The sequence below is a fragment of the Tinamus guttatus genome, unplaced genomic scaffold, assembly GCF_059628265.1.
Source record: "Tinamus guttatus ecotype Peru unplaced genomic scaffold, ASM5962826v1 Tinamus_guttatus_pri_ptg000223l, whole genome shotgun sequence".
Taxonomy (NCBI): Eukaryota; Metazoa; Chordata; class Aves; order Tinamiformes; family Tinamidae; genus Tinamus; species Tinamus guttatus.
This window is the reverse complement of record NW_028288757.1, coordinates 1,743,391-2,001,842: the sequence shown is the minus strand read 5'-3', so window position 1 is coordinate 2,001,842 and position 258,452 is coordinate 1,743,391. Positions and strand designations below refer to the sequence as shown.

Genomic DNA, 258,452 nt, shown 5'->3' with positions numbered 1-258,452 from the left:
GATAATATACTGTAGATGTTCCCCACCTCCCCAGCTGTAATGAACTTGGGCGTTATCTGTTGTAGTTATTTAGTATGGTCCCTGTTAACAGGAGAAACAGGGTGAAAAACTGAATCCAGAAGCAAGCAAAACTTGAAGGAATTAAATAGATAGAGGGGATGGAGACAGGTCCATGCTTTATCTTGATAACGTGATTTCTGACGAAAACCAAAGGCTTCTTGGTTTATTCTGGTTGATGCTTTTGGCAAGTTCTTCAGTGCTTTGCCAGACCCTTAAGGAAACTTTCCCTGGAGGGAGACTTTCCATCCGTGCCTTACAACCTGGGGTCCTGTGCAGGTTCGATGTGTCAAGTCGCACGTTCTTTCCCCTAATATGATGATATGTGGAAAATGCAGTGAAGTGGCAAAGTGGGGCTTCCCTGGCTTTTGAGAGGGTATTTTATCTGCATGGAATTGCTGTGGTTCTTTAAAACCGAGCTTGTAAAAATCATTTGCATGTGAAAAAGCTGCACCTTCCTGCTGACTTTAGCATATTCTTCCCTCCCATGTATGTACACACACACACACACGTGTGCTCAAACCAGAAGTTGTTTGGTAGGTCCTCAGTCAAAATGCAAGTGCTAAATCTGGATGGCTTGGAAAGACAGAGTGTTATCAGACTGCATTAGAAGGTAGCATCTCATCTAAAGAGTCAATTATTTTGTATCCTCAGTTTTTTTACATTCCTCTGTGTATGTCTGCATGCACACATGATAGAGATGAGAGGGGCAGGTGACTTTATTTTTGTTTGTTTTTAAAGCCCAGAACTCCCCCAGAACAGACTAAGGAGCAGGAACCTGACTGCAAAACCAGTAACACAATACTTTTGCAGTCTAAATTACTTGGAAGCAATTTCTTTTTTGTGTGTGTTTCTGGAGTTAATGATGTTTCTTGATGTTGCCAACTAGAAGGTACTGCTCGAAATAAAGCGAATTTTCTGCAACCTTGATTTTTTTTCTCCATTCTTTTTTGTTCCTGAGCATCTTCATAAGATGAACAACATCTGAAATGAGAAGGTTAATTGTCCCTGGTTTAGGTGCTTCAGGGATTCAGTCATGCCAGTCCTAGAGAACCCTGGACCGCTGTTGATGACTTGCAGGAGGTCTTTCAGTTAGGTGAGAGGGCAGGAGTTGTCCTGTCATTCTTCCTCAATTTGTGCATTTTGATTTTAGAGGAGATTATTTGTCTTTTGAGGGTTTTATTGTATGGGCTCCCATCACTGTTCCCACAATGTTAATTAAAAGCCTTATATTTTCTTTTGTTTCATTCTTGGATGGATTTCATGCTCTTTTGCTGTGCTAGAGCAGAAGCAGTAGTACAGAGTTGTAGATTAATCTGTAAAACTTGATTCAGTTACAAACACACACTCCCTAGGTATATAATAGAATGTAGGCATTATATGAACTGCTTTTATATTTGAAATTTCCAAACCTGGGTAAGGTTTTGAGGCAAAAGAAATTAATGTTAGGAGCAATCCCCTTAATTAACAATACAGTCAGCAAATTGCTCCTTTCCTTCTTCTAACCATGTATTTAAATGTGTTTTAAGTGAATGGAGTTGATTTTTGTTGTAAAAAAGACTTGGAGGTATGAGGACTTCAGGTTGTGCTCTTGCTTTGCCTAGATTTCCTGTTCTGTTGCATGACACAACTCCTGTTGTGCTGTTCATATGTAGCACTTTTCAAGTAGGTCTATTAAATTGTGCAATGCATTTTTTTTATATATATTTACAACCAAAACAATAAAGGTTATTTTTTTGAAGAACCTGGCTGTTATGTCTTTATTTTCAAACTGAAGCTTGGCTTGAAATTGGGGAAATGGTGAGTAGAGCTCTTCCAAGTTCACCGCCAGGACCAGCACCTCCAATCCCTTGTGCAGCTCTGGAAGGTCACAGCAATGCTTGAGCTTCTTGTGTGTAGCTTTCCCTTGAGCCTGATGGAATTCTGTGTTAGCCAGTGAGCCGCTTCAATCTATTAAAAAAAAAAAACACAAAAAACACACAAAAAAGATTCACTTTTTCCTTTAATGGCTGAATAAGTTGTTCTGAGGTTGACAGCTTGTTGGCATATTGCATTTCCTTGTGTCTAGTGGAAGCCGTCTTGGGTGGCTAAGGCTCTGGTTAGTGTGAAAGGTACTAAATGAGTGAAGTGAGATTTCTGCTTTAAAATCATCAGTCGAGAGTTGATGCTGATTAATCTCACCCTTGCAAGTAGTGGCTTTGACCTAATATAGCTTAGGAGAATTTCTCATGAGTCAGTCTGTGGTTCTAGGAGAAGGTAGAGCATTTTTTCTACTTTATTGGCGCTCTTTTTTAATTTTTAACTTGATCACACAAAGCATCTGGTAGGAGAAGTTGGTGAGTGTTACCTAAACAGCTATAAAGCGACCCTTTAGCCTGACATCACTCTCAGCAAAACATAAAAAGTCTGTGTTACTGTAGCGATACTATCAGATCTCGCTGGGAGGAAGCTGTGGCTGGAGAGCACTGTTGCTTTACAACTGATTTTTGTCGTGATTTCAGCAGGGCTGGCATGACTGTAGCTGATGTGCTAAAGAGTAAGCTAAATGGTTTATTCCTGGGGCTGGTTCTGCTGATCCTTGAGCAATGCAATAGTGCACCTATGTTTGCTCTTTGCAAATTACTCCCTGTGGGCACAGCAATGGGCCAGTAGTCCAGGTTTCTCTTTATAAAATGGACTGACATCCCATATGTTTTTTTCAAAAGTATGTTGTAACCCAGCTCTGGCCGAGGTTGCCTTCTCCGAGCACTAGCTGAATCTGTTGCAAAAGGAACAGCAAACATTGTTCACCAGCTTTTTTGTTGTTGTTTTCCTTCTCACCTGTATTGACTTTCAAGAGCTCTTAGAGCTGCTGTCATCAAAGAGGACCTTCCCTGCTGAGTGTGCTCATCGGAGGAGGTGTGCGGATGGTGAGTACTTGGATGACAGGGAAGTTCACAGTTTCACGGTATTAGAGGGCCCTGTTATCACCCAGAGAGATGTTTAACATGTTCCTCTCTCGGAACAAGGCGCGTGTACCACAAGCCCAGGCCTGAGCATTGCAAAATGGAAACAAACCCACAAAAGGTTAGGCCCCGTCATCTCCCTTCACTACTGCCTTCCCTTTTGATGCCCTTTTGATGCCCTGTTCATCCATGACTACCCCATCCAACTGCTCATTCCTGCTCCTTGTCCTGGAAGGCATTGAAGCCAATGGCTTCATATTCACTCAGGATAAATGGGGAACTCCTTCTCAAGAAAACTTCATGTATGACCGAGTCATCATCACAGCAGAGACGTGGCGTGGGGCAAACCTGTGGCTTCCCAAAGCTGAGGAGGATTTGGGGCCTGAGTTTCCCAGGAAAGGTACAGATTTGCAGTTCTCACACTGAATCGCAGCAGTTTTAACCTTCAAAGAGTGACTTGGGTGAGCCTGGCTCTCTTCAGATGTTCATGTCATCCTTGGAGCCTCCCTGGGCTTCAGCTGCTGAGCTCTCTGCCACAAGCCTGGATTCGGAGGTCCTCTGAACCTCTGGAGAAGAAAACTGCAGACACATCTCTGCAACACAGCAAGTCTTGGCTCTCAAGCGTTCTCTTTCCTGTTTACAGCAAGCCCAGTAAGCTGATATGTGACCCTAACCTATTTTATTTCCCTCCCTTAAGCAGTCTGACTTTCTCAGAAGAAGCAGGAAGAGCTCTTCAAAAAAGGAGCCTTTCTGCCTGGCCAGGGTTGGCAGGGAGCTGACAGCACCAGGATAGACAGACCACAGGACAGTAAGTGAACAGCAGCCACATGTATAGGCTGCCTACAGGACCCAAATAAACTGTGTCTAAGTGTTTGCCATAGGAGCCTTAAGAAATTAGCCAAATGCAGACTTCAGAAATGCTTTGGAGATAAAATTTTCTCACATAGTATATCGTGCTCTCTGCAATCACTGTTTCAGAGGGGCTGTCTTACCTCTGTTGCACCTACATCCTCATCCTGGATCCTGCTAGTGCTGATCGTCCCTTCCTGACCTCAGCCTTAGACAACTGATGTTTGGATACCACCTGGTAAAATTATTAAATGCAGGAAAGTGGCGTAATCTGTGAGGGTGCCCCATCTGCCAGGGCATTTATGCTGCTTGCACTTAGACCTTCAGGACTGGTAGATGGCTTTCTGATTAGGAAGAGATCATGGGCAAAACCCTCCCAGAAAGCCACCTTTGAACTCCACTCACCTTGCCTGCACGAAAATCACTCAGATTATATATATATATATATATATATATAAAATCTCAGATTATGTATTGTATTATATATATAATCTTCATTCTGGAACTGAGATTAATGTTTAGTATGACTTGGAATTTGCACAGTAACTTAAACTAGAAACATTATTTATTATTATTTACTCTATTATTCAAATAAAGGAAAAATAAGGATGTGAAAAGTGCTTTTACTCCTAGAGCAAAGCATATTTGAGTGTCTGTGTCAAGTTACGAGCTCTAGGAGCATTAAAGGACTCATTTTGGGTCCAGTGCTTGTGCCTGAGTGAAACACAGGAAAGAGAGTCCAGCAATATTTATTTCATGTCATTTTAATTTAATTTCGGTTTTTATCCAAAGATACAGTGACAGAAAATAGAGTCAAAACGTTCATTTACTAAATAGGAAATACACCATTCATCCTTCTTATATAAAAAATATAAAAGTTAAAACTCTGAATAAATATATGTAAATTATATAGGTATTTAAATAGATTTATAAATTCATAAATACAAAGTAGACTTGCTAGCAAAAAGAGAAGTACAAAACCTGTCTACTGACAGCCAATTTTTCTTTTGAAAAATGACTACAAGATAAAAATATAAATAAGGTTTAAAATGCTGGAATCATAATTTCCTCTTTGCTTATTTATATCATGACTATTTACTTAAATCAGCCTGACTTACATTAGTTCATCCTTTTTGTACCCTGTTGCAAATAAGAATATAAATAGTTTATAATAAATATAATCAATAACTTAAGACATTCATGTTTTAAATATTAAATTAAACTAAATCATATAGCTAGGATATATAGAATAATAAGTACATTGTCAACATTGCTCCTTGCTTCAAAGTGATCACATAAATACTAGTAGGTCACATTTAGCCAACGCTATGGTATCTCAAAGTTACTTTTCATCCTGACATACTACTTTGAGAGTAGAGTTTTGCTGTGTTTTGCATAAATTGCTCATATTTGTGCAGAAGCCACCAGATGGAGATCTTCTTGTCTCCTGTTGTCATCCTGCTGATCTCACGGACGTCCACCTGGGGAAGGTCCTTGCTCTGGCAGGTGTAGATGTGGGTCCCCTCGTTCAGAGTCACCTCCAGCTGGTTCAGGGTGGCGTTCACGGCCTCAGTGATGCTGTGGCCGCAGATCTCCTCCACGTCGTTTCTCAGGCCTTTCAAAGCATTAGAGAAAACGTGGAGGGCGCAGCAGCTGGATTCGAAGGCCGGGCAGTTGGGTATCACCTGGACCATTTCTCTGGCTTTGGTGTTTGCCATTAGCCAACTCCTGGTTTGGTCTGTCAAAGAGCTGCACGTGGTCTGCAGGGAGTGAGAGGAGAGAATCTCTGTTAATCTTTTTTGATTTGCATCTTTCTTGCTGGTCTCTCCTAGGACACACACTGGGAAAGCACACACTCACCATTTTTCAAGTTTTGTGTGCGTTCTTTTCTCATTGTTGCATACTGAAATTAACACTTAGGCTCCTTTTATTGAGCAGTTATCACACACTATCTGTAGCTTTGATAGTTCAGCACTTTCTGGGTTCAGAGCCTATTTGGCAGCACTTTCAGCTCTACTAAGATTTTTTTTCTTTCTTTTTCTTTTTGCTATATGGGTAAAATTTACTCATGGAAGAGGTTTGCTTTGGCCCGAAGCTATTTTTGACAATCTCAACAGAAATGTTTTTAATTTCAAGAATGAATTCAGGGTAAATCTATTACACTGATGTTTTAGCAATGTGTTCTTAAAGAATTGAGATTAGCCTGAAGTTCAGCGTGTGCCCTTGGCAGAAGAAAGGAAAAGAAAGGCCCAGTTCAGTTCTGTTTTTTAAAAGAAGCATATTTTCACATATGGATGAAGATGGCTAAATGAAGGGCGGAAAACATAGACTTATGAAGAGTTTGGTACCAAATTTTGTACAGATTTTCGCTATGATGAATACCTGCCAGCCCTTCACATACAACCTGGGACAGCTGGACTGCCAGGTAGAGCATCCTCCCAGCTCATCTGAGTGTGAGCCCTCCCAAAGGACTGAGCAAAGTTTCCTGCAGAATTTCTTCTGACTACCCTAGTGCTGAATCAAACCCAAAAGAAGGCAACTGTCCCTGTTTTTCCAAGGATTTGGCTGACTTCATCCAAAAAGCTGCCTGCTTCAAGCCTGCCACAATACAAGAGGGTGAACTTTTATATTCTAACCCAAGTATTTCTTTTCCAATGGACCAGTATATTATGTCAATGCATTGAATTTCTCCCCAGCCATGGGCACAACAGATACAACATGGTACACTTACAAAGGCTTTAAACAAGGCCGATGCCTGCATTTCCAGCACCGATGCCAAGATCTTTATACTGGTGGTAAAATGCTTCTGCCCTGTAGTAGTTTTGCCTGCTGTAGTGACAGTCGGGGCCAAAGAGACCAAGGGAACCAGTGAACAGATGAGGACGACTGTAAACCCATTGATTCCTGCAATGAAATGAAAGAAGGAAAAAAAATGAATACAATTAATACAGTTAATAATCAAGGCTCTACATCAATTCTCAGAACGTCCTGGATTTTGCTATGTACTGAATGCCCAAGCGTTGCAGAGGGAGGAAGAAGCGTGGAGCAAGGCATACCCACCCGTGTGGAGCTTCATGGCGGGGAGCAGCGGAGGTGCCACGAGCTCGCTGGGGCTCAGGCTGCTGGAGCGCTGGGGATGCCGAGGGCCGGGCCGTATTTAACTACGGAGGAGGCCTGCGTCAGTGACTCCCCCATGGTTTTTTCTTTCCTTTTTTTTTCTCTTTTGGGCAGATGATACTTTGGGTTTTTTTTTTCTTTTTGGAAGATTACATCAGAATTTCAAGTGCGTATGCGCTGATTGTGATCTAGAATATGGTTTCAAACTTACAGAGGTGCTGTCCCGTTATCGCTTTGGTTAGGGGTTCGGGACCCTTGGCTTCGCCGTCCCATCCGCGTCGTTGGGATATCCAAAGTGGAGCTCTTGGAGCGCGGGCTCTGTCTTTGACAACCTGCTGGGGCCCCAGCAGCAAGCACAGAGCTGGAGCACCAAGCCAGCAACCTGCTCCTGCAGGGCTTGCCGGGCTGCCAACGGCAGGGAAAAGGCAGCACGTGGTTCATATGGAAGGTCAACATATGCATTAATTCCCTGGATCTCTATTAAACCTTGGTTCTCCATGCAACCCTTTTGCATAACACAGTGGAGAGCACCCAGCTCTCAGCACCCATCGCTGCCACCTTCCCTTGTAACTGGGATGAAGCTGTCGTCTTCAGCAGTGACTAGATGCTGAGTATTCTCATATGCAGCAAAGTAGGGTGAAAAATCAGTCCTAGGACCTGTGGGCAAGAAGCTGAGATCAGCAGAGGACCTGCAGAACTACCAGAGTGTTGTGACAAAAACGAAAAGAAGCCCCCATGAATGCTCCTTTGTGAAAGTATTAAGCGATAGGCGCTTAGGGGTCCTTCCTTGCTCTGAGATAGGAGAAGAACCTGAAAGGCCGTGATAGAGCCAAGGTGTGCAAAGTTACCAAAAAACTGCAGGAACAATATTTTGGTGTCAAAATACTCAGTTCTTTCTATTTCCCATGCATGTTGGAAAAAAAAAAAAAAAAAGACAGAAACTAAGAGGCTCGGTGTGTGCAGAGTGTCTGGGACGAGTCACAGCTGGCCCTGGGCAGCCCCAGGCAGCCCCTCCACAGAGGCTGCCCATGGGGTTCTCTCACCTTCTCCAGGACGGAGCTGGTCTCTAAGGTTTGATATAGGACGACGCTTCCCCCATACCACGTTGCACTCTCATCCCCTCATCCGATAACTCCACGGCTTTGGGAGGAGGTTGAATTCCTTCTTGCACAGCCCATTGAATCACAGAATCATTACAGTTGGAAAAGACCTTCAAGATCCTGGAGTCCCTCTGTAAAACCTTCACCCCCCTGCCTGCTAAACCGTGTCCCTAAGTGTCCTTAAGTGTCTCATCTACACATTTCTTGAACAGCGCCAGGGATGGTGACTCCACCACTTCCCTGGACAGCCTGTTCCAAGGCTTCAGCGCAGGAATTTTTCCTAATATCTAACCTGAATGTCCCCTGGCGCAGGTTGAGGCTGTTTCAGTAGTTATTTTGGAGAAGAGATCAACCCCCATCTTAGTCATGAAATAATTCAAAGGAAGAGAATGAATTATCTTAACCTAAGATACGAAGCAACAGCTCTGTAGTCTAATGGAGAGAAACAAGAAAACAAAAGCACTGTTCTGGCAAAGGCTTTTTATATTATTATTATTTTGGGCTAAAAGGGGGAGAGAGGTGCTCCTTTGTGCATCGCCCTTAAGGAAAATCCCCACAGTGCAAGCAAGGGATATTGCAAAGGGAAAAGGTGCGTGAGCTGGAGCATCATGAGCTATTCCCATCCAGCTCTTCCTGCAGCCACGGAGGACAGCTCGAGGAATCGTGGATGGGTTTTCCTCCCCGTGTGGGGAATATCCAGTGCAGGGAATATCCATTAGCTCCTTTTTCCAAAGGGCAGCAGCTTCCCCGCCGCAGCCTCCTGCGCGTGAGCTCTGCACATCCTTTCTTGCCGCTGCGATAAGCGGCTGAGCTGATAAGGCAGCCGATGGCATCCGTCCTGCGAGTGGAAGTTCAGCCCTCCAGCACGTAACCGCCGGCTGCCGCTGCGCTCCGGGCAGCCGGTGCCCGCGGTGGAATTTGTCACTCTTGCCTCAACATCCCTTGCTGGAAAAAGCAACTAAGCCTCAGAGCCTGGAGACCTGCAGGTGACCGAGGCAGAACCAGGGTCCTGCAGTGTTTTTCCAGGTGTAAGGGAAGGGACTTTTCGCTATGAAGTCCCTTTTCCGATGGTGCGATGTGGCCGTGGCGGTTCCTGCGCCTGCGGGAACCCTGCTGTTTTTATAACTAACGGCAAAAGAGAGACCTGTTTCCTGCCTCGAATCCGTGTGCTTCTCGGCACGCCGATATCCCACATCCCGATGCCGTGCGCGGGTGCTCGGTCGGCACCCTGTAGGCGTCACACGAGCTGGCGGGACGGGGTCAGTGCCACGTGTCCCCGCAAGAGCCGCCACTGGCATTCGCATCCCGCCATCTCCTAGCGACGGCGACGCGAGTAATCCAGCCGGAGAATCCCTGCGGGGCCGGATGGCGGGGCCGGGCGGACGCAGCGTCTCGGCCGCCTTTCAGGAGCACCTGCGGCTCCTGGGGCTGCACGAGTTCCCCTGCGCCGCGCCGGGCTGCGGGACGGCTCGTCCCGGCGCGCGGCAGGATCCCGGCCGCCCGCAGGAGCAGCTCCGCAGCGGAGCGTGGCGCGCGGAGCAGGAGGAGAGCCGGGAGGAGCGCGCGGAGTTGCTGCGCGGGCGGCGCTCGCCCTGGGCGCTGCCGCCGGGCTGCAGCGCCGAGGACCAGCGGCTGCGGCTGCTGGCCGTGCGGGCGCCCCGGCTGGCGCGCGGCCGCTCCGTCTTCCTCTTCTTCCACACCCTGCGCCTCGTGGACCAGGGGGTGAGCGCGCCGGCCGCCCGCATTGTCGCCATCGCCCCGCGGCGGCGGGTGGCGGACGGAGCCGCCTCTTTGCAGGTGGCCGAGGTGGACGAGGGCCTGCTGCGCTTCGAGCACCTGGAGGAGCTGGTGCTCAGCGCCAACCGCATCGGCGCCGTCGCCTCCGCCAACCTGCCCCGCACGCTGACGGTGAGGCGGGACGGCGGCGGGGGGCTGCGGCGCCGAGCGGGCCGCGCGGCAACGGGCGCCCGTGGGCTGCAGGTGCTGGAGCTGTGCGGCAACGCCGTGGGCGACCTGCGGGGCCTGTGCGCGCGGCCGCCCCCGCGCCTGCAGCACCTGGGGCTGGGCCACAACCGCCTGCGCGGAGCCGCGCACGGCGCCTTCCTCACCGAGCAGTTCTGGTAACCGCCCCGGGACGGCCGGGATGCTCGGGGCGCTCCGGGCTACCTGTGTTAAGGGACTGTAGCCCTTGGGCATGAGCGCGGCTCCGTTCCAGCCCCATGGGCACCGTGTGGTCTTTGCTGCCTCCCCTCGCTCCTGCCATTGGGTGTCCCTGGCATTTGGGTGTCCCCATCCATGCAACAGCACAGGGAGATACCCCCGCATGGACCCACCACTGCCATCTCCCCAAATCCCTTCCTGGGAAAGGACCCACTGAAGGGTGCAGTGGGTGGCTAAGGATGCTGGAGCTGTGGGGCAAGGAGCCATGGGGTGGGCAGCACGGGGACTTGTGGTGTCTTTTCTCATCTAGAGGCACCGATGTCCCCAGCCTGCCCTGACTGCTGCTCTTCTCCTCCAGGCCGAACCTCGTTTCCCTTGACCTGAGCTTCAATGGCCTCACGGACCTGCCGGGGCTGCTGTCGCGGCTGGGCAGCCTGCGGAAGCTGCGCGTGCTGGTGCTGCAGGGCAACCCGCTGGCGCTGCTGCCCGCCTACCGCGGCTTCGTGGTGGACAGCCTGCCCGCGCTCTGCGTGCTGGACGACGTGCGCATCGGGCCCGACGAGAAGCACCAGTGCCACGGGCTGGCGGCGCAGCCCGGTGAGCCGGGGCCGCTGCAGACGGCCAGGGAGCAGGGGGGTGGTGGCCACCGAGCTGAACCCGCCGGGATTGCTCTGGATCCAGGGTCGGCTTCTGCCTTGACTTTTCCCAAACACATCCCTCCCCACATCGGCACAGAGATCTGCAGCCCCAGGGATGGGCAGGGAGGCAGGTATCTGTGCTCCTCCAGCACCCGGCTTGGCCATTGTCACCTAAAAACCTCCCTTTTCACCCTGAATTGTGCATCAGGAGGAGGGTTTTCTCCATAGCCGTTTTCCCTCCTGGGGTGGCTATCGGAGGACAGTCCCCGTAGGGCGGGCAGGACGTGGTGGCACCTCGGGCTCGGAGCACGTCCCTGCCAGCGCCCGGGGCCGCTTGCGCGGCGGGTGAGTGACCCCGTGCGGCCGTGACCTGCCACAGCCCCGGGGACACGGGTGGCCGTGGGTGACGCGGCTCCCGCCTCGCAGAGCTGCTGCCGCTGGCAGCCCGCGTGGCTGTGAGTGTCGGGGCGCTGTGCGGGCTGCCCGAGCCCCGCGGCCCCGAGCCCGGCGCCGACTTCCCCGTCGTCACCTGCAGCTACTACGTGACCTACGAGTTTGCGGCCGGCGAGGCCAGCGAGGACGCGGGCGGCCCCCAGGTTTGCGCTTAGCATCGCTGCTGCGGACGAGGAGACGTGGCCCCCGGGGCCCTGCAAACCAGCGCCGCTGCCGGGGCTCCCTGTCTGCTCCAGGCGACTGCAAGTCCTCAGCATCCCGCAGCAGCCATGCAGGATCCCAACAGCAGGAATGCCGAGGAAAACTGGGAGCCTGCCGCTGGAGAGGAGCCAGAGCCACGTGCTAGTAAGGGGGAATTGGGAACGAGTCTGCTATTCTGGTGGCCGGGGTGGCTTTACGGCTCCTCTGGGATGCACCGGCATCGGCACATCCCTCCGTGCAGCGGAGGTGTTCGCCACCCCCGGGAAGCCCTGGGCAGACCCCATGGACTGCGGCTACGAGCGGGAGCACACGGCCACGGACCTGGAGGGGCTGAAGGCCTTCCTGGAGGCCGGGACCATCCTCTCCGTGGTGGAGGAGAAGGTGGGCGCAGGCCAAGGGGCTGGTGGCACCGCAGACCCGGGGGAAGCAGCCACCTGGGCCAGGTTCCCGCATCCCCCTGTCCCTGTGTCCCCATGTCCCTGCATCCCCATGTTCCCATGTCCCCGCGCCAGCAGCGCCCTGTGCCTCTCCTGCAGGTGCTCTCTTGGCCTCTCACTGCGGATGCGGATGAAGCCGCCGCTCAGAAGGGGAAGGCAGGGCGAGGGCTGCAGCGCGGCACCACGGTAGGACGCAGGCGGGACACGTGTTCACGCACTGCCCCAGCTGCCCAAACTGCGGCTGGGGATGAGGGCTCCGGGCTGGGAATCTCCCATCCATAACGCTCTGCCTTGTCCCCACTTGGTGCTCCAGGAAGGATCCAGGAAGAAGAAGAAGGAAAAACCCTGTGAGCTCCGCAGCGACCCTCCCATTCACAGGACCCTGGGCACCGGGAGGGTGAGCCTGGAAGCCCTGCTGGCCACCGAGGCCCTGGTGGCAACTGTGTGTGACCTCGGGATCCCGGCCACCGAGGAGCCGCCGCGGCCACCGAGCCCGGAGGAGAAGGTACCGAGCGGAGAGAGGCAGGTCTGCCAGGGCCGGGGACTCTCCTGCTTCTCCTCTTCCTCCTCCTCCTCCTCCTCCTCCTCTTCCTCCTCTTCCTCCTCCTCCTCTTCCTTCTCCTTCTTCTCTTTCACCTTCTTTCACCTTCTCCTCCTTCTCCTCTCTTCCCTCTGCTGTGCTCCCTTTCCTGGATGTCCCCTAAATGCTGCTGACAGACCCCAGACAGCGACCACTGTAATCACAGGCCTCACTTTTGCCCCTGGCCAATTAAATCCCAAACTAACAGTGGAAACGTCTCTCCACAGGACAGGAAAAAAGACAAGGACAGGAGCAAAAAGCTGAAAGAAGGGCGAGAAAATGAGGCCAGCCAGACCATCTTGTCCACCAAAGGTGACCAAAGGCCGGGGGTGGCTGGGCAGAGCGAGCTGGGGGCCACGGGGAGGCTGCGGGTCCCTGGGTGACCCCACAAGGTGCTCGTGAGGGCAGCGTGATCCAGGATCCCAGCCTGCGTCCGTGAGCACTTTGCAGAGGGCGTCACCGCTCCTTGCAGGGTGCAGGTGGGATGCAGAGATGTCCCCAGGGTCCCCGGCGGGTGCCGCAGCCTCCCTGCACACAGCAGAGACCCCCCCCCAGCCTCGTGCCGGTTGTTTTTCCAGCGGGTAGTTTTTTGTTTTGGCTGCAAAAACAGCCGTGCCAGCACATCGGAGAGGGAAGGGCAAGCCCAGGAGGAAGCTGTGGAGGGAAGAGGCTGCGCGGCCACCAAGCGTCCTCGCATTAACCCTGTGCGCGCTCCCCGCAAGGCGCTCGTGCGGTGAGCGCGCCGTCCGCACGGAGGTGCTGGAAAAGCCGCGCGGCAGCCGGGGCTCGGCGGGATCAGCTGCATTTAGCTGCTGCCCTCCCCTCTGCAGAGGAGGGGAAAGCACCGAGGGGGATTAGGCAGAAACTCGTGCTTCATTTGGCATCACGCTGCCCCGCTTTGCACTTCGCAAGGGGAAGGTCCCAGCTGCTGCCAGCAGCCCTTTTATATCCCCTCATCTGCAAAAACCCACAAATAATGAGGCCTTTTGGGGCAATTGGGATTCAGGGAAACCCTACGGCTCCAAAAGGAGCAGCGGCCTCGTCCGGAGCTCACACTCTGCCCGGGCATTGGGGGTTGTCATAGGAAGTGCGCCCATGTCAGTCCCACACTTGATTTTCCAGGTTGCTCCCAACGATTTATTTCTGCGTCTTGCTGCTTCTGCTAGAAATACCGGGGAAACTGCACAACAAAGAGAATGCAAAATTGCACCGAGTTTGGTTTCCTGATTAAGACACTTGTGGGGTTTCTTACCCAATGTCACGCTACAACAGATTTTCCCTCAGGACCTGGCACTCGGTGCTAACCTGGTGGGCTCGTCCCTGCTGCCCAGGGCTGGCTTTAAGGTGATTTATTCTGCAAGCACTGCGACCTATCTACTTCCTTCTGCAGGAAAAGGGAAACCCAAAGAGGTTTCAGAGCCGGAGGAGAGCCAGGGGGAGCTGCCGGTGCCGCTGACCGTCCACTTCCAGATGCAGCTGCTGCGCTGGCCCGCGGTGGCCGGAGCCCAGCAGCCGGCGAGCGCGGGGAAGGTTCATTAGTGCGGGTGTAACGAGCCGTGGAAGATCGTGGAATAAACCCCACGGGACGCGGTGGCTGCCGGCTCAGCACGTGCACAGCCGCAGGCTGGACCCCGACGCCGGGAGACGACCCAAGGGCCCGGGGCAGTCACGGAGCTGCTGCCGTGGGAGGGCAGGCTGGGGTTGCAGGGCCCCACGCGCAGGGTGCCACGCTCGAGTGCGGTGCCCACTGCATCTGGGCCTGCGTGCGGGGGGCAGGGAACGCGGGGCACTGCGTGGGGGTCGGTGCACGGTGCGCAGGGCGCAGTGCAGCGCGCAGGGCGCGGGGCTCGGTGCGCAGCAGGCGCGCAGGTTGCGGGGCTCGGCGCGCACCGCCCGCCGGGGGCTGCGCACGGGCGGTCCCGGGGCGGTGCCGGGGCGGTCCCGGGGCGGTGCCGGTGCCGGTCCCGGCGCGCGCTCGGGCGGCGGCGGCTCCCGGTAGGTGCCGGCGGCGGCTCCGCTCCCCGGGGCCGGGGGGAGGCAGCGGCGGCGGCCCCGGGGCGCTTCTCTCTTCCCCTTCCCTTTCCCTTCCCCGCGGGGCTGCGGCCGGGCAGGGAGTTAACGCGTCCCTCGTGTTTCCTCCACGGCGCAGGGCCCGGATTCCACCCCCGGGCCGCGATGTCTCGGCGGGCGCTGGCGCTCTCCGCGCTCTCGGCCGCGCTCCTGGCCTGCTTCTTCTTCGCGAGGCAAGGCGTGAACGTGGCCGGAGGTCAGGCAGCGGCCGCAGCGAAGCCCAAGCCCCAGTCCCCGGCTCCGGGGCGCCTCGAGCCCCGCAGGTGTTTGCCGAACCTGACGCTCGCCAACTCCTCTCTCGCCCTCCCAGAGCTCCACCGCCTCTTCCTAACGTACCGGCACTGCCGCGTCTTCCCCACGCTGCTGAAGCCCTCCAGGTGCGGCCAGGAGACCTTCCTCTTGCTGGCAATTAAGTCGTCCCCCATCAACATAGACCGGCGGGTGGCCATCAGGAACACCTGGGGGAAGGAGGTCTCCATCGGCAGCAAGCGCGTGCGGCTCGTGTTCCTGCTGGGGCGCTCGGAGGCCAGGGTGCGGGCGCACCCCCTGCACCGGCTGCTGGCTTACGAGAGCCAGGAGTTCGACGACATCGTGCAGTGGGACTTCATGGACAACTTCTTCAACCTGACCCTCAAGGAGCTGCACTTCCTGCGCTGGTTCGCCGAGGACTGCCTGCACGCCCGCTTCGTGCTCAAGGGCGACGACGACGTCTTCGTCAACACCTACAACATCGTGGAGTTCCTCCGGGAGCTGGACCCGGCGCAGGACCTCTTTGTCGGCGACGTGATCGCCAAGGCCCGGCCCATCAGAAACACCAGGGTCAAATACTTTATTCCGGAGTCCATGTACCAAGGCCCCTACTACCCTCTCTATGCTGGTGGGGGCGGCTACGTGATGTCTAGAGAGACCGTGCGCCGCCTCCGGAGCACGGCAGAGGACACGGAGCTCTTCCCAATCGACGACGTCTTTGTGGGAATGTGCCTGGCAAAGATGGCAGTGACCCCGAAGAACCACGCTGGCTTTAAGACTTTTGGGATCCAGCGACCTTTCAATCCTTTTGATCCGTGCCTGTACAAAGAACTGATGATCGTGCACAGGCTGAGCCCCATGGAGATGTGGATCATGTGGACGCTGGTCAAGGATGAGAGCATCAGATGTGCGGTCTCGGCGCTGAGCCCCTAGAGAAGGGGTTGGAAGCGAGCGCCGGGGAGCGCAGACGGTGACCGGTACCGGGTACTTAAACTAGAAATCCCGCTCTGGTAGAAACGTGCCCGCTACTGACAGACTGTGTGAGCCCTAGGGTTTGGGCTTGCAATAAGCCCTTTTCTAGCGGGTTACCGAAGTGGGTGCGTTCTCACGGGGAGGGCACGGGACGGCACCGGTACTTGCAGATGCGGTCGGGCACGGCACCGGGAGCGCTGTGACGGCTGGAGCCGTCGGCACTGCCGGGTCACGGGTGACGGGGGCAGGTGCTGCCACCAAGGGAGGCCCTGCCCGGCTCCTGGAGGAATGGGGCTAATGCCTGACGGCCCCGAAATTCCCTCTAACCTTTTGAAGTCAAGGCAGGAGCAGGGGAAAGAGCAGAGCCTGCTGCGGGGTCTGCTGCAGTGCGGTCCCACTGTCCTGGGCTAGAAACCCTGCAGGTCCTGGGGGCAGCAGGAGACAGGGAATGGCGTGGAGGAAAATGTCACTGGAATTTAGTGCCTTACCACAGAAATCCAAGGGCTTGGGTTCCAGCATGAGCCCTTTGGATTTTACAGATGTTTATTACATGTGTACTTGCACTGGAAACTTCTGCACAAACACACTTTCGGGTTGGGTTTGAGGGCAGAAGTATGTTGAATACTCACAGTGTTCATTACAGTCGTGGTGGCTGCAGCTTTCTGTGTTGCGTGGGCGACGTTGGGGGGATGTTTCTATCTCTTGGTTACATTGGGTTTAAATAAAACACAATTTTGGAAGTGTTTGCACGGGAGTATTCTTGTTCCTCTGAAAGCTCAGAGTCCTCAAGAGCAGAGAAACTAAAATCGGGTCCTGGGTGTCTGCAAGGATTTCTTGATGTTACTGAGAATATGGTTATGTGGGAACGGAAACTTGGTGCTGCTTCTGCTGTGGGTCGCAGCCTCCTCTGCCCCCATCCAGGCAGGATGTGCTAATACAGAAGCAGCAGTGAGGCTGGCTGGAGGGCTGTAAATCTGGTTGAAAGTGAAGGCAAGGCTGGCGCCTGCTTTTGTGAAGCTTCTCAGCGTCAGAGGCTCCTGGCACTAGCTCAGAAGTGCTGCGTGTGAGCAGGAAACTGTCATAAAATTGGGGCTTAGAGAAAGGGTCTGATTGCAGAACTCAAAGCCGGTTTCTGTTGGGCTGCAGTCTTTGCTGTCTCTTGCACTGCTTGTCCCATGTTCACTGCCCATCAGATGTGAGCTGGAGCTTCCGGATACGTCCCAGATGTGTGCCCAGGAATGCTTATTTGCACTTAAGGAGTGGAGATACAGGCTTTTTTTAAACCAGAGGTTTGACAAGTTGAACAGTGGTGCAACTACACTTGTGGCTTTGGCTTTGTAAGGTACTGGGTGTTGTCCTAATTTGGCCCTGCTGCATGACACACGATTTTGTGGTTGGAGCTGCAACCCTCATGAGCTGTTTGTGCCAGATGTGAGTAGGTGTTTGTCTGAAAGGAACAAGATTGCCCTTCCAAGGGTGAGCCTCTGCGTGCCCATCTGCAGTGTGGTCTTGGTGCAAGCTGCTCCTCGCTGATTATCGCTGCAGTCTAACGACAATTAGCGTAGGAATTAGCTGTCTCTGGGAAATTGTCCGTGTCATTTCAAATGTATTCACTGTTGGATTTGTAAGCCAGGCATGATGTCAGGCAGCAAAACCTGGTGACTTCTCTTCTCTGGGCTCTGCTGCCTGTTCGAGAGCAGAGCCTGGACAGAGCAGGTCTGGGGCCATGTGAGCTGCCATGGTAGCATTTTTCTGTTCCACTAGATGTTTCCAAATGCAAACTCAGTAATGTGAAGTAGAGGGTGATGATACTCGTGGCCGTTCTGGGCTTAGGTGCATTGGCTAATCACTGACGAGCAACTCACTTTGTGATGAAGGTGAGGGGCTCTTTCGCTTCTTCATTTTGCAGGCGAGATGGAGTCGTCCATGCTCCTTCCTCCCTTTTCGACCTGAACTGACTCATTTTCCTCTCACATCTGCAGGTCAGTTCTGTGTGGCCACAGCCTGCATCCTAGGTAGTAAGAGAAGGGCAGACAGTGCAATAGTGGGGAAAGGAGGGGCGGCTCTGGAGGGGCCTGGACTCCTTCCCAAAGCCCCTCAATGCCCGTCTGTCTGGAGCAGCACTGCGGTGGTGTCGACAGACCGGGCGCCGTGTGTGAGCACAGCTGGGCGAGGGGCTCGGCCCGGGTTCCTACACTGGAAACACGCGGGAGCAGATGAGGCCAGAGGCTGCACCCGGCTCTGAGCGGGAGCCTTCCCAGCGCTCCGGCCCCAGGGCAGGTTTGGGGCCCCCTGACTCCGCTGTATTCCTCTGTGCTGCCATTCCAGGCTCTGCCATCCTCGTGGAATACAGAAGCATCCAGTGAGGAGCAGAAGAAAGAGAAGTTTGTTCTTTTTTACTTAAGCAGGATAGACACAAACTTCACAAAATATCTATTTTTAACCTGTAAGTGTTCAATGCTGTAGAGCTGGGCCTGCATTAGTTCAAAAGGCAGGCAAAATGAGGTAAGGATAGAAAGGTTCATATTACAGCTGAAAAAAAAAATCCTAGTTTAGCACAAATCACAGTCTAGTAACAGTAACCCCAACAGATGTAATGCATCACAATGTTAATTTGCCTTGAAAAATAATGTTTAAACGCCTCCTACAAAAACTGATGAAGTTCTAATGGATGCCCTTCTACAAAACAATCTCAGTTTACATTGTCTATACAATTAATATTGCAAATCTCACATTAAGTTGTCAAAATAGAAAATGAAAATAGTGAAACACAGTTGTGGTTTTGAAGCCTGCAGTGAAATATCTGGCTTACAAAAAGAGAGAATTAAGTTTATTTTCTTGAAACTTGAACTGGAAAGAATTCAAATGTGTAAAACTCAGTTTTGCTTATGCTTTGCTTATAAGTCTGCGGCTGTAACTACTTTGTTTGCAGCCACAGTATCTTTAAAACCAAATCTCCTTTCCTTCCTGGGGAAGGCAGCTATATTAGAAGCATGACTTTTGTGTGAAGGAGGTTACTATATTAAACTGCAAAACCTCAATAAAAAGAGCTCGGGTAAATCCACAGAATGTTTTCACATCTACAGCAAATGTTTCCTCTGCAATTGAGTGTAATTAGATGAAGCCTCATTACACACTTTTTTAAGAATACAAATAGAAAACAGCACTTAATCTCCCATCCAGATGGGCACACTCATAATGACATACATTTGCACAGTTTACTCAAGGTATCTACTAACAGACATAATTTTCTTCACAAATTAAAAATGAACTTTTAAATACATGTCTTTGGCTGATATCTCATTAGTCTCCCTGTTAGAGAGTTCTCACAACCATATCAAACCATTTGTAGGATCCTCCCAGCAGAGAGACAGTTATTAACATGCTATCCTAGATAGCCATTTTCACATTTGCATAGTTAAGCACTTAACTGAATTAACTAGAAACATGATAGGTTACAAACAAGAATGGGGCCTTTCAGATATTGGAATTGACTCAATTTGTAAAGCAAGCCTGTTTGGGAAAACAAAAATGGGATCACAGGCTTCTTTCAACACGTTCCCCACTATCCAACATTGAAGTTTGGGACCATTCAGTTACTCTGAGGTGACCCGCAAGTTCTTCTCAATCTTCTCGAAGATAAGGGTCATCTCCTGCTTCTGTGCTTCCTAAAATGCCCTGTGGCAATGACGATTCATCTCCTTGAGCTTTTATGAGCTCTTCTGTTTGAGCTTCAGCTAACTTGGTCTCTGCTTTCCGGGAGAGCTGCCGCACATCTTGCACCTGTGATTTCACGAGCTGGATGTGGCTGCGGGCGGTCACTGAGGCTTGATCTGCACCTGAAAAGCAGATATTTAAACACCTTGGGTTAGAGGAGCACTCAGCAAACCTTCAGTCAAGAAAGCCATTGTCCATAATTAGCACTCACTATGCTCAGTGTTTCAGTAACTCTGGGGCTATCCGAATGCTAAATGTGTTTGCTGTTCATTTACCTTATACAACAATCTGTCTACTTGGAGATATTTTTGCCCCCTAAAATTCTCGCCAAAGTGGGTTTCAGCCAGTGCTGGATCAGAATAATCAGCAGGCACTAGTGGGTTTGAGAGCTAAATCCAGCCCAACCACCGTATCGTATCCGCATTCTGTCCTTGACCTGGCCTGGGCTGGAACCTCCCAACAGCAGGAATGTCTCTGGCATTGCTGAACTTGAAACCTTTGTCCTCCTGTACTCCTGCAGACTATCTTTTTCAGCAGTTCCTCAGGAAGCCACACTTGCAGTTCCACTGCCCCTGTGTGTCCGTCTGCTTCCTCCCTTTTTCCTCTCCCTGCTATGATAACTTTGCTATTTGCCACGAGTCAGATCATAACTCGGTCACAGTTATCAGTTTTGTGAAAGGTTGTGTAGGGGATGAAAGACTCAGACTAGTATTTCCCAGAAAGGCAAATCTTCTTACTTCTAAATAAGACAGAATCCAGCTGGTGAGACCTGCTGGACCCAGGCACTGTAGTTCCATTCCCAGAACTGAGACTGAACAGTGCATTTCAAATTGTCTAATTGTCAATCGTGCCTCGGCATAGGTAGTCTTAATCAGAACAGCATTTGCAGTTCCAGGTCCATCTCACACTAGACCTGACCACAGGTAGGACACAAGATCCTGGCCCTTCTGAAAACCAGGCGCTCGTTCTGTACTGGCAGGTTAACTGGGCTTAAATGCTGGTGAAAGACCTTGTCATGATTTTTGCTTGTGACTAAGTGATTCACATTAGTGCTTCTAACTGTGCCTTACCTGTTTGATAGGCAGCTTCTGCTGCCATCTCCGAAAGCCGTAACGCAGTCATCCAGCTGGATTCCAGCCTTAGATATTCTTGCTGTTTTGCCGTCACCTGTGAGTAAAAATAAAGTATTGTTTAACTTGATATAGCAGTATCTAAATGTTCTTCTAGACAACACCTTTGTGGGAAGGTAAGCAAATGATAAAAGAGATTTCTGAGTAAACCAGGCAAATTGAGGATGGGAGGGACGTGAATCTTTACCTCAACTCTGGCTCCTATTATCACCTGCCAGACTGCATCCACCTCATCCGAATTCATCTTCCCAAGAAGATTTGCATATTGCTTATAGAGAGACACCAGCGTATAAACTGCCTGCAAAGAATTAATGTGACACAATTATACACCATTCTATAAATCATTGGTGTTTCAGTATCTATAAATCACTGGTGTTTCAGTATTACTCAGGGTTAACGAGGCATAGAACATAAGAACCAACCCACCTCTTATTTGCACTGAGTAACAAGATCTCTAAACGGTTCTCAAAATTATTAGGGAATAATTAATTGTTAGAGAAAAATTATTGGGAATACACCTAGGGGTGATGCATCCCGGTTACTCAGTATGTGGAGATCCGACAACTGCTCTGGGTTTCTTTAGCACCAGTTCTGAGATACACATCTTCCAGGATGAAGTTCAAACTCAAAGCAACAGTCTAACAAGTTTAAAAATAACTTTTGTATTTGATACAGTAGAAGAATGGTAAGCCCTACCCCACTGTTGCCTAGGGACAACAAACCTCCAATCCTTACTGCCTCTGTTACTACAATTCATAAAAGTGCACTTTAATTATGATATAATGGGGGTAAATACTGCATTATAATTCAGTATTTTCAGTATTAACTTGCTGGCAGAATGTGTAATCTCTCAGCTTACCTTTGTATACTCTGTCAAAGCTTCAATCAGGGCATATGTTGTTTGAGAGAGGAGAGTAGAGGTACTATCAGTTACTAGGGAAACTGCCCTCTTAATCAAGGCATCATTACTGAGAGAAATTGAGTTCTGCTTCTGAAAGACAATAAATTTGCATGGTCTTTACACTCTGGTTTTCCATATACATGTTACTTGTACATCAGTAACAAGAGGAAAAAGCAAGATTGTTAGTTATAAAGCTGGATAACCCAATGATGAATAGAGTTAGGAAACAGGAAAAAATCTTCCCTTTCTCTGAAAGCAAATGCTTTTTTTTTTTTTTTGAAGGATGTTATTGAAGGTGGGCATTAACCTTCTCATTTTTCTTCCTGAACAGCTATGTGGTCAAACATCTGTATTCCTAAGAAATAATACAATCGTGCCCTATGCAGGCTGCATAGCCTTGCAAAATCCTGCACAAGTGGTTTTGAATTTTGGACTGTTTCTAAGGAGCAGGGGCAGGTCCCCCCTCGCACGTTACCTCTATGACGGGGACTGCGCACAAGGAAACTCCCAGCCCCACTCCCACGAGCTGCTGCCATCGTCCGCTCAAGCCCGAGAGGCAGCGTCTGCTACTGCTATTCAGCACGGGGAAACTGTGTCTGGAAAGGCAAGAAAAAGTCAAAACGTAACCAGCGTGTGGTGGAAAACGGGTACTGAAGAGAAACAGAGCACCCAGAGGCTGTCCTGGTCTCTACCAGGTTTCCGTAACGCAGCTGCATTACAGTGACTGAGTGGGTTTGTTTTGAAACCTGTTACAATGCCTAAATATAACTGCAAGGAAAAACAAACAAGCACAATAACTTGTACACAAGCAATCCTCTGAAAGGAGGGCTATCCTGATTTGTCTGGCACCAACATATTCTCAATATTCGTTGCCTTGAAAAGCTAGGTAAAAATGCCATGCTTAGAAATGATACATGCGAGTAATCACTTAAGTGGTAGCTGTCGGTGACACTTCGGGCCTTCTGTGTTCAGTGAGTTTTATTTATATCCAGGGTTGCGCAAGCGCCTGCGGGCTCAGGGACTGTCCCAAGCGGAAAACCAGCATCCAGCGCTGGTCATACTCCGGCTGCGGGCTGGTATTTTTACCAAAACGAGCTGCTTTCCCTTCTTTCGCGCTGCGCGCGTTGCTGCGGCGGCGCGGGGGCGGGTGCCGCGGCTCCCTGCGAGCAAACGGAGCGGGGCCGCCGCGCGCGGCCCCCGGGCAAGGCGCAGCGCGCGCGGCCGGCGGCGCCCGCGGGATCGCGGCCGGCCGGGGCGCCCGGCGGTACCTGAGGAGGGAGCAGCAGCCGCGCAGCCAGCGCCCGCCCGCCGCCATCTTGCCCCTTGCCGCGGCGCGCCGGAAGTGACGGCATCCCGCCGGGGGGTGGGGCGTGTCGCCGCCTTGGCGCATGCGCGTGGGGCGGGCGGGAAGCGGCCGTTGAGGTAACGGCCGTTGAGGTAACGGCGGCTGCGCTAACGGCGGCTGTGGGCAGCGCGGCGAGAAGAGGAAAAGCGCCTTTTCCTTCCCTTCTCCTGCCCCCCAGTACCAGACATCGTGTAAGGGTTGGCCAGGTTTCCCCCGCAGTGTCCCTGCTATTCTGGTAACCACACTGTTTGACGGTGCCAGGCCCAAGAAAGCAACAGAAGTGCCTGTTATGAGCTCTCAGTTCAGAACCTTGCTCTTTGTGCTACGGTTTGAGCCACTTCCTTCTGGGTAGCCCTACTTATAGGCACCTGACTGAGCAGCCAGGGTTGCAGGGAGCAGCCTGGTGCCATTGACCAAGACATCTGTGAAGTGGAGCTCACAGTGATGCACTTGGTACCCTCCCTCTGGCTTACTTCATCCTTATTTTTTAAGGGTATAGGATACTCCTTTGGTTTAGTCTAGTTCCTTATTCGCAATAATCTGTTGCTTTTCCAGCTAGGATTTCATGTATGGTTTCACAGCAAAGGCCCTGATGGTGTCCAGATCAATTAAGTCTATTCTGTACCTGTATACTAGTAATTCCTACCTGTTCTCAGACACATCTAACTCATCTTAGTTTTAGCAGGACAATGCTATATCTTGGTCTCATCTTTCAGCTAGGTCCATGTTTTAAGCATTCTTTTGAAAGCATTGCATGCCCAAGGGAGACAGAAATAGGCTAATAGATAATGCATTGGAAATGCATAAGACATTTACCCCTCCCCGTGAAAGTGTATCTCATGAAGCTATAGGGACATTGTGCTGATTTGAAAAGCCTATTTCTGGAACAAATAAATACTTCTTTTTTTTTTTTAAGGCAAAAGTAAAGTCTCTATGTCTGCCTTCATTCACACCCTTAATGAACAAGAGTTAGGCAAGGCAGGACTTGTTTGCTTGAGATGTTGGTCATGCTCAAATAGTCACATCCCTCCCATTCTTTCCCTGTGCTTGCCAGGCTGCTGTTCTCTGGGGACATCTATGTAGGGGGTGAGATTCCCTGGATGAAACTGGGAAGCTTTTAAATTTCCCAGAGAACAGGGGCAAATGTCAAGGAAACAGGAAAAAGAAAAGAATCTGCTAGAGTCACGGAGATTGGTAAGGTACATGCATATAGATACATATATTTTAAGCTTTCTTCTGTTTTACATAAGAAAATAAGATTGTCATTAGGCAGTAATAAAAGAAAATGCTTGCGGAGTTGGTGCAGGAGAAAGGGACTGCCGCTCTGTGCGCTGAGCAGACGCCCAGGGCAAGCTGCACACTGGGGTCTCTTCCATCTGGGCCAGTCTGTGGTTGCAGGGGTGGAAAAGGAGCTGTCATTTAAGCACCAAGAAGTAAGTCGTCCAGCCAGCGAGCAGCAGCGCCCCGACCAGCACGGTGTAGCTGAACAGCACGAAGGCCAGGAGCTCCTTCAGCACCTTGAGGAAGTGGATGGCAAAGGAGTCGGGCATGGTTGATGCGGCACCGCGAGGCAGGCGGGTGTCTGGGGCTGCTGGCGCCCTGGTCCCCCCTTGTCTGCAAGAGAGAAAAGCCAAGGGGGCAGGATGAGTCTTTCTGAGCAGGAGACTGCAGAACTATGGGTCTGAATGTCCTGTACGAAGCGGCTGTTTTCAGGAGGGCTAATGGTCACCCTGCTTTCTGAGAGGCTTTTTAGTGACCAGAGCTTAAACACCAGGTTGGTCTGTGCTTGTTCCCAGCGCTCTCCAAGGTTACCAGGCTGTGCAGTGGTCAGGATCCAATCAGTCTCTAAGTCAGGACTGGAACTAAGCAAATTAAAATATAGACACACATGCAGTGGACGCCGATGTGTAGGTAAGGAGCAGTGGCTCCGAGTCCAGCTGCTTTATGGCATCTTTTCCGCTGTGTTGGTTGCTGCGCATCCAGAAAGCTGCACATCTAGTGCATTTGCTGATGGTACATTACCAGCAGCGTGTGCTGATCAAAGTGGTCAATGCCTCCAAGGAAGCCACCATTAATATTTAATGATATAATAGCATCTAATGGAGATACTGGCACAAACAGCCTTTTGTTTAAGACTGAAGAAAAATGGAATTTAAATACAAATTTGCACAGCCAAAGGTTTCTAACTTGCATTAAAAATAACCTTTCAATGGAGGACAAAAGGTAAGATATTTTAAAATTCCTTTCTATTTGTATTTTAAAGTCATACTTATGCATCACTGTGAAAGTTGCTCATTAGTTTAATGCAAAATCTGAACACTTTCAAAAGTTGCTGGCTTTTTGGACTTAAAGCTGTGAAAACACGGCTAAAAAAAATATTCTGCTTCACCAATTTGCATGTTATTTTTAATTCTGATCAGAAATATGCCTGCACTTTTGGTCAAGCACATAAAGGGATTTTAAACCAGATTTAGGATAACGAATTTTTTTTTTCTCGTTGAAACAGTCTAAAACCACTTGATAAGTAATCTGAGTTCACATTCTACCAGTTTGTGTATTTTTAAAGAGCTGTTATCATAAAGATTTCACCTTTTGATTAAAAATAATTTGGTCTTTTAAAATAGTTCCAGTCGTTTCCCCAAAGCTCAAGCACATGTATATGTTATAGAAGCTCTTGCGCTTTAAAAACAGCTGTAGCTTCCCGGTTGTTCAGAGTAGCAAAGTTTTCTATTTCTACTCTACTTATTTTATCGTTACCTAAAGATATTGACAAAGAAATAAACTGCTTACCGAGGTAGATGATGGAATCTACTTGGTAGATGGAATCTAGCTGGTTTTGTTCTGCATCTGTTCCTTGAATTTCTGTCTTCTAAAAGGATTCTGCTGTTGTTTGATCGCCCTCTGATCTGCTAATCCGGGAACCAGGAGCAATGAGGTTGTATTTAGAGCCCACACGAGGACTAATGCACTAGGTGTGGTCAGGACCGATTATGATATGACATAGCGCCCTTGCTCTCTGTGCAGCACAGCCGTATGGAGTGCTCTGAAGACTCCCCTTCCCCAGAGCCCTTGTGTCAATAGTATTTTGTGATTTGAAGCATTATGGCTTTCCTCCTGGTATCACATCAAAACCGCATTTATTTAAATGTCTTTATTTTGCTCGAACAAAGCTTTTTGTCATCTTTCTTACGCCTTTCTTTTTTCCTACAGCACAGTTAACTGAGAGCTTAGCATATTCCTCCATTCTCCGAGAAATGGTGCTTCCATGGGCCGCTTGAGGAGGAGGAGGATGCTTCCCTGCAGCCGGGGCTCTCCCAAGATCAGCAGCAGGTTAGTTACAGGCTGCAACTACGTGGATTTAGTCAGGACCTGTTACCAGAGGAGCGTGAGTACTGGGATAGCTTCCTAGCACATGCTCACCAGCTCCCTGCACATTTTTGCCATTGCCCACCCAAAAACTAATCTCTGCCTTTTTAGAGAGAGCAAAAGACGCAGCTCCTTTGCAGCAAGAACCTGGGAGCAGGGGAGACAAGGCACCTGTTTATTTTTAGCAAACTGCTTTCTGGCAGTGTTATATGAAAAGTGAAAGTGTTTTGAGGTGGAGGTCGATTAGGGTTTTTTTTTTTTCTTTTTTTTTTCTTGTAAACCAGACAAACGGGGACAGCCAAGAGAGACAAGACTGTATGTACTGCAAATCAAATCTCTTACCTACAAAGATAATATGATCTGGAAAATGGCCCCTTAATTTAATTACACTCTCTTGTTATCAAATTATTACCCGCATGGTCAGCAAGGCCTTAGACAGAAACAGAGCATAATCAAGCTGCTCAGGAAGCCTGTTAAGTAGTAATTGCTCCCTCAGAGAATCAATCAACATCAGGATGGCCTTTATTTTATTGTTTTTGTTGTGTGGTTCCAGGAAGAGGCTTTGTCTAGTTTGTTTATCTGTAGGACGCTTGACTGCTTGTGGTGCAGGCTACTGTCTATGCAAAAACAGCACAGCAATTGCTGGGAAACTAAAGTTTACCAAGACCTCATGCTAAACTATTCTCACAACAAGTTTAGACCTTAGTATTACTAACACATTTGCTGGGCCAAGGGAAAATTTAGGCAAGCTCTTGAACTGATTTCTTTGTTTCTTTTATTCATCTGCATTGTAGTTTTTATACATCATAAGTTTGGATCACCAAGTAGCCTGATCAGGGCTATTTTTTTCCTTCTGATTAGTTTAATTTCCAAGGTTCCAAAAAAAAGAAAAAAAATCTGGAAATTATGGTAGTACTAAGACCCTCAAGGCTAAACTGAGGTCATTTTATGTAATAATGGACTGAAAGAACTGAATACCCTTTTTTTTTTCTTTGCACATATCAGCTAATTTTTGATCCAAAGCTACTTCAGCTATCGCTTCAACTACTGTTAACTTTCATGCTTTCGCAGTGGGACTGTATGAATAAAGCTTAGCAGGGCAAGCCACACTGGCTTCTTGAATAATTTGTATGGTTTGCTTGTCAAAGTTGCAGTATGTTAATTTAAATTCAGGTTAAGCTAACTGAAAAAAAAAATGACATAATGGCTTGTTATTTTTAAGAGAAGCCTGCAAGCTTGCCTGCTTGCCATCCTCAAATGATTAAAAATATGTTTTGATATTTTTAAACAGTCAAGAAACCCTGTAAAGATTTTTTTCAGTATTTTTTTCAGTATAGTACATTAAATGGCAGAACAGACTGTAATTAATATTGTGTTCCATATATGTGGATCTAGGGGGAGGGGGAAGAAGAGATAAAGATGTTTTAAAAATGATCACATAAGTTTTTGTTTTCTTACAATAAGCAAACTGGAGTTAGACAAAGGGTTTCTCAGAAAGGACAGATCCAGCAGAACTCAATTCCCTCCCCCCCTTTTTTAAAGGGCCAAATCCCACAGTTACAAATAACTTGGAAAACAAATACTTGACAAATAACTTTGAAAAAATCATGGACATATGCATTATGCAAAGCAACTAATAGCACAGATGTGTGCAAAGACAATGTTTTAATGTGATTTGTTTGTTTTTTTAATTTCAACTATTTATAAATGAAAGGGCAGGTGAAGCAGAGTCGCCAGTGGTTGTTTTGAAGTAAGTAAAGGTTGCTTTGAAGTAAGTACAGGACAGAGCAAAGGGTCTGAAGCTGGGCAGGGGCTCTGCCAGGGGTCAACAGCTCAGGCTTATGCAGCAGTCCCTGGTTTTGTGCACCCTGTTTCCAGCATTTAGCAAGGCTGAGTCTTCTGCAGCTAGAAACTGCCTCGTTCTCGCTGGCTTAACACCAAGGGCCTGGCCACCATGCCCATGGAAAATTCCAGTTTATAATTTTGGGCTCTGGAACTGCTTATTAAAAAAAAAAGATGAAAAAATAAAAAAGGAAAAGAAAAGTGCCTTTTAAGCCTGGTGCTTCTGATGCTTTGCTGTTCAATGAGCTTGCTGGTTTTGGCCTGACTCCCACCAGGGGAAGGCCCATGTGACTAACCAGGCTGTCAGCACACTGATGTAATTCACAGTCTGGAGTTGCTTTCTGGAGTCATGTGGCTGTACCAAGGGCACTGGAGAAACAGGCCACTTCTTCAACAGGCAGTTGAAGTAAGCAGCCAGTAAAAGGCTCCAAGATTTCCCTTGTTGTTCAAGTTGGTTTTATTTGCAGCTAGTGCAGTTGCCCTGCATGGGGACAGTTCAAGCAGATGCTGCACAGGATAGAGGAAACTTCTTACCAAATAGTGTGCAGGACAGTGGATTTCATTGTGCCCTGGGGGCAACTAACCATAACACAGAGCTTGTTAGAGCTGCCGTGCGGGCCAAGCAAGGAACAGTTCTCCAGGTGCCAAACAACCACTGAGTTTCTCAAGGGGAACTGAGGCCATGCAGCAGGAACAGAAAGGTAGGGAACCTCCTAGAAGTGGCTCCGAAAAGGAGCCTGTCAGCTCACCCTTTCTGTTTCACTTTCAAGCTATACATAATGAAATTGTAAATTAAGTTTCATGTAACTTTTTTTTTGGTGCTCAGAGTGTATCTGAACCTAAGCAGTAAAAATGTTACGGCTTCCCTTTTCAGCAGCTGTTTTTTTCATTGCACAATCTGTTGCCAAAATCTTGAGCTGCTGTGGCCTGGCCCCTTTGGCTGGCTCCTCACATGAACATGCTGGAGCTTGGAGAAGCAGAAGTTTGGCTTTCATAAGCAAGATGAGAGCAGAAGTGTGTCCCTGTCCCCTCTTCCACCCACCAGTGTGCAGAACCCTGCGGGGGTAAGTGCTGACAGCAGAGTCTTCATCTAGGGCCTTTCCACCCTTCAACCAGCTAAAGCAGCAACTTCAGTTTCTCCATTTGTGGTAATATAAAGTCATTCTTTTCAGTCTGCAATCACAGATTGTCATCCAAAAGGCTACTCCCCTGAACCTGCCAAGCTGCAGAAATAGCAGTCACTACCAACATAATAATGGTGCGAATATTGGCAGTGCTAGGGAAAAAAAAAAAGAAAATAAGTTCTGGTGTTAAATTTTCTTTAAAGTGATGTGCTGAGGTTGGAGGAAAGAAAGCTCCTTCTGCCGTATCTTTGTTCTTTGCCATTTTTATCACTAATTGCGAGTCATGTGCGTTGCTACAAGCTCTCAATAAAAGTCTAAGTCATAAAAAGAACATCACAGAAATTACTGGCTCAGGTAACACACATACAGTAGCAGGAATAAACCCAGAACAAAGAGTGCTTATAGATCTGAACACAGTACAGTAGTTCTGCACAGAGCCTAAGCATGGCCTGGAAAGGAAACCATTGCGGCTACCAGTAAATACAGAATGTGGAGGGAGCCCAGAGAAAAGGAAATCAGCCCATTTTAGGGGGCTCCTGGTGACAGCCTTTCAAAGCACAGCTGCGTACGGATCTGCCAGCAGCAGATCTCAGTGCACTGCCAGAATTAGCAGATGGCAGAGACTAGAAATATTGGTATGCAATCAGGAGCAGAAGACATCCTGCCTCCTGAGCTTAGGAAGGCAACAAAAAAAAGTAATCACATTACCAGATTTAAACTAGCCTGAAAGGAAGAAAAAAAAATGCAAACTGTCAAATGGAGGGAACAGGCCCCCTCCCCTAGCACTTGGTTGCTTATTCAGACCACAGGCAGTTATGTCTCTTTCTCCTAATGTTTATTATTTCATTGAAAGTGCATTTCAGCATTGCTCATCTGTAAGGAAGGTCCACACAGAGCAAGAACACCAAAGTGCAGAGAGGAATGTGGGGAACTGCATCACGACCTGGTCTCGGGGGAGCCTCTTCCTTCTCTCATGCATAGGCAGCCACGCCAGAAGACCAGAGACCCGCACGCCTGTATCACACAACCTCTCAGTGTTGGTCTCTTGCCACAGGCCCTAGAAAGGAGCAGGCTCCAGTTTTTCCATGAGGGATTTGATCCAGCTTGTTCCATTGATCAGTTTTGTGGTGGCAATGACATATTCTGTGCCTCCGTCTTCCATTTGAGAGAGAAATCTCAGTGCTGCTATCTCTGCGTAGGTCACGCCTCCCAGGAAGAACACCAGAGTGACTCGGTTCTCACCATGCTGACCTGCGTATCCAAAGAGATTTACAAGCTTTTAGTTTTACATCAACATTTCATATCCTTTGCCTGTCAAGTCAAACTCAAAAATGTCCCAAAATACAGAGAGCAGCTGAAGGAGATGAGAAGCCTGCTGAGCAGAGCACCAGCCTCGGGCCCAGATGCCAGGCTGTATCCCCAGCTCAGTAGTTTCCTTCCAGCGTGTGCACCTGTTAGGTTAGTAATTATTTTAGTGCTCTCAAGAGAAGTTAAACTTACCTATGAATCTGTATTATAGATGCATTTTAAATACATGCAGTGCTGTTCATCAGTAAGGCTAAGTCACTGGCAGTTTTAAGTCAGACAGCTATCTGTCAAGAACAGGCTAGGCAGATCTAATATAGTGGTGCGACAAGCAGATGAGGTAGATACCCAGGCTTACTCACCCCTGGTGCCTTTTTTGCTCCATCCCAGCTGAAAAGAGATTTATGTCTCTCGTAAACAACAAAACTTACGCTTTTTCTGAAGGCCGGTAGGCAACTGCTGCCTCTCCTCGAAATGGGGACCTGGCAGCATCTTTAGAACCTCTTCTATGCTCCGCCAACCTGGGCGAGCCAGGAGCTGTGCCAGGCGCACGCTCAGCGGCGCGTAGCCGCTGTACACGTAGGAGATATCGTTGGGATTCTGTGAGACACAAAATGCAAGAAGCAGGTGAGTGCTACTTCATGCAGGAAAGCAAAATCAAACACAAGTACAGCAGTTTTCCTGCTGCACCTAATCCCTTCTTGTTAGGTGTGGTGTTCACTGCATAAACTGACTGGGAGCTCAAATGTACTTTTACCTGTTCATTAACATCATCCATCCATAAGCGCAGGGTTTTCCTGATGGTCGGGTAGTTATTCCTGCCACTTGTCTGTGATTTCAAGAGTCCAGCCTTTTCCAAGTTGTTTAAGGTCAATATATGCTCATAGCCATAAGTCTGCAACATGAAAGATTTGCATTTAATACTATGTCCAGTTATTCAACAACAAACATTACACTGTGTTGTACAAAACTCTACCCCCCCCCCACCACAGTACAAAGAAGCAAAATTCAGTAACACTTAAAAACACTTTCACGCACTATGCCAAGACAGCAAACAAAAATGTAACTTTCAGATAAAAAGGTAAACTGAAAAGTTATAGTCCAACCTGGAGAATCTCTTTTTTATAGTGGTCCAGAACCTTTTGCTTCAGACCACTGTTACATACGGATTGCAAGCAAACAAGACGCAGGATTTTAATTAAGGGATGTTTTTGAGCAATGCAGTCTTCAATATAATTGTTAACCTATGGGAAAAAAATATATAAGCTGTTAGGCAACACTTTGTTAAAGCTCCTAGCAGACCTGGAAAGAAAGATCTACTTAGTTTTATTATGAAAAAAAGAAGAAGAAGAGAAAAAAAAAAACCTGCATGAAAGGACATGCAACTGCTCTCCAGACAGCTTAACAGCACCTTTTAAATGGTGACATAGCAGTGGCTCCACCTAGTACCTTTCTGAGGTCTACTGGTTCCCCAATCAATCACTTCAAGAACGGTCTTGAACTTTTCAGTGTGCCCTCACAGCATGGACGAGATCAGACTAGGAGCCTCCCCTTCCCATAAAAAAAACTTTTTTGAAAAAAGCAAGAATCACGAGATGTCAATACGTACTTACCTTGTCTGTGTCTATTCCAGACATGAACTCTTGTTCCACTGTTAAATTATCAAAGAAATCTTCCGATGCTTACGGGAAAAGAATGCAAATCAATACATTAGCAACTGACAGCTTACGGTCTGCACTTAACATTCTCAAATGTTAACAAATGAGACTTTGGAAAGGTGAATGTCACTGATCAAGCAGCCTTGCCTCTAGATACACTCACACTCTTCAGTGGATACTCACTGGTGATGTCCTTGATGAGTTCTGCAATGGAGGTGTGGTTGGCCAGAGAGCTCCTTGCTGCCTGCATGTGGGGCAGCTGCGAGACAAACTGCTTAATCTCTCCAACGGTTTTAGCGTGGTGCCTTTCCTAAAAAAAATCCATCACTAGATTAGCTCCTGTTCAGTATATTTAGCCACACACCAGCTAGATCATTTCACCATACAAAGGTTCTTAACTCACTGCTTAAACTACAGAAAGGCAAAATATGTGAATAGCAGGATATAATACTGAATTTCTGCAACAGCAAATACTGTTAGAGATGTTTGACCTTTCAGACAAAATAATGTAAGTGTTCATTAAAACACTTTAAAACACTATAACTGCACTTTGAACATTAGAGGAGCTAGCACAGAGTACAACAGCAGAGAGGATCTTAGTATTGTTTCTTCCATTATGCCAGAGTTGCCAAACACTTTTCTCCACCTTTATCTGACCTCATCTGTCACTACCTGTTCCTCAGTTTCCCAACCAGCAAAACTCTACCTTTTTCATGCAAAGATGAATTTCTTTGCTACCTGCCAATAAATTGGAGCTTTACAAAAATGCAATGAGAAAAGAGGCACATTTTCCTTCAAAGTAGTATTCGAAGTGGCTGCAGAATAGCAGGGTTTGCATCTCACAAGAGGAGCCCGCTGTTCACTGCACGTGGCTGTAACACTGTCCCAGGTTTTGAGCAAGTGCCTGATGAAGCACAGTGCAGCCTTCAGCTGTCAGAGCAGTCCCGGGGTCTCTGTTTCACTTGGGCTACTTGGCTCTTGCTCCAACTTGGAATAAAAATAACAATTTGACTTATGTGTGAAAGACTGAAATGGGCAAGTGCAGGCAGAAGAGTGATAATAATGATGCCTGCAATTTAAGAAGTCCTCTGCTATCAAAATGCTGCTGTTTCATTATCACCTATTACCTCTGACAATTTCTTAAATTTCTTTCCTTAACAACCAGTATGAATAATCCATCTGTAAAGCACTCAATGCTAATATAGCAATAATGCATATCTGCTAGGGGATAAACCTACGCACACACCACTTAAGGGACCACTACCTCATCTTAAATGTGGCAGAAATGAAGGTGCAAAGAAAAAAAAATCAACCAATACAAGTTGTTTTGAGAATCACCACGTACTCTGAAACCACTGATGTGTCATCTCTGTCTCTTCATGAAGTATCAATATGATATTTCCAAACAACCCCACAAACGCACCCCACAGCATTCCCCAGTGTGTCTAGGGTAACATTACTGCATCTGTTTAGAGGACAAGTCTCCTCCAGGACAGTTGGGTCTTTCACATCCCCAGTATTTCTCATGCCAGCCAAAGTATGAGCATGCATTCTGGAGCTTAATTTCTTAAAGCTTTTTCTCTCCACCCTCAGGGAATACAGAGGGACAAACAACAAGTTAGTTTATAGGTAACAACAGCAATAAAGAGAAATGGATCAGTATGCTAAAATTAACTCTTGGCCTCTTGCAGAAGTAAACAGCATCTAACTATTCTGCAGACCAAAGAAGGCAATTCCCATTTAGGGAACTGTGTGCTCACACAGCAGAAATGTGGTTCAGGCTAAAAACCCCAGAACAGAGGGCTGGGGAGAGCAGGGGAGCTGCATTACATTTTGTAAGAGATCTGACCAGCACCTACTCGGAACAGCTGAAATGGAGCTGACATCACTCCAGGACAGGGGAACAGACAAGAGAGACTTCTGAGGACTGTGTCTGTTTTCTCTGGCTGGGGGATTATTCCATGGCAGCAGCTCGAGCTGCCGACTGCAGCCCCACTGAACACAAACCGTGTCTGCACCCGGTGGCAGGATGCCCGAGGGATGCACGGTCAGACACGGGGCTCACCTCAAAGGCTGCTGAGATGATCTTGGCCTTCTTGCTCAGCACCGACCCCACGGCATTGAAGTTCTTGTCGCGGATTTCTGCATACAGCTCTTCAGCAGAATTCAGCTGTAGCTTCTTGGGTTCTGTGGGCAGATCTTTGCCACCCTCACCCTGTTTCTTCGGGGCAAACTTCTCAGGAGGGAGTTTCACATAAGCTATCACATGCAGAGATATAACTTGTGTAAGAACTGGAATTTCACTGTGAGAAGTTAAGAAAAGCAGAGTAGGAAACTTGTCCCCTGATCCAGAGACAGTTCTGAGCAGCCAAGCCAACATAAATGCCCTAATAACAATAACAACTTTGTGTGTGGGAATGAAGGACAGTCTGCTGCATTCCCACAGGAACCCACAGCCTCCGACACACCCGTACCAGGATCAGGTACACAAGCACTGGAATCCAAGCACTCATCATCCTGCTTCCAAAGAGGCAGCCTTCCATCAGTCATCAGTTGCAGCAGGGGGAATGAAAAGCCACCCATGCCCCTTTGGAGCTCTACCCTGAACAGCGCTTCACAAACTCCTTCCCTCAGTGTGGCACAACATGAACAATTCTGACTACGGGGTGAAGACATCCAGTAAAATTTCTACTCCCACACTATGTTCTGTGTCACCACGTCTGCACCCAGCTGACATCCAAAACAGTCAGTCAGGGACATGCCCTCAACTCCTCTTCCTTAGCAAAACCAGGAGCACAGCTCATCGTGACAGGCTCTAGCTTGGCATTGTGAAATCCCACTACTAATTTCAAGTGCGCTTCATCGAGGGGAGGAAGAAATGAGCCGGTCCCAGCACACGGGAGACGTCTCCCCTTGGGCCCGCAGGACTCACTGTTCTGAATTCCGTAGATTTCATCAATCAGCCCTTCGTACGTCAGCTGCGTGGCTAACGGCGTCAGCAGGTCGACATTACGGTCCAGCAACAAGAGGGTGTCGAAGACGGGAAATACCGAGTTCTGGCTTCCGGGGAACTCGCGCTTCATCCTGATCATCATATTAGCCACGTGCTGAAAATAAACCACATTGGTCTGGTGAGGCCAGGCACTACAAGCCAGTACTCCTGCAGGAATGGGGATGTGGTGCTGTGTAAAGGAAGCAAAGGGCAAGAGGTACAAAGTGACTGTCAGGTGGGGAGCAGGACAGGCAGACACAAGCCAAGGCCTCCTCTGCTAGCCCAGCACGACAGCAACAACTGTGGCCAAGGCACTGCGTTCCTCACAAGCCACTCGCGGCAGTTAAACTGCAGGTTCATCAGAGAAGAGAAAAGAGGACGAGTGATTTATACAGAGAAATGAAAAAGATAAGGCACGAGCAGCAGGTTGCACATCTTAGTCTTTCTGATGCCAACAGAGCGACTGTGAAGCGCCACAGAAACAGAAGTTGCTGAAAGCAACTAGGAGAAAAATTTATGCAAAGAGACAAATCTGCCTGACAGCAACATTTATGGAACAGCAAAGACTGTTTAAGGCAGAGACGGCAAAGACCTGCTGGACGTGATTCTGAAATCCCAGTAGGACAAGAAGGGTCACACATTTGATTCAAACACCAGTCAGATGTCAGTGAAGGGCACATTTCCCATGGCACTTCCGAAGAACTAGATCAAGCAGCAGCGTTTGCCTTACCCGGGCACACTCCCCCTTCCCAAAGATCTGAGGGATGGTTCCATAGAGAGCCTGCAGTGTCATCAGCCCCTTCGCCGCATGGTACAGACTTGTCTGGTCACTCTCCAGGTAACATTCCTAAACAATGACAGGGATTCCCAATGGAATCGGTCTGACAGAGATGCCTTCACAGCCAAACGCAGACCATGGTAACACATCAGAAGAGTCATAAGCTAGGAAAAAAAACAAACAAACTATGGCCCCTGGTAAATATGGACCTTAACGGTAGGGACTGTTAGCGAATTAACCATTTAATCAAACTATTGCAACACTCTGTGCCCACACACACTGCTCCCAGCTTGATGGAGGGCAGCAATGAGTGCAGAGAGACCCTCTAATTCAGTAGTGTGACAGCATGGCACCTCATGACAGTGACTGGCCACAGCAACAAGCCACGACACCTCCTCATGACTTGACTCAGTGAGCTTGAGCCGGCCACAGAAAGTCTCTCAGATATTTCTGTCCCCAAGTGACACGTCCTGAGGAGACAGGGTCCACCCCTGGGCTGGGACAGTTGTTAATTCTCAGCACAACTTGGCACAAAACGCTAATCACAGCACACGACGACTCTGCAACGCGCTGAGCGAAGCAACACCAGCCCGTTGCAACAAATATTTTAAGTATTAATGTTCAGTTTGTGAAAATAACACCAAAATTTATAGCTAAGGCACAGCTTGCTGAAAGCTTCTTCCCTCAGTGTTTACTCAGGAAATGAGCTAAGTTCTGACTCGCGCAGGATCAAACCGCACGTCCGCAAGGCCCTTCACTGCCGCGTGAATAACCGAAAAACCCGCGGGGGAGCAGCGGGCGGGCGCAGAGCGTCTGTCCCTGCAGCCGCGAGGAGCCCTTACCTTGAAGGCGCTCTCGGCCTCCATGGAGAGCAGGTCCCCATCGAAGGGGATGAGGTCGAGGCTGTACTGCTCGCGGTGGATGAAGGAGCCCAGCACGCCCTGCTCCTTCAGCCACTGCTCGCAGAGCAGGCTGCGCCGCGGCACGAACAGGATGTGGAAATCCCTCTGCGGAGCGCGGCCGCGGTCCTCCCTGCAAGGGCACGGCCGTGGGGACGCCACGGGCGGCACCGAGCGGCCCCGGGACGCGGGGACGCGGCTCCCTGCCCCGGTGGGGCGGCCCCACGCGCGCCCCGGTACCTCAGCACGTTGTCCGTGATGATGTCCATGAGCTCCAGCTTGGGCCGCACGAAGAAGATGATGTTCTTGACGTCGGCCTGGGGCAGGCGGCCCGGCTTGAGCGTGAACATCTTCTCCACCTCATGCTCCTAGGGCAAGGCCGGGCCGCGCGTCAGCGCCGCGGCCGCCCCGGCGCCGTCCCGGAGCGGCGCCGCGCGCGCCCCGCTCACCTTGAGCAGCGAGTACTGCGCGATGAGGCCGAAGGGGCCGGTCAGCGACTCGTCCCACACGATGGCCTGCGGGCGGCAGCGCGCGGTGAGGCCGCGCGGCGGGGCGCGGCGGGGCCCCCCGGCCGCGGCCGCCGCTCACCTTGGAGCCCGCGCACTTGTCGAGGAACTCGCGCAGCTCGCGGCGCCCGGCCTCGCGCAGCGCCGTCAGGTTCACGCGCCCCGAGCTCAGGTGCGCGGCCATGGCCGCCCCGCCGCGCCGCCCGCCGCGCGCGCCGCCCCGCAGCGCCCCCGCGCGGCCCGGAGGCCCCGCCGCGCCCCGCGCAGACACCGGCCACAACGTGCGCGTTTTTTTTCCAAAATATAATTTTAATAGAGACCCGTCTGTACACGCGCACGCGCCGCGGAACGGGGGCGGCGCCGGGACGCGCAGGCCAGGGGGCAGTGAGCAAGGGGGAAGGATGAAGCATTTCCCAAACACTTCCAGTGTCAAAAGGAGGCAAAAAAAACAAAAAAAAAGGCATAAAAATCTACATGTACAAATGCAGCCTTAATGGTTTAGTGCAAATATGAAAATTAACAGCATAACTCTTAAGGTATTTAAATAAGCTTTAACATAACTGCACTCTTCTCCTATACATGTTTTCCCATCAATAGATGCAAGGGGAGGGGGTCACATCGTGTTAGAGATTGTACAAACCCAGCAGCTGGGAGAAAACAGCATAAAATCATTTGTTAAATCAGTTTTTATATTTCACTTAAGTTTAATAAGGGGGAATAAGGTACTTATTAGTGGAAGAGCAAAATATTTATCGATTTATTGATTCTGGAGTCAATAGGTGAGGAGAACGGGAGCGAGAGGGGTCAAGAAACGCTGCCCCCGTTCGCGACCTCGGCCCCCACGAAGGCTGGTGGCACCAACGAGCCGGCGAGCGCGCACAAAGAGTTCGTTCTCCGCGAGCCGCATCAGAAGGTCTCGTCGTCGTTGCAGTTGGTCGTCCAGTGGCCGAAGACCTCGCAGATGTCGCAGTAGGGGCGCTCCTCCTTCCTGCTGCCGTGGTGGACGGAGTGGGGAGGCTCGTCGGACACCTGCGCCTGCGTGGGACAGTCCTCGGTGTCGTGCAGGTCGAAGCAGTCGCAGATATCGCAGAACAGACGAGGCTTCCTCTTGGACTGGCTTTCCTCCTCGCTGCAGGGGCAGGAGCAGCACAGTCAGGCAGGACACTTCTCGAGAAGGGAGAAAGACCCCACGCCCCCTCCTCACATAATGATTGAAAGCAAGAAAACACCACGGGGTCAACACCACCCCCAAGAAACTGCAAACTGGCTTCTGAAAAATCTTGTGACACCTCCTGCAGTACCTCAGATTCCTCTATGCTGTAGCATTGAGTGAACAAATTGGCTCATTTTGGGTAAATATATCCACAACTATAAACATTATTAAAACCAAAAGTAAACAGGTAAGAGTGTTTTTTATAGAGGAGATCTAAAGTTAAAACAGTTCAACTCGGCTTGTTGAGTTGTTTTCCACTGAGCTGGATCCCCAGCAGCAGCAATGTGCAGCTATCAGCACATTAAGAGCAAAGCCCCTTCTATCAGATCTGGAAAGGGACAACCGAGAGCCAACACGAGCAAACGGCAGCGTCCGCACAGAACCACGGGGGTCTCCTCAGCACCAGGTTCCCAGCAGTAACAGACTGATACCTGTCATAATTGATGAGCTCCTCCTCATTGCCATTGAGGGCTGCTTCACACATAGTTTGCACCTTCAGCTTCAGCTCTTCGTTCTTCCTTTGCAGATCTACTATCACGGAATTGAGGAAGTCAATCTAGGATACCCAAGAACAGGGACAGTCAGCAGGTTTCGGGCTGCACTTCCAGAGAAAAGCAGCAAAGACACGTCCATCCCTACAGGAATTCTGACCCCAGGTCAGTGTCTTAAAGAGGATGGGGGGAGACGGAGAGAATGGGGGCCAGGGGCAGTGAAAAGTTTCCCAGAGAACCTTTGAGACCCTCCATACAATTTCTGTATGACCATTTCCACCCAATGGCCAACATGCCTGACAGGCGCCTGTGGGGCTGCATCCACCACCAATAGATTAATTTGTTTTTATTATTATTATTTTAAAAATATATGTTGCGTTATATATAGGAGCAGGCTGCAAAATCCAGAGCAGCCTCTGAGTTCTTGTGAACCTGCAGTCCTGGTGGCTCCACCAGGGTGACACGGGTCACCTGGAGGGGCAGGGGACACTGCAGCACCCACATTCTCTCCAAACGGGTCTCCCAAAGCAGGTCGGAGCCAGAGAGCAGCGGGGCAGCCCGGCACGAGCATTGCACAAGTGGGCCCAAGGCTGAGAGCGGCCGGGGAACGCACGGGCAAACAGCGAAAATTAAAATAAAAGAAGCCGAGAAGCAGAACAAACCATGTGCTGATGGGAAGAAAGCGTTGGCAGCAGCGGATGAACGCGAGGGATGCAGGGAGGAGGGGGAAATAAAAAGGGAAGAAAACAAACAGGTGGTTAGTCTGTTACTGCTGCTTCTGATCTCTGTGCAGACCATGTCCCTCGGAAGGACGTTTCCCTCCACGTAACTGACATCAATGATCCAACAAGAGCTTCTACAGTAACATAACCCTGTCCCCCAGGCACGTGTCGCCCCAGCCAGCCCGTTGCTCAGCAGCACTCCATGTTCTTCAGATATTCATACTCTTTCTTAAACGTTTCTCCTAAATATATTTACACCCCGCGGAGCCTCCGCAAGGGACGAACCTGCCCGAAGGGGCTGGGCGGCCAACGCGGCTCTATCGGCTTCCGCGCCCCCAGGGCTCGGCTCGTTCTCCAGCACCGCTCATCACCTCATCCTTAATGTTTCCTGACATCAATATTTCCCCTCAGAAGGGGAAAGAAAACCACCCCGTTATAATTCTGATTTATAAAATTTGATAGGAATAGATTTATTTAAAAAAAAAAAAAACAGTATTTCCCTCTGCTTGCTAAAGACACTTGCTGTTTTAATGGCTGATATTTCAGACCAAATACCTGACTCTCCTTTGCACTTTCATCTTGAAGTAGATTAGTGGCAGTGTCACCTAAAAAAAAAAAAAAAAAAAAAAGGGAATAAAAGATACAAATAGTCAGCAACTAGCCTGAATTCTGAAGCTTACAATGCCTTAGAAATAGTGTGACCTATTTGGGATTTTTTTTTGACCACTGCATTACAGAAGCTTATTCAATACTGCACATTATTTATTTAAAAACATAAATATATGTATTTCTGTACTTCACAGATCTGCAAGGAAACTCTCCTTTATGTCGCAAAGGTGAGACCGTAGAGGTCCAGAACTCACATGCAGGGAAGGGAAGCTCAGCGCAAGGAAGGAGTCAGTGCCTAAAGCGCTGGATTCCCAGTCCTGTGGTGAGTTGGGGATTTTGTTGCGGTGCCTGCGAGTTGCTTTGCTGCTATGAGAGCAAACAAAATTGGTCTGAGGAAGCCTCTTAAAGTCTCCACCAGGGAAGGGAATACATTTTGGATGGGTTTATGGATGTTTCGTTTCAGTTCAAACTGCCCCTGCCAATGGGTTAAATGAGGTGAACTGGGAACGTCTGTAGCTTTTATGTTCTACAGTTACTCTGATTCCCTTCATTCAAATCTCGCATGGGATCCACAGTGGGAAAGCTGCATTTACCAGGGAGCTGCCTTAGTTACGCTTCCATTTAACCACTTGGGTAACAGCCAACACCAAAGGTGTGGAAATACCCCAGGAGATGAGGGCCGAAAGCCCAGAGGGGCGCAGGGCGCTCGCTCACCTGCGGAGCTCGTTACACTTAAAGGCTGTTTCTTGTTTTCCTTGAGTTTTTGCTCCAGGTTCTTCACCTTTTCCTCAAGCTTCAACTTATCAGACTCCAGTGACTTCACTACTGACTGCAAGGTTTTTGCAGAAGCATTTTCTCCACGGAGCACTGTGATCTGCAAGAATTATTTGTGAATATTTAGGCTTGTCCAGAGCGAAGTCAAAACCCCAGGGGAACATTCTTAGTAGTAAAGGCCAAAAAGTCACCCTAAACCTGAACTAGACCCAGGTGTCTTTAGATTTATCTTAAAGGTTTAACTATACTCAAATAAAAGAAAGGATTAACCAGCTCTTCAGTAGGACTTGCACCAAGCCAGATGCTTACATCCCTTTTTTAACCCCAAATTAAAAAGCATTTTGCTATTCAAAGCATTGACTTCTGAAAATACCATGAAAAGCTACTGAGATGCAACTTCTCTTTACAAAGGAAGAAAAAAGAAACAAAATCTAAGCCAACCCTGTGTACAGACTTAAAATAGCAGCTTCAGGTGCCAAGTTCAGAATCATCCTAAAACTACAGGCTTCCAAAGGCAAAACATCCAGCAGCCCTAGCACTGCATTTTCCAATCTCTACCTCATTTCTGAGTTTTTCCAGCTCTTCATCCTTCTGTGTGATCAAGGCACTAGTAACACTGATGGATTTTTGTAAAGATGCTCTCTCTTCACCGATTTCTTTTTGTAATGTCGATTCTCTAAAAGAAAATCAAATACAATCAGAAGTCATGTAAAGAAAGGTTTGCTGCTGTTGCCTAAAGAAGTTTAATTCTAAATTTCAGATATTAAACTACTGTAAAAAGTGGTTCTTAAAATCAAAATTAAATTCTGTACATGACTAGGATTTATATATATAAACATTTCATGTTTTACAACTGTGGAAACAAAGCAAAAAGTTTACCTATGTAGACATGCCAGAATCTGCATATCATCGTATCCATTTGAATTTAAGCAAACAAGTTAATAGACTGGGGAGATATAGGATAAACAAACATTTCTCACAGAATGTTCCACAAAACCTAACTTCAGAGTTTTGTTACTTCTTGAAAATTATTAACAAGCAACAAAACACACATGCAAAGCTCATCGTACAAGTTGTCATGCAAAGCATTGATGATGCTGGAAATATCAGCTGGTCCTCACTAATTTCAATAGCATCGTGACTGCTGGAGATGCCACTTTGAGAACTTCTGGGCCTTCAACAAGCTACTGTTTCAGCAAAAAACTATTTGGAATTTGTTCTACTTCAAAAAAGAAGGCAGCTTTGAAAATAAACCCTCCAATCACACACGAGCTCTCCCTGGCACAACCAATTTTGTCCGTTTTCCCAGCTTTTCCAGGCGATCCCGCAGGAGCCCTGGGTTCTGCCTGGAGCTGGAATGCGGGTGTCCCTGCAGCGCCGGGGAGGTTTGGGCGCTGCCCCCGCGGCTCCGCGGGCACCGGACCCTGCGCCGGGAAGTTGGGATGGGGACGGGGCCGCTCCAGCCGCCCGGACGCCACCCGGCTACGGCCTCCTCACACTGGTGCCAGACTCGTCCCTCTGGGTCGCGAGGGACACGCGTGTCCCCTGACACCAGGGCCATTGCTGCACAAGTTCCTGGCAAGCTGGAAGGTTTTTGCATCTTGAATTCTTGCTATTTTTGTGTGTTTTTTTTTTTCCTCCATTTCTTACTACTGCAAATTCTGCTTACTCATCTAGAGAGTAGCCAATCTTCTGAAAACGAAGCCTGTCCTCTATAGGGTTTCATGCATCCCAGCTCAGAAGGGCAGGTCGCTGCCCCAGCGCTGGCTGCTCTTCCTTCCTTCTAGTTCTGAGGGGGCTGCTGGTGAACAGGACAAAATACGAAGCGGCCGGTACGGCAGAGCGGAACGGCACAGGGATCTCATCCAAGCTGCCAAATGAAACTCCAACCACCCAGGAGCGTTTGAGAGATTGAGAACACGTCGCTGCGCGGGAGCGCACAGCGGGTCGGGGAGAGCTGAGGCCCAAATTGAGAAGTTTTCCTAACATGAGTTAGTGAGAGCCACGATACCCAGCCCATGAAACACAACCACCTCAGCGCCGAGAGAGCCAACAATGAGAGCACAGGGAACGTAATTCTTTCATTGTTAAAGTTGTACTCAGGAATGGAAGCAGCAAGTGGAGAATCTGGGGTTTAGAAACGCCGGTGCGGCCGCCACACAGGAATGCAAAGGTTGGTTTTGCTTTCAGTGTGTTTTTACAATGAGAGAATTAATATAAACAGAAACACAACAAACTGCGGACTGCATGATCTTGCCTTCCAATACGAGCTTACACTCCTGTTAACAAAAAGGGCAGCAACGTTTAGTCAACCTCCTCATCATTCCTCGCCAGCCGCGATTCAGCAGTGCTAGAGCACGAGGGCAGCCTCCGTTCTCGCCACGCTGCAGCCCGACCCACACGTGTTTTCAACGCGTGGCTAAAGGGGGCAAGAGGAAAGCGAGCGCGGGGCAGAGCCGCAGCTCCCAACAGGGACACGGGAGCGCTCGTCCCGCCGCCGCTCTCGAGCCGCCCGGGTTCCTCTCTGCTTTCCGCAGCTCTGGAGGGGCCCCAGGGCCTGGGCTCCTGCTCGGGAGGTTGTTAGTGATTTCTCCACCTCCTGGTCACTTCGTCATCATAGAGATCAAGCCCAGGCACGGGTTTTTCTGCACATAAAGGGTCAGTTTGCCATTTACTGGCTTCGGCAAAAAGGAGGCGCAATCTGTGTGTGAACCACGTCTAGGTGGTTCAGAAGGGCCAAACAGCTTGAGCACGTACACATATACATTGACAAACGCTCTAGGAGTCTAGAATACGGTAACACGAGGAGAGAGAAACAAGAAAGAGGAGAGAAGGCGAGAGGTGAGGGGGAAGGTGCCTGTTTTGCAGCATTCCCTCTCTCCTACAGGGCATTCCTATAGGAACAAGGCTCCAATCCCGGCATTTCGGAGCTGCACATGGAGCAGGTCTGCGGCAGGAGCCCCCAGCTGATGGGAGCCTCGAGCGGTGCCTGCCCAAAGGCAAGTACCCAAAGAGCATTAACTTGCAAGAGAAAAATCCCAGGGAAAACAATTGTGCTATCAAGAGGAAGAAAAGAAAATTGGAAACGTGAACTTAACCTTTCCCCCGCCAATTCATGCCTAAAACACGTGCCCATCTGAAGGAATTACAAACAAAAAACAAGACCCCCACACTATTTTATCATTTCACATTCAATTTCAAAATTCTGCTTTCATGAGGAGGTTAAATAGCATTTTGAAAAGTGCACGTAAGTCATGGAAAAGAGTTATCGTTTTTAACCCTTTAAAAAATTACCCAGATTCTTCCCTTACCACAAAAATAAGAAATTCTAAGAATGAAGCAAATACCTTAACGTGTTACTGGGCAAGCTTTAAAAATGCAAGATAACAAGAACCACATGTTAGAAACGTGGAAGAGAAATGCAAAATACCGCAAGGAAGAACTAAATTTGCACCAAGGGGCTTTCTTGTCTTTTAAAAAAATATAGATTATATTTTTTTGTATATATATATATAATATATACCACTGAATATTTTACAAAACAAAAGCAAGACACCGAGGGACAAAGGCAGCCAAAATATGTACAACAACTTTACTTAAAGAAAAAAAAATTATTTATTGTAACGTGGATAGACTTTCTTGAGTCTTACCATTAAAGACACACAGATATAGCAAAGGAAGCAAGGGCAGGAAAGGGAAGAGAGAGGAATGAAATGAGTATCGATAAGTAGCGCAAGCTCAAAGACAGTAAGACAGTTAGCAACCCACAATGAAACTCATGAGCTGAAGTAACACAGAATCCCCTTAGATTCATATATATTAAACACTCATCATGCCTAGCTGGACTATTTCTTAGAGAAAGTCTGCAAAAATAAAAGAGGACAATTTTTGTGGTGGACGGAAATGGGAGAACTGCTGCTCGAGATCTGACCTAATCAAAAATGAGATGTTTATTGTCTTGAAAATCTGAGATACTGAAAGAAGGGAGGCACAACTCATCCTCAGCCTCTGGGGGAGCCTGGAACACACTTTATTTATTCAGTTAGCTCTTTATTCAGTGAAACCTTTTCCTTAGCAGCAATGTCACACATAACATGCATATTTTGACACCTGGTGGTCTGTGCCAGTGAAGCCCATGTTCCTGCTGCTTCTTTTGCCCTCTCTATTGGAGTTTATCCAACACTGTTGGGAAATTCGTTGCCAACCAGCATGAGCAAATGGGGGCATCTCAGTGTAACTGCTTGCATATGAGCAAAGGCCTCACAGCCCAGAAAGGGCACGAAGATTTACTTTAAAACACAGTTATCTGGGTTTGTTTCGGGCAGCTCACACAGGGTAAAGACATACACAGAATTAACAAGTAGGTATGTTCAGCGCAGAGAGGAAAAATCCAGCCCAGGAGAATGCAAACCAGAGCCACAGACCTTGCTTTTTATAGCTTACTGCAGGGCTTGAATTTAAAATATATAGCAGGAAATACAACTGCTAGCAGCTAATGAGGCAGTCCTGAGGCCCCATGCCCTCCATCCTTTCCTTATGGCAAAGGTACCTGCCGGGAGTTATGCTACTTAAAATAACATGTTTAAAAATATTCTAAATGGCTGAGAGAGTTAAATAATGGCTATAAACAGCTGCAAAGCTGTCAGCAGCACTAACATCAACCTCCTGTTCCCTCTCTTCCTCCATTTCAGCTATTCTGGAGATAATCCTTGGTGTAAACTTAATTTCTGTGCATGCCAAAAGGTCTGTGATAATTAACATGATCTTAAGACTTTACATCTATTTTCTTTACCTTTTCTTAAAAAAGAAAAATGACACAACTACCTTGCAGCTAAACTGAGTGATCCTGTTCAAAAGGTTGGTTTAAATTAGACTGTCAATGATTTTGCCTCTACTTATGACAACTGATTCTGTTCTCTGAGGAAGCTTCAGCTTTTGTAATATCCCATATGCACAGTGGCCTTCAAAGTGTCATATTTGGTAATGTGACCCATCTCCAAATATCAAATTATTAGGGAATAAGGTACTGAATAGCTAAGGATGTGCAAGGTGCCATTCACTGATGTTCTCTGCCCTATCGTTACTGATACAGGAAGTTATAAACAGGGATCGGTTTATTTGTTTCTTTTATAAAAGAAACTTGGCCTCATGGAGTGCTGCATCTTTGTCTTAATAATCTATATGAATTCTTTCACTTTTTAAGTGTTTAGCCAATTAGCTTTCCCTACATACAGCAGAAGACAGCACATTTTCTAATTGGGACCATTTCTTAACTGTGGAGTTTACAAAGGGATGCCCCAGTCACCCAGGACAAATCTCCTGGTATTTGAAAACAGTGCTGAATGAACTACAATAACTACTGCTACATGAATATCTCAAAACTATAGAAACAATCGATTCGAAGCTGAATAACTCCTGGTGGGGTAGCAGAGAATTTCCTTCCTTTTTTAATAACAAGCCTAAAAACTTCCATTATCCTGCGAGCACTTGGCTGGGGAGGGTCTGCACGTTTCCCTCACGGATGGGCAATGCAACGTTCCAGAGCAGACCAAAACCAGCCACGAGGGTGGTCACTGAAAATGAACTAGCATAACGCAAGGAATGCACAACTAAATAAGAGGAAAGGGTAAACACTACTTCTTACTCTGTTCTTATATTAATATAGATACATTTTCATCTCACTTTTAAAGCAAGTGTAAGGAATACCATCTATAAGTCAATCTGGGCAACAACCTCAAGACTTTCAAATACAAAAGAACTGCTTTTTTTTAGTACTATTTTCATATTATGTTTTCTCATGTTTTCTGTAGGAGTGTGTAGTTCAAGGTACATCAGAAGAACTTACCTCTTTTTCATCTCTAATAACTGGTTATTGAGTACTGATCTTTCCTCTTCCAGCTAAAACACAAATATGAAAGAGAGCATAGTGTGAATACATTAAGAATTGTTTTCTAGGTTTAACATATCATAGCAGCATTATCAAAAAACAAACTTGGAAGATGTTATGGAGCCTAAAATTTTTCTGCCGATTTTCTCCTGAAAGAACACGAGCACAAATTGTTCATCGACCAGGAATACTGGCTAGTAAAACCTGCAACTGAAAATACTGTTTCAAACCTGTATGCCCTGAGAGAAAGAAAATAAAAAGCATGGGAAAGCGAGAAATGTTCGTTTGCAAATCCCAACACGTCCTGTTTTATCTTGATGCACACGAGGCAGCGATGTGCACATCCACCATGCAGCCACCTCTGAGAGCTGTCACTTGACTGTCCCCTCTCCTCCCCCAGGCTCATATTCTAGTCTCTTGCGCATCACTATTTTCCAAGGATTTTTTCCCCTTGGACTAATTCTCCTCTATCAGCACTTGCATTTCGCTGTGGCCACGCAGTGCATCTCTATCCTGGCACTTGCAAGCCACAGCCCACAAAACAAACTGCTTCATTTCACCCCAAGACAGCTGAAATTCCTGCCGTTCGCGCTCCCCATCGCCGCTGTGGTTGGAAAACCCTCTCCCGGCCACTCTTCCCGCTTGGCTCCCCAGGGGCCATGGCCACCCTGCTCCAAGATGTCCTTTCCCCAGCACAAACCCCTTCTCTTTCCCGTCAGCCTCTTTCAGGAAAACGCTGCAAGCAGAGAAACCGCTGCTTCAACATCTGTAGAATGCTCCAAGATGGGGCTCGTTAGCCTTGTGTTTCATCCCTGCGAGCCTCCTGGCTGGCTGGGATGAGCCAGCCAAGCAATTTTGGTCAAGCTAGGAGTGGATTTAAGAAAGAAAAGGGGAACAAGACCTTAAGGGAGTTGTGCAGCTTCCAAACCACGGTGGCAGCTGTGTGTGGTCATGGCTCAAGCCTGGAGCAGGCGCAGGAGAGGCTCCCCCATCTCATCCGTGTGTCTCCACCAACCTGCTCGCTCTTTTCTATAGTTTTTCCATAAAATTTAAAGATCGGGGCAGGTCTGGGACTCCCCCAAATATTGCAACAGATAGTTTGAAGCCAGAAGAGTTCCCCAAGCTGAGTATCTATCTGACTGGAAGCCTAACTAATTACAAACAGCTAATTATTTTAAAATCAATATGGATTAAACCCTCCTCAGCATCTTTACTACAAGACACTTTAACCTTTAGATGTCAGGATAAATCATTCATGAAACAGGATTCATTAATTTGGCAAAGTGTGTCACATGCAGCCACAGCTTCACTAACCCAATTGACTAACACACTTGCTAGCATTTATACAGTTACCATAGCAACTGCTCAAAATACTTAAAACATATGTCGTTACCTTCCTGACTGCATTTCGACGGGCACACGCACCCGGAACGCACACGGACCGGAATATTGCTGCGTCCTTGCGCCTTCTTCCCTGCTGCCCACTTTTTCCAATATCCGCTGCATGAAATGCAGCTCTGCTCCAAGTTAAACTTCCTCACAGTTCGGGTGGGCGCTTGAGCTCTAAAGCCGCATGGAGCGATTCCTCATGGCAACATTTTTCCTGGACATTTCACCCTGGACAGCCCGAGCGGCGGGATCCAGGCGCACACAGGAATTCGGTGCCCGAACGCGGCAGAGGAGCCGGTGACGCTCTATGAGCCCACGATGGGGTCAAAGCCGAAACCCTCCCGGCAAGCGATCCCTCCTCTGATCCCGTTTGCATCAGGGGAACCTGGCAGACCAAGGGCAGAACAACTGGACTTTAAGCTTGGCTTGGCTAAGAGCTAAAGGGGGGTGTAAAGAGCGCTGCTCCTCAGGGTGACGGCAGCTTTCTGTCCGACTGAGAAGGGGGTTAATTAATGTCTTTCGTGCTCCACTTGAGGCAGGGGATGCTGCTCACGGGAGCATCTGCTTCCAGTCCCCAGCAGCCAGGGAATACGGGACAGTCCGGAGCAGATCCGGAGCACATCCCACCCCTGAGAGCTGAACAACCCTGACCCGAGGAGAGCTCACTGCTTACACAACCCCTGCGGACTTTTATATAACCCCATTTTGCCTTCGTGCCTTTTGCCACGACCAAATTCCTTGGAGTACTAGAGGCCTCTCCTCAGTCTTTCTAAAGGCTGTGCTGTTTCTTAAAATGTAACAGTCAGTATTCCCACGTTTGCAAGATTTAGACTTCGTCACATAAAAGGATTAAAATGCAACAGAAATGGCTAACCAGGGCAATCAGACCATTACTCCAAGCTCCAGATTTTGGAGCCTGCTACTCGAAAAGGCAACGGCATCAGCAGACTGAGACTAACTGACCATTCCTTGTGCTTCATGGATTAGAGGACTCCATCCCAGGAAGAGGAGAGGATCCCTCCTGATCCACAGCGAGGCTGCACAGTCCCCAAGGCTGAAGTGACATTGCCAGCCCATGCCTGGTGCTCCGACTGCCACCTCGGGCTCCTAAACAGAGAGGTTGGCCTGAGGTTGCCGATTCCTTCTCAGGCTACAACCTCTTCTCAATATGACACGTTACCCTCAAAGATTCTGAAATAATTTAAGAAAATATGTGGGAGAGGGGAGCAGAGCTCCCACTAGCTGTTTGGGATGAGAGTGTTCTCTGAGCGCATCGCTACTCAGCGCCGCGTGAGTCAGGGGCTGAGCCCACACGTCTGGGACTCTCGTTAATCATCTCCGAAGGCTCCTCAGCATCATGAAGCTCATGCATTGCTCCTGTCAGCAGCCAAAAGGATTTAGAAACAGGGCTGAATCCGTAGTTACCCATCCTCTATATTTCAAAATGGGTGTGTTGAGGAAAAGTCAGCCCCTGGGCTCTAAAACATCAAGCTCTGTGATACAACAAAATATCATCTTTTGGCAAGTACCAGCCAAGCAACATTACAAGCTGCACACCTGTAAATGCATAATTCGAGATTCCAATAACATGCAAATGAAGTGAAAAAATAATGAAATGAGAATATTTCCTCACTGTAAAATCTAAGGGAAAAAAAAAAAATCTAATATCAAGTCCAGTCCTCTGGTACTCACCACTGTTGCAGCCACTTGTTCACGTAAATGAACAGAAAGAAGTTTGAGCCAGCATGCATGTGCACTGCACTTCTTACAGAGAGAGCCCGAGTAGTTTTAAATAGGGGTCTGAAAGACACCCTAAATGCTCTTTTTTTTAGGGAGGAACAGGGGGTAGGAATAAGGACAGTTAAACATCTAGCTTCCCTTAGAACAGGATAGATCAAGATTGCCATAGCTGTGTAATAAAATTACTCCTGACAGAAATAGCAAGTGTCTTTTAACACATTTGGTTAAAGCACATTTAATTTATGTTTCCTTCCAAGCCTCGTAAGTATCCTTCATGGGTTATATAACCTTCTGCTAGCCTGCAGCTCTAACCTCCCAAGGCAGGTGGTTTCCCAATTTATTTTCCAACACTCTCTCAGCACAACTCGCCTCTAAATCACAAGCACACGGCGCAACGTCACCCAGACATCGGCGGGAACAGGTCGGCCACCCGCTCCCCGCCAGCCGGGCTGCCACCACCTCTAGCCACAGATGAGGACGCGCTCCAGCCACTCTACCTTCTGGTGACTGCTGACTTCGTCCCTGCTCCTGCCCAGCTCCTCGGCAAGTTTCACGTTCTCCTCTTGCAGAGCCGCGAGCTGCTGGGACGCGTGAGCTGCTGCCAGCTTGAGCGCGTCGCTGCGAGGACAGAGAGTGCATGGTTACCATAGGAACGAGGGAGGCAGGGGAAAACTGTGGGAGAGAATCGGCTTCACGGCTTGGAAAAATACATGGAGGTCACGTGTCGATGGGGATCCATGATCCCGGCGCCTCGGCTGCCCTGGGAGGCTTCCCGGAGCGCAGGGGATGCTCCGAGAACCACAGCGGGAGCTCGGCTGCATGTTCTGCACCTTGCTGAGCAGCAGCAGCGGGATTAGAAATGCACTTACACCTGGAAATGCACAGCTTGAGAAGCCTCTCGGCGAGCTCAGGAGCCCAGCCTTGCTCATAAATGAACATATCCGAGCTTTGCCCCGGCCTGCTCGAACGGGAAAATTGTTTAAGAAGAATTTGTGACCCCTTTTGTGTAAACATTCCTGAGGAGCATCACGTCCGGCACCCAAACACACAAGAATGGGCAAGATTAGATGGTTTCTGTTTTGCCCTGTGTAATCTATTCTCATTTTAACAGATATTAAACCAAAAATGCAGACAAAACAAAGACGGAAAAATAATGATCGTTTCACTAGCCTATATGGCTACCAAGAAGTTTGGTTTCCTTAAAGGACGCTTAATTTCAATGCATTTTGGAAAACAAAAGTTTTTCATGCTTGTGGCACAAATCAGAGGCAAGTTCCTGAAAGATATGTTCAAATGTTATTAAAAAAAGCCACGCTGCTTTATAAAGCAATGATTTTTATGACTGTCTTGTTTTCATAAAAGGAAACTGCACTCCTATGTGCCAATATTACAGACAGTTAAAGCATGACTGGAATATTAAAAATACTTTTATGACCTCGAAGACAGAAGAATCCATAAAGCATTAACTTCCTCAGCACTTCCAAAAATAAAAATCAATCATCTGGCACAGTAAGCAAATGGAAGCCTAATGGACTTCCAGTCTTTTGAATATAATACAGCTAACCCACATTTTCCAGCCACTCCCTCAATCTCTGAGCTCTAGCTAAATCAATCTATTAGTTTTCAGCTTCTACCTTGAAAAAATTCCAATGGAGTTTTTAATTTCAGATTAATAAGGCCCAGTTTGATGAGATTAAGCAGGCAGTCACACATCACTGAATACTGAAATAAATTATCTCGGTATGATTCTACTTGCTGATGCAGGAATATATCTATTTTTAACCGCAATTGTATCCTGAATTGAAGTACTTACTGGTTTTCTTCTTTTGGCTTTTAGCATTACAGTAAAGATTTAGGGAATTATAAATAAATATATATATACACACATAAAAAGAAATCAAAACACACACATAATGCTGTGGTCAATTTGCATGAAACACTCCTCTGGCATTTTTTAGTACCAAAGAATTTTAAGTCGATGGCTGAGTGAGGATTTGAGGGTCTGCAAAGCCAAACGAACAGGCAGCTCCCAGCTCGTGCCACTGTCTAGGCCTGGTTTTGCACCAGGACCTTGGTGAGCTCTTCTCGAAAGGGGTCTCACTGCCCAAATTCCTGCTGATCAAAAACTGCCTGTTATCAACCTAATTCCTTGGTTATAAAAAATAGGCAACGCAGACTAATTACGACAATAAAGATCAATTAGGAGGGAACTAGACAAGCTGCCACACATCCCCAATGCCTCATAGCACCGATGACCAACACCGCAGGCAGCAGCCGTCTATGACTAAGATTTGCCTTCAGCCAAAACGAATAAATAACTAAATCACAGATTAATTAAGATCGTGAGAAAATCTTTCAGTGCTGCAGGTTTACATAGAAGTAGCCTCTATAAATAATTCCTGCTTGACAAATTACAGACTAATATATTTTGTCTTGCCATGAAACCAGAGGCTGCTAGCACCCCAGCATCAGAACAAAGAAATTGTGGAAATTGTTATTTCGCTTGGCATTTCCGACAAGCATTGGGGCAGGTAGTGATTGCTCGGGGAATTAAAAGCCGTTGTTTGTAAAGAAGGTTTCTCCCTATACAGACATTCAGCTTTCTTTAAAAGCAAGCAGAAAAACCTGTCAGTTATACAGAAATTCAGCATTAATTATGCATTTTCCTCTCCTTTGTGGCCTGTCTTCATACTAGATGGTGGTAAAAACTATCAACAAAATCGCTTATAGAAGTAGAAGAAAACATGTGTGTGTATGTGTATAAATAAATAATAATAATAATATAGCCAAAGTTCCTCTTAGTTTCTAGTACAAATTCCAGATTCCAGCTGTTGCTTCCATTAGTCATCAAATCCTTTTCAGAGTTCAATGGGAGCAGAGACCTGTTATTCCATGTGTTACATCTCAAAGCTACTGCTGCAGGGTATAAGCAGGCTGGATTTTTATTCATGGTGATACAACAAAAGCTTTGATACAAAGAGATTCTACAGGGGAACTATTAATTCCCATTAGATGCTTTGCATTTATTTTTTGTATACAGTGTGACATACTACTAGCTTGTAATATATGAGGTACTTTCTCCAATGAAGGAAGTTATCTAAGATTTATTTTTATCACATTGTACCACTGAGTAAGGATGTGCTCATGGACAGTTATGACTACGAAAGAGTCAACATACAATAACTTGTTATTCTGTGGTAGTGCAAATCTCAATTTCATACTGCCTCAGTTAAGAGCTCATTACTTATTTAAAGGATAAAATGCATAAAACTATTGCAATAAGGGGACTTGGCAATAGCAAGAACATCAACAATGAAAAACAAAAGTTAAATTTAAAAAAAATCCTTATTTCAGAGCAGCTAACTCCCAGGTTAGCAGTAAAGCTGTAATATAAACACAAATCTAGGATTTTAATCAGGCCATGAAATTCAACTACTGCTCGTACCTTGAAAACTTAACGTTTCATTTCCTGGGAGAAAAGTTCTACATGAATACTGCCCAAAATACCCAAAACAACTGCAAATCCACACTGCAGAACAGCCGGTCTCACACCTTTTCTTAGCAGTTTTCTAATTACAGACTCCTTTTCAACATCACAAAATGAGTTATGGTCATATGATGAAATATGGTCAGCTAACACTTGCAGAATATATTTTAGATTGTAAAATACCTCTAAACATCTATTAAAATGAAAACACATTTGAAAAAGGACATATGGCTTTGAGATGGACACAGCTTTAGTGATACACAATTAACTACAGTACCAGTGTCAGGTACCAGGTAGAAGACATATGCACAGCATGGCAGTTGGAATAAACTGGATAAAGCAATAGATGGAAAATAAAAGTAGAACCATATTTTATATAAAGAAAACCACTTAACACTTCAATGCAATTGCAAATTAAATCCAAACAGGAATCCTTTATAACAAAGGTTTTAAAATAATCTGGTGCCCTCAGGTGGCAGAACTATATATTCCCAGCAAACAATAAATTATTGCAAACAAGGATCACTAACGGGAACCTTGAGCAATTAAGGAGCCATGTTCTGATTTCAGATATTATGTATGTCAAACTGGTATTTAATTTTGATCTAATACTTGTTTATAAGGATACTGCAGATGTACTGAAAAACCTATTTTAAAAAATGAAAGGTAAAGGTAACTATAAGAAAAGAGTTTAACAGGTTAAATATTGAAATACTTACAATTCTTTTCTAAATTCTTCCATTTTCTTGCTCTCTAGATTTAGAAGCTCTTTTGATTTATTAAGTTCCTCTTCATTTTTCAAGTTGTTTTGTTTAAGCATGTCCAACTTAAAGAGGGAAGAAAAGAACTTATTACAGTAATGAAAATGTATAGTTCTCAGGTGTAGCACTTGGAAAAGGTATTTAGAAAATGGAGGCCTGAGTTGAACTTTTTCATCTTTACCACTTAATGTAAGTGCCTAATAACATAATCATCATAATGAAACAGTCAAAAGTTACAAGAGAAAACAATGAGCCTTTCTGCTTTAAAGTCCAGCAGAATGAAGAATTAAAAGTCCATTTAAGACCCACCTACAGTAATTTGATGTATAGATACTGAAATGCTAGGTAAGCAGAGCAACTCCATTTTGAATACTACGCATTGCAATGCTTTTCTTTTCTTAAGAATAATTTAACACTTCTTGCTAAGAGCAGAGATCAGCTATTCCCCCATTTTTATTCTTCTAAGGTAACCGATAAAAAACCTCTGCTTCACTATACCTTAGCTTCTGAGAAGCAGCGGCTGAATGTTGCACTTACAACAGGAAAATTCATTCCTTGGCGAAATCTTGTTGCAAATTTTCTATCTACTGCGTTTGCATCTAACATGTAAATACCGTGAGCTTGTAAATCTCATTTGTTCACATTCAGTGACATGTTATCTTACATAACAGATTATCTCCAGCTACTCCCATTTACAGAATATAAAAAAAAAAACACCCAGAAAGTGAAATGCTACTATTAATAACGTCATCACTTTTAATTCTCAAGCCATCAGCTCTGCTTGGAAATCACTAGTGTTCCAGCACAAGCTGTGGCATTTATTTCAGGCCAGCTGTTCACTGCCCATTGCTACAGGGACTGCAGAAGATTAAAGAGCCATCAAAAAGAGGCCACAGAGCGCTTAGGGTCTGCAGAAGAGCAAACTGAATGTTATACCACAAAACTTGGGGCCAAAGAGTACAAAAGGGACCAGTGAGGACATCCTGTCCTCCCAAACCCAAAAGTATCACAAAGCAAGGGAGGGGATGGATGGAAGAACGTCCCCAAGGCAGATCCATCCCTAGAGGAATTGCTGTATTTGTTGGATTGTAAGATTCTTTGGGACAATCATGCCCATGTAGACACTTGGGCAGCACTCAGCTCAGAGTCTCTTACCTTGTTAGAGCACACTTCTCATGTTCTGATTTTCAGGAGAAAAAATAAGTTTCAAAGGAAAAATGAGAACAGCACAGTGTGTGTCAAGGTTATGGTGTAAGCAGCAAGCTGCCCATCATAGGCTAGAATTGCAGCAGCAACTGTTGAGAAGCAGGGATATTTTCAGAGCTCTGCAGCACTTTTTATTGGAGTGCAAGTGGCACCATATCCTTGTGCATGTAAGACACACAGAAATCACATATTACCTGACAAATTGTCAGGCCCTTAGCTATTTCTGTGCATAATCCCCACTCCTTATCTTCCCAATCTGCCAAAAATTATTTAAACTAATGAGCTGTTACAGTGCTATGTCTTGCTGTGTACCATAAGAACTCTGCATTGTTTCACACCAGAAAATAACCAAAGGCTATTGCACAAATTTCACATAAAGATCACAGTTGCTTACAAGGTAGATAAAACTTATCATATAAAAGCATTTAAATATGATTACTTCGTTCTGCAGTTTCTCATTAGTTTGTCTAGAGTTCTCCAAAGAGGCCAAAGTTTCAATCTTTTCCTTGTGAAGGGCATCCTTCTCTTTGGTCACCTGCTCCACAATCTGAAAAGCATCTTCTGCCATTTTAGCAGCCTAAATATAAGGGAAAAAACAAGTATTACCAGTAGGTCCCTCAAAAGCAAAAGACAAACCAGAATACTTTATGCAGAACTCCATTGTTTCCCATTTGTTTTCCATTTAAAAAAAAGAACTTCTTTTCATTTATGGAATTGTGAATACTTGTATTCTGAAGCTGCATAAAGTATAAAAAAAAATGGACATAAGGTCTAATTCCATGCAAAAATTCAGTCGTAATCTCATGCTTGTGTCACCATTGTGAAAACCCGCATTTTAGTTCCCCAATTTCTAGCTATAACCACTGTGATTACTCTTAGATTTCCAATAGTAGTAGTTCAACAGATATTCACTTCCAACATACTGCTCTGTATTTTCAGAAAATATGGAATTACAGAAAGCTGTAAAAAGTTATTTGAAAGTAAATTTAAGGAGGCGGTAAAGTCAAATATCACATTATTGCAGTGCTGCTCATTTCAATTTATCTTCATGAAACAAAACATTTTCAGTATATGAAAATATTTAGGTAGGCTTAATTCATTTCTATAGACTATCTATAAAATTCAATTTATAATGTAAGCAATTTCATGAGTTTCAAACGACACAAACTGAAATTCAAAATATTATTTCAGAATTTGTTGGCAGTGAATACAAAACTCTTCTGTGAATAAAAAGAACCCCAGATATACCATAGTCTTTAACAGCCTGAAAGTCTCATAAGCTTAAGTGATTCCCTTGCAACATTCTATGCAATTGCACTTACAGGAGCAATACATCATTTCATATTTTTTGAGTGGCTCAAATTTAACTCAAATTTATAGTAATCATTCTTCCAATTTAACTTCAAATTGCACAAAGAACTAATGTAAAACCATAACTATTCCTATACTAGCTATTAAGCTGCAAAGTACTTCAACAGAAGCTGCTGCTCAGCTTCTCCTACGAGATCAGAGAATTTCCTTTTATTCACAGCTTACTTTGTTTTCTTGCAACATTCAGCGACAACATTGTCTCATATATTTAGATATGATTTTTAAAAAATTGTAGCTCTTAAAGATTCTTTCAGATTCTGTTTCAATTTGAAATAAACAGGATAACATATTGAGTTGGAAGATAATTCCAGCCTGTTTCCCTGAGATGACGTGCTGATTGTGCAATGGAGAGCAGATAGGAAACCATGGAGTTAGTGCTCAGTGTTAGTATAACCATACTTGGTTGTTTAACAACATGTTTCAATACCTCAGATTTTTGCGTTACAGTTTGGGCCTGAAGAGTCTCAATTTCTTTTAGTTTCAAAGCCATATTATTCATCTCCTCCAGCAGTGTCTGATTTTTGTCCTGGGAGACCAGTAATTTGCTGGAAATGTCACTATTAGTTTGCGCTAAAATTGCTATTTCCTCGTGCAATTTATAATAATCCTCGGAGAATTTCTCCTTCTCTTTTAGTATTTCTTCCTTAATGATGACCAGAGACTTCTGTTCAGCAAGCAGACTCTCATTTTCCTGGAGCAACTTTATCCTCTCCTTCTCCGTTACCTCATGGCTGACTCGAAGCTCCTCTAGGATCCTGGAGACAGAGCTGTGCAAGTCCTGGAGCTCTGCTTTTGATTTAGACAAACACGCAAAGTCAGTCTTCAGCTGTTCAATATTGGAAGCAAGTTGCTTCGTCTCTGCATTGAGAATTTCCTTTTCTTTAATTATCTCTCCCAGTTTAGATTCAGATTTTTCTTTCTCCTGAGCTAAAAGTTCTTTCTCAGTCAGCAATTCTTTATTTTTCTCTCTCAGCTCTTCTATTTTCTTCTCTAAAAAGCTGATGTTACTATGAAGTTCCATACGTTCCAAAGAAAAGGATTCCTTGTCCAACTTTCTAGCTTCCTTCTCTATGACTAGGTTTTCTTTCATAATGTCAACTTCCCCACTTAATTTCTGACATTTATCTTGCAGTTCAGCCCTCTCCCTAGTCAGCATTTCCCTATCAGAGGAACAGGTCTTGAACGACGATGACAGGACCTGCTTAGCATGAGATATGGCAGACAGTTCATTTTCGAGGGACATTTTGGCATCCTGAGCCTCTTTCAGGAGGTCAGAAAGGTCACATTTACAGGTTATTAGCTCTTGATTTTCTAGAGTCTTCTTTTCCAGTTCTTCCTTGAGGGCTTCAATGGACTCTTGCAGTGTGGTATTCTCTTGGACCAGAACTCTCCTGGCCGAGACATCCAGCTCATGCTTCCTCTTCATATCAGAGATTGCATTTGCAGAAGACTCACATTCATCAAGAAGCATCGAGTACTTGCTCTCCAATTCACTCTTTTCTTGAAGAAGAGCTTCGTTCTGTTTCTCAAACTGCAATGACTTACAAAAAACAGATTCCTTTTCTACGCTCAGTTCATTGAGTTTCTCAGTAAGGACTCTCTCAGCAAGTGCAGCCTCTGCAGTGGCCTCACCAAGTTTTTCAGTAATTGCCTTATTTTCATTTAAAAGTTCTTCCCTTTCAGCCAAAAGCCTTCGTTCGGAGGAAGAAAGCGCCTCCTTTTCTTGAAGTAACTGAATACGTTCAGAGTCAGATATCTCCCTTGAGGCCTTAATTTCCTCAAGAAGCTGAGAGAGGCTATCCAGGGAAGTCTTCAGCTCCACATTGTCTTTTAGTAGCTTTTTAAGTTCTTTATGCTCTGCCTCTAGTTCTGTTTGCAGCTCTTCTGTTCTCACATTTAAAGCCTGGTTTTCACTGGCACCAGTGGCTAAGCTCACCTGCAGCTCTTCTATGCTTTTAAGGAGCTCTTCCTTCTCGGAACGCAGACTCTGGCTTGTTTGCAGCACTTGGTCCATTTCATTTTTTAAGGCTGTATGTGCACTTTCCAGATCCAAACACTTGCCTAGGGCTGAATCTCTCTCTGCAGTCAGAGCTGACACTTCTTGCAGCAGCTCTCTCTGATCTCTGGCAAGGTCCTCATAAGAGCTTTTCAGCTTCTGAATGACACCATCTTTGTCTTTAACAATTGCATCATTCTCTGCTAAAAGTTTCTTCTGATAATCCTCCAGTTCTCTCTGTTCCCTGATGTGCTTCTGACACGCCATATCCACTGCATCTTTGCTGGCCTGAAGTTCTTTCAACTGTTGGAGCAAGGCTGACTCCGCAGACCGGAGAACATCATTTTCTCGAGTTATCTTCACAAGACATTTCTGTGCTGCCTCTATCTCAGAGAGCAATTTGTTTTTCTCAGAAACTAGTGCCATCTTTTCTGTGCTATTCTGCTGGCTTCTAGCATCAGCTTCTTCCTTTTCCTTTAGGATTTTTTTATTTTCCAAATTAAGTTCTTCATTTACTGTCCAAAGCTTTTCTTGGTCTTGTTGCAAAAACATAATCTTGGATTCCAGCTCTAGAAGTTTTGTTACCAATGAACCTTTTTCTAATTTTAAAGTATTCCTTTCCTGTGCCAGAGTGTCTCTTTCTGATACCAAACCCCTCATGTTGTCTGACATTAGTTCAATCTCTTTTCTGGCTGATGCTAACACAGCAGTTAAGGACTAAAGAAAAAGTTGGGGAGAAGGGAAAACAAAAATGAAGTCAAGCAGGCAAATGAGAAATGTAGATTATGGGCAAATAGAGCTACTAAAAGCTTTCTTTTTTTAAAAAAAAAAAAAAAGAAAAAAAAAAGAAAAAAAAAGTGTATATGCTGACACACAGTTCCTGGGCAATCTGACTTAATGATTGTCACCAATGATATTTCATTTCAAAATGCCATTCAACTGCAAGAAAACTTTCCAAAAATTTAAATGAAAAGAGATCACTCTTGAATGCGCCTCCATACAAGACACTTCAGCTGGTTTATAAAACTGCTACCAATACCTCAAAGTTACTCAGAAAGAAGAGCCACAATTCAATCTGTGTGAATTATAAAGCAGGGAGTTAATAACATACTGACTGCCAATTCTCAGTCACTTTAACTAATTCTCCTCAAGATTCTGTCAAAGACACATTGCTGTAAAATATTCAATTCAAAAGGCTGCATCAGGAATGCATTTAAAATTAATGTGTGTGTCAATTTATACACTAATGCTTTTGCTAAAGCATAAAAAATATAGCAAATAATGAGGGATGAAAGCAAGCCTTGATGTTCAAAGAAATGGAAGAAAAACATGACAAATATTGAAGCTACATACAAAATAGTTGCAAATAACATGGGATCACACGACAGAGGAAAATTTTAGGTGTGTAACACTTCTAAATGAAAATTTCATACCACATTTTATTTATAATTAATGTATTTAAACACCAACAATGAAATATAGCTCCAAATGATTGTGTTGAATCCAATATCTACGAACATAAAGTGTTAACTTCAAAGAACTGTATCTCAGAGATGTTTTAATGCAACATGGAGAAGACCGCGTTAATCTTCAACCACTGTTGATGTTCTCTGGAAAAGTTCACAAAATAAAAACTGCAAAAAACTTAAAACGAAAGAATGAAACCAGACAAAAAGGAGTGACTCATTGAAACAGAAAGAATTAAACTTGAAATTATTTGCAGAGTAACAAAGTATACATACTTTGGCCAGTTCTGCTTGTTTCTTCAGCTCCACAGCCTGTGTTTCCAAGTCGTTATTTTTCTTTTGTGCAATCTTCAGCGTCTCCTCTGCATCCAGCAAGTTTTGCTCAAGTCCCTTGATATCTGCCTGGTGTTTAGTGATCATCTCAGAAGTTTCTTTTTCGTACTTGGCCTCAAGATCCTTATACTGATTTTGGCTAGTCTCTATTTGCTTTTTCTGACACAACATAAAACAATTAGAATATAATTAGAGATGTATCATTACAGTATTCTTCACTTAGCTATTTTGGAGTTCTTCTTACCAAGTCTATTAGTTGATCCTGCATTTTCTTCACTTCTGCTTGATGAATCTTGAGAGTTTCTTGCTGACTCTGCTCAGCTCTCTGTGTTGTCTGCTCCACATTTTCCTGAAGCTCAACAGCCTTTTCATTTGCTTTTGTAAGCTCAAGTTGTATTTGTTCCAACTGTCTAAAAAGACCAAGAAATAACATTACTTTTTGCCGATAGCATGACAAATGCAGATGAAAGACACTTTAAAATTATGCTGAAGTTCTATAATCTGTCAAAACATTAAAAGAGAGGTTTAATTATTTAGCATAAAGAGAATGTTCTGCTAAATTAAATACATACAAATGAGACAAAGCGTTCGCAGAGCAGCACTGCTGCCACAGTTACTTTGTCTCCACAGTTCAGGGTTTTGTAAAGCTAAAAAACAGCTTTTTTACAGATTGCTTTTATTTGAAACAAAACACATTCTCCTTACAAGTCAAGAAAGAGAACCATGACTTTTCCATATCAGAATTAAACAAGCTGATCGGGTAATCAAGTAATTAGTAAGCATAATCAAGAAACAGTCCAGATTATTAAAATTTTCAATTACTCTAGACAGTAAAAAGCATGTGTTCCATAAATTTTAGAATTCTAAAAATAAGTCTCTCCAAATCATTTTGAGGAGGCTATTTTGATTATTTTGATAGAAGTTCATTGTCATAACAATGTGACACTCAGGAACATCTTGTTCAGCTATTTACAAAAGGATAAAATGAGAAGAGCGGAGTATAAGAGTACAGAATTGTGAAAGTAAGGAGTGAAGGAGGAGTGAAAGTGTTCTAACAGTGGTGAAATACCTTTCTTTTAAGCGCAGCTCATCATTCATTTTTGTAAGCTGGGCAGAGCTGTCTCCTGAAGACTTCATGATCTCTGCAATATCATTTTCAAGTTTGACTTTAGCTTCAGTCAGTTGTTGCTCTCTTTCTTCTCTCTCCTTCAATTTCTTCTCCAAAACTGAGGAAGTCAAAGGTTAGTAGTATAGTAAATTTAAGAGAAATAGCATGCACAAAATAGCTAGATGACTGCAAAGGATTATAAAGAGCATAATCTTGATGCTAAAAGTCTTGCAAATTCAATCTCTAAAATTAAAAATCACAATCAGTTTTGGACTTGGCATTGTGAGCTGTAGGATACGTGAAGAACTCTTAGGACACACCAGAAAAGCAACTGGTCAAGACTTCTTTCTTTCAGAAATTATTCAATAAGCTTTAGGTTGTAGGCCATAAAAAGCTGACACATGTTGAGAAGTTGACAACCAAACAAGTTTAGAATCTTTTTGATGTCCTTCAAAATAAATCTCAATTTATGTACAACACTGCTGTGAATTAAACCATCTTAAAAACTTGCAATACTTCAGTTCCAAGCCTTCCTCTAGCACTGGGCCATTATCACAACATGATTTTGTTGCTATGTGAAAGCAATAATTCAGCCAGTATGTTCATTAAGATACTTTCTGCCTAGAAAGGAGGATTTTTTTGGAAGTAAAATGTATGTATTTGTGAAAGCGTTAAGAACTCCAACATGGTGAGCTGAGTAGAAGGCCACATAAAAGCACAAAGCTGATGCATATTTCAAAACATTCCATTTTATTACTTCCTTACCTGTCATACTAGACCTCAGCTGTTCCAGTTCTGAAGACATGAGTGCAAACTGCTCTTCTTTTTGGCTTAGTTTTTTTATTGTTTCTAAGGAAGCAAAATTTTGAAGATGAAGTTAGTAATCAGAGTCAAACTACTCCTTGCCAAGGCATATTACTCTCAAAAAGAGGCTGCAGATAATCCTCTTCCTAGTTGCTGAAAAAATACTGAAGTTTTGCCATGTGTAAATCTAAAAGCACACAAAAAAACTTTTGCAGTATTTATTTTCTGTACTTTTTTAGTTCTTTCTTTACTTTAGCAAGAGACATACCTTGCATAGTTTTTTGAACATTTTCTGCTTCATCAGCTGCATTTGTAAACTTGTCCTTCTGAAAACAGATAAAAACCTAAGGTAAGGTTTGGCAGTGACAGCCGGTATAACTGTACCACTCCATTTGCATTAAGTGCTTTTCATGCACAAAATAGATCTATCTTCACTCCTAACAGAAAAGATTTCAAGGTCTTGAATTACAGTTTAGCACAGATATATTCGGCAACATATAGCAAACATTTTTTTTCCCCCTGTCTGGATTGAAAGCAAGTCTCTGAACTTTCATTTGGAACAGGGTTTCAGGGCCTCTCAATTTAAGAAGCTATCCACACTGTTCCAAGGCAGTCGTGGGCATCTGCAGCCCTGTGATCAATCTCATACCAGTATTTTCCAGCCTTACCAGCAGGAAGAGGTGGTGCTAGACTGTAAAGAAAAGGTGGGATACTGAAGATGATAAGTAAGACTCATCAATCAACTTCAAACAGTTACTATGGCTGTGGAAAATATTAGGACATGAACATTAAAACTTAAGTAGTAACACTTTGTTTCTAACTCTGGTGTAATTTCACAGGAGAATCGTATCCAACTGCAATTGCAAACAACTAAATTTGCAAAAAGAGAAACATCAAACCCCATTTGCAACTCATGCCTAATGCAAGCCTTAATTCATATAACAGATCCTAAAGGTCTCCACAGGTTCCTTTACAAGTGGACTAATTTTATGCTGCATGCTGCTCTTGATCTGGCTTAATGTTTTATTTGATATCTGTAACAGCCGAGTCCTGTTTGGGCAAAACATCTGATAACCAAGGTAACTGTAACACTATTCTCATTCTGAAACTGGATCCTACTAGTAATGAGACCTTCCATTTCCTTCTTGAATCAAAGAAGTGTGTTAGGAAGAGCCTAACGGAATGGTGAATGTGTGACTGGTCTTCAGATTTCTATTATACTCTTACCATGAAAAGCAAAATCCAAAAGATAAAGTCAAAATTTTTAAGTATTACTCACCAAAATGTGAAGCTCTTTTTCCAAAGAATCCTTAACTTGATTTACTGCACTCAAGTTTTTCTCAAGGTCTAGAAGTTTTTGATCTTTGCCCTGCAGTTCTTTGGCCAGATTACTAGCCTAACAAAGATGATTAAATGGAGTAAAATAAAATTACAAACATGAATGGAAAAATGGGGAAATCAAAAGTTGAATCTGAAGGAAATAACTACAATGTTAAAACTACAGTAAGATGGAAAAAAAAAAAACAACAAAAACTGACAGAAAAAAACATGATGGGTTAATTGAAAGATGTTGATCTCCATTGATGGCTACATCACAGCATTTCTTCTGGAATATGTTTGAAATAATAGGTAAAATTTAGAGAATTTTATTTAATGGCAGATATTTTGAAGTATTTCCAAGTGTAATTATGATATTAGTTGGTTAATATTATAGGTACTTTAATGTTCTGATTTTTTTGTTTTTAAACTGATACATTTAGCATTTACGCATCAACTGGCTACATATATACATGTTATTTTTCTGCATCACCCACAGGTGGTGCAGAAACTCATCATGAATTCTAAAAACTGGGCCAGAGGTCCATGAAAATCTAGTACTTTGGCACCATCTGCGAACAGTTTAGGAAAGCTACTTCCAATTACCTTCTCAATGCTTCTAGCTGCTCATGACCTGTCATGAACAAAGGTTGGGTGCAGGGAAAAAATGAAATCTTAGCACTTTTATTCCTAGCTGCAGTGATAGAATAACATTTTTTCCTCCCCAGTACACCAACAAATGAACGTTCATAACGCACAGCTTTTCGCACATAATCTTGCATCAAAAAAGTGCAGAAACTTTCTTTTTTTGGGTGCCAAGTGGTCTGGACCGAGGACTGTGCAAGAACAATAGCTGCTTAGAGCTACTGACCCACTTAGCACTTTCTCTAAACCTTCTCAGATGGTAATAAGATACACATTTAAAAATGCATTTGTCCTCTGTGATGAGTTGGCTATAGCAGGTTAAAACAGCACAAATGTAAAAATAAAATAAAATAAAATAAAACTAAAAGATGGATGTTGATACAAACCTTGCTACTTCCATCAACCTTTTCAGTCTCTAAATCCTGTATTTGTTTCTCAGCTGCCTCAAGCTGCTTGCTAAGTTTCTGGATTTCCAATTTACCTTCAGAATTGGCTTTTTCAAGTGCAGCAAGGTCCAAAAGCTTTTCTTCAGCAGCTTTGATCTGTGGTGTAAGACTATCAATAACCTTGGTTTGTTCATTGCACTTGGCTTGCAGTACCTCTAGCTCCTTTACCTTTATTTCAGCTTCCTGTAATTTGTTTAAAGTGTCTTCCATTTCTACTAGATGTTGATCTTCCACACTTTCCAGTTTGGTCTTCAAGTTTTCCAGGCTTTGCTCTTTCTCCTCTGTCACTGCCAATAGCTTTGCTTTCAATGCTTCAATCTCTTTTAGGTAATGAGATTTTTCATTTTCCTGCTTCAGCTTCAAACTGGACATTTCATTTTCATAGTCTAATTTATTTTTCTCAATTTGAGTCTTTAACTCTGCAAATTCTGCTGTCTGAGCTCCTACACCTTTGCTGAAAGAAACTTTTAGTTCTTCCATTGCTTGTTGATGGGAGGCAATTGCAGACTCCAGCTTTGATTTCCACAGTTCTATTACATCTGAGTTTTCCTTGTTGGCATGATCAAGCTTGATTTTCAAGGACTCGTTTTCTTTTGCCATTCTCTCATTTGAAGCTGAAAGTGATTTGATCTCCTTCTGTAGAGCTTCTTCACTCATTCCAAACTTCTCTTTCATGGAATTCATCTCATTCTGATGCTCCTTACTAATTTCTGCCATTTTTTCTTGCAGAGAACTTATTTCTTGTAGCAATGAAAGAGAAGTGTCCACATCATCAATGGGTTTACTAGACTCTAATCTCCCTCGAAGCTCAGCTACTTCCTTCACGCGCAATGCTAGATCTCTTTCTAGTTCCATGATGCGAGATTTTTCTGATACTGTGGCCACCTATGGTTAACAGTATTTTGAGGAAAAAAAGGAAAAATTACAATACATATATTTAACATATGAAGACACTAAGAGCTCAATCAAAAGAGATCACCAGTTATTGCAAACAAACCTCATTAATGTATTCTTATCAATATTCTAGAATATAATATCTTTGAGTTTTAATGTCAACTCTTTATTGCTACGGAAATACTAAAGAAACCTTAAATAAAAGCAAATACTGTCTTTACTTAGAAGGAAGTGAAACAAGACCAACTTGTTTCATTTATTTGTAAAGTGTTGCTTAAAAAGGTAAGAGTATATACAAACAGAATATCTTTGTATTATATACAAATTACATTTTAAAATTACATATATTAAAGATGGAATTTAAAATACTTTTCTAAAGTTATTTAGAAATAATGAGTTGTTAAGCGAAAGCTTGCACTCATGTACACTGTGAGCATTTAACAAGTCTTTTCAGAAGCATTTTAATGCAGACTAAAAAAAGAGAAAGGAGAACTGAGGTTTGTATTTGTTGCAATAGTTGCTTCCAAATTCATCTAATCCTAGCTATGAGACTGCCTGAGAAAATACAAGCATATTTTTAGCATACAAATTCTATGAAAGTCATTCTGTATCTACTCCATTGTTATCTCTGAAAAAGAAAACAATAGTATGCCAAAAGCACACTAAGCAACCACAACTGTGGCTGTTTCAGCCTCCTGATTTTATCAGCACCCTAAAAAAAGATATTACTTACCTGCAATTGCTCTTCAAAATGTATTTCCTATAGAGCACTTACTTGGTTTGACAATATGCATCCCTACCCAACCCTCAAAAACTGTTTGCATGTTTGTGTGAACATGCAAGTTTTTTCAAGATGCCATCAGCTGTATACACTACGATACATATTCAAAGTTTTTTTCTGACCTAGACAAAAGAGCCAACATTCTTCAGCTCCCTAATTAAGTGGCTAGAATAAACAAGGAAACTTCACAAGTGTTATCTAGAGTGAGCAGTGGATAATTTCATTGCCTTTATGCAATGACTAAAAGAAGCAACATTTTGTACAAATAAGTAAGTAACGATATTGAATATGACACTATTGACTGTATAGCTACAAAGCATTAGCTGACTCTGCCACAACAGAAGAGAGGTAAGTGTAGAGAACTAACCCTCTCTCAAGGGGTGTTTGCTTTGGAAAAAAAGGAAAATGGTAAAACGTTTCATAAAAAAACATTGCTGATGCAGAAGCAGAGAATTGCAGCATTTCTTTCAGCCGAATCCTGTGCTTTAGAAGTCTGAAGAAGTTACAACGACTTCTTACTTTGGAAAAAAAGTATTAACTTTTCTTCTAAAATGAAGATACAATGCAGAAATCAGAAAAAGCACCTTGCAATGCAAAGAAGTTGTTAATTTCAGAAAACAGCACAAAAAAATTCATGCCTTCACATATCGAGTGATCTTAATAGATTTATATTATAAAATGTACCACACAGAAATGAGTGGCTTATTTCTCCTGCATTGCTTCATGTTGAGAGGCTGCCTGATTCCTTGTCCCTGGAAGCGGATGTGCAGGTTTTCAGTAAACATCCTGACACCCAAGCCTGAAGGCTGCAGCCTTGGTTATCTATTACATTATTGGGTGCTTCCTGTCTATGAGTTTCACAGAGCAAGAACAGGGCATCTTGAAGTAATACGGACGTGTGTTTACACGTAAAGAATATAGGACAAAGGACACTGAAATAACGGCCTTCCATTAGCTATGACCTAAATTCCCTTTACATAACCAGACCTGACTGAAGCTATCAGTTTCTGGTACAATATAAATTATCTTGATAATTATGGGGGCTATTTGATCCTCTTGAGATGTCCGGTAATACCAAGAAAATAGTACATTCAATATATAACGTTATTAGCAAACTCTTCCTAAAGGTGAAAATTTCTTCCTAGAGCTACAAGTCCCTTCCTCCCATCTTCCCTTTAAGGATGCTAAATAGTTTGGCTGGATGTCAGCAGTGTGACCCACATTTGTCTCTAATTTGCTTATGCAGAATCAAGGTCTCTTACTTGCACAACGAAACAATCATCCTCTTCTCCCCAAATCAGAGATTCCCTACAAGCATTAGGATTCCCAATAAATAAGCCCCCAGCTGTGGGACTGTGAGCACAGGAAATTTCCTTACTACATGATACAAGTATTTCAATATTGAAACTCAAATGCAACAGAGATGTTAAAAGAAAGCATCTTTTAGCATTCTTTTACCATTTTGCTTCATCACCTTCAATACATAGGACAAGCATTTGTCCTTTTTTTGTCTAGTTCCATACAGCTAAGGAAGTCCTGCAGTGTTTGGATTTTATGGGCAACAGCAAGGACCTGTCTAAAGTGTCTAATAAGTGACCTCAAGCCAAAATTAACTCACTAGTGAGTTCTTTCAAGAGAAAGATAACTGATGTTACATCAGCTAGTCAGCTGGAAAGCCACTGGAAATCATGGTTCAGCAAAGCAATACAGTCATTTCTTAAAGTTTCAGAAATCAAATACAGCCCAGAAATACTGAATTTGTGCAAACACAAAGATATATCTGCATAAAGATGTGAATCTTTCTTCTTTGCTGGACTTTGTTACTTCTAAAAATTAATCATTAATTAATCGTTCTTTACATCACAGTTCCATTTGCTGCTTTTCACGTGCATTCAAGTGTTATTTTTGCAACTTGAAATCATCTTACCTGAAGTCTTCTGAAGAAATACGTACACATACACAAACACACACACGCATTCTACCAAAGCTCAAAGTTAATGCTAGTTTTAGATGTGTTCCAGCTACACTGATAGCGTGCACTGATCACTGCAGAAGCAAGGAGCTCTTTTGGCATGTTTTATACCCAGCAGACAGTGTCATCAAAAATCCTCCAAAACACAAATGAGTCTTGTTATTTAAATAGTGAAAACCATTACCCTAGTGTCTTCTAACTCCCTCTGGAGTTTGTCAGCTTTGGTCTTTTCAAAGAGCAGGCTCTGTTCAAGCTCCTTAATGCGGGCATGCTCCAGTTTGGTCTGCGTCTGTTAGTAAAAAGGGAAAGGAAGAGAACACAACGGTGCCACCATCACATGCCAGCACAAGAGGAGGTAGCCACATGCAGGCCGTGCTGCCAGAATCTTCTACCGATGATGAGCAGAGAGGATGCAGTGGATAAAATGAACAGGGAAATGCTATGGATGGATGAGAAAGATGGACTGAAAGTGTAAATTGACTGACATGGAAAAAAAAAAACAAAACCCACAAACAAGAAGAAATATGGACAAAAAAAAGTTTCATGCAGCCGAGTAGAAGTTATTTATCAGTACATGAAGTTTTCAGCACAAATTAGAAAAGTTATGGAAAAAATATATACATCTGTTCTAACAGGATGATTCGTCCCTTTTCTTGTCATTTCACTAATGTTTTTTCCTCTATATAATGGGCCTATATTTTTAAGGATTTAATTACGAACTAGGGATGAAAGTTTACCACTGAAGCTCATGTGATGACTTATAACCATTCTTTTACAGTAGCAGCTGTATCTCAAGTCTCAGCCATAAAAATCCTTTTGGTCACATCCTGGGAACATGAAGGTTCATTTTTCACTGGGACATGAACTTTTTCAATAGAAATAAAGGACCTGGCTGCCTGTAACTGCAGAACCCTCCTAGCTGTTCCCCTCTTGCTCCAGAATGAAAGCAAGAAAGAAGTGAAATTCTCCAAAAGTAGGAAAACAAGTGAATCAGTTTGGTTGCTCTATAATTACCAGAGTCTAATCACACTGAACGAAGCGTAGAAGTAAAAAAAGAAATTTAAGATCTTCATAATTCTCAGAGGCCTTGTTTTCCTAAGGAGAAGTAGGAAGCCCGCAAAACTAAGCAAGCAGGTGCTTTCTATCTTTTGCTTTAAAAGATGGGTAGAATTTTTAGCAAGAACACGGAGTATCAGTAAGCTCGATACCCAGGATCCCAGGGGCCTGCAAGGCAGCTTGGAGGGTGAAAGATGCAGGGAAAGTCTAGTAGTTAGTCCAGATCTGACTTAGCACCTCTGAGGCTGCGGGGTGGTGAGAGAGAGAGAAAAAAAGAAAAAAAAATGCAAGAAAAGAAGAGAAAGAGAAAAAAGGACTATACAATACAAGAACTAGGTGTCACACATTTCTGAAATGGAAAGATCTGAATATTGCACCAATCTGAACTGATAGGTCAATGTAATTTGAAAGTAATCATCCAAATTGAAAGGATTATAGAAGTCTACTGTTGTTTCACAGTAGGTTTTCCAGAAAGGCCAGCTTTTCAGTGCTTATCCACATCAAGAGTAAGAGATCTCCAGAAAGACAATGACGTTCTGGCTGGTTAGGCCAAAATGCATTTCTTAGCCCAAGAAGTTGCATGCATCTCTTGATAAAGCTCCTCAAAGTTCAGTTGCAGCAATTACTTTACCACAAAACAGAGTAAAATGTTAGGAAACCTCAGAACCCCAAGAGCTGTTCTTCATGAGAGTCCATCAACCGAAACAAGCCACCCACTAAACACTAGACAGAAAGAATCCAAAGAGATGGGAGATGCACAGATGCTACCAAAGCCCCAGAGCTACCAAGGCCACAGGCTGGCAGGACACTGCTGCTTCTCTGGGCTTTGCAATAGGACAGTGTGAAGTCCCTGCATTAGTGTCATATAAAGAGCAACGAGCTGACTACGACTGCCTCCGAACCAGCCACTGCAGGGGAGAGATCACCCAGTCTCTGCAGCGCGAGATGGGGATGAGGCTCCTGCTTCGCTCAAGCCTGGTTTTCTCCAAGAACAGAATTCCATTCCAACGGCATGAAAGTTTTTGTTCCCAAAAGAATGCAGACATCTGGTGCTGTTGCAGAGTTGTAGGTAGGTGTGTTTTGATTTTAACATCTCTTGCTGAAAACAGTTGAGTGTTTTCACTGTACAGCTATTAGATCTAAAATACAAAATTCCATAATCATTCCAATTTGCTCCGTGGAGCGATTCAGTTTTTGGAATCCATGGCAGATGTGTTTCTCTATCAGTGAAAGATCTTCAGAGTACATTTGCAGGGGACAGGAAAACTAAACTTGGAATATTGCATTTTACCTCAAGCAGCCTTTAACAACTGAAATACCCCAAGAGAAATATAATTTTAAATAGTGGTTGTTTAAAAGAAAAGTGGGTATAACTCAGTCCCATCGCTTGCACTGGTTAGTTATTTCTGATCCACAAAAAAAAATCTTAAGTCTCAGAAACATTTTAAGATTATTTAAAATCTTAAAATAAAATGATGCCTTCCTCACTGCATTTTCTTAAAACAACATAACCCAAATCTGACACCCAAAGAATTCTCCTCATATCACTTTGCAAAATATGCTGCCTTAAGATTTTCTACACTACATAAACAATAAAACACTATTCATTATTAATTTTGCAGACATTCCTTTAATACTACAAAATTCAGAAATACCAGCACTGATTGCTGATGTTTTTAAATTCCATTTCCTATGCATTGCAAATAAAAACAAATTATATCAAAATGGAAATAGAAGCTAAAATAAAAACTCCACAGGTGAAGATCTTTGCTGGCTACTCTTTTCACCATTTAGGAGATGGGGGAATTACCCTTTATAAAAGTCTGATTTCCAGAGGACAGGCTCCTATTGCCACACAGTAAATTCACTGCAAAATTTTGAATCACTCGATCTTCTTTCCTAATCATCTAGAGCAATGTCTAAAGGATAAGCTCCTCTTAGAGAAAACCCAGAGCACAATAAATCAGTGATTGAAGGGCAAGATAAAAAGAGGAAGAGAATTTGATTGTAAACTTCAACAGAAAAACAACAGAGAAGCAAGATCCCTTTTCCAAAACATCACAGTTAGACGAAGAGTGACAGGGAAATGGGACAAGCCTTAGGCTGGCTTGAACCCTGAAGGATTCCACTCAATCCCAGCATCAAAGATCAATTATCGACCATTTTCAGCATTTGTGTATTCTAGCTGCTCTTTCACTTCAAAAAGAATGTACAGTTACGTTCTCCATCTATAGGTCAAGCTGTGAAATTGTGCTGAAGCCATAAATGCTGATAATCAGTTCTAGGTAGGGGCAAGAAGACCTTCAAGTCCCTTCATGCTGAGATAATAACAGTTTTGAAACTAAGTGATCACCCACTTCTCTCCTTTAGAGAGTGAAGATGTCCATTTACGGGAAAATTAGAATAGGAAAATCAGGAGCAGAGATAGGATTAAACAAGGAGTGCACAAAACAAGAAAGGAAGGGCACATGCAGATTTACTTCTAACACACCGTGAGCCTGATTTGGAAGAATAGAGGAGACCCAGATCGCTGAAGTAGCTTCGCAAAAGGAACACCTAAGAATGCACAGCAGGAAACCAGTTTTAGTCTTGAGAACTTCCTATCTTGGCTGGGGATGCAGCAGAGGAGGCAGCATGGGATAAATTTTCCTGAATCCAATCAAAAAGAGAGGGCTTTTGAATTCCATTATTGCTAATTATGGAAGAGACAGGGCTGTTTTAATTTCTTTTAAAGCAATTTCTATCAACCAGTAACATATGTTTTTCCTACATAATTCAGGGAGAAGCTACATATTTAGTAAAAAACAAGATAGTTTGGCCCACTAACTCTTAAGACTTAAAAAACAAACAAACAAACAAAAAAAAACACTCCACTTGGCATTTCATGGGAAAAAAATAAAGCGGGGGGAGATGCTGGAAATATTCCAGATTTACTTATTTATTTTTTAAACTCAAGAAAAACTAATCATCTAACTACAAATTGCATCTATTGAACAGCAATGGGAGCTCATAGGAAAGCACACAGGATTTTGTGAAGAAAGCAAACAAAATCCTGCATTTAAATGGAAGATTTTTAAGATGGTCATTTTCTACAAGTTCCTATGCTCTTCAATTAGTTGCAAAGTTTTTGACACTAAAGAATTCTTATGATGACATATTTGCCCTCTCTCCAGTTAATGGGGATTACAATGTTTAGTCATTACACACATTCTTTTTGATAAATGTTGTAATTGCTCTGAAAGCAACATGCACACAGATACTAGAGTCAATGTTTCAATAACAGATTATGCAGTTAGTGAATAAGTATAAGCATTTTCTGTACACAATCTGTTAACATGGGATGTCTCTGCACATTGAAGTGCCCTCTTACATTTTCTGGATCTTCCGAAATCTGCCTCTTTCGCTATCAGTAAAATTAAAAACAAAAATAAAAATATTTCACCTGCAAACTTAGCACTATCATTCCAACACAAGCAATAGGACATATATCATTATATTGAATTCAGTTTAAAATTTAAGTTATGCAGCTAGACAAACCACAAGCTTTATATGGTTTGCCATGACTATCAACTGATTTAACAAAAAATAAAAAACTAAAACTTGCATGGACTAAACAATAGAAGGAGCATTCTATGAAGAGTCTAGATAGGTAATTTTAAATGAATGGAAGACTAAAATAAAAGAAATGTTATATGAAATGAATCATTTCCATCAAGCTAGCACTTTCAATCATTAAGGTTTCACCAGGTCACAAGTCAGTTAAATTTGTACTCTTGATGCTGTGCAATCAGCTAGTATTTTTCAGATTAAACAAGAACAGAGCAAAACAACTAAAATGTATCTTGCTTTTTAGCTTTAAAATTGGTATGAAAACTGGCAGTGTTCAAACAGTCAAGAGAAATTCTTCATTAAATATATTCTCCAATCTTGGTAATAGCATATTGCATTTATGTCCCACATTATAGCTAGACAAACAGTAGAAAGATTAAAATAAATTGCACAGAGTAATTGCTGTTTAGATTTGGTGTAAAATTCAACTTATGACAAAACACTTTGTTAATGAGTTTTCCCTAAGAAAACCGGGATTATTCAAAAAGACTAATCCAAGATAAATAGGACTAGTGTTTCATACTCATTACAAAGAAACTAATATTAATTGTCAGTCTTTTATCTTCAAAATCTTTTTGATTATTTCTAGGCAATTTCAGAAACATTAGTAAGATATAACACAAATTAACATAAAATAGGACAAAATAAACTTTTACTGTGATTATGCTAAACAACCACAGCCATTCCACAGCAGAACCCTTGCTAAAGGGCTTAACTGAATTAAGGGTGCAATCCTGGTCAATGTTCCAAGGACTGCAGAACTGGGAATTGCCTTCATGTGCTTTGCATACTCCTGAACCACTATTGCACCTATTAATCATTCCTGTTGCATCTATTAATCATTCCCACACTCTTTCTACCAGAGAAGAGTGCAGCTGATCTAAACTGTTTGCATTTCAATGTCCTATTAAATGTGCTGTGCTGTTTACCAAGCTGGAAATTTTTACCTCTAGATCTCCTTTGGTAATGGATTCTTCTTCCACACGGAACTGAAGGTCTTCAACTTTCCTGTAGGCACAATTTAATTAAAATTTAGACAACTTTGAAAGCAAATGCTTTTAAACTCACTTTTTGATAGAAATTAGAACTATAGTCACATCAGTCTGATTATATCACCAAACTATTAAAAGCATTAGGAAAGGAGAAATCTCTCTCACAAGGTAAGCCTTTAACCCACTAAGACAGACACTGGTCTTCCTGCAGCTCTGTAAAGAACGCATTTTGTTGCTTTTTCTGATGAGCTAAAAAGAAAATCTTAAATTATCGTAATTTCTCTCCTTCCTTCAACATTTTGTGTCTATTCACAAGCAGTGATCTAAATGAACAGCTTGATCTAATATTGGGTGTATTCTAGTTAAGAAACAAAGGAAACAAATCAAAATAAACAAACAAACTAAAAGCCTTTTATGCAACACACATACATCGTGTATTGCCTCTTCAGGCGTTTTAGGATGACCACCTAGAAGTGAGAAGCCAGTAACTGACTTAAAATAACTGTTTTTTCCTTCCCTCCTCTGACTCTGGTGTGCCCCAGTGCGGAGGTTAGAGCCAGATGTTCTCCTTTTCTCTTTGTTCCTCTCAGCACAGCGAGATGTGGCAAAGGAGAGGACCGGCTGCCCTCTTTCCTTTGAGTTACGCACGCTGCTCGTGTCTGCAATTGGGCTGACAGAAGGAGAAATGACTGCTACAAGCTTACTGCATCAAAGGGAATTCCAAGTGATGGATGTCGAAAAGATAAAGGAGAATAAGAACTTGAATTTGTCACGTCTTAGTACTGAAGGAGGGCCTCGCCCCTATGCTTTGAGAAACAGAGGTTTAAAGATTATTTGACTTCCAAGTCACTGCTGAGACTGTACTGAGTGCTTATGACAGAACTTTCAAAATAAAGAATCCTAGAGTGGTTAGGAGGAAGGAGAAACGCTACACTGCTGAAGCCACGGAATATTTCTCTAGCTGCAAAATGTCACTTGGGCTAATGGCAGCAGGCACACGCAGGGACACGGTGATGCTGCCTAGCAACATGCTGAAGGTGAGCTCAAGGCCACCGAGGACTGCAGCAAAGCAGACCCCCACTGACCTGGCAATCAGTGACAACATGTCCACGGCCAGGCAAACGGAGCTGCTGCCTTTTTTTTTTTTTTTTTTCCTCTTTATTTTTAAGCACTCTATTGCTTTGTAGGATATATACAACCAATTCTAGATCTGCCATGTACTGTTTTACAAATTCAGTTAGAGTGGGTCCTCTAAAATAGGGGTGTACAAATTATAAAGTCCACCATTGCGTCAGATTATTTCCTTGCCTGTGCATATCCATCTGTTAATCTCAGTTCCTTTCCTCAAATGGTTAAGAATGGCAATTAGAAAAGGCATTAAAGGATTTGATGGTTCTTTTCTGTAAGAGACAGACCCTCCCTAGAAGCATGCAGCTGATAGGAATTTAGGCCTTAGATCTCTCATGAATAATTTATTGCTATTTCAGCACTCCTAGAAAATTGAACTATCAAATCTTTCACTTTGAAGTGGAAAATGTGTGTTTCAAGGACTTCAAGGACAATTTATCAACTTGATATGAGTAGAAATAAAACCCTTGGCAACAGAGGGCAACACTAAAAGGAATGCATTACATAAAATAAGGCTATAAGCAATAGTTTATAATAACAAAAATGATAGTTACAGTCTCCACCTGGATTGTTTCTTGAGCAGTCTAAAAGGGGACATTCAATCACAAAAAAATCTAAAAATATTAATTTCCTCACAGCATAGCTTTCACTGTCTGTATTATACCAGCTGTAATGCTACAGCTGTAATAAATAATTTCTCTCTTAGTATTATTTTAAAGTAACCGTAACACAGTTTTGCAGACCGAATGCCCACATCTACATTATTTGAAATGTGTTTCATATTTGAAAGTCACTTTAATAAAAACTTTTTCTTAACAGAAAGCACAAATGAAGCCATTTTGGGGTCACCTTTTCTCTTCCTCAAGCTGATTGAGAAGCTCCACTTTCTCCCTATCAGCAGCCTCCACCATAGCTCGTAGCTGGTCCATTTTGGCTTCCATCTCCAGTACATGCTAATAGGCAGCAACAAGAATAAAATATAGTAGGTAAATGGGGCAATCCATAAGTTTAACTCAAGTTATATAGCTCAAGTTATATCTAAGTAATTGTGATTTGGTAAAGAGATAGCTCCATGGCAAGAATATGACCACGTTTCGATCCACGCACACTAGTAGATAGCCATCACGTGCTGAGATGCAGGCAAGTTCAACCAGAGCAGGGTGAAACAGATTTACTATTCTTATAAAAGCGAAGCCTCCTCAAGGAATAGCTGCTCATAGTTACGTTTTAGAATGCCATTTCTTACTTCTCGAGCTCTTCAATAAGGCAACGCAGTTTGGGGAATTAAGTCCATTGCTTTATATCTTCTATTTCAAGAACAGCAACAGTGCTCTTACCCGATCATGTCCATCTCGAACAAGTGCTAATTCCTGCTCTATTTCTCCTACGTGACTGGTTGCTTTAGCAACTTCTGCCCTCTCCAAGTCCCTTTCTGCCAGGAGCTGTTCAATGTGCTGCTGCTTCTCCTTCAATGCCTCCTGCAGGGCTGTAGTACCAGAAATCTTTCTTGCATACCGGGAAGATGTTTCTGTCAACTTTAGAAAGTAAATATGTTAAAAATTGCTCCATATAAGCTGAAAATCAGGGACACCTCCAGATTCCACAAACACTGGGTTAGTAAAGCAAATGCTTTCTGTAACCTACTGTACCTTCCCTGTTACATTTTTAACAAAAATACCTAAATTACGTGATTTTCTAGGCATTAATAATGGACATACCTGAACAGTAAGACTGTTTTGTGGTAATCAGCAGGTGGTAGGTAGGAGACAGAAGTGTTCAAGTGAAAACAAAAGTCAGGCCTCAGCTCAAGGTGAGTGCTGTAGACTCGCACAAAGGCTACCTTGTTAGGTTTATAAGCACCTCTTTGTGCAAAATATGACGGCATCCTCACAGCAAATTAAAAAACACTCTCCCTCTGCTTAGCAAGTCCTAATCTTAGGTCACCAGTAATAGTGTAACATTCCCAAATGCCTTGGGAAAGCTTTTGGAAGTCCAACTGGCATTTTGTGCATCTAATCTATTTGGGATCAAGAGGTGCTTACCTTGCCTTAAAAAGCCAGCCTTACAGCTAATACAATCCTAAAACATTCTGAACTAGTACAGCTGTTATCTGATTAAAACATGTAATATTCAGAGCTAGATTAATTCTGGAAAAAGCTTTCTGGAGAATTAATTTAACAGTATAGATATAAATGAATGAATCTAGAGAATTATAGCTAAAATGAACCTTTAGGTTTTTCTTGACCTTGCATGATCTCTGCTGCACTGCATGGAACCAATATTTACAATTTGTCAACTCACAGCCTTAAATTGCAAGCCTGTAATCCATTGGAAATACTCTATCAAGTTATTCAAAAGATTTGAGACAGAATAAGTTCATCTTCTTATAAAAGGATGCCTTTGCTAATATTTAGACTAGCAGTTTCTTATCTTCTCAGTTTCTGGAAAATGTGCCATTCCAGAACATATGAAAAGCTTTACCCCAAGCACAACTTTTTCTTTTTAACAAGTTAGCTCCTCTAATCCAGCCTGAATTTATTTCTTACTTCAAAAGAAGTGCAAAGTAAATGAGAACAATAAAAATCTTCCATGTTAAAATTTGATTTCAGGAAATCCTATTTCTTCACTGGGTCAACTTTTGAAGAAAGTGTCAAAATTATTCTCCCAGTCCTTTTATTTGAATAGAAGCCAACATTCCTTGCTGCCTAAAAAGAGAGTTTGCAGGAAGCTGAAATTTTAATTCCACAACTAATAGATTATAGAAGATTACATTTTACAAAATATCCCAGCACCCTGGGGCACAACATAAAGGCAAAATAAGCAAATATATTGCAGGCATTTACAAGGTAAAATGTGCTGTCTTATTGCTGAGAGTATCTGAGCATTCAAATGCTTCACTGGGTGCCTGCCAGCCCTGAGCACGCTGCTGCAGGCAGGTACTCCCTGACCCGGGGTAGCACTAAAACACTGCACCAATTTCAGACTAGGGGGCACTGTGCAGCCAGCAGTGCAATTTCCAGAAGAGATTAAGTAATAAAGTCTCTTCTTTTATGCCAAATAAAGATCCCATATGCTTGCTGCAATAGGGTATTAACCCTGTTTTCCTGACCAACTCTTGACCTTTGCTCACTTGTAATCTGCTTCTGTTTGGGAAGGCTGCAGCCATCACTGCTCAGCCCTGCACCTGCTGGGCAGGGGAGCAGGTTGCTGGCTGCCAGTTTCAGACCCGTGGGAGCTAAAGTCATCTCTGTCCTACTATATGCATTCATGTACTCTGGATTCAAAAGAGAAAAAAAAAAAAAAAAAGTGTCGTGTGAATAGACAATTATTTCTATACATTTAAGTGCCATGAAAGAGGTTTTTTTGTTGTTTTTTGTTGTTGTTTTTTTTCAATTTGGCTTTCCCAGAAGACTTCCCTTTCACTGCATGTGACCCAAGACTAGGACATCTGCGTAGCAGAGTAACTTCAAACGGATCTGGAGTAAGTGTATTAGGCAGAATTAGTACAATAATTAGCACTGTATTTTGCAACACGTAGCCTTTATGAATTCAAGGGATTAAAATCAAACCTAAAGGAAAAGAAAGGGGCTTCTTGTCAGCAAAGACTTCAGAATTGCTACTTCTATATTTCTCAGCTAATTCATGTCTTCAGTGATAAGAGAAAGGCTTTTATGTTTTAGACAATTTGAAACTTCTTGCTCAATAAAATTCAGGTTTTGGTCTCTAGAAGTTTTTATGGATATCAATTCCTCAAACACAAATGCCATAATATAGAGACAGTGCTAGGGAGAGAGAGAGGAGACAGAAAAAAAAAAAAAAAAAAGGCAACAACCACCCCCAACAATGTAGATCCTGATCAGAAATCACAGAATGGTTGACACTGGAAGGGACCTCTAGAGATCATCTAGTCCAACTCGCCCCTCACTAACACCTTTTCAGTCTGTTGGCATCACAAGCCCCTTTCTTATTGCAATAACTCAAGTTAGTCTGAATTAACTGCAATTAACTGTAAGCTTAAATATTCAAGTATTGAGCTACATTTCAGGGCTAGCTAAGATTTCCTTCCTTTATGCATGCTTTGAGTGTGGGGGAAAAAAGCACAATTAGACATAGATCGTACCCAAGATCAGTTCTGTTCTCCATTTACGGAGGTAAACCGCAGGCAAATACCATGTGGATTCCTGCTTAGGTGTGGAAAGCATGCAATAGAAAAAGAAGCTTACTAGTCCTGTACGGCTTGGCTTGCTGCTTACTGAAGATGCCACAGAACTGAGGGAGCTCAGGGAAGAGGCGCTTGGGCTACGCTTCAGCGCCGAGGGAGTTGGAATCACTTTTCGCACGGTTGTCTTGGCTTTAGCTGGCGTGGTGGAAGGGAATCCGATCTTCGTCACTTTGTGGACTGGAGCAAACAAACCGTATTTTGGCTGACACTGAAAATACCTTTAAAAAAGACACACATATGAGCACTATATTAACTTTTGTCTTCTCAGACACATGATCTCACAAAACTTCATGAAGAATTCTAGATCAGCAGTCTAAAAGTATTAAAGGACAAAGTAACAGCTGGCGACAACATAATCTATATCAGGCCTAGCAATTTTTTCAAATAATAATAAATGAGTGGAAAGGGGTGTGCTAGGCTTTATTTAGGCAGTTGGTTAACAGTCTAACTACTATTTTTGATCTAAAAACTTTCACCATTAACAAAAAAGTCTAAAATCCTTAGGGTAGTTGTTAATTCAATGATTTCCAACCTTGTTCCAGCAACTGCTCCATCATTCTTTCCCAGAGGTTCATCCAGCTCTACTCCACACCACTCTCCTTTAGCAAAGTCGGTTTCTCCCAGGAAACGAACAACTCCAGCTTTTGTTCCACCGACCTACAGCAACACAACACAACAGTTCTTACTACCTTTCCAAATTAATGCAAAACCAAGTTCAAAAGGTATTCAGGTTAAACATAATCACAAAGCACAATAATGACAATTGCTTTTTATTTCAAGTTGCATATTCTGCTACCTCTAAATCTTGTTGTAACACCTGGAATAGATTTTCACAACAGAATTCTTTACAGGACCACTCTACACTTTTCTAGCACTTAGTTCTCTCTTTACTTCTCTTTGATTTGGCATTCAGGAGAAGTTTGCCAGGACTGGAGGCCACGATTCTCTTAGAAAACATTACCTTATAGAGCTGTAAGATTAAAAATATGTTTACCAAGACTCAGCATAAACAATGTACCAAATGCAAAAGATTTGAGTTATAGGTGCAGATGATTTCTATCGCATTTTTCTAAGAACTGCTTATCCTAATTTTATAAGAAAAAGTAAAATAAATGGAAGAGGGAAAAAAAAAAAAGTCTTCCATGTTTTCACTAAAGGATAATTCAGGTAAACCACACAATCTCTCTCTCTTGCATTTGAAAGAATTGGTATCAAGTATAAGGCATTGCATCTACATCTTTGCAAAGTGCTAACACATGTCTGAATTTTCAGGTAGAAAATTAAATTCTTGATCTTTTCTTCACACTTCTTGCACTCCTAAATGCAAGGTTACAAATGATTTCTTTTCAAACTTATTAAATTTTTTACAGCCATTATCATCACATTCTTCTTGCTTGTAATTTCTGCAATGATAGCTCTTCATACCTGCCAGGGGAGAAAGGAATTAAATTAAATGAAAAAGCAAAAGGTGTTCAGTGTGACTGACAGATGCCAAGAGAGGCCCCAAGCCAGAACTGGGAGATTCTTGCAGGGCAGGATGACAACATGTCCCATTTGTGAGAAAATCTGCTCAGCCTGCACCTAGCACTAAGAAATTCTCATACAGCAAATTTTAACCAAAATCATCTCTTCAAGAGGTTATCTGGGTTCACCATGGACATTTGGGTTTTGTGACTTTTTAACTTGTACTTTATAACACAATATAGCATACATTATGCAATGAGGAATGTATTTTGTAACCTTGACAGTGAGCTTAGATGCAACCTGCTAACAGAAAAACCTTTTAGGTACTTCAAAGTATATTAGGAATTTATTCAACTCTTCAATGTCAGACATTCTATTTTGCGGGGAAACTTCCTAGGACAACTAGAGAACAACAAGCTTCTTGCACTGTAAATTAAGCTGCGTGCTTACAGCACTCTGCATAAGCCAAAATAAGGCATTTGAGAAGTGTTCACACCGAGATCAGCAGTGAGGAGTGCAGGAAGGGAGCACATTATCCTGCCTGAAAGCACCGACACTGTGCGGAGCCGCTGCCACACTGCATTTGTGCTCTAGCTTCCGGTCAGCTCCTCTGCAGAGCCGACAGCTCTGCTGGCAATTCAACTGACGAGAAAAATCCCAACCTACAGCCTTAAAACCTGAGGAAAACAGAAGAAAAATTAACCCTTTTTGTATTACTCCAAAGAGGACAGCCAATAGAGACACTTTCATCTGAGTTAAAAAGGCAGTCTGCTTTCCTCCCTCATTAAAGGCAGCTTTCAAACTATTTTTAATCTACAGACCACCTTTACATCTTGCTTTAGGAGGTTCTCAATTATTATTCTTCATGGAATAAAAACAAACAAAGTTTATTATCAGTTATCATGATCCAGCTTAAAATAGGAGCTGGCAGCATGTTTGGTATTTAATGTTCTTGGCAGAGAACAGGAACTTCCCCTTTCTTAAAAAAAATAAACAAGAGCACTGTCTTGAGGAAAAGAGATTTAAAAAAAAAGGATAAAAAAGAAAAAGAAACTCAACAAAGTTGCATCAAATACTTTGGTATAGGAGTGAGGAGGGGAAATACAACATCATTTGTGAACAGTGTTTCCTGGGAACATCTATCCCTGAAGCCCCTGTTGGTCTCCCTGATACGTATCCTACTTCTCCTAGATGATAAGCATTAAGTATAAAGATCAAAACAAAATCCAACAGAACAGTATGAAAGAAAAATGCATACACGTGTATCTCTATGGATATATATGGACTGGTATGTATGTGTATACTAGGTGTTCCAAATTGTTTTTAACCAATTTCTAGGTTAGTTGCTCTTCCTCTGCTCCATTCCCTCACCTTCATATTTTTTTAATAAACATGCAAAACATTTTTATGTGAAAAGAAAGACTGGTTCATTCCATATCCAACCATTTTCCTATTGAATTTTGTGCTGCTGTCTGCCCAAATAAACAGTTAAAAAGCAAAGGAGCCTGTAGAGAACCCACTAGAGCAGCCAGGCAGGAAAGCAAAAACAACTGTGTCCTAAGGAGCATCCCCTGGAAGCCGAGGGGCAGCGGGGCCCTTCCGCAGAGGGTTCCTTGGTCCCGGGACTCCACTGCTCAGCTAAGCCAAGGAGCTTTGTCAGCAGGGCTGCAGGGCTTGGGTTTTTGCTGTTAAATAAGGCAAGCAAGATAAATCTAGCTAGTGTCGGTGAAGAAAGGTCAAGTGGATGTGAAGAATCCGAGAGACAGGAAAACCTGTTGCAAGCTATTTCCTCCAACTTGAACTGTAAACAAGCCAGGACTGTTGGAGCGCTGCTTAGCCTGGGGTGCAGAACACGCATTTCTTTTTGTTTCATACCTCAGCCCTGCTTTCCACATGGAGGTAAAAGAGTGCGTGGCATTTATTCCAAAGAAACCACACTGAAATGACTACCGAGGAGGCACAACCTGGGAGAAAAGCTTTGGCAGCGGCCGGCCCACGTTGGACCCGCGACAGCGATTGCAGCGGATCCGCACGGGACGGCAGCCCGAGGCCTGGCGGGAGCGAGCGAATACAGGAATTCGTACCGGGAACATATGGATCCGCGCAACATGAGATCCCCAGGAGAAACAGCAATGTGACTAGTCTTGTCACCATGGCACCGGGCTTATTTTAAAACAAGATGCAATAAAGAATGCCAAAGAAGTTTTTTTTTTTTTCCAAGCCTATCAAGATTCTCTGAAGAGCCATTTATTGATTTTCTGCCTTGAGCAAACACCAAAAGATGTATCCTTACTAAAAACAGGAATTTGGATACACTGTGACAGTAAAGTGCTGCTAACATGGATGCAGCTATATGCAATTTTTGCTCAGTTTTAAGCAAAAAAAAAAAAAGAATCTTCTAAATCTCTCAAGTTGGAAGCTATTGAAAGCTTCTGGTCATTCAGAGGTCTGCCTAAAAGGTCTCTCTTTCTCCAGTGGCAAATAAGTGCTCAGCCCAAAACAAAACACCTGCTCTGGAAGCCCTTAAGAGAATAAACATCACTTATTCCCTTGACAGAAGAAACTGAGGAGCTACCGGACAATACAGTATGATAAGGGCTTATCTATGCGTAAAAGTTGTTTTACATGCAGGTTTACACGGAGTGCTCTAAAGGAAAAAAGATTAAGTAGTGATTAAATCAACATAAAATTTTATATATTTATACGGGAAAAAAAAAGTGTATTTACATGAACTGAGTAACAGAAGCTGCTGCGGAACGAGAGAAAAACAGTAAAAAACATACATAACTAGTTGTATTTGCCTCCAGACCTACTTCCTAGTAAGGAATGAAAGAATAATAAAAAAAAAAAAAACTCTGTTCAGTTTTTAAAAGCTACATGGGAAAAATTGGGCAGCATTACCATGAAGGCAGTTTTCCATGACCTTCATCCATGCTAAGACAGGTTGCTAAATAATAGAGCATAGAAACGAAATGCCAAATCTTTTTTTAGGCAGTTATCAGACAAAATATTCAAGCTGAACAATATAAAACAATAATATGCCAGAGTATCTAAGTTAGGCTACTAGGCTGTGTGAGGTGTGGAAATTTGGAATTTGGCAGGTGTTATGTTGAATCACATGGGGAAAAGTGATTAAATTCCACTTATTAAATTCTAACTAAGCTTACCAGAAACCACTGCAATGTAAAATAAAGTAACACAACAGGTTTGCAAACCCGAAAGAATGACACACTTCAAACACTTCCCAATGAAAGCACAGCGGCATGAGTAAGCCAAGCTGCATGAGAACCTCTGGAGAGCTGCATTTCCAAAGAGAAGCAGAAGGAAACAAAAACAAAAGAAAACAGAAAGCGTAATCCAGAAAAGGAGATGGTCTATAAAAATCAGACTGCTGTTTAAGCAGTGTTCTTCAGAAAATACACCTCTCTGAAAAATCCACTGTCTGAAACTCGGCAGGAAAACAGCATCACTTACTCAACTCAGGTGGCACAAAGACCACTTGCCCTGGTGAAGAGCAGAGTTAAAAGTGAAGGAAAATTGCTCTGTTTTCTCCCTTGCCTGATCACTGTAATTGCTGGTGCACTCTGAGAAGCATCACTTGGATGTTTCTATGCTTGTGGCACAGACTGGGAATCGCCAGAACCGCTCAATATGGTACCCAGAAAATGCAGCTCCTGGAGTGTGGGGGAAAAACACAGACAAAAACACTTTGACAATAACTAATCTACTAATCAGAATCTTCTTCCTCTTGTTTTCCAATATTTAGATAAGCCATTGTCAGTTGGTTTAAAAAACAAACAAACAAAAAGCTGGATTTAGTTGATTCTCTCTCACTGATTGGAGGCTAGAAGGCACCACCAGCTCTGGGTCTCCTGTATTTCACAGGACATTACAAGTCACCCAGCGCTCCCTCTATTAAACCCAGTAACTGCACTAAGCTCAGCTGGCTCTGTGCTTTTAGATCAGAGCTGGTATCCATCAGAAAGTGTGCTTCCATTGGCACCTTGTTTTCATAGTTAATCATCCCATTGTTACAAACATTTAAATTTCAAAAAAAAACAAATTTGACCTTGGCTTCCAGACTCTAATTATGCTTTTATTTAGAAGATTACAGAGCTCTTTAGCAACTGGTATTTAGTGCGTAGGAAAGTATGTACACGCTCTAAGCAAGTCACCTTCATAAATGAAGCAGACTGACTCCAAGTGTTTCACTGCAAGATATTCTCCTCAGCTTGAGTCATTTTGAAGTTGTGCTCTCGGTTTTCTTCAGTGTTTCCAACATGCTTTTCAAAAAACCTAAGATAATAACTATATGCATTATTCATGTACTGACCAAAAAGGCGGCACACACCAAGGTAAGAAGAACTCCCTCTTCTCCGCAATTCCTGTTTAGGGACACACGTCACTGGTCTTTTTGCCACAGTAGCAAACTATGAACCAGTAGCTTTGACTCACAGTTCTTCAGACATTACTCTCTCCAGAAAACTGCTATCCACTTTATAAGCCTATGAGTAAGAGCATAAATTGCATGACAAACTCCGCAACCGAATTCCACCAAACATTCTGGTTCAAACAGCTTGGCCTACCGGGAACGAAGGAGAGGTTCTCACAGGCTGCCCTTCACCTACAGTTATTCACCATTCTCACCATCCAGAGACTATTAGAAATAACTTCTACTGCCAGAGCATTGATCAGAGTGCTGAATTATATATATATATGTGCGTATATATATAAATGCATCTTCTGATTATTAAATTAATAGCTTCAAGGAAGGAAGTAAAATTTAAGAACCACCTGCTTCAATAAAACTATCATATTTCACTTTGACAGCATCTGCTTCCCCATCAATTTTTGCCTTTTTCTGCTTGACATTGGACAAGCAAGATTCTGCTTTTCCACATCATCCCATTTTCTTTTAGGAATAGCTGCAGAACATTAGCACTCTAGTCATGCCTTATCTACTAAATTTAAAACCTGTTTCTAACTTAGATTTTTCGAAGCAGCAGCTTTGTGAATAGCTGGAATGATGACGCTGGTTTTCCTTTGGAACTGGATATCGCAGTTGAGTGACTTTGCTGTTTAAAAATGCAACAGTGTCCACAGCTGTTTCCACTTTGGAGAGCGGTATTTAGACAAGATCTCGATCACATGGATTCCCTGCTGTGCAGAAGGCTGCAGAGTCGCATTGCTCCCTTCCCAAACAGGTGGTATAGAGTCTCTGCCTTCTACAGGGCTACCTGTTTTCATGACACTTTTAAAAACCTATCTTTAAAGCACTACTACTCTGTTAAAATCAGCAGGCTAAGTTCAACAAGCAAGAAAGATCATGTGGAATAGGAGACTGAGAGGTACAATGTTATTAAGTCAATTTTGTATTCCCATAAGAGGCCAAATTCATAATTGAAAATAGCGTGATTGAGGTTTCTCCACATGTGAAATAAAATGGAAATAATTCAAACATCAAAAATGTAAGACCCTCGATTTATTTGTCACAAAGGAAACAACATGAAGAACTAATAGTGACCCCACACTACAAAAGCCACACATGAATTTGCTAGCACTAAAACACAAAGGTGAAGACTAAAATAAGTAAATAAGTTATTCTTTTGTCTGTCCTGTGTCAAAGCGAGCAAGTACAGCATGTTCCTGGACTTCATGTCCCTCAGGAAGGCAGGCAATCCATGCACACACATTTCAAACATGCAGGGACAAACTATTAACAAGGGGTAGGAAAAATAAAATTGTGTGAGCACTAATAGTTGAAGTTAAACAAGGAGCTGCCAAGACGAAATGACTCGCATTAAGACATAACCAACAGCTTTCTGTGATAAGATAAATTTAGCATCTTATCGATCTCTAAACAAATAAGTGAAGAAAATTTGTCCCGAAAAAATATTTAATACTAAAAGAGTTGCAGCTTGCACAACTAAAATCACCAAGCTCAACAAATTACAAAGTGTTCAGATGCTCTCTCCAGTGTCCTTCAGCTATATTTTTAATATGTATTTCACATGCTGTGGCAACCACTTCACCAGCTAATTTGCATCATACTCTACAATATCTAATTGCCTAAATATACATACCTAAATGCAAGAATCACTTCTATCCTTGGGCTAACATGACAGAACCATCAAAATACCTTACAGCAGCTTAAGGATGAGGCAGAAGTGTGACTGAGCAGTTAAGCCCTGTGATACATTTGCAATGACAGCAAAGGAGGCTCAGGAGGGGCAGCCTGAGCACAGCACACAAGAACCACAGGTACTCGACTTCCACACCTGTCCTCCTTTTCCATTCCTCATATGCATTGTGGGAAGATGTATTTTTTAGAAAATGCACCCTAAGATACATCCTATTTGAAATGTTATAGAAGCAAAAAGCAATGAAAGTTAAAATTAAATTAAATTAAAAATGCCATATTGAAAATGCAGGATACCTCTCTTTATACGTGTATTTTTTCCCTTGCTGCTGTTCAGAGTCCTGGAATTTAATCACTTCATAGCCTTACGTCATGTTCACTTGAAGATAAGTTACATGGGTGGAAACAAATCTGACAATAATCTCCTATCAGTCTCTGCCAATTACAGCACTAAAGAACCTAGCAAGAAACTCACTTGCAAGAAAGAACTCAGTGTGAGCAGTATAAAACAGACACAGGGAGAGGAAACTGAATACCTAGAGAACAACTCTGTAGAAAGGCCACATCAGCAGATGCCTGTAAATCTAGTTTGCTGTTTTTTGCGAACATATGGATGGAAGGCCAAGTTACAGCTTTACAGCTCAGCTCCAGCAGATTTGGCAGACCACGATGAAGCTGTAACTGGTTAAAAGAACGAAAGCACTTTAATCCCTTGAGAAGGTTAAGGCCCCTTAGGTTGATAAGATTTTTTTTTTTTTTTTTAATATAACATCTGGTCCTTCCAGGAAGGAGCCTAAGATACTCAAGACAGCTTCAATGCTTGGCAAGTGCAATGTTTGTCACTTAGAGCAGGTTTTGCTCTGTTATTTCAACATGATAACCTAATGATAACAACAAAACAAAAGAAAACAAAAGAAGCCAATGCTTTGTATTGGGCTCTGGAGAAATGAGTGGTTGCAATGCCAGGGCACACAATTTCTCTGGCTGCAACTCAAGCAAACAGGAAATAAGAACCGGTTTGACCTGAAAGAAGTTTTTTTCTTAGTTTAGGTTTCAGCCAGAGCAGTTCTTCCCCGGTCTGTTTTACCGCGTGGCCACAGCAACTTCCACTGGCACATGGAGGTAGAAGAGGGAAGAAGAGAGGATGCAATCAATATTCATAAATATTCTTGCACTGGCTTTAAAAAAGTCAGCAAAATGCAGTCTTATTTTCAATCAGCAAGTCAGCTATGGGTCTGTTAAAGACCTCGCAGCCTTTATCATTAACTCAGTAAAAGAAGGGAAGGAGGCACGTGGGAAGGAAGTGTCTAGCTCCCCGTCAGCATTTCCCACTTCACAACAATCCCCAAATATGAGACCAGGCTGCCCAGGGTTAATGTTCTCTCTCTCTGCATATACTAAATCACATCCAGATTCTGTAAGATACTTCAGATGTTAAAAATGGAACTCATGATTAAGTCAGAGCTATGTGAACTACTCTTTGCATTAATCACTTTTTCCTTTGCTTTGGCTATTTTTTTAGTAGAAACTGCATATCAGTGCAACAAGTATAAAAAGATAACTAATGAATTACATAACAAATACTACTGTTTTAAAATATGTAACTTATCTTCCTCTCATTTTCAATAGCCACATATTAGCATGAAGTTTCACCAAATACTCGTTACTGAAAATTACTACTCACTTTCAAATCAAGAAGGCAGTTCAGTACAGGATTGTTGAATTTAGCTTAAACAAGCCAACATCTAAGGATGTCTCCTTTCTTATCAGAGATTTCTCAGGCAGCACAGGGCTTGCCTGTGCTTTAACTTAATTGTCTTTGAGGAAGAATAAACTGCAGAAATCTAGGGGACCTCTCCTCCTGCCCCGGACCATCCATTTTGTAGCACAATAAATCAGGTTGTGTATTTATACTTCATTTTTAGTTTGATTTGCTATTTGCTAACTCAAGGAAGAGAAGTTCTACAAAAAGAGGGCTGCTTGAATTTCTCTATCACTGCTCTATCTCCCTTCCTGAAACCAGTGTCTGCAAAGAGCTGTATTCCTACAGCTTACATCTCAATTTAATGACTCAGAATCTCTTCGCTTCAAGTAAATACATGAAAGAAGTTTAGCCAATTACTGCAGCAAAACTATGGCAAATACTTTTCTTCAAACATCCATGGCAATACAACTCTGCACACACATCCTGTCTCCCCTTTTTGTTATTAAAGAACATTTATAGGCAGGGTCTCTTGGAAAAAAACAGTTTTATGCCCATTCGCATAAAACCTATATTCCAATGCAAAGCTTTGCCTCTTTTGCATTTTTCATCTTTTTATTGAATTGCTCACCATGACCTTAAGGCCTTAAGGACTATAAGGCCCTCTATGCAGCTTGCGTTGCAAGAGTGTGTACGTGACAACCTCCCAGTTCTACTGGGCTCATTTCTCTCACCAGCACTGCAACTGAACAAGGCTCTGAAACAGTTCACACGTCATCACTATTTTTCTGAATGGTACCTAGAGTAAATCAGAAAGTGGTATTTATACTGGAAACTTCTTTTGTTACTATGTATATGCATTTTTTCAAACACAAAGCAGTTTCCCGGTACAAGATTTGGGCAATACCACACACAAACCCATGCTGTGTTAGGTAACTCTGAGTGCATAATAGACTTGCAAAACAATAGAGATCAAAATAATAAGGAAACGAGCTGAAGATGTTTTCCTATCCATATGGAACAATGCAGACAAGGCACTATGCGGATGATTGCAGCAATCACCTCTCCAAGAGCTCTTTAAACACACAGCCTTTAATCAAATTACCTCATGCCAACACCACTGGCTATAAGCACTTCGCACAGTGACAGACTGCGGAAGCAAGCGTGAAGAGTTCACAGTTCCTTAGAAGGGGAATTAATAACAGGACGCAGGACCTTTCATATAGAGGAACTGTAGTCTAGGTGATGGGAAATGCTAAATCTGTCAAGTCTGAAATGAACTGAACCCACCACTTCAGGTTCAATACACTTTTGTCAAGTTTACATCTAGCGCAGGAATGAGATGAGATGTGAGCTGCCAGCTGTGCTTCTCTAGCATTTCAACACTTGTCAAGGTGGCTTCTTGTTTCTCAATAGCCCAGATTTGTAAAGAGGTGGGGAGAAGAAGCGTAGGAGCCTGTTTTCCCCCTTTTTTAACGAAGATACCACCCTAAAACCATTTCCAAGATGCAGTGCTGAGCAGTTTTCTTCTCAAATAGCTCCAATCACCTTCAGTATGGTATTGCTATTACCAAGAACAGTATTTAGGCGCTAGTGGTTTGCAATGACATGGTTAGACTGGAGACATTTCAGGGCTAGGATGCTACACCCTCACTTGGAGGTGAAATCCTGGGCTGAGCTGAGAAGTACAAAGTCTATCCAGCCTCTCATGCTCTTGTGTAACACACTGCTGAAAAGTTATTGCTGTCTATGTAAGTAGAAAACAAATGACATCCCAAGGAGCGCTCCAGATGCATACACTGATGGAGACTGAAAGGCCAAGGCAGCTACAGTAAATGACAGGCGTTTTTTTCATAACAACTGGTGCTAGCTGCAGGCTCTGCGAACAGTGACAGGTCAATTCTACACTCCATCGTGCTGGAAATGAATTCAATGAAGGAAAGAAATAATAGATTTATTCAGTCCAGTTCACCAGCATTTGCACTAAGCAGGAGATTTAAAAATATCTAAATTTGAATTATGATGGGAGAGGAGATCTGCTGGGCACAGTTTGAAATCTACTGGAAAAAATATAGTAAGGGAACCATTTTTCCTAATGCCAGATCTACTGAAAAACAAGAAGGGTTAAAAACAGCAGACAAGAATCCTGACCAGTCAAGTTCTATATTTCTGTGCATACAGTTGCTTACACTAGCATATGAATTACATCACTGCATTACTGAATGGGGAGAGAGATTGTATCAAAATTACACCAAAACAATTCTTCAGATTAATTATGACACATACAAGCCTAAAAATCTATTAAAGTGATTATAGATCGGGGGTGTGTATACATATATATATATATATATATACACACACACACGCACACAAACACACACATATTTTTTTAAGACTACAACTTAAATGATGCATCTCCAGCTTTCTAGTGCCTCTTCTAGCAAAGGATGGTTGGTTGAGCAAAGCTTCGCACTTGTTCCTAGTGGACATATGTCAAACGAGTTATCAAAAAACAACCCAGGCTCTATTATAGTGGTCTAGAAAGCAGAGCAACACACACACACAGAAAAAGTTTAAACTACCAGAATTTCCTTTTAACAGGAGTGAAAGTGATCCATCAACAGAAGCATTTGTGGTTTTGAATTTATGAAGGGCAGCCAAGTAACATGGCACATCACCAACAGAACACGTAATTCTTGGGTATCACTGGCATTATGAGACTACTTCTGTTGCTGCCTGTCACTGCTCAGGGGAACCATCAATTACACAATGTTAGCTTGAGAAAGATTTTTTTGCCTGAACAGCTCAGCTTCTCCTTAGCATGACCACAGGTATTACAGTTATGAAAAAATAAGCTACAAATATGTTATTACCACATAAAGGGTTTTATTAAACACTGGCAGGTAGGGTAGAATAAAAACTACTGAAATGGCCATTTTATCTTGGTACTGCAAAGATCTCCCTATAGTACGCAAAGCTGCATGTAAAGAGCTTGTCCACATCAGAGAGTTAATGAAAATTCAAGCAAAAAAAGCACACTATATGAACCAGGGTAGCTGAAACGAATTCCAGAGTACTAGTGAAAATTACAAATCATCAACCAAAAGGCAGAAACAGAAGCTGCAGGGAAATCTTACCAGAACACGATCTCCAATTTTAAGCTCCCTTTCTCCTTTCTTCACAGATCCTGCTTCAGAAAGATTTGATATAGATTCACTTGCAGTTTTTGAGAGATTGCTAATATGGGAAGGAGTCGAGTGCTCCTTAGCAGCAAGTGGTGAAGTTTTGTGTGGAATTCCTGAAGGGGGAAGCGCGGCAGCAGATGAAGACACCACACTAGCAGCTGAGGTGGAAGTTGGGGACGTAGCTCTAGAAGCATGAGCTGCCTGGGTACCATTAGCTTCATCCTCCGTCAACACTTTTCTAGTCAACTTCGATGGCCTTGTAAATATTCCCCTCAAGGGTTCACACTGGAAATACCGAACTCCAGCCACAGAGCCATCGTTCTTCCCAATTGGTTCATCTAGGACAATCCCTGCCCACTGTCCTGGAGCAAACTGAGTTTCACCAAGAAACTGAATAAAGCCAGGTTTATTTCCATTGACCCAAACACGCTCCCCAACTCTGAAATCATCCACAAACTCTTCATGTGCGTCTGCAGCGGTGGCACTTGAGGTCTTTTCACTGGAAGCTGCTTTTTCAGCAGGAGCTAAAATCAAGCACAATGAGAAAGTAACAGTTATCAAATATATTAGTATTCTATCAGGCTTCATTCATCTGTTCCAATTTAATAAGCAATCAGAAAAGCATGATTTTGAAAAGAAAGAATACAATCCCAGGTTTTCTCACCTATGAAAATACTGTAATCTCTGAAATACATAACTCAAAATCTAAAGAGATCTTGAATGCATTTAACTTAATCTTTATAATATTTTAATCAAAATCAAGATGCCAAGCCTCAAAAACTAAGCAATTATCTTTGAAGAAAATTTTACGATCACGATAAAGAGAACTGCTTGCTACAGATGAGTGAAAAAACAGAATTCTGAAACAGGCTAAGGATTTTTGTTAGGTCAGAAATGAGCAAAAATTATTTAGTAAAAATAGCATATAATCATAGCTGTCAAGCTACTTTTTGTTAGAAGACAAGACTAATAAGTAAAAGATATTTATGTATTCATTACCAGCTGCAACAGATACAGGTGCTTTCAGTAATGTACTCCCAGGCTTGGTGATCTTTGAAGGAGCCTTTAGTCCACTTGGCTTTAACATACTCATCTTGCTGCAATGTTAATCTTCTTCACCTGTAGTAACTATCTTTTTCCTAACATGGATACAGTATGTTCTTCTCTGTTTTCCACTTCTGGTTTAAACCTGCATATAAAAATATTGAAAAAAAATACATATATGTATCAGTATTTTAACTCCTACAGAATAAAGGAGTTACTACATGGTAGCCTCTGTATGAAAACACACAATAAAAGATGCTTTATAAGAACAACTAGAAACATTTCCCTAGACAGTGTTTGAACCTTTCATTTCTTGAAAGGCATTTCCTATTATAAGACACAAAGTCTGAGCTTAAAACATCAAAATAATTCACTTCACTGGCTGCTGATGTGCTCGTCTTGAGCTTTAAACTAAAAGGCTATTTTAGGAAAGAAAAACAAAGCCCTTAACAGCATTACTAACATTACACAGAGATATAATCGCTCTGTGCACCCTACCGTTTTAAGTCACATTTTTCAAGTGTTGCAACATACCAGCAAAAATAACTTGAAACTAGAGAACTAACTACAAGAGAAGCCAACAGAACTGGGAATTTCAGGATAAAAGGAAAGAGATTCTTTAAAAAGTTATTGCAACTGAAAAAGTGAGACTGGTCAACAGAGCTCGATGTTTACAAATAGAAAGTAAATATCTACCTCAGCTCTACTGGAATCGCACACTGAGATCACAAGATCCGTCAGCTCACAGTCCCCAGCACAGTGCCCCAGCACAACCCGCTGCTGCGAGGAGGAGGAGGAGGAGGAGGAGGGACTCTTCCCAATGTTGCTAGGATAAAGCACTGCTCGGATTTGGAAGGCAGCTATAAGCTTTTCAGGGAAGCACGCCGTGAGGTTTTGCCACAGAAGGCATCTTCTTTCCAATTACAAAAGCTTTTTAATTTATATCGTGAATTCAGAGCCAAGCTGTAAGTTGACTGTTGCCCCCCTGCCTTAAAAGCAGAAACTGCTCTTTATGAACATAGCTTAGATATTTACTAAGCTAAATATATATAATTTTATATATGCATTTAAAATCCACCTCATACCTAAACAAAACAAAGGAGATGTAGCCATGGGGCAATGCCAGGCTGTTTGCTCGGGTCAGCACAGGTCTCGGCGCTGCTCTTTACCGCGCACCAGGTGCCCCGTGAACTTAAAGGCCACAGAAACACTGGGAAAGCAGAGATTGCTCCCTGCAGTAGTGAGGACTGACGTCTTTTACCTGTGTTTTTTACCCACCAGTTTAAATTTTGCCTCGCACGTATTAACAGCTAGCACGTTAGCCCTAAAAATCAATTCACTGTGGGGGAAAAAGAAATTGCCAGTCAAGCAGCTCTGTGATCCTGTATGCAAGGTGAAACATTCTTCTGCTATTTCAGGATTGGCTGTGCCAAATTTAAGTCATTTTTCTAATTAGCCTGCAATAAATTTATACTTTAAAGAGTGTTAATTGCCACCTCAGCTGCGTGGTATTTGTCTACAATTTAAGTTATGCTGCGTGAGAACTCTGAGGTAGCATCATGCAGACTGCTGAACATCTCTTGTTCCAGCACTGCCAGTGTTCACCCACCCATCTGCAGTCAGGACTAGTAGAGAGAAAAATTTCTCTGTTTCTCTGTTCTTTCTGTAATTTCTGCACCAATTTACTAAATTTAAAACAGGAGTGCTCACACAAGCAGCAAAGCAGAGAGTGAGACCCCTAAAATCAAAGCACAAGGCTGTTTCTTCCCAACCCACCAAGTGCATGGAAGGAGCAAAGAAATGTCATTGAGATAAAGGAAAGCAAAGCCCTGCACTTATCAAAAACAAATTAGGTAATTTTCATTTTTCAAAGAAAGATCATAAAAGAAGTGTCATCCTTATGTGGCTCTTACACCAAATCAAGAAGAATGCTAAATAAATTTTGTTATGCATCATTACAATTGGCAATTACCCAATGTATACCTAGGACAGAGGAGCACTTTACATTACTCTTAACCAGTAAGCTATTCACCTACAGGCTTATAATGCAGCTGATCATCACTTACTTCAGTAACCCATTTCAGCCAGCGCTGAAGAGTGCACCACCACAACACTTCCTTTCAAATTAGTCTCATGTTACACAGGGAGAAACCCTAATTAATGTTGATTCTATTAGTTAAAGCACGGTTCACTTCAGAATTATCATATTAAATGAGCATTATCCAGAGTAAGAGACAGCTCAGTACTCATAACGTGCATTCACGCTACGAGGAAAGATCTCATGTCGCCATTTGTCTTTTATTTTGCCTTTGAAAAACACTTTTTGCTGTTTTTTGTGTGTTTTTTAAAGCTAACAGACATTAAGAGGACTCCGTTAAGAAAAGCAACACAAGCACTAAAGTTCCAGCAGGAGCAGGGGTGCAAGGAAGGGTTAGAGGAGGGCACACGGCTGCAGAGGGCTGCACACACCTAAAACAGCCCCTGAGATCTGGCACTTCTTCCTTTTTTTCTCTCCTCCCCATTGCATGATGGTGCCAGATGATCGCAACTGGTTGCAATTCCAAGACATGATAAGGAAGAATTTGATACAAACACATCAATGCAAGAATTATCAGAGTTCTTTTTAGGTCACAGACTTCTGTCAGTGGCAAACAGGAACTACCTCTTTTGGACCAAAGGGAAGACCCAAGTTCCCCTCTAAAAGAACTGCTTCCTAAAACCAGAAGGCAATAGCCAGGGAACCGGCTATTCGTGTGCTGTTTGGAGTGAAAATAATAATAATAATAATAATACAGGAATATAGGACAGGCGGGCACAAATATATGATAAAATATAAATCTTGTGTACCCACCCACCTGCATGTTGCTTTTGTTGCTTTTTGTTGCTAGTTTCAAACGATTCTTGAATACCGTTTCACAAGCTGTGGCCAACAGAAAGCCAGAACATTCTGATACAGCATTTCTTGGCATGAGGCACCCATTCATATTTTAATCCTGCTCTCCACAGTCATGGGTTATGTATCTGCTGTGTCATTTGCTTTTTTGAATATACAAGCCTTCAGCTAGGCCAAAAGAAACACAATCTCTTGTGCCCTGGTTTCAGGGTTGCTGAAATTGTAGCTTAATGCAAGAAACGGCTAAAATCCAGGCAATTTACTGCCAGACGAGAATATATATGTGAAGAAAAAAACAAAGCGTATTTTAGTGAGTACATCACAGGAACTGCTAGCCTGGAATGTAAACAGATGCATTGATTTGTGGCCGAGCTGCCTAATAGTCTAAGAAAATATCTACACCGCGGTGCAGGCAAGTCCTGCTCTTACCACCACATCAGGGCACGCTATTTACCAACAGCCAAAGAGCAATTCCTATAATAAAAAGGGTCTGTCCACTGCTGTTCCTTTCAGGATAGTATTTCTGGCTCCCAAAAACCTAAATGAACAATCAAATAAATAAAATAATAACAATAATAATAAAAGGTTGAAGTCTTAGGTCACTCCTGGAAGACACATGTGGTCATGACAAAAAGAACAGTACCAGTAGCTGCCTAATTCAGGCCGACACGCGAGGAGCATGTTGCCAGCGTCTCTCCTTCCTCAGGACAGGTAGTGCCAATAGTAAAGCAAAATGCTTCCTCTGATAAAGCATTTGAAACTATGACTTGACAATTTAAGGCAGAAACATTTGCTAACATTACACCTCGCAGCTACCCCCGAACAGACGCGGCGTTTCCATGGAGAAAAGCGAGTTGTCTGTAAATCCGGCGTGGAAACAAAGAGGACATTCTAGAATAGAGCGGCATAATATTTGAATCGACTCAAAAACAGACAGCGTTACGGAGCCTTCTGCGTGCCCACACACACAAACTCACCCGGGCAGCGGCCTCGAGACCAGAACGCTCCTCTCATGTGGTTTTTTTTTCTGTATGAAGTGAAATGATTAATTTAGGAACAGTCAGCCACAACTGGCCATGCACAAGTTCTTCAAAAATTTCAAATTGAGAAGATTACTATTAAATTAACAGTAAACACCAATAAAGACTGAATATTACTGGAAAATCCCTTTCAGGGCCAACGTGTCTCTAAATTTAAAAAGGAGACAGCTTTGACTTGTTAATTCTGCTAAATATACTCATGTTTTGCAAAATAAACCTTAAGACTAAAACATACTAAATATTCACCAATTTTTGTGTAGAATAAATCATTTTGCTAGGCAAAGCAAGTCTCCTAAGAACTCCCAGAGATCTGTTACCAGAGAAGATCAAGTTTAACCCCTGTGACAGTCGAGCTGTGGGTATCTAATAAATAAATTTATAAGAAATAAAAAATAAATTCTGGCTAACTTAAAGATACAAAACCAAAAGGTTTTAATATGTCAGGAAGTGTACCCATTAGCAGGACACACTTATTTTGACGGTATCATTAGACTGATGAAGGTAACTTAAGGCAAAGTGTGGCTGATAAATTACTCAAACTGTATCACATCTATATGACCACCAGCGGAGATCTGACAAATCTTTGAATTCCGTTATAGAGGGCAGAAATCTAGACAAAAGTCTGAAGCAACTGTTACGTTCAGTGAAACAAAGAGCTCCAAGAACACTCAAACCAGCCATGAGACTGTAATGTGAACACTTAGTGTTGTCCTCACTCCAGTCTCTGTTGGGCAGCCGGCGAGTGGTTCACCCCGCAGACTGCCCCATGAACAGCCCTGGTTTCTGTGCGTCTGCAAAGGATGAACCTCTGTTTCTTTAAACACTCAGAAGACGACTCCTATCTTATTACATGCTTAGAGGTATCGGGCAGGAACAAATCTTACTTGGGAAGCAATCCAAAAGTCCCACAGCTCTGACCTCATTAACAACATTAATCTAGAACTCAACCAGTAGTTTTATAGAGCTGTTTCTTAACCGAGTAAATGCCATATTTCTAGGTTGCAGAGATGACTCTAAGTTTTCTCTTCAGCATGATTTCACAGACCTGTAACATATTAAAGACCAAAGGCTTTTACCTTATTTTCCAATCTCAAGGCTTTTATGATACCCAAGCCGCTCCATTTCTCCTTTCATTTTGAACCTGTGGTTAATTTAAATTAGATTACATAAAAGGTAAGAGGTTCCTAAGAGAATTACATTCTTACAAGGTCTCCAAAAGAAACCAGCAGGTATCTTATCAAGAGGTATGGCATACTTGCGTTCAAATACTCTCAAGTTTCTCCCAGTGACTTCAGATCGGACCAACTTGTTTTTAAAGCTAAATGGAAAAGCCAAAATGTTGCCACCAGTACACTTAGCAGCACAAGATTATCTGTATACATGAAGATGATATACAATTTGAATATAGTACAGTTAGAAAGGCAAGAAACATGAGACAGCTTTGGAAAATTGGATGTTTTAAGTAACATTGCTAAATGGCTAAGTAAGAGACATGGCTGTGTCTCTACTGTAGGGAAGGATCTTCACTACAAACTGAATAGACTGGATTCTGCCTGCACATCCTTGGGAAGGAAAGGGAAAAGCAGGACAAATTCCTATGGCTGAGAAACTACTATAAGCAAGATGATGATTCACACGAGAAACAGTAAAAGGCTCAGGACCTTATACTATCAGTCAGATATTACTGTGATGCTGGGGGAAAGACATTTCATTAACGCTTCTGTTCTATTTACGGATTTTAATTCTGTACCAAGGACATTTTAAGTCACCCCACCTTATCACTCTGTAACCTACTGTGCTCATTCAGCTTCTTAAATGGCTTGAGATCCTCAGTAAAGAAACATATACCACTGAAAAGTAAAAACTTAGATTACTGAATACGAGGCAGGGATAAGAAGACTCAATGTCTCTAACAGTTTAAAGGTATTTCAGAGTAGTAATAGTATGAGTAATTCTTTATAAATTTATGTAGATAAGCCTAAACATAGCCTGTTCAATTTTCAAAATGATTCCCACCTTTAATTAACAAAAAAAGAGCAAATAACTCTAAAAAGAGGCAGAAAACATGACACAAACTCTTAACACTTCACATTGCCAGCGTGCACATGCAAAATAAAAACGTCACTGCTACAGTCTATTAAAAGACTAGAAAGCACATGATCCTCCTAAACACACATCATTCTCTACAGAATGAGTCAAGGGCTGAGAAGCAGACAAAGTTTTAAACTGAGAAAGTAAATTATCACCTGTTCTGGTAAGCCCATTATCAATACTTATTTTTCCTTCCTTTTTTTTTTTTTTTTTTTTTCCCCAAGGAGCTTCCTAACTGGGTTTTCAACGGCCCTCCATTTCAATAACCAAAAGAGTATTTTATTTGGCAAGCAGCACTGGCTTCTCCTGGTGATAATGCACTTCAACCCTCATAGTAAGCACATTCAGTTCACGACCACAATTACGATTTGGGAATGTAGAGGATAAGCTAAATTATTTGAAATTTAAAGTTTAAGTTTGAGAGGGAAAACATCACCTCCTGTCATCCTCAAAACCAAGTACATCTAAACAAGGATATAAAGATATAATTATATCAATTAGTAGCTAAAGTATTTGAAGCAAAGATGCCACTTTATTTTACAGAAAGAATTTGATTTTGATAGACTAGAAAACAGTTATTATTTCACACTTTTCAGGTTAAACTAAGTCATCAATTCCTTCATTTTTTTTTTAGCTCTCAATGTTTTTACCCCTTTAAATAGTTCCATGACTGCTGCAGGGCTGGCATATAACAAAATAAAAGTGGAAATACAAAGCTTAGCTAAGTATTGCTTTGATTCAGGGGATCCTGCTGTCAAGGATAGAGTCGGAGTGACAGAGATAGATAAGTTAACTCTGCTGCTGAGTTTCTCTCATTCTCCTGCAATTTCTCATCAAAATAAGCTAAATATAGAGACAGTAAGAATAAAAACATTAAGAAACTGCACAGCTTTTAATAGTCTTTCTCTTTAGAAAGGTAGTGTGGAGACATGTTTCAGATTAAAGGAGTGGATGGTACCATTCACTCCAAGATCTCACGTCTGAGCTTGTTCAGAAGAGTTGACCAGGACCTCCAGGTGGAAAATCATTAAGACAGGGGGTAAGATGGAAACTAGTGCATTCTGTCCACAGAATACACCTAAATCCTCTCCATTTCACTCCAGGGACTGGATTTGTGGGTATTTTAAGGGTAAAATATGCCTTGCTCTAGGTCATGAGAGAGCAGCATCACTTTACAGAAGCGCCTCTATAAGACAGACACCTGGACAAGCACAGACAGAGGAGGGAACACTTGAAATCAGAGGGAGGAACCAAGCTGCCGACACAGCTGGCTTCAATTCTGCTGGTCAAGAACAACAAAACGGTTACTCCAGTAGAAATTGGCACCCACTTCAGGGCAGCTGAGATTACAGTTCATGTGGTATATAACTGCCTTTCATCAAATAACAAAACACCATCCAACTAGAGCATTTCTAAACATGCCGGTCCCATAAGGATTCCAGTGCGTTACTCTTCTATACATGCCAGAGCCAGCAGTCCCCAGGGAATGCCAAAGACTTAAACAAGAGCTGTATTCATTCATAGCCATCATGTTCAAATATTAGAAAACTTGCATTTAACAGAGAGAGTTAGCATTTGACCCAAATGTTTTGGAGAGGAAAAAGAACCGTAGTTTTGAAAAACCATATTGGTAAGACAGATTGCTCTATTTCTTTTGACTGAAGATATATTCTGAAGTATTCTCTATCACTCCCCAATAGAATCTTTAACATGGCTCCAAAGATAAATGGAGAGACACTAAAGAAATTAGCCAATAATTTATAAATTTTATAAATTTATAAATAATTTTTTTATAAATAATTTATAAATTATTGGATTGGAGTAATTTACAAATTATTAGAGTAAATAAAGGCTGTCCTGCATATACACATTCATATAGAGAGTCACATTAATCAGCATATATGGACACTGTTCCATATAACAGTATATTCACATGAGGAAAGAGGGGGTTTATTTCCTATGATACACCTGAGTGATGGTAATACAAGACAGCTGTACCCCCACACAGCCCGGCACACTTGAAAGTTGAACTAAGGAAAGTACTTCCATGATCTAAGAATCCTAAAATAACATAATCTTAAATCAAGAGCTAATTATCTTCTGCGAATTTCCAGTTGTACTGTTTTCAGCATGCCACAACCAGCTCTGCTGGCAACTGAACAGTTACACATTCCTTAGACCTGTTGTTAAGGCAAAAGATATACGTAACTTTTTCTCCACTATATTAAATTTGCTATCTTGTTACAGGCAACAGCAGGTACACACAGATACGCACTTAAGAAACATCGTTCCCTGGCAGTGCTATTTTCAGAATTGCATGTATACTTCTGCTCTTAAAATAACATTCTTAGCAAAGCAGCAGGCATAATAGCACTTCCTTTTTTGTAGCTCTTTTTTCTTCCTCCATGCTAATAGAGACATCACGTGTTTTTTAATCTTTCCGCTCGAAGATCTCAGAGCGGCTCATGAACTTTCACAAATCCTCAGGAGGTTCAGCCTCCATTCTACAAACTGGGCAAGTAGAGGAGAAAAAAAAAAATCTTAAAACCCTCTTTTATCTCTCAAGTCATATTTTTAGTCAGCCACATACACAGTCACAGTCTACATTTTTCCTCCATGTTGTGTCTTGAAGTAGATTTATTTTTGGGGGTGGTTTTCTATGCATTTGTTTTGTTTTACAACACATGCACGAAGGTGCTACACTGACAGGGAAAACATAACTCCTGATTTTAATGCAGCAGGAGCCATATTAATGGGATGGCAACCAAAACAATTACCTAGAGCCCTATGACAGCTGAGGCATGAAAAAGAGAGCACTAAATCGCCCTAGGTAGCGGCACGAGTGATACAGAGGGAAGCAGGAGGGGCCTGCAGCATTGGAGCCTTTGTGGGGAGAGCCCAAAGCACCAGCTCTGAGCATGGCAGAGCTGCCCTGCGCGACGACGCGGTACGTGGGCATCTTGGCTGCAGGTTTCTAGGAACAATTCCTTCCAGAAACGAAGAAAAAAAAAAAAAAAAAAGGTAAACTATAAGCCAATTCATTAATCAGGAAAAATGACAGCACGTAGTAAATAAGTGTGGGATGCTGAAAACTGTAAGGCAGCACGAGCATGATACATTGGGACCCACGCCCGCAGAGCCATCTACTCAAGTCACAAATAACTATGCAGAGCTCTGCACCTTCCTAGAGGGAAAGGTAACGTCCATATGGATAAGGACATATCCAAACCACCGAGGCCCCATTTGCCCCTCACGAGCCACGAGGATTCACGTGGCAGAGAGACGTGGCTCCGGGCAAACCCTGTCCCTGTCCGTCCCGCTTTGGCAGCGCCTGCACACCAGTTGATCCCGATTTGCACCCTGATGCCGCCGGCGCGGCCGGACCTTGGCCCCGGTGACAGCAAAGGCAGCACAGGAGAGAGGAGCGCGGCGAGGCCGAGCGTGGCCGGCGGACCAGCCAAACCGGCTGCTGTCACCTGGGCGGCAGCGGAGCGCGGGCACGTGCGAGGTGACACTCGCCGCCTCCCCGGGGCGATGAGGACGGACAGGATGCCTGGTCCGGCTGTCCGGGATGCGGGACCTTCGCCAACTCGCAGGGTCCCTCGGAGACCCCCATACCCAGCACCGGGTCCCTCAGGGCCCAGCACTGGGTCCATCATGGCAGCAGCAGAGCGTCCTTCAACACCCCTCCCAACCAGCACAGGGCCCCCCAAACCCTCCCCAGCACAGGGTCCCTCCGCACCTGCCGCCCCGCACACACGGGGCCCCCCGGCTCCCCCTCAAACCGAGCTCTTCCCGCCACGCCGAGCCCTCGGCTCCTTCCCACAGCCCTCCTCCCCCGCCGGCGCCTCACCGGCGGCCACCCCGCGCCGAGCGGCCCACGCCGCCTCCCCGGTGGCCGCGGGCCCCAGCGGCGGCGCAACGCGGCCGCCCGGCCCGACCCGGCTCGATCCGGCCCGTCCCGGCGGCACCAGCCGCGCGGAGGCGGCTCCCCGCTCCCCTCACGCGCCGCGCGGGCCGCAGCGGCCGCCTCACCGTTGCCGCCGCCGTGGGCGCCGCCGCCAGCACCGCGCCGGGCGCAGCTCCTGCCGCCGCCGCCGCCTCCTCCCGCCCCTCTGCAGCGGCGCCTCCCCGGCTCGCAGGGGGCGGGCTGGGCACGCAACGTCTGCGCCGGCCGGGCCCGCGGCGCCGCGAGGCGGGGACTGCAGCAGCGCCGGCCGCGCCGCTGCCCGCCCGCCTTTGTTCGCCCGCGGGCGGCGGAGCGGCCGCAGATCCGGCGGTTTGGGCGGAAAAAGCCCCTCGCTCGAAACCTTCCTCGCCCTTTTTGGGTTTTTTTTTTTCCACCGCTTCCCGGGCGGGGTCACCGCCCGCCGGCGCCGCCGCAGCCCCTCGCAGGGGATAGGAGAGCGGCTGGGGAGTGCGAAGCGCCTTTGGGGAAGCTTCTCGTGTCAGGTTTTCTGCATTTTCCTTTTGTCTCTGTGCCCACCCCTGTGTCTTCCCTTTCTCTAAACTACGGAATCGTTCAGTTTTCATTCAGCTCGTCAAGGAACACGCGGGGGTGCGTCCCCTTTCCAAGTTTGAACAGCCATGGCACCTGCTCCAGCGCCATCAACAGTTTGGGATCAGCCTTCATGGCTGCACAGACCTCCACTTCACTCCTATCCCTTAAAAATACCCAAGAGACGCAGCCAGGGGTGGCCTGAACCTCCACATTAATCACAAATGCAGCCTCGTACAGCCTTTGGTTCATGCATGATGCTCTTTAAACAAAAGAGTGATGAGAAAGCGGTTCCATTGCTAGAAAGCAAGTGGAATTTGCGTTCCCTGTTGGCGCCGTCCTTTGGCAGTCACCCAGCATGTTTAATAAGCACAAAGTGGTGTGATGCAGTCCCCCAAAAAGGCTTCAAACAGATCAGCATTTAGCAATGCTCGTTAGCATTTCACTTCCTAAGTGTTACACAGAAGCTCTTCCTGTGACAATTAGCTGTTAACTGAAACAGATTCTCAAATCCCTGCACAGGCACCATTCTGCCTCCCTGCAAAATTTGGTAAGTTCTGCTGGGTAAAAGCCCTGGGATTTAAACATTAGATTGCATTTGAAAGTAAGAGCAGGACCTGCAAGCGAGGGCTTTAGACAAGAACATGACCCTGCAACCCCTACCTATGCAAACTAGCTTAAACAGAAACATTTTTAATCAGAGTAGAGACTCAGGCTCTAGCTTTATAAAACACCTACATAAATAGCCGTTGGCTTGTGAGCTAGACTGCTCACATCTGCTTTACACAATCATTATTAAAAAGGTGCTAATGCTATAAATCATAGTGCTAAAAAGGACTAAATATGACTGGAAGAACAGCATATCTAATTCCAGTTTTGGTGCCTCTCTTTTCTGAGCTGCATGAGCAATTAATGTGTTTAGACCTTTTTGTGACTATGAGAACAAGCACTGCGGATGCTCTAGGGAAAGGTAGTTGACAGCTACTGGCATGCCAGTGATAAGTACAAGGACTACTTCAGATCAAAGAGAAATTCTTCTCTGCAATAATACAGGAACATTACTTGAATTTGCTTCTGCCCTTTGTCATCTTTGTGAAGTGTCTAAAAGTATTAAAGCCTTCAGAATGGCTAAAATTTTATTCTATAAGAACTGCATTTACGGATGTCCTGACTTTCCTGCGATTCATTTTTATATTCAAAGGGCTGTATGCATGCAAGGACAAAAATCTAGAGCACATGTGCATGTGTATGTATTTAATATATATATTTTTATATATTTTCCATGTGAATGCACTCTTGAATATGTACTTATTGTAACCCATATAATGAATTGATGGTCACACATGCTTCTGAAAAAAAAGCAACTGTCTTTTTAGCAAGGAAGTATTGCTTCACAAATTCTGGTACAGAACATGTGTGCTATTATTTCCTGTAGTAATTTGAGTCGTCACAAAAACACAATAGCATTTCTCCCCCCTTTAACCTAATTGGTGTGTCTTGTTCATATGTTCATATATTTACAGCTATATTCATAGCAAGGGGATTTAGTCTCTTGAAGTCTCATACTTACCTTAGTATTTTTTGTTTTAAATTCATGACCAAAACTGACAGCTCAAGACTGATAGGTTACACTAGATGGAAAACAGTCCTTTTTAGTGTTAAGTACTATGTACCCAACTTAGTAATGCCTCCATTCTTTCTAGTATTTCAACTGCCATATTTCACCTATTGTCTTCAAGGAGAGAATAGCAAGAAAGCCACTTTTCATAGCTAAGTAGCTTGAAGGACTACTATTTTTTTTTTGCACTTACTGCTTTCCTTCACTAGATCAGCAGTCACAGAAAAGCCCTTCACAGCTCTTTTGCTGGAGTGCTACATAAATCAAATTTTCATGCAGTTATGTATTACTTGTTCTACCTATCAGGGATGAAACCAGTGAAAGGAACAGATTCAGAGAATCCCTTTGGCATGCTTGATTAAACAAGGTACTTAGTTTAAAAACCGTAATCTTCACTTTGACTGTTTTATGCTAAACATAACTGATAAACTGTGTTCTATTAAGAATCTATCCTACTGTGCAAGTAAAAGGATAAACATTCCACTACCTACATAAAATGCAACAAAAGCTGAATTGTCTCATCTACGGAGCATTTTTTTCTTTCAAAAGAAAGGAAAAAATTAGTTAGTCATTGAATGACAGTCAAATATCAATTGCAGAATAAAATCTTACATCAAACCTCTGTTGCATGTAGTTAAGGTTTAGGACATGTCCAATAGTTAGCTTTACATTAATTACCATCTTATGAAATCCACCGTGTTTGTAAGCTTCTCCAAGGACCAAGAGACTAATCCTTGCTCTGAGTCATTCCCCCCATTCCCCAATACACCAGCAGGACTATCAGCTCTACCTTGTATTCTCAACAGTATCAACATCAATTTTCAATGGCATTTACTTACCACAATTTTACTGTCTCTGTTACAAAATGAAGGTACTAGGGAGTTCCATGGCAAGCACCAATGCATTTGAAGTCCTTTCACTATATTTTTAGCTTGTTCCTCTTTTCTTCAGCTAAATGCTTATCCTACATGACACAGTTTGCAGTAAAATTAATTCTTAGCGTTTACCATGTCTTTCAGATTTCTTCTAGAATCTCAGCTATTGTTCTTTTCTATCATTGTGAATTAGGTTAGAGAGAGCTACCAAACTGATGCCCTATTTTTTTCAGGGATTATTTTTAGTAGAAGTATGTAAGCATTTTTAAATAGCTTTGATTTTGCTGTTCTAAATATTGCAAATGAATGCCAGTATTATATTAGCAGAAATCTGTGAGAAAATCTGAATGATGCCTGCTCACACTATACCCACCTCATTACAAATTTTATTACTCACCGTAACGAGCTCTAATCTAGGCTATTATGCCACACCCATCACCATGAGAATGCAAGTTAAAGTATCAGAAGCACTTTGGTATTCGTGTTTTCTCAGATATTGCAGTTTCAATATATAATAATGACTAGTCGCACTTGAAAGATTCAAGAAATTGAAGAATTGTACAAACATCCTAAGAGAAGTAGGAAATGAAAATATTCTGCTCCCAGCTATGTTTTGCACAGGGGAAGAAATTTTTAGGCTAATACAGGAAAAGTTTTTGTTTTGACATATGGTTTATACGGATCAGTAGAAAAAGAGTTTGGATTTTATCAGCAGAGAAGCCCTTTAGATTGATGGAATACAAAGAAACAAAACAAAAAATGCAAAGTTGCTCTCTGTGTGATACAGATGCTTCATACTCTAACTTGTGACAGGATGGAAGGATATTCTCCAAACCCCTCACTCAGATGGCCCAAACAGGCCTAACATCCCATGCTTTTCCCAAAGTAGCTTCGTGCTTAGGTCTTTTCTTAGTCCTCTTATAGCGGTCTAATTAAGTGCTCGCTTTCGCCTATCCATAACCAACTAGTTATACAAACTTTGACTATATAGGGACTTATACTTTTTTATTATATTGATCTAATTCGAAAATAATGAGTACTAGTATCAAATTACATCCCCAAAATACTTGCAAGTGAGACAGCCACCATCTGCTAACCATGTAGCAGTTTTGCAAAAAAAGGAGAGAAAAAAAGCAATATAAAAATAATTCTGAGCACACAGACAACTCATTATTTACAAAAGCATAAATTCCTTCAATACATTGTAAAACGAGACTGTTAAACCAAACTATCCAAATTGTGTGAGTTTTGAGGGTGTTATGCAGGTATGACAGTATGGGCTGCAGGTAACCAATTGCACCAAATTACAGATGGAGAACAAAAACATTTCTTAGTTGAACTGGTCAAAAATTCCAATGAATTTAAGAGCCATTCACTTAAACACTCTTCTGTCCCCTCCCTGAACCCCAACATAACATTTGCTTCTGACACCAGTACTTTTTTTCCCGCAAAAAATGAAAAAAATCCACATCTAGAGTATTTTGTGGGCAACAGAGTGTCTAGAGCAATGCTGCTGAACTTGAAATAAAAAGCTTTATAAAATCAACAAAGCATATTCAAAATAGAATTTAGCATTAGATTAAAACCTGGGTTGCCGAAATAGCTTCGCTTTATTCCAATACCTTTAAAACAAATCTTGGAAGGAATAAATTGATAGCTGTGTTAGCATCGAGTCTGAGAACTTGTAGAGAGTTGGAAGATTCATCTGTTCTATCAGCTAAGTGGAAGTAATTTGTTATGAATTTCTTGGGAACATACAGAGCAATGTATAGTGCTAGAGGGTACTAGGCACATATAAAAACAGTCCTCATCTTGGGATGTAAACAAAGCCTAAGCATGTAAGTAGGCCTGTAATTTTTAGTCCATATGTACTACTAAAGAAGTGGCATGTCATAAGAGTTATAAAAAAGATCTTGGGTGTGGAGAAAGAACTTCATGTTTAAAACATGATCAGCTCAACACACCCAAAAGGTGTGTACACTTTAAATTGTTACTTTGTGTCTTGCCTCACATTATCATCCACGTGAATGAGGCAGCAAATAGCAAATAATGGGTTACGTAAACTGTAATTAGAACTTTTAACTTCTTGAGGGGAAGAAGCATGGAGAAAGCCTAAGATCTTTATGTGCTTCCCAACGGAGTTCTCTTCTTATCATGTGGGTAGAAAACTGGAAGCTACTTGCTATTAAATAAAGCCCCTAAATTTATCCTAAAAAGGAGGAAGTAAAAGAGGTGTTTGTTTTAGCACCTAAGACGAACACTGTATCCTGATCACTACTGTGGAACCAGATTAACTGAAGTGGTAAATAATGCAAAAAAAATGTTTTTTAAAAAGCAGTTCGTATATAAAAGAATCATTTTGGTCCTTCCCAAAAAGTTTAGAACAACTATAAATGCTTTAACTACTAAAAAAAAAACCCCAAACCTTAAGTGTTCAAAGCAAAATATACCAATGTCACAGATTATGAAGGAAATAGCTAAAGTGCCTACAAAGTTGAGGTTTCTAAGTTCAGTCTCTTATTATCTCTTGTTACCAAAACTATCCTTGAACATCCCCCTCACAAATATTTTCTTAGATACCTGACAGTGCTTCACTGCACATCTCACTTGTCTAGAAACACTTTTTTCCTGCCTTTACAGAGGACAAACGGCTCCAATGTAGTGCCTCCAATAAATAGTATTAAGGCAATCTAGTACTCCCTCTGCTGGCAATGCACATAATGTACACTCATTCCACAAGGGGGTCCTTCAGGGAAAGAATTAAGAGAACAAAAAGTTAAAACAATTAGCAGAATTTTGACAATTTCAAGTTTGTTCTTTGAGAAAATGGCATTCTTCAGTTCATGAAAACTGAAAGATACAGCAGCTTTCTATTTAAGTAGCTAAAATAATTTTAATAACTTTTTGATTATAAAAACTTAAACTGCAAGTTTCAACCTTTTCTAAAATATTAAACTCTGCTCATTCTCATTTTAATCAGTTATTTTTTCTAGTATCTTCAGCAGCTATTTTCCAAAAATCAACATTTTGTTAGTTTAGGACTCCAATAAAAAAAAAAAAACTTCTTATAAAACCTTATTTATTAAACCTCTGTACACAAAAATGAACAGGTATGTACAGCAAGTTTACATGAGGGAGGATGTTACAAAAGATATAGTGGTACTGAAAACTGACATCCATAAATAATTTATAAAAATATTTGAAACGGTGAAGATAATGCTGGTAGTCCCTGATTACTTCCATCCAATTGCCAGGATTTAGATGGGGGAAATCTTTATGTTTACCCTTTTAAAAAACCATTCTGAATATATTAAACTTACCTACAGGATAATTAGCAAAACGTATAAAGTATAGGTTATTGTACAAAGAACAGATTAAAAAAAAAAAACAGCAATTCACCTGAAACTCAAGGACAATATAAAGTAATGAACACCAAATCACAACTTCAAGTTTTGTGTACTGGCAAGTAAATTGTTCTTAATAAATCAATAGTCCTGTTATTTCTTAGTGGAAGGATATGGAAAATTCCTGTATATTTAATGGCAGCGTTGGTCCTGATCAACATGGAAGTCCTGCAATGACTGCAGATCCAAGGAAGACCAGGGGCACAGCTGTATTCTTCCAGAGTTTCTCCTTGCCATAAAAGGATGAAGATTATCTAAAACTCTGTAAAATTGGAAGAGGAGAGAGAAGGGCACAGAGACTTGGACATAACAGAAGAAAGGAAGATCAGTTAAGATTAGGGCTTTTTCTTTTGCTGGTTTCTAGGGGAATTTTTTAAAACACTTCGTATGCGAAGATAAACACCTGTTGATTCTGCCATATTTTCAAATTCAAATGGTGTTATTCCTGCAGCAAACTTGCTCATGTCAGGAATGGAACTGGAGTTTTTAGCAGATGATTCAGTGCTTGTGACCACTTGATTAACACCTGTACTTCCTCCACTGCTAACCTCAACTTTGGGAGCAGGGGTGATGTCATCCAGCATGCTTTTGGAATCTGCATTATCAGGATTCTCCTCTAAAATAAGTGAACTATCCCCTGGATTAGGACTAGTTTTAGAATGTTCATTTTCTGGTACCTGTGAACTAATGTCAGAAAACTCAGTTTCTACTGTAACCACCTTGTCAGATGATCTTACTTCTGCAACAAGTTCTACTTCATTCCTGGATGGTGATGATGTAACAGAGTTTCCAGTTAAAGGTGTATCAACAGGAATATCGGAGTCACTGTTTGTGCTTTCTGCCTGCTCTAGCGCTGCCCAAATTAATCGCTGCTGTTCCTCCAGCTCTTCTAAAGTCAGAGTATCCTCGTCCATGGTTGAGTCCACTATTTTTGGCTGAGAAGTAACACTGGAAGGAGTCAGTGGTGGAGTACTCTTAGGAAGAGGAGGAGGGGTGGGGGTCAGAGGCTGAGGTCGTGTAGAGTGTGGTGGAGTAAGTGGAGGTGTCCCTCGTGGTAAAGGAGGAGGAGCTGAACTCGCTGGAGGTCCAGGTGGCAACGGAGGCTGGAACTGAAAACTGTTACGGGTTTGAGACCTTTGTGACACTTCCAAATCTAGAAAAGATGAAAAGGCATGTATTACAATCTGAAATCCGTGCAGGGCAAGATTAAGAGTACCAATGTTACGATCACTAGGAGATTTTTCTCAGTCTTGGTATTTAACTGATATAGAGCAAGCCTTTTGAAGGTTTTAACATCTGCTGAAACTATTTTAGGATTTCGATGATGATGATCACTCAAAAAAACAAAAACAAAACATCTTGAACATATCTAACATACTCCTTCCACACAAAAAGAGGCAGACTAACTATACCAGGGTCTAGGTCCATGTTAGCTGCTGGTAGCTCTGAACTGTCTTCTTTTGGTCGCTTTGAAGGATGTGAGCTTGATTGTGTTGCAGCCCTTTTATTGCTTGACTTTGTACTTGGCTGAAATTACCCCAAAAGACAAAAGAAATTAGGATTTAATCATACAGGTAACATTTTCTACTACAGAAATATCTTTAAAGCATTTTCAGAATTGAGCAATCACTTGGTGACCCCGTTTGTAAACACTGAGAGATTCAATGCAACTGCATAGAACTGCAATTTTGTTTAAATAGCAAAGAAACAGATTCTCTGCATGCCTAACACAGGATTAAGATCGAGTTTCCACCTGGACACCTAGATCTTGTGAGACCAACACAAGTATTGCAGATTCCTTCACAGCAGGCTTCGAATTTGTCATTTAATTCCCTGCAGCTCTCCACCATAACACTGAATATAGAACATACATCCTGCATTCTTAATTAGAAATATTTAACAAAACTAGGCTAGAGTCACAGTAGAGAAGACCTGGGAATACTAGAGGACTCGGTAACCACATGTTTACTCAAGTCAGTATAAGATTACTGTTAATCACGCCTATGGCAAATAATCTTTTAATTTATTATGGAAGTCTAGAACTTTGCAGACTGCTTTTAGTCAGCAAAAGTTGAAAGCTCTCTATATTTACAACTATTGAGAAAATATTGCATAATCATGATTTGCAATGATGGAATTTCTTCTGAACATTAAATTTCTTGTTAGGAGATAGGCCACTTCGCTAGTTAACTAGAATACAAAACCACTATCATGTTAAGGGAATTTACTATAAAACTAGTGAAAGCATCAGTTTTACAGTGTCCACGATAAAGTCTACTCCCTTGCACAAAAATTAAGATAAAAACAAGAGTTCATCACTGTCAATACTAACTAAAAGACTTCCTTAGACAACTTTTGTGTGTGTATGTGTGTGCAAATAGTATTGAGACATATTCACCGCATGAAAATTTGAAAGGTAGTTTGCAAAAACATCCTTCTGTTGAGATGGCTGCATGGGTATGGAACCAAATATCTGCCATTCCTAGAGAGTGTACAAAAAAGAGAGAGAGAAAAAAGGCTAATGTTGCATATGTGTGGCTAAAAAAATGACATAAAGAGAACATAAAACATAAGAGAAACACTAAAAGATAACAAGCCAAAATAGATCACAGTTCTTATTGAAAGTTTCATTTCATGGGAGTAAACAGATCTTAAATATGAACTTTTGGCAAACCAAAGTGCTCCATTTCAACACACAAACAAAAATAACTGATGCAATGCATCACAACTGGCTAACAGTAACAAAAATAGTCATTTTTAAACAATGCCACAGTAACCCTTTTGTAGCTACTGGTCTTCAACACTTGTAAAACAAATACAGACCTCCCTCTGAAATAAACTTCAGAGAAGAAGTCATACTTTGAACAATATCTTTTTTTTTTTTTTAGTGAAAACTGTGACAAGGCTCTAAGAATAGAACTTAAGTCTTAAAAAAAAAAATCACATTTGTAGGCCATTAGTCTCCATTAGCCTTTTTGCCATTGGCAAATGGAAAGATGCAAAAAAACCCATACAAGTTATTATTAAATGCACAGGTATTATCAATGAAGAAGTTTGTTACTAGCAGTATGTTACACTTCTCTTGAATGTAAAGTTTGGCAGCAAAGGTCATAAAAGACTCCTTATCTGAAGAAAAAAGTCAGTCACAGAATGCAATACTATACTTGGCTATTACTCTGGACACTGTTTGGAAAACAGAGGATGGTCACTTACATCTGGGATCCCACTTGGAGTGGACATATTAAACCCTGGATAGTTTATCAACTTAGAGACATCGTAAGTGACACGTTTGGGTTGATGGGATCCTTCATCTTCTGTTTCACCGTCATCTATAACAAAATATAATTATTACACATGCTAATTAAGGACGCTACTGTTAAAATCCACAGCTTTAACAAAAACCATTCCACAGCGAATTAGGTTTCAAGAAATATGCTCACTGCTGTTCACGTTGCCTAGTTTGATCTTGGCATCTTATTATACAGGAATAATTACTGAGCTTTAGAAACTTTATGGTTTCTTTCATGAACCAAAATGAAAAAAGCTGTAAACTCGTTATAAAAAGGAATATTAGGAAATTTGTCAGGAGATTATTTGAAAGTCTTACAGTTCCACCCAGAAGAACTCCATGTTCTGTTATCACTTGTTGATAAAAGAACAAAAGCATATGGACAAAGTCTCTTCAACCCTGAAAATCTGTATTATAGGAGATGTTTTTGTCACAGAATGGATAGATAAAAGAGAGTATTTTTATGCGACTGTAGACAAAAATAAAAGATATAAAACATTCTCTGTCTTCTGTGAATACGGAAGTGTACAAATTGGGTGTGTTACTGTCTTCTAAACGGAATGCAATGAAGTAAAGAGCCAGCACAGTGAGAGCTGCATTTCACTGAACAATTCTTACCTCTTCCATCATAAAGTGCAAGACCTGAGTGCTCCATTTCAGCCTCTTTGAGCCAACCTGGAGGATAACCTAGCTGACGCATGCGATATATAAATGGAGGAAGACTCTTATCTGTGACACCAAGTGCATCCTGAAGCTCTCCACTACGTTAAGAAAACAGAAAACAACAAGCACTCCAATAAGTCCATAACTGAATTTCAGAGGAAGGAAGCTATGAATATTTTGTTGAATTTTAAACTACCAAGTAAAAATAGTTTTAGAAGCTCAACAGAAGACTTTGGCCATTAGAAACTTTATCCTGTCAATCACAAAAATAACTAAAGTCAGAAAAAGAACTTATATTAAAGAAAGCTTTTAACACTTCAGCATACCCAACAAGCACAATAATTTTAAAACGCTTAAATATCTTAAATTTATTGATGATTTGTTTAGACTGCCACAACTATATGATGATTTAAAATATATAATTTGAACACAAACCAAGAGTGAAAGACTCAAAAACTAAAATTTTTAGAATTCTGCACTCATCTTTAATTAGCAAAAGCCTGAAATATTTATAATTCTCCCTGGGAAAAAGAGTTGCAGCAGCAACAAGCATAAAATCCACCTCTCTACAACGGTAGAAACTTTCATGGGAAGAGAGTGGACCATTAAGTTAGGATGAGAGTTTAGGTTTGAAAAATATCTGAGGAATTTATTAAACCGAAACTTTCTTCAGCAAACAAATTTGCACATAATATACCCATAGTGAGGATTAGCAGATTGACTTGTAGAACTCTGTAAAGCAAAATTTGACATTCCAAAGGTAGAAAAGTTTTTCCAGAAAAACAGTGCATAGTTAACAGAAAGAATAAGAGATACCTAATTACTCCTGGTTTAAATTTTCCAAATCTCTCTTCTACTTCTTCTGCATGATAACGCTGCTGATAATTCTGGTTGCTTGCTTCGCCACAGGCTTCCAAATACTCCTTTCTCTTCTCACTTATGCGAGCAGCATTTCGTGGCTGAAAGATAATGCAGTTGGAAAGCTTAAATTCAGGCAACTTACAACTTATGCAAGCCTTCACCCAACACAAATATGGAATCCTTTACCCCAGGCTTCTTCAATCTTTTAATCACACATCTTATAATTACAGTTATAGTGAAAGTTAAACAGAAATTTAAAAAAGGGAAAAAAAAAGAAAAAAAAAGCATTTGCATTTGAACTAGCAGACCTCTAAAACAGGAAGAAAGATTGTTCAAACTGAAAAATGTTCCTACATAAGCAAAGGGTATATTCAAATCACTATGCTATGAAACTTATTTACATGCTGATTTAGTATGTTAATGAATACAAGTTTTATGGAGAAACATAACTTAATCAACAGACACTAATAACTATTATTCTAATAACTATTATTATCACTAGTATATGGTGACCACTGCATCTTATTGTTATTTATTTAGCGTTGCAGTTGCACTGAAACATTTTTGGAGAGGAGCAGTCTTTTGAATTCTGATGTAGAGTTTACCTTTGGACAGTCTTTCATTTGATGCTCTTCAGAACCACAATTAAAACAATGAGGTTTTGGCCTGTTTAAGAAACACCCAAGAAATTATTAAGTTTGAAAATCAGTTTGCAGTGTCATATGCAATTACTTGGATTTTTAGTCTTAAAACTTCAAAAGAAACTATGTTGAACATTGCTTGCTGATTTCACATGCTGTTTCCTGCTTTTCCACAATTAACTATTTAATATAAATCTTGAAAAAGGAATAGGAAAATTTTATTTCTTGCTCTTAAGTACGACAGCAGAATGTGGAAAAGAAAATGTCCACAGACCTGTAAAAAATAAAAGCATGTATGACTGCATGTGGAGAGGAAGAAAAGAAAGAAGAATATTATAATTATAGAGGTAAAGCAGTACTTCCAGACAGAAATGGAGTTTTTATAGCCTGTAGAGTAGAAGTTATTCCTTTAAGAGAAGGAATAACAACAGTTACAGAATAATTCAGGTTAGATCTCAAGATGTCTCTAATCCAACCTCCTAATCAAAGCAGGGTCAGCTATGAAAGCAGATTAGGCTGCTCAGGGCTTTATCCAGTTGGGCCATAAAAATGTCTAAGGACAGAGACTGCAAAAGCTCTTTGAGCAGCTTGATCCTACACTTGGATTGTCCTACTGGTGAAAAAGCCACCACTGATGTGGTGTAAAACTGTAAGAAGGGAAGTTCCACAACTCCTCAATTACTGAAGGGTGTAATTGATATAAGAAATTATATCAAATAATGGGGCAGAGTATTCACTGAAGGATTTCTGCTTTTGATTATACATATAAAAAAATCCTTACAGAAAAAAGCAAATAAAATCTGTATCATAAAGTTTACACTATGTAGGTAGGAAAGAGATGTTAAACAATACTTTTAACTCCAGAGTACGGATTAAAAAAAAAAAAAAACTTTCATCTTAGTACATCTTTAACGCGGTAATATCTCTCTCAAGCGTGTATCATCAGAGGTTTGATTGTTTTCACAAAACTTAGAATTAGTTACCAAGAGAAACAAATAGGAGAGTATGAATTTTAAGATTCACATCCACAGACTGAAGAAATTACAGGTATTGTGAAACTGCACATCAAGTTACTCTAACTACAAAAGGAATTGCAGTTGGCTTTGAGTTTAATTTTCCTTGTAAATGGATGCCATGGTAATAAGCATGTTTGACACAGGTAGAAATCCCACTCTTGCAAAATTTTACAAAAAAAAATTCTTGAAGTATTTTATTACTATTTTATTAACATGTTAAACCTGATTTTACTTCAAAGTGTAGTAATTTCTATCAAAACAGACACTCAACTCAACATGACTCTGAATTTCCCAGTAAAGGTTTGTGTCGTCTTCCACTGCATCTGAAATCAATGACTTCTGGTGCTATGAAGACAACACAAGCTATTACTGGGAAATTCTATTAACTTTATTTTTCCTCTCATAAAAGACATAAACCTAAGTCCAAATTTGTCTTAAGAGTCTAGAAAATAGGTCAGACAGTTGTTCTACAAAACACAAAGAATGCCAGTGCATGGATGACAAACCAATCATTAAAAAGACACACAACAGAAGACCAGAGCATAAACAAATTCAGAAATGGCTAGTTTGAGGCCCTTTCTAGAGAAATGTAAGGGATCATAAAAATCTGTAGTTCAGCACTGGTTTAGGTAATCTGAACTCATTTCTCAAGTATATTCAAGGGTTTAGTATACTAGGGAATAATCACAGTGTACATCTGAACTTTTCGGCTTTATATTCAAGAAAAATACAAACCTTTTTGGTTTTACTTGTATTTCTTGTCCATCTAGGGAGAGAATCTGGCTGAAAACTTGCTGGTATCTTTAGATTTCAATAAGGAACTGCTATCGGATCAAGCAAAATTTCAATCTCATTTAAAATATCAATAAAAACTAGTAGTGCTTAGAACATTGACTCTACTATGTTACAGATGAGTCCTCAGTATAAAGTCTATATTTGAGAAGTACAATCCACTATAAACTCTTTGCTAAGATAGGTTTGTGTAGTTGCCTTCTACCCCATTTCTATCCAATAACCAGTTTTGTTCCTTCTTTCCACTTGCCACATTTATAGTTGTGATACATTTCCTATCAATCTTATGAATGTTACAAATCTCAAAATTTAGTAATATTTTCTGGCAGAATTTTTACAATATAATTCAATTCTCGAAGGAGATAAGTCTAGGGCATAACATGTTTCTTGTTTTTGCTTTTTAACTATACTTTGTCCATTGTTCTTCCCGCTCAGCTAGGAAACTACAAAAGACAGGAGGGTCCCAAGTGAACCCTCACAGAAAAGGCTCAGAGGCTCAGCAAAGTTCAAAAGCAGTGTCCAGAACCTAACCATTGATTTTCAAAAGAAAAGCATTTGTCATACACTGGTCAAACTGACGCCATGAGTGCAGTCCTTCAACCACGGTCCCTGAGTCACTAATTAATTCATTATTAAAAGCTATTCTATGCTCAATGTTCCCTAACGAAAGGTGCAATAAGGACATCTGAAAAATAATTATAGCGCTAACATGATAGATCTGAAAGTTTATCCATGCCAAAAGGTTCCCCCACCCTTATGGCATCTAATTCCTTGATATTTAAGTTAGAGTACAAATACCATTTATTTACTAAATGCATTAAAACAGACCTCTTTTGGAATGTAAAATTATGGTACAGTGCATGCACAGACAAAGGCAGGCACAATAAAACCCAGGTTAGCCATAGATTGAGACCTCCCTCAGATACAAATCATTTTTAACTCTAGGGACTAACCTCTACTGCTAGTTAGTGAAGAACTGAAATGTGTTATTGTTTATTCTCCTGATTCTTTCTGAGGAAGAAATAATGTTGGAAAATTTGGGATATAAGATTACTTGAGAAAACTGCGCAATTTCCTTTCCTTAAAAAACAAACAAACAAAAATTCATCCAACACTTCCCTCACTCCTACCTCCCACCTCTCAAACACCAGCTTTAAGAAACAGCAAAGAACCAACTTGGTAAATTAAGAAAATGTAAATTAAGAACACTCCACAATTAAGTTTTGTTAAGAGATTTTCCCCTTGGCTCCCACATTTGGCTTAATCACCTCAGAGCGTATTTCAGTTTACCAAGCCAATTTCTTCTCTTAAGCATCAGATTTTATAAAGGCAAATCTGGAATGAGCTGTTACTAAAAATCACAGACTGACCTAAATAGTTCCAAAATTCAAAAGATCAATTTACAGGGATGCAATATTTATCCTTCCCAAGCACAACAGTCTTCTAAAAATCAGTGAGCCAGTAATAAAAGTGTCATATTAATTATTCCTTATCTTTTAAAATCTACAATATCTGTTATGTTTGAGATAAAAATATAAGTTTATTGAATAGAATCTGAATTCAACCCTACCCACTAGCAATCTCTGGAGTCAATAGAAAGAAAAAAGAACTTGTTTTAGCAAACAGGATACTTAGGTATTTCCCATCCTTCTGTCAGTTGTGGATTTTCATTTAATATAGGCTGTCCCAGTTTATCAAGACAAAAATTGGTAAAATACAGAACACTTCCTACAACCTGTAGAAAAAAAGTCAGAAAATTGTCAGAAAATTGTCAGTATTTAAGTCAGATTATCTGGTAATATTTTTAGAAATTTACGATGTTTGATACATTTCCAGATTTTTTCATCCAGTCTACAAGAATTTTCAAATGATATAGTCCATTTCTATGCAAATTAGTATTCCTCTAATGATGTAGCCAACACATACTGAACTGAATTGTTACTGCATTGGTAAATTAAATTTAATAATGAGATCTCACTTTAATAGCACTCTATATTGACTAAATAGAACAGAGAGTTAGACCTACCATTGAAGAATATATGGTTAAAACTTACACTGAAGGCTTCCTTCATTTTTTTAACAGAATTTGAGCTTGCTGCTTTAAAATCCTCTTCCAAAATTACACTGGAGGGCTGGCATGAAAAGCAAAAATTCAAATAATTAAAGAAAACGACTATAAGAAGGAAAGTCCCACAACTCCTAAATTACTGAAGGGCGTTAAGAGTCACGGAATATGTTGTATGGCTTCTGCTTTTCCATAACCAAACATACACTAGCTTTAGCCGAGTTCATTTAGTTTGCTTTTACACACAATTCAATAGGAACAATTTTAAAGAAGCATTTATAAGGGCAGAAAGGATGTCTTAATTATCCTTGTCCTTCTCTACTTTTGAAAGAAATAATTTTACAACCTTTTTTTGATAGAGTTAGATAATTTGCAAATAAGTTGGAAGACAGCTACTTAGCATTGTTAGTATTCCAGTATCCACACCACAAAGTAGCAATACAACTTCAGCTTTAAAGTACCTGTGGCTTAAGATTGAAGTGGCTTTTTTCTGGCACAGATCTCTGCTGCTCTTCATATTTCTGAACTAAATTAAAAACAAAATCTTCAATTTCTTGATGATATTGCCTGTAATAGAGTGAAGAAATATACAGCAATTAAGAAATCTACACAACTTGAGCGAAATTTTTTTCATTATCTTGAACTTAGTGTTCTGATCTACGAATATTTCAGCTGAAAGCTGACTGTTAGAAAAAAAAGGAGTGCTGGGACAGATGGGGAGGCTTAAAAATGTTAGCACTGAGAAATCTTCCTGCTACTTCTACCTCTTGGAATTTTACAGTATTTCACAACTTTTGGTCCCAACAGTCCATTCATGGCAATGAAGAACTGTGAGAATGAATTTACGTGTTCTTAAAAGAAATACACACACAAAACCGAATTTGAACTAATGATGAACTCATACTGTAGGCAGTTTAATTAGCCTAAGTACATTTGAGGAAAAATGGATTACAGAAATGGAGTCGAAGATGCTAGATTTTGCTGAATTAAATACACACAATTAAAGTTTAACAAGTTTGTGATACTAAATACTGCACATGTACTTCAAATAAATCCTAACATATCCAAACAACCAGTGACAAAAATCAGTCTGACTTCTTGTCAGGATTGCTTTTGCTTGGCAAGATAAAGTACTTACTTTGAAATGACATTGTTCATAAATAAAATCTGCAGCAGAGGCCCATCATATTTAGAGCTGTCCACTGAAATTCCACTAGAAAAACAGAGATGCAGACAACAGTTACCATATTAGCTTCACTGTAAATCGTCCCTATCAATTTTGTCCCAACCAAGCAGCTCTGTTCCAGGGAGCACAAACAGGAAAATTTGACCAATGCAAGTTCTGTAAAGTTTTTCTCTTTAGGGGAAGCAGCACAGACACAAACCTTTCTACATGGGGATACTGCAAAAGACAGTGAGCTCAGGTTACTATTATCTCTTTTCCAGAGAAGTTCTATTTTAAGTATACATAAATCAGACAAAATTCTTTTAATCCAGCACTAACATACCTAGGACGAGTGAGAATATTCAGCTTCCTTTTAAGTTCTTGATGTTAAGTTCTTGTTAAGGAACATAGCTTTCTTCAGAATGTGCACATTTACACCTCTCAGTTTCACAGTTAACACGCACACACAAAAAGCACGCTTAACAAGAATTCCACAGAACAGCATAGAAAGTCTTCAGGCTTTTCAATTCCACTGCATGAAGAAATGCTCAGAAACACTTCTTTGATGAAGAAATGCAATAAAAAGCAAATATAAGAAAATAGCAAAAAAAAAAAAAAAAAAAAAGACCAGCCCTGATACACTATGGCTGAATCTCAGGACTAATAATATTTTACATTTTAAATACTTATCACAAAGGAGGCAAGAAACCAGACAGCTATCACTGTGCATTTATACAACTATTTAGCCCAACCTTCGAGAACCCAACGATCCCTTTGCCAACAGAGGAAAAATCCAACACTAGCAAAACTTCAGGAGAAAAACTTCCTCCTAAGCGACGGAAACAGAAGCTTCCCGCAGGCCTCCCTCCGCCGAGCCCGGCTATCAGCAAGGCCCTTCGCAGGGCCCTGTCCCCGCAGCCTCGCCGGGAGGAGCCGCAGCCCCTCGGGGCACAGGACCCCGGTGAGCAGCGGCCCCGGTTACCCCGGAAGGGAACCGGCGGCCGCGGCGCCCCCGCCCCGCGGTTCCCTCCCTGCAGGCCCCATCGCTCCCGTCAGGATATTCTCCGCGCGGAGCCGCCGCACCGTCTCTTCACAGTCCCGCAGCCGCTCGCGCAGCTCCGCCAGCGCGCCCTCGGCTCCCTCCTCTTCCTCCTCGTCGAAGCGGATGTGTGAGGGCGGCGGCGCATCCTCGTCCTCGAGCTGCTCGAAGAGCTCGCGGTCGCCGAAGTCCACCTCAGCCGCCATCTTGAGCAGCGGCAGGAAGGGCGTGGCTGCGCGGGGAGGAGGTGCCGCCGCGGGGGCAAAGGGAGCCGCCGCGCGGCCTTGGGGGACCACAACTCCCAGCAAGCACCGGGCCCCCCCGCCGCCACCGCGGGCTGCACGGGGCGCGTTGCACCCTGGGAGATGTAGTCTTATTCCCTCCGCAATAGCGGGCGCGCACTGCACGCCGGGAGCGGCAGTACGCGGGAACAACCTGCCCCAAAATGGGGGGAGAGCGAGTTGCTCAAGGTCCCTCTTCCTTCCCCAAACACGACCATCACGGCACGGGTCACGTAAGACACGAGGGAACACACACACGAAGAGAACACGAGTCTAGGAACAGCACAGTAAAAACAAGCCTGAGTTACAGCTAGAGGACAAATATTAAGTGTGATCAAACTTTATCTTTAGATTTATGCATATATACACATGGCCTCAAAGACAGGTTTTTGTACTTACATATTTCTTATGCTTTAAAGAAAAAAAGAAAAAGCTTTGAAGAAAAGACGTTAAAAAAAGTCTCCTTGTGAAACTCAAATAGAGCTAAACAATTAGCTCAAACTGCATTAAATGAGAAAATAACTGCATACAGCCAATATATTTTTGGACCAAAAATTGGATGAAAATATAAACTAAGCACATTTTAGAACCTTCTCATTAAGATTTTCATTAAGCACAGTGCACATCAAACTTGAACAGACTACAGTCCAATACCTTTTCCCTCTTTAGTAAAACATTACTGAGAAAGGTGAGGTATGACAAAAAAGGAAGGGTGTGCTAGTCTCAAATAAAAATAAAATAATAAAAAAACAAGTATTTATCATCTTCACTTATGGACCATACCTCCAATCTCCCTATTTTTAAAAGATTATTTCAAAAGAGGCAAATCAAATGCTCCATTTTGACATGTCATAATTTGTTCTCTGGCATCAGATAACAAATTTTGGAGTTTGGCCCAAAAGACAACTTAACATAAGACCTTAGAGAAAAAAAGTCTTTATTATTAACCAGGTTTTTGCACTGGATTATGTGCCTATTGGCCCAGACTGCTAAATAACATCTACACAATGTTTCTTTCATGTTTCAAGAATTGAAAATAACTGTACAAGGTTAAAGTACAAAAGTACACAAGACAGTGGACACGAAATATCCATGTATGAGTTTATCCCATCTGCTGCTTGGTTTGAAAAGTAGAACTTTAAACTAAAAAATACTGTCCTTCTATAGTTCTGTCAAGTTTAATGGAAGTGGGTATAACCTGATTACAACACTAACACCAGTATCACTGATCTGATATTTACAAAAAAAATTGTATTTTTCAATAAATTAAAGTCAATGCAACACCCATGCAAGCTAGAATGCTAGCTTTTTGGTGAACAAGGACCCAACATTTGAACAAGAATCTTCCATAGTCCCAAACTTTAAAAATCACTTTTTCCTCTCAGACTGTATCCATTCCTCGCATTGAAGATGTAAAGCCCAATCCCATTCCTCTTTGTGTATGAGTCTGTGATCTGGCCATTTCATACTGTGCATCTAGATTTCTGAAAACTTCTTCCTGCTGTTTCAGAGTTTTGTAACTCTCTTCGTCGACTGAACTACAGCCAGCTTCATCCTCGCTCTAGAAAACAGAAAGAAGAAAATAATAATTATTTCTGTAGGGAGAGACCTTTTCATATATCATAGACATTTTGAACTCTTAAAAACAATTATGCTTTGCTGTTTTCAAAGGCTGATGGGATTTCAAAGTCTCTGGCCTGATTGCTGTAGCATTCTAATCTGGTTTCTTATCACAGTTAAGAAATATTCAGAGCTTCATTGAGTCCTGTTCTCCAATTCATTCAAATAAATGTCTCCCAATTAAGTAACTATAGAGTTACTAAGCCTGACCTTTTATCACATTACAATGCTTAAATGAGTAAAAGCTACCACTAGTGCTGTTACAGATTGCAACAGATACACACGCTAGCCAAGAAGACCATGAAATACCACAATTTAAGCTGACAAGCAGCATTCAGTTCAAGTTTGTTTCAACTTAGCTTTTCGTGTTTTTCCCTTTTCCCTTTCCTTTTTCCCTAACAAACCTGCCCTGCAATTCTTAATAAACCTGATTACATATTCAGATTTTTTTTTTTTTTTACCTTAATGCCCATCAATTTTCTGAATTTGACATTTTGGTCCTTGTTTCCAAAATTTAGTTTTTCCCATATTTCTGCAGACTGTGATTTATCCTGCAAGAATTAAGAAAAACATATCAACTTTTTATGTAAGTGACCACTAAAAATCACAACATAATTGCAAGTAAATAGAGCCATATTGAAAATGAACCCATTGTGCAATTCTAGCAGAGTAAGAAGGATCCCATAAAGAAGTGTCCAGGTCACGCCTGACATTTCTTCATGGTGAAATGCTGTGGCCCTCTCTGTGTAAGCCTTGTCTGAAGGAAATGCAATTCCCATAAAGTTTACAAAATTTGGCAGAATGCATAAAGTGAATACTGGTTTTCTCCTATTATTACAGTAGAGAATGATACATACATCAGGAGGAACAGATTAGACAGGTTTATTCCCTCCTCCCACCAGTGCCACATGAATTTTTTTCTTTTCTAAGTCTGTGAAGTCTGCAAGTTTTTATGTAATTATCACACTATAATTAACACTTCAGTATTAACATACAGCATTGACACACAAATAAGTAGTATAAACTTTCCTATTGTTTGTGTCACAAAAAAAAATCCCTTGTTCAATGTCTGGTCATCTTAGTCCTTTCATCCTGAAAGTTTTATCTTGGATTTCCACTAATATGAAAACTTAGTACCAAATAGCAAACTAATTTAGTTGGAAAAACTTAAACTTTTTTAATGTAACATCTTTCTTAAACTCTTGAAACATGTTTAGAGATCATAGTATTACCCCTTCTTTTTTGCCTTGCCAAAGCATCTTCCGCTTTTTTTCTTGTTCAGCAAACTTCATCGGATTCACTGCTGCTGGGTTGTAATAACTAGGCACAGCTATTCCAGTCTCTGCTAGTGCTTTTGCTTGTAGTGCTGCCATTTGAGCTGCCATTGCTATTTGAGGAGTTACTTGTGTTCCCGATGCCAGAAGAGCAGCAACATTAATAACAGAGCCTCCCGTGGCTGCAGCCGCTGAATAGCAATGCGAGATCACACAATAATTTCAGACAAAAAACACACACATGAGAAAGCCAACCAAACCACACCCACTTTCTTCCATTAGAAGTAAATTGCAACATACAAGAAATGCCCAAGCACAATTAAATATTTCACTCTTCTGAATACTCCTGAACTTGTACCCATGTTCAAATTCTTGCTTAATAATGCATCACCAGATCATTTACCAGTCTAACATGCATCAGGTTTGTTATTAAGTCATCAGTACTGGCAAGAAATAAATCCTATTCTTATACATGGACCAAGTTGCCACTTTCTTTTTGCAACTGTTTACTACATGAGTTGGACAGGACTGAAACACTTAAGAGCATAAGCCTACATGGTATTTCATCCATACTATTCTTTAGGAATTTGTAAAATACACATGGGCTACCTGCAGCCATTTCCTGTTGTTTCTGTTTTTCAACCATTTCTTTCTCTCTCTGTTCTTGCAATTTCTTTGCTCTTTCCAATCTAGAAACAAATGTGAAAGAATAATTAAATATGCAAATACATTAAGAACAGATTATGTTATACCATATTAAGAATCGTTATTTCTGACCTTCTGGCTAATGCTTCCTGTGCATCCATAGCTGTATTTCGTCCCCGAAAAGGTGGCGGACTCGGGCTCCGGCTATGACTTCTGCTGAACCTTCGGGGTTTTTCTATTCTCTTCTTTCTTTCTCTGAAATCAAATTTAAGACAGTTGGTAAAATAATACACTACATATAATAAACATTTCATAAGCTCTGGAAAATTACAAAATTAATTGAGAGCTCTCGAGAGAGCTCTCAAGAACAGCTTTTGCATACTGAGGGTACTGGAACACCCTGGAACTGGAACTATCAGTTGCCCTCACATTGTAATAGGACAGAGCTAGAATTTAAGATTCCCAGCTGCAAAAAGGAACAAAATGTGTAATTTTAAGTGCTGCTTTATCCTATTATCTAGTGTTTGGAACACTTTCTGTTCTAGCGGGTAGACTGACCACTAGTAGCCCAAACAGATCTGTTCAAGAGACCTTTCTTTAAATTTTGATGAGAGGAAAAAACAACAACAAAAAAATCACTGCATAACTTTCAGCAAGTCAATTGCAAGTAAACTGTAAGACACATCAAGTCACAATACTATACCACTAATAAAAAATGTAAGATGAACAATGGTTCTGCAGGTATTTTCTACTTAAAACATTTTTATGAACCATTTAAGATAACTAGAAAACAAAGGGGACCGGACTGATGTTTTACTAGAAGATGACGAGATACAAACGTAACCACTGAGCGTAGCATATCTGCTTTCTTATGTTTCAAAGACACCTTCATTTTTGCTGTGCTGACTACTGTAGCTTGGCCTTGTCTTTGATGCTTTACTGCACTGGTAAACATCAAGGAAGTAAGAACCTGAGCTTTTGCATTTGCGCAATTCAATTTGAAACAAGCAGATGGTGTCATGTTTTCCACCTAGTATATAATCAGAGCAATGCAACAGAACTGTAAGCCTTCCACACATGAACATGCAGAACAGCAAGGCTGTGTGCTTGGAAGGACAGATTACTCAAAGACACACGAGTCTGAGACTATGCAAAGACCCATCAACAGAAGTTCAGGCCATAACTTTACTGTAGCACAGCAGATACTACATTTCATGAATGAGGGAATTCATTTCATGGCTGGCTTCCAATAGATTAAGTTCGACACCACGCTCATCTGGCTTGTGAAGAGTTTTTCCTTGAGCTTTACCCTTTAATTCTGTTTTCAAAGGCTTCAAATGAGAACAGAATGTGGAGAAGGGTTCTAGCTATTTATTTTCCCCTCCCTAAAATCTCTAAGGCAGAAACAGTAAAGAAATGGATTCGCGCAGCATAGCCATTATGAGGTAATGAGGCACTGTTCCATTTAAAGAAATTCCTAAGCTATGAATATACCTTACTTTTTCTTCCCATATTCACTGTTCTGCTTCAGGTAGTTTGACTTCCACTGCAGAGGCCAATATTCATTTCAGGAGGTGGAGTTTTTAATGGAGTCATTCAACAAAAAAAGGTGTTCAAACATTAATGTAAATAATGTAAATGTAATAATAAATGATTTGGGTTTATCACCTTACATATTGTGCCAAAAGGTGCTTAAATACCTTCAACTGCTTGTAGTGTGTATATACTGACTGAAGACTCAGCTTTACTCACCCCAGCTGAAAGTTTGGTAGAAAGTGCATGCCAATATAAAATACGACACAGACCATGTAATTCAAAATGCTCTTCAGAAAGGTAAGTCTTCTTAAAGTTTCACAAGTGATGTTGTAGCATCACACCAGTGTGCAAGATTCTTAAGTCTCCAACAGTTCACTGTAATGTTGAGTAGTCAGTACCAACTTCTATACTATTGAAATATGCAATTTAAAGTACTCTAGTGAAAATATTCATAAAGTTAACTGGAATACTGGCAACATTATCTTGGGAGTTCTTGAAGGTCATCAATTTACACCCAAAATTCTACTTCAGAGAAGCAGGAGGGGAAAAAAACAAAAACCAATCATAGTAATTAAGTCTTATTTCAACTTATTCATTCAGAAAATCCTACAAGGGCATTAAAAATACAAAGGTGATATAAATTGGCTCAGATTTTTACTCCGAAATACTGAATGATTCACTAGCTAGAAAACATTGCCTCCTAAACTCTAAGGAAAGCCTTAACTCTCTAGCACATTCCAGCTGAGGCACAAATCCCAACTAAATCAAAAAGACCTAGACCTGATAGTGGTCTAAAAGTTTTTTAATCTGTGCTTCCATTGGTTTATTTTGAAGAAGGAACGAGAGTGGCCCTGGGAAAGCAAGGGGAGAGTGGTACAGAGGATGAACAACATGAATACTCTCTTTCTGGACTTGACTGGAGAGCTGATAATCACTAGCACAGAACAGTACACTAGGGCCAAAAGCAGCCCGGATGACTCAAAAAACCCACCTTAGCACTATACTAACTACACTAGATCCCAGCTAAAATGAACAGATCTTTAAATAAAGTTAATGGAGCTTATCAAAATTAACACGGAGCAGAATCCCTGACAGTGTTTCCACTGTGTTTCCATTTTATGATTTTATATATATGTGGAAAGTAATAATATTTTTAAAGTAGCACTCTGCTGATCATTACTACACTGTAGTACAAAACACACAAAATAATTTGCTGTTATCTTATTATTCACTTTTTCCTACTTATTATTCTCCAAGCCAGTAAATTAAGTTGTGACTTAAGAAATGAAGAAGTTCAACTATGGTAACCACACTAACCAAAATACTAAGTTACATACTTTATAGTATCTGAGGAAGACTAAAATAGTGATTTTAGACAGTAACCATAAAATTAAGTCTACAGTTAGGCATTTCTAACTGGTAATATGGCTTCACACTCTGATAAGCTGAGAACCTGAGACACTTAAACCATCTGGGACAAATGTTTCCACAGTAAGTGCATGCACAAATACCTTGTGTTTAGCTCACTATTCATAGTGAATGCAGTTGAAAGGATAAGGAGAAACAGTTGCAGTATTTTTCCAGAGTAAAACAGTTTTTAACTGGCCAAACCCAGCATTCTTTTACACAACAGAATCCACAGACCATTCAATCAAATAACAACACAAAGTACATGGAAGTTAACACTTACCTGCTTCTGCTCCTAGTCCTGCTTCTACTTCTACTTCTATGTCTGTGTCTAGATCTTGATCTAGAACGAGATCTTATGCGGCGCTTTCTCTCTCTGCTGCGGGATCGGGATTTTTTCCTATCACGACTTCTACTACGATGACGTCTGAAACACACATCCCAAATTCTTACATATATTCTCAATTTTAAGTTTGGCTTCTACTTAGGGATCAGACACAGGCTTGTCAATACAGGACAAAATACACCAAGAAAAGTGAAGGGAGCAGCAAACTATATGCAGAAGACTTTATGCCTGGAATGGTTCAAGTTACAAGACGAGGAGATTAAATGGGAAAGGAAGCAAACATAACCACCAAAACCAGAAGAGTGATGTATTTAGAGCTTAGATACAAAGCCACACTCATCAGTATAGGTATTTTCATTTGTTCATGGAAGTGTATACCTCAGCACAAATGTGTGTTTAAACTAATTAAATACAGAAATCTTAAATTCAATGTAACTCTAGCCCTCCCCAGGATATCCCAATATCTTTGAAGAGGTAAGAGAAGTTGGGAAGCAATGCCCAGATGTCAGCTGAAGAACTGCATGTAGTCCCTCACAAAATCACTAAGGTTGGAAAGGACCTCTAGAGATCATCTAGTCCAACCCCCCTGCACACTCAGGGTCACCTGGAGCACATGGCACAGGACTGCATGCAAGCAGGTTTTGAACATCTCCAGAGAAGGAGATTCCACAACCTCTCTTGGCAACCTGTTTTAGCACTAAGCTATGTGACTGATTCTCCTAAATGCTTATCATATCATTAGCCCGTTCCTTGACATTACATTTACTATTGGCCCTTCACCTATGGGCTGAAAGGTTCCACTAGCAACAACCTATATACCCCAAATAATACTTCTACATGGCATTGTCTTTATCTAAAGTCTTCATGGAGGATGCAAAAAGCAATGACACTACACCTTCTTTCCTGTCACTGACAACAGGTAACATTCCACATGCACCCTGTATATGACCTACAAACCTGGAAAACATTAGGCAGAAGACACACATAACGCCCTGGAGATACTTTACTTGCCATCATCTCCTCTCCCACCATCTCTAAGTCCCTAAAAAACCCAAACATGCACCCATACACAGCGCACAGTAACAATGTATTCAAAATCAGAACATACAACATTATTTAACTCCAAAGCACTAATTTATGCTATGAATGTAATTCAAATGTATTTCAGAATTCTACACAGATTCTGAAGACTTTTATGAATGTATTTTAAGGAAACAAAAAAGTCATGTGAAACAGCTTACCTTTCACGAGATCTGGATCTTGAATGACTCCGCCCTCTTGATGATTTTCTTTCTTTGCGTTTGTGTCTATCCTCACCATTTTCAGATGAATTTAGGCTCTCTCTTCCTCTGTCAGAAGAATGTTCTTTGTCATTGTGGTCTTCAGATTTGTGCTTCTTGGAGGACTTCTCTTTGGATTCATGTCTTCTTGCCTGTTTTAAGAAGAAGTTGGTTCTTTCAGGAAAATAGTGCAACAAAGAGAGTTAGTATGGGTATCAGAAGATAAAAAATGATAAGTTGTGATGCAACATTAGTAACCTTAGGAGTGTGACTCAATCATGAATGATGGCTATTTTACCTAATGCCACCATCTACACAATGTTGCAAATACAAACTATCATCCCCTCCCTTCCCCTCCTCCCCACTGTTCTACATTGCCCATCTAGGTATCTTTACAGTGTTTCCATAGGAGAGTTCACAGCATTTTAACAACTGTCATTCTCAGATACCTGCTTTATTCTAAACAAATGGTGTGTTCCTATCTTTAAGGATTTGAGAATATATGAATATGCATATATATTCATACCCACATTTGCAGTTTATATTTATCTACAGCCTACCATACAGAAATAATTATTAGAATACATACAGCTGTAGACACACTATCCTGCTTTTGAAATTATTCTTCTACACATTAGATACTTCAAATTTATCTTTACATAACTCAATCCAGCAGTAACTTCCAACAGTTTTTAAAATGCAAAGCAGTAAGAAGTTACATGGCTGACATCACATTTCTAGTACTTAAAACTAACATGCCTCACTGAGACCTCCCATAGTAGTTTTAATTTAAAGATATGCTGCTACACCATACTGCAATTTCTTCCTGCAGTGCCTCTTAAAAAAAAAAAAAAAAGAAAAAAAAAAGATTCCTTTTTATAGCTGCAATGCCAAAAACACTAGCAAGGTCAGGCCTGATTTTTGCCAGTGTTTTCCTTGGAGACTAAGTCATGACATCAGCACCTTTTCTTAACACATCCAGTTTATTTTGAAACCTTTCTAGCATAAGAAGCATAGCCCACTTACACAGGCTTATATTCAATAGCGTTTTGTTTCAAATTGCAATTTAATTGTCATATTTATCTTAGATAAGAATTCAATGCTTCAGAGCTTTCTCTCTAAACCTGCTCTTCGTTAAATACTTACAAATCCTCCCATAACCATAACGCTCACTCAAAAGAAAAAAGTCTGGAAAAGATACAGTAACTAGCTCACACCACCCACTTATTCAAGCTTTTCCAACTGCTTGTTAATATAGTTCAGATTCTAAATATTATTTTTCATGTATACGTATCTGATGTAGGTTAGGATTTCTGTCGCACTCCACAGGATTTTAATTCTTTGAACAACTTAAACTATATAGTTGTGTTTTCATGCAAAATATTACTTCTACAAAAAAAAATCAGATTTGTATGATGAAAATAGTTTCTGATGTACATATTAAAAAAGTTTTGATATGCAGAATTTATTCTATCAGCAAAGAGCTTGATCTCACAAGTGAACAGAAAGTAAATCTACTGTGGGACATTATGATTTGTTCACATAGTGAAACTTACAAAGTTTTAAATATGTTGGGTAAGATTAAATTAGATCTCTAACAACACTGTAAAACACTGGACACAATTTTAAATGAGAAACATCTTTTCTGAACATTAAAACATTCTTTTTTAAAATCAGGCTTCCAGGCACACACTTAGTAATAAAACACCATTATATCCCATAACGGATTTAAGATACTTTTAAGGGAAATGAGTTTGAATGACTAATAGTTACCTTATCATGAAGTAGGCTTATAATTTTGCTATCTGAGTCTGCAGCGTCTTCAGTTCAGTCTCTTCGCGCATTAGCACGCTGAGTATGATTTATTATAGAAATGTTATCATGTGATCTAAACAATATATTCAATTTCACAAAAACTCTCCTAGATTATTTTTTTCCTTTTTTTTTTTTCTTTCTTCCTTTTTTAAACAGAGCTTCCATTGGAATGGGAGAAGGAGTAGTTCCTGACCCGTGCTAAAGTTAAAAGCCCCTCCTCTGACACAGTCTGCTATTGCCCCATATGGCTTAAGCTTCCTTTCTGACCACTTTCGATGCTCCTGGCTTGCTTGGTTTCATCTCTTCTCTGGTGGTTAAGCCAGTTATTTCCAACGTATTATTGATGCTGTCTCTTCTCACTGCCTGAGCTTGAGACAGCCCTCTGAAATTTTTGTTGTCACTGTCATACTTCCAGTTGACCCTTGTTGAAATTGTTTGTCAAGCTGTAACAGCCTTTACAATTGAAGGATGCAATAAACAGAGCTTAGTCAGGTGGGGAATTATTTTTAACAATTATACTTGAGTAGATGGGTATGTATCACTGAAAGTCCTGAACACTGGACAGGTATAAAGCCACACAAGGCCTAAGACTAATGGAAGCTCTGTGAAACAGTCATCAAGAACACCACTTTATTTCTCCATATGAATTCTTTCATTTGGCTGCTTCCACAAAAAAAAATAAATTAATTAAAAAAAGTTACTAGTTTCTGAATGCATTTTCTATAAAGCTATTACCTTGTCAACATGATGGCTGCAATCATGCTTCACTATGAAAGGATCTCCATATCCATTTTAAGCTTAAAATTTTCAATTTTTTTGTACTTACCATAAGGTCATTTATATAGGTTTACACATATGTGCATTACTACAAGATACTTTTAAAGATGTATTGTACAATTACCTAAACACTACAAAGTATTAATTACCTCTTTGCTTCTGCTCCGGCTTCTGTGTTTTCTTCCTTCATTATCTGAAGGAAAATAGGAGGGGAAAAAAAAAAAAAAAAAAAAGACAATTGTTGTTATTTACCTAGTTAAAGGGTTGGTTAATTATAAACTTTCTTCTTTCTTTTAGTTGTTTCATCCCCAAACTATGAAAAATCATGTGTCTAATCATATCTAACTAAAATGAAGACAAACTTACAGTATCTTTTCTCCCCCTTCCCTCTGCAACTATTTTTGTCTCCTCACTATATGCTCTCAACATTGATCCTTTCCCTTAGCACTTCAGTCATTAAGACTGAAGATAGTTTCAATACATTGGATTTGAGATGAAAAACTGAAACTAGTAGTTTCATTTTTTCAAAATCTTTCAAATCATTGCAGCTTAATCTGCATTTTGTCCTCAAATAGCTTTTAAAATATTTCAGTTCCACAAGCACGCATGACTCAGTAACACCAGAATATGATACTGTATACTTCCAAACACTTGCAGTTTCATCCCAGCCGTATCTTTCCTGAGAAAACGAAATTTCATCTCCATAACAACTGCTTTGTCAGGATACCTACTAAATACCCAGAAGAATAACATCCTGCCTTTAAGTCTTCATTACTCCTATTAGCACAAACTCCTATTACCCACAAGACTTACATAAACATGCAATTAAAGTGACTTTGGTTTGATAAGGACCATACCTGACTTTCGTCTTCTTTCCCGTGACCGTGAACGTGATCTTGAATAATGATGTTTTGATGTTCTAGGAGAATTAGATGCATCTGACTGTTCCTTTTTCTTCTCCCTTTCTGGAGAGGACTTTTCTGGGGCCACCCCATCTCGTTCTGTGTCACTACCCTGAATATAAAGACAGAATATTTAAGTAACAAAACTAAAAACTTCGGACCAAAGTTAAGTCTTGTTGATTTATAACTGTACTGTTACAAAAGAAGCATCTCCCACTACCAGTAACCACTGAAAAATTGCAATAATTTTTGAAAGTTTACTCAAAACAAACAAACAAACAATTACTTTCTGTCAAGAAGGTATCATCTCACTGTTACTTAGGCACCAGCTTGATAAACTCAGTGAACTACGTAACCGCACACAGGTTCTAGGACACCAATGCACAATTAGCATTTTACTTTTCGGCTACGTTACATTATAATTGACGTTTTTTCCCCCTGCCACAAGCTTTGGGAAATCTCTGTGAGGCTAAACTTTACAGAAACTTTGATTCAGTGTTCTCTAAATGGTGCTGTTTATAGATCAATTACCTTTAAACATTTATGCCACTAAGATTACGTAAGTACTATGCTGCCTCAACAGGTTGAAGCCACCTTACAAGTCAGGACATTACTGAGGCACAGCACAGAACTCTCACAACCTTCTGAGGTACAGTGTGGGTACTATGAAGAAACATTATAATATGGTATACCTCGTTTCATTTCAAGAATAATATGTTCATGGTATTTTAAAACAATTAAATTTTGGAAAATGCAAAACAGCTATTCTATGTAAAATGGCAAAAAAAAAAATCCTTACACAACAAAATCTCCGCAAAAAGCACGATGTTCCCTCCATCCCTTCCAACGCCAAAGCCAAAAAATTATCTTTAGTGTGTAGCAGTCAAGATTGTTGACCGTGCTAAAATTTTGGAGAAGTAAATGCTTACAATGGGCATGCCGTTCAATGAAGGAACAGAATGAAAAGAGCATAAGGAAATCCTTTTCAAATGATGAGAACACGCTCATTAGTGCCTTCCCAGACTCATTGACCTCTGGTGTTTGCATCATGCAAGTGGCAGGCACAATCACACCTTCCGAGCATGATGTGGCTGCACAAGGTTTCACCACAGACAGTTTGGCTGAGACAATGCTACTGAATCAAAATATCAGAAAAACATATAGGTTACACTCCTCAGCTGAGTTCAGAGATGTATTTTTACTTGTAACCTAAGCAAGAAATGTGACAACCAGTCAGATGGTGATTTAAAGGCATTATTTTGAAATTTAAACACTTTTTTTTTGTTAAACCACAACAAATGCTATAAACACATTAGCTTTCTTGATCATCATGGTTAAAAATACTGTATTAATAATAATACTGTATTAATTCTAGCTTTCTTCATGAAACACTACAGCTAAATCTTAAAACTTATTAAAACATTACAAGCTTATATATAATTAACATTATATATACATATATACAAAAAAAAACCCCAAAAACTTATATTCCAGCTACTAATTTTTAGTCTATTCAAGTCTTCATTAACTTGCATGAACACAAAAATACATCCACCAATTAATCTCTACAAATGAGATACAAAATAAGGTACCCCATTACCACAATATAACAGTACTTATTTCAAAACACACCATTATCTGGGAGGCAGGGGGGAAACACTGAGAAACTGCATCTGTGGCAGACCTTTCAATACAGTCTCAGTTACACTATTTTAATACTCCACCCACTCCTCTGAAAACTCTTAGAACATTAGATAAGGAAATGGGAATGTCCCTCCTATTTGTGACCTTAGCCATCACAGTCCTTGGCATTCCACATCCATCACACTGGTCATTCTAGTTAAAAGTTTGTTAAGACTTTGTTAAAAGTCTTCTCCCTGTTCTATCCAGTCATTCCCCTTTTTCACAAGTCAACTAAGGAAACTTTCAAAGTAACGTTGAGATTTATACAGATCATTTTGAAGTTTTATAAGGATAAGAAAAACATCAGCCTGCAGTCCAGGTTAACTTTTGTTTGTTTTCTTAAATGTTGTATCTAGCAGAAATTAAGCCCATTGACACATTTTTCAAAGCTACAAGGCTCTTTTTTATATACATTACTACTCTTTAATTACCACGGACACTGTGCCTTACAATAATTTCTCAACCTTATAAAAACAGACAGTCAGAAAACACTGATTGACTTCAATAAGACTATTCTCAGCTAATAAAGCACATGTGGATTTGTCACAGGATCAGGATTTCACTGAATCCCCACCTGCTATTTAGAAGGAATCTCAAAGATAGGGCCAATAACCGACAGGCAAAACTACAAGTAAATTCTTCAGTTATTCTTATCGGCATTTTTCATCTTACTCTTAACAGGTTAAATTACAAAAGACCAAAAAAAACACCTTTTTTTTTTTTTTTTTTTGGAAAAGATAAGTTTTTCCAGACATACATGGTCCTCTTGTTCTGTAGTAACTGGTCAAATTTTCAAGAAAAGTTAAATATCAAAACATCAGAAAATACTTAAGAGCAACTCTGATTAGTTTTAGCACTTTTGATCTAAACCAGGACCTTTCTGCACTCTCAAGTGAATAAAATTAGTTTTGAAAAACTTAAAAGACACTGTGTTTACACAACTCTTCTTGTCTCTTTCTCAATTATGGGGGAAATATATCCATAAATTACCAGACCACTGAAGGGAATAAAGGAACAATCTTATGTCACACAAAAACCCAAAGAATGATGTCAGTGTTCTTGTTCTTTGCTTTTTCGTAGACCCCAAGCAAAGACACGGTGGTGTAACTACAGCAAAGATGTTTCCCATCATTGTTAACCATAGACCCAGAGACGAATAAAGCAATCTAAACTCAGTGCAGGGAGATGCTGTAAATAACTAACTAATCCGTAGCCAAGTTCAGAGAAGAAACAGTAAGAAGAGGAACTCTGTGCAAACGGGAACTGAACAGGACTCAACTACCAGAGTGATGCTCCCTTTTCTCCCCTCCCAGAGAGTTTGAGCTCCACAGCCCTCCTGACAAACGTTGCTCCTCCTCCTCCCACTGCTCTTTTCCTAGGGCAGGAAACAGCAGCGCCCGGTCCACAGGGTCCCCCCCTTGCTTCTGTTCAAGCCCACAGAAACAACACAGAAAGTTCTGGAAAGAGGGAAAGCGCAAGGGAAGGAGAGGTGGCCACCCCCACCCCGAGGCCCATCATGGCGCCGACAGGGGAAGGAGCGGCGGGCGCCATTTTGTCTCTCCGCGCACACCGCTTCCCGAGCCAGCCCTCCCCACCTCCCTCGCTCTTCCCCTCCCCGCTACCGCCGCGGCCCCGTTTCCACCCCGCTGAGCCGGGACGCCACTCACCGCCATGGCCGGGCGCTCGGGAGGCCGCTCCGCTCACCGGCTGCTCGCAGGGACCCAACCTCCCACAACGGCAGCGGCCGCGGCGCTCGCGAGGCGACAAGACGAGCCCCGCCCGCCCCCTCCCGCGCAGTGCCCGGATGCAGCGGAGGGAAGGGAGGCAGCGAGCGGGACGTGCCGCGGTGCCCTCTGGGAGGGGAGAAGGCGGTGTCCTAGCAACGTGGGGGGGAGGGAAAAAGACTTCGCTTCAGGAGGAAGTTTGCCCTGCGTTGCGGCCGGTAGCGATAGCGAACCGTTCCCGCCAATTTTAAAGACTGAAGAGGCGCGGGGGCCCGGGTGGCTTCTCGGGCCCTTTATACAAAGTCTCTCTCTCTCTTTTTTTTTTTTTTTTTTTTTCTTTTTCTTTCTTTTAAGGAAGTAAACTATTTTCCTGTCGGTTTTTTGTAGGTAAACATGTGGAACGATATCGAGCTGCTTGCGAACGATGACACAGGGAGCGAGAGGCTGTGCGTAGCGTTAGGGCAGGAGTGCGGAACTGCGCTGTACCAAGTGGATACACTAGTCCAAATAACGTCTTCTGAGAAGGTAGATGCCATCAGGGTTGCGTTTTCCTCTCTCTCGATAATTATCAAAACTTGGCTGTTGTGTTCTGCAGCGCTATTGCAATTACAGCTATATTTACAGCTAGAATAACCTTTTTCTTAGGTCTCAGTGAATCCGCAGCTGTATGCGTGCAGCTCCAGGGATGGCAGCATTATTGTTGTTGACAGATCAGTGGTACTTCTTGACAGTACCAGCCAGTCTCTTCAGATGCACATTCAATTTGGTAAGATCATCACTTTGCAATTCAGCTAAAAGCCAAAACTGGCTTTTAAATATGTGTATAGAAAATACTAAAAATACTTTGCATGATTGTTTACCCTGTAGAAAGAAGCATTATAACATGTGCCTAAATGATAAAATGGTATTGCTGGTTCTGTGTGTTATGAAGAGTATTTCTATACAATAAATTATTCTCTGAAATGAGAGCATGCCTTTTCTAGCAGTTTGATTTATAAAAGTAAATATTTTTGAAAGAAAAAAAAATCTGTGATGTTGTCCACTCCTGTGTTTTAGATATGAATGCCTTTTAATAACAAAATCTTAATATTTGATATTTTGTTATGGAACTTTTCAGATACTAATGTGGATGTGGTTGGTATGTGTCAGGAAAAACAGTTTCTTGTGGTTGGTGAGAGAAGTGGCAATCTCCATCTTATTCACATACCGTCAAAACAAACCTTGCTAACTAAGGTACGGAACTTTATCTATCTTTACTTTCCTGAAAACCTTCATTTTCAGAATTTCTACTTTTTTCCTCCAGATATATTAAAAAAAAATCCTGAGTTGGAACATATTTCTAGTTTAAATAATCATACAGATAAATGAGGTATTTTTCTTCCCCTAAATAACAAACAAGTGCAATATATCCATAAATGGTGTATAAACAAGAACCATTTCATTGAGAACATGAAGAGTGAAGCCTCAGAACTACCCATCTACCCAGTTCTTTACACAAGAAAAACATAGAGTTTAACTGATGTTCAGTATTTCAAATAAAATTTTGTTTTTGTCCAAACACATGTAGAATAATAGTCTATGTTGATTTTGTTTTAGATTTTAGTTGAAAAATCTTCAAGTGAAAAAACTTATTTAAATCTCATTATTGAAAAAGATAATGCAGTTGCAGGTAAGTTTTAAATACTTTGTCTTTATCTCAGTTCTTGTGTCTTTCTTTTTTTTAATATTTTGTTTGTTTGTTTTTAGGTGTCTATCATATGTTCATTCTCACAAGCAATGGATTCTTTTGTATTATGTGCCTCCCACTTGCTAAAATACAGGAAGGTAGGATGATCTCCAAAGTTTTTAGAATTTTCATATGAACTGTATTTAGCTGTATTTAAGAAGCTTTTCTATGCTTCTTTCTAGTGAGGTCAAGAGCCTTGTCCTAAAATATTTAGTGTGATCTTGGTTTGTTTCAAAGTAAACTGAAATAGAACTAGTTATATAGTAAAATTGGTTTTGGATTCTTCCAAAAACTGCTTTAGCTAGGGTTCTTGTGAGTCGTTGTTTTAGAGAGGGTACTGAGTAGTATGGAAGCAGAATTTAAGTCATAATGTAATACTGTACTGAAGAATAATAAGACTATTTTTAATGTTGTGTAAGCTGTAGTTATTAGTTATTTTTCTGTCGCTTCACATTGTGATAATAGAAACAGACCTTATCAATGATATGGGCAAACGTGTTTTGCTGTGTTTGATGCTAACCTGAATAATCAGGTTAGCATCGAATATCTTAAATTAAGTTAGTCCTGTATATTTTTAACACTGTTATGTATATATATTTTTTAACATAGCAATTGACAATCTGGATATGATTACAGCAAAGAAGGTAAGAAATACCTGTTCTCTAGCATATGGGTTAATGCGTAGTGCTTGTAACATAAATATGAAACTCACAGGTCTAAGTTACTTATTGATTTATTATAACAACTAGTAATTGTGTGTTTTATTTTTTCCTTACCTTGGAGAAGTAAGCAGTTAAGTTCAAAGATTTATCCACTGATATATAAATAACTTTCAATTTATCTTTGTTTTCTTTCCTTCCCTTTCCTCTCCTGCAAGTTACAAGGACAGATAAAAACAGCTTTCATTTCCACGGAAGAGTATCACAGCCTTGGCTGTCAGAATTTTGTGATAAGTAACTCAATGGACAACATCCATCTGATAATAGGGGTAAATAGATAAAAATATTTATAATGATTTTTCTGTGCTAAATGATGTCATTTATTTGATCTGCAACATTTATCTCCTTAACTGTTTGAAAAAGAAAACATTCTGTTTCATGAGCTAAAACTTTTCATTTATCAGTTCCTTCATTACAGATTTTTAAGCTTTAAGTTGTTCTGTATGGCTATGTTTTTTCCTCTGAGGAAACAATTGCCATTTCAGACCTGGCACTGTTATGATGAATAGGAAAAAAAAAAAAAGATTTTTTTCTTAATAAATGCTTAGACCTTAATAAATCACTGCGGTACCTAGATTTGACAGACTAATGCATAGTCTAGTCCTTGGGCTTACAGAGACCAAGCCAAAGTTGGCAAAAGTCTTCCTATCAAGTTCCTATTCAATAAAGTCTGTGTTGCTGATGGTAATAATAGATGTGGTAAAGGTCATTCTTGATATGGGAAAGGAGAAAAGCTAACTTTTAAATACATTTTTTCTAACTTATCAACTTTCATGGGGAAGAGAGAGTTTGGTTAGTCTTGCAACTTTACAAATGTTTTAATAAATTAAAATTAAAGAACCAAATCTGTCAATTACTACATTTAATGTAAAACCCCATTTCACTTTATTAATAGGGTAAAGGTGATTATGTGCTCTCCAAATGGGAGATAGACAGTACCAATAATCTAACATCTGTTCAAAGTTTTGCTGATTCAAGTCTGATCGAAGGTAAAAAAAAATTTCTTCATAGACAAATGTAGAATTCATATTTAGTTACATAAAGTAATATATTTTCAATTACCTTTTTAATAAGTACAAAGAAAAAGCTTTATGTTGTAAAAATACAATCAAGGTGTATGCTTCAAAATTCTCGAGTGTATGTAAATTCTACTTTTGTTGAGGCTAAAATTCTAATGGCAAATCATAGATCTGTAAAGTTAAACTTTTTTTTCCAATGATTGATTGTGTATTGTAAAAAAATTGTGCTTTAAATGTATTTTTAAGAAAAATATTAAATTTACATAAATATGGCTGTTATTTTTAGGTGCAGTGAAACTTCAAGTTCTTGACAATCTGCTGCTTGTTTTAGATACAGAGGTAAATGTAACAGTTTAGAACAATTATTTTAAAATTGTATCTCTAAATATGTATTTCCATAAAATAATGATACTTGTCTTCAGATAATACAGTATTAATCTATGGAATATGTTAACATTCTGCTCACAAAAAATACAACAAATATAATCCATGAAAAAAATATGAGAGCATATCTTAATATTTGTATGTTTTAATCTAGAATATTTTGACCATGTGGGATGTCTATACACTTACTTTAATTTGGGATTGGCCTTCAGTGCATGTTGAAGAATATCTTCTAACTACAGATTCCGATTCTTCTTCAGTCACACAGTAAGTGTTAAAGCATGAATTCTGAAAAGTTGTCTATCATTACAGGAAATGTCCAGCAGTCACTTGACCTTTTTCTATTGTAAAGGATTTTTAGAAAAAATAATTTCTAGTTAGTTCAGATAAGTCAGGCTTAAACATGAAGAGGTATAAGAACTGAACTGCATGGTAGGAAAGATCCCTTCTGCACCTCCATGTGTGTTGCTGAGATTTTTCTAGGCAGTAGGCCAAAATACTGGACTGTAGCTCAAGTATTCTTGGGTTTGCTTTGTGGACAAAAATCCTTGTTGTTTTCCTCAGAGATTCTTTTTCTTGGTTTGCCTGTTGCTGCTAAGAAAGTTTGAACTGAATCTATACTATTTTGGAAATCCTTCTCTGGAGTATGGTGTGTAATATTGTTTACTGGCCTGTTATAAAAAAATGTTATATCTTTAGAATAGATAAATCTAGAACAGATCTTCATTATACAGATGGAGAGAAGTTACACTCACGTCCTTAAAGAAGGTTTTATTTGTTAAGAAGTTAATAAAAAGCAAGACTTATGCTTTCCATTGCTCTTGCAATTGGGGGGGAAAAAAAACAGATGTTACAAAAGCTTTAAAAGGTCAGAAATTAAATGTCCTCTATATGCTAAAAGGTTTTAGGTCCTTCATAAGATTCTAAAATATACTAGTTTCTATGGAAAACTAAGTTTTATAAAACTCAGAAACCAGAATAGTTTTAACAGTAGATTGATACAAGATTTTGCTCTTTGTTCTGTAGGCAAGGGCTTGCCAGTGTTAAACTGATAATTCTGACAGTACCCGATAATAAACAGGTACAACCTCCTTATTTGTTTTCTCTTCCTCAATCACTATGCGATTACTAATAAAAAACAATAGAAGATGACTAAATATTTGGAGCATGCAGAACTTACAGGAGCTCAAGGTCAAAACTGAGACTTGCCATCTAGGTAATTTAGTATACTGAAAAAGGGGTCACTACTATGTCTTGTAAGACTAGAGGGCAAGCAGTTCTGCTGTTTGATTATTTTTAATGATAGTTTAATAGTAGTCAAATAGGAGGCAGCAGAATTTGCTGTTGTCTCATATAACTTAACAGGTTTCTTTAGAGCACTCTTTGCTGTATTCAGCATTTACCTGTGTGTGCAACTAGTAGCATTAACTGAGAGAGAGTGCCACAGGGAACATGGTACAATATTTTAAATTGAGCAGGTCTAATCTCACATGACAGTATCTGATACTGCATTATATATGTGCAATATATATATATATATATATATATATATATAAGTAAAGACTTCCATCTAGTTCTATAATAACCCAGAAATGATTTGCAAATATGACTGACACACTTTTTTCTGACTTTTATATTTGTGTCCTCATTCTTTCCTCTTTTTTGTTTCATTGTTTTTTTTTTTTTTTCCAGATGAAAAGTCTAATGGTTTTTGCACTGCCTACTATGCAACTGTTGTATTCTTTGGAAGTATCTATTGTTTCTTCACTTGTTCAAAGTGGAATCAGTACAGTATGTTCAATTTTTCTTTCTTTAAAGAAATATAATTATCTGAATAGATATAATTATTAAAGAGGGTACTGTGTTATTCTTACACAGAAGGAAAATGTGCTAAAAATTGTGCAGGAACTGTATGTAAAAGGATTAAATGATGTCCCAAAGGAAAAGACACAAATATAGCAAGCTGAACAAGTTGTTTCTGAGCCCAGATCTATTAGTTTAATGTTTAATTCTGGTGTTAATTCTACTTGCTGCTTTATAGCTAAAAGCTATATGAAGTTTAAAACTTTCTTACTATAAAAAATGGTCTGGGTTTATTTAAGATTTATTTAAATTTTAGATGAAAGAACTAACAATGGCTCGTTAAAATCGTTAAGATGAGCGTACCAGAGTTTGGATCTGCTGTGCACCAAAATGGGAAACAGATGAAAATAGCTGACAGGAAAGATTATATATGCAGCTACACTATGGAGAAAATCATGACTTATATTATCTATTTCTCTTTGGTCTGACACATGCTGTGGTATTTCTCACTTTGACAATATTCCATTTGTGGAATGCTGCAAAGACGTCAAATTCTAAAAGACGTGAAGATGGATATAGTGTGGCCTGGTAGTTATTCAGAGGGAAAAAAATGAAGAAGATTCACTTGCTTTGGAGAGCAAATTGGTAGCAGTTACACTTAGATAGTAGAATGGTTTCCGTGCATAGATGAAAAGTCCAGTTAAGGCCATCAGAAATTTTGAGTGGTAGAAACCATCCAAGAAATCAGATGCTAAGATTTTAATTAAAAAGCAATAACAACCTTATTTGAAAGAAGAGCAGTGGTTACTCTCCAAATTAATAAGCTCTTAAGGCATTGCAGTTATGCTATTTTATGATTCTTGTTTGAAACTCTGATGATTTCTCTTGTTACTTGTCACAGGACACAATATACTTCTTGGAAGGAATTCACGAAAATCACCAGAGGTAAGATAATGTTCCATATAGCACTAGATTACTGGTGTATAAAAATGGCAGATTCATTCTTCATACTGTTATTTTTAAAGTAGATAAGCTAAAATAGTTCCCTTGTCACCCTCAGTTCCCTTGAAGGCCCGGTTTCTATTGTTGTGATGAGAAGTTTAACAGAAGCCTTGCCAGAAAACAGGTACTTTTTTCCTTTTGAATTTAGTTTTTTTCCCATCTGTAACTTGGCATGTAAATTTAAGTATGATGCCTTACTTTATTTCACCCCTAGACTAAGTCGCTTACTTCACAAACACAAATTCACTGAAGCTGAGAATTTTGCTATTCAGTTTGAACTGGATGTTGAGGTAAGTTGCCCATTTTTGATAATTACTTTGGGAGATAAATGAGTATAGCGGAACTTAAAAGCAAATTCTGCAGGCAGCACATCTCACTTTTGCAGTTGAGGTTATGCTGTATTTCTTACTACAATCTGCAGGAATAGATTGATTCTGGCAAGAGCCTTAAAAAGTCTAAATACTGTCTGGTTAAAGCTGAAGTCTGTCAAATTGTAAACAGAGTTGTTTTGTTTTTAAACAGCTTGTATACAAAGTGAAAGCAAACACTATTTTAGAGAAATTAGCTTCAGCTTCTGTTGGGAGTTATGGTCAAGCAATGTGGCTAGATCTTGTGAATGAAGCCAAAGAAAATCTGCAAAAAATTCAGGTACCTTTGTGCGTTCTATCCTCCTTCCCTACTATTTTCATTGAACTTTTAAAGGCAGGCACTCAGAATTAAATTATTTTTTTCCTCAATCAAACAGGATAGCCAGTTTGTTGTGGATTACTGCATAAATGCTCCATGGCCACTATATGAAACAACTCAGGAAATGTTAAATTACGCTAAAGTCAGGGTAAGTTCATTTTTTTGTTAAATCAGACTTCTTATTATCTGTTTACTCCTATTGCATGAAGAAGCAAAGTTTCTTCTGGTCTAGTTCTTACTGTTAACAGCACACATGTTGGTCATGTTGACTGAAAAAGTTGCTTCTAGGGTGTACTTGCAGTCCATGGGTTAATTATCTACATAACTTATGTGAAATTAATTATTTTTACTGCTTTCTGCATAAGTGCATAAAAGAGATTTCTCTCTTATTTTCATATTGAAGTTTTAGTTTTGAAGAGCAGTCCTAAGTTCTTTTTACTTTCAGAACTAAAAACACAATACATGATTTTTCCCTTCTAAACATTTTAGTTTTTCCCACCTTATTACACAGAATCAGGAGTGTACATTATCTGTCTGATCCTGCATGCATGTAGAAATCCAGTTACAGCCAAAATTGTAGAATAAAGGGCACAATTTACAGAGGTGATAGTTTTGTGCTAGTGTCCTCGTTAAATTCATGCTACTGTGTCCAATACATTCTGCAGCAACTGAGATGTCAGCCAATTTTTTCTGTATTTGTTTCAGATCTTGAAGAAAGATGACAGGTCCATTGCTCTGTCACCTGATGGGCCTTTGGTATCCATAACAGAGGTGAGGACAAGCATATGTCCTACTATATGCTAAACATTTATGATATGAGGTTTTTAAAAGTTTGTAGTACTGTCAGCTTTCTGACAGCTTTCAGACAGCTTTCAGAATTAAGTGATTCATTCAGCCATAGAAAGATTGATTTCTGAATGCTCCAGATTTGGAGGAAGAAACTTTCTTAGGGGCTTTTAGTTACTTATTTTATTTCTTAGATGTGTTGCATATTGCACAACTTTAATCCAAAGTTACAGTTTTCATTTGATCCTTCTTGAAACTGGATGAATCTTTTATTAGACAGACTATACTACCTGTGTAATTAACTGAAATTGTTAATCTTTTCCTGCATTTCTCCTTCATGATAGTTATTCTAACCATGTAATACTGATATTCTGTAATCCATATATTGATTTTATCTCTTGTCTGCATACAGGTATTGAGAGCTCAGTCAAGACTTACCACTTTCTATGGAGCCTTTGGACTAGAGAAATTCAGGTTTGTTTTTAAGATTTATTAAGATTGAAGATAAATGTAATTTCAACGGTTAACATATCTTCAATTTAAAATGGGATTTTAAACCTGTGAAAGTTTAAAATGTCTTGTGCAGACATATATATGTGTGTGTATGTATATATATATATATATGTGTGTAAGTTTTTAAACTTACATTGGAGGCATGTAGTTCCCTCCTCCACCCTTTAAAAGTGCCCTTACCTCTTACAGTATATAGCAGTAGCTAGCAAAGGTTTTTTCCTCCCCTTTCTTTTTAATATTGATATATAGTAATAGTTTTTCTTTTCATTTTCGAACCTCTAGCGGCATTGCGTGGACAGAATTTTTGAATAATGAAGATATTTTCAAGAACATCCTTTTTCAGCTAGAAGAAGGAAATCTACCTTGTGCGCAGTACCTCTGGCTTAGGCATCAGGTGAGAGGACATAACCATCTCTTTGGTGTTTATGGGGATGTTAAGTCCTTTTAAACCTGCTAACTATTCTTTTTTGATATTTTAGGCAGACTTTGAAAGCAGCTTTGATGAGAAAATGCTAGAGAATCTGCTCAATGCCATCCCTGTCACAGTTCCTTTAAAGGAACTATGTTTGTGGCTTAAAAATGTTGTGATACCTTTCTTAAGAAGAGTTGTGCCAAGGGGACAGGTAGGACTACTAAGAAAATGCCTTAACTAAATATAGACTTAATAAATACAGAATGTAATTTTCTTAGACTAAGACAATATTGTAGTTGGACCTACAGAAATTGCCTTTTTTAAAAAAAGGCCAGAACTCTATTCTTGCTTTATTTTTAAAAAATTTTCCCCTACAATTTTGTTTTAAAAGAACCAATTTTAAATATAATTTTTAATATCAAATTTTGTTTTCCTAGATTATGTAATTTCTATAACTGTATTTATTTCAGAAAATATTAGCAAAATGGCTGGAACAAGCTGCTCGAAATCTTGAATTAACTGATAAGGTTAGTCAAACTACAGAAAATTTACATGTCTTGCATTTCTGTATGTGTAATATAGTTTGCTAATGTCAATTATTTTGAACAGGCAAATTGGCCAGAAAATGGGCTCCAAATGGCAGAGACCTTTTTTACAAGTAAAAATCAAGGTGAAATGGGAATGACAACATTTGACCAGTGGAATCCTTTGGTAAGAAAGGTGAAGGGGATGTAATTAGTTGGTATTAAGAAACATCTGAACGTATGCTCTGTGATAGAATTGAGCTAGAATGATTAGATCACTAATCCCCACTATTGGGGATCTAATATGAGGAAGAATGAAATCGGTGAAAGGAACTAGCTGAGTTCCAATCTCATCATGCATAATATATCTGAGTATCTTTTAATACACAAAGAAGCTTGTGTACCAAAAAGACCTTCTATTTCGTTAATGAACTTACATGCAAACTTAAATCAGAAACAAGTTTCATCTTAACTTTTTTTTTTTTTTTTTTAAACTTTTACCCATTTTCCCTAGACCCTAACACATAGCTATTTTAAAATCAGCTAGCCATGAGGTCACAAATATTGAGTTATGTAAATACAAATAAATCTGTATCTTACATATTCTAGATATACCAGCATCTATAAAAGTGGTGGTATGAAAGTGGAAAACTGATGAAGCATGAAGCTAAATAGCTGTACTGAAAACAAAGACATTCTCTATTCATTAAATCTGCTGTCTTAAAGTGCTGAATTCCATGTGCGAAGCCCATAATGGAAAGTAGAGAAGCTTCTCCTGTTAAATCTCATTTTCAATAGGTGGCTTAAACTTTTTATTCTATGTGCTATAAAGGTAACAACTGAGCAGAGATACATAAAGTATGCAAAGCATAAATAAATGTACACAAAATTTTTCAGGAAATCAGAAAAAAATATAGTACTTCTAAAGAAAGGGTCATTTGTAGGCATATTTCCCTTGGTGTTTATTTGTCTAATCTGTCTGTAAAGACTTTCAGTGAATGAAAAGCTTGTGGCTCTTCCATATGTAAGGAGTTCTAATACTGCATTATCCTTTCTTAACATCTTATCAGAAATTCTTGCTACATTGTAAGTCAATTACTCTTATATCAGAAATAGGGAGAATAAATTCTTCTTTATGACAGTATTTGACTGATTTGAAGACTATACTACGTCATCTAATGTCTTACCTATGAATACTGTTTCAGAGATGTGGTGACTGTGAAGAGGTACGTCGGTTAAAGAAGCTGGTAAATGATTTACATGAACTGATAAGTCTGTACAGAAAATACAACTGCAGGCTGGCACTCTGTGATTTTGAAAAGGTAATTATGCAGCACTTCAAAAACAATTCTTTTGAGCAGTGGGTAGCTCTGGTAAGGAGAAACATGTTGTAAGATAGAATTTGAAGATAGGCAGAACAAGAATCCTGAAATTCTCATTTAATTGTTTCAATCTTCAATAGTGTTCATAAACTGGTAAGACTATTTTATACATCGTGTTATTAAATTGTGTTTCAACAGGAACATAAATGTATGATGTGTTGTGGTACTAAGAAAAGGTGTGACTTGAACTCCCTTCCAGTTTATGACAAATATTTACTAAATCCTGGCACAAGCATTAGCAACAGAAAAATTAGAAGTACAACTGAACAATAAACTGCTTTGTAAAAGGAGAATGTTGGATGTTTACTTCTATTTCAGCTAAACAGATGCTAATTTCACAGATCTTTTGGTTTATTTGGTCAGTGGATGCTGAGTTCAGTCATCAGAGAAAGGATCACTGTCTAAAACGTAGCATGTTCTAACCTGCCTAACGTAGCATGTTCTGCTTTTTGCCCAGGAAAATGCAACTACTATTGTGTTTCGTATGTTTGATAAAATTTTGGCACCAGAGCTTGTCCCATCCATTTTGGAAAAGTTTATAAAACCTTACCTGTGTGAACATAATCTACAAAAGGATGAACTACTACTACAGTATATAACGGTATTTATATTTTCTCCCATTTGAAGAATGAATGAATAAGCAGGAAATCTAATCCAATTGATCAAACCATTTTTAGTGAAATTAAGTACAAGGCAAGCTTTCTGATGAGCTTATCTCTGCTAATAGTAATTTACTGAAAGTTACTATTTCAGCAATAGGTTATTAATAGAAAAAGCAGAGACTAGCCAAATCTTTTTCATTGTTGTCTATATCATTGTGTATTCTTGGCTTTTCTGAATTCAAATATCCTAATCTTCTTTATCAAAATGTACAGGACTTGCTGGAACGCTGTCGTACACGGTCTACTTCAGTATTTGAAACTGCATGGGAGGCAAAGGCAATAGCTGCTATTGGCTGCATCTCTGATACAAATGTATGTATGTTTTACCAGATAGTCATTATGTAGCTCTATTAGTTTAGATGAAAAACATGGCACAATGTTCTCAAATGTCTTAAATATTTGTTTATACAAGTTTTCAAGTAGGGATATGCAACATAGTTTTGCTGAAATGACATGGAAAATGTACCAATTCCTGTAGATATGAAACTTGAGGTCTACAGTGTCAAAAATTACTATATCCATTTTCTAATCTAATTTGACATTCATACTATGATAATGATTTTGCCTTTACACAAGTGGAGATTAGGCCAGGAAATAAAATGCTTATATAAATCAATCAAATGTGAATAATACTTCAAGATTACCTGATATTTTCCTTTGAAAAAGATAATTCCTTCTTTTCTTTCATAGCTGAAATTTGATGCTGTTCTGCAAATAATGCATGGTGCAATGGTACCATGGAGCGCAGCAGTGGAGATGCTGGTAAAGCAGCACTTGGAAATGAATCATTTCAAGTAAGGCAACATCCCATACTCTGCCTCTCATTCATCAGATGATTTGCTGTATTCTTTCAACAATCATTTATTTCTTTTTTGAAAAAAGAAGTTGTGTATCCTCTGTATTATGATGGTCAAATCTAAGTAGCAAGGAGACTAATAATGGTCTGATTTTTATGCAGAGTAAAGTTATTGCAAGAGAATTACCAGCTGATGGAGATGAAGAAGCTTTTGCGAGCCTATGGGATAAGAGATACGAATCTCTTAAAGGACAAGCAGATGATAATGGTAAATGATCAGTACTTCTCTATGACCTCTATTAAGCAAAAATCTGTATATTTATCTGCATGTAATTGAGGTATTAAAAGGCCAGATTTTGCCAAAAAACTTAGCAGATAGGACCTGCCATTTATTATCAACATCTGTTTTCTTGTATAGTTGGGACTTCCTTGCACTGTCTTTTTTTTTTTTTTTTTTTAAAAATGCCTGAGTCTGAACTGATAAGTTAAGAAGTCTTAAGTCCAATCTTAAGTCTCTTTTTTCAATAACTATATGAGTTATATGGTTTCTTTATCATATGATAAGAAACCGTGTGGTTTATTTATTGTTGGAATAAATTAATCATGTTCTACTTGCCTGAAAGCCAAGTGTGGATTTTGGTGATTTTTATTTAAGAACTAGAAGATGTCAGGTGGCCCCCACTGATTAGCACAGCAACAATGACCTAGCGGTTTCCCTAGTGGGAAAGGAATAGAGGAAGCTAAGGAAATGTCAAGCTACAACAACTTAACCCTTCCTGAATACAGTGTTTAGGGATTTTTGATTTCAGCATCTCCCATTTAATGGGGAGAAAATATGTGCATTCCTGTTAACGTATTTTGCCATTCTCTTAAGATAGAGGAAGCCCCTGAATTTTGAGAGCTATAATTTTAAAAGGATAACTTGTACATCTATATCAACTACATAATCTTCTTTTTTCCTAACCTGATCCCATTTAGTATTTAGTCAAATTTTACCTACAGGCAAATTTTAGATAACTTGCTCAGTACAGATTATACAGTGTTGGGGGGAAATTATTTTATATAAATGACTTTATCCTATAACTGAAAAGCTCAGCTTTTTATCTGTTTTCCTCTTACAGAGACTGGTGAAATATATTCTTAAGCAAGATACCTCTACTTCTCTAGAAGATGCTTTGAAAATTGTAACAACATATATGTTGCCCACTGTGGAAGTCTACATCCTGCGAATGATAGACCTGATCGACAAAGAAAGGGTACTGAAATAATTCGTGTCACTTGATCTCAGGAGTGAAAGACACTGTGCCCTGTTTTCCAAAACAGTGGCAGCAGTTGCACTATTTGCAAGTCTTATGCACAGTTTTCATATTTGTATTTTACTGCACATCTATTAATTGTAGACGTAACCTTACTTAACTGTTACCTAAATACTATACCTGTATACTAACTACACTACCTATACTTAACATTGAAAATTAGATGTTTGTCGGAGATTTAAACAGAGTGAACCCTTTTTCATTTTCCACCAAAAATAAAACAAAATTCCATATACATTTAAAAAAAAAGCTTTGAAGGTGAAATACGCTAAATATTTTTCAGATACTCTTTTTCTGCTGTGATTCCTTTTTAACAAGTTGATTTCTTACTAACACGAAAAAAATTCTTCTTAGTTGGTAATGCAGTGTAATAGGGTGCCTAAGTTTTGTATATGTCTCATACAATATGTCTTGTGATGCAAGGTATTGAATACTTCAAAATAAGACTTTTCTGAGCTATTTTGCAAGACTGCAATTTAATTTGCTTTTTATCGCTCTCAGCAAGTAAACAGATAGATTGTACTGCATGCTTTGTAGCTTTAGTGAAAATTATTCATGAGATTTAAGGAAATCATGTCATGGTAAATGTATTTTGTGAAGACAATTGAAGTTCATCAACAGAGCATAAACCCTGACTGGGCTATCAGACGAGCATTGTATTGAAATAAAGAAACATGCATAACTTAGCTGTTAAGAAAATTAAACCCTTCCATAACCAAATACTCTTTTTTGTTTTTCTACTTTTGATTTATGTATTTGTTTATTTTCCTGCAGGGAGAAGAATCTCTGACTCTATTAAAATCTCTGACTCCTGCCGAAGCTGAGAAAGTTGCAGAGAGATTGACTGTGTGGGGGACACTGGTATTGCAGAATAAAGCAGATAATTCTGAGGAGGTACTAGGTCTTTTCAAATTATAAAGTATACACATTAATTATTCTAAATACTCCTACTTATGTGCTTTAAAAATGCTTGGGAAAAAAGCTGCTTCTTTCAGCAATATTTTCAGTGATTTTTTTTTTAAGGCATCTCAACACAATGGCATCCCCATCTGAATTCAGTTAATATTTTTATAAATCCTGCAGCATTATTATACCTCAAATCTTATGTGTTTTCCAATTCTTACTTCAGTTGCTTTGACAATATGAATTCAAACATTGTAGAAGGTGTGGGGTGGAACACCACAGGTGACAGGGTCCATCATTAGCTTGCAACTACAGAGGAGCATTTGTTGTTGTTTTAAACAGTTGTTTGGGGGTATTATCCTGGCAAGGAGAAAGAAGAACAAAGGAGGAAGAACAAAGAGAGTTTCAAAATTCTTGTGAGACCTAACAAATCGTTGTAGAGTCAATATATATTGCAACTATATATGCTATTTCTACAAAGAATACATATTTACAATAAATTTCCATTCCCTTGCCTTTCAATTGATATTATTTTTAGCAGTGAGAATTGCTGCCTCGTTTTGACCAAATCAAAACCTTAATGCTCTCTCTCTCCTTCAGCGCAAAACACAAATGCTTATGACAAAGACGCTTGTGGAAATCCTAAAATTCCTGTTCAGCATTCAAAAAGGTAAGCTATAACTTGCAATTGTTAACGTTTTGTTTGTAAGTGAAGTCAGAAAGTAATTGTGTGTTTTCCTTCCCTGACAGAAAATCCTCTGAAGAAAGATGAATGTGAAGCAAACCTGAAAATGTTTGAAACGCTTGTTATCCTGCAGGTATGAAAACTATTTTCATAGTTTTAAACTACTATTGATTTACTCTAGTTGTTTCAATTGCCCATATAATGGTGATGATATGAAAAGAGTTTGCAACATTTGTGCAGATGGTATTGTTAACGTATTATGTAAGTCTACACTAAAAAAATTAAAAGATGACAAATAAAGTTCCTGAGTGCTAGAACTGTGTAGGAGAAAGGGAGACTGCGACACCATATGGTCATCGACAAGACTCGTTTATTGAACATTCAGTGTGCACTCTTATACACAACTTAATTAGGTTCATGCATATTGCAAGGCTTGAGCTCAGGATAGGTTAGCTCTTATTTGCGTCAACTCTTTGCCTCCTTATCTGACTCTCCGCAAGATCTCCTTATCTCTTAGTCAGCAGTCCTTCCACCCTTTCAGCTAGGCCTGGCGCCCTTCTGCCCTTTCATCTAGGTCTGGCGCCCTTCTGCCCTTATCTGGCTTGCTCACAGCATGACCACTGGCCTTCAGGAATCCCACAATTCCCCCTTCTTGTTTTTGAGCAAGCCAGGATTCTTGATGGTTCACCCAAAATATGTCTTTGTCTACTGTCTGTCTCAGACACTTAATCAGGCAGGGAACGACCACCAAAATGCACAAGATTAGTAGAATCATCAAACCCGTTTTGCTCAGTGATTGTAGCCAGCCAAACCTTCTTTACAGCATTCTCAATCATATTTGATACACATTTCAATAAGCAAGGCACAACTAGTAGAATGCAACATAGGATCAACAACACCATCCCAACACTTAATACCTAACACCGGTGCATCGAGTTGATCTGCTGTTCCACAAAGCCAACAACTCTTGATTTGGTTATAATTAACAATCTGCCTAAGAAGCATAACATATCCATTAGCGCTAAAAGCAGCATTAACCCCTATAATAGCGTTAAAAGTAACATTACCTCCTAACAGCCACAATATACAGCTAATAACAACAGTAACACTTCTTCCTCCCATGTTTTCCTTCTGCAGGCTCACACTTTCCACAGCTAGGGTACTGGTTGCTTGCCTGCTACATCTGATCTAGGCGCGTTTGCTTCCAGCCAAGGTCTCACCCATTTCGCTGGCACCCATCTGGTTCCAATATCTATAAATCAAAAAATTTAAAAAATTCCCAATTCTCCCCCTCTTTTTTTTTTTGTTTTTTGTTTTTGTTTTTGTTTTGTAGCCAGTATTTCAGCTTTTGGTTCTTCATTCTTCCGGTATCAAACGGGTTCCTGTTTGCCTTTGTTTTGTGCAGCTGCATCAACTTCTTTATCTCAAGGAAACTCTGTCCTTTGTCTTACTTAAGCCCTCCGTATCAGCTCTGCCTGGCTATGTCCTTTTTCCATTAACCAGGTTTGAACAATGCTCTCTACACTTCCCCCGTTTTCTTTTTGGGCTACTAAGCTTGTATTCCACTCTTGATTAACTATTCGCGTAAGCATGTTTTGCAAGCATTTAAAGATACATGGTACAAGAAGCAAAATTGCAATAAACACAATCCCTATGGTAATTAAGTGTTGCACAATTGATGTTAGCCATGGGCCCAAACCGAGACCTTTTATCCAGTTGTCAAGGCCGAATCCTGTATCGTGCTGTAAATGTGTAGTCAATTCATGCAATTGTTCCAATTGCTTATGTATGGAATTTGAATGATCAGAAAGGTTCATACAGCACATTCCCTCTAGTTCCTCGCAACCATGACCGTGTGCTAATAATAGGACTTAATCAGTCCTCTCTGCTGATATATATTATACAATAAAGATCTAAAGACTACACATACAAACAGCAAAAACATAGTTTCTGTCGAGTGGCACGACCTCACGTAGCTGTGCACTTCACTAGTGAGTTCCACTGTCTCAATTGCCAAAGCCCATCCTTGTCGCCAATTAGGTGCGAATGGGCTTGGGATTTGGCAATAATCACCCAAAACAATGTGGCTACTGCGAGCCTCTATTCAGGTGAAAGCACCTTTAATAAGCAATGTATGAATAACTACTCTTGAGGTAATACTTGTCGGCAGGATACTGAGACTGAACCTTCTCGAGTTGGCAGATTAGAGGGTTGCTGACAGGCTCCTAACTCGGCGGGCGTCCCCGCAGAGACAACGTGGATCTCAGTATTAGGAGTCTCACCCCCCCTCTCTCTGCACTGTCTGTTTAAGCCCGGTGCATCCTGCCACGTAGGGCCAGTACGTGCCAGCAGGCAGACCGGGGGGCGGACAAACTCCGCCTTCAGTCACATAATCTTCCCTCCTGGGTGCGCAAATGCGCATACCAGTAAGTGGTCCCAGCTGTCAGTCTGAGGCTCCTGCCTTCCTCATCTTCCTCCCTCTCAGGTGTTTGACCTTCAAACTAGTTTAGAGGATGTTTGCAGTTCCCGGGCAGGCAAACATCTTCTTTCTCAAGATCCCATTATGACTCTACAGATCATACAAATTTCCTCCTTTCAACCATACCTCGTTTCAGCATCAATATACAAAGGATACAACACATAATACAGACGAACATAGCAAACAGAAATAATAGCCCTAATAACGGTTTCTGTCCTCACTTAAAGCATTACAATTCTTCAACCCCCACTTTAAAAGACAGATCAAATTCCCCTGCACCTCCCCCCTGGCTGTTGTCAAGCCCTCAGCAACGTCAGTCTCCTTGATCTCATTCGCCTTCTCTTCCCCGGCCCCCTTCTCTAATTTTTCAAGGCGATTCAACAAGTCCTGGACCCAGCCGGGCTGTTCCTCAGGCTCGACAGGGGGTCCGGAAGTGGGGGCGCAGATGGTGCAGGTGCTGCAGGTGCAGGTCGGGGGGTTTTGGCGATGGATCTCCAAACACCAGCGGTTGTCGGTGGCGTGGCGGTCCTGGTCCTGAAGTGCTTGCAAAGGCTGCCGTGACTCCGGCGGCCACTTTGCTTTTTGCTTTCACATCGGATTTGAATACTAGGTGGGGCTCGGCTTTGAACCCATTCTCTCTGCACCAGATCAAAAGCTTGCAGAGGGCCTGTTCATCAGTAGCTTGCTCCAGGGATTGCACAAGCCTATTCACCAAATTTCCGTAGGACTTCCACAATCCCTGCTTCACCATGGTCTTATCATCATCTAACATTGCATCCCATAGCTTATCACCCAGTTTTCGCCACTCCGATAATTCATGCACTGTATGTGGGACAATAAAGCAACTCTTCGCGTACCTCCATGCTAACAATCCCGGTAATTCTTTCTTTAAGTCAATTCCCTGTACGTTACATTGTTGTAAGGTACGGGTAAATAATTCATACGCCACTTGCCTATCCATTCCTGACGTCAGCGCGCTGTTGCAGCTCTCCAGGCTCCGGTGGCGCGTATGGCCCGAAACCATCTATATGATCTTCGGGGGTGCCGTCCTTCCAGCGTTTGCTCGGCGGATTTGCACCGTCCTGGCTGCAGAGGACCCAACTCCTACTTTCTCCACCGTGGTGCGTCCTTCTCCCGATTTCTTTTCTGTCCGAGAGAGGATTGCCCTTCGTTGCATCACGTCGGGGTCACCATTTGTAGGAGAAAGGGAGACTGCGACACCATATGGTCATCGACAAGACTCGTTTATTGAACATTCAGTGTGCACTTTTATACATAGCTTAATTAGGTTCATGCATATTGCAAGGCTTGAGCTCAGGATAGGTTAGCTCTTATTTGCGTCAACTCTTTGCCTCCTTATCTGACTCTCCGCAAGATCTCCTTATCTCTTAGTCAGCAGTCCTTCCACCCTTTCAGCTAGGCCTGGCGCCCTTCTGCCCTTTCATCTAGGTCTGGCGCCCTTCTGCCCTTATCTGGCTTGCTCACAGCATGACCACTGGCCTTCAGGAATCCCACAGAACTGAGTTGTTCTCTCAAATTGTTAGCACGTCTGGCATGCCAACCAGTACAATCCTATACAATTCTCAGGTATAGCATTGACATTAGAATCAGTCACAGATCATTCTTAATAGAATCTTTGGGTGCTCCTGTTCTATGCATTAAGACTTTGATTAATCAAAGACTGAAACTATTTAACTTCTGAAAAAGCCTAGATCATCATATTTTCTTTTGTTGCAGGAAGATTTTGATATCTTTCTTTCAGTCAAAGATTTCAGGAATCCTTTGCTGATGTCTAGACTTCTTGAGGAGCACATAAAAGCTTATGAAACTGTCAGAGCTCTGTCAAAGTCCAAAAAAGCACCAACAGTCAATTGTGATTCACAAGATAAAACAAAGAATCGATCCACTGGGTCAAGGTTGTATAGACTGGCTTTGCTTCTGCGAAGGACAGAACAAGAACTGGGAGAAAAACTAGCCTTGAGAGCATTAGATGCTGGAAGAATTGAAGACGCTGTAGAAATATGCAGGTAAAATTGCAGAGGAGTTCAATTCTTTAGTGAACTTTTTCTGTGTTTATTTCTGATACTTTGTAGAAGTAAGTAGGTATAGAACAAAGGATAGTTAATGTTCCTCTGTAGAAGATTTTAAATTTGGCGTTGTATTCTCTGAAAACTGTGATTGTTTTTTTACCAAAGCTTGATTACTAAGTAAAAAGACCTCCTCGTGGATTTATAGCAAGATAAGACATCATCCTCACATTATTTAAAAGCTCTCATAACCACTGTTTAACTCCTGTAAATGGAAGAAAACCATTGTACAGTCACCACACAACATCATGTTTTTTAGCTGGTCTCTTGACTTATGCTTACATAGTCATTATAATATTACTATGCTCCCCAAGAGAAATATCAGATGAAAATATTAAATATATTTCTTTTTATCGATAGTATGTTCTATTCCCTTCAGTATTTATATCTAAGGCAAGCTCCATTGTACTTTTTCATCTCAGAAGTTTTAGCTGTAGTGAATCATCTAGATGAAGTAATTCAAACAGCATTTGTTTCTGTTTGATGCTCTTTGTATTTTTATTTTCCTGTTGTCTAAAATAAAGGCCTTTTTCATAGGGAGTTCTATGAAAATCACTGTAATGAAGAAACAGGGAAGCTGCTGTTCTCAGCATGTCAAAGGCTTTGTCATATGTTAGGAGCTGATATTCCAATGATCACCCCTAAAGATACAAATCTTCCAGCAGTGGTCTATGAAATGGCTTGCCAAGCAGCTACTATATGCAGTCCTGGTAATTATTATTATTGTTTATTTGTGACAATGTTGGAAAATCATTTTTCCAAACAACTCTTTTCAAATGAATATGAAAACAAAGTGAATGTCTATGCAAACCTCTAAAAATAGGTGATGCAAAATGTTTTAATAGGGCATGTGAGCCTTTCATTAATAGCATGCTGATTATAATGATATTTTTACAGATTTGCTATTAGACTCTCTGGAACTATGTAAATATACTCTGGCTGCCAAGGATATTTACAAACAATGCCAAATAGAAAACTGTGGATTTACAGCAAAGGTATTTTCATTGAACTTTCAAATAATTACAAAATGTCTAGACTAGATAATCTCCAGACCTCAACGATTCAGTGTCTCAGAGGGGAAAAAATATATAATAAAATAAAAAACAAGCAAAAACCAACAATTCCTTCATAAGCCAGTGTAAAGATCATGTGAGTACTAAAAGCAGTGCAGCAGCGACACAAGCACAAGTGGTTTTTCACCACTTATGTTTCTGTATATAGAATCCTACTAATGCAACTCTGAAAATTAGTAGTATTTTCATGGAAAAGCTGTTGCCAAGTCTACTAGAGAACACAGAACTCTGACTTTACCAAAGGCAGGGAGGGTTTGTTTTATAAATTCATGTATTGTTTCTCAAATGCACATATTATGTGAAAGCATTTCCAACGATTTTGTAAAATTTTAACATGGATCAAGTTCTTGAATAGCTTCTTTGTTTTTTGTTCAGGTCAAGCAGTGCTTTGGGTTGCTTTAGATGAATAGACTCTTACAGTTCAAGTGGAGTAGATCAAAGCAGATAGGCAAGCATATTTATGCACTGAATATCGTTTTGCTTTAAAAAAAGGGGGGAGTGGGAAAAAAGAAAAATGCCTGTAATATTAATGTTGATGCTGATCCTCCATTAAATTACTCCTGAATGAGTTCTGACTTTGTAACTAAATAAATGCAACATTAAAGAGCAAAGTTGTTAGTATGTAGGAAATCTCTTTAATCCTATCTATTTAACATTTAATAAAAAGTAGCATAATAAAAATCTATTTTCAATAAAAGATTATGTTCTATTCTTGTAGTTGCAAGCTGTAATGTTTTGGAATGCTGGATTTGTTGGTAGACATAGCTGGTGGGTTCTTTTGATTATTTATATTATTAACAACATTTTTATTTAGACAACAGCTTTTGGAGGAGATAAAGATCCTTATGAAGAGTGGACTTATGATGACTTCTTTAATGAAGATGGGATAGTTCTTGATCCACAGATATCTCTTCCAGTTGCATATGAAACTATTGCTTCTCTTCTGCCTATTTCTGGTAATTTTCCTGAACATTGAATCACTATAAAACTATTTCATTTCATACTTTTTTAAAAAAATTTGGGAACAGAAATATTTCCACTCATGTGTGGAAATTAACACCACTATTATTGTGCCATTAAGGGGTATATAGACTCTAGAGTTGGCTTCTTTGTGTTCTGGTTCTCTGAGCTAACTGAAGATTGATGGAGTGCTCTGGAGAAGTATTACTATAAGCTTGCGTTGTTCTTATCTGCTTTAGACATTCTCTGATGGTCACTAACTGAGAATGTATTTTAAGCAAGATAAGGTTCATGTTAGACCTAAAATGATTGTCCACATGTTAAGCACCATTGTAGATGAACAGAACTTTTTGAAAGTTTCAAGTATTATGAGAAAACTCTGCAATGTCATAGATACTGGGAAAAACAAACAAGCAAAAACACTGTGGAGTTCTGCAGAAATACAGTCTTAGCTCTTACAGTTCATGTGAATACGGTTCTTACATGGTTCTTATTTTATGTACTGTCCTTGAAGTATAGTATTTTTAAATTACTTCCAGGATTCCTAACATTGCCGAGATCTTGGTGCACAACTGACATATTTATGTGTCTTTCAGAGAACAAGCTGTATCCCTTGGATTCAACGAGCTTGGCAAACAGTGCATTTACTAAAGGTACTGTGACTGCAGATTACCCATGTTAGAAGTATAAATAACCAGACAACTGGATAATATGGGGTTTAAGTTAAACCACATAAGCATGACTTGCTTGTGATTTTAAAGCAGATGTGCAGATGTTCTACTTGCAGCCTGATGGTAGGGAGACAACATGGTTCAATGCGTAAGACAACCAGGCTTGACAGTAATTTCTGTCGTTCACCTGTGTGATTTTTGGACACGTTGTCAAAGGCTGTCGATTTCTTCAGTTCAGACATACCAGAACTACTTCCAAGAAGATGAGACATCTGATTTTTGAACTAAAGTGGGATTCTGTATTAAGTTAAACACCTTGCAAATTTAAGGTTTATGAAGGAAGTTAAGGGTGATCTTACATCCGTTTAATGGAGAAAAACAAAAACTGCTCTGATCTGTTAAGCATATTGCTGTTGGAATTTGTTTGCACACTAATTGTTTTCTGGGTTTGTTTGGTTTTGGTGAAATTTATCACAGGACAGAACCTTCTGCTGCCAGCTAAAATCCCCATCTGTGCAGCGCTACAGAACCTCACGGAGTGCAGTCAGTGCGAGTTAGCTTTGCGCCTCATAGTCTGCTCGTTTGGATCCTGTCTTCAGCATGGTATATCAAACAACATGGATTTGTCCCTGAGTGAAAAGGTACTGACAAGGACTATGCTGAATTTTGCTGGGGGGAAGGAAAATAGAGCTATATCAGCCACTAATAGATTTAGAGGTGATATACAAATAACTGATAGGTTAGCGAAGGGCTATGGCCAAGACCTCCCTGAAAAATTACCACCATATGATCAGATGTGCAGTAGTTTTGTGAGATGATAGGTTTTTCCTGTAATTCTAATGGGCATCTGATTCTTTTTTCAAAGTATATTCCGAGCCAAACTCCAAACCTCTGCAAGGTCAGGAATCAAACTGGTGTTAGTAATAGGTTATGATACTATTTCACATTGTGTCAATGATTAATGTGGGAAAAGCTGCAAGGGTAACTTTCAAGAAACATTGCTTCATTCAAAAGCATTAGGACACATCCTATTTCTATTCAAAAGAGATCTTTCTAAGAATTTAATTCTGAAAATAAAATTACTATAGTGCTTCTTAGTATGCTATAGCTGACAGGAGAATTTAAAGACATTTTAAGCATGAGCTGTCTTTTTTTGTCTCAGCTACATGATGGCAAAATGCTAGCTGACACCAAAAGCTTTCTCATTGCTATGAAAGAGAAGTGCACTTCAGCAATTATGACCACTATCCAGACCTTACTACACAAGGTAAGAAAGTTCTGTATCAAGAGGCTACTCTTCCTACTAAAAGCCCATTCTGACATTTTCTTGAAGCCAAATGATGTAAAAAATATGCAGTCATGGAAAAAATCATCTTAGCCACAGAGAAGGTGAAAGAAGCAGTGACAGTGACTGTCTGACACTCTCTCTCTCTCGTGTACTCTATATAAACAGATCTATTAAATTCCTAAGGTTTATAACTTTGTTTTTAAATACACAGGTATTCAACTGTCGCCTCATAGATCAGAGCTTGGCTTTGGGATACTGCACGATTTTGCCCAAGGAAGATATGTTCAATAAACTCTGGGATGTCATAAACAATTCATGGCAAAATTATAAAAAAGTTCTGGTAAATTCATAAGACTTTCTTCAGCATACACAGCATATTAAAGGGTTTCTTTAAGATGTTAGGAATGTCACAGAACTGCAGCAGTTTGCCCTTATTAAGGTTACAGCTGATCAAAATGTTCCTCACTTGTACTAAGACCACTGCTATGAGATAAACCACTTCTGTTTATTACAGAGTAGCATTGTGCACTGCTTCTACAATATTTTGGAAAAGTTGTTCTTTGACAGTAATTGAAAAGAATAGATAAGTACACACATTAAAATACAGAGGGTGATGGAAAGCGAAGGATAAAGAAATAGGGAAGTAAAGTGCCATCTATTTGTAGAAGAGGTTGTTCTAAAAATCCCTTGAGAAACTCAATTTTAAAGTAACTAGACCAGGAGCTGTGATCTGCCAACTCAGGAGGTACAGTAGCCCTGATCCTATTTTCTGTGAAGATTGCTTCCTCCTTATATATTTCCGTGATCTCCAAATCGTTTAAGCTCCCCCAGAGACTTAGGCCTTAGTATTATTAACTTTCAAGTTTACTATATTTAAGTCTGCTTCTCCTCTCTCCTTTAAGGCAGTAGCTCTGGTTGGAGCACAGCTTGCTACCCACTATGGTGAAGATGATGAAAAAAGAAAGTTCCAAGAATTGATTACTGATGCAGAATGGGGCATCCAACTTGGTAAATTTGGGGTAAGTTTGAATATTCGTATGGCTTTATTAACTGATTAAGTGTTGATAGAGTTTGAGATGTATTTTGCATTGTTTTCAGCTTCGTATCTAAGAGAAACTGGGTTTTTATTTTAACTTTTCATTCTGCCTGTGCTGAAATAAAGTTCAGAAATTGAATAATATATTAATTAAGAATGCTCTAGAAGAACTTTAAGAGTTTAAACATACTCTGGCACAGGGTATGTTCAGAAAATGTGCCGCTTTTTCCTGCTCTAAAAATCTCTGCATTGCAGCTAATGGAAAAATTAAAAGGCTAGGTAAATAAGGAATTAGTTTTGAGAGAAGAACACTAAATGTTTCTTTATCTGTAGATTTCCTTCAAGAATGCATTTAGACAACCACCAATACGAAAGAAGGAACTCATAAGAATTCTGGTTCAGAATCCAAAAGTAGACACAGATCTCATATTGAATTACTGCAGGTAATAATTGAAGCAAATCACACCTGTGTTTAATTACTACTGTAATACTAATGATACCTATCAAAATTGTTCTAGTTTAATGGTTTAAATAGATCCTGATTTATATAACATACAAGTTGTTTTGTTTGTTTTCTTTCTAAGTACATAAATCAGATTACACTCTGGCGTTGGTGAATTTTTTTCATGAGAAAATAAGTACCTCGACTACATAAAATGTCACAAGAAAACATTCTGTTCTCTTCTAGTACTTTTATGCTGGACAGTGATGCCGCACTGCAGCTTTGCATTGAAACCCTTCTTCTCCAGAATGCTAATACAAATCATATTGAAGATGACTCTGTAGAACACAGTGAGAAGCAACCTCATTCCACATTACTAGCTAGAGCACTAGCAATAATTCCTCTACTGAAAAGCACAAAAGATCTGGTCATGAGCCTTAGTGGAATATTGTGCAAGGTAAAGAAATAAATACAACTAAAAAGCAAAACAAACAGAAATGCATACAGAAAGTATGCTCTTTATTTCAAATATTGTACATCACTTAAATGATAGAGGAAAGCAATCACTTATGGCTATAAATCCATGGAAATTTGAAAAAAAAAAATCAAGTTCTGCTACAGAATGTAATTGCTAAATTTCAGTTTTCTAGAGGAAAAAGTAGAACAAAACATCTAATTGTCCTTAAAGATAGATAAAGTCTTCCTACCCCAACAAGCATTTAAAAAAATGAGCACAATAGTCAAATACAAAGCTGTTCCCAAAGAACATACCATACTGAAAGTGTTTTTAAATACTAGATAAAAAATTATAAAGGGGCAAAAAAGGTATTTGGGAAAAGGTTGGTTTGTTTTCTCATCCACTTATCACTACTGTAATTGGTCTTTCTGCAATATCCCAGCTCTTTTCTTAGGCTTTATAATTTTGAAACAGTCTTTTGTTTTCTTAGGGCCCTATGTCATGAAGGTTACTATTTCTTCAATATTATGCATATTCAATTAGAATTAAAACTGAATTAAATGTAACTCAGTTGTGTGTGTTCTATAAGAGAAGTTACACAAAATCTTATTATTTTTTAACAGCTCGATCCATACGACTATGAAACTATTGAAATTGTCCTGAAAGTAATACAAAGTGCTGATGAAAAACACACCAGTATCCATTTGAACCAGGTATGGCCAAATACTCTACTTTTACTTTGTTAATAACATTTGTAGTCGTTTGTTTGTTATTTCTGTAATTATTCAAGAGTCTGTTTAAAGTAAATCAGTTATTCCATCTACACAGCATTCATTCAAAAAAATAGCATCAAAAAATAGCAGTCTTTCAGCAATGAGTTAGAGCAGGGATAAAAACCTCTATAGATCTATAAATCTGCCAAATTATATAGGTACCAAAACCTTAGGTTTTACTGAGGTGAAAAATATGGTAGTAACAAATTTTTTTGTTGTTTTCTTTTTTCTTCTCTCTCTCTCTCTGTCCTTAGGCTTTAAGTCTTCTCAAACATCTGGAGTCTTATAAAAGAATTTCCCCACCCGTGGACTTGGAACACCAATATGTTTTAGAGCATGTGATTCCCTTATCTCCAGCTGCGCAAACCAGATTACCCTTTCATCTTATATTCTTTAGAACAACAAAGTGTTTCTGGAACATAATATGTAGGTTCAGTATTCTTTCTAGCTAGATACATATATTCTCTTTCACTCTGCTGTATATGAACTTAAAAGATTGACAGTCTATGTTTTGCATTAACTGTATTTATGTAAAAATGTAGCTGTTCTTCTAGCAGTGCTTCTTAAAGCACTGTACTCTCAAATTGCTACTGGTATCTGCCTTTCCGTGGAGTTAAGACAACACATTGCAGAGTTCTATCTTTAAATGTGTACAGAGCCTCTCAAAGAGCAAAGTAATCCACGTATCCCACATCCCAGACTAGCACATATCTAATTAAGATTATATTCTTTTTCCTCCCAATGAAGGCCTAACAAACTAAAGGTGCTTAATTTTATAAAGGTTGACTGTGACACTCTCATAAGGACTCTCTTATTTCCTTACAGCTGCAGAGCTCAGTGAGGAATCATTTCCAACACTTCTGTTAATTTCCAAATTAATGAAGGTAAAATTACATCTTTAAAGGATTTATTTCAGTTATCTTTTTCCCTCTCACGGGGAGGTGCGGGCAGGGGAGGGAAACACTTTTTGTGCATGTTTGTTTTTTATTTGTTTGCTCTTTAACTGACTTAAAGGCCTTCTGACAACTTTTGACTGCCTTTAATGCTTTTCTAGGTTTCACTGGATACCTTGCACATGTCTGCAGCTCGACATGTCTTTGAAAAAAAACTGAAACCAAAAATATTTGAAATGAGAAACAGTGGATATACATCAGTTATTAACAAGGAAACAACTAAAACCATACAGACAATTCAATCTTATCTGTTGTCTATAGTTAATCCAGAGTGGGCTGTTGCTATTGCTCACAAGATTGCACAAGAATTTCCAACAGGTAAGGAACATATCTGGCTTGAAGGGAAAAGTAACTGTGAGGAAGAGAGTAGGCTTGAGAAAAGAAAAACTAGACTGTAAGAAAACTTGTATGAAAACTAACATAGTATTTTGGGGTTTTTTCTCTCTTTCCCTAAGGTCCTGACCAGATTCAGGCATTGAAATTCTGTCTCTATCTAGCTGGAAAATGGCTAAAGAATACAACAACTAAGGTAATGACAAACTGCTTGCAAAACTGTTGTTATCTTATCAGATATTTATTAGTGTTTTGTCTTTTGGTACTTTAACATAGTGAAGTATACAGTGTGTAAGGTATACCTACAGAAACACATCAGAAGAACCAATCTTGGTACCCTCTGTTAACTGTTTAATACTATAAAAAAGTTAATGTGATATTTCTAGAGCTTTTGAATAAAAGGAAGTCGTTTATATAAAAATTGTGGTGTTTTCCTGAAGGATGATGCACATGAAAAAGCAGAAGTCCTACAGAAGAAATTATATATGCAGTATAAGAGATCAGCTACAGAAAATGTTCTGTTACTTCATAAGTTGAACACTGCGGAACACTTGGAATCTATTGGGAAACCAACAAGTCTTATCACTTTACTATATGAGCATTGCAGTATAGACCAAAGAATACAAAATCCAACTGGCAGAGATTACCCAGGCAAGTATGCTTTATCTGGTTCCAAAAGGACCAAAAAAAAAATTTAAAAAAAAATAAAAATTGAAAAAATCCTAGGCAAGAAAATAGTTGTTTGTAAATATGTTGTCTTAATCTATTTATGTAGATATCCATGCGGCAGCAAAGGAGATAGCTGAAATTAACAACTTGGATATGAACAAAATTTGGGATAAGCTGTTAGACAAATGGCTCTGCCCAAGCATACTGCCATCAGAAGTAAGTCATCTTTGGAGGGTTTTTGTTCGTTTGTTTGCTTTTTAGGATAAAAATGGCGAATTACATGACCTATATTTTCCTTCCTTGGTCAAAAAAAAAAAAAAAAAAAGGTAGAGTTAACCATTAGCCCTCACAGTTACATTTAAGTTGCATCTGAATTCAGACTATGAACGATTTCAATACCATCTTTATTTTTGCAATCCATTATCTCTAGCAGGAATCATTTGAAATGCTGTTCCTGGTAAATATATTAGCCTCACCCAACAATGGTTCCTGTGTTTGCAAGCAGCCAAATCCTCTCCTGTTGCAGCTTAAAGCAAACTGAGGTTCTCTGCTACCTGTGTTGTACCCCATATACCCAGGTAAAAAATGGGCAGGGGGCAGAAACTGTTTCTGATCAAAATACTAGTCAGCAGGGTGAGTGATGAAGGACTATTGACTGCTACATATACAATTAGTAAAGACTAATCAAAAAAAAAATTCCTTTCCTTGGCTGTATTAGCAGCACTGAGCCTTTAGACAGGATTTAAGTAAATAGCCATAACCCAGCAATTTTTGCAAACCCTTCACATAACTCTTACGATTTTTTTTCTTATGTATTTTTAAAGAAAGCTGAAGGAATCTTTGATGTAAAGGAAGATGAAGAACTCAGAAGGTATCATGTTATCTTAAACATATTGTAGTCAAATATTCTTACCTCACAAATTTAACTATATCTGCCACTTGTATATGGAAGAATTCTATTAGAGTAGGAAATTGCAAGCTCACTGCTGCTGTCTCTAACAAGAAAAACAATATTAAGACCAATAATAAACACGTATGGGCAAAAAAAAAAATCTATTGTTAGTGCTGATGATCTTAGACTTGGTCTTCGTGCCCTGTCAAACAGTAACTATTACTGCTAATATGCAAAAGTAGAACTTCATAGGAGATGGCTGCCCAATAGCATTCCCATTTCTGCTGCTTTGCTGCAAGTGCAGGATCTACACTTTAATGGAATCTTTCTGTCCATGTTTTTATGTCAATGCTGAGTTTTTAACTACTTAGTTATAAAAACAAAGTTCAATTTGCAATAACTTACATAGGTAAATTCTTGTAAGATTAGTTATGGGTATTTCCCCTTATTTACTATAGAATCAGAATCCTCAAACAGTGAATTATATTTAAATTTATATGAAAAATGTTCATTGTATTTTAATGGAAAATGCTGTATTTGTGTTTAAATGCATTTTTGCAGAGTTATATATCTACTTCAGTCACGCCCAATGGATTACAGTTCAAGATTGCTTTTTGCAATTACAACATCTGCCACATCTGTAAGTTTCTAAAAACTAGTTTCAACTTGCTAAATAAGCTTTCATGTCCAGCTTTCATGTCCTATTAAAATCTTCTTTTTTTAAAGACTGTATTGATTTCAAACACAGATTTTTCATCTGTCTCTAGATAGTTTATATGCCTGTATGAGTTCTATACTTTTCTCCTTTCCCTTCTTCTTTTGGACGAAAATCAATGTTTATTGAATTTTGCTGTTGACTGTAAAGAGGGCCTTTTGAATGCTAGGATTTATAAATTTACTGATATCACCTGAAAATCGTTCAACATTTTCTAGAAAATGCTTTAAGCTAGTACAGTAATACATTGGTTCACTTTGGTAAAGTTAAAGCAGGAAAAATACTTTAACACATGCTTAACCTTCAGTCTTTCACATTTAATAAGATATGTGTATATATTGGATTGTATATTAATATCATATAAAGAGAGAGATATTATGTATATAAATTATTTTTCTCATTTGCATTAATACTCCAAACATATAAAAAAATCTGGTTTGGCTTTGAGGTTGACAAATATTTAAACTGGGCAGTATAAAATGTATAGGCTACATGCTATGTTACTTAGCACAGCTTTATGCTAATTTAATACAAAGTCTTAGATCATGCAAAACACATAACTTTTTGGCTGTTCAACCCATAATTATATATATTTACTTTTTTTTTTTTTTTTTAAAAAAAAAAAAAACCTGTTTGTTTCTTTCTTCTCTCCCATCTCAGCCAATTGGTGTTAATGAACTGACATTTGCTCACAGGAGCAGAGCCCTTAAGTGTCTGCTCTACTTGGCAGATACCAATACTGTGGAATCACTCTTCAAGAAACCCATTGAGAAAATAAAGTAAGATGATTTTTCCTTAAGGTATTACTTAACAGTAATGTATTACTGGACTTAACAGATATTAGTGATGCCAAATACCTATATGTGGATCCCTGGGTGTGAATTAAATTCTAGTGCAAGTTATAGGAACTGTTTTATCTTTAGAAATTATCCAAGTTTGTCATTCAAAATGAGGTTTCTGTAGGCAATTATCAAGACCTTTGTTCTCTTTCATTAATACAAACACTTTTATTAAAGCCACAGAAAAGACCTTTTCAATATTTTCCCAAATTTGATTATGCAACTTAATGATCACTGTAAATCTAATGAGCTCCTATTTTTTGCCCCCACCCTGCCCCACCTCTTTTTTTTTTTTTAAAACAGATATTTTCTAAAATGCTGCATTTATCTGGCAGAGTTTGAAACCTTGAATATTCCATATACTTACGAATCATTTCATAAAAGCCCCAAGGAAGGAATGATTAAAGGGCTATGGAAGAATCACAGCCATGAACCTACGGTATGCAAAATGTGCATTTTTCTACATAGTGTATATTTTTCTAAATCTTCTGTTTCAGAGTGCCAATATCAGAGGATGAAAAACATCTCACTAAGTGGTTCTTTTTTTGCCATAATGCTTAAATGCTTAATAAGTTGTTATTTACAAGTTGTTGGTGCTCTGAGTACTTAGTACTTACCCATCACACGATTATTTCCTAGGGTTTTTTTTTTTTTTTTTTTTTTAAATGTTTTCCTACCTTGCCTCTTGTCTTGGAAGAAAGATTTTTGCTGTTCAAGTCTGCCACCTTTTCTTTTTTCCTCCCTTCCTCCTTATCTAGCAACCCATTTGATACTTGAAACTGCTTAGACTAACACCATGTACTCAATATGAATTAAATATTAACAAGTCTATAGTCTTAGAATACCTGTCAGTTTCTTACCTAATACTCCAACAATAGACTGGCTTTATACTCTGCCTAAGAACTTTGAAATCAGATAATTGTTTTATGTTACCAAGTATGATTTTTTTAAACAGGTAAATTAACACTGAAGATAAGGGCAGGTAAATGAGATTTCCAGAAATAAATCAGTTCGCGACAAGAAAGGATAACGTCCTACTAAGGCAGGCTTCAACCCTAGTACTTTTAATTTATAGCTACAAAAGAGAAGCGATCTGTTCTTTGGCTGCAATATACACATGCTAGTTTAAAATATGAAAATAACAGATTTAAGAGCTTTAATCTTCCTAGAATTTGAAAATAAAAGGATAAAGTCTAGGGTGTATCCAAATCCTCTTCATGACTGTAAAATAATTTTGTATGCATCTTGATGATGACCTATCAAGTGATCAAGGTCCAGGTAAAATCATAAAAACCTGAAATTACTCTGGCAAACAAAAAATATACCATCATGAATGTATATTTATTAATATATACACTATGTCCTTGTTCTCCTTCAGGCTGTCAGACTTGTGTCTGAACTTTGTCTAGAATACAAAGTTTATGACTCCCAGCTCTGGAATGGCCTCCTGCAGAAGCTTCTTGGTTTCAATATGGTAAGGAACTTTTAAGTATGAAGTTCTGCAGAGAAAAAGGCTTTTTTAACCATTAATTTCTAAAGAATATGATAGATAAATAAATTTAAATTTATTGTGAGCTATTACCTTTCTTATGGCCTGCATGGTTACTTTGCAGTCTTTGTCCCTGAACTTTTATGAAGCTTTGAGGAATTTGTGTTTTAAAGGCGCTGTTTGAGAACTTTGATTTTAAATTATTCCAGCTTTAGGAATTTTTTGAAGTGGGGGGCAGGGAGGGCAGGAACAACTTTCAGATGTCAGGGAGACTAAATCCCATAAATTCAGAGCAATGTAGTTTTACAACATATTGTACCTATTGTGTCTATGTAGCTACATATATACCCATAATACACAGATGGAATGTATCCACACATCTGTGTGGGTTATACACACAGTATCCCCTAAAATGTTCTAGGATTATGGTGTAGTAATCCTAATTTTGTAATTCATAATCTTAATTAGCTCTGGTTGTCAAACTTAATGTTACTATAACCTAAGAAAATAGGAGGTGTGACTGGCCATCTTAACATAAATCTTATATTATAAACTGCTCCTTTTTTTTTTTTCCTTTTTCAGATGAAATATCTAAGAAAAGTTTTGATAGCAATTACAGGGATTCATTCATTATGGGAGGTAAGTAAATATTCAGCAAATCTCTTATTTTTCTTCATCTAACAAGAATATAGTATCCTATGTGCAAGTACAATCATCTATACAGAAGAGTGCTACACATGGGGAAAAAAGTCCCTTTAATGATTATTTTTATGACTTTGCACCATACAATTGATGTTATTCATTGCTTAAGTGGAACATTTTGTACACTTTACATTTATGCTCCTTCTATGTATCCTCATTTAACATGTTTTATGAAATCAGATGAGTAATAGCAAAATAAGGCAATAATCTTGGTTTCAAAGAGAGAAGCAATGTCAGGGAATAACTTTCAGCATTTTAAAACAAAGCAGACATCTTCCATCTGTAATAGGTTAAGATGTCTGTGTTTACAAGATTGTTTAATGACAACTGTGTATGGTTATTACTCTAAAAATTTACTTTCAACAGATTCCCATCTTCAGTCGAGCCTGGCAAAGAGTAGTTTTGTCACCATTTCTTGCAGGTATGTTAATTAACAGCTATCTGCCATGCTTCTATAGTATCTTTGTTACACAGCCACTTTATCATGGTTTTACTCATTTATCTTTCAGCTTCATGTCCACCAAGTCCTAAGCAGCTGGAGGAATGCTGTGAATGTTTTGTGATTCTGCTGAAGTAAGTAGATGTTACATTGGTTTGAGTGGGAATCTCCCCTTTGTAATCACTCTAACATCCTGAAACATGCAAAGCAATACTCAGGACAGTTGCCAACACTTCAGCTCAAAATAGGGCTTGGAGTGTTTAGAAAGAGTTAAACTTTGGAAGGGTGACTTTTTTGTTGTTTTTGTTTTAACTAGAAAACTTGTATTCTGTGAAACTTCAACTAATATTGGTTGTCCCATTCTGAAGAAGAGGTTACAAGAAATTGTCCATCTTAAAATCTCAAAGCATTTTTACTGCAAATATTCAGATACCTAGCTATATATCTTGTAGCTGAGAACTTTCCTCCTAATCTTCTCAAGGTGTCCTGTTCTGGCCGACTTGGATGTCATGGGAATAGCTAAACAGTATGCACAGCTGGACCTCCCAGCTTTTGCTTTGGGATGCCTGTTGCTGATTCCTCAGTCTGAGAAACGAGAACAGCAAATCCAGGTAACAAGAAATGTGTTTCTGCTGCCCAAAGGGAATTCATTTAACCATGTTATTTTCAACAGAGACTGAAAGATGGTATCTTCTAACTCATTTGAACACATTGCTGTAGAGCCAGCTGCTCAGCACCATGCACTCCAGTGATTATTGCCCTAAATTTCTGCTTCTGAAAGGAATTATGTGAACATTTCCCCAAAAAACACCACAACCCACACAAGTCATTCTCAGCAGCTTTGTCATATGACTTTGCCCTGTGTGCATTAGAAACTGTTTTGCGGATCCCACCCTCTCCCAGAGTTGAGACCTGTAATGCACAGCAGAGGCCTCAGGCAATTCCAATATTCCTGCAAACATTTACTAAAGTATTACCTTACCCTGTATCCCTTTGTTTTTTATGGTTTTATGGAGTATGCATGAAAATGGAGGGAATGGGAAAAAACCTATAGGCCAAAGCAGTGTGAAGTTGAGGAGCTGTTAGTGGGCTAGTCTCCAGCAGCTTACAAGAGAAGCACAGAATCCTTCAGAAGCAGAGAAGCTTCAAACAAATGTTTGAAGTTCATAAGCTCACATCTCTAGAAAGTTGCTTCATACACATCACATGTTCTGACATAAACAATTTGCCTTAAAGCAATAGTTGTGCATAGTCACTGTTTCCTTTCTTGTTCATTTCCATGACTTTATGCTCCATGTCATTCTCCCTAATTAAGCACAATAGGCTGCTCCCAGTTCTGTCAACACTGGCACAAGTAAGAGGACCTTAAATTTCCCTTTGTTTAAAGTTCAAGCTCAGAAGATTTCTCCCAAGCCATAGCACTAGTGTAAGAAATTTAATCAGCTGACAATGACAGTTGAAGTCTATGATAACAACTACAGCAAAGTACTCTTTTGGAGTTAAATGTAATAAAAATATTATTCTTTCAGTCAGACTACATGGATACTGGCTTGAGAATTTCACATTTGTATTCAATTTCTCAAAATGTTTCCTGAGTGAATGAAATACTTGTGCTGAAGGGAAAGAGTTTATATTGTAATCATTCTTAGATTTTTTTTTTTTTTTAAACAAGGGTTTCCTTTCAACATGTAACACTGAAACTATACTGCAACAAATAGATGAACATATGAACACTGGAGAGGTGGTGGCATTTGCTTCTCAGGTAAACAAACAACACCTCTTTCTCTTAGCTTTGACTTGCAGATTTTCTTGATGCATACATAAAACCTCTTTGCCACCCTGACCTCAGCATGTATCAGTTTTTATAAACTCTACCAACATCTCCAAGCATTTCTGCATTTTCATAAAAAATACTGGCCAGTTGACCAACATTAATACACTGCTGCATTACAGACCATCTCTATGGTATGCATTGTTTGCAGCAGGAGTACTTTATTTTTCTAAATATGTTGCACAAAAAAGCCAAAGGGCTCACAAAATGGTATTCTCTTTTACATTCCCTTGATTTCCTAATGGCAATATTCTTAACTCACTCCACTATCCAAAGTTAATTTTAAAAAGTTCTGCTTATTACAGTAATCAAGCAAGAAGAATCTAATCCCTCATATTTAAGGATTAAGCTTCTCAATGTTAATACCTTTCCATTATTAAAATTTTATCTATTACTTTCCAGATTAGATCTTTGATTTTGGACAGCATCATAAATGAGAAGCTATATGATAAATTTTTGAAAACTAAGTATTTTTCACTGTTGAAGCAACGATTGATGAACACTCACCGAATTAAAGAACTAGTGGATTATTTTACCAGCAAGAACTGGTAGGTTAATAGAAAGTAAAACAGATGATGCATTGCTGATACTAGCCACGGAAACTGAATCTTCCCTTATTTTGGTTTTGAGTTTAATTAAGGTCCTGGAGATTTTTCATTATTTAAGGATCTTAAGCACTTAAGAGTTTTGGAAATATTGCTAAATTAAAAAAAAAAAAAAAAAAAAAAAACTTAAAACCAAGAAAAATCTCACCTTGCTATTTTGCATACATAGAGGACAGTTTCACAAAGTAGTTTGAGCCACAGACAAAGCAGATTATTTCTGCAATTTTAACCAAATTTAATCTGACTGAAACAGCAAATGCTTTTGCTTTGAATCAGTTTATCCTTACCTTCAGGTGAGCTCAGCACAGCAGCATAGCAGAGTCACAGCTTCAGCAGCAAAAAAACTTCTTAGAAAAAACAACCTGCCTGTAGTCAAGATTGTCGCTGAATCAAAGGCAGGGCGGTGCTAAATCAGCAATCAGTGATGCATGGCACCTGTGCTCATGCACAGCTACTTTGACTTTTACACCCCAAATACTTAGTCTTCAGCACTCCAAGTTACTTTGTTACCACTTATCCTGCAGTCAGAACATGATAGGAATTAACAAATACTTATTGAATATCTAGTATATGGGTTTTACTAACAGTCATGGGTGAAAACACCAGACTTGTTATGACTTGTGTTCCTCTAAGAAAATATAGGACATACCTGGCATCAAAGATGTGGCTTTATACCTTGTTTTATACTTCAGTGCAGATGATAGTCTAAATTCTTGGCTTTTTAAAAAACTTCAGTTGTGAAGTTGAAAAAAAAATTGCCTTCTACAGCATTGATGATGCAACAGCCTTAATAAAAGAGTATCAAGAGAAATGTGGAAACCCCATGCTGGTGGATGCATCAGCTTCTGATATTTTGAAGGTAAGACAAATCACCATCATACCTGCTGAGTGTTTTTTCCCTTTTTCTAAACTACTGTTTAGCCAAAACCTAGGTAGCCAATAATTTAGTAAATATATTCTATAGAGTAAAATACTTATTGATTCAAGTAAATGTATTTTAATCAAATTATGGATTGCTAAGCTTTAAAATCAAGTACTTCGACAGGACTTAAATTATAGCTGATTTTCCTAAACTCTATTATATTGTCCTCTTACCTTCCAGGTGTTTCAAAATGGACCAGTGGAGACCTGTGATTGATCGTCTTTATCCTCTGCCTTTTCTTCCTCCACTGCCTCATTTAGTAACATACATTAAGAATACATGTTCTTGTTGATAACACTGAACTCTTTTACCCAAAAGCTACCATAAACTTTTCAGATTTTTAATTGATCTAGACTGTTTTTTCTCCATATCAGCAGAAATATTCTATCCCAGTTAAAACAGTTTAGACTTACAGCGGGATTTCCTGTTTTTTCAAAAAAAAAAAAAAGATAGAAGTTCTTATTCAGCACTTTGATATTTAAACTTTCTTTACATTAACCTCATATCCTTGTTGTTCCTAAGTCTATTGTCAGAATCTCTAAAGCCTCTCGTTCACATAATCACCTTCTACGATTGTGCTGAACTTTTAAACTGAGCTTTTAAACTCATGTAAATGCATTTTGTACACAAATCCTGATCTTAATTACAGTGAAGAGAAATAAACTGACAAATTTATTTTGGCTTTAAAGCATTATGTAAGCAATAAGTATGTATTTTGTTGCAATATATGCAGGTTAACCAAACATTATTTTTCCCCCCTAAGATGCCAGAATGAAATGCTTGAGCTTTTTCTAAGGTGAAGCAAGTTTATTGTGAATAAAGTACTGAGTCAAAGCTTATGAGACAGAAGGATCACAGCTGCTCCTTTAAGCTTTGTGGATATCCCATTAGTCTTGAACTTTCATGACCATGGTAACACTGTACAGCTTTTCACAAATACTGCACCTATAAGAGTGATCTAAATATGCAAAGGAAACAGGCCACTTCTGAATTCTAAGTATTCTGTAGAAGATAAAAGATAAAACTGTTTTTATTGTAAAACTAGCAGTCATGAAAAGTGGGGGCTGTTAAGTACATTCAGTTCCCTCGAGCCAGCTGAGAGTAGGAGAGCCAAAAGTTCTCATGAACAACCAATCTTTTAGTCCTCAGTAGTAGTACCAGTGCCATACAGAATTACATTATTTAAAACTTTTGTACATGGAGCAAACTGTGTATATATACAGTGTCAGATACATAGATAGATAAGCAAAGTAAAGGAAAAGCCCCTCTACACTGATTACAGAATTAATTAGACCATCATTCAGTAAAGCCTGTTTTAAACCGCTTTGAATATAAAAAGACTAAAGTTAAACTTTCTACAGTGAAGTTACTACAGTTATGAGTGGATTGTATTTTTTTCAGAACCTATCAATCCATTTACTCTTTCAACTTAATTGGGAATGAGAAAGCTTAGTATCAAATGGACTCTGAAAGAAACCTAACATGCCTCCCAGAGCCTCTATCTTTAATGTATTTAAACCTGTTACAAGAGGCTTTTGCTTAATTCGTCCATTAGACATAAATCACTAAGGCTATTTGTTAAGCACTATCAAGAAAAAGTACTGCCAGACACTTTAAAAGCAGGTTATAACTCACATTTTTCAACAATGGTTCATAAAGCTTGGTTTTTCTATGAAGTAAAAAGTTTATTACAACATTAGGGAACAGTACTTAACCCAGTTAATGGAATATTTTTACAAATCAAATCATACAAGAGAAAATAAGCAAACACATCGTTGGTTTGAAGTTGAGACCAATGAGCTACATTGTTAAGCTGTTAGCAAATAAATGTGGTACTGTAAACTAGCAATCAAGTATTTCAGTAACTTGTAGTTCCAGAATAAGATGGTAACAACGGCAGACAAGCAAGCACACTTCAAGATTTCTTGTACTCAATTCTTTCTACTTTCACATCGTCTCCAATTAGCTGATAAACATACGTAACTACAGTAGAAGCTTGGATATCCATCAGCACAAATGAAGGAATGATGTTGCTAGAAAAAAAGGAGGAAAATAGTGATAATATTAAATACAATTAATAGCTTTAGTTTTTGAATACTAGACTTCTTAACAGAAGTCACTCTTAAGAAACAGGGATTTGAGCGCAATATACCAAATCTCAGCTTTAAGTATTTCACTACTCTTTGTTTCAAGCAGGGAGATTCAACAAGTGCTGTCAAACCCCATCCCTGGCATTTAAAACTACATCCACTAGTCTTCATAATTATTTACTGATGTTCAATTTTGTTATCAAGGAGAAGCATAATAGAAAATCTCCACAGATACTTCCCATAATTCACTTACTTCTCTAAGGCATGATAAGCTCCTGTAGCTGATCCTGGATTGATATAGAATTTGTTTTCATGTTCAAATGCCTCAAATTTGTGTGTATGTCCTGAAATCAAGATGTCCACATCAAACTGCCTTTGTAGCAACGCCAGGCTGGCCATATCACCCCAAGGAATAACCTGATGGCCATGAATCAGCCCGATTTTGAATTGTCCAACAGTTACAACTTTCTGTTCAGGGTAATTCAGGTTCTAAAGGAAAAAAAAAAGTTGGATTACGTATAAATTTATAACAAAAAATAATTACATAGCACCTAAGAAAGTGGGAGCTTATGGAAACACTGTGGAATTAGTCCTCCTGTAGGACAAGCTATAAAGCTTCCTTCTTCAAAACTGCTGAGAACTTAAACACATACACGTTACTTCTTGGGCCAGTCTGTTACTGATCATAACTCCACCTCTTTTACTCAATTTGAATTTCATTAATTAATACTATGCTCTATTTGCCCACTTTTACTTAAATTGCAAATAACCTCATACTGCCTTTAACTCATAGAGGCACATACCTCATCAAAGTCCCCTCGCACAACATGAACATCCCCAGCCAGAGTCTTGAGGTAGTCATAAGTGTCCTTGGTGCAGAGGTTTCCTGTGCAGAGGATGTGTTGGATCTTTCCTGGAACCAGCAGTTTTTTGAATTTAGCTGGAAGGCTGTTGCATCGGTGCGGAATGTGAAGATCTCCTAATACTAACACCAACTTATCAGGTGTTACAGAGGGAAAGAAAAGTCATTACGGATATTTGCCAAGACCAGCAAGAAATGTGAGAAAGCAAAAACATGACAATATTTTCCTTAGTCTCATAATTTTGCTTTTGATATAAAGGCTATTGACATAAAAAATGGAACGCTGATGGAACTTCTGTATATTTGAGGCAAAACAATGGCCCTTATTAATACAGAATGGTGCTAGACAGGGGCCTTACAAAGGGGTCAAGTCTCTACAGACTGTTTTTTCATAGGGGGATAACAAAAGAAATGCACTACTACCTGTTTCCAAATTTGTGTTAAATGCACCTACAATAAGCCAATTACTTTTTACTTTATTTATTCTTCCCATTTAAAAAAAAAAAAAAGCAATTTTGCAATATGGATTAAGAGTTAACCAGAACAGGAAGCTTAATCAGAGCCATTATTGTAGGAACCACTGAATTACAGCAGAGTGAGGCAATTTTTTTGTTAAAGGGACACTGCAGAGAAGCTAAACCAGACTCTCGCACACAGTGTTCCCATTACCAGATTATTCAGAAATTCAGTGAATAGATGTTAGAAGGATGCAACTTCAATGCCTGAAGATTCTCTCACATCATAGTAATGGGGGCTTCCAAGTTAGGGATTAATATGCAGTAAGATAACAGTTTAACATCACAGGCTTTAAATGTGATGATAAAGAAATAATGCAAGCACAGTAGCAATAAATTAATTATGCAAAAAGGGCATGGAAAGCTCTGCAAAGCGTGGGTCCTATCCTACTGTACAAGCACTGACCTAGACAGTCATCCCTGTTACCCTGAAAAACTGTTGCTGACACTATGGAGCTATTTATCTCCCATCAGAATCCTGTTAGGAAGATGGTTTCTAAAGGGAGAGCCATCAAATGTGTCTCTACAGGATTTAATCCGTATATATAAACATGACTACACCATGAAGTTACCTTTTTTTATTATCTGTTTTATTATTATTATTAGGCTATGCAAATAGATTCATACTGCCAATTGTAAAAAAAAGGCAGGGAGGCCTCAAGATTTTTCCCCCTTTTTTAGCCAAGAAAATCTCTGTGCTAGCATCAAAGCCATGCACCTTTTTGGTAGCTTTCAAATTAAAGAACTTCTATGTTCTTTTTACTAATACTCTCAATTTAAAACAAGAGAAAAAAAATAAACATTTTGATGGCCTTGTAAGAATTTCAAGTGAAAAACAATCTTAGCAGTATCAGTCTAAGGACTCCACTTGAAATGTAACGAACATATCCATGACAAGCATTTGTTGATTATAAAGTGGTAATACATGAATTCTGGATTTGTTTTTCGAGGCATGGATGCATACAATAATAGGTTTGTATTTAAGAGCCAGGTTATGCTGCCACTTAGATGACCCCACTGAGCTGAGGAGAGCCTGAACGCTCCAGAGGCACTTCCCTTGCTGACGAGCTCCCCACACCGTGTTTCAGCTCCCTCGGTGCGGGGAGAGTCTCGGATAACTGGAGCGGCCCAAGGGGAGCGAAGCAACGCGCGGCGCCGGCCAGGAGCCGCGGTGCAGCGCGGAGGGGAGCAGCGGCCCCAACGCGCAGGCTGCGCTCGCGCCCGCGCCCCGGCCCCCCGGTGACTTACTCTGTGCCCAGCCTTAGCGGGGTGCAGGAGTTGATTGCAGACAGGGGGGAGGGATGGAAAAAAAAAAAAAACAGGGCGAAACGTGATCAATGTTAAACCAAGGAAAAGAAAAGGAAAAGAAAATACACAGCCAAACGAACAGGCGAATAATAACGAATGATTTTGTTTTGGTTTTAATGTTATGAAGAGAGCGTTAAAATAAATAAATAAATGGCAGTTACGGTGCCATCACCCGCCCCCCGGGCCGCGGTCCCCTGACACCCGCCCCGCTGCGGTTCCCCCACCGCTGTGGGAAGAGGCGGCCGCTCGCGGGCCCGGGCCGCCGCAGGCCGCGTTGTGGCAGGGCCGCGGCGCGGGGGCGGCGCGGGAGGTGGCGGCGGCGGCTCCCCCCGCCGCGGGGACGGCCCCGCTCCCGGCCCCGGTCCCGCCGCCCCCCTCCCCGCTCACCATGGTGCTGCGCGGCCCCGGTCCCTCACACAGCCCGGGCGGCTCCCGGAAGCGAGCGGCGCCGCCAACCGCCTGCTACGGCACCCGCGAGGGGACAAGACAGGCACAAACGCGCCCCGCCGCCCACATCCGGGTCTCTTCCCTTCCCCTCCCCGCCATTTCCCGCCCTTTCGGGAGTGTCGCGTGAGGGGAAGGGCGGGAGGGCGGCGGCGGCCGCTGGGTGTCAGCCCGGCCATGAAGTGCGTGATCGGGGGCGGGCACCTCCGAGGTACCGGTGCCCCCGGGAGAGGCGGCACGGCCAGGACAGGGCGGTCTGCGCGGGGGGGAGCAGCGCCACAGAGCTGGGACGAAGCCGCTTCAGGGCAGGGTGGCTGTGGCCATGCTGCGCGCGCGGCCCACAGTGAGGTTCACGCACTGCCGCCCTCTGAAAGTTGGTCAGATTTGAGTGCAAAGACTCGAGTTTTGGGTACTTTGTGGCAGGCAAGCTGTTGCTTGAGTTCGCAGCTCCTTGTGCACCGCATTTTCCTGCCTAAAGCCCAACTCGGACCCATTACTTTCCATGCCTGGTGCTTGCCAGGGTGAGCACAGGGAAATGTCGAACCCTCCCCTGGTCCCTGGGGTCTTCCTGGGGCTTGCTGCCCTGCTGCTCTCCCCTGGGAGATACCTGTTCCTGCAAAGAGACATCCAACATTTGAGGCAGCTTTTGAAAACAGCGACATCAATATAGATCTCCATTTAAGTTATTACAGAGAAAATGCAGTCTAGCTTGTTTTTCATTTAACTGAGAATGCAAATTGCACCTTTCTTTTTTTCTGCTAGTGTTTGGAAGAGCAATACATGCCATAGCACGCATTAGTGATGAATTTTGTTTTGATCCAGTAGAAAAAGGTGTAAGTGAATTTGTTGTTTAAAATTTTCTGTTCTGGAAACAAACATCATTGGATTTTGTATTGAATTGCTTCCCTCCAAATGCCCTTCAGGCTCAGTTACACACTCTCAGCTTCCTCCACTTTAAACATGGACAAATGCCATGTTTTCTGTTATTGTAATCATGCAGACTGTATCATGGAAAATCCATCTCCACTCTACCCCTAATATTCATGGATTTTTTTTTTTTTTTTATTACCGTAGTTAAAGCTTGTGCAGGAATCCAGGTTACTACTGTGGGGTTCATTTTTATTGTCATAACTGAAAAACTTATGTTTTGTACTACCTCAGAAACTGCCTCTGAACATGTTTGTGTCCCGCTTTGCTGTGACTCAACAGGAACAGCGTCCCCGTTAATCAGCCACCACTTCCCTCTAAATCTGTGTTTTCTCTGGAGGCTTCTTAGTCAAGGCAGATTAAGCTCAGCTCTTCTTACCTTGCAGGGAAGCTTTCAAATCAGAAGCAGAGCCACTTTCTTTTTATATCTAAAGTGCTTTTGCAGTGCTGGTGCTGTGATACACAATGTCATTGCTCATTTGCTTGATGTGGATGGGCAAGAATTAAAATTGTATTAAAACAAGCTCCAGTCCTTCAGAAGCCTCAAACTCAAGCTCAGTTTTAAATGTTTAGGTAATTCACACTTGAATATTAGCTCACTTAAGCACCCCTAGATCAGATTCCTGTGCCTCTCTTATACCAGTTACCTCTGATTTGCAGTAAGGAAGGATTAGTTTGAATGTGATTATATGCATCTCTATATATTTTGAGACATACCTGCTTAAGGTTTTGTGCTTAGTTATGGTGCTAAAGCATAGAGGCAGCCTTTTTGTTGAAGGTTCCATATGAAGCAGTTTTGAGTTAATGAAGTATCTTGATTTTCAGCTTGCCTTAAGATCAGTGAATTCTTCTAGGTCAGCCTGTGCATACATCTTCTTTTCATCTGTTTTTTTCCAACATTACTGCTGGGCAGCTGTGTCTGAATCGTGTCAGAAGGAGAAACAGTTGCCGCTTCCCTGTAAATTGATAATTAAGGTACGTTTTAATGGATTGGCATGTATAGCTTTGCAAGCAGCAAAGCAACCCAGTTTTCAAGTGAGATTGCAGGGGGAGGATTGTTTAGACAAATAGAGGACATTGTTAGCAACTAAAACCTGGCCACTGCGGTGGCTTTTGGAGCTCAAAGCTCTGGTGCTTCTGAGCAATTCTGCAAATGAGAACATTTGTGTTTAATGATCTTCAGAAAGTGGTGCCCCCACAAATTGTACCCCGCAGTTCCCAAACATGGAACCAGTTTCATCTTGGGATGAAGAAATGCCATGTTTGTGTCTCTGGAGTATTTCTCTTGTAACCTTCAAAACAGTATGAGCCAGAGAGCTTTTCCGAGTTGTTTAGCAAACACCTTGCACAGTGGGTGAGGATGGCAAAGATCATTATCACTACCTTGGTGTCTGCTTATAAAGCAGCTTTGGGAGGCCATAGAAACAGGAGCTTGACATAAACTGCATTAAATGAGGAAAATAATACTGCAAAATTGCTTGGTAACCTTTACACTTTTCTGTTTTTGTTTTTACAGTCAGTTCTTCCTGTATTTAGATGTGTCAATATGCTGGAAAGGAATGTAGAGAAATGCAACATTTATACAAATATTCATGATCATCACATAACTTTTCAGCTCATCTGTAAACACGGTAGGTTACATTAAGTGACTTTCCAGAAGGATTTTAAAACAGGAAGACGATATTTAGTGTAATTATTAATTGTTTGCTACTGATGGAACATCATGCCAAACATGTTCAGCCTCTCCACATCATGAGTATTTTTAATGTACTTTTTCGTGTTAAAAATAAGTTATAACAGGATTTATCAGTCAACTTTCTTTTATCAGCAACTGCTGAACTCTGCGCTTCAGTTCAGTAGTTGAGTGTGTGTTATACACAATTGTTAGCCCACTGCTTGCAACATTTAAAATTAGGCTACATTAAATTCTGAAAAACAAAACAAGCCACCACATTATTTAAAAGGGCAAGGAGGGAAATCCTGTTGGCAGCTACCTGAGAACTTACAGGGTTTTTTTGCACTTCGCAAGTGCAAAAAGGGTCTCTTGCACTTACAAAGTTCTTTGGCTTTACAGGTCTGACATCCTCAGTCCTACAGAAGACAGTGTGTTCGTAGCCACTAGTCCCTGCAGAGCTCGTAAATAACTTATCTATCAACACAGCCTACAGAGCTGTGCTATCTAATGGGCAACTTTATAGTATTATAAATGTAGCTTGCATTAATAGCAATGAGAAATTATATTGCTTAGGTCAAGTAAGCCAGCTTTGCTCATTCATCAGCTCATGCTTATCTAGAAACATAGACCTGTAGGGATTTAGTTTTGCTCTCTCCCACTGTTTATAGTATTTAGCAGTTAAATATTGAAGGCTTCTTTTTCTTTCACTTGTTGCACTCATTGCTGTTTGCTTGTTCATTGTAAATTCTTAAGAATCACAGATTTTAGAGGGCAATGACTAATAGCATGAAAGAAATCTTAGACTTAGTTTTAATTCCATTTTCTATTTGTGGGCGACATTTCCAGGTAGGTAGACTGAATTCCTTGGCTCCTTTTTTATTGAGATTTGTGGAAAAGACCAATTAATACTAATCAGCATTACAAATTACAGTCCAACATTAATTTTTGTTCATTTGCTTTTTACTTAGGTGTTGTAAAAACACATAATCTGACTTTTCAAGAATGTGATCCGCTACAGGCTGTTTTTGCAAAGCACATGTGTCCAAATGTGCTTAAACTCCAATCCAGGTAATGCATAAATGTTCTTTAAAAATCATACATGTTGCAATCCTGCTCTCATACCAGTTAACATAATCAAAGCCTGATTATTATGGACCCCATAGCCAAAAATGGTGAAGTTCCAAATCCCATCTACGAGTACTTGATGTTTCACATTCCAGCTTCCGACACTTGGATTATTCTGCCATCAGTCCTACTCAGTATAACCTTGAGAACTGTATAATATGTAATTTGAATTAACATATTTGAGCAACTTCCACCTATCAGAAATAATCATGCTTAAATTGTATAGGCAAAGAATCAAGGAGTAAAAGTGCAAGTTATTTGAAAAAAAAGTGAAACAAAATTTTGCTTTCAAAAGTAACCATCTTTCCCCCGCCACCAAAAAAAAAAAAAAAGCAATGAGGAATCCAAGATTCGACATGCTGTTAAAAAGAAAAGCAATTCTATTAAAGTGCACCTTGTACAGAGACGTTTTTATCACAGTAATCAGTGTGAATAACAAATGCTAGCTAATAATTTGTAACATATAGAGCTATTTTAATGCTAAGTTAAATGTTACAGGTTGCTGGCTGATATAATGATTCACTTTCCGATGAGTCAAGAAGAAGTAACTCTGGCAGTTACTCCAATGAAAGTTTGTTTCAAGAGTTACAGTGAGGAAGACACTGGTAAGGAAATTCAAAATATGAAAGAATACTGGGCCTTTAAAGCAGGCAAACTAAAGAAATAATAAGCAGCATTGCAGCGTAAATGGAAAATACATTTTATGGCTGAATGAAATCTTTTAGGAAAGGAATATACAGAGACAGATTTTTAAGCCATATTGTCACCCACTGGATTTAATATATTTATGTTAAGGAAATATGTTCTTAATAATACTTCTTTTCAGGTATCACCAGCAGATACCAGAATGATCAACCAGTTAAATAAGTTACACCATTTTCGACAGGATGGAAGAAAGATAATTAGTGTGTTGTAAGAGCAAACATATGATAACAGGCATACAAAAGGAGATCATTTTATGCTTTTAAAAAGAACTATTTAAATGTGAATACCATATTATAGAACAGATATCAATACTGAGTCTATCTTAATGTAAGGGTACTATATTGTGTTAACTGGCCTAGAACTTTTATGTTGTGCTCTGCCATTTGCAGATCTTGGTGTTGCAGATTGCAGATTCTTGGTGTGTGACTCAAACTAATTTTAAATACATAATTGTTTCTGAAGTATAGGTTCTTGTATATCATATAATAAAGGGATGCTTTTCATACTTGCTTATGAGCAAAGCTGAGCATAATGACCTAGAAAAGATGTCTGGTGTCAGGGTGGGAACTGGGCTGAGAACAAGCTAGAGCAGGGGAGAGGGAAAAGGGGGAGGTGGTGAAAACTGGCTGGAGTGAAACGGGAAAGAAATTACTGGAGAGAGACACACACACACACACAAAATCTGTTTGAGTATGATTTTTTTTTTTTTTTTTAGCCAAAGCCAGCTACACATTTATTACTACTGGTCACTATAAAAATACAGTTCTTTTTTCAAACAATGCTGTTGTAAAAAATTGTTATAATCAAAGTGTTGTTGAGCTTAAATTTCAGTTCTGAGTCCTTTTGTTTCTTATTATTTTGAGCAGACTTTTCAAAGGCAATGCATACTGAAATACAGCTAAATCCAGATGAATTTGACTACTTTCAAGTTGGAGTGGATTCTGAAGTAACATTTTGCCTTAAGGAACTGAGGGTAAAATAAGACTTTGCTTTGAAAATAGATCATTTTCCATGAATTTGCATAATTTAACCTGGAAAGTACAGAATGATGTGTTCTACCTGATGAATGTGTTCTACACGGCCTCCAGATCATTGGTGTTTATCAGCCACTTAAGGAATAGCTTTAAAAACAAGGATTTTAAGGGCCCTGCAGAGACCCTTGCTATAGCCTTTCAAGGTCAAGGGAAATGTTTTTAGAGCAACAACAATACAGTTTCAGTGCTGGGCAAGCACCTTATAACTGTCCTGGAGAAAGTACAGCGGCCACAGTCTATGTGCAGGCAGGAAATACAGCCAGAGAAGGCAAGGAGAGTGTTCCAGATACAGTAGACTTACACCTCCTCCTCTCTTCAGGAGTAAACAATTGGGCAAAAACTATATTCTAACATTACACTTCTTTTATTAAAATAGCACCTAACCTCCCACCCCTTCTTTTCAGGGACTCCTAGCATTTTCAGAAGCTACCAGTACTCCTGTCTCCATCCATTTCGACATATCTGGAAAGTACGTTTTGAAACTAAACGAAATTGATTTCTACTTCTTACCCAAAGCTGTATTTCTAATTAACCTGCAATACCGAGTTAAGCAGTTTGTTGTTACACATAAGACATTTAATACAGGCATGGATAGAACCAGGCTAGCCATGCTGACTATCCACAAGCTACATGGACATTTCAGGTTTGCAGTCTAATGCATGTAATTATTTTATTTCGTAGTCTAAAGAAACAGTATATTTTCTGCTTGAAGTGCCATTTTAATAGTTACAATTAAAAGCACAACTAAGTATAATACTGTGTAGCATTGCTGATCAATGCATATTTACCTGCAGTAGGAAGACATCCTGTATTCCTCAGCAGCAAACACTCACATCAGATTTTCATCTTTTTAGGTTATTTTTTAATCCATGTGTATGTAATTGCATGAGCAATGCAATTCTCCCCAGATGCTTTCTCCCCAAATCCGTGTAATTGTAGATGCTATTTAGTCTCTGACTGTTTGTGCTTAGGCCAATTGCTTTCAGCATTGAAGATATGGTTCTGGAAGCCAGCTTTATTTTGGCTACGTTATCTGTCGTTGGCGACGAGGCAGCCCCTGAGCAGCCACCACGCTTTTCACAGCGCCAGGAAAGGTAACGGGGGCTTTGGGGTGGCTGATGGAGCTGGACTCCTTGGACTGAAAACCAAAGTTTAAGGTTTCCAGCAAAGTCAGAGGTAAAGAAAATGACCTCCTAATTCTTACTGGACATTCTTAACATTGTACCCAAGACTGGGGTCTTTGTTCACAGGAAAACTGTGAACTACAGAGGTTTGGGAATAAGCTCATAGTTTGGGACCACACGCAGACAGTCTCTCTCCACTGGTGGATCCTTTTCATCAAAGCAAACAGCTAAATACCTGCTCTCTGTCCAGGCACTGACATAGAAGCAGGCAGCCAGCATTTGTCTGAGTGGCCCAAGTCACTCCCGTAGGATTCGCACATCTTTACCCATCCCTGATGTGCTCCTCCTGAACTCAGCCTAAAACCTTAGTAACGCTAAGGGGGCATTTTTGCAGCAAAAGGAGACAGCACAAAAGTTATGGGGGCCTTACTTAATATGCAGTAAAATCGCAGGAGCAAACTCCACACTCACCTCTGCTTTGCTGAGTCTCCACCAAGTTCTGTTCTTGTAAGAGAGGAAGGGCAGACACAAGCAGAGAATCTGCTTTAAAACCATGAAGTTTTTCATTAGCAGAAAGTACTGACCAGCCACTAGAAACACATAAAGGCTCATTACTAACCTGACCTCTCCCTTCTCTCCCTTCCAGCTTGAAGACGTGTATGAGTAAATCTGAAAAAAACTCCACGGACAGAGATAGTAACTCAGGAGCAATAGCTTCCAGCAAGCCACGCTGGAATGGGAATTCACAAAATATGGAGCTGGCAGCACCTAGAAGTCCTTTAGCAAAACAAGAAAAAACAACTATTCCCAAAATGTCAAATGGAGACACTACAGGCATAGAAGGAGCTACCATAATTGAGACAGATGACCATACAATGCAAGAAATGAAGTCAACACATTCTGATTATCACAAGGTAAGGAAGCTGCAGTCACACCTGCCTTATTTAAGCAAACGGGGGAGTAAGGCTCTGCAGCTGCTATTTAGCTGTATACTCCACTGTGCTCCTTGGCTCTCCACAAGGTGTTCCAGTGAAAATGAATCAGCTTTCACAGCTGTGTAAAAGTGACAAAAATTCACCGTGTTCTACTAGAATGCACTAAATACTTGCAGGTATATTTTACTTAGAAACACCACAGATTAAAAAATGCATTTTAAAATCTTGTCAAAGTGGCCAAGGCTTGAGAAATAATTAACCCCAATGGGTATCACGTGCATAGTATCTTATTGTTATAAATATTGCATTTTCCAGTTTCACTCCCTGTTTTTTGGAGCAGTCTCTTTTAAGGAGAAAGATGCCATCAACGACACCTTCCATAGTTTAGCAACAGCCAGTGACACCGAAGAGGATTCTGTCCCTACGCAGAGATCTCAAGTTCTCTAATAATACCAAGCGCTGGCACTAGTCTGTACCTAGGGACTACAACTGCCTTCCAAGATGGGAGAATATTTGACACGGTAATTGTAGAGCTGCTTCTAGTTTTAGAAAGAAGTTTAATGCTATTATGAAACTGTCCTACTGTTCTTAGACAAGTTAGAACTTCTCAAACATTACTTTTATCTATATTTTGAGGTTGATGGTAAACTGAATTCACTTGCATCTATTGAGAAAGTCTGAAAAGTGGAAGTGCTATCTAATTTCTATCTTTTTTTTGGCAAGGCAAGCATAAAAAAAAAAAAGTTAGAACTCTCCTCTATACATGCTATAGTTTCCTGCTATGTCAGCACGAGTCAAATATTTATTCGTTACTTACATTTCACAACCTGATTTTTGAGACCAGCATTAAGAATTAAACCCAAAAGAGGTTTTATTTTTTTGTTAGCTTTGGTTGAGTTTTCTACTATTTGTAATACTACATGTTAGCCACCAGTACAGGTCACTGTCGAACTGCAGATATATTCCTAGTATAATCTAAATTTAAGCCATGGTTGCCTAGATTGAGATTTGTAAACCAGGTGCTCTCTAGATGCGCTGCATGAGTTCTGCCCTCCAGGAGGACCTAGGGAATTCACCCTGTGTTACCACTTGAAGCAAATTCACCTGCTATGGTGACGTTACAAGCAATGGAGTAACACAGCTGTCCATGGGACATTATTGCTGTATAGTAACTGTTTTTTTTACAGTTACTTAGTATGATTAACATTGAGCTGAGTAGATAATACTACTATACACTGATGGAAATGCAATAAAAAAGTTATTAGTGTTTGAAAGCATGAGTTTAAGACATTCTTGTGTTCTAGGCTTGCAATGTTTGCCTAATGGTTAGGGAAGGTGTTAGATAGTAGGACATGGTGCCACTGACACCTGCGTGAGGGCTCTGTACAACAGCCTAAATGAAGCCAAACACCCCCAAGAGCTATGCCTGGGTCACCGTATAGTTGCATTAATGAACAGAATTTTTGCAGGCAATTAAAAAACCACCACATTTTAGTATAAATACTATATTTATTAAATATCTTTACAATTCATTTAAATGTATTTACAGAACTATTCCTGCATAAGTTATACCTCAGACATGAATTCACATAATCGCCTCTTAGGTAAGCATAGATGATAGTCTCATTTTAACAAACAAAACAAAGAAAGCATCCTCATTAGATACAGACTCAGATTTGCTTTATTTGAGCTATCTTTGTAAGAAGCTACTTCATACAGTCAGTTACTACCCACACACAGTCTGGTTTCCCCTGGAGAAAGGGTGTCCATTGCCAAGAAATGGAGATTCCCTCACAAAATACATTTCACTAGACCTTCACCTCTCCCTTCTCCCCTCCTCAGGCATAACTATCTGGTCCCAAAATCTGTTTGGTTTTGGCCATACCTTCTTTATAAGCACAAAGAAAGTAAATTTAGAGGGAAACTGTATGTTGCAGGTCTCCCAAAGATAGCCAGGGAAGTAGCAAGGAACCACAGTTTTTCAGTTCACCACATCTGAGCCCTTTTTAACCCATATACCCAGTAACACTGCTGCAGACACCCTGACTCCTGCAAAGGCTGCTGCATCCCCTGTACCGCAGGTTACGGGAATATGAACCTCCTTCTCCTCCGGGTTACTGCTCCCTAACAGCCGCTCCTGATAAGAAACATGAATCTGTGCAGCAGCTGGAAGCTGCTTGCGCTCCATGCACGTGTTCCCGTTTCTCGGCACACCTTTCCTGTACATTCCTCTCAAACGGTCACAATCAGCTAATCCTAGGAAGCGTTACTGCTTCATGCATCTTTTAAAGTTATTTTGATATTATGGGCCCTGTCATTTCCTTTTCCAAAAAATCTGTTGTGCGCAGACAGCTTAAGTTCATAGGAAGAAATTAGGTTTGATATGTTTAGAGTGCACATCTTAAAAAAACAAACAAAAACAATCAAGCATGTGATAAAAATATTAATTCTTTATAATACAGTATTGCTTTATAAACAGATGGAAAAGCTATAAGCTTTACTGGTCTTTGGTGTGTCCAGTGAGGGATAAACTCATGATTTGTTAATTAAAAACCAAATTTGTTCTGTATTAATAAAAAAAATGATGTGATATGAGGCAAATGGCTTTATACACAGTGCTCAACTACAGACTGCTTGAACGCAAACAGCAAGGCCCAGTGGAAGCCACCGGGCAGCCGTCAGATCCTCCCTGGTGGCACCGGCTCCGTGGGGAGGCTCCCCCATCCACACGCTCCTCCCGAGCGAAGGTTCTGGCAAGTGGGAAAAACAGCGAGGGCTGGACGTGAACGTACGGAGAGGAAGGGGACAGAGTGCAAAACAGGCCAGGGCAAGCGGGGCTTTATTTCAAGGTAAGTTCAAGGGAAAGAATAATTGATCAAATCTGCTCTAGTAAAGAAGCATGATCATAAATACTGAAGAATAAAATGTAAAGATACCCAGATTTGAGAGAGAAACAGCCCTCCCAAATACTAGAAACAAAGCCCTATACTGCAGCATGAATACATTCCTTCTAACAAGACAGCTAGAAACAGCTTGTTCAATTTAAAAAAATAACAAGGACTGACAATTTGTGCAAAGTTATCCACCACTCACTGTTCCATGTATCGCAAAACTAATTAATTCTTCATTAATATAATCCTCCCCATACCCCCACCAAAATAATATTTTGGTCAAGTTAGGGTAGTTAAGGCATTTTGACAAGCAATTATAAGGTGATTTTAAATAGATAGCTAACATTATGCCAATTTAGGAATAGCAGATAAATTACCAAAGAGCTTCCAAATTAATCACTTATTATAAATGAAATGCCTGTTACAAGCATGATGCATTGAAATATAGTAAAATGACATGTACATGGTACATGTTAAATGATCTTAAATAAAAGCTCAACATAGTTACGCAAATATACAGTACAAGTCCACAAAAAAAATCTTTAAACAAGTTGAGGTAACCTCAAACTTAAACAGTTTTAATACAATAAACCAGGTAGTAAAAATCTCCTTCTGAGATCAGGTAAGATTACTTACTGACCAAGTTTAACTGCACTCACCTAAACAGCAACATTACCCGACTTTTTATATATATAAAAACATGGCTTTAATTTATTTCTACATACTTTTCTACCAGCAAAAAAGTTAATGAAAAACTGACCAAAAATATATATAATCTTTACAGCTATCAGCTTTTTGTATGAACCTCAGGAAACCAAGGAGAGCTTGATGGAACAGGGGGAACAATTGCGAGCTACTGTAATTCAAAAGGAAATGTAATATTGTGAAGTGGCTATTAGACAACTGTAAACATCATTAAGGTTCATTCTGAAAATCCTAAACTTGAGTTACTGAAATGTAAGTTTTGCTAATTCTTCAGTGAAGTTTCTGTTTTGTACTCGCTGCTGCTGCCACAGCACAAGCAGAGGGGCAGGTTTGAGAGCCAGAAAGACAAGGATCAGCTCGACCGAAACTGGAGCAGCGGATCCCGCTCCGTTTAGGCGAGCGCGGCCGCATCGACACCGGTGCCGTTAACAGAACCGCCCCCAGGGCAGAGCAGCTCGGAGCCGAGGGGCAGCATCACACACTGCAGGGACCTCAGCTTTGACCATCTTGGCTTTCTGGGAGCAGAAGTGTTATTAAAAAAAAAAAAAAAAAAAAAGAGTTTACCCACAGCCAAAACATCCAGATAGCCGGCCCATTACGGACAAATGATCTGCTGAACTTTTAAGATCACAGTAAAGCACCTGAAATCACAAAACACATTTGCATCCATATAACTTGAACTAAGTATGTTTTCCGAAATTTTGTACTAGAAAAGGCTCCTAGGCTGACACCATGTATGGCAAAAGCAAAGTGTTTACAGCAGTTAAAGTCTCCTGAAAACTGGAGCTTGGGAACACAAAACCTCAGCTATCACTGTAACAAGACTATGCTCTGTGTTCTGTAACATACCCTTTAATGAATAGTGAACGTTTCTAGGAGATAGAGTAACACCCTCGTGCAGAGGTTTCTTCTATTAAATCTAGCTTGAATGATGATAGACCAATTCTACCCATTTGAAAGTCACGTTTCAAATGCAGGATGAACGTGCGGTTGATCCTCCCCCGTCTACGGACAATCCCTAAGCTCGGAAGGGCAGGCGGAAGCCTCGAGCTTCTGCACTTCTTGCTGGCGGACACCAGTGTGCTACAAGAGTGGTTCTTGACAAGGACTTCGGCTGTGTCTCGGGACAGGCAACGCGCTTGGGAACCGGCTGCCGAGCTCAGCGGCAAGGAAAGGGAGCAATCCTGCCAGCAGGACACGGACGCGCGAGGCCGGGAGCCCAGGGCAACGGGACGGCGAGGCCGACGCTCCCGGCGAGTCAGTCTGTGTATTCAGCTACAATAGAAAGAAGGACGGTGATGTCATCTGGTTTTCCCCCTGCAACATAAGAGAAATGAAACTATTTCATCAAACCGCAGTGGGTCACCTCATACAGCTTCTCGGTATATGCTCCTTCCCTCCTGAAAGCTCATTCTGAAGAGGTTCAAATACTCAGAAATAGTTTTGTGCAGACAAGAACTCTGCTTCCTTCCCTTCCTTTCCAAAGGCAACAAGGAGCAGCAACAACACTCACCAGGGCACAAAAGAGCAGCACTGTGACCAAGCCGGTAAAAGGAGATGGAACCTTGGACACTGTTGCTAGCCAGCAGAGCAGAAAGCCTGTTCTCCAACACAGATTTTTTTTCCCCCTTTTTTAATTAACTGAAATTGATTTGTTACAGTCAAGCTCCAAAAAACAAGCATCTTCTCAGGAATTTGCTGTAAATCAAACACTGAGGCATCTCCTTAGCATCTTCTCCAGCACTGCATTATTGAAAATCCTTTCAAAAGCTCTTTAGTATTTTTAATAACCACTTTTCCGAACAGTAACTGGAATGATACACTCGAATTGTATAGATCTAGCTCAGAGAAAAGGTATTTTATTATGCAGAGGTTCAAGCAGTCCTTTGGACTGGAGAGCTGCAGTGACTGTGTGGGCACCACAGGCACAAGGTCCCTTCTGCATCTGTCCACAGCAGATCAGGCTCTGTGCAGAGCTCCTGCTCCACAGCCGCTGCCTCAGCCTTTAGGAAAGGAGCCTTGCAGGAAACCCTGTCCTCCTCATACAGAGTTACTGAGGACAGATGTTTTTAAACATATATTTAATAGGACTGTGAACTCTGCCATGTGTTAGTGACCTTTCCAGAGCACACAAAATACAGACAAGGCTGAGATGGGGACTGGAATAATAATGTTGAAAGGACAAAAGAACACAGAAACCCGCAAAGAGCCTTAATCCAAGGAGCGAGTCAAGAACAGCTCCCTGGGAGCCTGGCGAGTTTGTTCCGGGCTGGATTCCTGGCGCGGGAGAGCACAGGCTACACGGCCCAGCTGCGCTCCCGGAATTCCCGACGGCTTCCGACGCGCCGGACCCTGCCCGGGCCCCTTGGCAGACACGAAGCCCTTGGCGGGGCAGACCGGCTCCACGCGCGTTTCTTCACGCTGTGCTTTCGTTATCAGGTTTTAGGGTACCAGAAATTCACTTTCTAGCCTAAGATTTCTCGAGGACGGCAGGAGTGGGAGAAGAAGCCACCTCACCTCTCACGTTCAGCCCGTTGTCACACGCGAACTGTGCGAACGGTGACATGTAAGTGGGATCATAGGCCAGCTCGTGCGCTTGCTCCGCGATGCTTCTTGCAGTCTGCTGTATACTCTCGTAGTTCGAGTTCTACATTAACGAGAAGTTAGGAAAGGTTATAAAGAAGTTATGAAATTTATGGGAATTATTTCAGTAAGGAATTCTCTGAGTAGCCATGTTAGAGATACGTCAGCTTTACAGACACCCAGCTGCAAAAGTGCTCTCAAGTTCGGGTACTCGTTACCGCCTTTAGTGTGAATGGAGCCTACACGGTGTTTTAGGCCTTATGAATTTGGGCTAGAAGGGCACATCTTCAGAACTCAAGTCTGAACCTGCTCCCTAACAGCAGCTATAGACGTGTTTTATAAAGAAAATGTACATTTTGAATGCTCAGAAGACTAATATGTGAAGTAGACTGCACGGTCTTACCTGGGGGAAACAGATCTGAGAGCTGATACAGGCAGTTCACGTGGAGAGCACCGTTCCACCCGCCCAAAACAGGCTCAGGTGTAATTATATTTTAATTGAACAGAAAGCCCAAATTCCCTGGCAGCACACGAGGGCCTTACTTAGATCACCCAATAGGTGGAGCTCAACCTTTTCTTAGGAGAATTAAACCCTCATGTCCCTCAGGCCGAGAGAGGAAAGCGGGAGCAGAGCAAACCCCAATATCATCTCCCTATAGGGTGACTACCAGCCCCACAGGCCAGTGACCAGCAAACAAGTGTCCCCCAACAGAGCACCTCCTGTGCTCTCACTGCCACTGCCAGCTTGGTTGAAGCCTCTGCAATAGTTTCCCTGTTGCTACAACCACCTTTTTAATTTTACAGCCTATCTATAGGCTGTTCACTTCCAGGTCGGAATACTGCAACAAAACGAATGGGGAAGATGGATGGTGGTGACTGCAGAGAGGGAGACGCAGCCGCGTGCGTGTCCAGGCAGGGCCTCTGGAGAGCTGGTTGGGAGGGCAGACTCCTGACGCCGCTCCCGACGCGTAGCTGCAGGATAAGGGCAGGCAGATTTGTTGAAACCGCACTCTAATTCTACACGTTCACCCCGTCTGCATCACACGGCAGCAAAATCCTTTCCTCGGGGAAGTTACACATACTGATACCCCACACGGGTGCTTTCCTGTGCGCAGGTAAATAGCCTCAAGCACAACACTCTCAGTCATATTAAAATTGTTGAGTAAGTTTTTACCATTTCAAGAGAACATTGCCAGTTACCAGCCTGGAAAAGTTAAGAACTTTTTCTGAGAAAACGGGGGGATTGCCAGGACAAAAGCCACGCGAGACACGTGGAACACACGCACACTTCTTACCTTTAGCTTTTTTAACTCCTGCAGAATCATGTAGTCAGGCATGTTGTCAAAGAGGCCGTCTGTCGCAGTCAAAATGATGTCTCCAAGTTGCACATCGAAGGAAGTGCTATCAGCAGCATCGGGGCTGTGGAGACACGCGGCGCGTCAGAAACGCGCCCCGGCTCGCGCTAGGGCAGGGGGAATTAGCACACCAGCAGCTTTTGCAACTCGCTGCTGCTACGTGTTTTGCTGCAAAGGGAAGAATCAGCAGCTGTGAAGCTTTTGCACCCAGGTAGCTGGACAAGAAAGCTGCAGCAGAGGAGCTGCGGTTGCAAACAGGCAGCGTTCCAGCCCACGCACACGGGATCTGCATTTGCAATTCCCAGATGAACGATCCTGCCACTAATCCACTTTGCCAGGGAATCGCCATGGGAAGCAGCGAGCAGAAGGGCAGGTCAGGGCTTCCCTCCTGCTCACCCTAACCACGAAGCCGAGCTCTGCTCCAAAGGACAATTCACAAACACTTGGGAGCTTCCTATTGCAATGGAAAACGAAGCGTGTCCGGAAATCCCTCCCAGGAGACCACAGCAGCTCAGGCTGCTTACGGCTCCCACTTCACGCAATGCAAAGAAGGGGAAATGGGTATTTTGGCCAGTATTGCTGCAAAACCTGATTCTCAGAAGCAGAATAATGACAAAAACTTCAGTTTTAAAAGATCCTTTGGGACCTTCAAGGGGAATAAAATCACACCCCTTGGCTACTGCAAAAAGAGCTGCTTTTGCACCACTGATTTGCAGCTTCAGGAAAGTTAATAGACTTTAGATTGTCTGCCCATCTCCACATATAGCCAAATTTAACATTTAATTGGGGAAACAAATAAGAAATACCAGAGGAGCATTGAGACAACAAGCCTAAGTACTAATTAATGTCAGCAGCAGCACAGGAAGCAGCCGGCAAGCTCTAATCATGACTCAGAATGGAAGAGCAGGAGCTCATTTATCTTGCACTTTCCTTGCTGTGCAACAACTCTAATTTCATTTTCCTGAATTCCACTGGACATTATCGATTTCTTGTATTTTTTCTTTACACTTCAGACACAATATGTCAGAAAAAATAAAACATTTTAATAGGTCAGGAATTTCTGAAAGTTACTTAAATGAACCACTAGCCTCTATACTAGACTAGAGCTAGGGTTTCTAATTTCTGAATCCTACACTGGCTTCTTCCCTGCAGCTTTGAGCTAAACAAGTGCAACCGAAATCATAAAATCACAGGCAAGAATGGTGAGGAGTTCCAAAAACTTTCAGAAAGAGCAGTAAACATTATAAATCTATCTGCATCAGGCTAGGGATTTAAAACCTTAAACGAAAAAAGAAAAATCAGTAAGATTCCTATTCCATTCCCTGTATACTAGGCAGTAACTCCTTGAAAACATCTTTTTATTTTCGTATTCATAAGAGGGACAACACTAATGGGAGCATAAACGTCGATCTGAGAGCTAAGTTTTGACACATTTGTTTTTTATATATACATAACATTTTATTAGGGAGATTTCACAAATTCAGGAGTGATTTGCCTGACGTCGTAGCTTGCTTAAGGAAGACACAAGTACCAGGCTGCCTCTGGAACAGCCCATTGCTGCGCACAGCCCGTCCTTTCCCAACACTCCTTCCCAGCTCGGAGTTCTGCCAGACGGAGCGTGCTCGTTTTGCTCCAGCACAATGTGCTGCTGGAAGCACAGCCCAGACAAGCTGCAGTCACATGTTCCCCTGCTCTGTTCTTCAAGCACTCGCTATCTTGCTGCCAAGATATCTAAATTAGGGTATTCCCAACCGGGCGCGAGGGAGCACGGACGGGGACCGGGATGGAAGCGCTTGGTAAGAGCGGACTCGTGCAGGACAGTCCATCCTACAGCTGGAGCCTTCACTGCAACCAGCGCAGCGAGCAAAGCTCCTCTGTGGGCCAGCACATGCGACGGGGCCACCACAGAGTCTGTGGGAATGTGTCCTTACTGTAACAGTTAACCCAAACACAGAGTGTGTAACAGTGTGCAAAATTTGGTTAGAACAGGATGAGAAATATCCACATTACCTTAAACACAGACAGGGACGGGTACAAGGCATTGACTGGATACTTCACTTAAAGCCTGCACCCCCCGCTGCACTATCCAAGAAAAGTTATCCAAGAAAACTCTTTGGGAGTTGATCAGCTACAGATTAAAGATTTAAGAGACTTGAGATCCTCTCTCATCTTACCTGTCACTTAAGACAACTCCTTCTGCTTCTGGTGGAGCTATTGACAGCTGGAAGGGAGTGTTGAAGTAATGCTGCTGTTCGTCCGACCGATGGACCACCTCTCCCCCTCGGACCACCAAAAATCCAGAATCTCCCAAGTTGGCTGTGTGTAAACGATGACTTGTTCTGTCTAGAACTACTATACAAGCTGTGCTGCTTCCTGGAAGGAAAGAGAAAATGGTAACTGGAGCGAGCCTTATAAAACTGCTTATTCTATATGGAAATACTCAATAACGTCAGAAAAAATACACTTAAACAAAACTTCTTTATAACACTCATTACGATTTTATATAAAACTTTTCCTGCTCTGATCCATGTAAACACATTAGGCTGACAAATACCTGTTTTATTCCTGCTTATTTGTCATTTTCCACCCCAGATGTGTCAGTACATCCTGCTATAGGAGACTGGACTTGCAGAAAACGCAGGATGCAGTAACCTGGAGAGCATGAGAAGAACCGAATCCCCCAGCACCGTCCTGTGCTAGGTGTCTTCCACACCTTCCCATTCCCCGGCTGTAAGGAACCCCTGTCCAGTAAGTAACTGCAGGTGGTTCTGAGCTATTGTTCCACTATTCATGTCAGAACATGAACACGCTTTTCTCCAGCACATGACTCAAACTGTCTCAACAAGAGAGGCCTGAACATTTCAAAGGAACACAGTTTATTCGGATGTAATGCACTTCTCTAGAGCTCAGTCCAGTTAAGTAACAACACACGATGCTATACCTAAAAAAGCCATCAGAATGCCAAGCTACAACCTGTGACAATGTCAATCACGTTTAACACACTTCTATTTAACCAGGAAGAAGGTGGGGTTTTTTTGTTTGTTTGTTTTTTAGTAAATATCACTACCCATCTTCTATGGCAAGAAAAATTTCTGACTTGGGTTCAAGATATTACCTCCATAAGCAGAAAGAAAAGGTATTTCAGAGACAAACACTACTCCAGATTAGTTAAAACACTAAAGCGAGACAGAATGGAAAACATTTCTACAAGTCTACAGTGCTCTCAATTATTCCGGTCATGCTTGAGGACACTACGGAATTCCTGATTCATGGGGATTTAGCCACCAACTGTGCTCGGTGGCAAGCCACAACAATTACCGTGTCACAAGGACACTCACGCACAGGCCAAGTCCTTCACAGAAAACATAAATCCCCTAATTCCTGCCGACAGGATGGCAACGCGTCCCAAAACCCTTTTGATCCTGAAAAACACGTGGCTGGAGCGTTTCTTCCCGACTGCAGCTGAAGCCCCCGTATCATGGGTAAAAGTATAACTAAATATTTGCCCTGAGGCTCTAGCAGAGGTTTCTGAGCACAGACTTGCGATGGGCTACGATGAGGCTCAGCTGACCCCAGGCATCACCCATTGCAGATGCTTCACTTCTTCTAGCATAGGAATTCCCTGCAAATCACTTGCACTTGTTATGTTCTTAAGGGCATAGAAGAAACCTCTCTACTCTTAGAGAATAAGTCAAAACACTATCTTGAAAACAAAAAAAGCTTAACGTTTCACATGACAGAGCCCAAGATTGTTCTGTAATACAAGAACAGTCCTTAACAAAACACCTCAACTTCCTCCCACTTCAGTTTATGTTAAATATTTGGTAGATTCAAGTCTGATAAACAAAGTTCCAAGCCTTAGAGCACAACAAGGAGAAGTTAATGTTTAATGAATTCTTCCCAATGAAGTCCTCTCTCTTCACTTTATTCCCAGTAAATCCTAAGTATTCACTGCTGGGTTAACTCAAGGGCTTTTTCCTACTGCTAAAAATACCGTTCTTGGACAAAGGAGAAAGACTGAGGATCACTAGTTTCCAATTGTAACTGTATCAGCACAGCGTGCCCAGGAGGCCACGTGTGGAATGCAGATCTTGTGACTCAGCACCCGCTGCTTCGCGCGCCGCAGAGGTCAGGCCCGCCGGCCGCGCGCTCTGCGCAGGTTCCCTGCTATCAAACACACAAAACGCTCCTGGCACTACTGGGCAGCGCTGTTTTAGCAACACTTGAGGTCACCTCTGAGGTTTGAGCCTGTTCTTTGGGCATATAATGTGAGAGCATCTGTTCCCAGGCTCAGCAGACAAGATAAACATAGACCGCACGGCCCTCTCCTGGCGCCGTGTTCTAAGGTCAGGTGAGAAGCAGGAGCATCGTTGGGGGAACTCGGTGCATCAGAGGCCCTTCAGAAACCTGCTCTGTTTGCAAGTTGTCAGCTGAGCCCAAATTCTGCCATCCTATCAATGTGCTCACAATTTCCAAGGCAGCTGGACATGGTGCCTGGAGTTACGCTTGGCATGGAATACACTGGGCATTCCCGAGTTTGCCAACCTCCCCAAAAAACTCTAAGAATCCCCCTCCACATCATTTATAAAAGTAATAAAATGTCAGTGACTGTATAATATGAGCTACTTTATGTCAGGGAATTAGGTTTTAAGTTTGTTGGACAGGAAAGGCAACAAGAGCAGTAATGAGCAGAACTGCATCCCATCACTATTATCAGCAAAAATAATTTTGTTTGGACAGCTGAAACAGCCGCCAGGAGCTCCTAACAGTTTTCAAATGCAAAATGATTGTTTATGTGCCCATTTAAATATATGGGCAGAGTGAGAAAGAAAGAGCACTCCTGTACAAGCATGCACAAAATAACATTCTGGAGCAAAGCTTATTTTGCCAACTTTCTGCAAGCAAAGCTGAATTACCTCCTTTCAAACACAAAAAGCAGTTTGCTTTCCTTTTTAAATAAACAAGGATTCCTGCATTCCTGAGTCAAGACAAACGAAAATAAGATGCTCCCAAAAGCACCATCTCCGTTTCTGTTAAAGATAAATGCCTAAATTTATCCTAGAAGCAAAATCACAGAGTTAAGCCACCCCCAAAAAGCACAGGTCCAGGCCCCGCGGCCCTCGTTGGTGCCTTACCCAGCAAGGGGACTTTGTTCTGCAGCAGCTCGCAGTACCCTGCGGTGAGGATCCCCACGGGGTTGCTCGGGACGAACCGTCCTTCCTTCACCAAGCGCTCGCACGTTCGCATGAGAGTCCCTGAGAACTGAGACGGGTCAACCCCGTAGTCCCGCCAGCCGCCGACACCATCTGCCACCCCTGGAAGAAAAGAAAAGAAAAAAAAGGAGTTAGAGCAACCGAAACGGCTACCAAAATAAGACTTTTAACTGAATTCTTGCACAGTTATTGCATTCAATAGCTACACCACCTGGATGAAAAACATTAAAAATCTAAGCATTTTTAAGATAGCTTCTACCATCAGCTCCTGTGTAATGCTTCAAAAACCAGCTAAGCCACCAGAAAGAAGGTAAAAATCCATTGCTCAGAGCCTGATGAGGAGACTGACTTCACTAGAGAACAACTACTGGGGTGTTTCTTGGGGATCCATCACATTAACATTCCACTAGTCCATTAAAAGAAGGGATTTTTTTTCCTTTCAACTCTAAACAGTATAAAGAGGCTCTTCCCCACTACTGCCTGTCTCAAATTTTCCTCAAGCCATCACTGGCAGGATGATGCTTTCGGTTTGGTAACGTCACTTGCTGTAGAAACAAAAATAAAACTTCTATTTTTCAGAAGTGTTCAAAAACCACACAAACCAACACAACGCCGGGACCCACACATCTTGCAAGAGTAGTTTGTTGCTCACAGCTCCTGCCAAGCAAGAAAATGAGAACTGCCTCCAGCCCAGCCGATTTTCACTTCGTTATTCACAGCAGCTGCGCTAGCAGAGGGTTAGACAACAACTGCCAAAGTGGGAATGCTCGGAGCAGGAGCAGGAGCCCGCGCAGCCGGGAGGGCCACGGGCGACGCGGAGCAGCAGCAGGACCAGCCGCTCCGATCAGGGCTTTGGTGGCCCTGCTGGGTGGAGATGAGGAAAAGCAGCTGCTGCAAAAGAGCCCCCGAGCTGAGGCAGGAGGAGCAGATCCTGCTCCAACAATCCGGGTATCCGAGCGCTCCGAGGATCCTCGGTCCTTAAGTTGGGAGGTTTCTGGTGAAATTCTGGCTCCTGTGGTTATGGGGGGGACGCGGGTGTGTGGAAGATGCTCAGCAGGCTGAAATAAGATATTTCCAGGAGATTAAAGGGGGGAAAAAAATTAGACAAATTAACTGCAAAAGAAGGCATATACAGAATGGAGAGACATAAATCCCCATAGAAGAGCTACGGATGTTTTTTTTAAATCAAAAAGATAAAGAAGTTTCATCTAGAAGCCAGACTGATAAAATAATACAGTGTACAATCACAAAATTATGAACTTCCATATATATATTTTTTATTGCACAAAGTATTGAACAAAAGACGCTCCAAATCTTAAAGCAAATAGGTAATGAAAAATCAGGATAACTTACAGCTAAGAAGGAAAACTGGGCTAATTCTGCCATTACAAGGCTCTTTGTAGCAAGTATCACTGGCTCACCGAGGCTCTGCTTTCCATTTGCTTTGCCCAACCACCAAGAGCAAATGCTTTTCTGCTGCCTGTTTGGCCAAAATATTCCAAAATTCCCCAATCTCTTTTGACATCAGAATTAATACACTATGTGAAAACAGGTATTACCTATGACAGCAATCTGCCCAAGGAAAAAAAAATGGATTTTTTTTTTTCTCCGAGAATGTAAGAATCTCCTCAATCCTCAGCCTCTGAGGAGCTAATCACTTGGGGCATAGGGTTTTACAGCAAAATAAAGCTCAAAATTTGTTCAAGCTAAAGGCACAAAGAGCCAATTTCAGAGGTCGGACTGTGCTAAAGAGTGGTATCTTTAGAAAGGATCCTGGTTCTAAAAAACACACAAAAACTTGACCGAGGTGGTAGAATGAAGTTTGCCTCATCTACAAACGCCCTTCACATCGGGCGCTCTCTGAAACCGAGACGGCCGCTTTAGAGCTGACCTTGGCATGAACTATAATCTGGCAGGAGGCTACAGCCAGATTCCGGACAGCCTATCAACATTAATCAGATTTCTCCCAAAAATAGTGCACAACCTTTTAGACACCTGCTTTGTCCGTGCTGCTTTCTTAGAAGGACAGCAAAGGAAGCTCCTCGAGTTCATCGCTGTGGGTCGTGCAAGGCACCCTGCAACCTAAGGAGGCTCCTCTGGCCCCTTTGGGAACACATTCACCTTCTCTGTACAAGTCCCACGGGTCCTGCTCTGCACTGAGTTAACCTTTTGCTTCCTACTGCCGGCCAACCAAGTCTGGAAAAAAAGCTCAGGAGGAAAAAAGTTTCCATTCTGATCTAGAATATGAACTGAACTGAAATAGAAACTGAAATAGAAATTGGGAAATGTCAGTCTGGGTGATGACGATTCCTGCTCTATATTAAGTTACCAGATGAGCATCTTTGTCCCCCCGCTGATGAGTGCAACCCAGCTATAACTTTTCTCACTGTAGATAGCAGTAAGAAGGTGAAGGCTGGATACAAATGGACCTCTTCCATCTGCCACGTTACTAATATTCCTTCCGTGACAAAGGTACTAATGCAATAAAAGACGTTTGACAATCGCTGACCAAAACTTCTGAGTCCTAACGCTGTCACAAACAAGCTCATCAAAAGTTACGTCGTCTCCTCAAACGCTCAATAGGCCATTTCTTTCATTCGTTTTCTTGGGAAATATTTAAATAGAAGTCCTAGAGCATTACCACACAGTACAAGAACGAAAGCTTCCTCAAAGGCAGCTGATCAGGTTAATCACCCCAACCTATTTGGACTCTCAGAACACGCATCGCATGCCAGCCCGCTTCTTTGGCTCACATCTTACCCAAGCAGGAAATCTGAACCTGTAAATCATGGCAGCACATTTCATACCCTGTCTTGAGTCACGAAATGGCTTTTTCTGTCTTCCTTCCCGTCTGCTTTCTGTAAGCTATCACCAGCCAGCAGCACATTGGGCCAGGGCCTTCCAACCCCAGTATCCTCTAACCAGTCCATGGACGGGTATCTCTAAGGCAGCTTTCACACTGCAAAGAACAGAGCATCTGCTTAGGGATCACCAAGACAGCCAGGCATTTCCTCTCCATCCCCGGCACGGGAGGAGCAGGACCATCCCATTCCTGAACAAGCCCAGAAATATGCTTTAAATGCAACACCTGTGCCTCCCCCTTCATGGTCCTTTCCCAAGACAGACAGCCCGGAGTTTCTGCAAAGATTTCTTTATTATTGCATGCTTTAAAAGAAGCACAATTAATTCCAATGGCCTTACAGGCTCCTAAGCATGGTACATGAACACTGCCAGAGCAGGCGAGTGCTTCCTCCTGCCAGGCACGGAGCCAGGAATTTCTGCAGCCATCCAGATCAAAGACACTAAGGGGCAAAATACAGTTGGGAAGCTCTGAACTGCACAGCTCCATCTGGAGAGCCTGCACCTTCCCGGGCTTTGCTTCCACCAGGAGATTCCGGCTCCCCAGGACCTGCGGCCATCCTGTCCTACACACCAATATGCTTTTAAATAAAAGCAGCATTTAAAATTCCCAGCATAAACTAGACAGGTTTCATGGACAAGGAGTGACATTTTAAACAGGTCAAGTTCAATAGATTGGAAAAAAAAAAAAAAAAGATGAAATGTAAGTGAGACTAAAGTGTAAATCTGTGCCATTTCATATATATAGAAAGCTACAAAGTATTAGTGAGATATCGCGAAGACCAGAGAAGCAAGAACTCCACTCTCACAAAGAGGTCACCTTTGATGCAACTGCAGGTTTTCTCCTCTTACCCGAGGAAAATTTCTAAGTCCTGCTATTAGCAGTATCATTACCAAGGAATAATGATCAAGCTACAGTGATCCATATTATCCTTTTATTCAACTAAGACAAAAAAAAATCAAAATAATTATTTTAACAAGTCAAAAAAAAAAAAGATTACTCAAGTTTTGATCTTCTCACTTCCAATAAAAACTTTAGGTCTTTTAGTATCCATTGTTTAACTTCAAATATTTAGCTTAAAACATATGAATCATAGCACATTTACGATAAACTGCTTGGCTGGCAAGAATTGCTGAAGTTGAACTGTATAAAGTCCTTGATGTTTTTAACGCTATTCAGCAAATCAGAACACTCTGTAAAACGAATTTTTCATTGGATTTTCCTTGTTCAAGCCTATTCAGAGGTTACCAGTGTGCATGTACAATAATGAAATGACTGTGGCTAGATGAGCAGCCACTTTAAATAAATCAACATAAGTTACTTTAAAAGAGCGAAAGCTTCTCAAATATTTCACCGTGTTATGCAGCCCCTTCAGAATTGGTGACAGAGTTAATTCCTCAACACACTGCCTTCTGCTGGAAGATACACAAGCACCACTGCCAGATTAAATACTCGCTGCGTGTGTCAGTTCAAGAATTGGCTCACCCTAAACTTCTTAAAGGCCAAGTAAACCAAGATCTCTCATAGAGAAACAACCCTAACAGTTTCAAAACAAAGCACAAGTGATTGACACCGCAGTGCTGAAAGAGAGCAGACAAAGATAATGGCAATTAAATTTGTTAAAACGGAATTCACAGTTCTAAAACACCAGCTTAAAATGCAACCTTGAGGTTGTTTTGACTACCAAAACTGCATGAAGTTAACTGCAGAGGCGCAGAGCACAGGCTGCCAGGGCACAGATGACTAATATGTGCTTTTCCCTGTACAAGTTCAAATCAGATATAAATGTTCCGCCTAGTTCAGGCTAAATAACAACATAAAGAGTCTTGAGGTTCAGAACAATATTATGACACTATAAAGTCTGCTTCAAACCAACAGCTTCAGGACTGGAAGTTCTGGCTGGCTGGCAAGTTCAGCTGGCCAAGGGCAGAATCCAAACGTATTGATTTGTCCCCAAAATCTCTTGAAAGAGGGTCACTTTCCAAACTCCTATCAGCCAAGAAGGACCAGCACACACAGCAACCCCGGGCAGGCACAAGCATGCCAGCAGGAATTGCTTTTGCATGCAACCACAATTAACACTACAAGACATTCCACTCATCCTAACGAGCTTTCAGTGTCTCAGGCTCCTTACCTGAATTAGCCCTGAACAACTGATAAAAGAACATCAAAAGGATATATTTATGCAAAAAGCTTTATTTTGCATCATAATAGAAGACTGAAATGTTAAGGGGCGATCTATTGTACTACACAGAAGTTCAAAATACAGCACCTAATACTTGTCAAAATATAACACAAATCAGTTTATCTGGACTCTGATACGTTATCGGTGACAAAATAAATTACACACCTAGATATACTCTCCTTCCTAAGCAAGTCACAAGCTTCAGGTCAGTGCTAACTTTTCTAGCAGCTTCAACAGCAGCATGTTGGGAATTGCAATTTTATTGTTCCGTTCTCTTCCTCTATCGAGTTTTGACATAAAATAACACAGTTATTTCTCTATGTAACTATAACAAATTCCTAAGGGCAGATTGTGTTTGACCGATAACTTACAAAATGGAAGGTTATGGAAGGTTATTTATCCACATTATGCATTTCAGAAGTTATGCTAGTCCTTAACTATACTTGCATTAAAGATTCTGCAAGAATAACTAGCTAAATGAGAATTATGAAAAAATAGACAACAGAGACAAAATTGAAGAACCTATGAAAGGAGTAACAGGGAACTAACAAAAATCAAATTGCACATCTAGTCCCAGGCAAAAGCAGAAGCTCCTTGCATCATTTTTATTCCTGTTAAAACCCACCCTTGTTCCTGAAACAGGTTTTTACAGGAGGATCTCATCCATTTTATTGAAGTCTGAGAAATCACTCGGTGATTTTGAGAGTTCCGGGAAGGTATGGTGATCTCCAGAAGTTCTGTAAAAACACAGCTAGAACAACCTGGAAACTTTTTATAGCTGAACTGCTACTGGCAGTTGACAATTAAATGCTGAAATGGGGTAGGGAAGGTAGGACAGAGACACGCTGTACTGAAAGGACTTGCAATCTGAATGATCTCAGGCTCACATGTTAATAGTTCCGAAGAACCAAGGTAAATGGCAGGAAATTTTTGCAATATTTCCTGCAACATAAGTATGATTAATGCCTCACCTACTGTACTTGCGCTCTGCTTGGCTTATTTCTTTCTGTGTTTTCTCACAAAGCCTGCTTTTCTTTCAAGCAGCAACTCTTAAAATCTGCTTGGGAAGAGAACATTGTCCACCACCAACAAGCAGCAAAGGCACGTGCCACAATGATAGTAATAAAAAAATCAACATTCAATTGCAAATTCTCTTCAGAGCATGATCTGTTCTTACAGAAACTGTGCTAAAGAATCAGATTTTAGTTTCATCCTCGGAGGGCAGCTGCATTTCTAAGAGGTTACATACTATGCTACTTAAGAATAGCTCCGCTGACATTTGGATCAGCTGTACTGACAAGTGTGTCAGTGAATATAACTGCTAATGGGCATGTTTCTCAATCATCTGTAGTTAACTGTATAAGTGACAGTAAGAGAATTTCTTTTCACATTCCTGGACCATTGCATGTAGGGTGTTTTTTTGTTTTTCTCTCCAAAACACTGAATACCCAATCTAAACCGTGCTACGTTTTTGCAGCAAGCAGGTGACCCATTCAGATCACTTCCCTGCTTTAGTTTGGTAAGTTCTAGCAGCAATCTCTTTAATAGATATGACACCAAATAAGCCACTTAACACGGTCTCATGTGACCTTCAGGCATCAGAGAGAATCGCTTCGTAATGTATAACTGCCAAGGCAACCCTGACATTTAAACAACTCCTTTTATGTTTTTAGTTTACTTTTTTTGGTGCCTTTTTTTCTTGATACAGTGAGACTAACAACCAGCAAGGGGCCTCATCCCTCTCAGGGTTTATACCCCATACTAAGGCTGCTGATATACTTATTTTTCAGATTTGAATTAGGATTTGCAGCTGAAAGAACAACTGCCAAATCTTAACTTTGTAGTGGACAAACGGTTCCCTACTACTGTTGAGGGGACATGAATAGTTTAGAAACACGGATCAAGTCATCCTGGCTACACCCAAACTCTCACCCCGTGCAGACTTTGATGCTGTCACGGGATGCAGATCGGTTGCTGCAATGTTTCAGCAGTGAGTCACACAACAGCTTGGAAAATACATAAAAACGAGCAAAGACATCAGAAGCCTGATAAGGAATAAGCAAGAAAAGGCAGATCCCCAAAATAAGGGGGAAAAAAAAATCACTAGCACAAGACATCTCAGTATTTATAAACAAGTTTCAAAAGTTAGCTTTGTTAAGTGAAATGCTTATACAAAGACTTAAATCTGTTATAACAAGTTATACTTTGCTCTCTGCATTCTTTAAAAATCCCCCCAGATGATAATTAGAAAAAAATGAAGGTGTCAGTTTCTGAAGTTTTGGGATTTAGTTTTGAAAAGTGTACTTATCTAGCTTGACAGATTAAAAGAAAGACTTTCAAATATGAACCACTACGCACATGTTTACAGAGCCAAGAAGATAATTCAAATATTTTGACCATTTCATCCTCTATGTGAGGATCTGGGCAGCCAAGAAGCTGCAGTGAACACACAGAAAGGTACAAGATGGTACAAACGACAGCACAAGCCAGCACTGGCATCAAGCAGGAGGCTCCAAGCACAGAGATGAACATTGGGAGCAGAGCTATTTCCTTTTCTCAGAGGCATCCCAAAGGAAACACCCCGGCTTTGAGTTTCTTGTTCCTTCCTGTGCTCAGGACAAGAAGAAAACATTCAAATCTCACAGGTAGGCAAGAGCCAGAAGAAAAAAAACAATTAAGAGACAAAGACCCAAAGACTCAAGCACACCAATAACAGTCCCTATAGAGTCTTTAACATCTACAGGAGGGCTGGAAAAAGCATGATCATCCCTAAGGTTTCTGTTGATGTTACTATGAAAGTACAAAGTGGAGGCTAGAAAACACTGTCAAATTTTCAACCTTTGCAGAATACACGAAACAAACAACTGAGCATGCTTAGCATTTATTATTATTATTATTTAAATAGATCTCTGCTTCTAACATGCAGCCTCTCTAGCTCTGGCCAGCTTTTGTTTGACCAAGGAAAACGAATCCGCAATCTCCATGCCAAGGAGCTGGGAGCAGCCCTTCCACTGCCGCACCACACCCGGCGCACCCCGCACAGCCCCACTTTCCATGGGTTGATTCTGCAAGAGATTGGCACAGAATCATTTTATATTAATTATCTGGCACGGCTCCGTCCCTGACGGCTACCAGGGTGGACTAAATCTAAGCAATACACTCGAAATTCACTCTTCTCTAAAAACACCCTTAGTGTATGCTATATTCACTTATACTATTCATTAAACTAACAGTAATCATTTGGAAAGTTGAAATGGCAACAGTCCAGACAATTCTGTGGTGTGCCAACTCAGTACAAACGTTACGCGGTTCACTAAAAGATGGAATGTCCAAGAAGGCCCATCACAATGAGAGATTGTGACAATATTGTGATGAGAGACCCGAGGACAGGGAAACCCTGGTGCTGAACCTCCTTTTGCAGCAGCTTAAGGAGCTGCTGAGAAAGGGAGAACAAAGAGGCAATCGCTGTAGCTGAAAGGAGGAGGCTCCAACTGCACACAAAGAAAATGCAACAACTTAGACTGCACCAAAAACCATCCCGAGCGCTAATGTTTGCAGAATATGCAGCGATTTTGGTTTATTCCTGCATGAGCATTATAAAAGGGATTTAAAGAAAAAGAAAATGGACTCACAAAAAAAGATTTCTATTTAAATTCTGTTTTTCTTTTGATACTTAAAACATGCCGGTGTGAAGCCTTGTTTGCTGTTTGATCCTTAGTGCAGTTACAGTTACGTTTGTCACCAAGTTGCCGTGAAAAATAATGCAAAGACCAACTTAGTAATGCAATTCTCTGCCGATTCCAGCAGGATGATAAAATGGGCTGCAAGTCCACATATGGCAACTACCAAATATGGCCAATCCCCCCTAAACATGAGCAGATGGTTTGAAATACACCCTATTGCCTGTGCAAGGAGCCCACTATCAGCAGGGCAGACTCTGCCTTTCTCCCATGAGCACCAATTGCTCAGCTATTTATCGGTGTTGACCTTGTATGAACTTTAAGGGCAGCCAGGGTTAAATCACATGTTCAAATATCAGTGTCCAAGAGCTACTTCTAGCGAAAAAAAAAAAGTTACTGTAGAGCAGGCACGAGGGAGAGATGCAGATTACTTAATGCATTGATAAAGCTTCCCTATCTCTTTGATAACTAAGAGATCACTTACAACTCCCGTAAGAATCACCCGTAACACTGTTACCTAGCACCAGGTTACGGTCTCCTGCAATAAGGTCTGCTATATTAAAATGTAATCAAATTACAACAACAGCACAAAATTCCTAAGTATCAAGCAGGCACTGTAACACCATGACACACCTCAGCAAAATCCAACCATTTTTCAGTAGATACGGGAGGGAAGGGGGGTTTCTCCTAAAGGAGAAGAGTCGCAGCATAAAGTTATTTTTGTCACCCAGAGGCTCCAAAACTAACTTTTCCAAGTTTTCAGTTAGCCACGTTCAACCTTGACTAGAGAGGAAAGGTCAAGCACTGTCAGAAACAACACGGCTCAAAAGCCGAATATCCCATTGATTTGCTGGAATTATCGGCTCTGCTGAAGCCCGAAGCCTTTCAAGATTCGCCCTGCACACAGAGGCAGGCCGGGCTGCGCGGCCAGGCCCGGAGCAATCCCGGAATCGCCGCGTGACATTTGAAGCTGGTCTCAATGTCACTTTGCCTTTCGCTTGACAAGGACGCGGCATGGGCTAAAATAAGGAAGTGCCGCGGCCTTCGCCTCGCGCGTCCCAGCGGGATCCGCAGAGCCTGGCGGGGCTTTAAAGGCAGCCATGAGGCCAAGGCTGCCCCCGGGGGGTTTCCCAAGGGCCACCAGGCCTTGGGGGCACCGACGGGTGTCACGACAAGGTTGGGCCTCAGCTGGCGGCTCCTCTTGGTGGCAGCCTGAGGGCAAGGGGGGTGTCACACGGCAGCTGAGAGCAGGGGGGGATCTTTGGGGGGTGACAAAGGGGCCCGCGGTGCCGCGGGGAGGCCTCGCGGGCTGTGGTGGCCACGGGGCACTTACCGAGCACGTCGGCCGAGCGGTGCCGGGCCACGAAGCAGGCGTCGTCGCCGTAGCACATGCCCTTCTTGAGGATGCCCTTGCGGAAGTCTTTGCCGAAGCCGCAGCTGGCCGTCACGAGGCTGTAGTCGCGGGAGTCCGTCTGGGAGAGGCCGCCGAGCACGGCCCGCGCCACCAGCCTGCCGTACGAGAGCACCGAGAACATGGCGCGGGGCGCCCAGCCGCGCAGCGCGCCGAGCAGGGGCAGCCACCGCCGCAGCCGCCGCCGCACCGGCCCGGGCCCGCGGCAGGCGGCCAGCCTCGCCTCGCCCCGCGCCGGGCCCGCTCCCGGCTCCTCCTCGCCCTGCGGCCGCCCTCGCTGCGCTGCCCCCCGCGCCGCCGGGCTCCCCTTCAGCAGCAGCAGCAGCAGCTGCCGAGGGGGGCTCGTGCTGCGGCTCGCGCCGCGGAGGCCGCCGGGCTGCGCCGCGCTGGCGCGGTCAGAGCTGGCGCGGTCAGAGCGGGCGCTGCGCGCGGCGCCCCCGCCGCCCCCGGCCGCCCGCCGCCGCCATCTTGGAGGCGCGTGTAGAGGCCCGGCGGGCGGGCGGCGAGGTCGAGCCCGCCCCGCGCGCCACGGCGCCTGCGCCGCCGTCCGCGCGCCCCCTCATTGGCTGCGCGCCGCGCCTCATTTGCATGCGAGGGAGGGGGAGAGGACGCTCCCAGCGGCCCCCGCGGCGCCGCCCCGCTTCCCGCCCTCCCGTCACGTGAGGCGGCGCCGTGAGGCGGCAGCGGCGCCGCCCCGGAGCGGCCCGGAGCGCCCCGCGCCCCCGGGCGGCCGGTTCGTCCCGCTCCCGGGTCAGCGGCGCTGCGCCCCGGCCCAGATACCTCCCTCCTCCCCGCCCCTATCGGGTTGCGCGTCTCGCGTGCTCCGAATAGCTCCGAGGAAGGCGGCGGCCTTCTGCGCTGGCGGGCGGCTGCGCGAGGTGCAGAGGGTAAAAATTAATGTTTAAAGGGAGAAATGCCCCTGTCTTTGTGAGGCGTAGGAACAGCTCTCCACAATAAGTTTTATATTTTTATTACGTGATTCTTGATGAAATGCATTCAAGGGTACAGGCTGTGTATCCATTTTAGATACGGGACATGAAGACATTAAAGGGACAAAAACGGATCTTTCACACAGTATGTGCCACGTAAAACAAGCATGGGGTGTTATCACAACCCTGCATAAAAATGCAATATGTAAATAAAGGGAAGGAGGGCAAGCTGGTGCTAAAGTGTCACCTTGGACAGCTTCAGCACGCCGCTGCCTCAAAGGGTCACCTTGGGAAAGGCCAATTCCTCTGCAGTTGGTTTTGTGCCAGCTCGGTGCAGTGCAAAAGGGCTCTGCAAGTTCCTACGGAGGCTCTGAACAAGGGGTGTTAATTGTGTTAATTGACATAAGAGCCGGTGCACAGGCACACGTGCACAGGGAGGCTGCCACGGCATTATATAACCAGATAGGTATGTAAATAACAAAACAAGAAGCAGGGATAAAGCAGAGGCTGGCCTGAAACCTGACTTCAGTGAAAGCCGGAGCTGGGTGGCACATTCCCTGCACCCCCACACTGGGCACATTCATACGAAGAGGAAGGACAAACACAGCTACTGACATGCTGACATCTCAGCAGAGGAAATATTCATGACCTTTAAATATGCAGAGGCTTATATTAAAACATTCAGAACCAAAGCTGTCTCCAAAAATGGATCTATTTGCTCTTCGGAACATAGGGAAAGCAAACACAGGCACCTCGGAGAGGGCCCGGGACGCACTTTGGCGGAGTCGGAAGCTGCAGCTCCCCTTGGCACAGGCTGCAGACGAGGGTGTGCTGGGCTGCAGCCGGCCAGGGCGCTCGCCATCCCGCTGCCGCACCCCGCCGGTATTTCTACCAGGAAAGGGAAGCGCAGACAAGCACATCACTCATTCTTTACTTTTCCTTCTTCCTCCTTGCTCACATCGCTCCTAGGTTAAGCCCAACCTGACTCAAAACCTTTTTCCTTGATGCAGCAAAATTCAACATTGCCCATGGTGCTGGGGTGCCCCGCGGCAGCTCTGGGTAGCAGCACAAGGTGTTTTGTCCCACGCTGTTTTGGTACGAGTTGCTGTTCAGTCTATAATCCCTCACTTCAATGAAGTGTGAGCTCTTCTTGCCCCCTCGTGTGTGTCTGAGAGGACGGGATGCTCCTCATAGCTCTTTGCCAGTCAGCCATGGCTCACAGATTGGGAAATTCAGTGCAAGAGCGAGGCTGTCAAACCCACTTGGCAGAGCACGACTGCTCCGGGAGGGTTTCTGGGCCAGGACACGCTATCAGTTCATCATTAGCACTTCATAATCCCTCCATGCCAGCTCACCCACTCAGGCTTACCCAGACAGCTGAGGAAGAAGTAATTTATGTGATAATTAACCTTTGGTGAACTCCTTCACTCCTGCGTGATGACCCCTTCTACTCAGGTGAAGAACGACTTGTGTTTTTCATTCAGAAAATCACTGAGCTACCATAGGGGTGGAAAAAAAGAGAGCATTTTAAGTGAAATGGGGTTTGTTCTCACTGTATAGTATCACTACTGATAGATCTCCTTGTAAATCCCTTCCAGTATGTGAGAAACGTACCTTGCTGTCTCCGTATTATTCTCATACCCAGACTGGCTATATCCTGCCAAGTGATATTTGTTTAAAATTCTCCACCGCACAAATTTGGCACAAAAACTGGGGCAAAGGGCATCCCCCTGGTTACTGCCGCCGTGTTGAATCTTCCCAACTCAAAGTCCAAGATCCACTTACACCGTTTAAGCTGCACAACAAGGCGAACGCTTCCCGCCGGGCTGGCTTGCACAGACGGGTAACGCAGCGGCGAGCGCAGGGCACGAGTGCTGCACGGTGCGAGTGGAAGCCCTTCAGCTCCTGTTAGCACGGATGCCCTCCAAATCTTCCTCAATCCTCCTTTCCTGCTACCTCAGCCCTAGCGTTAGAGCACAATAAATATTACCTGTAATGCCATCTGCTGTACAGACACAGCCCGGAGTTCCCAAGCTTCTCATAATTTAAGGGCTGATGTTGTGCTGGACCAAAATGCAGTTTATTTTGGCCTTATTTGACTTTGTTTTGTTTCCAACTGAAAATGCCTGTCCGCTTGACTTTTTAAAGTCATCCATCAGGGAGCAGAAGGACTGTTTTGTTTGAAAAGCCAAAGAAGCTAAACACTTCCAAAAACTTTTCAGAGAAGCTAAAGTAGTAAGAATAATCTTACTGAGTTGCTAAAATAAGCTTGGATGAGAGAAACTAAAATGTAAATAGTGCTTTTTGCTGTATCTTCAGTGTTTTATAAATGTCACCGGCTGCAAATGCCACACTATTATGCTTAAATGCACATCAAAATCTTCTTGCTTAAAATATAAATAATTATAGAATAAATCATTTAGCATGTTTTTAATATACAGCAATGTACTGAGTTTTAAATTGCTTGAATTTTCACTTTATAGAACCTCTTATATGAGGATCAGTGCCCTTTTTTGGTGGTGGGATTTTTCAAATCTTTTCTCTTATGCTTTTTTTTTTTCCTACAAAAACTTCAAAACTATAAGTTAAACACCACTCTCCCTCCAGGCCCACAGATTGACTTCTAAGTCTAAAATTTGGCAGGACTCAGAGGTAGGAAAAATATCTTCACTCTTGCTAACTATCCACATGTGTAAGTGGGAACTGATCAATGAAGGAAGCTCAAGGAACTCCAGGTCAGCATCAGCCAAGGAGACGCTCGATCTCAAACACGGCAGGGGAGGACAGAGCGGCCCCGATGACTTCCCAAGGGGGAAGATGACTCCAGGCTTTGGCCAGGTGACACGGAGCCATTTCAAAACCACCCTAAGTACCTGGCAGCTGCTACCAGCTGCGCTGTGTGACACTGAGTGACCTTGGTGCCCCACTGCGGCAGACAGCAGCCCGTGCCCTGCACTCAGCAGCACTTTTGCCAATACTTGGCGCTCGTGCTGCACCAGCGGAGCTGCAGAAACCTGAGCGGGCTAAAGGGATTCATTAACTCACCTTGTCTCCTTCTGAGATACACACTCAGGAGAGAAGGCAGAAGAGGCAAAGATGCTGCACGTGCTGTGGAATTATCACACATTTCAATAGAAGAACGTGGAACGTACTAGATTTGCACGGCAGGGTGAGCTACCCTGTTCAGATGTTGTGGCTGGCACTGTGAGCGGTTGGATCTGTCAAAGGGAAAACAGAACGTGCCCTCTTGCGGCCATGAAGCTTTCGCTGGCTTCTCTTAGACTTGACAGGGATGGCCCTAAAAAGTAAAATAAGACACCCTGGGTGATGATGTCTGCTCTGACGCAGGAGCAGACGCTGCAAGGCAACTTTTGGTTAGATAACACAAAAAGAAAACTGAAAAGCACATTGTCTCCCAGTCATACCCAACCCTGGATGTTAAAATTTGTGGCATAACTCTAAGGAACCTTGGCTCTGTAGCTCAACTTTCCCAACTATCAAATTGCTACAAAACACTTAAATACCCAGCACTTGCACAAATACATAACCGCAGGGCTCCATAGCTCTCAAGGGGGACCCTCTCCTCGTTTTTACTGTTTTTGCTGTTGTTTTTGCGTACTTTTCCCTCGCCTCCCCTCACGGCCGCCACCATGGCGGCCCGCGCGGCCTCTCTCCCATGATGCCCCGCGGCGGCCCTTCTCACCCCCCTCCCCCCCCGCAGGCCCCTCTCCCATGAGGCCCCGGGGCAGGGGCGGCCTTTCCCGCCGCGCCCCGCGCGCCCCTAGCAACGGCGCGGGGAGGGGCGCGTTGCTAGGGGCGGCCATGATGGCGGCGCCGAGGCCCGTGTCCCTGCTCATCCCCATCCCCATCCCCATCCCCGTCCTCATCCCCGTCCTCCTCCTCCCGCTGCTGCCGCCGCCTGCCAGCGCGGAGCCCGCGGCCCCGCCGGAGCCCCCCGCTGCCGCCCGACCGCCGCCGAGGCCAGCCCCGCTGACAGACGGTGGGTGCCTGCAACCCAAACCCCAGAGGTGCTGATAGCACCTGGTCACCGTCCCACCATCACCAGCGTCCCCATCTCAGCTTTGCGGGTGGCTCTTGTTTCCCAGCCCGGTCGCCCCTCGCCTCTATTTCGCCAGGACAGCTCTGGTTTGGCAGCTGACCCAGTACTGGCTTCCGTAGGAAAGGGGCTCCCCCCTGCAGCCTCGCAATCCCGCGCTCCCTGTTGAAAGTTGCCATGTTTACAAGGGGAGCAGAAAACTCAAATGCAAAATTCACCCCACAGAACAGTCAGAGCTTCAGAAATTCCAGGAACTGCCTGGATACGGTTCTGGTGGGCAGAGACCATTCAGCAGCTGCAGGGAGTTGTGCAACACTTGAGAGGAAAGAGATGCAGTTACAAGATTAAATATTCATGTCCAGCCTATGGAGTGCTGGTCTTCTGTGTTTGCTACAAAAGCAGCTTTAAAGAAATAGCTCTGGATATGTTGGAACATTGGGGAATGCATTAATACATCCCGGACATATTTGATGCTTATAAACTTCATTGCTGTATCAAAACTCTCCCCCAGCCCCAGCTGAAACAAACAGTATTGCTATATTAATTATGTCTTTCTCAACAGTAATGAACAACAATTTAAAACTTTCAACATTCCCCTCAGCTGACTGCTTTTTGATTTCACAGGGGACACAGGATCCCATTTATAGTGCACCTTGGAAGAGACAACTTTCAGAAACACCTTGTTTAAAAAAACATCAATTTGGACATAGGCTTTTGACCACGGTCAAACTAAGGCAAGGTGAAAGTGGGAGGTGTTCAGGTCCGAGTTGTCATGTTCCTGACTCTAATTGGAAGGTAAATCTTCCCTGCAGTTGCCAAGCTGTGTGTTTGCGATCTGCTGGTGGCGCAGTGTGATGTGAACTGCTGCTGCGACCCTGACTGCAGTGCTGCGGAGTTCAGCCTCTTTACCACATGTTCAGTTCCTGTTGTCACGTAAGTGAATAAACAGCTTTCTGAAATACAAAATCCCACCCTTTCTTGCTGCATGCATTTAGAAGGGCTCTGTCCTCTCCTCTTGAAAATTCCTAACCCATCCCTGCTGACTATACTTCTCTCTCCTACACTTGTCTCTCATGCACTAAGCAGGGAGTCCTTTGCCCTCTGCAGGTAGCAGGACAAACTGGCAGGGCAAATTGGCATCACATCCCGCTTTCCCATTCCCTCTTTCCTAAATCTGTGCTCCTTGCTTTTCCCCGTTTCACCGTCCAGCTGTATGTGGGCACTTAACTGATGATGCCTTCTCTGGAGAGAAGAATAATGTATCTTTAGACCTTTGCCAATATAATACAGTGTCTGGAGGCTAAGAAAGTACCATGGGACAATGTGACCACCCTAAGCAATTTATCAGTAACCTTTCACTGGTGTTCATTATTTCAGAGAGAAACATGATCAATCCAAGCCTGTAATGAAACACTGTGAGAGTCACTCTGATCTTAGTTTTATGAGCAAGTGTCCAACTTATCTCACTGCTGTTGTCACTTTACAGAGAGTAAAATGTAACCTAATAATCAAATCGTGCTGATAGTTACTTCTTTGCTATTTACAGTCTACCTGAAAACACTTTCACCCAGATTTCATCTTCTTACATAGAAGTTAAAGCTCATTTCAGAACCTTATTGTAGAAATCTCTTGGTGACTTCTCAGAACAATAAATAGAGCTCATCAACCTACCTTCTGCCTAAATTATACCAATCTTAAAGCTGGGTTTTATTCTCAATGCTTTGAAATTGGAATTAGCAGTGATCCTTGAGTGTCATTTCTTATTGTTCTTGCACACAATGACTATTGCTACCCATTTATAGCTATTTATATAAATCGAAAGGTCTAATCAGCACCTTCCTGAATGACAGTTTAATTGTCCCAGGTGACTATTCTGTCACTGCCAACTAGACATGCATAAGTCATCTGAATCCACTCAACTTGTCATCTTATAACTGTCAGGTTCTTCCCTTCACCACTGGCTGTCTCTTATCTCTGCACACTATTTCCCCTGCTAGATAAAGTAAAAGGAATCTTAGAGTTTTTTATTGCTTGTGACTAAGCATATGTTATAAAATGATACCAGCCTTAGAAGGCAGCCGAATTGCTATACTTATCTTAAAAAGAGAGTAACCCCATTAGAGCTTTTCTGGTTTATTATCATATTATCTGCTTTATCTCATTACATGAAGATAATTTTAAAATGATTTGATTAATACTAACTTCTAGTGGATGGTTGATTTTGCTGCTACTATTCACAGAGGTGACAGTCGTCTTTGCAGTCAGAAAGCTGCAATATATTCACTTGATGTCGAAGCAAACCCACCAGAAAGGATATTTAAATTAATTGACCACATCAATCCCAATGTTTTCTGCATTCATACTGCAAACTGTAAGTAGTTTTTCTCAATACTAAGCATTTCACTAGTATTTTTGTAAGCTCTCTAGGTACCAGAAAGATGAAAATTAAAGGTAACCAAACCTGATTATTCTAATGCTCACAGGCTGTATGTTGTAATCCTTTCGCTTGTGAAATTATGGAGTTGAAACATCTCAGATATTCCTCTTAGTCTTCTCTGTGGAAAGAATGTTGTTGGCTTTGACTAGGCTTAATTACAAATTTTAATAAAGTTTTCCTGTGCATTGGCAACTACAGAGTTAAAAAAATGACATTTTTCTCAAAAAAAGGATAAAAAAGATCTTTTTTTGGTTAAGTATTTTTTTGAAGTGGAGAAGTGATTAGTACTCTCTTCAAAATTAATTATGCAGTATTTATCTGAATGCTTAGCATGGAAATTTTACTAGTTGACTTATCTTTGTTTTGGAACATATGATGCTATTAGAAACCATGATTTTTAAGAGAAAGAGGCTTACCTCTTTCCTTAGGTTTAAGTATATGCTTTCATGACCAAGGATGGATAATAAATTATCACATAAATTATGATACCCATCCTCCTCTGTCATTTTCTGGTCTTGGATTTATTTAATTTCCCAGCTCTCCCTCCAAAATATTTCTAAATGCTGTTTCTATATCTTGTATCCTAAGTGTTATCTCATTCTTTACAATGTTTTGACAGATAAACAAGCCCTCTCCTTCGCTTCCCCCGAAACACCTACTTCTGAAAATTTTGATCAATTGCTTAAACAGTTTGGAAGTGCCACTTTCAGCACTGAGTTTGATAGCTGGAGTGTAAACCCAGATTCTCAAATTTCTTCTGATGCAAATGGAACATATAGATACGAGGTAAATAATGGTCTTTTTCCATGAGTGTTATGTTCGCCCATATCAGACCAAGCAAGTGTTTTTTTTTTGTTTTTGTTTTTTTTGCATCTGCTTTTAAGAAGCTGTATTATCTCAAACAGACAAACTTTATTTTGGTCTTGAAATAGAAATACAAGAGTAAAATGCAATGGTTTGTGTGGGCCTACTTCCAAAGTGAACTATGTTAATATCTGTGAAAAATAAGTGGCTGTTTTGTTACTGTAAACATGAAGAGAGCTGTTAGATGTGGCCTAAGAATTGACGAGCAGGGAGGTACACAATATTGAGGGATGCAGTGTAAGTAAAGGCTTCCGTTGTCCAGATTTGTTGTTAATGCAAATGCCCTAAAGCTTTCCGTGAACTGAACTGTTCCTATGTGCTTGAATATGTCCTTTTATTCTGCAGTATGGTGTCCCTATACAGACAGTGGATGCATTTGTGAGACTGCCTAGTCCCGTTGTCTCTTCCTGGTGCTCTGATGCTAATCCTGCAGGTTGGAAAACTTAAATTCTAATTTATTTAGAGGATTCTCCTGTTATTCCTGGGTCAGTAAAATAGTGTGCACACCAACTGAATTCAGCTAAAGCTTTATGAACAAATGTTTTTCCAATAGCTTGTGTTTCTGTGGGGCTTTTTAGATATACAGTAGAAGTTGTGTGCATCTAGCTCAAATATGCAGTTTTAAAAAGGTAAATCCTAATGAGTATTGTTAGTGGGCTATTCTACTGAAACAGATCTATTTGCCATAACTGCTTTAATAAAATAATACAAGGGTGACAGCATGAGGGAATACGTTATTACAATGCAAAACCTAATTGGGCAGCCTTTGTAAGATGTCCCCTTCCTACAGCAAGGTTCCTTTCACAGCCCAGCTGTAACTCAAGCCAGAGAGCCTACCCTGGGTCTGCATTTGGACTTTTCCTGCACTTTCCTAAAAATGCAGAAAGAAAAAGCTGCATCTTCCCAAACCTCTTATTAAATATGGTAGCATAAAGATCATGATAATGAGCATGGAAAAACTGAAATCTCTGTAAGAGAAAAATCTTACCAGAATTCTAATGCTAAATCTTCTTGGAGCTTTTATTACACTTGCATTTTTGGAGAGTAATATTTTGTCTTGTTGCATTTTCGGAGAAACTAAGATGATGTCATGCTGTACACAAACCTTATCTGCAAAAGAAGTTACATTTACTTTCAGTTTTGCATTTGAGGTCCTTACGTCGTTTTGGTTTCTGTTTTTCGTAATTACTATTTCGTTTCCTTCACTTTTTTCCCCCCCCCTCCAGGTTTTTTAGTAAACCAGGCTACAAAATGCAGTAGATTAGTAAGTGTGGAGAAGTGTAGCACCATTCAAGCAGTTAGCATGCTGTTCTACATTAACTCCAGCATTTTAGCAGTAAGTATGATTTGAAACCATCATATAGCTAAGAGTTGGTACTGTTGATACGTGTATATATATACATACACAAACATATATATTACGATACACAAAATGAAATAGCTTTTACTTTAGCTTTTAGTTCTTAAGGAAAACAGTGTTTGATTTGGATTCTAAGTTCAGGATTGGGGAAAAATCTTCCTATGCAAAAAGCTTTTATAAAGAAGGACTTTAAAAGTGTTTTTGCTTCCAGCTTAGATAAGAGAAGAATTTATTGCTGTCTGCTTAGCCAACAAAAATAGGGGTCTTGACGACACCTGCTCGTGTCGCTGAGCTGATCGACTTAGCGCAGCAGTTCTGTACACATGCATGTTTAAGCTCTTCCACGAGGCCTATTACCAGCATGCATAAGTCTAGGCTGTCTGGGTTTGAGGAGCTGATAAATCTTTGCACATAAGACGCTGTTGGGTTGAATCCTCTGCATACAAGCCTTAATTCTATGCATAGATTTTTAAGGGTGATATTTCACCGCAGGTGCTTCCTTCCTTACACTTCTCCCCAGTGATAGGACCTTTTGTCCTATTGAGAACTAACATGCTAGCATCCAGCCTCCTACCAGATCTACCTTCTAGCTGATTTTCAAAGCTAAACTTATCTTTACATTTCTGAACTGGAGGATGCTTTCTGTATAAATAAGTCTATTTTACATACACTCAGGAAATCAAATAACTAACCCATGCAGAATTACAATGGAGGTACATAATACCTTAACTTGATGACTTCTTCCAGAAGGATGGGCATCAACAAGAAACAGCATCTTCTTCTCCCTTAAGATGCTTTTAATTTATACATTTATTAGAATTCAGTTAATTAGCACTCCATAAGAAATGTCTTCTTAAAGGACAGTTTCAGTCTTGTGGCTCACTTACCAAACTGTAAAGCTCTTAGTGGTAGCAGGGAGTCCACTAAGTAGTTCCCACTCTCACAGGTGGGATCACTCTCCTAATCTTTAAGGACATAATTGAAAACACCCCAGGCTTATGAGCTTTAGCTTTTGATTATTCTGTAGTGGAAGGTGGAAGAACTTCTGTATCGGAAATGCTTTGAGTGTTTCTCCATGTACATAAGGTTATAGTCCTGGGAACCTGTAGAACTGCAGGAAAAGAAAAAAAAAACATGCCCCAGGATAGGCTGCAAGTGGCTGTATGGTTCTGAGTTAAGAAGTGTATTCTTCTTCCTTGCTAGAACTCCACATAACAAGTTGTGTGTGGGGTTTTTGCCAGTTACCATGCCCCAGCTTAGGAGAAGGAAGGTTCCTGTTCCACGTGCAACAGAAGTTCAGGAGAGGTTGGGTGCAAGGACTGGAGAATGGCAAACGGCCACCAGAGCTGGTCTGTAGGCAGCTCTGCTTCCCACAGGGCATGAAGCCATGACATGACTGTGTAAAAGTGAATTTGGGGCCACTGCCTGTTGGGATGGGGTGGTCACAGGGGAGAGTAGGGAGCCCCTGTAGTGCCAGCAGGTGGAGCTGCCAGCAAAAGAAATGGCAAAATTCATGAGCCTTCTCAAGGAGAGGACGGGCACAGCAATTCCTTCAGAAAATCCTGTTGTTATCAGCCCAGAGTTACTGCCAGGTTGAGCAGCTTGCATGAGGTAAAGATCCTGATAACTGCAGTACATCTGTGCTAGCTACCGTGGCCTGTGCAGGGGAGTCAGAGGTGTTGAGGGTGTGTGGCAGCCTCCCCCGAGGCACCGCAGCGGGACGCTCCACACGTGCCCGCGGGCAGGACAGGGTGCTGGGCCCCTGCCTGCCGGGCACATCCCTTCAGTGGGACGCAGCGGTGAGGCTGGGATCCCTCTGCCATTGGCCTGGCTTCCCGGTGACCTCCAGAGACAAACCCCACACCCTCAGCACGGGTAACAGACTGGGGAGGAGCTGTGAGCATTCCCATCTCAAAACGGCGTGTTCTCCTGAAGGACAAGGTCTGTGTAAGCACTTCTAGCCACACAGCTGGCTCTGACTGCTGAGCTGCACCTCAAGCTGTTAGGTCAGATGTTGATATAAATACAGGACAGTGTGTGCCAGGCTTTATCTGCAGCTTTGCTACTGTTTGATTTTTTTTTTTTTTTTTTTTTAGGTACCTAAATCAAGTCAGATGGTGAGTATCCTTCTGTTTTACTTGGATGGTAAAATTCTCACTCCTTTATAAGCAGTGGGAATATTTTGCTGACTTTACCACAACTGGGACTTTGTCCTTGCTCTTTAAATGAAAACATTAAACAGCAAACAGAGCACTCACATGTGCTAGAACCCAACGGCCACATACTTAGATACTTAGGAACTCTAGGATAATACGCTACCTGCTGAAATATGTCTGATGCATCACCTCCAGTTATAACTCTCTTTTAGCTGACATTTGTTACTTAAAATAGATCCTTCAGCAACACACGTAGTAATGCAGCTGTTAAAGGATTGTTGCTTGCTGCTTCTGTGGAAGAAAACCTTGAAGTAGCTCTTCCCTGTGTGTCTTAATACACATACCAAGGAATAAAGGAGGTGCTGGTAGCACCTAGCAAGTATAGGTGTGTCCAGGAAACAAACATGCTTACTTAAAAGAGAAAAAAAAAACACAAAAAACAGTTTTAAACTTATAAAATACTTTATAAAATACAGTATAAGCTATATAAAATACAATAGCTAGACTTGTTTCATAGATAAAAAAGTACTTGTCTATCCTTTAAAGTTCACAAACATAATACTACACAAAATGGCAAAAATAATTACACACGATAATCAGAAATGGCATGAATTTGTTTTTCAGGTTAATATTACTGTCCAGTCCATAGTTGTTCAGTCTCTGAATGGAATACGGACCTTACTCGACAGTAATGAGGTCCTGCGGCTCCCTGCAATTTTGGATGAGCTGTGCATAAACATAGTTCTTGGGGTAGGTATAACCATTCCTTTTGCTCCTCACGGTGGATGGAAGACACGTATACATCAAACCATTTCTGATTCACCATTTAGAGAGACTCAAGAAAGACTTTGCCCAGTTTCCATACATTGTGACATTACTAAAGTAAATGCAACAGGAGAAACTGCCTTTGGGGTGAAAGAGAGCATAGCCTTTTGCAACAAATATATGTAATATATATAGAGAGGAGATGAAATCAATTTCTGTTACTAATATGTGTATCTGACATCACAGTTTCCTCCTATTCTCTGGCCTCATCCTTGTCATACTGCAAATGAGGACATAGTACATCTACAGGGTAGCAGAGTGGATTTTAAGCAAGCAAGCACCTTGTATACTTTTTAATTCCCTTATGCTAGTTTCATAATTGCATGTATTTGTTTTAATGTTTTTTTTTCAGGTGAGTTATCATATTACATACACAGAAGCAGGAGAAATAATAGAAGCAGCTGCTTCTTTTGTCTTGGGGGCAATTACCAAAGAAACACTTTCAATACAGCAGAGCTTTGAAATCAGCTTTACTCAGGTAACTGCTCCAGATGTTACGGACGACTTGTTGAAAGACATTTAATTACAGAACTTATTAAACTTGAATCAGAACAATTGTAGCAGCAAGGTAAAGTGTAATTTGCACTGGCTACACAAATGAGGCAGCATTTCAGGATTGTGCACTAAGGGCCTCCAAAGTGTTTTTCTCATTTAGAAGAGGCAGCTTGTGACCATGCACAATGTACGCAGCGAGAGCAAAGCCTGATCCCAAGGTTAGAGAACTGTTACAATCTTACAGAGAAGTCTTACTATTATTATTGTTCAAGGCTGTTAATAATCCTAAAATAGCTGAATTATTTTATGTTTTCCGATTGTTTCAGTGCAGGATGAAAACTAAGATGTAAACTTGTATTACAGGTAAATACAAAGCCGGTTCCTCTCAGCGGTAACCCTGGTTATGTCGTTGGACTGCCTGTAAGAGCAGGCTTCAGGCCACAGGGATATCCTTTACTTGTTGAAATTTGCAGTTTGCAGCAGGGTTGAAGCACCTTTTAAGCACAAAGCAAGTCCTTTGAAAAGAGACCATCATAGCAAAAAGTAGACTGAGGGATCTTGCACTGTTTGGCACATCTTCACAGTCCCTTTCTAGTGTGGCATCTATAGCATGTATCTGTTCTTTAGGCAAAGGGTGCTTTTGGGCTGCATTTCAGAAACAGCAAATCACAGAATTGTTAAGATTGGAAGGGAATGGCTCAGTCTTGCCGTAATCTCATGGGACCTTTTAGAAGAGGTAGGTTTGGACCTTCATTGTACACTCCAGTAGTGCTCTACTTTCTAAGAGAGCAATCTTGAGCTATTACAATGTTTTTCAGATCTATTTTAACTATATGACTAAGGATTCTTTCTTTATAGCATATATCAAGCATTGAAGTTGCCCTTAACTGTATATTACATCTGGCATCATGCAGAGCACTGACAAATATGGTCAACTTACCATTCTGCAAAGTACCTCCAATCAGGACTGTCTGGCAGCAGCAGGAGCCAGAACTCCTGTGTTATTTGGTTATAACATGATATCAGGCTGTAAATTAAGGTAAGAGGAAATCTCTTCTTTCTTGATTAGTGCTTTTAACACAATGACTACTCTTTCCCTTAGAATCTGCTCAGATTCTGGGACATTCATACAGCTGTAGCAACATCAGGAGTGGAGTATTTAATTACAAGAGCTGTCTTTAATTAACAGTGCTCTTTCCAAGAGAAGGACTGTGTACATTAGTGATTGTAGCCAGAAGGCTTCAACAGTGTGTGAGAGCAAGGAGAAATTACTATTGTGCCAAACCAAAGTCTTTTTTTTTTTTTTTTTTTTTTTTGTTCTCTTTTTCCTGGAAGAATCACTGCAGCTATGGAATGCCAGGTCCTGGCTCTGACCCTCCTAGATCTACTGAAGGGACAAAACTTTCCCGACTACGTGGCCTCATTTGGAAATTCTCAAGCCCAGGATGTGCTTGACTGGGTGCCGATAACTCATCTCCACATCTCTGACCAGGTGAAGTTTGCCCTGCTCCTGCCCCCGTTAGCGCTCTCAAGGTCCTCTCTTGCCCGAGATCTGTGCCTGTACTGATTCCCCTCTTCTCCAGAAAATACAGAAATAAACTGGGGGAAAGTCCTCCTGGAATATCCAAAACAAGGAGATACAATTGCTGCAAGGAGAAAATTTACTTTTAATCAGGGCGGTATCCAAACACCTCAGTTACAGAGCAGAGCAACACATTAGGAATGAAGCAACACCCCCAGCTTAGAGTCTTGCTCTGCAGCTGGGATGAAGTACAACTGGTGAGGCTGACTCACTGAGAGTAACAAAATCAGTGTTTCTGCTTGATGCTATAATATCATTAAAACTGGGGGTTCAGAATTCTGTCCTGGTGGAATTAAGGGTTTTGTACTGCCCTAGCAGCATTACTAAAACAAGTTATTTTTGACAGAAGCCTTCCTGTTTGCACGCTGAAAAGAACCATCTCAGCAATATCACAAAAAGCCGAAGTCCAATCAAGTTAATATCCAAATGTATCCTGCACTGCTGAGGTAGAATAGTCATGCCTGAAGTTAACCGAGTCAGTTTGTCACCTTTGAAAGCGCACAGAATTTCTTCAAAACTGGGGGAAAACTCTAGGAATTCAGCTAAGAGAGGGCTGCGAGCCCAGGCAGCAGCCCGGAGCACAGGCACCGCCAGCTGCTCTGGTGAGGGAGTTTTCTGGGGCTATTCTGCCAGTTTTATATGATAAATAATGTGGTTACCTCTGTACAACAATGAAAAAATTTATAATGTTTTTCAGAGCTCATGCCAAATACCAGTATCACTTGAAATAGAAGTGCAGTGGACTAAATACGGCTCGCTAGTCAATCCCCAAGCCAGAATAGTGAATGTTACAGCAACTGTCACTACTGCCACACTGAACCAGGTAGGTCATTAAATTGTAGGATTGAAGATGAAAGGAAGGGTTTGTTTTACTTAGGGATCAACTGTACGATAGCAGTCCAGTTAATCACGTTAGATAAGTAAATCACTTTAGGTAAGACTCTGTTAGAATGTATTGCATCCAGTTTTTGTTCCAACTCAAACATAACTGGGCTGCTTGCCAAAATACACTTCTCATAAAAGTTATACATCATTCATAAAAAGAAATGTTGAACTGCTAAGAAAAAAATATGAAACTGCTAAGAAAAAAATATACAAACGACAGCTGAATATTTAAACCTATTGCAAAAGAAAAAGCAGTGAAAGAGAAGACTGAAACTAACGCTCGGGTGCTTTCATTGCAGCTGCCCTCCGGAAGAGAAAGGATTGTTCCTATAACAAGTTCTGTTGTTTTCACTGACATTTCTTCACCTGCAGAGCCAGGCTATAAAGCTCGGCCCACCATTAATGTCAAATTACCCTTTGATTTTTTCTTTCCATTTGTCTAAGGTAAATATGCATCAAAAAATCATTATTTCTGTTTTCTCTGACTTTGATCATGTTTCCTAAAGAAGCAGGGTTTATCCACTTAGGCAGTGGGTTTCTTGTAAGCTATAGATACAGTGAGAGTCAATAGTGGCCAAGGGAGAAAGGCTTCAGGTTCTCACAGATCTGGGGTGGGGAGCTCCAAATTATACTCCTACTGAAGGCAAAAAAGCAGCAGGATGAACTGTACATCTGTGCGTCCTGCCATCCACAAGGATCCTGAACTGGCTCTGCAGGAAGGGAAGGGGACGGATCATCAGGGCACAGCCTACGGCTCCCTAGGAAATCAGGCTGCGTCATCCCTGCTGGTCATGAATAAATTGTTAATTAATCACGTGCTATTCAATAAGACCTCAGCTTTATCTATTTTAATAGATGAGTAAGGCACGTATTTCCAGCCATTTTCCCCAAACCACTAATTAATTAACTATTAAATTTTTTAAGAGAAAGGTAAGTGATGCTTATAGAAGAGCTCAATGACCCTTCCAGCTGACTGACTGAAAGCGACTGCAGAAGTTCCCTACAGTCGACACATTTTAAAATTCCCCGCTCAGCGAAACTTGCTCTTCAACTAAAAATACTCTCACCACAGGGACCTTCTGGTACCTGGAAAAGTGCACGTTGTGTTCAAACACCAGCCTGCTCCTTTAGAATATGCTGTCAAACGGTTCTTCTGGAATCTTAACTATTCCCAGCAGTCCACTCACCTACATCTGTTCTTACATATCCCAGTTCTTTTAATGCGTTGATTTATGAGCTGTGGAAGCAATGGAAAATTTGTAGAGCAGCAGGCTGCAAATGAGCACTTACATGGAAAAAGAGAGGAGAGAAAATAGTATCAGAATTCAAATCTGCTGGTGCGAACCCAGGCAGGGTTTGACGTAAGGCACCCCTCATTTGCCTGTCTTTTTGTGCCAGTTTGATTGTCAGCTGAAGGAGTGGTGTGTTGGTATTTTTGGAAGGGAACATTTTATAAATATCGAGGTGGCACAAGCAGCAACAGAAATGAGGAAACTACTAACAATGCAAAAAGAATGGTTGGCAAAAAAGAGATGTAGCAACGATGAACGGTCATTGCAGAGAAGAAACGACCTTTTGGCCTGGATCCTTATCGTTTGTGCTGCAAGATGCTACAAGATGTTGCTAACATAGAACACATAGCAGAAAATTGTAATTCTTTCAAATAAGTGGTACTTCCTGGATGTATAGCTTATAAGATGTGTCTTTATTATTAAATTATGTTGGAGCTTTGTCTGTACAACTGTACAAGAAAGGTTTTACGAGATCACTGTTTACAGGGAATGTGTGTTTAATTTTCCAATAAACCTATTTTTGCAATACCAAGATCTAATCAAATGTTTATAGACCACACTATACAAGAGAAAGCAAAGAGATATGAAAACCTTTCAGGTCAAATGGGTGCTTTCCAACACCACCCTCTCCACAGCAGACTTCCCACCTTCAACAAAACGGCTCCTATTTGGGCTCCCCGATGAGTCCGTGCTGTTTTAACAGCCTGTTAAGCCTCTCAATTTCTTGCTCCTGTTGGAGACAGAAATCATTACTATAGCTCTTACCTTGAAGATTTTCCCTGCTTCCTACAAATCTTCCTGCCCCTGGAATACACATGGCTCTGCAGGGAAAGGGACAGCCTGGCTAAAGGGAGTAAGAGAGAGGTGGCTGCCCTTCCTTTGCAACAGAAACAGCTAAGGGAAGCGCAGGCAGGACCGGCACGGCGGCGGTTCCGCAATCCAGCAGATCCCACAACTTTCTGGTGAGGAAACCAAGCTGAGAGCAGCAAGCTTACAACAGGATCCTGGGCAGTCTCTCCAAGGGAGCGCTGCAGGACAGGCCTTTCTTTGCTCAAATTAAAGGTGTTTCTTACCTTCTCTGTGCAGCTGTACTCAAGTTGCTCGACTTTGGTTGCAAGCTGCAGGTTTGCCTGTTTCAGCTTGGACACTTGCTGCTCAGAGCGAGTCTTTACCGATAAAATGATCCCTGTGGAACAAACGCAGCAGAGGTGAGTGGTGCACGGGGCCCTGCTCGAGCCAAGTCAAGTTTCAGCTGAGTCAAGCGCCCAGCACGTGCCAAGAGGCCGCTCACAGTGCCCAGGACTCGCCCCGAGGGTTTTTGGCTGTATGGCCTCATGGTCGTATTTTTGATTGAATCCCCAAATGACTTCTCAGGAAGGAAGGAAATGGCTGTAGGAAATTGTTGCAGAAACCCCCCCAAAACTCATAGCTCAGAGCACTGACGATGCCAGCCGCCCACCGGGGCCGCGTGGGCACCTACCATTAATGATCCTGGCCACACGCCACAGGCGCAGGAGTATCAGGAGCCCAACGGCTTCGAACTCATGCTCCCGGAAGAGGAGGACTATGTCAAGGATGAAGGACACCACGACGACTACTCCATCCAGCACCTCAAACTTGTGGTGGAAGAACTCCCGGCCGTACAGGAAGATTTTAAACCCAACCTCGACCAGGAAGATGGTCAAAATGCAAAGGGAGAGGTAGTGCAAGACCTAGGAAAAGACAGGGCAAATTTAGGACTCAGAAATCCCCCTCCTCCACACAGTCACCTCACATGGGCTGGACAAGGGCCAGGAGGGGCATGAGATGCCCCTGGAGCGGCTTGGCCAGGCCGGAGCAGGAGGTGCAGAGTCCATGGTCGCCCACGGAGCAGCATTTGAAGTGCTGCAGAGCTGGGAGCCGCGGTCAGCCCTGCTGTCTCCCCGCGCTTTACCTTGGGAGCTAGGTCGTATCTGTCCGGATGGATGATCTTCAAGTCCATGAGCAATTCCCCAAGGACCAGCAAGGCATCCACAATGACCAAGCAGACGACCACGACCTGTTGGAAGAGGAGAGCTGCCCTGAGAGTCCCTGCGAGGCAGGAGGATCACCTGGATGAGCTGGCACCACCCGACAGGGAAGAGGCGCTCGGCCACCCCGCCGCACCCTGCCCCGCTGGATGGTATCCGGGGGCAGTTAGTCAGTTATTCCCACAAACTCGCTTGGATGAACCCCCTCGCTTTTGGCTCAGACCCAGCCTTGCCCCTGGTGGTCGGTCAGGTCCCTGGGAACAGGCACAGACTGCGGCGGGGTGCACTGAGCCCAGCTGCTGCTCCGCCTCGCAGGAAACACCTGCACCCACCTCGCCCACCCGCTTCCCACGCAAGCGGTCCCGGCTCAGCAGAGGGGCTGCTCCGAGCCCGCAGGCGCCGCTCCGGGGCCTCACAGGCCATCGGGCACCAGCCCTGGCGGTGCTTGGGGCAAAGCCTCACCGGTATCCCCGCTTTCCCTAGGTTTATCTGGCCTCACCTGGAACCGGTGGGAGCTGAAGAGTTTTTTCAGCACATCCTGGAAGGTGACGCCGCCCCGGGCGGGCTCCAGCTTGAGCTCCGACTGTGGCTGCTTCTCCCCACTTTCCTGCCCGGCCGCTGCCTCATCCTCCTCTTCCTCCCATTTGTGGTAGTCGTTGTTCCAACGTGCTGGGTCGTCCCCCACCACCGTGAAGTGCTTCAGGTACCTGGACATGGCTCCGGATTAAGCTGGCACTGACAGCTGAAACACAAGAGCCAAATGTTACCCCGTGCCGGTGGCACCCGGAGCCCCCCAGGAACCGGGCACAGCCGGCGCGTGACGGGCCCGGCTGACGGGAAGTTGCTCAACGGTGGGTTCTGCATCGTCTCCCACGCGGGTCCCCAGCACCTCGCGTAGGCGCTTCCTGCCCCAGGAGCTGCTGCCATCGCTCTCCCCAGCGTCCCGCTTGCCGCGTGACGAGAAACTTCCCTGTGTAGCATTACCAAATGCCTCGAAATCGAGCCGTAACCACCGGGGGAGACACCAGCCTTATCTCGGGGTGCAAGAAAGGAGGCAGCCAAAGCACAAGGGAAAAGAGACATTGCGTTTCTATGAGCTGTTTTTGTGGTCAAAACCTGAGAGCCGGCACTTTCCCTCCCTTCCCTTTGCCACCCCATTCAAGCCAAGCGAGGCTGCCCCGTGCCAGGAACTCCAGGACAGGCACCGCGGTGGCCAAGGCACTGTCTGGCTACAGCCGAAATGGGCCAGGGCTGCCGGCTCCTTGGCTCAGCACTGAAAAACATCCCAGCAGAAGCCTCCACGCTGCCTGGGCCACAGGCTCCTTTCACACCCCCACAAGCCGCTTCCTCTTTTGGGTGCCCCAGCGGGGCTGCCTGTCCCCATGCCCAGACGCTGCCATGGGCAGGTGGACCCCCAGCCCCACGCGCTCATCCCAGGCCAGCCCTGGGCTCAGCACACGCCGTTCCTGGGGCCACGGAGCTGCTGTTGGTCTGTCCATCCATCCCACCGGCCGCTCTCCTTCCCCCTCCAGGACGGCCCGGGATGGGACTCAGCTGTGGCAGGGGCCGCTCAGCATCACCCGGTGCAGCAGCAAGAGGGGCTGGGCTGCAAAGGGGGGTCCTGGGGGCAGCCCACAACCAAACGAGGAGCACGGCCGGGCTCTGGTCCCCATGCAAGCGGCCTTGCGCTCCCCAGTTTTGCCACCCTGGCTGCGGGTCCGGGACAGACCGGGGCCCGCTCGCGCCGGGAGCCCCAGCCCCCGGTGCTGCCCCCGCCGCCCGGGAGCGGCCCCGTCTGCCCCGCTGCCCGCGCGGGGAGGGACCAAGCGGCGGAAACGGCGCGTCCGGACCCGCCGGGACCCGCGGGCCGCCTCCTGCCCGACCCGCGCCCAGCGGCACCGACCCGCGGGCCGGGGCCCGAACCCTCCGCTCCCGACCCGGCCACCCCCCGGCCCCGGTACCGTGCGCGTCCCGGCTGCGCTCGCCGCCTCCCCGCCCGCGCTGCGCCGTCCCCGGCCCGGCCCGGCCCGGTCCCGCCCCCGCGCCCAGGCCGCCCTCCCGCCTCCTCCCCGCGCTCGCACGTCCCGCAGCCCGGGCCGGTGCTCGCGAGGAGCCAACCGAGCGCGGGCCGGGGGCCCAAATGCGCCGGGCCCCGTTGCTCGTCCGCGGTTCTAGCCTCACGCCCCAGGGAACCTCCTCGCGGTGCCTGGGCTGCCCTCTCCTTCAGACACAAGCCCACTTGGAAAGCGCAGCTACAAAAAAGCTCTGGAAACCGTCTCTCTCGCACCTCTGTCGGGACAAACCGGAGTTATTTCTAATCCCCCCCCCCCCCCCCCCCCGAGGGAGATATCTCTTCCTCTTTGTGCTTCTATTAAAACCTTTCCTGGGTAAAGGGGATCAACATCAGCTCAGAAACTGCCTTCTCCTGCAGAAGGCAAAAGCAGCCACCCATACACCCAAACCACCAACCTGCAAAGACCAGCCGAGCACAGAGGAGGAGTCTTGCCGGGCTCCTACTTAGTGCAGGAAGGAAGGGTTTTATTTGGGGTGTTTCCAGCTATTTAGGTAAGTTGGCCTCAGCTGCATTCAAAAAAAATACTAATACAGAGCTGAGTGGGTTGCTTGACAAGGAGCAGGCATTTTTCTCAGCTGCTGGGGCCTTTGCCAGGGGGATTGCAAACACCAGCCTGTCTCAGAACTTAAATAACTCACTTAGTGTGTTCCTCAACAGTTCGGCAGGGCTGTGTTTTCCAGGTCCCCAAAGTGCCTGGAAATCCAGCAAGGGCAGAGGACCCCAGCAGAGCCCCTGTATCCACCGTAGAGTTCCAGGCAGCCGGGGCAGAGCTGTGAGAGCTCTGGCCTAGCCCTGGTTGGAGGATGCGAACACAGAACCTGAAGCACAGCAGGCTGCCCCAGCACCGGCCTGGCCTCGAGCCTCCTCTCACACGGCTTCCTGCCGGCCTCGCTGCCCGTGGTTCAACTCTGAGTAAATGAAATGTCCAGCGCTCCAGGGAATCGCCCGCCCAGTGCTTGCTCTCCAGATCCATCAGCTGCGTGGGAATCTGCTTGGAGCAGACTCTGACAACGCTCTCCTCAAACTCCTCGGCTGGTGGAGTAGCACTTTCTTGGCCAAAGGAATACAAAACAGCACTTTTCCAGGATTTACTATGGCTCTTGCTATGCATCATCATTGCAAGGACAACCTGCACTGTGTAACTGGTTGTTTTCTCAATCTGCTTCCTGCAGGCAGTCACTCGAGTACGTGCTGTGAACACACGTACTATTTTCTGAGCTTCTATTTTTGCAGAACACTTTTTCACAAAACAAATCTGTTAACCTTGGGGCAATCCACTCTGCAGCAGAATGACGGCAGCACACGGCTACGTGCCCAAGACGCGGACAGCAACATCCACATGTGGGGCAACACGGCCAGGAGCATGGGTCCACCCTGGGCACTGCACCCGCTTTGGGAAGCAGCTGCTGTGCCCCAGGGCTGGGCTCAGGTATTGGTCTTCCCACTCCATGAGGGTTGTGCTGGCCCCAGCAGTTACTGACTGGATGGTGTAAAGGCAGCTACCAGTCATGTTCGTGGTGGGCACCTGTGTTCAGAGCTGAACAAGGATGGAGATCAGCCAGTGGAAGGAAGAGGAGATCAGACCGCATCGTACAAGAGAGGAGGAAGAAGTTATTCTAACACTGAGGCTCAAACCTCTCTTTCAGTAGAAGCAAGCAGGGTAGAAGCCCAACTGCTTTGAAAGAGCAGTGAGGCCTGACTACGATGACAAAGTGGACGAGATGCTCCTGGAGGAAACCAAGCCTTGCCCTCACGAGCTGCAGGCAGCTCAGCTCTCACCTCCGTGCGGCAGCGTGGCTGAGGTGCTCCAAGGTTGAGCAGTGGTGCAGCACCTCCCACGCGCTCTTTTCTTGATTCAGATCTAACTCTGCAGCAAACATTGTTCAAGGTCAGGCCTAAAGTGTGTAATATATGTGTATATGCATTAAAGGACTTACGTCCCCACACCCATCTTCCTCTAGAGGCTGCCTAGGCACTGTTGCAGATTTGGTCCAGTTTACCCTGCAATTAAGGTTTTGTTCTTGGTTTTGAAGTCCTCAGCTTCACTCAACAGCACAGCAGCGCTGACAAATTTTAAAGAGAAGGGAAACAAATGAAGGTGTCATGTAATGAGGAACAGTAGAGCTGAAGGGTGAACAGCAATAGAAACACCCCATTATCTAGAATATCCAAATCAATAGCATTACTAGTTAGTGCTCTGATGGGATATGATGCTTGGGGATGACTGTGGCATCCTGCAAAATTTACAGGAAAACCTGCAGTTATTACAACTTTCCCGCTGTTTTTGGTGACCTTCAAAAACTCAGTGTCCCTCCCTGCTAGCTTGCAAAGCAGACGGATGCTCACAGTATAGCCCATGTCTGCTGCCAGATACTGCTTGGAGAAGTGTCCTATAGCAGCACACATCAGCGCCAGGAACGGCGCTCGTAGAGCTGACTGCTTTACTCCCTGCCGAAATCCTGATAGGCAACTGCTCACAAAGATAAAGCAGGAACAGGTCACAAGGAGCAGGGCCTCAGTAAATATTTACGTGCTATTAATTTGTTGGGTAAACTAGGGCTCCATACAAGCCTCATTATTAAAACAATAGGAAAAGGCTGCAGCTGCTCTCCCTCCACTGATCAAAAACCGACCTAATTGCTGTTCCCAGCAACGAGCATAAAACATCTTCTACCTGTGAACATCTGATCATAACCTGCAAGAAGCTCAGCTGTCGTGCCTGCCTTTTGCATCTCCACTCTCGTGCTGTGACTTTCCTGCTGCACCAGTCATCTGAATTGTCACACTGGAGCACTGGACACAGCCCTTCCAGAGTGCACGGCCCTGAAACAGTCACAGGAGGAGAACAAGGCTGAAGGAAAAGGTGTGACAAGGTGACACATAAAAGGGTTGCAGAGCTACTGCATGCTCTCCCAGGGAAGGCTGAACACATTCCTCCAGCTACAGCTAGATCAATAAGGGACGCAGGTGACCACATTATAGGAAGTAAGGCTATAAACCTCCCTCTGCCCCCAACAGCAATGCAGCCTCATCAAACGTTACCAAGTAGTGTGATTAATTATCTTTAATAATGAAGAATGTATTTTTAAAAAAAGATTCAGTGACTAATAATTGCCCAAAAATGCATCTCAGTCAAAAAGACTCAACTTAGTACATAAGAAATATTCATCTGGTAAACAGGAGGCCAGAAGAGAACGAGCGGTTTGAGTCAAATACACTTCAGCGACAGAAACGTCTTCACCCAGACTCCCTTACCCCCACAAGTTCATTAGTGCAGCATTTTTAAAACAGGGTGGCAGTACTGAACAAGCAACTTCATTCAACTTGTAAAATCCTTGTCATATTTTCCAAGACATATTAAGAGACCAACAGGTGAAAGATGCACCAAACCAGCATTCCTGTCACCAAACTGGCATCCCTGTCTAGGGCAAGACAGCCAGCATTTCCACAGTCCATATTCTACCCTTTGCCTTTCTTTGTGCTCTAACCTATTTTAGGCAGAAGTTTTGCTGAAGTGATGGACAACAGCTGTAAAGTCTGGGCAATTTAAAAGCATATATCCAGTGCTCCTAAGAATAGACCAAATCAAATATCTGTGGGTTTCTAGAACAATTTATTTATCTAAGTTGCATGTTCTGAGGGCAGTAGTGTATGTGTTGTGATAAAGTGACACTGAGAAGATTTAACAATTTCTTAATTTAATAAGTGATTTTCACTACATGGTATTGTACACTGTTATCTGTTCAAAAAAGATTAACAGTTTTTAAAAAAAACAAGATACTGTGAGAGATTTGCATAAGCTGGTGATCAAGATCAACTCCTCTGGTTGGCTTATCACACCGGTTCCTATGCTTCTTTGTAAAACAAAGTCTTTAGGCCAAAATGCACATAGAGTCACTCAGGCAGATCTAGAACCCTTTCCGTAACTTCCAGCTTTCTGAAACTGGCTGTCACAGGACTGATGCAATTGTAGAAAGGTCTGCTCAACGTGGAAATTGTACAAAAAAGTATTTACTTTTACCATTAACAGAACAAACAGCACAGCATTTCTACTTGCTATTTCAAGCAAAGACTTCCTGATATGGCCAAGAGGAAGGCATAAACAAAAAGCCCTGCCAACATATCGTGATGGGTCATGTATATAAGAGTTTTCTAAGCAAACTTTGGCTTCAGGAAAGAGACACAAACACTTAAAATAATGGCTTTAATTGTCATTCAAAGTATACGGAGGGATGTGTATTTTAATTAAATATACATCATACCAGTGATGCTGGCAAGGTTGTTATTCCTAATGTTGACAGCAATAAAACTAACGTGTACATGACAAGACATTAAAAGAAAAGCAATCCCTTTAAAACAAGTTTTAACGTAAAAAAAGTTCACAGTGGTTTGTATAAACAGTATGCAATTTCTGACAGTAACAAATTTCTACTCTCACAGCACACTAGTGCCCTCTTTAGATCCTAAAGAAGAAAACAAGCATTTACACTACTCATTGTACAGATTCAAAAAGTCAGTTGTACAATTACCCACAATGGCAGAATAAGATGCTGTGGAGTGTACAGCTGTAACACCAACGAAAGGAAAGCTTTTAAAATTCTTTTCCTGGGAGGGAGAAGTCTTTCATTTGCTGCTACAACCAGCAAATGCCATTCACCAAATCGAAAGGAAAACCACAAACACGTTATCTAGTTTGAGCAAGCCGAACAGTACACATTACAGTTTTAAAAATGGAGGTTATATACTATATTACAAGTCCCAACAAGGCAGTGCCAAATTCACTATTTCTTTGCTTGTTTTGTGATCATACCCCTGGGAGGCGTTACCGGTCTGCTAGCGTTGGGCTTCTTTTTCTCTGCAGGTTTCAAAATCTGAAAAGAAAGTTCTGTCATTCAGAAAAAGCTCTTACACCAAAGTCATACAATTCATTTTCCAGTAAAAGCCAAGGTACAGGACAAGCCAAACTGGCCAAGAAATAAACACCTTTCTTACTCACTGAGCTCTGACAGGGTTCAGAGCAGCTCATCTGAGAGCTTGTGCCAATGGAAGCAGGAGAACATCAAGTGCTTTACTTGCATGACTTAATTCCAGGTAAAACAGTTCATCTACTCACATCAGCTGAGACTAACTACATATTTAAATATACCTGGAGAGAAATCTTAGCATTATCCACAATCTTGCTTTTGTGAGGATAGTCAGTCTTTATATCTGCTGTTTTAAACTTATACTTGTTTCAAACAGATCTTACAGATATAAAATGTTACTGTGACTACAACAACTAGAATGTAAAAATCTTAAGCAATTAGTACCTGAAAGGAGCACATTAGAGTTTCATCCACACTCATCATAGCACCTGCATTATCAAATTCTCCGCAGTAATTTGGGGCAGAAAATAGAGTTACCAATTGCCTTTTTGCAAAAAACTCATATCCATCTTCAACAACCTTTAAAGAGAAGAAGCAAAGTATTAGACTGAACAACTCCTTGCCACAATGTGGAAAGCAAGAAGTGATACATACACATCCAAGTCGGAACATACAGCTCAGGAAAGATTAGTTACAGCATTACCAGCAGCTAAGGGGCTGTCTAGGCCTAAGAAGAGTTTCCAAATTTTTCAGGAAGAAAAACCACAGGTTAGCACACAGTCCATTAGCAGGGAGAACAAAAGGATTCTGCTAGTTCAAGATAAGCTCTTTCAAGAGCTGCAACCACAGCTCTTATATATTAGAATAAAATCATAACCAGGATTACTAAACACTGCAATGAGTTGCCCAGAAAGGTTGCAGAATATGAATCCTTGCAGATCCTTGACTGGTCAAGGTCTTGAGCAACTTGGTGTTATGCTTAACTTTACCCCACATGGAGTATATGGGTAGGGGGAAACCAGATAATCATCTCCGGTCCCTTCCAACCTGTTGTCTGGTTAACACACAAAATTTAAATACCTGATGAGCTCTACATATGAGATCCAAATCATGTTTATGGAGAAATTTTGCAACCACTTCTGCACCAAATGTGAAGGACACTCCTCTGTCATTTTCACCCCATCCCAAGACATCTTTGTCAGGATCAGACCATAAGAGATCACAGAGAAGACCTTGGTCTGGTACATCTGTAGGCCGCATAATTCGTCTGATCTGTTCCATTGACTGAAGGTCTGGTGACAAGCCTGTTTCAAGTCAAGACATTCACATTTTATTCCAACTATGTTCTGAAACATTGACACACTGAGACAAAAATAACTTAATAGCCAAAGTGATTCATTATTGCAATTTTATATAGTTCAAGAGCAATGTTAACTGACTTTTTTAATCTAGCATTTGGTTTAAAGCTTTTATAACCAAAGATGAGTCACTTTTTAGAAGACTTACTGAGAGCAAGATAAGCAAAGCCGTTTTCACATTTTACAGGATTACAATAATTTTACTGTAATAATTTGAAACATCTGTTAAAAGTGCTGTTAAGTAACAGAGGCATTAATAGTAGAAATCAAAGTGTATGTCTACTTTCTAATCAGGCCTAGTAAGATGAAATACAGTATCAAATAGGCCAATGTTTTTCACTGATCTCCCTGGGCATCTGTAATTACTTGCAAGTGATAAGCATTTCAACAGCAATACGTATTTGGCTACTTTCAAAGCTGTATAAAGCAATTAAGACATGGCACAGCAGAGCCAGTTTCTACAAGCTAGGTCCAAAATACATCATGTTTTCAGAATTTACATAATCTAAAGAGATTCAAAACTATGAAGATTCTGTTCTTGAAAGGTGACTTCAAAAAAGTTACAAAACTACCAGCTCAATTAATGATTTGCAAAACTTTGTAATCTAGCTCAACCCTACCTCATAAATGAGCCAAGGCAGAGGAAAACAACATGTCAGAGTTTCAAAAAATGAAGAATAAATCAAAAATCAACGCTTTCCAACAGTGAAAGCGCCCACAATGCAAACACGAATTAGCCAAGATTTATATCACAGCGCTGCAGTCTCTCAAGCGTCAACTAGGGAAGCATTACCCACCTCCATGACAGCAAAATATTTTCTCATCCACAATAGCTGCAATTGGTAAACAATTAAAACAGTCTGTGAAGGTCTTCCATAGCTTAATATTGTATCTTCTCTTACCTAGAAAATCATTTGGGGAAAAAGTCAATAAATATTTCCAATCCTATTACAAGCAACCTAATATGGCCATCTTAATTTTACCAATATTTGCAAAAGCCTATGAAGCCTAAATATAAAGCCTATGTATCATTTACCTTATTTATCTGCATTACTTGTAAGAACATTGAGGTTCTCACAGCTCTAATTTGGTTCTCAGGGGTACAAAACTAAAACTTGCATTCCACTTTCAGAGGACAGACTCTCCAGCCCCAACCTTGCTTTGGAAGATTATCCCTTAAAAAAAAAATCTAATCAATTAAAAAAAAATCCTATTTGCTGTTATCTGTTTTCTTCAGTAGAAAATAGCATCTCTTTGAATCTTTTTTCTCCTTTAAAATTCTGCTAGTATTTAACCACATAAAGTCTCTCTAGGGCTAAGAAATAGACTGAACAATGAAATTGCTACAGCACTACTTTCCAAGGGACTCTCCCAACAGATACGAACACTGAACATATTTGAGAAGTGCCTGAGTCTGATTAATCTCCAAGGAGTCAGTGCTGAAATGCCACATATCTTTGTTTTGCTGTTCAACAAGGACAGCCAGACACAGAGAGTACATCTTGTGAGCTACAAGCTATGTAGGTCCCACAACAGAAGTGCCAGGAATGCTCTGTGCACAATTAACCTAACAGTTTAATCTCCTCCACAGGATCTGGACTTAAGCCACATCCTTTGAAACATATGAACATAAACTTCTACTTTACAATGCACAGATTAAGGTATGAGAATAAAGACTTGCTGCATTAAATTGAATGGATAACATAAATCAAAAAGTTGTCAGAAAACAGCCCACAGTTCTCAGTGGAAGAACAGTGGAAGTCATTTTATCAACTCTCCTCTGCAAAAGCATGTATAATAACCAAACCCTTATAGCATTCTATACAGTTGCTTGACCCTCACGAGACAGAGAGCTACCAGCAATAACAAACAGGGAGTCATCATGCTGAACTAAGTTAATACAACTTAGTCTACTTTCCCTTTGGCCTGAAGTGTGTTTCCTTGCAGAATATTGCTGATGCTGAAAAGTGACAAACTAATTTGGAGACTGAGACTCATTAACAAAGGATGATATTCACTCATCTCCAGGAGATGGTAAAAAGCCTATGTACCCTCTACACTGAATTCTGAAGAGCTCAAAGGGAAGCTCATGGTACAGTCAGAGCATTCATTTGAGGAACATGAAACTCTCCAAACTGTCTCTGAAGGAATATAAAAGGGCGTCACTGAAGTTAAATCAGTTTAAGCCTGGAGTAAAACTTCATAACCTGAAATCTTAACCTTTAGTGTTTCTTGAAAAAAAAAAAAAAGGTCATTTTGCAATCTCTAAAAACCTAACTTCTAAAACAAGCATCCACAATCTTTCAAACATGGAGGCAGTGGAAAGATCTTTGAAAATTATGAAATATATCAGTACTGAAGGTTCACATATACTTTGCCCAGCTCATAAAAGAGGGAGGTTTTTTTGGCCTATACAAAAAGGCATGATAAAGCAGGACTGCATTCAGTTTCAGATCCTCCACAGAAGAGCAGTTTTTATATTTTTACACTACAAAATTACAGTTAATTAGACTGCACTGTTTGTAAGATAACCATGATAGAGTAGTCTATTATCTTCATTAAGTCATAATGCAAGTATACATAATCATCATTTCTGCTCATCGGTGAAAAACAATGAACTGCAAAGTAGTAGAAGTAGTAAAACTGTCTCTCATCTAATTAGATTATCTAACCATAAGAACTTTAACAATATGCAGCAGTAAAAATGGTTAATTAACATAGTGTCTAAATAAAATCACCCATTTGCACACTGCTTAGTATGGTAAGTATCAGAATACAACAGGATCACTCAAAGGACAGATTTCCCTTGCTAAAATAAGCCCAGGCATCACCTGAACAGTCAAAGGTAACTAAGTTAAGATAAAGTGATCTAATACCGGAAGGCTTGGGAACAAACAGCTGCTACCCTACTTTCTGAAGTCATAAAGATACATATTACATACATATTACTTACATTCATCATAAAATCCATAAATTCTATTGATGCTGGCACATTCATGGTTCCCTCTAAGGAGGAAAAAATTCTCTGGATATTTGATTTTGTAGGCCAATAAGAGACAAATTGTTTCTAAAGACTGTTTTCCTCTGTCAACATAATCACCAAGAAATAGGTAGTTGCTTTCTGGTGGAAAACCTCCATACTCAAAGAGTCGAAGCAAGTCATAGTATTGTCCATGGATATCACCTATAAAGAATATTCATAAACGGCATGTAAGTGACACTTTGCTACATTCTTTCATTATTCTAGAGAAAACACTAACAAATGAAACTTCAGAAACAAGAAAAGCATTCAGTCAGATATTGCTTACAATTTAAAATTATGAAATTTATCTTAATGCATGGAAAATTATCACATGCAGACCTTTATCACACCTATGTAAGGCAACAATTAACTGTAGTAAGAGCAAGCATGCAGCTTTTGTTTGCTGGAAGCTATTAAACACACATTTATTAGGTGTTTTATTTTGATATTCCTCATTCTTTTAGCATAACTAACATGTTCATTTTGCAAACATATACATGTTATGCTAAAAGATATATACATCACTGTGCATAAGCTTAGTGAAATCAAACCAGAAGGGAAGTCCTAGAAAAGTGTAGAATCTGAAATTTTCAGCACTTGTAAATTTAAAATTGTTAAACCACTGTTCAACTAGCTCTTTGAATGGCACCTACAGTAAACTATTTTGCTTCTCCTTTGCTTCTCTTTGTTCAGTCATGACTTGGCTGAAAGTTATTTCATCCGTATAAAAATTACTTTCCAAAACTCTGCCTGAATCCCTTCTCCAACCAACCCAGCAGAACAGGACCAGCTACCTTTTGGTTTTTTTTTTTTTTTTTTTTTATTCCCACTCAAATTCCTATATTGGTTATTGCCTCCCTTTCCCCCCTAAAGGATCCAGCATGGGTTTATTTTCTCTTTGCTACAATCATTTATTAGTTCACCTGTCAAAAGGTAGCATCTTGCATTTGTTTTCCTCTTAGTATGTCTACACCAACAAAAAAAACCCAAAGCCAAGCATCAAATTAAAATCACATATACTCACCACATATTTTAAGTGGAGCTTCAAGTTCTAGTAGAATAGGCTGACTGAGAAAGATTTCTCTGGATTTCAAGCACAGTCCTCTAATTTCATTCTCTTGAAGTTGGACATTTTTACCTGGCTTTGATCCTCTCACTGTCAGAAAAATGCAGCAGTCAGTTATCCAAATCAGTATCCCTAGTATTATTTTAAGAACCTGACTAAATGTCATTTAATATAGAATGAGAAGATAACAGGATAACATCAGTTTGTCACCCTGAAACTGAACAGGCATATTAACGGGAAAAGGGTATCATGTTCCATTTCAGTCATATGTTAAGGTTCATCTAAAGAACTCTTGACTTAGCATTTCCCCCATTAAATTTCACAAGTTAAATGGAACCACTTTAGTTCTAGTTTGGTTTAGCTGTAAAACACATCTTAGTACAACTATACTCTTCAAAACAGTTATGCGCTTCTCAGTAAAGCTTTCTGAGCCTGTGAAAATGAAGCACCCTGTTTAATTTGCATGGTTTTCACACAACCCTGCCCACCAAGGCTGTTTCTAAATAAAAGATCATTATACCAATAAATGCTGTACTGCCTCATTCTACACAGCAGCTATCAAGCATGGAAGAAAAGCCTATAATCAAAAATCCAGAATGATGCACAAGGAAACATATCTTCTGATCAGAAGATCACAAAGCTCCACAAAATAAGCAGCCTACAGACAAAAATTAAAGAGCAGAAGACCTTTGTCTTTCTACCTCTTTCTAGAGAATCTTACAGCACTGCTATGTTTTAAAAATCTTTTTTTAAGCTTTTTATTATAATGGAGTCAGCAACTGCAAAAGTCTCCTACAAACTGTGAATACTTAAAGTAAGTCCAAAGTGGCATAAACATACTATCTAGTTCTCCCTCCCTTTATCACCTCGCCCCCATTTCCTCTTGCAAGGACAAGGACATTCGTATGGCAGTCATTCCCTAACTAAGGCTAAATAGCATGCAGCAATAGGAGACAGATGACTATATTGTTCATCAGGGTTAGAAAAACGCCGATGAACAAACAGCTAACCAAAAAAAGTGACTTTACTGGCAAAACTTACAAAATATTATCTGGTGTCAAAACCTGTGATGAGATGGAGTACTGGTACAGTTGAAGCAAAAAACTTGTAGAAAGTTTGAGTAATATTGTAAAGTGACAGGGGTAATTTCTACCCTATAACACATTGGTTCAGACATAAAGGCCGAATGATCCAAGAACTTCAGCCTCAAATGCCAGGAAACACTGATAATGCTTTTTCAAACAAAATTATTACACTAGCAGTACCATCTAACTTGGCTACTTACAGTGTATGAAATACATGGCATTGATCCTAAAGAATCTCAAGTCTTATCCCCCAAACCTAATCTTTAGTTGAAAAAAGGCAGCCATAAACCCAAACCCCTTTCAAGTAAGGGAACTGATACATTATTTCCTGTATCCATAAACATTTATACTGTTTCAGGCTAACCACCTTGCTACTGCTTATTTCACAGCAAGAAATCTGGAAGCTACAGATGACTCAGTAGTCTCAGCAGTGCCCCTGTGGATCTCACAACATAGAAATCACTAACAATACCCTAAAATCACATCACTTTTCTCCAAGTAAGTTTCAAAACTGACCTCCAAATTACAATGTGTATTTACAGTGACATTAAGAAAGCTGTGGGCCAAGAGTCCCAGCATTAACAGTGCTATCATTCAAGCACTACATGTTCCCATATTACTCACTCCCTATCTATTATCACCCAGCACTGACATTATATTGGCCCACTGGAATTACCACTAAACTTCAAGTCTTCCACTAAAATATTTGAAGCAATGAAGCATATAAATGAAAGCTAGATCTTTGCCACAGTTGTTTATCATGCATGAAATTTTTCAGCCATACAGTAATTTTCCAAACACTTCCTGAGCAATCAGCAATTTGTTCAAAATGCCAAATATCCAGAAGCAATAAAGAAAAAAATATAGCAAAAGCAGTGATGAGCCAACTGAAACTGGAAGAGTCAAAAACTAACATAAGTTCTCAAAAAAAATACAAAATACATGCTATGTACCGAGTCATTAACACTTATGAATAAAGAAAAGGCATTCATTTTTGCAAAAGATTAAATGGAAATCTGAAAACTGACTGCTTCAGATAAATGTTTTGCAGGTTTCTGATGCATTTTCATTGAAACAGTAAAAATCTTCTGCAACAGTAAAAATCTTCTGCAGCTCTAGTAATTTTTTTGTAGAAAACCTTGCTAGAAGTTGCCAGAAGTTTACATAAACTTACTGGCACAGATGCCAGAAGGATAGAAAAATAGGAAAGTTTGATTCATCTCTGTAACATACTGTCTGCCAATGACATTTTGAACACTACTGCCCAATACAGAATCAGCACAGAAAAAAAGCGTTTGATTTCTTCTAACATTGACCTACATCCTGAGAAACTGGAAATATTATTTTTGGCTTCAGAAATATCAAATTTGCAGAACAGCATGTTGGCTTGAGATATCTGTATTTTTAGTGCAAGGATTCTCTCATCCATAATGAAAGAGCTGGCAAGAAAATGCAGGATATTCAGTCTCAATGAATCCTTAAGAGATTTCTCTAATTCAGTCTTCAAGACTTAGCCCCACTACAAAAGGCAAAAATAATAGACTGTTGTTGTGTTTACAGCTTCTGTTCTCTCCTCTGGACCAAAACAAGGCAAAATTGACATTAGCCAATGCAATACTAATGGGTAGCTTGGTCAAAGTTCACAAGGCAGCTTGACAGTACCATACATACACATTTGTTCTTTCAACGCCTAAAAATAATCTGGGACAACTGAACAAGTTACAACTTCATCAGCTGAGAAAAGAGCCCATTTCAAACATTATTTTATTTACAACTTGCCTCAACATACAGTTGCACTATTTCCAGACAGTAACCCATTCCCTCCTCTAAGTAGAGATGCACTTTTAAAAAACATTTTCTCAGACTGGAATTATAATGTCCAGTCTGAGTGACCTTCTCCACTGTACAAGTGTGAAAAGTTTTGAAAAATAAGCTCTCCACTGGATGGAAAGACTAAAGAGACCACCACTCCCTGCGGCCTTCATGATCCCTGCACAGCCATTCTTTAAGCCACAGATAGAGCTAGGAAACCTTACAGCTTATACAGATGTAATTTGTGGAACAAGCCTAGGGCACTAAGGGAGAGCAATTCATCTGGTGTCCCACATAAACCTTCAGATTCACATTTTGGAGCTCTTAATTTTTCATACTTTACAACAGGTCCAAAGCCATAGCTTTCAGAACAGTAACACCTTCACAAACACTTCACCCTGCTACTCCAGACTTGATTTTTGAGAGTTATGAACTCAACAATTCCTTACAGTCTGTCCAAAAGGTAAACCAATAAACAAGCTCCAACTATTAAAATTAATATTGCATGCTCCAAGACTGACAGAAAGCAACAACAAATGCCTACTCTAAAATGAATGCAGTACCAGAAGGGCACAGCAGAGGGGAGAAGGAAGTAAAAGCAAGAGAGAAAACAGCACCCCTGTGTTTTGGGTCAAGTAAACAGAATTACCACAAAGGGTAACTGCCAGGAAGAGTTCAACCCCATTAAGTCCAGGACAGTTTCTATACATATCTGTGAAGGGTATGTCAAGAATCGTGGGTTCTAGCACAAAAGATAGTGTGACACACCACTGCTGACATTTTCCAGTATTCATAGCTTGCTGCTATATAACCATTTAATAAAAGGAAATGTTTAAATAAAAATAAGAGTGCATTAACTAAGTCAAGGGTCATGCAAAAGGGAAAGATACTTAGTAAAGACTCATTCTTCCAGTGTTTATTCAAAAATATTACAATTTCACCAGTCCAAATATCTCATTTTCCTTTAATACTACATTAAAAGAAGTAATTACAATGCTGTCAGATAAAGTGCCAGACTCAAGTTGCTGCATAGAATAATGCTTCAAATAGTCTATCAGCAATTCAGTTCATTTTTAGCTCATTAAACAAGTCTTTCTCAGTTTACCATATATTTTATGTTAAGATGCCTGCAATTCTAAAGACATTTCCAAAAATATTGCAGGCTGTTATAGATCTTGTTTTTAGCAGTTCCTTGAGACAGGTTCACATTCAGTTTTGCACTGTCGACACAGAGGGAATAAATAACTTGAACGTGATTGATTTAAATAAAGGTTTAGGTTTACTTCACGCACTGCCAACTTTGATCAGATCATTTCAAATTCAAAACTGAAGCTGGAAATAAACTCCTTAGCGCCCAAGCATCTGTATGAAGAAGTTTTAGTCTACTCTTTCCAGTGTGACAAAAGTTTAGGGAAGCTTTACCAAGCAGGAGATTCTGCATGACTGCAAATAATTTTCATCTTGTAAAATAATTCCACATTGGAGGAGACACTTATGTACTAAATTCAGTTCAGAACACAGACCCAGCTACTCCAGAGGTGACAAATGGCCACACTTCACCAATTAGGTAACTAAGACAGAACTTGACTGGCTTATCTGAATCCAAAGCAGTGACAGGAATCTAATCCTTGTCTTCCATTTGCAGAGTTCCCACTTCCATTATTAGAAACTGCTGCAACACCATAGGAAACAATGAACTTTAAGCTATAAGCTACTGAAAGCCAAATGATTCAAAGTTAGCAAGTGTTGCTTGCCTAGAAGAAACAGTATCCAACCACCAAGTGAAGTCTGACCAAGTTTCAGAGAATTGTCTCTAAAAATCAAAAAGTTTAATAACCATATTCTTTTGCTCAACTATTTTTAATAACAAAGATCCTCCTTCTCCATTTAAAGCAAATTAGGTAGAATATCTCCTTGACAGCCATACAACAGGCTTTACCAGGAATAGAAATCAGTGGGTGTACAAACAAGAAAGTTCAAGGATCTAAAGTCTTTCTACCAATTTTAGTGCACTAAGCCGTATTTCATTTTCAGAAAAGCTACCATTCTGGTCTTAACATGCCTTTAGCCACAGTAGCCTCCATTCATTACCTACCACTCTCCCTTAGAGAAAAGATTTTCAGAGACATACTTCAACTTGGCGCCTGCTTACCCTTCTTGGAATCGCATTATTTCACCTCGCTATGGGGTTAGGTTAGTACATTTCAGTCTTGCCTCTAGATAGGTTACTATGAGCTCCACTTTCAAACCAGGCCCTACTTACATCATCTGTGTGAACAGCTGCCAACACCTGGGGAAGGAAGCAGTTAAGGGGGCTCGAGTTAGAAACAACATCTGACATGAAACAGAAAGGAAACCACGCTCTCACCCCGGGATCTTGGGATTTCTTTTCACAGACTCTGCCCGGAGCTAAGCAGGAGTTCTGCCATTTCCTGGACCCCTTTTCATGACTACAGAGATGCCACTGACTTTTCATCCTACAGGGAGCTTTGCTAGCATTTTTTTTTGTCTAGCAGTTTTGATTTAGCAGACATGTACAGTTGCCAGCTCAGAATTATTAATTTTGCAAGTGGTTACTGCCTACAATACTCCTTTCAGAAGGATAATTTGCCTTCAAGTTTGTCCCTTCTTATTCCTCAGTAAAGTGAACTGGCTCTATTACATGAGCCTTTGTCTGCTACCAAAGACACTTAGGAAACATCCCAATACCCAATGCAGCATGCTGTTATTTACTATACACTTGAAAGTCTTGTTCTTGTGAAAAATCATTGCTATGAAAGTAACTAAGCTTGACAAAAATAGACAAAGTGTTCTTATGAAAGTGGCCCTAGTAGGACATAATCCTCATTAGCGAAGGAGTGATGCAGGCAAAATATAAGTTCAATTACAACAAAAGAGTGATCACTATGTTCAAAGTTTTTATCAAGCTGCTCTTCAAGATTGAGGACAATGTCACTAAAAAAAAAAAAAAAAAGACATTTCAACACCAAATGGCTCTTTACTGTAAAGACTTGGAGAAATAAACATTCTCCAAATATCTACCTTACCATGAAAAGCCAAACAGATGCTTCAAATCCCTTTAGAGAATAATCTAGTAATTTCAGCTAAATAACCTTTGGTAGGTGGGATATATCAACTATTTGAGGAAAAAGAAGGTCAGCTGATCACAATAACTGCCTCAATTTTTATAAGAGCAGATGTGAAGACAAATACACTATTAATGCCTTATATTAAGGATCAAAACTGGAATAATTTAATATTCACCATCTAGCCACTTGCGCCACCTGGACAATTAGACCATTTTTACTACCTGTGTAAGGCTCTGGGTCTCATTCAAAAGCACAATACCAGGGCATATGATAAAACACAAATACCTGCTTAAGTACATTTTATTACTGATTTGAAATACTTTATAAAGTATATCCATAATATTGCTTTTGTTACCTTTAAAAAGGAAAAAGGTATTATTGTTGCATTACTGCTGATATCCTTAGCAAAATCACCCAAAATGACTGTTTTTCTAACAGTTAACTACTTAAAAGTTTTTGTAGCACACATATGGTTGACTATCATTTTAATCAGACTGAAAAGGGCATCAACTGAGGAAGCATTTATACTGATATATCAAGCTTTATATAACTGAACATTATGCAATTCTATCAAAACTGCACTAAAAAACTATACAGAAAAACACTATTGTATAGAAATATGTCTTAAATCCCTCATGTTTAGTCTAAGTCTATAAAGAAATAAAAATCCCCTTACACACCCCTTTTTTTTCCTCCATTTCATACCATGCAGAGCTGCCCTTTAGATCAGTCATGTCACCTACCTAGCTATACCTTAATCATCTCAGGAAAAAGATGAGTCAAGAAGTAAATCTTAACTACAGAGAGAATGGCACTTGCACAGTAATTCGCACAATTCAGCAATCTATCAAAAATGCAGCACTTGATCAAACGCAGTATCATTTTGTCCTTTCTGGAAAAAAAGGAAAAAACCACCCTCATGTACTCGCCTCAGTACATCTCTGGATGTACTATGCTTTATAATACACATTTAATAAGTAATAAGCAAAGCCTATGTCTAAATACAGCATGGGTTAACATTTGTAATTGAAATCCTAATTAAAATGAAATCCTAACTAAAATGCCAAGAAATTCAAGAATTTTTTTCAGTGCTGACTGCTGACGCAATCTTAGGTCATAACATCTTTTGTTACAGAGCCACCTCAAAGATTTTCTAGGTGAACCTTTATAAGCTCTCAGCTCTCAATGCAGGATGCTGACAGAAGCCAGGCAAGAATTAAACATATTCGTATAACATATCTTACTACTTACTGAAACTCTGAACAAGAGAAATCATTCAAATTACTAGGACCTTTTTTTAGGCTCAACTTATTTCAAGTCTTTGCTACTAGCAACTTGCACTTTCATTAGCAACATCAGGGAAAATCAAGTAGAAATTATAACTGCTATAAAATTGAGTGTATTGATATGTCATCATGCAAGCGACACACAGAACCTGACACCTACAAAGTGTATTAGAGCATCCTAAAAAGATTCCCATAACTTTTATGAGGAGAGTTTAAACTGGCAACAACAAAGCCTAAAACAAACTGGGAGGGGGCCCTACTATTTACTTTTATTCGCTCTAGTGAATAACCCTAAAATACACCTTTTGGATTTGTAACCCCAACCAATTTTTAAGTAGCACTACTGACCCTCTGTCTTGCCTTTCATTATCCAGGCCACACACTGAATAAAATTTTACAAGAATGGGAAAATGTTTTAAAGTATTTATCACTATTTGCCTCAGAAAAAATATTAGATGACTTTGTGCCAAAGAGAAAGAAGTTAAACCCCTGACCAATCTCTTCAAGTGCAAATCCAGATGAGATGCCTACCCTGACACACTTGAAACAAGGTTGGATCAGTCTAGCTTCCTTCCCTAAATAATCTTGCTTGATGCCAGGAAGAAATTTTGCTATTGGTTGCTCCTCAACCTTTTGCCCTAGGAAAGATTAGCTGACACTTCTAAACCGATGCTGACCCTCATGGCCAGAGGGAAGACACTGCAGACGCCTCCTGTGACACTTACATTTCCCTTAGCTTTTGGGCTCTGTGCAACTCATTTTTCACCCCAAAGCGCTAGCGATGCAGGACAATGAGCCCCGAAGCATTGTCTGAAACCGAACAAAACCCAAGCTGCGACCCGCATTTTAGAAGCCACCACGCGCTGTGAATTAAGACCTAAAGCCTCATGGCAGTATCAACACGTGCAGATAATGCTAAATACATAATTCCACGAAGGTAGGTTAAGTCCCTTGCCCAGTTTCCGAAAAGCTGCTTGGAAAGGCTCTTTACATGAGGTGGAATTTGAATTTCCAGATCCCTACAAGGACCCAGCCAAGCGCAGACCCGTGTGCTAGAACACCGGGGTTTCAAACACTCCAAACCCATCACTACAGGAAGCCCCAAGAGGAGGAAGGGGCAGCCGGCAGGTCTCTGCTCTGCACCGGGAGGGCATGGAGGGCGGCTCGGACGACACGAGGGCGAGGGGAGAAGCTGCGGCCGCGGGGCAGAGGCGCCCGGGCAGACAAAGCGCCTCAGGGACCCTCCATTTTGGCGCCGCGACCCCCGCGCAGGGCCTGGGGCTCCCCGCCCCCTCCCCCGGCCGCCGCGGAGCCTGCGAGGGCTCGGGGGGCACCGGCTCGGCCTCCGCCGCCCTCCCCGGCTCCCCCCGCGCCCCGGCCCTCACCCTCCAGCAGCCGTTGGATGATGCTGTCGATGTTGAGCTTGTCTATATCCGCCATCGCCTCTCAGCGGCCGGGCGGACCCCTCCCCTCCCTCCGCTCGCTGCTCGGCCGGGCCCGGCTCCTCTCCGCGGGCTCCCTCGTCTTTCCCTCTGCCTTCTCGCCTCCCCGCGCTCCTTCTTCTTGTCCCGCTCCCTCTCTGTCCGTCCCCCTCCGCCCCCTCTCGGCGGCCGCTCTCAGCCGCGACCCAGCACTCGACAAAATGGCCGCCGCCCTCCCCTCAGCGAGCGCGGCTGGCGCACGGATACGCGGGAGCGCGACGCGGCCCGCCGGAAACCCTTTATCGGCCGCGCGTGGAGGCGCGCGCGATCCCTCCGCCGCCGTGAGGCAAGGGGGGGGAGAAGTAGTCCCCGGGCGGGCGGCCTCGGTGAACGGCTCTTGGGGAGGCGTCAGCCCTGCCGTGGGGCGGCTGCTGCTCCGCGGTGCTGGCTGCCATCCCCAAGTCCAGCGGGGTGCACAGGCCAGGCGCCTTGGTGCCTCACGTTGCCCCGGCACCAAAACGGGGCGAAATGGCACCAATTTGGTGATTTCCTCCTCCCCCTCCCCTTGACGGCTTCTAAGTACAAATGCACAGTTGGAAATCGGTGCTGTTTTGCATTGCTGTTATTACGGCGTGAGCAAGGGAGTGCAGCTGCTTCCTGCGAGGGGACGGGGCTGCGCCGGCCTCCCCGGCTTCTGCCTCCCGCCTGATTATTATTTAACTTCTTCCTTTGCTCCCATGTGCAGGGCTGGCCGCGTCCCGCGGCGGCCTCTGCGCCGCGAGCCCCGCGGATGGCGGCGAGCGGCTGATCCCCGTCACGCTGCCACCAGGCCAGGGCAGCCCGGTGGGGACACGGGGGTTACTCCAGCTTTGCCACAACGTGACGGCAGCAGCAGATTTGTGGCTATTTCGGGGCTGTGGCTTCCCAGGGAACGGTCCCCCCGTCCCTGGCGCCTTCGCTCCGAAGTCTCCCCTTCCCAATCCTTGCTAATTCGGCAGGGCAGGTTTTCCTCCTGCTGACTCCCTTGGACTTGGCTGAATTATATAAAAAGGGCAATTAGATGCTGTGTTTCCAGAGAAACCTCCCCCTCCGTGTTTTCTTTGCTGGGAATGTCTTCATCTTATCTCAGCCTTCAGCTGTTGCCCTGTTTCCCTTGGTGCCCTCCCCTAGGACCAGTCCCGCACGGATCCAAGCGCCTTTCTTGGTGCCCTGGGTCCATTTCGCTCCTGTCAATGCCCTGGGGGAGGCTCAGCGCCTACCAGAATGTGACCCAGGAGATTTAATCCTATGAGCATGGAAATTATTGGGAAAATCACGCTTCTGGAAGGGAGGATCAGGCCCTTCGGAAGAGGTTGCTCAGGACAAAAAATATATCTTATTCAATGAACCAAATCAGGCAAGGTTCAAAGCACCGTGCACCTGCATGAGAAGACACATAGTAGAGGGGAAGTGCAGTTGGGCTTGATAATCTTGAAGGTCTTTTCCAACCATAATGATTCTATGAATCTATGAAGTGGCAGAGGGTGAGAAATACCCTCAGTCCCCACATCACCTGGATAATCAGCCCTCTCTGCTATTCCTTTCAGAGGGGAGCAGTATTTTCGCACACATTTTCTGTGTTTTCCTTTTTGCTACATCAACACAAAAAATAAGGACACTTACCTAACAGCAGCAAACTCTGTGCAAGCTGCAGTTATTAAAATGCCACCACAAAATTACTCTTTTAATAAACTAATCTTTCTCTGCTGGAAATAACAAGCCTCCCCCTCACCATAGCTTCTCCTGATTAAAAAAGGGACAGAGCCAAGGTGTTACAAATATCCCCAAACTGTCCTTTCTTGTTGTTCTTTCTGAGGCGTTACTCAGACAATGATTTATTTCTGGAGAGGAAACAACCAGGGAAATCCCTTTGCACTCAAACGCTGCCTGCAGACTCGAGGCATTCAATAATTCCCAAGTTTAGAGTTCATATATTTCCCCTTTCCATACATTTGTCTGCAGTTTGCATTATGGTTTGCTAAACACATGATGATGTGTGATTTATCTTGCTTGCAGCTGCGAGACCTTTGTGTCTCTTCCTCCCTTCCCTCCTGAAATTCCACAAATAAATCACTGCTTGAGCAACATTCCTTGGAAGCCTCAGGATAAAATATCTTTCCCTACTGATTTGCCCTCCCCATCTCATGCACCTACTGTTTTGTTTATTGTAGGGTTGCTTGTAATGTGGACTGCTGGGGGATATCTTTATATATATTTTTGTATAAATATACATGTACAGATAATCATGAAACGCTCCTTTTTTGTTGTTGTTGTTCCAGCATGTAGGTGGATCCTAAGAAATGCGAGTCACCCACGCTTCCCCTTGCTTTAGATTACATATTTGCTAAGGCCGTGAAATTCAATGTGTCTGTGTACATTTTAAACAAAGATCTGCAAGGGCTGTGCAAACACTGCAAGAATAAAGAAATGTGGGTCAGATGGAGCCTCTCCTAACTAGATATTCAGCTACAATCCAAACGTTTCACAGCTCCTACAGTTTCCATCCCAGCGTCCTGCTGTTACGATCAAGATAAACTTTCCGTGGATGCCGCTTGCTCCTGATACCTGAAGTATTTTGCAGATTCCCAAATTTCAGATGCTGGATTTGGGGGGTAAAGGAGGCAGTTTGTGAGACCCAAGGAGAGCAGCTGGGCAGTGCCCTTGGGCTGCCCTGGGGATGTGAGGGGCCGTGTCCTGCTTGGAAAGGAGCCGGTGCCGCGGAGCCGGGTATTTTCTTAGTGTCATGTTTTATTTACCAAACATGCAGAGCATTGATCTGCCTTGAGCAACACGACGGCGGGCAGGCCCGGATGCCTTCCCGACGTTTCCCTATGAGCTCCCTTCTCCCTGCTTTCCACGCTTTTGCTTTTCCGAAGCTGTCAGCCCACACCTGAGGAAACTGGGAAGCCTCGTGCAATTCCATGTCCCCGAGGCCACGCAGGACACGCTCCGTGCTCACCAGGAAGGCGCCCGGTCTTCGCCTCTGCAGCCCTTTGCCATCACGTGGGGTCCATTTCCCCGTTACCCCCAAATTCACCCCAAAACTAGGCCTCAAATTTTCCATGGAGCCAAACATTTCACAGTCCCAGCAGCTGGTTTCCCTCTGAAATCAGCCAGCGAAGGAAACTGTCAGCAACAATGACAAGTCTATGCCCAGGTTGCTAGAATCACATTTTCGATAGAAAATATTAAAAGATTCTTCTCAAACAAATCCGGAGACGTGGCCAAGATGCTATTTGCAGTTCCTCCCCTCCTACCTATTTTTTTCTGCTCACAGCTGATGTACTTCAAGGCTTTCTGGTGAAAAGTCTTTTCAGATGGGAAAATGCTGCTAGGAAGTCTTGGAAGTTGAAGCTGGCAGAAATACTGCCGGTAAAAGCCTTCTCCTATACAAATATCCTAAGCCACTGTGTTTTTTCCTGGTGCAGCTGTGGCCACAGTAGGATTTTCCCGCTGTAGCTCCTTGGATTAACAAGGGGGCACGTCCCACCTTGGCAAGGAGTCTCCGCATGGATCCGGCTCACGGCTACAGCAGCACCGGCCCCGTTCGGAGAGGGCAGGTTGGTGCCGCGGCCGTAACAGCCGGGATGGATCAAGCGGCGCCGTTTTGGCGAGGGCCGGGGCCCCTTCGTGGAATCCGGACGCTCGGCCAAAGGCTGCGTTTCGTAACGAGCTCCAAAGCCCCGTGGGGCTCAGCCGATTACGGCGGAGCCATTCGAGGACGAGGAAGGAGAACCACGTGCGAGCGGCTGCTTCAGCCAAGGGCTCTGGGGTCCCTCGGCTGCTCCGTAATCTCCTTGCTCCCTTTTTGGAGGGAGGCAGCCGGGACGGGGGGATGGCTGCGCTCGGCCGCTTGCCCGGGCACCGCAGCACCGGGGCTCCGCTTTCCTCCCGCGCGGGCATTGCAGGAGTGGGAAGCAGCTGCACAGGGAAAATGGGACATTTTTGGGTGGCTCTGGCTTGATAGGACCTAAGGAAAACCCTTCAGGAGGCTCCTCTGCATCGGCCAGAAGCGTCTGGTGTCCCAGGAGCTCCCCAGGCCCGGGACACGTGGGAAGTGCTCGGTGACTTCGCTGCTCCGCAGCTGGGTTTCCCTTGGGCTCCCGAATCCAGAGCAGTCCCACGGGCTCCAGTTGGACCCCTGGAATTTCTGCCTCTTTGCAGTGTCCATCGAGGGAGCTGCCACGTGGGGTCATCGACTTGTTCCTGTCTTCCATCCCGCCCGTGCGGCAGCTCTCCAGGAACCGGGCTGCTCCTACGGAACATTTTGCCAATAGATGTGCACGGGGAATCCGGGGCTCCTGCCAGCTTGGAACCCGGATTCCCATCCGGCTCGTCCGTGCGGCTCGCACACGTCGCTGCGCTTTGCCTGGACACTTGCTCTGCTCGCAGCATCTCTGGGATGAAGCAGGGAAGAGAAAGGTCGTTAATGCCCACTCGGAGCGGGTAATTAGGGAGGAGCCTCCTAATTACCAGCGATGGCTGCAGGGCTGGTTTCACCCATGACAAACCCACCCCTGCTCCTGTCTGCAAAGCAGCTCCAAGCCCTGCGTTCCTGGCAGTTCCCTCGGTGATAAATCTCAAACGTTTTGGGTCAGCTGCAGTGCTAAATGGAAGGGCCAACAACACCGTGGTGGTGGCTAGTCAGAAACCTGGGTTTTTACGCAAAGGCTCCGCGGCACCGGCTCCTTTCCAAGCAGGACACATCCCCAAGGCAGCTCAAGGGCACTGCCCAGCTGCTCTCCTTGGGTCTCACAAACTGCCTCCTTTACCCCCAAAATCCAGCAACATCTGAAACTTGGGGGCAGATCCACCCTGCCCACGAGGGCCATATTAAAGCTCCGCTCCAGAGCGAGCGGTTGCGGGCACGGCTTCTGCCTTTCCATTGAAAAAGGAAGGGAAAGAATTCACAGAAAGGCTCAGGTGCAGCCACCAGGGCTTTGCTTATTCAGGGCCGTGTTGAGCGCTCACATGGGTCATTAAACCTTGTTCCTGCATCCGCGTCCTGCCCCAACTGGAATGGGCTCCAAATGCCTTCAGTTTGGGTTTATTATAAACAGGGATCGCAGCAATTAACATTGTGGTGGGGCTGTGGAGAATTATTATTATTTTCATTATTATTATTATGGTTTTGGAAAGAAAGGGCTTTACTTATCTACATATATACATAGTATATGTATATACTCTTTGGAAGTGTTTCAGCTGGCCTGCAACAGCTCCCATGCTCCCCTCTAACAAGGCAGCCCGCGCCGGGCGCTCCCCGACGTTTTGGCCCTTTTCTGGGGGCGATCGCAGGGGATCGCGCGGGCTCGGGTGGCTGGAGGAGCCGGTGCCGCTTTTCGGGCCCGCAGAGCCTCCCCGCGCGGAGCCGGCCCCTCGCAAGGAGGACGCGGGCTGAGCTGGGGATGATAAAACGCCGCTCTCGAGGGCTGTTACGTAACGTGGCTGTGCGGGCGCCGGGAGCTAAATATAAAACGGAGCCGCGTTTTGGGTGGAGGAGAAACGCTGCCGCGGGAGCGCGCGGGGCTCGCGGGCCAGTTGCTCGCGTTGAAGGGATGTGCTGGCTTTGCCAAGAGGAAAACCAGCCCGGCTTCCTAGCAAAAGATCTAGTGGGGGAAAAAAAAAGCCCTTTCGGGGCTGAAACGTTTTTGTTTTCCTTGATGAGGAGCTCGGCCCCCATGCAGCGCCGGGGGACGGATCCTGGCCCAGCGTCAGCAAAGCGGCACCTCCTTGGGTCTGGCACGTGCAGCCAGCCTCTCCGGTGGCAAAGCAGGATGTGATTTCCCTGCTCCTGGCACGTCCTGGGATGCTTGGGATGCCCCGGGAGCTCCACCAGCCCCAGGGTGCTCGGCCAGGCCGTGGTGTCCGGTACTGCCCGTTCCTCCTCGGAAGCGCCCGGTCAGGCGAGCGGCTCCTCCGGATCCAGGCCGAGGCGCTGGAGGAGATTCCTTCCGACGGGATGGGGAGCTGCATCCGCGTTGCCAAGCAACTGCGCAGCTCTGCTGCCTCCGGCCCTTCCCGCAGCACATCCAGGCGCGGGGATGGCGCAGGGACCGTGCGGGGACAGCGCAGCCTCCCCTGCCCATCTGCCCGGCTTCGCGCCCGGCCTTTCCCGGCCAGCTCCGCGCTGCTTTTTAAAGCTGGAATTCCAACCAGCGAGAGTGGCCGGGGATGAAAAGCAGCCCCTGGCTCAGCAGATCCCGGCGAGGGGCAGGATTCATGGCCACGGCAGGGCGAGCGGCCGGAGTGACACGTGAAGGTGCAGCCGGGGGATCACCCCCAGAAAAGGGCCAAAATGTCGGGGAGCGCCCGGCGCGGGCTGCCTTGTTAGAGGGGAGCATGGGAGCTGTTGCAGGCCAGCTGAAACACTTCCAAAGAGTATATACATATACTATGTATATGTGTAGATAAGTAAAGCCCTTTCTTTCCAAAACCATAATAATAATAATAAAAATAATAATAATTCTCCACAGCCCCACCACAATGTTAATTGCTGCGATCCCTGTTTATAATAAACCCAAACTGAGGGCATTTGGAGCCCATTCCAGTTGGGGCAGGACGCGGATGCAGGAACAAGGTTTAATGAAGGTGTAGCTGTTCCCAACAGGCTGCTCCTGCCTCGGAACAGGGCTGGGATGCTGTTGGGAGACGGCTGGGATACCCGGAGCGAGCTGCTCTGGGATGCAGCCTTAGGGAAAGGGCCCCCAAGGGTCATTACGGGGAGATGAGGCCTCATGGAATAGACAAGTCGCCAGCGGCCGTGCCGGGCCGGAGCCATTCCCAGCTCTCCGCTCCGGAGAAGTCCTGCTCATCCACCCGGGTTGTTTGCTGGCATCTGGCCGTGCACTTTGCTGGGCCGATGTCCTCCCGAGAAATCGATCGGCCTTCACTTAATTTGGAAGAGGAAAGTAATATAAGACCAAGCGAAGGAAAGCAATTGCAGGATGCTCATGCAGAGTTTAAGTAATTGCCTTTGAATATGGATTCCGATTAGTTTCCCTGAGTGACGCGGGCAAATCCTGCTTGCCTGAAGTCATTTCCAGAGTGCGTTCGACTAGTGCCGAGTTCCTAGTCCTGAGCCAGAGCCCGTCACGGGCTCGCAGGGGGTGGTTAATGGGAAATAAAGCTTCTAAACCCGGCTGCACCGTAGTGCTGCTGTGCAGGGCTGCACGGGGCAGGGCCCTCCTTCCTGCATCCCGCTGTCCCGCTGCCTCCCCGGCCGCTTCCCGCCTCCCACCGCGTTCCCGTCTCTCCATCTGGCCTCTCTGGCACTGCCCCTGGATGTGCCGGGCGCCCAGCAGGCTTCCCTGGGAGCTCCCGGCTCCCGCTTGATCCTGCAGCGGGAGGCAGCTCCGCTTTGCCAAGGCCCGGGCACCTTGGAATGATCCTTTAAAAACCCTGAGGAAGGGCGCAAAGGAGCCGCTCCGCTGCTGGAAACCGCCAGCAGCTCCCAGGAAACCCACCCACAGGAGACGAGGAAGGGAGAATCATTCCTCATGCCCAGCACGGCATTCCCGCAGGGATGGACCTGCTCGTGCTCCAGAGCCCTGAGGTTTCCCCATCCCACTCCCAGCTGCGGAGATTTTTCCTCCATCTTCCTTCTCCTCTCCACAAAGCTGCTGCGAGTCTGTCTATGATTTAATCCAGGCTTTTTGAGGGAAGAAAAAGTTTTGACAGTTCCGCATATAGTCTTGTGACTCACAGATTTCATGTGTCAAACGCTGAAGACGGGTTAAGTAGAATTAAGTTCTGGATTTGTTATAAATAGGGATTAAGTAACATGAATGTATTACGTTTGCATGGAAATACGGGTCCGAGTCTCTCGCTTTCCCCAGGGATTTTCCTTGCTGCCAGGTAGGGGCGACAGCAGCAGCCCAGTAACACTGGCCCCACAGGCTGGGGAAAGGCAGGAAATTCAAAGCACCGTTGCTGAAAGCAGGGAGAACTTACCCTGCTTGCACGGATCAGAATGTGGCCCTTAAAATAGCGCATGCAATTCTAATTAGACCCAAAATCTGCAGCTGAAGGAGTAATTTCTCCATGTCAATCAGCTTAAGTGTATCTGTTAAATTGAGGAAGATAGTTAAAATGATGAAAATTGCAGAGCAAGTCACTTCTCTTCTGTTTCTCCCCAAAGATAGAGAACTGCTGGATTCAAACGTTCCAGTTTTCCTGCTTAGATTCCCACTCTGCTTGGCCCCAGCTTGAAGGTCCACCCAGACAATGAAGTCCCACTTAGAGCGAGTGTGACAGTCGAGCATTGTTTGGGTGAAAAAATGTCCCCTTCAGTAAAATAAATGCTTCTGTAATGAGCGCGACAGACACAGGCTCTAGCAAAACAGTTTCCTCGTCAGTAGTTTAATTTACTGGTTGTTCTTGGCTCAATGACTGAGAATGGCTCCGCGCAGAAGGAGCACAAAGCACAGACCGTGCTGCCTGTGTGTGGAGGCTGCCCTGTTCCCCATCCCGATCCAAGGAAATCCAGGCTGTCTGCAAGGCGGTGGAGCTGCCTCTTTCCTGGAAAAGATCATGCCCATCCCCGTGGCTCTGCCTTTATCCTGAACCTGAGATTTCTGCTGAGGATGAGAGTGAGGAAATGAGGGGAAAGGAGCTGCAATATGGCACGGTCAGGACCGCCGAGACCAGGTGACAACTTGATCCTTGGTGAGGTTGTGGCTGTTATCCCATGGAGCATGGAAAACTGGCACAAAAAGGCCGCTCGTCTTCCCCTGGCCCCTCGGGACGCCGGGGAGGAAGGGCCGGGCGAGCTCGGGTGCCCGCGCAGCGTCGCTCTGCGCTTGTCGTGGCTCCAACGCCGCATCCCGCTTCCTTCCAGGAAAATCGGTTCCAATTAAACCTGTCCTCAGAGTCCATCTGGCCGTGAATCAGCCCAGATTTTGCTCGCTGGCTGGTGTGTTCGCCACTGGGATACGGGGAGATGCAGCCCCAGGGGCCGGGAGCTGCTCGGGGGTTTCGCCCCTCTCCTCAGGCTGAGGGACCCGCTGCAGCCCCGCGCGCTCCGGCGCTGATCCCCTTTGCTCTTTGCTCCGCTCCAGCCCGGCAAGGAGTCAGCAATCCCCGGGCTGCAAAGTGCTCCAGGGATCCCAAATCCTCCCCGGAGAGAGGCAGCCCTCTCGGCAGCTCCGGAGGGACGGATCATCCCCTAGGGAAAGGAGAGCAGCAGGCACGAATCCTAGATGTGTCTCTATATTGGCTCTCCAAGCAGCACCTCTCGCGGCTCCATCCCGGGGGTCTCTTG

At 42.0% G+C, this 258,452-nt stretch overlaps 16 protein-coding genes across 26 annotated transcripts; 5 read left to right on the top strand and 11 right to left on the bottom strand.

The window, feature by feature from the left end:
* Window positions 1-5,200: 5,200 nt before the first annotated feature.
* On the bottom strand, window positions 5,201-6,927 carry LOC148594620 (uncharacterized). The gene is made up of 3 exons (XM_088525150.1): window positions 6,908-6,927; window positions 6,454-6,817; window positions 5,201-5,611 (listed from the first exon to the last, which is right to left on the bottom strand). Exons 1-3 carry the CDS (start codon window positions 6,925-6,927, stop codon window positions 5,201-5,203), a joined length of 795 nt encoding a protein of 264 aa, XP_088381276.1.
* Window positions 6,928-9,433: 2,506 nt separating this feature from the next.
* Window positions 9,434-14,089, top strand: LRRC43 (leucine rich repeat containing 43). Its single transcript, XM_088525149.1, has 10 exons — window positions 9,434-9,790; window positions 9,866-9,976; window positions 10,049-10,188; window positions 10,587-10,825; window positions 11,293-11,462; window positions 11,767-11,901; window positions 12,057-12,143; window positions 12,271-12,462; window positions 12,765-12,849; window positions 13,928-14,089. Exons 1-10 carry the CDS (start codon window positions 9,434-9,436, stop codon window positions 14,074-14,076), a joined length of 1,665 nt encoding a protein of 554 aa, XP_088381275.1. The 3' UTR covers window positions 14,077-14,089.
* A 623-nt stretch (window positions 14,090-14,712) lies between these two features.
* On the top strand, window positions 14,713-15,809 carry B3GNT4 (UDP-GlcNAc:betaGal beta-1,3-N-acetylglucosaminyltransferase 4). The gene has a single exon (XM_088525148.1). The coding sequence runs from the start codon at window positions 14,713-14,715 to the stop codon at window positions 15,787-15,789; it is 1,077 nt and encodes a 358-aa protein (XP_088381274.1). The 3' UTR covers window positions 15,790-15,809.
* A 3,223-nt stretch (window positions 15,810-19,032) lies between these two features.
* Window positions 19,033-22,891, bottom strand: DIABLO (diablo IAP-binding mitochondrial protein). Its single transcript, XM_088525125.1, has 6 exons — window positions 22,845-22,891; window positions 22,052-22,172; window positions 21,535-21,666; window positions 20,863-20,973; window positions 20,616-20,712; window positions 19,033-19,667 (listed from the first exon to the last, which is right to left on the bottom strand). Exons 1-6 carry the CDS (start codon window positions 22,889-22,891, stop codon window positions 19,453-19,455), a joined length of 723 nt encoding a protein of 240 aa, XP_088381251.1. The 3' UTR covers window positions 19,033-19,452.
* A 1,245-nt stretch (window positions 22,892-24,136) lies between these two features.
* LOC148594618 (uncharacterized) lies at window positions 24,137-24,489 on the bottom strand. Its single transcript, XM_088525165.1, has one exon. It carries the CDS (start codon window positions 24,469-24,471, stop codon window positions 24,337-24,339), a length of 135 nt encoding a protein of 44 aa, XP_088381291.1. The 5' UTR covers window positions 24,472-24,489; the 3' UTR covers window positions 24,137-24,336.
* A 5,011-nt stretch (window positions 24,490-29,500) lies between these two features.
* VPS33A (VPS33A core subunit of CORVET and HOPS complexes) lies at window positions 29,501-37,603 on the bottom strand. The gene is made up of 13 exons (XM_088525124.1): window positions 37,474-37,603; window positions 37,335-37,400; window positions 37,126-37,253; window positions 36,829-37,018; window positions 35,939-36,055; window positions 35,149-35,323; window positions 34,282-34,475; window positions 32,400-32,526; window positions 32,172-32,239; window positions 31,665-31,802; window positions 31,316-31,453; window positions 30,990-31,158; window positions 29,501-30,504 (listed from the first exon to the last, which is right to left on the bottom strand). Exons 1-13 carry the CDS (start codon window positions 37,573-37,575, stop codon window positions 30,311-30,313), a joined length of 1,806 nt encoding a protein of 601 aa, XP_088381250.1. The 5' UTR covers window positions 37,576-37,603; the 3' UTR covers window positions 29,501-30,310.
* A 691-nt stretch (window positions 37,604-38,294) lies between these two features.
* CLIP1 (CAP-Gly domain containing linker protein 1) lies at window positions 38,295-103,423 on the bottom strand. Of its 9 annotated transcripts, none has more exons than XM_088525115.1 (27): window positions 103,404-103,423; window positions 93,300-93,489; window positions 92,253-92,824; window positions 80,343-80,467; window positions 79,812-80,028; window positions 76,926-77,123; window positions 76,438-76,541; window positions 74,416-74,476; window positions 73,230-73,262; window positions 68,988-69,092; window positions 65,097-66,041; window positions 64,028-64,144; window positions 63,017-63,074; window positions 62,710-62,793; window positions 61,906-62,062; window positions 61,081-61,246; window positions 60,780-60,995; window positions 56,110-56,247; window positions 54,423-54,529; window positions 50,714-50,834; window positions 47,046-47,098; window positions 44,548-44,568; window positions 41,759-41,876; window positions 41,141-41,300; window positions 40,373-40,422; window positions 39,036-39,160; window positions 38,295-38,520 (listed from the first exon to the last, which is right to left on the bottom strand). In XM_088525115.1, exons 2-27 carry the CDS (start codon window positions 93,391-93,393, stop codon window positions 38,298-38,300), a joined length of 4,368 nt encoding a protein of 1,455 aa, XP_088381241.1. In that variant the 5' UTR covers window positions 93,394-93,489; window positions 103,404-103,423; the 3' UTR covers window positions 38,295-38,297. The 9 variants fall into 9 exon arrangements, with proteins under 9 accessions (XP_088381241.1, XP_088381247.1, XP_088381240.1 ...); XM_088525121.1 differs by lacking the exon at window positions 103,404-103,423 and adding an exon at window positions 57,469-59,754 and having other exon boundaries at window positions 93,300-93,509; XM_088525114.1 differs by lacking the exon at window positions 103,404-103,423 and having other exon boundaries at window positions 93,300-93,509.
* Window positions 103,424-109,458: 6,035 nt separating this feature from the next.
* Window positions 109,459-121,501, bottom strand: ZCCHC8 (zinc finger CCHC-type containing 8). Its single transcript, XM_088525113.1, has 14 exons — window positions 121,317-121,501; window positions 120,599-120,641; window positions 120,229-120,303; window positions 119,552-119,657; window positions 119,080-119,157; window positions 118,657-118,760; window positions 116,969-117,034; window positions 115,182-115,242; window positions 114,532-114,674; window positions 113,671-113,813; window positions 112,977-113,092; window positions 112,162-112,245; window positions 111,176-111,290; window positions 109,459-110,916 (listed from the first exon to the last, which is right to left on the bottom strand). Exons 1-14 carry the CDS (start codon window positions 121,498-121,500, stop codon window positions 110,099-110,101), a joined length of 2,136 nt encoding a protein of 711 aa, XP_088381239.1. The 5' UTR covers window position 121,501; the 3' UTR covers window positions 109,459-110,098.
* A 994-nt stretch (window positions 121,502-122,495) lies between these two features.
* RSRC2 (arginine and serine rich coiled-coil 2) lies at window positions 122,496-136,660 on the bottom strand. 2 transcript variants are annotated; one of them, XM_088525111.1, is made up of 11 exons: window positions 136,524-136,606; window positions 133,133-133,289; window positions 132,425-132,468; window positions 131,457-131,534; window positions 129,645-129,857; window positions 128,341-128,484; window positions 125,247-125,369; window positions 125,079-125,158; window positions 124,428-124,660; window positions 123,657-123,746; window positions 122,496-123,136 (listed from the first exon to the last, which is right to left on the bottom strand). In XM_088525111.1, the coding sequence occupies exons 4-11, from the start codon at window positions 131,462-131,464 to the stop codon at window positions 122,957-122,959; spliced, it is 1,071 nt and encodes a 356-aa protein (XP_088381237.1). In that variant the 5' UTR covers window positions 131,465-131,534; window positions 132,425-132,468; window positions 133,133-133,289; window positions 136,524-136,606; the 3' UTR covers window positions 122,496-122,956. The 2 variants fall into 2 exon arrangements, with proteins under 2 accessions (XP_088381237.1, XP_088381236.1); XM_088525110.1 differs by lacking the exon at window positions 131,457-131,534 and having other exon boundaries at window positions 129,645-129,835; window positions 136,528-136,660.
* A 311-nt stretch (window positions 136,661-136,971) lies between these two features.
* On the top strand, window positions 136,972-173,831 carry KNTC1 (kinetochore associated 1). The gene is given in 63 exon segments (XM_088525146.1): window positions 136,972-137,109; window positions 137,230-137,350; window positions 137,702-137,817; window positions 138,181-138,253; window positions 138,331-138,408; window positions 138,920-138,954; window positions 139,188-139,298; window positions 139,925-140,018; window positions 140,335-140,387; window positions 140,587-140,699; window positions 141,459-141,513; window positions 142,125-142,223; window positions 143,137-143,180; window positions 143,296-143,361; window positions 143,452-143,527; window positions 143,760-143,885; window positions 143,983-144,072; window positions 144,630-144,695; window positions 145,123-145,184; window positions 145,506-145,617; window positions 145,703-145,846; window positions 146,106-146,162; window positions 146,245-146,346; window positions 147,365-147,481; window positions 147,999-148,142; window positions 148,417-148,515; window positions 148,894-148,997; window positions 149,162-149,267; window positions 150,121-150,255; window positions 151,090-151,209; window positions 151,819-151,888; window positions 151,969-152,036; window positions 156,120-156,409; window positions 157,007-157,179; window positions 157,367-157,464; window positions 158,357-158,498; window positions 159,099-159,155; window positions 159,651-159,814; window positions 160,336-160,440; window positions 160,673-160,801; window positions 161,364-161,480; window positions 161,831-161,940; window positions 162,186-162,396; window positions 163,020-163,109; window positions 163,424-163,595; window positions 163,995-164,053; window positions 164,224-164,440; window positions 164,578-164,651; window positions 164,896-165,106; window positions 165,231-165,340; window positions 165,949-165,995; window positions 166,578-166,656; window positions 167,392-167,510; window positions 167,874-168,009; window positions 168,949-169,044; window positions 169,642-169,698; window positions 170,128-170,182; window positions 170,271-170,334; window positions 170,682-170,811; window positions 171,873-171,962; window positions 172,434-172,579; window positions 173,405-173,495; window positions 173,739-173,831. Coding segments are annotated over 63 exon segments (6,720 nt in total). The 5' UTR covers window positions 136,972-136,977.
* Window positions 173,832-174,558: 727 nt separating this feature from the next.
* VPS29 (VPS29 retromer complex component) lies at window positions 174,559-178,729 on the bottom strand. The gene is made up of 4 exons (XM_088525109.1): window positions 178,721-178,729; window positions 176,452-176,643; window positions 175,902-176,137; window positions 174,559-175,591 (listed from the first exon to the last, which is right to left on the bottom strand). The coding sequence occupies exons 1-4, from the start codon at window positions 178,721-178,723 to the stop codon at window positions 175,474-175,476; spliced, it is 549 nt and encodes a 182-aa protein (XP_088381235.1). The 5' UTR covers window positions 178,724-178,729; the 3' UTR covers window positions 174,559-175,473.
* A 225-nt stretch (window positions 178,730-178,954) lies between these two features.
* Window positions 178,955-186,869, top strand: RAD9B (RAD9 checkpoint clamp component B). The gene is made up of 11 exons (XM_088525145.1): window positions 178,955-178,988; window positions 179,507-179,610; window positions 180,530-180,679; window positions 181,221-181,335; window positions 182,348-182,447; window positions 183,003-183,109; window positions 184,076-184,182; window positions 184,648-184,712; window positions 185,215-185,337; window positions 186,014-186,281; window positions 186,618-186,869. Exons 1-11 carry the CDS (start codon window positions 178,955-178,957, stop codon window positions 186,747-186,749), a joined length of 1,305 nt encoding a protein of 434 aa, XP_088381271.1. The 3' UTR covers window positions 186,750-186,869.
* Window positions 186,870-191,151: 4,282 nt separating this feature from the next.
* PPTC7 (protein phosphatase targeting COQ7) lies at window positions 191,152-209,354 on the bottom strand. Its single transcript, XM_088525108.1, has 6 exons — window positions 209,108-209,354; window positions 198,972-199,151; window positions 196,011-196,209; window positions 193,777-193,900; window positions 192,416-192,545; window positions 191,152-191,215 (listed from the first exon to the last, which is right to left on the bottom strand). The coding sequence occupies exons 1-6, from the start codon at window positions 209,307-209,309 to the stop codon at window positions 191,157-191,159; spliced, it is 894 nt and encodes a 297-aa protein (XP_088381234.1). The 5' UTR covers window positions 209,310-209,354; the 3' UTR covers window positions 191,152-191,156.
* A 4,582-nt stretch (window positions 209,355-213,936) lies between these two features.
* TCTN1 (tectonic family member 1) lies at window positions 213,937-225,744 on the top strand. Its single transcript, XM_088525144.1, has 14 exons — window positions 213,937-214,114; window positions 214,984-215,104; window positions 216,412-216,542; window positions 217,228-217,394; window positions 217,818-217,905; window positions 218,699-218,808; window positions 221,613-221,738; window positions 222,166-222,291; window positions 222,672-222,754; window positions 223,207-223,347; window positions 223,644-223,800; window positions 224,588-224,713; window positions 225,075-225,219; window positions 225,706-225,744. The coding sequence occupies exons 1-13, from the start codon at window positions 213,937-213,939 to the stop codon at window positions 225,216-225,218; spliced, it is 1,698 nt and encodes a 565-aa protein (XP_088381270.1). The 3' UTR covers window position 225,219; window positions 225,706-225,744.
* A 715-nt stretch (window positions 225,745-226,459) lies between these two features.
* HVCN1 (hydrogen voltage gated channel 1) lies at window positions 226,460-232,982 on the bottom strand. Of its 2 annotated transcripts, none has more exons than XM_088525106.1 (6): window positions 232,846-232,982; window positions 228,576-228,818; window positions 228,001-228,105; window positions 227,548-227,779; window positions 227,141-227,253; window positions 226,460-226,797 (listed from the first exon to the last, which is right to left on the bottom strand). In XM_088525106.1, the coding sequence occupies exons 2-6, from the start codon at window positions 228,789-228,791 to the stop codon at window positions 226,732-226,734; spliced, it is 732 nt and encodes a 243-aa protein (XP_088381232.1). In that variant the 5' UTR covers window positions 228,792-228,818; window positions 232,846-232,982; the 3' UTR covers window positions 226,460-226,731. The 2 variants fall into 2 exon arrangements, with proteins under 2 accessions (XP_088381232.1, XP_088381233.1); XM_088525107.1 differs by lacking the exon at window positions 232,846-232,982 and adding an exon at window positions 230,038-230,055.
* An 849-nt stretch (window positions 232,983-233,831) lies between these two features.
* Window positions 233,832-249,276, bottom strand: PPP1CC (protein phosphatase 1 catalytic subunit gamma). The gene is made up of 7 exons (XM_088525105.1): window positions 249,119-249,276; window positions 240,420-240,551; window positions 239,327-239,557; window positions 237,171-237,275; window positions 236,096-236,319; window positions 235,460-235,594; window positions 233,832-235,021 (listed from the first exon to the last, which is right to left on the bottom strand). The coding sequence occupies exons 1-7, from the start codon at window positions 249,171-249,173 to the stop codon at window positions 234,932-234,934; spliced, it is 972 nt and encodes a 323-aa protein (XP_088381231.1). The 5' UTR covers window positions 249,174-249,276; the 3' UTR covers window positions 233,832-234,931.
* Window positions 249,277-258,452: the final 9,176 nt, after the last annotated feature.

Excerpts from the sequence above, each read along its gene's own strand:
- PPP1CC (XM_088525105.1), bottom strand. The coding sequence starts at position 249,173 with ATGGCGGATATAGACAAGCTCAACATCGACAGCATCATCCAACGGCTG. Across the intron at positions 239,558-240,419 it reads AGCTCCACTTAAAATATGTG|GTGATATCCATGGACAATAC; the intron begins GTGAGTATATGT and ends TATTCTTTATAG. Across the intron at positions 236,320-237,170 it reads AATATTTTGCTGTCATGGAG|GCTTGTCACCAGACCTTCAG; the intron begins GTGGGTAATGCT and ends GACTTGAAACAG.
- RSRC2 (XM_088525110.1), bottom strand. Across the intron at positions 125,370-128,340 it reads AGGACTAGGAGCAGAAGCAG|AGAAAGAAAGAAGAGAATAG; the intron begins GTAAGTGTTAAC and ends ATTTGATTTCAG. Across the intron at positions 123,137-123,656 it reads GAAAATTGATGGGCATTAAG|AGCGAGGATGAAGCTGGCTG; the intron begins GTAAAAAAAAAA and ends TCTGTTTTCTAG.
- B3GNT4 (XM_088525148.1), top strand. The coding sequence starts at position 14,713 with ATGTCTCGGCGGGCGCTGGCGCTCTCCGCGCTCTCGGCCGCGCTCCTG.
- VPS29 (XM_088525109.1), bottom strand. Across the intron at positions 176,138-176,451 it reads TGCGAGGGGACTTTGATGAG|AACCTGAATTACCCTGAACA; the intron begins GTATGTGCCTCT and ends TTTTTCCTTTAG. Across the intron at positions 175,592-175,901 it reads GCTTATCATGCCTTAGAGAA|CAACATCATTCCTTCATTTG; the intron begins GTAAGTGAATTA and ends CTTTTTTTCTAG.
- CLIP1 (XM_088525121.1), bottom strand. The coding sequence starts at position 93,393 with ATGAGTATGTTAAAGCCAAGTGGACTAAAGGCTCCTTCAAAGATCACC. Across the intron at positions 80,468-92,252 it reads AAATTGGAGATCGTGTTCTG|GTCGGTGGAACAAAAGCTGG; the intron begins GTAAGATTTCCC and ends GTGTTGCTGTAG. Across the intron at positions 41,301-41,758 it reads TGGAAAAACTCAGAAATGAG|ATCACAGTGCTCCGTGGAGA; the intron begins GTAGAGATTGGA and ends TAATTCTTGCAG.
- HVCN1 (XM_088525106.1), bottom strand. The coding sequence starts at position 228,791 with ATGTCCAGGTACCTGAAGCACTTCACGGTGGTGGGGGACGACCCAGCA. Across the intron at positions 227,780-228,000 it reads GATACGACCTAGCTCCCAAG|GTCTTGCACTACCTCTCCCT; the intron begins GTAAAGCGCGGG and ends GTCTTTTCCTAG. Across the intron at positions 226,798-227,140 it reads AGTACAGCTGCACAGAGAAG|GAGCAAGAAATTGAGAGGCT; the intron begins GTAAGAAACACC and ends TGTCTCCAACAG.
- TCTN1 (XM_088525144.1), top strand. The coding sequence starts at position 213,937 with ATGATGGCGGCGCCGAGGCCCGTGTCCCTGCTCATCCCCATCCCCATC. Across the intron at positions 222,292-222,671 it reads TTGAAATCAGCTTTACTCAG|GTAAATACAAAGCCGGTTCC; the intron begins GTAACTGCTCCA and ends CTTGTATTACAG. Across the intron at positions 224,714-225,074 it reads CTACTGCCACACTGAACCAG|CTGCCCTCCGGAAGAGAAAG; the intron begins GTAGGTCATTAA and ends CTTTCATTGCAG.
- VPS33A (XM_088525124.1), bottom strand. The coding sequence starts at position 37,575 with ATGGCCGCGCACCTGAGCTCGGGGCGCGTGAACCTGACGGCGCTGCGC. Across the intron at positions 34,476-35,148 it reads AATCTACGGAATTCAGAACA|CTTATGTGAAACTCCCTCCT; the intron begins GTGAGTCCTGCG and ends TGCATGTGATAG. Across the intron at positions 32,240-32,399 it reads ACTCATCAAGGACATCACCA|CATCGGAAGATTTCTTTGAT; the intron begins GTGAGTATCCAC and ends TTTTCCCGTAAG.
- PPTC7 (XM_088525108.1), bottom strand. The coding sequence starts at position 209,309 with ATGTTCTCGGTGCTCTCGTACGGCAGGCTGGTGGCGCGGGCCGTGCTC. Across the intron at positions 199,152-209,107 it reads CCGCTCGGCCGACGTGCTCG|GGGTGGCAGATGGTGTCGGC; the intron begins GTAAGTGCCCCG and ends CTTTTCTTCCAG. Across the intron at positions 196,210-198,971 it reads GAACAAAGTCCCCTTGCTGG|GAAGCAGCACAGCTTGTATA; the intron begins GTAAGGCACCAA and ends CTTTCCTTCCAG.
- LOC148594620 (XM_088525150.1), bottom strand. The coding sequence starts at position 6,927 with ATGAAGCTCCACACGGGTGG. Across the intron at positions 6,818-6,907 it reads ATGAAGCTCCACACGGGTGG|AGCCTTGATTATTAACTGTA; the intron begins GTATGCCTTGCT and ends GAATTGATGTAG. Across the intron at positions 5,612-6,453 it reads GTTCACCCTCTTGTATTGTG|ACCACGTGCAGCTCTTTGAC; the intron begins GCAGGCTTGAAG and ends CACTCCCTGCAG.
- DIABLO (XM_088525125.1), bottom strand. The coding sequence starts at position 22,891 with ATGGCGGCGGGCGGGCGCTGGCTGCGCGGCTGCTGCTCCCTCCTCAG. Across the intron at positions 20,974-21,534 it reads CTTTGACAGAGTATACAAAG|GCAGTTTATACGCTGGTGTC; the intron begins GTAAGCTGAGAG and ends AATTCTTTGCAG. Across the intron at positions 19,668-20,615 it reads AGAAGCTGCCTATCAAACAG|GTGCAGATCAAGCCTCAGTG; the intron begins GTAAGGCACAGT and ends TCTGCTTTTCAG.
- RAD9B (XM_088525145.1), top strand. The coding sequence starts at position 178,955 with ATGAAGTGCGTGATCGGGGGCGGGCACCTCCGAG. Across the intron at positions 178,989-179,506 it reads CGGGGGCGGGCACCTCCGAG|AATGCAAATTGCACCTTTCT; the intron begins GTACCGGTGCCC and ends CATTTAACTGAG. Across the intron at positions 182,448-183,002 it reads GTGCTTAAACTCCAATCCAG|GTTGCTGGCTGATATAATGA; the intron begins GTAATGCATAAA and ends TAAATGTTACAG.
- LOC148594618 (XM_088525165.1), bottom strand. The coding sequence starts at position 24,471 with ATGCCCGACTCCTTTGCCATCCACTTCCTCAAGGTGCTGAAGGAGCTC.
- LRRC43 (XM_088525149.1), top strand. The coding sequence starts at position 9,434 with ATGGCGGGGCCGGGCGGACGCAGCGTCTCGGCCGCCTTTCAGGAGCAC. Across the intron at positions 10,189-10,586 it reads TTCCTCACCGAGCAGTTCTG|GCCGAACCTCGTTTCCCTTG; the intron begins GTAACCGCCCCG and ends CTTCTCCTCCAG. Across the intron at positions 10,826-11,292 it reads CGGGCTGGCGGCGCAGCCCG|AGCTGCTGCCGCTGGCAGCC; the intron begins GTGAGCCGGGGC and ends CCCGCCTCGCAG.
- ZCCHC8 (XM_088525113.1), bottom strand. The coding sequence starts at position 121,500 with ATGGCGGCTGAGGTGGACTTCGGCGACCGCGAGCTCTTCGAGCAGCTC. Across the intron at positions 118,761-119,079 it reads AAATGAAGGAAGCCTTCAGT|GTTGTAGGAAGTGTTCTGTA; the intron begins GTAAGTTTTAAC and ends TTTTTTCTACAG. Across the intron at positions 113,814-114,531 it reads TTTAAACCAGGAGTAATTAG|TGGAGAGCTTCAGGATGCAC; the intron begins GTATCTCTTATT and ends TTCTTAACGTAG.